The sequence below is a fragment of the Excalfactoria chinensis genome, chromosome 1, assembly GCF_039878825.1.
Source record: "Excalfactoria chinensis isolate bCotChi1 chromosome 1, bCotChi1.hap2, whole genome shotgun sequence".
NCBI classification, from domain to species: domain Eukaryota; kingdom Metazoa; phylum Chordata; class Aves; order Galliformes; family Phasianidae; genus Excalfactoria; species Excalfactoria chinensis.
The window spans coordinates 107,564,793-107,853,150 of NC_092825.1; the positions used below are offsets into that span (position 1 = coordinate 107,564,793).

At 35.9% G+C, this 288,358-nt stretch overlaps 1 protein-coding gene and 1 non-coding gene across 2 annotated transcripts; one reads left to right on the top strand and one right to left on the bottom strand.

Annotated features, from left to right (window-relative positions):
- Positions 1–8,446: 8,446 nt before the first annotated feature.
- TRNAK-CUU (transfer RNA lysine (anticodon CUU)) lies at positions 8,447–8,517 on the bottom strand. Its single transcript has one exon. It is a non-coding gene; the product is annotated as a tRNA-Lys (tRNA).
- An 8,145-nt stretch (positions 8,518–16,662) lies between these two features.
- Positions 16,663–238,130, top strand: CFAP47 (cilia and flagella associated protein 47). The gene is made up of 64 exons (XM_072339839.1): positions 16,663–16,860; positions 20,103–20,254; positions 23,484–23,599; positions 25,666–25,804; positions 26,972–27,200; positions 27,855–28,015; positions 29,460–29,587; positions 30,139–30,374; positions 31,213–31,405; positions 33,967–34,180; positions 34,553–34,705; positions 36,123–36,303; positions 36,410–36,506; positions 37,551–37,767; positions 38,391–38,635; positions 39,594–39,724; positions 40,851–40,973; positions 41,705–41,836; positions 42,344–42,421; positions 43,007–43,151; positions 44,134–44,228; positions 50,982–51,150; positions 54,213–54,313; positions 55,061–55,220; positions 57,183–57,375; positions 57,972–58,181; positions 61,530–61,637; positions 65,004–65,113; positions 66,182–66,404; positions 67,543–67,752; positions 72,321–72,414; positions 72,965–73,105; positions 78,405–78,600; positions 80,678–80,775; positions 81,055–81,171; positions 85,562–85,696; positions 86,210–86,322; positions 88,424–88,574; positions 89,430–89,518; positions 92,236–92,322; positions 97,899–97,975; positions 100,102–100,247; positions 103,344–103,452; positions 104,674–104,900; positions 107,482–107,662; positions 116,170–116,366; positions 118,080–118,223; positions 119,721–119,894; positions 129,484–129,595; positions 136,809–136,946; positions 155,003–155,100; positions 167,090–167,265; positions 170,022–170,129; positions 171,707–171,818; positions 175,595–175,699; positions 179,083–179,239; positions 184,368–184,463; positions 202,941–203,100; positions 203,696–203,790; positions 207,006–207,167; positions 217,037–217,208; positions 218,610–218,771; positions 226,424–226,592; positions 237,891–238,130. The coding sequence occupies exons 1-64, from the start codon at positions 16,690–16,692 to the stop codon at positions 238,098–238,100; spliced, it is 9,528 nt and encodes a 3,175-aa protein (XP_072195940.1). The 5' UTR covers positions 16,663–16,689; the 3' UTR covers positions 238,101–238,130.
- The last annotated feature ends 50,228 nt before the right edge of the window (positions 238,131–288,358 follow it).

Here is a 288,358-nt window from a genome sequence, read left to right on the forward strand (position 1 = left end):
CCGTTCACTTCACCTAAATTTCCTAACAAAGTACTTAAAATGCTACCTCTCCCTTCCACTTTCAAATATTTCTCAGTCCATTGCTTCAACAGGTTTTGCTCAGCATATATTCCAGTTGAATAATTAGGAAATTTAATGGAATTGCTACTTGAGTTAATTTGAAACATATGTAACTTTCCACTCCAAATTCGAACGACCTGACTTTCCACAATATTTTTGGAAAGCTGGGCTTCTGGGTTCGTAGACTCTCTTCTAAAACAAGAGTTGGTATTTTTCTAATAAAAGGAAGTAATATGAGCAGATGAAGATGGTCTGTGAGGATGAGCTCTGGTACACTTTGACTTGATCTTCACATGAATACGCCTATTCTCTAAATGTTAGATGGAGTTGTTATGGAGTGATGGTTGCTGAGGTAGAGAAATAGCTGCATAGCTGACTAGCATTAGCCATTGCAAATGCTCTAATAAATCCAAGACAAATACAGCTGTAGTGCAAGAGGGGTTTTTTGGGCCAAGGTACAGGCTGATTACACAGGACCCATCTGGATCACCACTTGGGGAAACTAGCACCATTTAATTATTTTTGACCCACTCACAAAGCGGATGGAAGCTGTCTCCATGAAAAGAGCCATCCCACAGCTAACTGCAATGCAATTCTATAATGTGGCCCCAAAGTTCTGAACAAATGGAATGTACCAACAGAACAACCAACAGAGCTCTCCGAAAATTAGTAAAAGAACTGGGATGGGAAGCTGCCTCCAATACTCATGGCCGTAAGAGCAACCACTGTGGTCCATTGGTGTATGTTTCTTGAGACTTTGACTTGAAGAGAACTGGAAAAACAAACAAACAAGAGAACAACACAACAAAGGCAGCTGTAAGCAGTTGACAGCTGAAGGCAACCGTGAGCTTTTAATTGATCACTGGTTAGAGACGTTGCAGAATAACTTTGCTGGAAGTGTAGGTAAACAGTTAGAGAGGGATTCTGAATGGATAAATAAGCAGATAACAGTCACAAAAAAGAATGGTAGTGGGAAATAGGAGATAGATAATGTTTCAGATGTTTATACAAGAAACCCATGGGGTTGTGTAAACTGGATGGACTTAGCATCATTGTTAGTAGAGCCAGCTGAGTAACATATATAACCAACACAAATGGGAGTAAATACTTGTTTATTATAGCTGAAATTCTGACAAATTTCAAACTCATTAACAAAATATAAGGTATTGTTTTAGGAGCACAAAGCACCTGTAGAAATGGTCTGAAGTGTTTAAAAGTGAAAATCATCTGGTCATCACCAGACTACTAAATTCAACTAAAGTATCATAAAATTTTAATTCAGTTTGGATGCAAAAGAAAAGACATACACAATTACTGCAACTTCACACAAGACTGAAGCCTCTTGTTCCTTTGCTATTGCTTTAAGCTGAGTGGCATCTAATTCCACTTCAACTGTGATTTGTGCCATATCTAGTTTTACTGATAGTTTATTTTTCAGTTGATTTTTTTTTTTAATGAAATCTTTATGATGTTTCCTTTCATTTTGTAGTGTAACCTGAACAACAGCCCATGCCTCACTTAATTTTTGGTTTAGCTCATTCCCTCTTTTCCATACTAGTGATCTTTTCCCAGAAATCTCATAACACAGCTGTTATCCATAACCCTTCCATGATTGCATCACATTCCCACAATTTATATCCTTCTGCTTCTTATTATAAATTTTGCAATTACTCATGGGCTTGGACTCTGTTTTCAGTTTGTCTCCCAAACACTCTAATGCCCAAACAGCTCATGCTTTTTTGATCCCCTTAACTTCATTCACCATGTCATGTCAATATCCATGCCTTCAAGAACATGTTCTGTATTTCTTAACTGGCCACAGAAGGTATCTCTGTCTGTAGATGAGAATATGATTGAATCACGATTCTAACTGGCAAGGAATTACTCCTTTCTTAGAGTTGGATAAACAATGATTATGATCCTTTTTAATTGTTTCTACTGCTCTCTTTCCAGTTCTGGACAGGTTATTGCCTCACTGCATTTTCAGTAATCTCTCACTGCATTCCTTTTTTGGATATTTGAACCTGTCCTGCAGTCAGTAGGTGACAAATTTCCCTCAGATTTTCAGGAAAAACATAACCGTCTATACTGCCCATATTTTCCACCACCTGCAGCATCTAATTGGACCTCAGGAAAGGAATCAGGTCTGATATGCACATGGTAATAAACAACACTTGCATTTGCAGTGCAGATCGCCACTGTGCTCAGTTCTGCATACTTAGTTTTGAAGCAGGTGATCACACACAGATAATGGTGTTTGCTGTACTTGCACATAGGCACAGTCTAAAGAAGGCTCCCACCATGAAGTCAGGAACAGCTTATATAATTCATGGAATCATTTGCATTGGAGGGGATCTGTAAGATCATCTAGTTCCAACTCCTCTGCCATAGGAGGGACACCTCTCTCTAGATCAGGTTGCTCAAAGATAAGCCAGGCATTGAATGCTTCCAGGGAAGGGGCATCCCCATTCCTTTCTGGGCAACCTGTTCCAGTGTCTCAACACCCCCACAGTAAAGAATTTCTTCTTAATATCTAGTCTAAATTTACCCTCACTCTTTTTAAAAACTTTTCCCCAGAGCCTTCTCCAGGCTGAAGAGTCCCAGCTCTGTCAGCCTGTCCTCACAGGGGAGGTGCTCCAGCTGTCTGATCATCTCCGTGGCCCTGCTCTGTACCTGCTCCAACAGCTCCATGTCCTCCTTCTTTTGGGGGCCTCAGAACTGGATGCAGTACTTCCAGTGGGGTCTCACAAGTGCAGAATTACCTCCCTTGACCTGTTGGTCATTCTCCTCTTGATGCAACACAGGATACAGCTGGCCTTCTAGGTTGTAAGATGTCTGTACATGTTTAATTCTGTATGTGTTGTAAGTTATGTGACCATTTGTCTAGCTCCCATGGAACACACCTGGTTTTCTTTAGCAGACATCAAGACAATAGTCCTTAAAAGCATAACTGGTCTTTATTTGGCCTCACGCTCATACTTGTTTTAGGGTTCCTGAAAATTCTCTTTACACAAAGTTTTATAAGGTATGAATCTATGTGATGTTTTTTTCACCTACTATTGTCAATATTTATATATTTAAAGAAATACGTTACAGATACATATTTAATTTTTTCTGATTCTCTTCAAGTTATATCAGGATAGATGGAATCAATTAGGTCTATGTAGGATCTTATCTTTCTTTCTCAATTGAGGGCATCTTAGGTAACTTAGACAACTAATTTTAGAAGAATTTAGGTGAGATGAATTGCACCATTAGTAGCTAATGTGGATTTTAAATGACATAATAGCTGGAGAAAATTTCCTGCTGACAAGCCCAGATAGCTCACACCCCAGAGTCCTAAAATCGGTGACTTTTAGGGTTGTCTCCTGCAAATGTCAGGTCTGAGTAACTCTTTGCATATGGATAATTCTGAAGATTAAAATCATACTGGTATTTGGTGAATATCCAAGAAGCCAAGAGGGATGAGCAGGTCAAAAGAAATGTGCTAGGTAACACCAGTTCATAGCAAAATGGTGGAGAAATTATAAAGATTCTGTTGATAAAATATAAAATGGAAGATTTATAATTAATACACAATATTAATATCATTTATAAATAAGCTTAGTAAAATTTTTATGAAAAATAGGCTTCTTTATTTATTACAGTTATTGTTGAAGGGAATACGTAGTGTATTTCTGCAAAGCATTTGATTCGCTATATGTTACACATTGGTAAAAGTATAAGGATATGCAGTATCAGTAAAGTACATCCTTAAATGGATTAAGAGCTGTCTCAGAGGTCTCAAAAGTACTTATCAGCACGGAGTTACTACTGATGATAGCATTTTTAGGAAAGGTCTCTAGAGAGTGGTCCTAGTTCTTAGTCAGCTGCATTTTCATCAGCCCTGTGTTCTTCATCAACACCATTAGGAGAAATAAATAACAATAAAATCAGTGGTGTTAACATTTGCAAATGGTCCGAAGAGGCAATGAATGCAAAAACCAATCGATCAAACAAGCAAACCCTAATCAACAAAGCAGAGTATTCTGGATAGCAAGGGAGAATGCTGAGCTCATCAAAACACAGAAACTGTCAGAAGGACAAAGATGAGGAATAAGATGGTAGACTTTAATTAACAGGACAGAATCTGGATCCTGGAAAACAATGGGAGGTTTTAATTTCCTTGTGTCATCTGCTATAACAAAATTTTCACAGTGTATAAAATCAAGAGCTATATATAGGGAATGTGAAGGCAATTTTACCTCTCTGCACAAAATTTCCGGTGTGTGCAGCTGTGGTTTCAACACTCTGTAAGACAATTTAAAGAAAAGAGGGGAGAAGAATCACAGAAATGACTTAAATGTTGAAGAAAATATTTCACTGTACCAGACATCGTTGCATCACTGAATCAATGGCCTTCAACACCACTTCCTCCATGGTATTATTCAGTCATTCAAACTGTTGGTGCCTCTGAACAATATATATACGTATATATATATTTATACACATATTTATGTAATCTCTCAAACAAGATTTTGTACTGGTGCCCTCAAGTTAGTTTTTTATGTTCACTTACTTACATTACTCACCTACATAGGATGAAAGTTGGAAATTTTCTTTTGGTCAGTTAGTCTCATGCTTCTCAGGAACATTCTAGCCACTGCTACATTTATGTTTGTGCCTGGATGCAAAAAGAAATTATAGCAACACAAAGAATGTGAAGTATACATATGTGAAGTATATATACGTAAGTCTTTATGTATGAAGCGACTGAGTGAATACATAGAATATTTGACAGTTTTGCAACGTGATGGTTAACGTGGGTAGAGCTAAGTTGGACACTGTTCATCAGAAATAACCCAGTACTAAAGTACATCCTGAGAGCTATGTTTAGCTTATCAAATAGATAGGCGTCCTTATAAGAATGTATAAGTATGTTCAAACGAAAGCAGTACTAAGCACTAAAGGCTTCCCAGTGGGAACAAGAAAAAACAACAAATTCTGCATGGCCAAAAATATTCAAAATAAAAATTGGGCACATTTCTGTTTTGCTGTTTTGTTAACAGCGAGTCAGCCAAACAACAAGAACAATTGTCAGAGGAGATGGAGGTTTTCATTGTTGATGTTATAAAATCAGTAGTAGATATCTCTTGGAAGATGATTCAGATTTCCTTTAGGAGTTACTGGCCTCCATAAAAGTATTTATGTAAAGTTTAATAGCCTGTGTTATAATGAAAGTCAGACTAGAAGATCTAATACCGTCTCCAAAGGAAATAATCTATGAATAAACTATAATAAAAGTATTAAATGAGAAATTGAATTGGAAAGCTCCATTCAATTGTCTAATAAATCAAACCAGTGTCTGCGATTCTTTCTTGAAATGCTGGGGCTGAATCTTCTTTTTAATTTTCTACTGAGGCTCAAACATTCAATTGTGAATTGACATGAAACATACATATCTCTCACATCTCTCTCTTATAGTGTCATATATCATGGTAATATGCAGAAAACTGAACTGAGTGGGAAGGTATGCTGTAAGATGTGATGCTAGAGCTGAAAGAAATCCTACTAAGATCAAAGAGGTCGACTAGAAGAGAGAAAGAGGACATCTATCATTTGCTAAACGATACTAGCAATACTGTAACTTTTTTGATAGCTGAGATTAAAGCAGCAGCATGCTCCATTCATATAGTAGTTACTCTTGCAATGCTGACATGCTGCTTTGAAATTAATCCACATTTCTGCAAGTTTCAAAGATGTTTACAAAGCTGAAAGTAAACATAATTGCTTTGCAAATTGTAATGACATTGACTTACTAATTAACTTAAAGAGGTGATTTCATGATCACTGGCTACCATTAAATTGGTTGTTGTTTATTTTTGCAGAATCATGCAATGTGTTTGTTTTAAACAGCTACATCAATTTCCCATATAATTGCAAGATCTAAGGGGAATAAAATTGAAACAAATAGCAGGAGACAAATGCAGGAGCTATATCTTACAGATATAAAAGACCAATTTGTTTTGTGGTTTCTAACTGTTGACAAGTCAGTGGAATGAAATGTGCTTTCAGAAGTTGTGTGGCTGACATCATCCTATTCAGCACAGAGCCATCTATGTGTATTCACTCCCTTTGAAAGTTCCAGTAGTTGACGCTGAATAAGCAAAAAATATCTTTGAATACAATAAAAAGCCAAACTATGGGAGACAGAAGCTGAGTCACGGAGAGGAAAGAGAAGGAAAGATTAAAAATAAATAGGAAATGAATTAATCAAAAAAGATGCTGCTCTGTGCAGTCAGGATATGAGAAAAACCACAGAATGAAAATGAAAACTGACAAAATAATGACAATGAGAAAGAATGAGAAAGGAAAACAGAAGGGTGAGTCAGTCAGACAGAAGATCTTACCACTAGGAAAAAAAAAAAAAAAAAAAGAAAAACGAAAGAAACAAGAAATAGAGTAACTCAGGCAGAAAGCAAATCAGCTTGAGAAAGGTAAACAGAAAAAAGTGATTCATAGATGACAGGTCTAAGAGATGCGAATTTGTCACAGATAGATAAGGCGGCCATAGGTAGCACTGAGGGTCATAGCTAACAGAAAATGTGTAAAGGATCATATAGAGGATGGAATAATTAGTTTTACTAGGCAACAGAGATAAAGAGCAAGCACAAGCAGAGGAAATAACTGCTTCACTGTGACTTTTCATACCCTGTTACAGCAAGCTCACTCCATGCTGCAGCTTCTGATTGCTGAATAGATAATGGAAGGATGGCCTGAAAAATTAAAGACAAACCTTTTATTTTCCTTAAGTCCATGCTGTTTGAAAATTGGCTTCTTTTCTCATTTGAAGATGAATCAATACAGGTATTTGATGGTCATCTCTTTGCCTTTTGTTTGCTACGCTCTCCTTCTAGGGAGTTACAAAGCAAATGCTGTCCCTTTTCATTTTTGATTCACTGAGAAACTTTAACTTGTGCTGAATTACAGCTTTGGGTTTGTTTAATCTGCTGATCTAAACAGGACACAGTTGGCATGAAAGAACTGCTGTCTTCAAAAGCTTATTTTTAACAATGCATATGATCTCTCCTCCTAAAAATGACTCACTGCGAGCAAAGCACAGCCTAGCTACAAAGAATTACCCTTTTTCACAGTGACTAAATGAATTACGTAACCCCTTGTGTTTGAATGCAGGCTGCCCAGTTGCGATAGAAAAAGGCTTTGTATCCTGTCCCTGCATATTAGTGACAGGATGGAAAACTGTAAAGGTAGAGTGTACTCCCCCAGACTCTTTCAGCTGAATATAATAGGTTATCCAGAGTTTCACCCCCTTTGCTGTTTACACAGCACTTGACTGAGTCAGGGCCCACAGGTGGCTGCAGCCAGGTAATAAATCACCTGTTCCTGGATCTCAGGCTTTTATGGATCCTTGAGAGGGTGCCACTATCATAGTACCTCACTTACTCTCTCTGGAACACCTTTAAAACATCTGGGCAAGGACTTCCTTCAAAATGCTTAAAACCCAATTTCCAGCACTGAAACCAAATCATTAACTTCAACAGCAGCAGCTTGGCCTTGTTGTTGAGCCACAGAGATGGGGAAGGGACTGGAACATCTCCCTTGTGAGGTATCATGGGTTAACTGAAAATATACCTGCGCCTGTGACAGGGGGGCAGCTGGTCTGCAGGGCCGCAGGCCCAAAAAGGGAAAAGGAAAAAGGGAAAAGGGAAAAGAAAACAGTGGCAATGATCTAAGGAGGCGCACTTATTTACTAAATACTATATCAAAATACAGGATAACACAATATAATACAATATAATTGGAATTAAGGCTAATGAATCAAGCAAAATAGGAGAGAGAGTGAGTCCCAAAACTGAGAGGTCTACTGTAGCTCTAGGCAAAATGGCTGGACTGCTCCCCTGCGCTCCGAGGAATCAAGAGAGCGAATCCAGCCCCGAAGTGAGATTATATAGTGTCCTGGTCCTGTGACTTATCCCTGACCGTGATGTTCTCTGGGATATGTAGTCTTCCTCTGTGAGCTGCACATTCGGTACAATTATCCGTGCTTTACATGATGTTATGATGTGGAATACTGATAGCAAAAATTACAAAACCATGACATTCCACCCCTTATTCTACATCATTACATTATGCTTAATACACACACACACATATATAGTGATGAGCAATCAGCGACCCTGTTTTCTTAACAATTTATATCTACTTCATGCAAATCCCTAAGCTGAGAACAAAACTAACTAACACACTATTATTTACCAACCTGAGAAATGGCAAAACTGCCAGAAAAAAAAAAAAAAAAAGAAAAAAGGAACATGACAGCGGCGGAGGGGAAAGGCAGCGCAGGCAGGGCGTCCCCCACATCAAAGTGCACTCATCCCTTCCTTGGTGCATTGGTCGGGAATCGAACCCCGGCCTCCCGCGTAAGAGGCGAGAATTCTACCACTGAACCACCAAAGCCATGTCATGTGATTTGTGGGAACTGCAGAATTTAATCTCTTTAGGATCCACAATCACAAGCCCAGCTTCCTGCACGACCAGTTGCGCTGGGGAATGGCAGGGAGACCCAGGCATCATTTACATTCCATGGTCTGTACCTGCTGTCTTGACCATGTTTTTTTTCCATCTCCTTTCATTTTCTATTTTACCTCCAGGTGAGCAGGAGCAGGCAGTGCCCTAGATCAATGATACTCCTCTACCTCCAGCTGTAACAACATTTGTGGTTAAGGGTTTGTTGTCAAACAGCTGTGAGTTGTCAGTGGTCAATAGCTTTTTGTTCCAGCTACACCACCATCTTCAACTTTATCCATCCTTGGAAAGCTATACATTCAAATCTAGGGAATTGGTGGCAACTGCATTGATAATAAAACTGCACTGTAATGTGCTCTTCAATCAAAAAAACCCCAACCTTTTAATAGTAAAGCTTTGTTTTATTATTTGCATTGACCTTAGTGAGCAATAAATATTAACATATTCTTATATCCTTTCATACATTGAATAAGGGACATCTTTCTCCAACTATTCAATGTACTCAATCTGCTATCTTTAGTTTATTAATCCTTCCACTTAATTTCAGATCGCGACTTCTCATCTACAGTTCTAGTTTCTCTCATTTCAATAACATTTTCACATGTAAGCCTTTTGTGATATTTTAATATTCTCATTAATTAGTTTGTTCTAGCAATGCATGAAAGGCTTTCTAAATGCTTCAAATATTTCACTTACTTTAGATACTTCAAAGACTTTGTGCCAAAACTTCTAGCATTCTACCTTCAAATCTCCCTAATATGTTTGTTTTAAGCCATGAGCTGTGCTTTTATTTTGAGTCTAGCAGTGTGAAAGAGAGAAATGTTATTTATAGAGGTACTTTTGTTTCTATTGCAAATGTTCACATTTATATTTTTCACCTATAGTATTTAAATGCTACAGAAAAAAAAAAGACTCATACTTTTTAGAGCTTAATGTCCTGCATTCTCAGAATAGATCTTTGTAATTTTAACTATGTTTTCATGCTAGTAGACTATTTTAATGCTTATTTGCCATTGGATTTTCTAGTTTTTAAGTGGAGACTGAATGTAACTATGATGAGGTGAACCAAAGATTTCTGGACAACCAGCCATGCATTTAAAGAGCCAAAACAATTGTCTACTGTCAATAAAACTTATCTTGGTGTTCTTGGTTGCCTCTCCACTAGCAAGAATACCTTTATTTACAAACACAAATCTTGCTTTTAGAGGCACAGTGACTTTGTCCATGGATGATGGACCTGAACTAGCATGGTGGAGTAAATGAGCCACAGTTCAAAGATAATCAGCAATTGCAGCTAACCAAAGAACATAAGTATGCTGGAACTGAACATCTTTCTACCAAGACTGGTTGTTCTCTAAAGGATAAGTTTTATTACAACACCAGCTACAGGAATTAAAAAAAGAAATTAGATGTTAGTAAAGTACATGGATTTTTTGTTGTTGAAAATATAATTAGATGACCACAGGATCTTTTTCATCATAAATGTTTCAAAATGTCCATGATGACTGTGCATGACCAACTTGGCTGATTACCAGGAAATGCTTCACAATCTGTGGTTAGATGTAACAAGTGGTGTGTTAAATATTGTATGTTGTAGAGCCCCTGAATCTAGTGCAGAATGACAGAGAAATGCTGGCATAGGGATTCTACCATAGAGAAATGCCTATCATGCTTCTAGCTCTGTGAGGAAACCTCACAGGGAAATGTTCCAGTGCTTGCTGAAAGCTTTTGAGTTAGATTATGCCACATTAGCAGCTAATTCAAATACAGCGAATTTAAAACAAATATTAAAATGCTGTTAAACTTTCTCAACAGAAAATGGATTTGGGCAGATGAAATCATTTTCAGAATGCAGACAAAAATATAAAAATATTTGAATAATAGAATGCAATAGTGTAAATTGCTATGCTACATATGACCTTGTCATGGTTTTTGACAACGGAGAAAAGAAGAGCACTGTCATAAGTATGGTGGCTTTCTTGATCTCTGCAGCTCAGTGCACAGCTGTTCTCAGTGATGGGAGGCTTGCAAGGAAAGACAAATGAGAAATAAGTCATGCATATGAATCCCTAATGCACTATCATTCTTGTGGCTGATAGCACCAGCTAAATGCCTCCTCCTCAGAGTGATGGAGAGTTATAATCTGCATACCATTGATTTGTGCAAAATAAAAGACTAATTCTTAAACATAGTCACTAACAGTTGACCATGGAGAAGAGTGTATGACAGTTTCCTCAAACAATCTGCTTATTTTGAATATTTGAGATGTTTATCAAGAAAACTCTGCATAAAGTGTATATATGTATCTCCAGCATTGGGGATAGTTCTTTGATGGTAACTGCACACAGTGTACATCACTGGGTGTGCAATCATCAACAATGCCTGTCCAGCAGGAACAGAGACCTTTGTGTTGCTTCTCTTCCTCCCTCTTCACTTCCTCTCCTACTCTCCCATAGAAGATCTACCCCTTGCAGCTGCCATCAAGCCTCCCCTCAGATCCTCTGCTCTGGGATAAGCACACCAAGGGGCCTCAGCTGCTCCTCATATGTCTTGTCCTCCAGACCTTTCACATCTTTGTAGCCCTCCTTTGGGTGCTCTCTCATAGTCTTGTATCTTTCTTACACTATGGTGCCCAAAACTCAAGGTGAAGCAGCACCAGTGCAGAATTCACTTCTTAGTTAACAGAATATAATGGATACCTAAGTAAGGAGATGAGGCTCTCAACACCCCCCCAAACTATGAGATCTGTATAGATATGCTTTAAGACTGGTAATATGGGTTATCCATTTTTCTACTGGATGATTGCTTTGATTATGCACTGCTTGCTTCTGTTGTTGCCTTACAGCACTGATGGATGGAAGTTTGTTATATACTATATAGGTGCTTAATGAAATTTCTGAAAGAAAGCTTACTGCTGAGCTAAAAGAATTGATTTCAACTCCTGAGTGTCTTAACTGCAAGCCCGACATTTTTCCCTGTTAAATGTTTTCACTAAGTCCAGGAAAAATTAGAAAATGCAAAATGTCCACTGTATGTAGACTAAAATAGAATTAATAAAATATGTTATATACATAGCTGATAAATTAGGACCCAGTATAGTAGGTGTAATGCAATGCAGATAAGATGAAAGAATTGCACGTTGAAAGGAGGAGCTGAAAATGTATGGAAATTCTCTTACAGCAAGAGAAATGGATGACAGTGAGAAGAAATCAATGTAATGCCTGTTCTTTGCAGAATATCAATACAGACAACATATTAAACTGTTTTTGAAAATAAAGTATCTATAGATAGATTTACAAGTAGAAAGCAACATTTAAAAATAGTGGGTGACTAGACAAGTGAAAACAAGCAGTATGGACAGATCCTCAACTGAAATAAAAGTATATAAACAGACACCTAGGCTGAGAAAGAATTATTAGAACAGAGATGCATAAAATAGTCAATAAAACAGTGAAGATCAGCTGAATGTCTGTGCTTCTCCTTTTTTTCCTGGTATGGGATGAAAAAATAAGAAGTTTAAAAAATGGTTACAAATTTCATAAAAGAAAGCATATGTTGACACAAGGCATCATTAACCTACTGAGTAGCATGAATTCCCCAGAGTATGTATCTTCTGTACTTTGCAAGATATGTCCTACCCTAATTCCCATGTAATACAATATGGAAGCTTTGTTATTGATCTTCAAAGCCATCATTGGATTAAGGACCCAACTAAACTGGGTAATATCCCTTCATCCGTAACTCATGAAGACAAATGAGTTCTCCTAGCATAATCCAACAATAAACAGTGATGACATTCATAAGGATTAAGGGTAGTTTTTTCAAGCAAAGTGGATTGATGTAAGGAGCAACCACAGAAGGTTACACTGAAACACAGTCTGACTGGTTTTAAAGTATAGAGACATTAACAGTTTGCTAATAATTTCCAACTATATGTGAAGCTAAGGAAATAAAATCATTAAGCATCTCAGAAAGGCAAGTACCTAAGGAGTTGTGAAATTAGGGAATGACCAACATCTAGACAGTCACAGCACAGATTTAATTTATCTTACTGAGCACTTGGATTTTAAGGGAATAAGTTGGATAAATTGCATAGAAGATGTAAAAGGTAGATGTATAATAAAGAAACGTGGAATTGTACCACAAAAGGGCTAGACATTAATTTTCAGCCTTCAGGCTAAATAAAATAAATTCACTAAGATCTGAACATGCTCTTCAATAGTTTTATCACTACTGCCTAAGAAAGATTATCAAAAGTGTTGAAGTAACTAGAGAGCAAGAGACCTGCATAAATCTATGTGATAGATGGAATTCTATTTTAAATACCTACGTAAGGGTGGTAGAAGTGGTCATGATCATCCTCTGAAGGTACTCATCTCTTTTTCCTAACCATAATGGAAGCTAAAAACAGACACCAAGTGTGGCAAGATGAATCCCACCATTAGTAAATTTGAAAAATCACACCCAAGTTGTGTGGAAATTTCACACTGATTCATTGATACCAGTAGCTTTTAACACCTTGATATCAGCCTGGAAAGTCTACTGGTCTGGTTCAACATGGTAAGTCTCACAGCTTTATGGCGGTCTTTAAAAGCCACAGATAACTGCTAAAGAACTCCTGATTTATATGAGATACTTTCAGAACTATCCTTTATACGAATTGTCCGATTACTCCATAATTTCCCCATTATCTCTGTTTGGATCAGAGATAACCTGCTCAGCTCAGAAACATACACTGTTTATCTGTTCTGTTCCAAGTTGGTTTTTTTTTCCTTACTAACAATTTTTATATTTGTCCAACACCATAAAATCTGTGAAAGGATATGAATGCTTTTAGAGTTACTAATTTTTTTATGAACAAGGTTGATTTCACACATTGTGACTGAAAAAGATACCAGATGAAGAAAACATTTCCTTTGGAGCAGACTGTAGGAAACAAAGTGCACATATATACTTCATCATAGAACACAGTGCTGAAATTTTTGAAAGAACTGCTGTTGTCTCATGAGATCAAAGAGTTCAGCTCAGCACTGCGTGCAGACACCAGTCTTGGTCCCCAAATCAGTATTATTGTGTTACAGTACTGCTATAGTTTCACTCTCATTAAAGCTATTTACCTGAAGTGAAGCATTACAATGATACATTCTGCTTCTACTGTATAAATGAGCTCATTGTACAACTCTCTGAGCTCAGAACATATTATCAAACAATGGAGACTACATATATTAATAATACAGATTTTTAATCTACCAATTTCTACAACCTCTCTCTTAAAAGAAAAAAAAAAGGGCAAGAAAGCAGGTGTTTGTATTACCTTGTCTAACTTACAGTCTCTGTTTCTCTCTTTTTCTCAGTGATTTTGCTTCTGCTCCTTTCAATCCAGTCTGAGAAAGGAGGTCTCAGAGAAGGGCATTTCTTGCACACGTTGTAAAGACTGATGGCTTCATTGAGCAGAAACACCCCATAAAATCTTCATTAGTTCTGCTTCTCAGAGAATGCTCTGTTTGGTGAAGAGACCTTTAGAGCCCAAATCTGTCATTTTCCACATACTCATTTTCCATTAAGCAGAACAATTTGCAAGATTAAATGCAAAGGAATATATCTTATTATTCATCATGATTTCGACTTCATCTGTTTCTGACTCTCATAAGCGGATATAAAATGAACTGACTTCATTTATTTTACCAGTAAGTGGCTCTATTTCATTCAGTATATTTTAAATACGTTTATTCTTCCTGAAGTAAAATAAAGAGGTCAGCATTCAGTTCAAATCCCAGTTCCTCTGGATTCAATTCCAGGAACAATGTGCAGTATGAATGACAGTTTGGTTAAGTCAGTTTAATTGTCTCAGGTATCACTATGATTTCTTGTTGCTGAATTACTGTCAAATAAACCATCCTTATAATCAGTTTAATTGCCTCTTTTTTTCTGACCTCTGCATGGAGCACTTTCTGAAAGGATTTGACTGTGCTTTTAGAGATGGTAAATAAATGAGATGTACTTCTGACCCAATAGGTGACTTGGTTGGTTCACAAGCATTTATGGCCTGCATTTAGAACATGGGTACGTATGGCCAGCATCTCAGTTTTAGCAATTTTCTAATACATACAGAAGGAAAGAATAACTTATGATGGCTTTCTGACTCTCCATCTGGTTTTACACTGACCATGGATGCAGGATATACCTGACAAAGCCTAAGGCTACTTCATTTTGCATAAATTATCTTTGTTTACTAACTGCAAAGAACTAATGATGTCATTCTGTTTAAGTTTTTAAACTTAAGATCTGGGAGAAAAGTCAGAAAGGAAAATAGTCAAATGAGATCTGCAAGGTCTTGATTACAAAAGTTGGAAATATCTCAGAAATTCAGATGTGGGGGATATTTATGTAAGATTATACACTTCATTCTGAAGACTATAACATAATTTTAATAATTTTGATGTGAAGCTTTATTATTTGTCATCTGATACTGCTAAGTTGAAAGCAGTGAGAACAGTGCAGGTTATTGTACTGTAAAACTGTGTAAATTTCCACAGAAGTAAACTCACTCTTAGTGTGGTCACTTGATTTAATGATTAAGAATCACAGAATGGTTTGATTTAGAAGGAACCTTTAAGATCATATAGTTCCAACCCGCTTGCTATAGGCAGGGACACCTCTCACAGACCAGGTTGCTCAGAGCCCCATCCAGCCTGCTGGATGCTTCCATGGAGGGGGCATTCACAGCCTCTCTATGCACCTGTTCCAGTGTCTCACCACCCTCACAGTAAAGAATTTCCTCCTAATATCTTGTCTAAACTGACCCTCTTCCAGTTTAAAATAATTTCCCTTTGCCCCGTCACCACACGTCCTTCATAGAAGTCCCTCCCCAGCTTTCCTGTAGGTCCCCTTTCAGGTACTGGAAGGCCTTCTTCTTCCCCTTCCCCTCCCTCCCTACAGGAATGAAGTTACCATAAAATAGACTCTGGTACTCATCCCAAAGAGCTCCTTTCAGATCCCTTGGTTTTACTTTCAGTGCTTGCAATGGCACGCTGCCACTAGTTCTAAAGTAATCTACAGATGGGTTGCTATCACTTGAATTTTTAAGAAAGAAAACCCTACCTGTTAGCAGCCTTCTCCATTATCAGAAACAAAGTCTCTCTCCTCTCCTTGTGCCCCCTCTAGGTTTCTTGACCCATTAAAAATAAGACTTGTGCCCTTTTTGTTCTTGGCAGCTCAACCAGCTGCCATCCATGTTTGCAGCTGCCCTCACGTTCGGCTTTTAAAACACATATTGCTTGAATCCACGAGCACTTTCAGGGGATGATGTAATCCAAGGCAAAACATTTTGGGTTGATAGAAACTGATGCTTGAGGATTTGTACATGCCGCTCCCCCTCTTCTCTTCTGCTACATGGTAGCAAAGAGCAAAATGGCCCATTATCTGCCTAAGTGCTGGATTCTTGTCAGCAGCATTTTACCGCTTAAATTACATCACATGAAGGCACAGAGATACAGAACTGGAACATGCCTTCCTCTGCTCAGTAAATGCATGCAATGAATTATTACTGCAGTCACTGCCCCAGCAGACACCTTGCTTTCCACCAACACACAGCCTGGTTAGCACCCTGTTTGGTCTATGCAGACCATGTCTATGAGTAACGTGCTTATACAGAAATCAGGCCACTTCTATTTTATATATTTATTTAGAATGCACCCTTGCTTTCAGTAACCTGGGACAGCATAAACATCCCTGCTTATATACACACGCTCCACAGCTGCTGTCAGAAAGAGGGCATATGCAGTGTAAGCCCTCTCCCCCACGCTGCCAGGAGACATCAGCTGAGATACCTCCCCATTGGTAAACACGGGCCATTTTGGTGTCCCCCCTAGCGAACAGAGGGCTTATATGAGAGCAGGGCACTTCCCGCAGCCCTGACATAGCGCCCACCAAATGGCGGCACCGCCGGGGTAGGAGGTGGGGGCAAGGACCCGCCCCTACACGGCACTTCCTCTTCTAATTGGTGGGCTCGGATGAGTCCCCTCTTTTGCTTCCAATCGGAGCTCAGCGTCCGTTGCTAAGCGACCGTTTCCAGGCAGCAGCTGCCACCGCTTTGGAGAGGCGATGGCTGCTATGTCGGGCGGGTGGCGGGACGTGGCCGGGGTGCGCATCACCCCGTCCGAGCTGCGCTTCACCGCCGCGGTGCCTGGACGCCGATATCGCGCCGCCCTCATCCTCCAGAACCTGCGGGCGCAGAGCTGTCGCCTCCGGCTGCTGCCGCCGCACCGGCCACAGGTGAGGGTCGGCCGGAAGGAGTGAGGCGTTGGGTGTCTGCCCCAGAGCTCCCGACCGGTCCAGCTTTGGCATGTGGCATAACGGCGGTGGCTTGGGGGTCTGACGGGCTGACTGAAGCTTGCTGGTGAAACGGAAGTTAGTTCAAGTAGTTGAGTAGCTGGAGAAACTGAGAAGAATAGGTGACAGTTCCCCAAGTTGTCTGCATTCTCTCATGTGACAGATCTGGGGGAGTGTCCTAGGTTACCTGCTACTCATCAGGAAGTTCAGGTGTGCTTTCTGAGATAACTGAAAATGTTTGCCCCTGGAGCATGTCCAGAGAAGGGTGATATTACAGTGAGGGGTCTGGAGCACGAGTCCTGTGGAGAGTGGCTGAGGAAACAGATTGTTCAGACTGAAGAAGAGACTCAGGGGAGACCTTATTGATCTCTGCAACCATCTGAAAGGAGGTTGTGGTGAGGTGGGGACTGGCCTCTTCTCCCAGGTAACAGCAATGAGATGAAAGGGAATGGCCTTAAGTTGTGCCAGGAGAGACTCGGATTGGATATTAGGGGTAATTCCTTCTCAGTAAGAGCAGTGCTGCAGTGGCACAGGCTGCCCAGGGAGGTGGTGCAGTCACTGTCCCTGGAGGTGTTCAAGAGCCGTGTGGATGTGGCACTGAGGGACGTGGGCAGTGGGCATGGTGGGATGGGCTGGTGGTTGGACTGAGTGATATTAGAGGTCTTTTCTAACTTTAATTATTAGATGAAAAATATTCTCATATTGAATTTCAAATGAGGCTGCTGAGCTGAAGCTTGTAAGTCTGAGTAAAATGACCTCTGGTTTCTTCAACTCGATATTTTCCTGAGGCGATCAATGTAAAAAGAGCTTCCTTGTTCTTTAAGTCTATTATTTTAATAGAATTTAGCTTTATCATATGTCATGTTACATCGAGAACTTTGTATGTAGCAAATCCTGCTTAGTTTTTCTCACTTTGTGCTTTTCAGGAATGTTATCCCTCAAGAAGCCTGTGATTTCCCTTTTATTTCAAGAAGAGCCATATAGAAGTAGGTCAGATTTGTGAAGTATTCCTGGGATTTCATAGCACAGATTGACAGCTCTGTCTCTGTTGTGCTCTCCTAAGTTTTCTGAGAGAAGGAGTCTATTTGTTGTGCTTGCTTGTGGAAGGCTTTCTCAGAAAAGAGTTCTTCTATCTTTTCTAAAGATGATCTGCATTAGTTTCCCATTCATTCATTAGGTTCTCATATTCATCTCATTACTTCTGGAAAAGTCATTGTATATCCAACCCTTAAAAATTCTTTCCAATTGCAACAAGTATAGCCTTTGACATAGAATCTGTATCACAGATATAAAGGTTGGTTGGACTAGATGATCTTAGTGCTCTTTTCCACCAAACCACCACCATGCCCACTAACTCACGTCCTTTAGTGATGTGGGCCCAGCAAGACCCAACTGTGGTTAGTAGTTTTGCATTTATTTTTTATCCAGCTAGTATTTAGCCTGTTAAATAATTCAAAATTAGGATCAAAATGTTGGACTGGTGCTTGGGGATGAAACAGAAGCTGATGTTGCCTCATGTTCATAGCAGTTTGAGCTCGATTTGGCAGGGCAGTGCTTACTGTGCTTCGTTAGTTTTCGCAAGCCTTATTCATCAGTTTTTCACGTTTAGAAATGGAAAGGCAGAATCAATTTTAGAAGAGAGAAAAAGGCTTAGTCAGTCATAATTTATGAATATAGTTACTGTTAATAAAAGAAAAAAACCTAACCAATGAAGCAAACAAAAAAATAGTCGATGCTTTAGGATGAATATTTTGATGCCATCATCTGTGAGATGCCCAGTATGAGAGTTAGGGTGAAGTGTGACTAGTCTGTAAATGTTCTGAAGTGTTATTTTCATAGAGTGCAAGAGCTGAAAATTAACCTTCCCTAAGCTGCCGGCAGCATGAGGCTGAAACGTGCATTTCAAAGAAGTTAGCTCACAAAGCAGCTTTCCATAGGTTTCATTTAAAATTTAGCATTCTAAAATATTCATTTTTCCCTTACACAGAATGAATATGCATGGATGTTTAATTCTTTGTAGAGAAGAGGTAAATTGTTTGCACTTTAAAATTGAAGCGTGACTATCTAAAAATCAACCCCATAATAACGTGATGCATTTTGAATGATAAATATCTTCTGGTTGAGTATTTATATTGTTAGGGAAATTTTAATGGAATAGGAGATGTTCTAACAATGTAATCAACAAATATGCTTATGTTCTTACAAATTCCAATTAAAGATTAGTACAGAATACACCAGGAATACTGGGATGACTCTTTAGACATAAATGATTAAAGTGGACGTGTACAGCAGAAGCCTGTTATGCACAGGGTGATGTGAATTGTACTGAAACATCAGAGAGTTTCTTGATCTGCTGATCAAGTTTTCTTGGAAACGTGGTGACTGTTGGATGCCTCCTACATTCTGGTAGATTGCTCATATGTTCTGTTTAAGGAAAGATGTGAAGGGGGTGTTGGATGTCAGTAGATACAAGAAGATACTTTGTGTCACCTGCTTCTGTGTTTTGTTTATTTTTTCTTGCTTTTTTGTTTGTTTTCCCTCTCACTTCTCCCTGAAGAAACTGTAAGTGCATGCATGCACCTTTCACACAGATTTTTATGTATAGGGGGTCATTCAGTTGAATTCAGTGGAATGTAGGTCATATGTACAGAAAATTCTTACACAGTCGCTTCAAAATGTTTATAACAACAGCAGCAAAACTAGAGCTTTCTTGGAAAGACTAGAAACAGTATTTTGTTAAATCAACACTTTCTGAACCCATCAAATTGTGTTATTCATTCAACCTTTCTTTTGCTGCTCAAGGGTGAATCAAAGAATGGTTTGGGTTGGAAGGGACCTCAAAGCCCACCCACGCTGCCCCCCACCAGCTCAGGCTGCCCAGGGTCCCATCCAACCTGGCTTTGAGTGCCTCCAGGGATGGGGCACCACTGCTTCTCTGGGCAGCTGTGCCAGTGCAAATAATATAAATAGATAAATAGGAAAAGGAACTTTACAAAATTCTGCATATTTTAAAACCAGTTGTGAATTTTAAATCAATCCATGTGTTATTCTGAAAATGAGCCATGTGTATAAGTTTTGTTTTTTTTTTAATCTAGAAATGAAAATAATCTTTTTTTTTTTTTTTTTTTTTTTTTTTTTTTTTTTTTTTTTTTTTTTTTTTTTTTTTTTTTTTTTTTATGCTGCAGTTTAAACTGATTGTGGAAAATACAGAAAACCTCATTGCACCTGGACTTCAAATCAAAGCTTTTGTAGAATATTATCCCGAGACTGAAGAAGATCTTCAAGATAGACTACCTCTTTTTATAGAAGAAGACAAAGTTGATATCCCTCTGGTTGGGTATGCCAGTTAAAAAACCTGATATTCTGCTGTTACTGTTTTCAGTTTAATCTTGTGGGGAGTTTATGGCTACTAATTGATTAATCAATTGCAATGAAAACAAAGAGAGAGTTTCTTTATAAGATTTTACCTTCTTCTTTATTTATTTATTTATTTTTCTCCTTCTTTTTCAGAACAGTAGGTGGGTAAGAAGTTAATTGGGTGGGTGGTTCCTTTAATGATCTTAGAGAGGTTCTGGATTTGTGTTTTTGCTTTACTATGTATTGGTTGTGATAATTGGTTGTGCTTTGTAATAAGGTCACACATTTGAGGACCATTTTCATCAGTCCATGTGAGAGATTTCTTTCTTTTTTTTTTTTTTTTTTTTTTTTTTTTTTTTTTTTTTTTTTTGAAAGACAGGAATGCTTTTATATGCTGTTCTTAGGGTTAGTTATCATAGAATCATGGAATTACAAGGTTGGAAAGGACCTACAGGATCATGTAGACCAACCATCCTCCCATTACTGTTGCTACCACAAGCCACTAAACCATCTCTTGTAGTTGCTCATCCAGACGCCTCTTGAACACTGTCAGGGACAGTGACTCCACCACCTCCCTGGGCAGCCATTCCAGTGCCTGACTGCTCTCTGAGAGAAAAAATTGTTCCTTATATCTAATCTAAATCTCTTCTAATACAACTTGCGGCCATCTTCTTGGGTCCTGTTTATTGCCTGGGAGAAGAGGCCAAACTCCTCCTCATCACAACACCCCTTCAGGAAGTTGTAGAGTGCAATGAGGTTTCCCCTGAGCCTCCTCTTCTCCAGTCTAAAGAATCCCAGCTCTCTCAGCTGCTCCTCATAAGACGTGTGCTCCAGACCCCTTGCCAGTTTCATTGCCCTTCTCTGGACACATTCCAGGCCCTGGATGTCTTTCTTGTAGTGAGAGACCCAAGACTGAACACAATACTCAAGGTGCGGCCTCACCAGTGCTGATACAGGGGGATGATTACCTCTCTGCTACTGCTGGCCACACTGTTTCTAATGCAGGCCAGGATGGCACTGGCCCTCTTGGCCACCTGGGCACACTGTCAGCTCATGTTCAGGTGAGCATCAGCCAGCACCCCAAGGTCCCTTTCCTCTTCACAGTCTTTCAGCCACTCACCCATAAGCCTACAGCGTTGCGTGGGGTCATTGTGGCTAAAGTGCAGGACCTGGCACTTGGCTTTGTTGAACCTCATCCTGTTCACCTCAGCCCAGTGATCCAGCTTATCTAGATCCCTCTGAAGGGCCCCCCTAGCCTTGGGCAGATTGACACCACCTCACAACATGGTGTCATCTGCAAACTTACTGAGGGTATGCTCAGTCCCCTCATCTAGGTCATCAATAAAGATATTAAACAAGATGGGCCCCAATACCAATCCCTGGAGGAAACCACTTTTAAAAAGTTACCAACTGGACTTAACTCCATTAACCACTACCTGCTGGGCACAGCCCTCTAGCCAGTTCCTTACCCAAAGGAGGGTATACATGTCCAGGCCAAGGGCAGCCAGTTTCCCCAGGAGAATACTGTGAGAGATCATGTCAAAGGCTTTGCTGAAGTTTAGGTAGACTACATCAACAGTCTTTCCCTCATTTACCAGTCTGATCACCCAGTTGTAGAAGAAGATGAGGTTCGTCAAGCATGACCTGCCTTTCAGGAACCCATGCTGGCTGGGCCTGATGCTCTGGATGCCATGCATGTGCTATGTGATCTCACCCAAGATGGTTTGCTCCACAACTTTCCCTGGTAATGAGGTCAGGATGACAGGTCTGTAGTTCCCTGGGTCCTCCTTCTTGCCCTTTTTGTAGATGGGAGTCACATCGGCAAGCCTCCAATCCTCTGGGACCTCTCCAGATAGCCAGGAAGGCTGGTAGATGGTGGCTCGGCAATCATGCCTGCCAGCACCCTCAGCACCCTAGGATGGAGCATAGGCATTTGTTTATTTCCAGTCTTCTGTGTTTCAAATGATACAGTTTTTAACCTTTCATCTCAGCTGTATATATGCTGTTGGGTCTTGTGCAGAAATATTTCATGTTTCTCATGAAACTTTTTGGAAGAATGTCTAAATTGCTGGTGCATGTTGGGAAGTCTTTATGATCTTTTCAAGTGCTCTCTAATCTTGTCTTGATAAGGTTGTTTTCCTTATTTTGTTCTTGCCCCTGCGTGATCATCCCTGTCAAGAATTCACTATTTTATTTTGAATTTCAGTAAATTCTTATTGAGAATTAAAACCAGTATAGTAATATGCCCAAGAGCAAGTTCTTTTTTTGCATTCCTAGTTCCCTGTTTTTTCCTTCCCTTCTTTTCTCCCACTGCCTTTCACTTGCTCGCTCCTGTCCCTCATGAAAAAGGTTTCATAGGTAGGGTTAACTTAGCTCTCCAAGGAAATCATTTTCTTTCTTCTCTTAAGTCTTTTGTACAGGAAGCAATGCAGATCATAAGATGCAGTTGTTGTATGTTCCTCTTGGTAGGTGAGAGGAGATAGACAGCTGTGCTCATACAAAATCCTAATTCATTTTGAATGCAATTTTACATGAGATCAGAAGTGTGCTTGTATTAGGAACTGGAGCTTTTACAAGTTTGCTTAAGGAAGCAGCATCTTTTCATTCTGGCAAAGCAGTTCCTACCTGTCCAATGAAATCAACATACGTTATTTACTCTTAAGTAAATAACAGAAATAATTTGTCATTACTCACTTCCTGTGCTGTAATATATTTTATAGAATCCACGTGAAATACCTATGAAACAAGAAGACCAAATTGAAACAGACATGCATGTATTTTCTCTGCTTTTAGTTCAGGCAGCTGATAATGAAATATGGTGAATGTCAACTTCTGTGCTGCAACTGACTCAATATATTGAAAGCTTTTCAAATTAATTAGAGTTCTTTGTACCACAATAATGTATTTGAAACTAAATAGAAATGTATTCATTCAGTTTTGCCTAAATGCCTGAGGATAATTTGTACTAAAGTTGCAGTCATTTAACAGCTTGATAGATGAGGTTTTCTATCTGTCCTCCATATATGCTACTGTGCTAGTGAGCTGTGTTAGTAGGCAGTAGGACTACTAGAAGAAAAGCAGAACTCTTTCCATTGTGGTACCTGATAAAATTTAAAATTCCTTAAAAATACAAATTTATTTTCAAGCTTTGGGAGAATATAACCATGACTTTCTTTTTTTTTTTTTTTTTTCCTTCTTTCTTTCTGCAGGTTAATTCCATCCTGTTATCTGGAAACCCAGACAGAGGTTGATTTTGGTACAGTGATTGCAAGCAGTAAAGTAATTAGTAAAGAGATTCGTATAGCTAACCATGGATCACTGTCAGGTAAATGTTTAGTATGCATTACATTGTGGAAGTACTTCTTTTTGGAAAATGTAATTTTATGCAAATTTTGAGTTACACATTTAATGAGTATTGTGGCTTCATGAGTTGGGTTTACATGGCAAGGTTTTCGTAGTGGGAAAAGCAGCTCTGGTGTCTGCTATGAGCAGATCCTAGCAATGCCCCATGTCAGAGCAGCGTGGCTTGGAGTGCTGCAGCCTGCAGGAAGCCTTTGTGGGGTAAGCATGGGAAGGACAGCATCCTGTGGGAGGGATGTGACATGGAGCAGAGAGTGACTGAGTAGGAATGGCAGAGATGAAGCCAACTGGACTGACTGCAGCTCCAACTCCCTGTTTTCCTGCCACTCAGGGGGAAGAGGCAGAAGAGGGAGGATGGAGGGAAGGTGATTTTGTTTTTACTGATTTAGTATGTTTTCAGTATGCTTAAGCTTTGCCTACGCTCCCTTTGCTCATGAAAGTAATTGTCCCTATCTGAACCTGTAGGCTTCCCTGCCCCCCCCCCCCCCCCCCCCAGTTTTGTTTTCTCCCTCTGCCTTAATGAGGTGGAGTGAGAGAGTAGTGTGGTAGCGCTGAGCTCCCTTTCTGAGTTAAATCACCACTGTTCTATTAGTGGTCCATTACTTCTGTAGGCAGTACAGAAGTACTGTTTGCTCAGGGGAAAAAACATGAGTTTAGCAAGTTGTGAAATTCTTTCAGATCTTTTCTCCTGAATCATGTCTGATAGATATTTTTATAAGTTTCTCATTGGCTCAGTATGCCCAGCATAAATAATAGTGAATCACCTCTGCTTTTGTTTTGTGTGTTGTCTTTGTGATCCTCTAACTAGATCCCACTAGCTGTCTGTTGAATACACAAACACAAGCTCCCTGTACATTCAAAATCCTCTGGAATGGGAATTGAACCATATATGTTATGAGAAGTTAATGAGAGGTCTTTCCTCTTCCTGCCATAGCATTTGAAATCATAATGCTTTCAAAACATTCAAATCCTTCAACTTCTGTGAGGGACAATTCTAAGAATTATAAGAAACATGAAGACTGGAGTGTAAGAAAATGCCCATGTGATCTACATAGTCTCTCTGACTGCCTTTTCTTCTGGAAAAAGCAGACGATACCTTTCCTTAGAAGTTAGGTGGGCCTCACCTGGAGTCTGCATCCAGATATGAATTTTCCTACAGGAGAGACATGGACTTGTACAATTAGAGCAGAATTTATTTGTATCAATCTAAACAAACAAAAGTGGATAGTTGTTGAGTATGTTTTAAACCTGCCAGGTTAAAGGTAATTAAAACAAACTCAGCGAAACCAAAACCTGTTTACCTGTGACAGTGTGGTTTGGATAGTGTCTGTGGTAAGACAAGTATATAGGCTTAGGCTGAAATGCTCATGTGAATATTTTTTAAAGTAACTTAGAAGAATCCAAGGTTTGTGCTTAAAGTAAAGGGTTTTTACAAGTGGATTCGACTATCAAGTCTTGCAGAGTACTCATGTTGTGAATTCATTTAACAGTAACGAGGTATGTGAAAATCTTGAGCTAGGGGTAACAAACAGTTTAAAAGAAGACAGTATGATTATTTGAATAATGTTAACATGACACAAAAGAGGAATTTGAGTGTTTCTACATTAACAAAGTTTCATGTCAGCATTTCAATTTATTCCATGTTACAGCTCTATAAGTTTTTCAAGGCTCTAGCGAGTTGGATTGCTAGGAAGTTAGGAGAAAACTAAATAATTTTATTCTGCTTATCCTATGACTGACTACAATTAGTGATGAAAACACTTTCTTCACTATTTTTTTTTTTTTTTAAATATACGTACTAACTTATTAGATTGAGGAATGATGATTAGATAAATAAGATTATATAACATATATTAGTTGCAGATGCATTCATAACTTATATAATGTGAAAATTTTCATTCGGCATAGAAACTATCCCTACTTATAAACACTGCTGCATGGTACATACAGAAGCCTGTCATTTATTATTCTAAATGTTTAATGGAGGCATATCTACAAATTTAATGTTGTTTAATGTATTGTTTCTTCTAGGTGCATTTAAAATATCATATAATGGGGACATTCTGCTTGACATAAAACCTACCAGTGGACTGGTAGAGCCCAAATCTTTCAAGGTGGTTAAAGTGCAAATCTGTACAGATGTACCAAGATTCATTAAAGAAATGATAAAGTGAGTGTATGACTGATATTACTGTAGTCTGTAAATCACACTTTTGTCTGTTATTAATTCTAAAAATTTTACAAATCTGTTTAACTAAAAAAAAAAAAAAAAGCTTGCAAGTTTCAATTCCCAATTTCAGTATTGATTTTAAATTATATTATTCAATTCTACAAAATTGCTGATTATTTCAGTGTTTTTAATAGTAATTGTAAAGTATATTGTAATAAATGAAATCAAGTGGCACTGTCAACACTTACACAAATACTGTATATAAATAAATGTTTAATTTATATAATAAACAAATAGGGTAGTATTGAAAGTCTTATAAGGAGTCAATGACAGGAATTTTACTTGGAGAAATGGTATAGATCTTAGTTATTTCCATTTACCTTTTCTAAGCATTTTTTAAAAAATCTCTGAGCACAAGCAATATTCTCAGAGGAATTCTTTTGTATTTTTGTAAAAATCATTTTCTGTTTTGGTGAATCCAGTAATTAGAAGCTGAAAGATGACGTTCAGAGAGGTTGAGATCCTCTTGAGCATACACTGTGGCATGATATATCTGACTATTTTCAAAACAAAGATTTTTCAGCTCTGAATCTATTGAAAAGAAGAGTTGGTTCTAAAGATTTATACAATATCTGCATGGTACTTTGATGTTTAGTGTTGTCATGAAGCTCAGGCATTCAGGAAGGAACAATACCAGCTCTATGCACTCTTCTTGGATGAACTTCTAGCTCCAGTTTTCTCAGAGACAATTACAGGTATACACCACCATGGATTTCCAGTTACACAAATTGACAGAGGGAAAGGAGAAGCTTATCATTTGTGGACACCTGATGCTTCTGAGATGCCATCTCTACTGTTTGAAACAACAGTGTGACAACACTATTGAGAAGAGAAGGGGGGATAAAGGAAAAAACTGGAAAAATTTCCCCAATCCTTATATTGCAATGTGTGATTTTATTTTTATTTATTTTTTATTTTATTTTTGTGATTGGTGATATATCTTCTAGGTATTGTACGTCAAGTATACTTTTATTGTTTTTATTATCTATGGGAAGATAATTTTAGTTTAAATGTTTTGATTTCAGTTTGGGTGGGTTCAAATGAAAAACAAAGAGATTATTTCTAACATTTCTCTACAATACTATAATTTGCTACTTTCCCTGACAGAGTGGAGATGGAAGGATGTACCTGCAAGGAAGTATGGATCAGAGCTATTGTTGTAGAACAAGTTCTTAAAGTTCTAGGACTGCCTTCTGGAAATGTATTGGAATGCGTTAATTTTGGATCAGTTTATTTTGGGTCTTCAAAGACTAAACAAATATATTTACACAATGATAGTCCAGAGGGGATTGACTGGGTAGCAGTACTGGAAGACAATGCTGTTGGAGGAGAGATGGTAAGAAAAAAAAAGTATATATATTTTTAGTTAAAAGCTTACTTCTGTTTTTGCATTTTTGTTTCTCCACATTCATCTTCTAACTGCAGTTATGATGTCATACTGTATCCTGATTAATAAACTTACTATCACTTCTCCCCAGTCTACAAAAGTTACTGTGTTTTTACTTCGGAGTTAAGTTTTTTCATGTATTTGTTTCACCATGTGACACTGTCATATTAAGAATGTTAAGTATGGTCCTTTCTTCCTCCTTACCTCCTTTTATTTATTTATTTATTTATTTATTTATTTATTGAGTAGTTTTGCTGAATGCATTTGTTGCGATTTAGAAGTCGTCAGAACATACTTTGGTATTGCAGAATGTTGAATGCTTACAGTTTCAATTGTTTTTTTTCTTTTCTGTGACAGTGAAGTACTCTGAGTAACCATCAACTTAAAACAACAACAACATTTATGTTAAATTAGTTAATTAGATGCATGATGTGGAAATATGTCTTACTGGTATTCCTTAGGTTGCATCTTTTTACTTGTGAAAGATGCAATTCTTCATGGGAAAAAAAAAAAAAAAACAACAAACAAAAACAGTTGAGAACATAAAACAGCAAGATGAGCTGTTGACATACCCATATTCCCATATTTTGATTTTTCTTTTAGGGAACAGATCTACAGAAGAGTGCAGATGCTGTTTTACAAGATTTAAGCTTCGTAAACAAAACAAGAGATTTAGATGTTTCTACCTTGATCTTGTGCATTCCTGATCAGGGAACCTTGCCACCTTACGGGAATTCCATGGTTACACTTTGCTTTTGTCCAAAGTGAGTGAGTGGTCCAAATTACAAATGTACTTTGGATGTTGCATCCTTGGGTGAATTTACAAACTGGACAAGGGGAGTCTGGATAACAGCCCTGCAGAAAGGGATCTGGGGTTCTGGTTGATGAGAAGTTGATTATGAGTCAGTAGTGTGCTGTGAAAGTAAAAAGGGCCAACTGTACTCTGGGGATATTTCAGGCCTCCTGTTAGCTGGGCAAGAGAAAGGATTGTCCCAGTCTGCTCTGTGCTGGTGAGCCCTCAGCATGTGTGCAATTTTGACTAGCACGGTATAAGAAGGGCATGAAACTATGAGATGTCATCAAAAGGGGGGCTTCAAAGGGATCTAGAGGGGAAGACAGATGAAGAGAAGCTGAGGTCCCTTGATGTGTTCAGCCCAAAGCGGAAGAACTGAGGGGAGGCCTGATGGAGGCTGCAGCTCCTCACAGGGAGGAGGGGGGCAGCACTGAGCTTGCTCTCTGTGAGGAGCTGCAGGGCCCAAAGGAACGACGTGGAGCTGTGTCAGGGGAGGATTAGATTGGGTGTTAGGAAATGGTTACTCAACATATGGTGGATGGATACTGGCACTAGCTGCTCAGGGCACTGGGCACGGCCCCAAGTGCTGCAGTTAAGGAGCATTTGTACAATGCTCCCACACAGCTTTTGAATTTTAGGTGGTCTTACATAGAGACAGAAGCTGGACTAATCCTTATGGGTATTTTAAAACTTGGATACTCTGATTGCATGGTTCTATAAAGTTAAGTCAGAAGTAGCTATTTTGGAGATGTTTTGTAATTTATAAGAGATGCCTTTGGACCAGGAATTGAGTAAGCTTCTTTTGAGATAAGAATAATATTAGTAGATATTGCAAAGGAAATGAATTACTTCTCCAATTAAATGCGTTAAATCTCTAAAGATTTAGAAAGTTCTGTAGTCAAATGCCTTTTTTCAGGACATTAGACTTATTTCATAAAGTTATCATATATGTGCAGCAGTATAAAAGAACAGATATTTCATTACCAAGAGATGAAAACATTTTGGGAGAATTTCTTTGTAATTAAAAAGTAGTAGGCATAATGGAACATTTCTCTTTCAAACAAAGAATAAAACAGGAATTGGAATGAACACTTTCTGTTACTGAAACTTTTTCTCTTACTGAAATATAAGTGGTTTATGTGCACATAATCCTTAGAAAGCTATTGTAAAAATATGTGAATGGTAAAGATATCTTATAACTAGCATCATAAGCATACGGATATTGCTCAGTTAATTATATTTCCATTTTTTACAGAAAGTATAAAAATGTTTTTTCAGCTCGTAATCAATAGCAAAGAAGCTGAAGTAGATGATAAAAACTAAGCTTTTTTTTTGTTTGTTTGTTTAGAATATTTTTTTTTTTTTTAAATAAAAATAAAAAAAGGTCTTGTAATTAGAGATCATGACTCTTACAGGAAATTTAAAGGAGCCTTTGTAGCAAATGATTCATCACCAAAACAAGATTATATATTGTTTCTGAGATTTGAGGCTGCTGGTAATAAAGATCTGCAGACCCCCAGTGATGGTTCCACACCAAGTACAAGTATGTTATGGAAGTGTATAGTCACTGCATATGGATGCTAAAATTGTATATCTTGATTGTTTTTAAATTTCTTCTTCTACCACTTAACAATGTTATAGGAAGCTTTTATGTCTTAGCACCAAAATCTGTTGTGAGTAGAAAGAGTTGAGTGTATTCATGCATGCCATGAATTTATCTGTTGGTAGTGAACAGCTAAAATGTAATATCTAAATTTGCAAGGGAGGAGACGAACACCAAAAGCCATCTGTAAGTCAATAGCACTTGGGTTACACAGTTTTTTTCATTTTGAGGATGAAAATACAGTCATTTGAATTTAATAAAAGAACAATTTATTATCTAGCAGCCATTATCAATAAGCATGTCTATGTTCAAATCTTACAGAAAACTGCTTCATAAATCATAGTGTCTAGCAGTATTATTTTGCTTTTACAACTGTTCAGTTACAGTGTGACATTTCTTGCTGGTATGGCAGTAGATTTCTGGGGTAATGTATGGGTGGTGGTTGTTGTTGTTTAATTACTATTTTTTGTTTGTGTGCATTTCTAACACAGAGAATCATCCTAATCGCACAGAATTGGCTGTGACAGGTTCTGCTATTCCTGTCATGCTGACTTTTAATCCAGGACCCGTAGTTAAATTTATGGACTGTTTCCTGGGTGAACAAACGCAAGTTTTGTGCACACTCAAAAATGAATCTGAGTCCCTTCCAGTGAAATTCAGTTTCCGCAAGACTGCTCACTTTCATATTTCTCCTGATAAAGGAAAAATAAAAAAAAGTTCTACTAAGGTAATTATATCTTTCTCATTTATCATATACATATGTAGATTATTTTACATGGATCAGTAGCGGAGTTTCTTTAAAGTAAAAGGGAATAATTTAATTTCAGCAGCTATGATATTTAATATCGGCTAAATGCATTTTTTTTTTTTTTCTCCTTATGTAATTTAATGATCTTTCCTTTATCCCAGGAAATAGCAAGTGATATTTTAAATTTGTAAAAGATAATTATAGTACTAAGAAAATTTTAATAAAGTCATAGAAGGGCTTAGGTTGGAAGGGACCTTAAAGATATTCTGGTTCCAACTCCCTTGCAATGGGCAGGGCTGCCACCCACCAGCTCAGGCTGGTGCATTGGTGTAGAGGCATTTCAGCTGGACTATAGGCCACATTACCTTTCTGAAGGAGCTACTCCAAAATCCTTTTACTTACATTTGCCTGGATTTAATTTTTTGGCATTTTACTGTCTTGAGAAGACTAAGCCCTTGCAGGATTATTTTCATTTCCTTTAGTTTATTGCAAGTACTTGAGTAACAGTATTTCTTTAATATAAGAAGCTATGCTAAATTTAATTTGAATATGGAAGCAATTTAGCAAACCTGTCATTTGGGAAATGAAAAAATATTTTATCTCAGAAATGAACTAGCAGGATTTTGCTGGTGTTCTATAGCGTTGCTGTATGTATGTGTGCATATGTGTTGTCACTGGCATACTTCAAAAGCACAGTGCTGAACACATCTTTAAAAACTAAACAGGAAGAATAGTGAATCCATTAAACAGAATTACATGTAGCTTCAGTATACTTTTTTCCTATGTAATGTCTCATTAACCACTTTTCTTCTTACAGGATTTGATATTTTCATTTTCTCCACATCAGATTGGAATATTTGAAGTGAAGCAGGTCATTGACATCATTGGTAGAGAACTAGACAAAAATGATTTACAACTTTCAAATCCAAAATCTATTCACCAAATATATTTGGACTTTATTGGTGTGTGCAAATCTAAACCAAAAACTGTTATATTCAGAATGAATCCTGGTAAGATTCTCAAGATTTTTTTAAAAATACTATTTTAAATTTGTTTTTAAAAAGTAATTTCTCTTTGGGATTTGAGAGAATGCTCAGCTGGACAGTGTATACCCAGAAGACTATAAATGAATGCAAGGAAAGTGGCTTGTATTTTAACCAAAGTGCAACTACTAAAGAATAACTTTTAATCATACGATTATTAAGTTTTATATATCAGTAAATGAAGTGTTCTGTTTTTGGCAGTGATGCTGTTACACAGTGCTAATGTGTTTTAGTTTTCAGCTGTGAGAGAGGACAAAGAGAGAGCACAGGACAAAGTCAGAAGGACAACAGGGTATTCCTTATTGTCTGTATGTTAATACTAGATGAATTTGACAGTTAATGGAGCCTGCCAGCTGTTCTACATCCTGTGATTCTTCCCAATCTGTAAAGGCTGTGATGGCATAAAAATCTTTCAGAATATGTCCAGTAATTAGTTTGTATGTGTATTATTCACATTTTGTGTGGTAGAGATTTCAGGTCCTTATTAAAAATGTGTTTATAATACCATATTTTTTAGTAGTTTTAGATTATCTATTTATATATAAGAATGGTTTGCATCGTAGAACAGTTTGAGCTGGGAGGGACTTTAATTACCATCTAGTTCCAGTTCCACTGCCAGGAGTTGTAATACCTTCCTCTAGATCAGGGTACTCGAAGCCCCAACTTTCCCTTGAATGTTTCCAGGCACACACAACTTGGGCAACTTTTTCTATTCCCTTTCCACCTTCAGTGTGAAGAATTTCCTCCTAATATCTAAGTCTCTCTCTCTTTTCACTTTTAGTATTTTCTAGTTCTAAAACTGCTTCAATTTTTTTCTATAATTATCTCCTTGTATAAGAAGTTTCTGTCTTTATTAAGTACTGCAATGACGTCCTCAGAGCCTTCTCTTCTCCAGAATGAACAGCCCCATCTATTAGCCTTTCTTCATAGGTTGCCTAGTGATGTGGTTGATGCCCTATTCCTGTTGACTTTCGAGGTGAGGCTGGATCAGTCCCTGGGCAACCTGATCTATCTGTGAATATCTCTGTTCATTAAGAGAAATTGGACTGGATGGCCTTTAGAAGTCCTTTCCAACTATAGTGATTCTATGATTCTGTAACTCCCCCTTGGGACTGCTCTCAATTCATTCTCTGGACAGCCTGTGTTTGTTTTTAGAATTACTCTGAACCGGGTGTGGGACCTTGCACTTGATCTTGTTGAACTTCACTTGGCTCACACAGGCTCAGCTATCAAGGTCCCTCCAGATGGGAGCTTTTCTCTTTTGTCAATTGTACTGCACAACTTGTTGTCATTAGTAAATTTGCTGAGGGTGCACTGGGTTCCACTGTTCATATCGCTAAAATGATGTTAAATAGTGAAGCCATGTTGGCTGTCACCTCTTATTTTCTATGTGTGTTAGTATAGTCTCCATGATCTTACTGGGCATAGATGTGAAACTGACTGAGTTCTCCAGGTCATGTTTCCTCTTTTCCAGAAGGCAGAGACTTCAGCAGACTGCTGCAACTTCTCAAGTATGATGATTAGTGTCTTAGCAACTTAGTCCAGTAGTTTCCTTAGGATACTTGGATGCATCTCATCAGGTCCCATGTATTTGTATACATTCAGGTTTCTTAGGTGGTCTTCTGCAGTTGATGATTCTTCATTCTTCCAGTCCCTGTCTTTGCCTTCTATTACTTGAGTGATGTGGCTAGAGCACTTGCCAATGAAGACTGAGGCAGAAAAAAGTTCAGTACCTCAGTCTTTTCCATGTCAGTTGTAGCCAGCAGTGTGTGTGTGTGTGTGTATATATATATATATAAGTATATATATATATACATATAAAACTTTTATATGCACATGGGGCATCCATCCATCCATATACATAAAATGTTTTTTTGAATAGTAATAATCATCAGAGTTTAAGTTCATTGATAATTCTTGATTACTTTCTCACATTTAAAGCCCTTGATAACTGTCAGTTTTTCTAACTGCTGTTTTCTTATATTAATTCATTCTATCAGTCCTATCTTTTTTTCTTCAACTTGAGGGCTTACAAAGTGGTTGTTTTTAAGCTTTCTTGAAATATGGGAGGTAACTGATGTTTCCCTGATCCTTGCGTAGAAGTGGGTAACATTTTCTTGTTCCCTTCTACCAGTCTGTGTGGATCAGTTTTTGTTTTTGTCTGTGTCTTTGGTGAAGTCAGGGAGGGTCTGAAATGAATCTTCTTGTAAGTTATCTGCCCATGCAGTGGAAGTGATTGTAATCAATCCTATAGTTTGGAGGATGGAAAACAGTGCCCTAGCTGGACACAGTACAAGTTGTTTGATTTGTAATATAAACATGTGTATATATATTTGACTATGGTGAAAGTAGTTGGCTCTTAGAATGGTCCTCTTATCCAAGGAAAGAGCAGTGGGATGGACAAATGCAATTGTTGGGCTGCTGAGAGGACTGTTATAAATTATGGAGTATTTTTCTTATGTAGTACTTTGAATTCTGATTCACAAGTACAAATATAAGTATTTAACATGTTTTATTTGAATTTTAAGGTATAACACCAATGATTACCAATGCAACTGGACAGTTTGTAGCAGATGACACGGGACAGTGCACTTGTACTGCACCTATGGCAATACTTAAATCAACCAAAACAGGAATTCATACTCATCAAATAAACAGGAATTTTAAGGGGGATGCACTTATAGCTTTTCCTAATGACCGCTCAACCAGCATTAGACCTAGTGAACGGAATAAAAAGTACAGGTAACAAATTAAGCAAAAGTAATATTTGAAAATAAACATTCATTTATACTCTTCATGGTAGATCAAGATTGGTTACTCATATGACTGTTATTTTTTCAAACTATGTTCTTTAAAATTCATTGCAGTTTAGCAGATCTTGATCATCTTGCACATGCATTTATTGCCTTGACTTTTTGTGTGTGAAACTCTAAATGTAGCTATTACAGTTTCAATTATTCATTTTGGTTGCCTGTATAAGGTTAAATATTAATAATCAGCTGTATGTTCGCAGTTAAATATATGTGTATAGCAAAATCAATGTGTTCTAGTTCTAACAAGACCCAGAATCATCTCATGCAAATAACAGAACTAAAATTCTCTCTAAACTTTTAGGACTATTTTTACAAAGACTGAGAGATATAATTATATAGATCCAGAGTTTTCTTATACTGACTCTGAACTACTGTCAAAGGAAGTACATAAGGAATACTATGCAGATTTCATTTCTAGTTTAAGGCAGCATCGCTTACAGAAAGATGTCACCAGGTAAGACTTTAAATAAAGGATAAATAAATATTTTGGGCTTATGCAGAATTCATTTAGCTGCACCAAAATTGTCACATCTAGAAATACTTATGGTCTTGATATTTTCATTTATGATGTATTCAGAAACAACATGCGTCAAATGATCATTTAGATACTCAGTGGGCACTTCCAGTGTAAAACTTATGTCCAGGGCTGTGCATCTGTAAGTAAAACTGAAAATGATCTCTAGGAAGAGTTGGTTATTTATCATTGCAAAAACATGTCATTGATTATATTGGTTTCTTTTTTTTATGTGTAAGAAATCATATGCAGTTTTAATCAGCATTCATGGCTCACCTGCACATAAACCTAATTTGTGTAATGTGGCGGATAAGATCAAAGGATCATGTTGGCGTCCTATTCTTAATTTATACAAATTTATAAAGTGAGAATATGTTATTTACTTGGTGTGCTGTGGAGTAAAATCTAGGAAAGCCAGACATGGCAGCACTGATGTTTTTAAGTATTGTTTAAGAAAAAAAATGAGGGGGAAGAAACAAAAGCTTATGAAGCCTCCCTCCCCAAAAGAAAAGGTGAAGTTCTACCTTAGACTGTTAATTCTGAAAAACCTGTTACTTAAAAATTAAGTGGTGGAAGGTTATTGTTGTATATGCACAGAACAGTGTAAATTGAGATTACATTATGATTCAGACAAGGCCTGCCAGAGGTGAATGCATCTTTATTTTTTTATGTGGACTGAGAGTATGTGAATTTCTTGAAAGGAATGGTTTTGTATAGTGTATATGCTGTTTATATGACTGTAGACTTTTGTGACCATGGAATATTTAAGGTATTTCTTGAGGAGCAAGAGTAGAAATAAATATTTAGGTTTTCAGATGAATTTCACAGTTGTTATTGAACTTAGTTGTAATTTTCTAAGTGCTTGATATGAAGCATTTGCCTAAGATCTCTGGAAGTTTAAAATCTGTTGGTTGCAGGTTAAATTGATTGAAGTTTAACTTTGAGCAATAAAAGTTAATTGCTTGGGGAACTAGTCTGTAAGTTCAGGCATACACAGTTAAAGGATCCTTTCTAATCTTGGCAGTGTTTGACTTTTCAGTGTTTGACTTGACAACTTCATTATTTTTTAAGGTTTACTTTTGGCATGATATTATATGTATGTTCTTGTAGCCATAGTGCTTGTAACCCATTTAGTGAGGCAATATCCACAACCATGCAACAGTCTAGTCCTTGTCTAAACAATATAATAAAAGACTATATCTGAGATTTATTTTATAGTGAAATATTCTTAGTGTTATTTGATATCTTAAAAAAATAAAAATAAAAACCCAAGGTACTTTAATAAGAATACTCAAATACTTTAAAGAGAATACTCAAAATTATAGATTTCCATACAATTTTCCCCCCTCCTTTCCAGGCAGTTTCATAGTTATAATAATTCTGTGAGCATAGATTTTGAACCAGCAGAAGAGATTATGTCACCAAAGATCTCAGTCACGGATTTTCCCAAGGAGAAGTTGCAGTTGAAAATGCTTTCTTCGAATGAGAATTGCCTATTAACTAGTCAAAAATTGGCAGAAAGTGCTTCAATCAAGGAAGTAAGTTGAGTGCTTGAGTAGTTACATAAGCATAATGTATTTACTCTATTAAAAAAGATAAAGAGTTTTTATCCTGTTCTGAGAAGATGTCTTGTGTTTATCCCAGATTTGGAGTGGGCTTAATTCTGTGCCATCTTCTATTCAAGAGAAGGATGATTGTAATCTAACTTTGACACCCAAACAGCTTCATCAAATACTAGTTGGTAAGATTTTTATCCTTGTCATTAAATGTATACCGTTGTTATAAAAATGCTAATTTGTAGTAATACAAAGTGCTTCCTCAGTTTTTCACCTTTAATAGCTTAGTTCAGTGGTAGTTTGATGTCTACGGTAGTGTTTAACAAAAGCTTTGTACTCATCAGACAATACAGAGCTAGAATTAGGCTTGGACATGTGAAAGGAGAGCCTCCTTGAAAGGCCAGTCCTGCTATGGCCCATTATGGACAAATGAATGCAGCGTAATATAAGGCCTGCTCATACTACTCATACTATTATGGCTAGTTAACGCATAGTATCTAGACTAGCAATAATATCAGCAAGACTCCTTGGAGTCCTCAGAATGTTTCTTAAAGATAACAGTGAACAGTAATACCTCAAAGTAAAACTTCTTCAAGATCTTCTTTCAAAATAATTCTAGTGGATTGCTCTGTGATGGGAAGAGTAACACCTTCTAAAGTCTATGAGGGTCTCATCTATTAACAGCACTTAATAGTATAAAAGGTCTCTTTTAAGGTCATAGGGGCAGATTATATTATTTAACTGCCAAGTGAAAAATGTCATTGCTTCCTGGGTTGTCTTTTGAATTTTCAATGAAGCCAGAACTTGAGTGTTGTATCTATATATACTGATATACCTGGGGAAAAGTAGAATAAATTAAATACATTAATATAGACAAATATTTAGGGTTTTGTAAAATATTTGATTCATGCAAAGGGCTTGAAGTCCACAGACCAGCATGATGCATGGTGATAGCAGTAAATACAGTAGAGACCATTTTATCACCACCAAATTACATGCTTCATAAAACCAAATTGTTACGTGTCAAAGAACAAATTGAAAAGTTTAGTTTTATTTGGAATTGTTGCTTCTCAAACTACTAAAGTATCTGATTGAGGAAAAATTATATTTCAACAAACATAATTTGTTCTGCTACTGACTAACTCTGTGATCTGGAAGACTAAATTGTTTTGATGAGAATATTTTAGTAGTAAATTAGTGTTGAAGATCTTCTTTCTAATATATTCCAGGTCCTTCTACTATGAACTTTGGTGATGTTTGTGTGTGCTCTACAACTGTCAGAAAACTGCATGTCATCAATAACTTGTTGGTTCATATATGGATACAACTTGAGATTGAAGCTCGTGAATTGGAGGTGACAGGTCCATTGTGTCAGGTGGTGCCTCCTCTTACAAAGACTTATTTTCCAGTAGAATTTGAGGCAAAAGACTGTGGAATATTTAAAAAGTAAGGCTTCTTATATTTGTCTTGATTTACATTTTGCGTTTGTATTAGTAGGAAAAAAAAAACAACCAGTGGCTAGTTTAAACTTGGTGTAATTATGATAAAATTATGAACATACACTTGTGATAATATCAATAACTGAGGCAGATTTATGTTGAGTAATTTTGCAAGCATGTATAGCCATAGTGCCACAGATGTATCAGGGAGAAAGAGTTTGGATTTTGCTATTTTAGTTCATTTCTTATGAGAACTGTGCTCCTTCTATTATATTCTTACCTCTTTGCATCTGTGCTCATATCATACACTTCTTCCTGGCTAAATATACAGACAAACCATTTAGTAGATTTTTAGCATCAAGATGAAACCCTCAGATTACTAGTGCTGTTGTGAAAGAGCAGTATGAAATTGGTAATTCTTTGGGATGATCTTCACCAATCAGATGGTTTAAGTTACATGCAAACCAATTACAGGTAACTTTTTCTTATCAGTTTTAACTGTGCTCATGCTCATTTGCTTCATAATTGTTTTCCTAATGATTACACTTCATATGAATTCTACTTTGACTACAACATAATAAATACAGAAAAGCTATTCAGAAATGTATATATATATATTTTATGCTACAGATCTTTCACTTACACAATAAACGACAAACATCCTGGGCATGTGCTGGTCATTGCAAACGTAGTGCCTGTTGAGCTTCATCTGTCTGCAAGAGAATTGATTTTAAATCCTATTCCTGGCTACCTGGCAGAGACAGAATTTAGAACAACGGTCAGAATATACAATCCAAGAAACTGTTCTGCTCAGTTTACTTGGATACCTTTAACCACACAAAAAGGAACTGCGTTTTCTATACAGCCAACCAAAGGTATGCTATACAATTATGATGTGTATTTTAAATGTCAGTAATCTTAATTAATACTAACATTCATCTGATACTATAAATTCTGTTTTTATATTTAACATCAATTTATTGCCAGGTAGTAACAGATTGTGGAGTGTTGATAACAGGGCAGCTTTCCCTATATAAGCCCTACCATTGCACCTTAAGTCCAGTTTGATGTTTCCATGTCCAGCAAACAGGTCTACTGTAACCATTTTTCTGAGCTCAATTTGCTGATATCTAACAAGTGATGCAGTGGCTAATGGCATCCCCCTGCTCATCAGAATATGAGACTTTCCAAAAGTGCTGTGTAAAAAAAGCTGCTAGAAGTTAACATGGATACTATGAGTGATATGAGTATAGTTCAGCCTAGGATTACTTACCACTTTCAGTGTAGATTGATGTGATACTTTTACTTTTTTTCCCTTTGTGAAGTATTGTTATGTAGAAATAGGTTGGAGCTTTGTTATTTAAAAAAAACAAACAAACGAAAAAAAAACAAACAAAGAAAACCAAAATGGTTTGGCATTATTCAGTTCAAAAAAGATGTGGCTGAACGAGGAGCTTGGTGTGCTCTGATTCTCGAGAGGTAATCTATTTTGAGTTCAGAGTCAACTGAAAGCAAGAAAAAGCATATGCTCCTTCTCAAAGGTGGTATTCTACAAGGATCATCCTTTTAGTTGAGTAATTTCTGGCCAAAAATATATCGATGAAATCTGAGTGTAATTTACTCTAAGGATTCTAATAAAATGAAACATTGCAGTTACCTTGGGAATTCAGAGGTTAATCTTATTTAATTCATTATACTGTTTGGCATCTTTGAAATGTTGGTTTTGTCTTCAGTAATTGATGGCTGTTAATGTGCTTGTGTTATTTATAATTGCATAATTTGATAATTGTAAATTTGTTTGATGTATTATGTAAATTCTTCACATTTATTTAGGCTTTGTGGATCCCTATAGTGACCTGGAGTGTGAAGTTGTTTGGCATCCAGGATTCAGCTCTGCAGAAGCAGGAGAATTCGATTTGTGTGTGCATAGAGGAAACACAATTAACTTGAAATGTTTTGCAAAGGTAACACTTCATACAGTGGGATTACAGAAGAAAATTTCTTTAATGAATAACTTCTTACATATAATTCCATGGCTGTATGTTCAATATTTTAGTTTCATGTAACTTTTATTTGACACATTTACAAAAAGAATATTGTTTTAAAGAATTGATGGCAAGACGAAGACGCTTCGTCTTTTTCTTATCTGTGATGGTATATCTCCTTTGGTATCCCGACTGAGTGGTCCCTGTCTTATGCTCTAATAGTTCTTGATTTACTTATATAAATAAACGAAGATTGAGAGGTGGTATAACAGTTCTTAATGTGTATGTTGTAGGGATTCAAATGAGGGAGAAAGATTTTTTTTTTTTTTTTTTTTTTTTAAATAATAATTCAGAGGAGGAATAGCTTCACTGATTGGCTGTTATGTAATTTTGTCAGTCTCAAACTATTTTAAGGTGGTGTTGAATAAATTTGTAGAAGGAATCATATAAGAAAATAACAGATGTTCTGGAAAAGAAATTCAGCCGAGTTGAATCATTTGATGTGTAATGTGACATGTGTCAGGAAGTATGAATGAGACTGATTTTATTTATTATAATTCTACTGATTGCTTGCTCTATAGTATTTCCATTTTGAGTGCCAAGGAAACTTTTCTTTTTGATACTTATGCTCCATTTATTTATTTATTTGTTTGTTTGTTTTCTGAGTAGCTTCATATGGCAAATTCCAAGGCTTCAGAAAAACGTCTAAAACATGGCTGTGTATAAGTTAGAATTTTCCTGGTTTTACTGCATTAAGATCTCTGAAGTATCTCTGCTCACACATTTAAGATTAAAAATATCAGGGAGTTTGTGGTTTTAAATTTAAGAAGAATATTTTTTATTTATCTTAGCTCAGAGATATATCAAGGTTTGTATCTGATCGCTTTGAATCTAGGTAGATTCAGTAGATTGTGTAAATCTCATCACATGCTTAACCTGTGCTTTTCTATTTAAGTAGTTACAATTTAAACATTTCCACAGATATGTCAGCTTACTAATTACTGAGAACAAAATTGGGCTGATTATTTATACTTTGCTATTTAGTTTGCTGCTTTTTTTTTTTTTTTTTTTTTTTTTTTTTTTTTTTTTTTTTTTTTTTTAATAGCTTGGTCCTACAAAGGTTCAGTTTATGGAACAAAGGGTACCCTTCAGTCACTGTCCATTGGCTTTACTTACCTGTAAGACTGCCATTCTTCAAAACAGAGGATACAATCATGCCTACTTCCAAGTAAGCAGAAAGTATTGTTGACACATTTAATGACTTGATCTGGGGAGGAGAAGGGAGTTCATTTTATCAGATTATGTTACAATTTTGCATTCTCAGTCATTGGATATGAAATTGCCTGTTTTCTGTCTAATTTTTTGAAGAAAAAAAAATCTCTATGAAGAATTCTGTCCCTCTGCTTGTCTATCTTTCTATCCGTTACACCAAATCTGACAAGGCATTAATGATCTAGGAGATTCTGAAAGCTTCATGAAAATCAGAAGTGAAGGAAGAATCCCATATTCATGCACCTAATGAGGAGGCATTTAGTATGTGAGAATGAATGAGTTGTGTATGTTTGTGTTGCCCCCAGCAGATGTGATTACTAGGCTAACAGCTGAGAGGAAGGCAGACTGGATTATGGTTTAGATAAGAGGTGAATGAAATGCTGGGGTAGGTAAAGATATAAAATGTTATTTAGTAGGAAACCTAACCACATCAGTCCTTCTGATCACAGAATAATTTGCTATACTTATATAGTGACTGATACAGTTTTTAGGAAAATCCTCAGAACTGTTGCTCATACTTTATTTTGGTACTATTTGATTAATTTATTTTGATTTGTGTCAATTGTTTGTTTATTGGCTGTTATTCTTACAAAGTGAATCTTCATTCAGGCTTCATAAAAGATATTGTTTTTAGCAGTGAATTTTTTTTGTTTCATTACTATTGCTATTTCATGTTTGTGTTTGAAGGTTCTTGATTCAAATCCACTGCCTGGGATGGTGATCACCCCTTCTGAAGGGGTGGTACCTGTGGGAGGCTGTGCTGATCTCAAAATCAGCTTCATTCCAGATGCAAAAATGAACTTTGATACAAGAGTAGAGGTATTCAAATCTATATGATTGTATGTTGAGATGCGCGTACATTCGAACACTGGAGTTTTCCTCCAGTGTTCTAATCAGTGTGTGAGGTGGAAAAGATTTTACTGTTGTGGTTGATCTTTGTTACCTTTTATTACCCTAATCCCAGATTCCTTTTTTTTTGTTTTGTTTTTTAATTCATTCCACTTCTAACAAACATTGCTGTAGACAACAACATCTGTTTTGCACCAGCAATTCCTTCAAGGATTCTATGATTTTGCCCACAAATGTGCGTGCTAGTACTCATGTTTTCTGAATAGAACTAATCCATCCACTCATCTTTAACCCATTAGAGGATACTGCTCATTCTAGTGAGCATTCTTCATTCTTCTTGGAACTTTATTGATGTCATTGGCTATCTAGATCTGTTTTTTTTGTCTGGTTTTACTTATTCATATAGTTGTGACTGATTTGATGAGACTTATGTTAAAATGACCTTGTCAACAATCACCCTGTTCTCTGTTAACTTAGGTAGCAATTCGAAACTCAGGAGTACTAACGCTTAGGATTAGTGGATTTGTAGATACCCCTGAAATAAACATTGATGTGGTAAGTATGAAGACATTCTAGCAGTTGGTAAAACTTGTAGTATTTTGCATTGCCTTGATGTCAAAGTGCTTCATTTCTACTTTATATTTTCTGTTTTATTTCCTATGTTAACTACCTGAGAAAATTATCAAATGAAGGAAGGTAACTTAGGAAGAGAAAAACTAAATGTACATGTAAAAGTTACACTAAGGGATACCTTTAAACTTTGAACTTGAACACTTGGGAAAAATAACTACATTAAAACAGAGAGGATTTCTTTAAGTTAGTTACAGAGAAAAATGTAGGACAGAGATAAGTGGATCCACTGATCTATTTATTGAAAGAAGAAAGCCCTCCTGATGGTGAAACTGGACTTCTATATTGAGTTCTTAACTGTTGTACTGTTGTGTTTGCTGTCTTGGAAAGAATTTCAAGATAAGGGTTAGGCAAGGCAGTTGATCAACTGAGATGCCTGCCTAATGGGGAATCTTTGAAAAATATAATTTTTCAAATTCTGTTCAACTACAGTCTTGACTTTACAACACTTTGACCTCTTTTATTTTCTCTCTCTTTTTTTTTTTTTTTTTTTTTTTTTTTTCCTTACAGGAACTGTTTAATTTTGGTGGTGTTTATGTTGGTTCTACAAAATCAATTCCATTTTTACTGCAGAACACAGGACAGGCATGTACCAAAGTGGTGTTTGATTTTTTGAACTGTCGGGATTTTAAACTGGATGTTAACAACCAGACAGGTATTGGCTTTTGCTGTATCACTTTTCACTGAATACAAAATGGAAGAATACTAAGAAAAAATTTTTGGTGTACAAATGTTTTAATTGCAGAATACCTAAGACAATCATTTTATATGAAACAGTTCTTTAATATAAAAAATTAAAAAATTTGGCTGCTATTCTTCATGTCTTGATATGACTACAGTTTTTTGTTCTTTATTTGTTGTTGCTCATCCCTTTTCTGATTCAGTCCTGGTACTGTTTGTGCTGTACTCAAAAATGAGAGATTTTTCAGCCATGTTCATTCAGCCTCTTATCCCTGCAAGCTCAGGAAATTGAAACATTTTCTTGTGCAAGCCACTATTTTAACTTCTATTTATATCCTCATGTAGAACTAAATTTGGATGATCACAAAAAATAATCTGATGAGAAAAAAGGTATCTCCTAGCCATGTAACAGATTTCAAATGGAAAGTGAAGGCCCTTAGTCAGTCATCTGAACTAAAGGTCTGTAAGACTGTCTATGACAGACAACTTGTCAGCCTGAGAATTGTTTCATCACACAATTTCTAGATCAGACTTTGTGCTTGAAATGAGTAATGTTACATCCACTGGGATCCCATATTGTTCAGATGGCTTTGTCACAGAGTGAATATTGACCTCAGAGGAGGTTTACCTCATGCTTCAGTCAGTGCTTTAAAATTGGACCCAAAAGCCTAAAGAATTAAGGAAGCCTTACTGGTAAAGGCCTAAAAGTCATTTAGGGGAAAAAATTTGAGTATTTTATGACTTTAATGAAAGTTACTGTTGATTATCACTTCTCAAAATTACCTCCAGAATGATTACAAAAATATTATGTTCATTCATATCTTGATGATAAATATTTGCTCTGTGTATATATATATATATCTGTGATGGATGTCACTTAGAATTATTGTGATTATTACAAGACTGATATTTAGTACGAAGACACCTGTAATGTGATTCTGACTTTTGTTTGACAGAGGTTTGCAGCTGTTCTTCAAAGCCTTATTTGCATTCAGTTACTTTACAGGGGAAGTCATCACTGCAGTGCTCACTGTCCTTCACACCAAAAGAGGTAGGCTTTGATATTATGAACCTCAGTGAATCTGTTGCATTAGTTGAATTTTCACCTTAAATGAATCTTAGAATCCTCTTGGAAGGGTCAACAATATTTCTTTCTCATCTGTGCCTACCTGCTCTCCCTCCTCTCAGCCAAGCATTTTATTTGTTGAATAAAAGTTAATTTCTGTGTCCAAATCATCATTCAAATAATACTTTCATATTACAGCCTGCCTCTGGTGACACTGTGGTTTTCCTTCTCTCTTACCATTGGCAGCTTAGTTTTCTTATGCACCAGAAAAGCATTATGAAATAACTAGTGGTGTAAGTTTATAGTGAATTTGCTTCTCTGAGCTGATTTCTCCTAACAGATTTTTCAAAAAAGAGCTATTTGAGACCAAATTAATTTCCTGCAATAGCATACCAAGCAAGACATGAGGTGAGGTGAGAAGCAATAGATGTCCTGTCTTTTAAGTATTTTGACACTGCTGCAGCATTCTCATAAGTGTACAGTGGATGCAGTGCTAGGGCAATTGTTTACAAAATTGTGCACAGAATAATCAGTAGTGACCTACTATCAAACAGAAGCTCAGTAATGAAAATGTTGACATTTTTATTTAGGTAAGAAGCATCAATAATAGAGAAGTAAGATGGCGGATAGATAGATATTGCCACTGGAGTAATATCTGTATGGTACTGCATAAACTGAACTGAGATTAAGAGTATATTTTGTATTATAAAAATCATAGAATGGCATGGGTTGGAAGGGACCTCAAAGATCAGACAGTTCCAACCCTACCCCCATAGGGTGGCCACCCACTAAAACAGGCACCAGATCATGTTGCCCAGGGTCCCATTCAAACTGACCTTGAAATTTGTAGTGTCATTGTGAGAGAGACGGACAAATAAATCAAAGAAAGTCATATAAATAGAAATAATGTAAGTAAAACAGGTAAGATAATTGTTCAGTGCCGACAGTACCTGGAACACTTTCTGTTTGGGTTGCTGTGCTTAGAGAAGGAAGTGGTAGTATCACTGTAGTAGGTAGGAATGAAAAATAAGTATAAATTATGACAGGTAGGTTAGATTTGAGATAAGAACTCTCTATATCAAAAGGGGTCAAATTTTGAGATAAATTATCTTGGAATATCTAGGAATTCTAGGCTCTTGTTTTTGGCCAGAGAATGGAATAAATTATCTCTGCGTTTAGTGCATACAATTTCAATTTGTCTTGTACTTTGTTTCCTAATAGTTGTTGGAGTGAGCTATCAAAGCTTAATAAATATTCGTTATGTGAAATTCAAAACAGTTGAAAAATAACTACACAGAAGTATAGATTTTTGCCATATCATCATGAAATTGGAAAATGGAAATGCTATCTGCCTATCTCCTTTATGGAGATGTTATTGCATTTTTGTTTCCATTTTCCTCTTCTATTCATTTTCCTAATTTTCCTCATCTGCTAATTTTGACGTATCTTTCCCACTGCTCTAAGAAGTGAGATAAAGTTGTTAGGTATAGGAGCTGCTCAGGCAAAGCAGGCTTCATTTTTGTTTCTCCAGCCTCAGAAAGTGCTAGAGGTGGCACCTCATTAGAGAGAGTTTAACCTTGGGATTCATGTTAGAGAGATATGTAAGTGAGAACAACATACAAAAATACAAATGGGTAAGCTGCAAACCCTTCTTAATTTCTTTTTCTTCTGTTTTGTTATACTTTTAATTCTCTCTCAAATCTGTCTGATTTATTATACAGGGTTTTCATTTCAGATGCTAAAATAAAAATTCATGCTGGTTTTAAGAATGGCAAGAAATAAATAGAAAATATGAACATCTGGCCAAATACTTGCTGGAGCTCCCCTGACCCTATCCAAGAAGCAAGGTTTTCTGACATTGACCTTACTCTGCAAGCTAGATTCTGCTACCTATCTGGGTAGCACTGAGAAGCCCTTTGTTTCTCTCTTTTGTACAAGAGAAGTAGGCAGCATGTGAGCCCAGTGAATATTTGCTCAGTGATGATTTTGGACCTTTGTTGTCACTGTGCTTTACGAGGCTGGATGATACACCTGCTGGCAGCAGTGTCATGCAAGTTCTAGTAAGGAAAAAAGGAAAAACAAGGTGCAGGAGAGTGCTTTAAAAAAAACAAACTAAAAAGTCTGCTGGAAAATAGCAAATTCCAGCATCTTGGAAAAAAGACAGATTACACAGCTGTGCAATAATGAGGCCCATGAGAGCTTTGATTGAGATAAATGGAGGAAGTCACACCTGTCAAAGCTCATTGCTTAGGCTTTATACAGGAAAGTGGCAGGTGGTGTTTTATTTATTTATTATTTGACTTTGATAATAATGGAATTGTTTATTTTTAGTGAACAGAATTCACAGATAAGAAATTAATTCTATGGAAAACTAGATGGGAAACTGCAAAATACTCAGAGAATTGTTGATGTATCATGTCTGTATGCTACTCTGTAGTTTAATTTTAAGGTTTTAAATAGTGGATTTGAACACTTGTTGCATTATTCATTATGCTGCTTATAAGTGATAGCCAGGAAGTTTAGATTAAAATTGCATTTTAAATTGCATTAAAATGTGTGTATATTTTAAGAAAATGCTTATGCAAAGTCTTAGAAGTTGAGCATGTTTATCTTGTATTCAGCTACAGTACATAAACACTTGGTTCTTCAGTACCATTTTATTGTATTGTTAGGTTTAAATTTTAATCAGAGTGATATTTATTTTTTTAATGTATGTTACAATTCTGGAATCATTGCTGAAGTCTATTGTGCTAGTGCTATGAATAAATTTTAAAGTGATTACTACACACACACAAAAATAATTGGTGATTTTGAACGCTTCAAGGTATTTGTACAGCATGCTAATTATGTGATAAATACAACAATATTTTCCTTTACAGATGTTTTAAGTTAATTTCAAGTCTTAGTTTATTGGTTGACTGTGTAAAATTGTACTGTAAGAGCAAGTCTTGTAATTTTAGGGAGATACAATGCATTCTTTGTGCTAAATAAAGTATTTCATTCCTGGATTTGACAGCAACATTTTTTGCTCAACCTTGTTCCCTCCTCAATCTGATAATTCTGCTTATTTTTATTTTTATTTTTTCTAATGCATTCATTTTAAGTGCCTTTGTATTTTCATGGGTTCTGGGGTAACACTTTCCCCTTTTGTTTATTTCAGTGTACTGAATACTTAGGCCTGAGGCCACAAGGCACTCAGCTATGTTTACTTTCCAGTGTTTGGCTTAGAGGTATCATCTACTTTGTGACCCAACTGTGGCAGTTTGAAGAACTGAAATGAATTTAAGTAGCAGAGCTTTCGTGATCAAAAAAGTTTTCTTAAAATTCTATGACATTTATTTAGCAATTTTTAAGAAAAAGATGTTTTTCTCTCTCTTGTAAATGACTACTAAATGAAAGATTGCAGAAGTATGTTTTATTTAAAGATTTGTTATCTTCTCATGGCTTCCTACACAAGCGTATCTCTTGGAGGTGAACACATAACAAAAGAGCGCTTTGTTGCACATGGCCATTCTTTTTAAAACTTCTTTTGAAGTATTTTAATTGCTAAGATTCCCACTTTGTAGATCTGGTCTCCTTTTCAATTAATGTGCATAATTAGATTAAATCAGGACAGGTAAAATATTTCGCATTATGTTAATAATCCTGAGTGTTTGTGAAACAACTCATTCTAGGCTGCTTGCTTCTCATCCTTTCCTCCTTGTATCCTTCTGGTTTATGAAGTTAAATATAGACTTAAGAAAAATATCTCAACAGATAAATAATCATGAAGTATTCATGGATTGTTTAAAATGTAACTGTAAGTCCAGTAATAATTTAAGAGTTTTTGTTTGATTTTTTTTTTAAATGTCATTATTTTTGTGCATTATTCAATATAATAGAGGATTTTCCATTTTTAAGTATTAGAGATCAAAAGGAAATTGTAAAATAAATCTGTTTTAAGCACATTTAAAAAGAAAAATAATGATTGTGATTGCAAAGTAAGTAGTAAGAAAAAAGAAATTAACTTTCAATTCTGTTTCAGTAATGCTTGTGCATATATGTGATTATAATACAGTTTCTATACATAAATATGTGAGTCATTTTGAGTGCATGTTGGTTAATGTGAGGTTAATGAATCAAAGGTACGTATGAATCAGATAGAAGAAATATGAGTTATTCAGTGTTATACAAATCCACTTCTGTGAGTAGTCTTGGCTCTGTCTTTACACTATTGTACTTCAGGGCAAATGTAGGTTTTCAGTGAACACGAAGATCTACATGTAGTGAATTGAACTGTTGCTTTTGTTTGCCAGAACAAAGCAAGTAAAACCCTTGCCTCACAATAGAAGGAAAACAGATTGGCCTGATACTGGGGATGAAGAACAAATTTTGAAAAGCTGCTTTGGAAGAAAGAAAAAGGGATTCAACCTCTTATTGGCCATCATAAATGCAAAAAACAGTAGTGCTATAGGCACTGTTCTTTTGCATAATCAATTAAGTCATAATATATTTTAAGCATTTTAATCTTGCCAAGCTTTCTAATGCTTAAAAAATTGTATCATTATATTTGTATGCCTGTCATACATGGTAAGAATGGAAAGGATTCCTGATCAATTGTTTATACTGCATTGCTTTGGCAGTAGTACTTTGAGGATTAGAATTGCCCACAGAGGATGTATGTGCTAGCTGTAACCTCTAAACCTGAGATGTGTGCTGAGATATGCAGTCATCTTTTTCTTTATGGTAAGCCATACTGCTACAGAGATATTGATACATGCAGCAGATTGCATTTTACACATTAGAAAATGTATGCTGGGTACCTGTGACCAGTATAGAAAAATTGTACAGCTTGAGGAGTGTGATAGAAGCTTCTGATGGGGTCTGGTCTGTAAATTTTAAACAAGATGGTTGACCTAGAGAGTCCTTGAAAATTTCCTTGTCTCTCATTGTCACCCTTTCAAGTTGTTTCTTAGATGTGCATTTTAACAGCTATGTTACTAAATAACCAGGTATTCAGTTTTAAATTATCAGAGTTCACATACGTTTTCAATTTAAATGATTTTTTTAATAGATTTCAAAGTCTTGACATGTAATACTCCTTAGTTTCATTTGTGAGTAAAGATGTTTGTCTAAAGCTGTAAGGAGCCACTGTTGTTAAGGACAACATATTTCAAGCATACTTTGAAGTGAACGGAGCTTCTACCTCCATGAGGAAAAAATAATTTTTAGGTTTTTTGTCTTCCATTATTTGCATATTACACTGAGGTAATGTGGAATATTTTATGTGGGTGGTTTTGTGTTATTAAATATAGAAGTGCATTTAAATCATATCAGGTGATTTCTTGCTCAGTCTTTGCTAATGATACAACTCAATATTAGTTACAAAAAATGTCATTTACCATTTTAATTTTGCAAAGTGCAATTCTGTGTTATAAAATCTAATCATAAAATCTTTCAGATCTGAACCATCAATGATAACATGAGAGCTGTAATCTTACTAGAAAAAATTTTCCCTCACTGTGTGTTGTCATCTTACTAAACACAAAATGTTCCATAATGTTCAGCACATCTTGCTCACCAGGAGCTTGTGTTTCTGTCTTACAAATGCTGCTGAAACTCCAAATGTTATAAATGCTGTGTTCTTGATTCTCATTATCTAAGTTGAATCTGTTGCAGATGAATATTTGCCTCATTTTCTGTAGTAGGACAATCTTCTTTCTTTCCTTACATTCATATATTTTGCTCACTACCATATATACAAAAGTAAAGCATTCCCTGTGGTATTTGGAAGCTTTTATATGATTTATATGATTTGTATCTCCTTTATATACCTGGCTTTGCTGCATATTTTAAGCAGCACACAGATTTTATAGGCCAGAATCCTTTTTGAAGATTGCAGTGTCCTTCAAGGTGAAAACAGATATAGAATTTGAAGTACCCCAACAGTGGCTTTATGGTAGAAGGTTGGGTTTTTCTTATGTCGCCTTTTTTATGGTTATCCGTTGTTTCTTTTTTTTTTTTTTTTTTATCTGGAGAGCATACTGTAAAGTTTGTCCTTGGAAAGACTTCATGAAAGGCAAGAAATACCTTCTTGAAAAGTTCACAGTGAAATAAATTAGGCTTCTCAAGTGCATAAGCTGTGTGGGGGTGAAGGGAGGAAGAAGGGAACTTTCAGTAAAATTAAGTACTCTCTACAAATTCTGTAAACCTCACTTATGTGGGGATGTTACTGCTGACATAGAACTGGGATCGAAACCAATATAATTTGGAATCTTCAAAGTCAGAGAGGGTCAGTGATGATGGTTTTAGCAATGTCTATTTTAACTCATGCTTCACTTGATGTCTGAGCCTATGTTGTTTATGCTGATTTTTTCTCTTCAACATTTTCAAATGACTTCCTTAATTTATGCTGCTTTGTTTCCCATCTCATTGCTCATGCTTATATCACAGTTCTAACCTTTATCTTTGCTCATATTGCAAAGGAGCACAGTGTGGTGACTTACCAGAAGACTTGTCTGTAGCTGTGCTGATAACCCTGATTCCTTTGAGCATACAGTTTTTTTTCCTTGGGGGGGTGAATACGGCTTTTCACTGTGTAGTTATGCAATTGATAATAAATAGTAATAAAAATCCTATTACCACGATCAGTTTCAATGTTAATTTTGGTAATTATGAAATAGTAATAAGAAACAAGGTGGTTCAAGAAATACCAGTGGCATTAGGAAAGTGACCACGATGTCACTTTATGTCCTTTAGGTGGCGGCATATGACTTCGTCCTTCCAGTTAACACTCGTTGGTATGACCTTCAACCGCAACAGCAAAGCTCTGAATCTGTGGCTTCGCTTGAATCTGTAAAGCATGTCATTGCTCCACAGCCACAGAGGGTGACTGTGGCTATTCCAATCTGTAGAGTTAAAGCAGTTGGTAGGTAAACTAGAAAACTAAAGAAAGTGATAATGCTTAGATTTGCGGTGATGTTTTTTGCTTGTGTTCTAATTACAGAGAATTACCATTTAACTGCACCCTTCTTCCCCTTAAAAAATAAAATAATAATATATATATATATATATATATATAACAGAAGGCTGGAAATTAAATTACTGTGTTTTTTGTAAGTTTCTTTGAATTGTGAAAATTTTTAAAATGTGAATTTGTGTTTTTAAATATATATAAATCTGTGCTTTCTGTAAATCCTACCACATATAGAATCATAGAATCATAGAATCATAGAATCACTCAGGTTGGAAAAGACCTTGAAGATCATCAAGTCCAACCGCAGCCTAACCAGTAGCCTATCTCTTAAAAAACAACCACAAAACAATACCACAACAACAAACCTCTGCTAAATCATATCCCTGAGTACCACATCCAAGCGGCTCTTAAACACATCCAGGGATGGCGATTCAACCACCTCCTTGGGGAGCCCATTCCAGTACCTAACCACCCTTTCTGTAAAGAAGTTCTTTCTAATATCCAACCTAAACTTGCCCTGGCGCAACTTGAGGCCATTTCCCCTCGTCCTGTCACAAGTCAGTAGTGAGAATAGACCTGCCCCACTCTCACTGTAAGAACCTTTCAGGTACTGGAAGACAGCAATAAGGTCTCCCCTCAGCCTCCTCTTCCTCAGACTAAACAGCCCCAGCTTCCTTAGTCTCTCCTCATAGGGCTGATTCTCCAAGCCCTTAACAAGCCTCGTTGCCCTTCTCTGGACCTGCTCCAGTACCTCCATGTCCTTCTTGTGCTGAGGTGCCCAAAACTGGACACAGTACTCGAGGTGAGGCCTCACCAATGCTGAGTACAGGGGCAGGATGACTTCCTTAGTCCTGCTCACCACACCATTCCTGATACAAGCCAGGATGCCATTGGCCTTCTTGGCCACCTGGGCACACTGCTGGCTCATATTCAGGAAATATACCAGGAAATATATATATATATATATATATATATATTTTTTTTTCTACAGCCATTTTCCTATATCAGTTTTTCAGTTCTTTGATTCAAATAAAAACAAACAAACAAACAAAAAAACCTAAAAGACATCAAAATTCAGTTTTGTTCCAACTCCATTTAGTATTTCTGGTCCTTAACATACAGATCTCAGCACTGACAGCAGTTCAGCTGTGTAGAGAGCTGGTATATCATTCATGATATAATCTAAAATGCCTCTCTCTGGCTCTGATCCCATCTAAGATAACAATTTAGTCTTTTTGCTTCTGTTTGCTTTTATGTGCAGAACTGCACTCTTCTGGCCCTTCCAAATTTGTTAATAGCCAAATTTACAGACACGTTGTCTGCAGTGAGATATTTATATCTTAAGCAATTATTTTCTGTTATTGTTAAAACAGTTTCTGTTTCTCTTTCATTTCCTTTCTGATTCAATCAAAAATATAAACCTCCATATGGTGATTGTTTGAATTCACCAGCTTTTCTCATCTCAATTTTTAATACGTATTTACTCTCTATTTGAGAATGAGACTTATGTGTTGAGTATTCTTTCTGGAATGTTGTTCACATAACGTTTACAAAATCTCAGGAGCACTGAAGAGTACCTGGTTGAAAGAATGCATAAAGTGGGCTATGAGTAGCTCCTATTTATTTTTGTCTTTAATTGAAGCTTGCAGAGGAAGTCATCCTTATGCAAAATTTAAGTCTTAAGGTGATCTCAAGAAGTTCTCTCAGATGTCTTTGGAATCATTTAAGATATGAGGGAGGTAAATTCATATTAAATATTTCCACATATATTAAGTTTAAGAACAAGCAAAATAAAGATTACTATGCATATTAGTATGAGGTTAGCACAAATTGTTCCTCTAAAAAATTATGAATCTGAATAACTACTAGTGTAGAAGTGTTTCATGAATTCAGAAAAAAATCCCTTTAATTTTCCATTTTTACAGAATTTATATGGGATGTTCTGGGGGACTGTGAGGAGATAGTCTAGATAAATAAGTTGGTTACTCATTATTTCATATAATTACACAGGCAACCAGTCAGATTTCTTATACTACTGAAAGGATGTTGATTATTACTACATTCTAAATATTTGAAATTTATCTGTTGATTCATCATTTCAGATTATCACTTTACAAATTACACGTGGGTAAGAATATGTTGCAAGTTCAAACTTTTCATTTGGCAACATACCTAATTCTCACTAATTTGTGTTATGGCACATTCATTTTCCTTTCCTATAATTTTTTAAATTAATTTTTATTGTTAAGAAAATGAATGAATTAATATAGCTGAAGTAAGTGCCTGAAGATATGGTAAGGTCTTCCTTTAATGGGCATTGCTTTTGATCTCAAGTATGCTTGTTGTAAAGGAAACTGTTTATCACAGCCTGAACCTCTGATTAACCATCTGAGGCAAGTGACGAGTCATCTGTGGGAGCACAGGTGAAGGTAATTAAGCTGTGTTCCCAGAAGGGGTGGAGCTTGGCTCCCATTTAAGGGCTGACCACCACTAAGGTAACATCTTTTTCTGGAGATTGCTCCTTTGTGGAGTTTTTGTGGTGAGTCTCAATGTTGATGAGCATCCATCTCAACTGAAAGCCTCAGCATTGGTGAATCTTTCCTTAGATACCCTCTGGCTACCTATTTACTCTATAATTGCAAATATACCTTTGTATTTTTCTGTCATGACATTTTCCAACTGTACACTTGTGAATATAGTTGGAATGTCCTTGAATTCATCTGCAACTGGAAAATCATGAGACTGTTCATAGCATCCTTACACAAAGGAGTGATGCTATACATGTGGTAGGTGTAAAATTATAATCATTTGAATGTGTGTGAAGGGTCATATTTAGTCAGAAACTTACCTCAGTGATTTTTTTATAATATGGGAACAATAAAATAAACCATAGCTCTACAAAAGGAGGAGAAGCAATTCTATTAAACATGTTTGGGAACAGTTATAAGGGCATTTTGGGGATCTATTTGTCAAAACAATACCCTATGAACATCTTTGTTTCATTTTTTCAACAGTACTTAAATCACCACTGGAGTTGTCTTCAACGGAGCTTAAATTTACACGACATTCAAGTAGTATGGGTTTGAATATTCCTGATGAAAGTTTGGATTCTCAGGTATGTAAACACAAGTATTATTGCCCGTGTCTTTTAATTACTTTAAAAATGAATTGAAAATAGTTGTATTTTGGATCCTAAAATTCGCTCATGGTCTAAATGTGTGCATTTGTATGCTTTAAATATTTTCTAGTTGTCATTGTGTTCAGGTTCTGAATTTGTTTTGTCTTTGATCACTCCAAAGCTTCTAGAACTCAGGGCTGGGCTCCTCCTGCCTTTCCTGATGTATGGGAAAGCATAGGCACCATGAGGGAGAGCAGCTCTGTGATAAAGGGATGGATTATTCCGTTGTTGTTCACACTGTTTTCTGACTGGGTGGGGAAAAAAATGGTTTTGGAAACCTATTTTGAACTTTTTGTAATTTAAATATTTAAAGACTTGTGAGTCTTTATGTTGTGAGTTATGTTTTTAGTTCTTACTGTTCTTCATTCGTATCAGCAGAAGCTGTTTGGCTAAGTAACCCGTGATGATCTGTTTATCTCACAACTTTTTTTTTTTTTTTTTTAATTTTTTTTTTTATTTTCCCAATTACTGAAGGCAGTGAATGTGGCGAACAACAGGAAATCATTTAGTCTGTACTGATGGGCATACTCATTTCCTTGCCTTACAGTAAACTGTGTTCTTAATTTCTTTCTAGTACTTTCTTGCTCTCAATGTGATCTGATTGTAAAAGAATGTGAGAAGTACTGTGGTGCTTGCTGCTTTTCCCTCTTTCATCATGCCCTCTTTTCTCTCAAATATTTGCAGAAGCTTGACTTGAAGAATATCTCAAGGCAGCAGTTGACATGGAAGTTGACTTGTGATGATGCAGGCAAAAAAATAAAACACAGTGTTTTTAAATTTAGTCAGCAGTCAGGATTTCTTGATCCAGGACAAAAAGTCAGTATTGCTGTGTCCTTCTGCTCTTGTAAGTAATCTTGTTAGTTCTTTTACAGATACTTTGATAAACTTTGTCATTTTAATACACTTCTTTAAATCACTTTTTGTCATGAATGATGACTAGCGCTTGCTTTCATGATCTTTGAGTTAATGTGAATAAAAGGCTTGTTGAAGGTCTGAGAAAATAAGACGCTGCAAACCTAACAAAAACATTGAGTCTGCTTTGCACGTAGGACACAGCAGAGGCTGGGATACCTGAATTGTTTGCATTTCTGTTAATGTACACTTGGGTAAACGGACTTTAAATGCTTAAGCTTTCCAAAAGCTTAGAATGTATGTGATTCCTTGATTTTTATATTTTGAATAGGCAGAACTTAGAAGAAATTTCTTTCCTCAAAAAGATGTAAAATCAGTTAGGTATTTTATTTTCTGACTAGTCTGCTTACCTGAGCAAACATCAAATTAAGCATAAGATACATTTCTGACAAAGCTTGGGAGCATTTAGAAAGGTGACAATCAGCAATGTACATCAAAAGAGAAATTGCAGAACATGAATATTAGAATTCCACATTATACACACCTGAGTGTTTTGCACAGAGTAATGTAATACTGTACTTGAACTGCTGAAGCCTCTTATGGAACAGAGTGGCCTACTGGTGGCCCCAGCATTGGTGAAAAGAAGGAAGCTTTTCTTTATTGGTTGAGTATGATATATTTAATGTTGATCTGTGTACATATTATAAATGTGCAAAAGCAGTATTTATTGCATACATTATTTGGAGTTGTTTGCTGTACTTCAGAAGGTTTTTCCGTTATGTTTTATCTTCTTGATAGCTTTTGTTTTCAGCCTATGGTTGGGCTGTGATTTTTGCCTCCTGAAATGGAGAAGTATATATATTACATATAATGATCTTTGCCCAGCTAACTGAAAGATGGTTTGCTTTAAAGGAGGAAACAATTATTTGTGAAATGGTTGTGCAAGTTACATGTTCATATTGTGAGAATGTATTAAGATTGAAGCGAAGAACAACATGCAAAAAAAAAAACAAACAATTGATTCAGTAATTTAAAATATTGTATATGTAAATGTGAACAAATATATAGAAGGAACACTACTAAGTAATTAACATTTGAAGTCCTTTGTGTTTTCACTGCTTTTCTGAATCTTTTATTTACAGAAAATTGTAAATAATTGTAAAAGTCAGTTGCTCTTAATTTGATGTTCAATGTTTTCCCATGATCTGTAGCCCTCTTGTAATACATCTTCATTGAAAATAATTACTCTTCTAATAGAAAATCAGGTAGAATAAAACCCATACGATAGACACAATTAATGAAGCATTTGTAATAATGAACTTCATAGGTATGCAGTGTTAAGTTTTACTATATGGGGAAGAACCTTGAGTATGCTTTGAAGTAATTTGATTAAATGTTCCACGATATTTAGATTAATAATTCATAATAGTATTTCCAAATGTGCCAGTAAATTAACATGAATTTGGTGCCTCTGGAAGGTGGGTTGATTGTGTAATAGTCAAAGTGAATGTTACAACCTCCATCTTCTAGAGTTTTTCCTACTGAAGTGAAAGGTTTTATGACTGACTTTTCAGTTCCTGCATTTTTTCCCCCTTTTTTCTTTTTTTAAGGGCTTATCTTCTAACTATGTCTAGCTTCTTTATATACAACTCTGTATAACAATGTACACAAATTCTTCACTGGCACCCATTTAGTTGGAAACAGGGAAAAAGTTTAATGAAGATAATTAACAATTTCAAAAATTTGTGATAAATTCTTGGATTTCTGGTTTTCTACAAACAGTTATTCTAAACTTTTTTTAATAAATAAATCTTCTGATATAACTCTTCTCTATGTTAAACTACATTTCAATTAAGAAACAGGACTCGTGGCAGTTCTTGAAAGTTCTTATTGTAACTCTTTTAGTTGTTGAATTTATAGTAAATATGTATATTTTTTAAAAACTTTTTAACAGTTCGTCCTGGGACATATGCATCTGAAACGTCACTGTGTGTAAATAATAATCCATCACGTTACAAAGTAACATTGTCTGGTACTGTCAAGTCTCCAAAAATATGTTTTGATCCTCCCTTTCTAATGCTGATGCCAGTTCCTCTGGATGTGAAAACTGAAATGGCCATCAAAATTATTCCACAAGATTACTTAAGGTAAAAATATAAAAATAAATTTATTACAAAAATTCAAGTCATTCTTGTTTTCTCTCCTGAAAAAGTGAATTCACTCTTCTTTGTGAAGCCAAGTGCAAGTTACTTAGAGGTTTGCATCTGAAAGGATTTAATATTGGCCTGGACTGATTTGCATTGTCATTTCAGAACTAGAACCTAAAATTACATAACTGGGGAAAGAAACTTTATATATCTTGACAAATTTCCACTTCATACTGCTGTTGTGTATTAATTTGTGATGATGCAATCTAATGTATATGAATGAAAGGCTTAGGACGCCTCTGAGAAAGCATCAGTAAGGACGTAACATTTAAGTCTTTTAGCACAGTGAGTAAAGATTTCTCTTCATCTGGATGTTGAGCTATTGTGGTTAATCCTAAAATGCTGAGATACATTTGTACAAAACAAATTTAAGGGAAGTCTTCAGTTAGATTCACTTGATATGTACATGCAGACTGAAGTTATTCTTTATTTAATTGTAAAAGACAGTTTCATAGATGTATGAATCTGTGAATCATATTCGTTACTCTCATCCTTTGTGCACAATCACCATTGCTATTTATTTATTTTTAATACAGCAATTCACGAATTCGGGTTGAACTTCCAGATCTTGAACTTGAAGATAGTGATGGGATTTCTCCTTTTTCTATACGGTTCCCAGACGGACAAAATATTCTTCTTTCATCCGATGGCACAAATATGGAGCTAATATGTCATATCAGCTTTGAATCATCTAGACCAGTGTCATTTTTAAGGAGCATATTCTTCATTGATAAAGATGAAAACAGGTAATATGTGCAATTCAAATTCACTTGGGGGTATGGTCCAAACTGCCAGAGGAGAATATAAAACTGAAATTATAATAAAAATTTGTTGGCTAAAGGCAAGCAAGAAAAATTCTGGAAAAAGAAAAAAAGAAATTTAAAAATGGATATATATATATATATATATGAAAATTTATGAAATTTAAATATTTAAAAAAATTATGAAATTTAAAAATGGATGTATATATATATATATGAAAAAAGAAATATATATATATATATATATATTTAACTGGTTTACAATTCCTAAACACAAAATTAAACTTGTCCCTAAGGTAATATTTATCAAATTACCATGTTAAGGTCTTGTTTTATTTATACCCTTACTGGTAATTCTTCTGTCTTCTGAGATTGCTTTGGAGGCACATGATCTTGATTCAACAAAACCCGATAATTCCTATTTTGAAGTAATCTACTTCTTGTAAAATGCCTTATTAAAATTTTGCAGTCCATTCTGTGCTGTGTGGTATATGATTTTGGTTTGAGTCAAACTCCAATGTCTAAAATTTATTATTATTATGAAATGTTTATGACAGTGTAGAGTATCTTTTCTGTTTTTATTCTGATGGTATCAGGAAAAGATGTTGACGTTTATCATATATTTGCAAATCTTTACATATTAGAATCACACAAATTTCAGTTCTATCAAAAGCTTCAGATATTCTCCTTGTACCCAAAAATTCAAGAAGATATGTCTGAATAACTTAGCAGGTCTATAGGGGATTTTAGTTATTTTAAAGACTAGTAGAGTAGAACTGTTTAGAGGTACTCACCAAGTAAAGATGGGGAGATTAGGGCAACTGCATTACAGATCAGAATTAAATTTTGCTAGAAAGTAACGTATGGTGAAAAACTGTCCAGAAGGTCTTCTCTTCTTCTGGTAAATGGAGATCAAATACAGTATTGCGTGTTCAGTATTTGTCTGTTCAGTTCATTGCTTTCCTTTGTGGGATGAGAAAGTGTATGCATATGGAGGAGAGTGTGACATCATTGTGATGAAAAGCTGTTCCTGCAGTTTATATTTTCAATAAATCTCACACTACAGCATAGAACTTTTTTTCTTTTTCTTTTTCTTTTTCTTTTTTTTTTTTTTTTTTTTTTTTTTTTTTTTAAAAGCATAATAACAAGTTTTATTTTGTTTTGAAGCAAGGGCTGTGCACACTTCAGTTGTAGCTGCTTGTATTGGAATATATTTTTCTTTGTACAGGTCATCAGTCAAGAAACACTTATTCATTTTATTTAGTTGTAAGATTTAATCATTGTGTAGGATGTTATTCATAAATGTGTGATAAAGCTTGAAGTAATTATGAGGAGAGGATAATCTGGGTATATGATGAGATCTGAAATACAGCTGCTGAGAAGATACAACATTTAATTAAAAATAACTTTTTATATTGTACACAAGCAGCTTCTTAAATCTTATTATAGACAAATAATCCTTTCTGCTCTCTCAGTGTAATAAGATCTTTTCCATATTTGTCATTAAAATGAAATAAAGGAAAATGAAATAGAATCATAGAATCATAGAATTACCCAGGTTGGAAAAGACCTTGAAGATCATCAAGTCCAACCGCAGCCTAACCAGTACCCCATCTCTTAAAAAACAAACAAACAAACAAACAAAACCCTCTGCTAAATCATATCCCTGAGTACCACATCCAAACGGCTCTTAAACACATCCAGGGATGGCGATTCAACCACCTCCCTGGGGAGCCTATTCCAGTACCTAACCACCACACTTATGCTTTACACTGTTTTGCTTTTCTAAATCCAGGCTTAAAATTTCAGTTGATTTGCATAGTTTATATAAAGTCCATATAAATAATAGCATTTTTTCTTGTAAATCAGAGTGGATACCATGTAAGGGATAGATACTGTTGAATTTGGCAACACCTTGACGTCATGTTTGCCTTTGACACGGCAAATAACTTTCTGTGCAGCTATAAGAGGAAGTAGATAAAAAATATATTTGTCCTCTAGGCAAGTAATTCACTGTGTGCATAGATTACATTAAATGGATCATAAGAAAATGCATTAATGTTTATTTAATGACTGCCTTACATGAGAACTCGTAGTTAATTTCAATTACAGCTTTTAATCTCTATTCCTCCTTTTGGCTCTAAAGCAGAGTAAATGACATTTCATTCACAGGGCTGATGTAACAAAATTCAAGAATGTTTTGACCAAGTATAAAAGAAATGGAAGAAATATTTAGCTATGACAATTATTTCCTTCAACTTGAAAAATCTAAATTAAAGAAAGCCTTTGAATGTGATTTAACATCAACACTCAAATACCATCATGCTGTGCTCTCATTCCCCTTCCTCAAAAGAACAAGGGGTAAAAATAGGGGGAAGGGGAGAGGGAGGAAAAAGCAGTAAGAAATAAAAGTGAAATAAAATCAAACTAAAAGTACCGTCCTCCCATTCACATTCTGCATTATCCACTTTGAGAGGCACAGTGGGATGGAGAATGGGACTGTGGTCGGTCCATAACTCTTTGCCTGTGCTGCTCCTCCTTGGTCACTCTATGTCCCTTCCCCATGTGAGTCCCTGCCACAATGCCATCCTTCCTGAACTGTTCCCACATGGGCTTCCTGGAGTCTGCAGCTGTCCCAGCAGTTCTGCAGGGGGACAGCCTGCTCTTCCATGGGCCTCTCCTGGATGCATGGGTCGCCCACCTTTGTAGTGGGCAGATGCATTGCTGTGATCATTGATGACACAAATATGCTGTAGTCTGTGTTTCCCATGTTCCACAGCTCTCTGTCACTGAGCAGCTGGGGAACCTTATGCTATTTCTGATTTTGTTCATGTTTGGAAGTTCAGGAAGACATAATGTGATTGACCTTAGCCTCTAACAAAATCGTAATAATCTGAGATAAGATCATTAAAAGGTAGTCAGTTAGTAATTCCTTCCAGTTCTTTTCTTGTCCCAGGTTTCAGTGTTTCATGAAAGGAAACACTGTCACCTTCTTTGGGAAATGTGCCTAGACTTCAGCTTGGCAATCTCTTTTTAGTAGGCTTACAGCTAGCAGCTGTATTTAACTGCTTTTCAAATATAGGGTTCATTTATTTTATAAATTCTTTTTTAACTCTTGGAGTTTGGGATTAGTGATATACTCGTGCTCCATAGTAAATAAATTCTGATGTGGAGGCATGCTACCCTTCCTGTTTCAGCAATCCTGGTTATCCTAAACCAGGATAAGGAAGAAAAGAAGTGGGTCTGAGTATTTTATTTCTGTCTTCTTGTATTGATGTAATTGTTTGACATGGCTAAATAGAAAACTGTTACCTTGTGTTTTGTTTTGATCAGGTTTTCACTTCAGGTTGCTGCAACGGCAGAGAATTGCCTTCTCACTATACACTCATATTTGGCTTTGCATCGCTCTGAACAACAGATTACTTTGGTTAGCAGTAAGTAGTCAGCATTCTGCCTCTTCACGTTATATAATGTCTGGAGCATCTCCATTATTGTTACCATTATAACAATAACAGGTATGCTATCCTTAGGATAGTATTTTGCTTCATTTATTACATAGGGATGCTGCAATTAAGTATTTAGAACAGATTAATAGCTTCTATTTTCTTGTTGAAATGAGATAAACCCATATAGATGATTAGATAATGTGTACTGAAAAATATTATACAATACAAAATCTTAAAGTATTATGAAGTTTTAAAAATATAAGTAAAGAGCCCAAAGAATAGACACCAAATTAGCATCATTTATATTATATTGATAGAATGTGGTTATAAGTTGTCTCTAGGCCAACAGCTAGATATTTTTTGAAGAAAGCAAAGAAGAAGAAAGCTACATGATGTTATGGTAAAATGCAGTTATTAATTGACTTTTGGGGGTGGTTTTCAGTATTTTTAATTACTGTTCTAGAAGGCTGGAGAGCGTAGCAGTATTTTAAAACCTATTAGAATCTATAATCGCAGACTAGAAATCTGTAATGTGTCTTTCTGGCTGCCTATGTCTCAGCCTGCCCCACCAACACTCTCTCCCCACCAGTCTCTTTCTTTCCTGTCCCAGTGTTCTTTACTTATGGGAAGAGATTAGGAACATGATTCAGATTAGAAGAGACCTTTGTCAGTCATCTAGTCCAACCTCCTGCTCAAGGGGGTTTAAGTCTGGGTTAAATTATATTTTCTGCAGTTGTTCATTTTGATGAAACTGAGAAGTTTTTTGGGTACGCAGATCATTCCTTAGAGTAGATTTCTCTTTGAAGACTGGTTTCTAAGATTGCTTTGACTTAAAATATGTGTTACTCAGATTATCTGAGAGGAAAGAGTTCATACCTGTGAAGCTAGAAAAGAGATTAGCAAGGAGATGTAATTTTTTTTTTTTTTTTTTTTTTTTTTTTTTTTCAGATACAGGTGATAGTTAATATATCATGCATGGATCATGTTACAAATTAATGAAGATGAAAAAGTGGAAAAGTATTGTCTATTATATTTAATTATTTATTTGGTTTTTGTGAATGACTGGTCATTTTTCCAGAGTTGCTTTTTGGGAAGGCTTTGTAGCTCTCCCTTTAGGGCAAAGCCAAAGAGTTTAGGCCATTATACTGAATACTTCTGTTCTTTATTGATTCCTTATTAGTTTGCTTACAATGTCATTTTATGTGGTCTTTGAAAAAAAAAATTGTGGCTAAGTTCCTTGAGTCCATCTTATGTCTTTGTACAGATTATTTTGGTGTGAAATGCTGTTTAATGTGACTGAACAATATCTACACAGCATAGTGCCTTTGAAACATATTCAGTAAGCCTTTACTTCCACATATCTAACCACATACTCTTTGTTTTTGTCCTGTGGACAACCATGCCAGCAATAAAAAAAATAAAAAAAAATAAAAATAGAAAAAAAAAATAGATACATGCAGAGTTTGTCCTTCTCTTTTGGGTGTGTGTATCTCATTAGAAATAACACTGGGTTACTCTTTTGTTTTGGAGTCTAATATCAGAAGTAGCTAGTAGAGATCCTTTTCATCCATGATAGGATGTTAGGTCAGACTGCAGTGTAACTTGTGTGGATCTAGCATTAATATTTGTAAATCATGGTGGAGTTTATGTATAGGAACATAAACTCTGATCCAGTAAAGCTTTTCTGCAAAGTGATGAATGCATGAATATAGAAATACAGTATTAAAGCATGAAACTTGTGCTGTATCAATGGCTATCTATTACTGTGTTTTCTCATTATAAGCCACTCTGAAGTGTAAAATGTTCTGCATTCATCTTTCTGGTAGATAAAGACAGACATTAATGCAGTTGCTCTAGCTTGTATACTGATGGTAAACCCCATCTTGAAACCTAGTTCTGTGTCCTGTTTTATGTTGTGTAGTTCTAAGATGTATTTTTTCAAGACTAGGCATGTGAGGTTTGTCTTTCATGTGCTTCTATTTATAAATCTTTTTATTTCTATGTTTAATCTCTGTAATGCAAAGGAAGAGTGTTATTGGTATTTGGGGGATTTATTTTTCTTGTAATTGAGCTGCCTTATGATCTCAGGATAAATTTTTTTCATGGATGCGTGGAAATTATTGATTAAGAAATGCAGTTCCTCATGCCTGTTCTTACACAAATGTACCCCTTTGAGATTTCTTTTCCTTTACTTGGTCATTTATTTATTTTTAAATGAAAAGCAGAATCTGCAAAATCTTGTCTTACATATGTTCATATTTATTCTAAAGGGAAAACCATTTGTTTTGAATATTTTGGATTTTTTAATTTGTATTTAAGACCAGAGAACTTGAAAAAAAACTCAGGTTTTTGGACGTGTGTTCAAAGATATATCATAAAGAATGTCTTATTTCAGGTCTGCTTTGAAAGTAATGCCTCATGTTATTATGCTGATCCATGACATTAGAAGCAGCTGTTGGTGGTGTGGCAGTGGGGGCTGAACCTTCCTGCCAACGTTCTGTTACACATTATTGCCATGTGATAGATGGCGGCAGAGGGGCAGTCTGACACAACGGTATCTGACATGGAAGTGCATATGAAACAAAGGTGTGTTGTTTAATATCTCCATGTAGAAAAAATGGCACCCACTGACATTCATCAACCCTTGCTGAATGCTTATGGAGAACAAACAGAGAATGTGAGCATGGAATTAAGTAAGAGGCATTACTTTTGGAGCAACCTACATAAAACAGTAAAGAAGAGTATTGTTTGTTGATGCTTAAAGAATTAAATTGCTACATCTTATACTTGCTAATAAGCCTGTATTTAAAACTTCCTGTACCTTTATGTATCAAAATTAGTTATTTGTATAATATCTGTATTATCTATAGTTGTCAGCACATGTTAAAGCTTTGCACTGCCCTATCCCCTCAGCCAGTAGTAGTTATGCTGGCATTTCAATTTTATAATCAGAGTCTAGATTAGTACAAAAAACAGCAGCAATCAAAACTGTCAAAAGATTTATTTGTGGTCAGACTTTAATTTCTCTACCTGCAGGTCTAAATCCCTTAAGAATATTTCGTTCATGATTCAGAATTCTCAAACTAGCACTGATCTGGTAGTTGTTTTATAATAAGTATGCAGACCCAGCTTGTATGTGATATGGTTAATGGAAAAAATATGTACATAGTGTTTTTTATTCCCAGTCTAATGACCAAAGTGAGTTTTTCATCATAAGTCAAATAACCTCTCATTTGACTAAACAAGAGCATAAAATAAGGAAAAGTACAAAAGCAGGTATCTATTCATAAACTGTTAAGAGTGCTGACAGTAGTGTTATACTCAACTACTGCTTCTAATCTTGTTTTATAGATAAAGACAGCAGTAGTGGAAAAGTTGTTCTGCATCCATTTTATTCTCCTCAATCACTTTCCTGCAGTAGTTCCTCAAGTTCCTTTGTTTCAACTTCTGTAATACATGATTCTTGGTCAGGTATGGTACAGCTGCTCACTTTAAGCTCTTTGACCTCTTGCAACTGCTTTTCACAGAATCACAGAATTATCAACGTTGGAAAAGACCTAAAAGATCATCCACTCCAACCATCACCAATACTTCCCAGCTAAATCATATCCCTCAACACAACACCCAAACGTTTCTTGAACACCCCCATGGTCGGTGGGTGACTCCACCACCTCCCTGGGGCAGTGCATTCCAGTGCCTGCCTACCCTTTCCGAGAAGTAATATTTCCTAAAGTCCAGCCTGAATCTCCCCTGGCGCAGCCTGAAACCATTTCCTCTAGTTCAATCACTGTCTACACGAGAGAAAAGGCCGACCCCTAGCTCACTACAACCTCCCTTCAGGAAGTTATAGAGAGCTATAAGGTCTCCCCTGAGCCTCCTCTTCTCCAGGCTGAACAACCCCAGCTCCCTCAGCCGCTCCTCATAAGGCCTGTACTCCAGACCCCTCACCAACTATTTCTGCTAGATTGTATTTTTCCCTTTTATGCAATAATATTGCTAGGTCTTTGTACAAAAATTGTATGCAATCTAAGCTTTAACCAGATCAAGGTGGAGGAGGTAGAAGACCTAGCAAGGGAGAAAAGTCTGAAGACATTACTGGTGAGGGAGTAAGCTTAATTGTACCTACAGAATGTCCAATAAACTGTTTGAACACAACTCAGTTCCTGATCCATGCACTGTGGTTGGGATGAGGAACTATCAGTGCCTAGTTGGTAAAGCAGTAGCTACTGGAACTGCATGTAAGATTCTTGTCATTTCTTACTATTGTTTTGAAAGCCTTGTCTGATTTTTTCTTTTTATCTGGTTTGATAATAACTTAAGTGAAATTAGGTTGCAAAAACATTTTTTTTCTATATCCAAGACATACACACATCACTTAACGTAGTTATTCTTGAAATAAATTGATCATTTGTCATTAATGGTTGTATGTCATTGGCACTTCTGCGTTTTAAAAAAAATTGCTATTTTTATATCAGACCAAGACAGGAAAATAAGGAATCTTTTTTTTGTTTCTTTTTTCCCTCATTTTCTATCATTCAGGTGCTCGTCTTGAAAGGTGTGAAAGTGTTGAGAAGATGATTGAAGGTAGTGAAGATGACAGTCAAAGTGATGGGAAAGAAAATGAATCTGACTTATTTTTTCCTAATGAGGACAAAGAAGAGATCATTTTTCAGAAAACTGTAACTGCTATTCAGAATTGGTTCACTCTCTTTGGCTGGTCTACAGGACCAAATCCTGTTTCAATACCACATTCATTAAGACGGTAATTCATATCTACATAGAGCTAACTTGTGTCTGCCTAATAATATAGAAATATACATTATACATTCCTCAGATTATATAAATACTGTCAAATGCACAGTCCTATATTAAGATTGTAGCATCTATACTACATATATTTTTATATATAAACATGTAATTTAGGTGTTATTTTTCCTTTTCAGAAATGTTTTTCTAAGTACAGTACTCTCATATCACAATGCAGTGTATGCTGAATATGCAGTTAAAACTAGATGTGGCCCTTTTATCTGAAATTTATTTTCCTCCCACAATGAACACAGTTGTTTCTTTGTTTGTACTTTGTTGACACATAAGTTTTCAGAAATGTTTTATATATATATATATATATATATATATATATTTCCCCACATAAGAAACAGATGGGGAAGCAAACTTTATAATTATCAACAGTTTCACAAACACTCTGGAAATGTATTGATCTCAGTGGCATCACTTAATTGACTCTGTTTTGGTACTCAGTACCATAGATGCCGTGCTACTGGGACACACGTAGGCATTTGTAAACATGATAGAAATCAGTTATGTTTGGCATAAAGCAGTGATAAACAGTCTTTTATGTATGAAACATTTCATATAAACTTATTAACTGTTCCACAAATTTCAAAACTCTTACATACTGTACAGTGATGTATAGCGACAATAATGCAAAGATAGTACAAGAGAGGTGGTGATAAGTATCTAATAGGTTATCTAAAGGAAAGACTCACCCAATAGAGACCTTCGGTCTGCTGGAAAACACTGAGGCAATCTCAAAGTGATGCTGCTTCAGTGGTGGTCAGCCCTTAAATGAGGTCTAGAGGAGGTGGAGTCAGCCTCCACCCCCTTCCGGGAGCACAGCTGAATTACCCTCACCTGTGCTCCCACAGCTGATCTGAAACTTGCCTCAGCTGATTAATCAGTGGTTCAGGCTGTGATTACCAATTTCCCATACACATACTTAAAAAAATTCTGTGGAAAGGAAAAAATTACAATACTTATTAGCCTTCTTGTAGCTATTTTTTGTATCATGGTTTATTAAATCTATCATTGTCAGTGATAAAATAATGTTAGATTGTTTTGCTTGTTTAAAAGAGTAATGTCAGAAACATTTTCTCTCTTAGTGGTGTCTGTAAAGTCCAAATGACTTCTTCCCAAGGGAAGGTTTTTAAACAAAATCTTGACAAAAATACTAAGACTATTTACGACATGTTATTCCACCTGAGTGGACAGTTGTTACCAGGCATTACATTGAACCAGTCATTGCCTCTTGATCCGGTTGAACGAGTGATACAGCTCTACTGGCAACATTCTACATTGCTTACTTTCCTTAAGTAAGTATGTGTGATAAAATTTCTATCATTTCCCACTTTTTATTAGCGTAGCTCCAACTAAACTGTAAGTTTAGGGACTCTTTTATGCCACATCTTTTGAGATATAAGACTTTTGCATTATAAATTTTAATTATTTTTTACTAAGGTAACCTCTGCAGGTACCACTGAGATTTCGTTTGGTAGTGTTACATTTCACACAGGGAATCCAGAGGAACTCCGCTCACAGTTTAGAAAGAATATGACTGTTAGCCTCATCTCTTAGACTGAGCAGATAGACCAAATAGATAATCAGATCAGATTTATTATGAATCGTTTTGTTATTCCACTGATGCAAGTTATTCTGTTATCACTGGCTTCAGTAATACTTCTTGTGAATCTTGTAATGTAGCTGTCTTTTGTATTAATAACACCAAGGAATGAGAACACTGCTCCTGCTGCTGAACAGACTTGGATACTATCAACCTTCATTGGCAGTCTTATTTTATCATGTAAAATGGGGCAGCTGTGAAAGATGGTGCAGATAAAAACTGACAAACACTTCTTCATCTTTCTTGTCCTTTGCTGTGAAATGGAAGATGATTATTTTCAGAGAAAGTGTAATGTCATGAAATCTGTAAAGATCAGCTGAAGCCCTCAAATCCCACATCTTTTTAGCACCCTCTGTAGTGTTCAAGGGGCTAACCTGCAATTTAAGATCTGTTTACTTTCTGTCTTTAATACATGCTTCTTTTAATGGGCAGTGATGTAGTTGTATATAAGCTTATAATATACACTGCTTTTCTTATAACAGAAGAGTCAGAAGCTGCAGCGATACTAGTGTCTGCTGATGTATGTTTCTCATACTTCAGGTCTAAAAACAGAATAGTAATGAATGTAGTGCCATCAGCAAGTATTTTTTCCAGGATACCTATCAACAGAACTACTCATAAGAGTGGTAAATTCCAACTTTTAAAAACTTCATGGATATGGGATACCAGGCTGTTTATCTACCATTATCTCAAACTATTTTTTTCTGTTCTGTTACAAAATTGTACTTTCAATAATTCCACCTTCCTGGGAATCCTGTCACCTTACTAGATCCCATAAGCTTACTCAGTTCAGTGAATCAAAAAGCCTGATGGAAGCCTGTAAAAAAGAAAATGCTGTCTGAATCTTCATTAATAGCAGTATTACTAATAATCATTTTAGTAGAGAACCAAGTCTACTGACGTTGTAAAAAACCCTGCCTTTTAGGATGCTTGTAACAGTAGCAGGGAAGGAAAAAGATTTCCTCTGTGTCCAATAACATTGGATTCTTATCTGCAACTTTTGAATAAGAGGCAGAACAACATTTTTATGTGCATTACTGATAACATAGTGGCAGATGATTCAGAAGAATCATGGTAGCAATGTCAGAATGGTATCTTTGACTTTCTTCAGTAATGAGAACAACTGCTTACATATTCCTGTTGTTTTCACCAGTTCAGTGTACATTCTGGTACTAAATAAAAGACTTGATGGATACAATCTCAATCTATTTTCTCATTGCATCTCAAAGGCTGGAATCATTAGGCAATGGTATGCTAAGAATGTTTTACCATCATATTATTAATGCTGCCCTGCTGATTATTCTTAAGAAGCATTACATCTTTCCAGACATCAAGGGATTGAGTTTGTGGAAATGCAATACCAAACAGTTCTCTAAGTGAATTAAAGAGGTTTTCTCATCTATTTGATTAGTATACTGTTGTTTTACTGAGTTCAAAGGGGCAAGAGACTTCTTTAATTCTGACCTAAGAAAAACCTTTTGTTTGCCACTGCCTTAGGTCTGGTGTCGCATTAATATTCCTAGGAAAATTGTCAAGAGTAGCTTCAAGATGTGCTTCCTCTGCTGAATCCTATTACCCTTATTAATGGTCCTAAATTTCACAAATCTCATTCTGTTCAGTTCCTGTCAGGAGGGCCTGTATTATGAGTTGGCAGCTGATGTCCCTTTCAGAGTCCGTCAGTCTTAACTTTGGGATTTTATAGGCTCTATCTCAAACTAACTTTTGTCTAACTTCAGATGTCATTGTACCTTGGATAAATAGAGAGATAGCGAGAATGTCTCTTTACCTGATTTATTAAAAAAATAAATAAATAAAAAAATTGAGGAATGCAAGTGTTTATTCATAACACTGAGAATGAGCAGCACAAGAGGAAATATTTTTCCAAGGAAGTCAACCAGGAAAGTCTTTTCAAGTACCTTGTTTATATTATAACAGCTTCAATGAAGCAATCAGTTGTTTTGCTTACCTTATGCTTCATGTTATCTCTAACAGAGAACACACAGAGAATAGAAACACAGTTTTCAGCTTTCTTTCACCAACTACTGTTTTCTGGTCAGCATGGTTCGAATTAAGTGTAATTCATCTTTCAAGTTTGTCAACTACTGAAGTAGGAGGATGCTTTCACTGTTTCAAATAATGTTCTAAGAATAAATTGTATTTTTCTTGATATGAAAAAGCTCATTTGGTATTTTATTGTGGCAATTAAGGAAAAAAAAGGGGCATTTTACAATATAAGTAAAATTAATTTGTGGCCCTTGTCTGGACCTGCTTGAATAGCTCCACAATTTTCTCGTAGTGGGGGCCCCAGACCTGGATGCAGTATGTCAGATGAGGCCTCAAGAATTCAGAGTAGAGGGAAACAACCACTTCCTTGTTCTGCTGGCCACTTCATTTATGATGCATCCTAGGATAAAGTTGGGTTTTCCAGGTTGCAGGCATATGCTGCTGGCTTATGTTGCTCATTCCTCCATGAGGACCCTCACGTCTTTCTGCACATGGATTGCTCACCATGAATTCTTCTAGTCTGTAATATTGTCTGGGATTTCCCTCACCAGGGTGCAATACTTGACCTTTTTGAACTTCATTTGCTTTATTTAGGCCCCACTTTTTGAGCCTGTCCAGGTCCTTCTTAATGGCATCCTTTCTTTCTGTCTTATCATCAGCATACCCCAGCTTGGTGTCAGCAGCAAACTCCCTGAGAGTGCACACAATCCCACTGTGTATGTACATGATAAAGATGTTGAAGAGCAATGAACTTAAGTCCTTAACTCCTGGCTCCACACGTGACCATCCAAAAATCAAACCCTGTGTTTCAGAGTGTTCAGATGCTTCTTGAACTCTGGCAGGCTTAGGGCCATGTTCCTGGCTACCCTCTCAGTGAGAACCTGCTTCTCATTGCCAATCTGACCCTCCCATGTTGCAGCTTCACACAGTGATGATATAGCAATGTTGATATGTAAGAAGCTTTTTTGAGGATGAAAATCATAGATTGCACTATTCCAATCTATCCACCAATTATAACCTTTGAAAGGAAGATAGACCATCTGAATAGATGGAAGTTGTGTAGCTTCCTCCTTTTAGTGTTTGGAAAGAACAGAAATTCTGAAAGGATTTCAGAGAACAGAGCTTGTGATTTAATTGAAAATGGGAATTTCAGACATTTTGAGCTTTAGAACCAGGCTACTAACTTGATGCTATCTTGGGTCCTTGGTTAAATATTTCTGTTTTAAGAAACATGCTGGATAATTTTATGAAATATGAAATTTCAATAATCTGGTAGTGTTGCTATATAAAATATGGGGTCAAAACCATGCTCTTACTGGCATTATATAATTAAGTGGGATGAAAATAAGCCATCATGCTTCTAATTTCGAACTATCTGTACTATATGATGTTGATGTAAAAAGGAAATTGATTTTTGGTCTGTATGGTACCAGAGAAGTATAATTACTTCATTTGTGTGAGGGACCAGTTATGTAACAAGAAAAGCTTATCCAATTATTTTCATATTGGCTGTTTTGAAAACACAAAAAGCAATGAAAATCTAGGTATGATAGAATTTTTCTGATTTGGAAATCAGGAAACTGTTGTGCTATCCTTATCCTGAGAAAAAATATTTTTCCCTCTTTCCATCAACATCCGAATTTATAAATATTATTTCTTCAACTGATTCTTTTAGTATTTGTGCTACTTATTGCAATTGCATTTTTTACTGCACTCATTTTAATTGCATTAGCACTCCCTTGAACATTTGACAGGTCAGTGTGACAACAGAGTTTTGAACTACCTGTTTTTTACACGTGTAAGACTTCTGATATCAGTTCTACAAGCAGATCATCAAGTTTTAATTCTACTAATGTTATGTAATAGTGATCCTTTGGCTTCAAGATGGAAATGTGTGTATAATGTGTGTATAATGTTTTGATACTTTGCACTGTAATTCTTTATGAAGGAGCATTTCTAGTAAGGATTCATAGAATCATCTAGTCCAACCCATCCCTACCTTGCTCACTATACACTGAAAGTGTCTTGCTTTTAGCATCAGGTATTTGTAGGCATTGGAAATGAACATAAATGTCACAAATAAGAGCTATCAAGTAATTACTAAAACTGGGTCATTCATCCCAAGTGTACTCAGATAGAGCAATTATACATAGATTAATAAGTTGAGAAACTTAACTATGCTTAGAAAATGTTATCCTGCCTACCTGTTAACTTTTCTTCTTTTTTTTTTTTTTTTTTTTTTCCTAATAATTTTAGAAGCCAAGGAGCGAGTCTTCCCCATGTTATGCCAGAATACCTGTTTGAACTTGAGGATTATAAGAGGTGGACTAAAACGCAAGCTTCGCTGCAGGTAGGTTTGTATTTTTTTGTTACTTTTTTTCTTTTTAAAAAAAAAAAGACCGAATGCAAGTATTAGTGTTTCAAAACAGAAATTCTGTGTGGGTCAATAGTAATTCTACTGCTCTGTCTATTCTGTATTACATAAACCTAAACGCATGCATAAGAGTGATCAGAACTTTAAGTTGATGCTGGTATTCATATCTTTCTCCTAGATATTTTTCTCCCATTCCTTCTAATACCTATTACTGGTTTCTAATTGTATTTTTTTTTTCCCAAAATGGAATTGATTTTACTGCGTTCTACCTTTTTTTCAATTTTATTAAAAATATCCATTGTGTTGATTATCTGTTCCGATTGCTGCCTTCGTCTCCTGTTGATTCTGTAATTACCTTATTCTTGATGTAGTGTTGAATTGGAAATGGTTCTAGTACTGATCACTATTGCATGATAGCGAGCATATCACTCATTTATATCATGAATTGATTATTGTTCTCTTGTGAATTTCCTATCCAAACTGTTGAAATTGGTATTGAAAATAATTATTTCTCCTTTATCTGAAGGCTCACACAGCTAACTTGATAAAAGGAGCTAAGAAAAAGTTAGTTATGTTTAGCAACAAACAACTGTTAATTCTGGAGGACAGTGCATTTGAGACAATCAGCAAACAAGTTTGGACAGACGTGCTGTTGCAGGTGTACAAGGTAAATTGTGGGTTCTTTTATTACTTAAATTCTGAAGACCTGATGGCAGAAACAACAACAAAAACAAACAAACGAACAGGTTTAAGAGAGATTTTTAGGATACTCAAGTCCTTTTTTTGTTTTGGTTTGGTTTCAAAGAAATTTTCAGTTACTTCTCCAGTATATTATTCTTCTGTAGAGACTATCTGAGACTATTTAAAATGAGAACACTTTCATTTTCCTGGTCCTGAAATTAGCAGTGTGATGATATGCTTTAATTAGGAAAGACTATGTTAGAATATTCTGTGTCATGTAGGATTAAACATTATACATATCTTTAATTACAAAAAAAGAAAACTGTGCCATGCTTTTGGTTACTTGGCTTAGAAACACTTTCCACTGGAAATACTTTGTTAGCTCGACATATTCATAACCATGACATTTATCTCCTTTTATTAGAATGTAATTTTTAAACAGATAAGCATTTTTGTAATAGTTATTCCTGCTAAGGAAGAAGATCAATACGGACCTCTACAACTGTAGTGAGGTTTTTGTTGTTGTTTTTGTTTCTTTTTGGTGATGATGGCAGATAAATGTTTTGGATGTTTGAGTCATATTTTCCAAAGTAAACCCAATGTACTCATAGATGATCAGTAATATTTGCATGCCTGAAAATATTTACTTACTTCTATTCAAAAGGATGGGAAATAAATTAAAAATATAACTATTATTTGGACTCTCCAGAATGAACTGGGAGTAATGGAGTGACTCTGTTGAAGGTTTCCAAAAGTGGTTAAGGGAATTGATTGATTCAGCTATTATTCAAAGAGAATTTGACTGAGCTGTGAGTGTTCAGATAGGAGAACTGAAGGTTCCAGGGGAATCTTATCAATGTGTGTAAATACCTAAAGATAAAGTGTGAAGAAAACAGATCCGTACTCTCCTCAGTGGTGAACAGTGGTGTGGCAAAAGGCAGTGGCACATACCAAAATACAAGAAATTTCATTTAAACATAATAAACTTTTTTTTTTTTTTTTTTTTTTTTAATTTGATGCTGGTTCTGCAGTGAAACAGATTGCCCGGAGGAATTGTGGAGTCTCCATACTTGGAGAAATCCTAAACCCAGCTGAAATTTTAGCAGCAAACCACCCTAGCTGATTCAGATCTAAGCAAGGAGTTTGGACTGGATCATGGGTGTCCAAACTTTTGTCTTGCCTGAGCCACTATGGAGAGAAGAGCCTTGGGCTGCATGGAAAATATAGCGTATAGTTAATGCATGTGTATATGGCAAAACCTCTTGCAAAAAGGGCAGTAAAAGCATGACATTTATGAGATACTTAAGCCAGTGTATCAAAATGCATTAAAGCATTTGCCCTAATTTGATTTGGTGCTGTACTGTCTTTCCCGTGTCCTGGTTTCAGCAGAGACATTGTTAGTAGCACCAGTAGGTTTGATTGCTGCTGAACAGCGGCTGCATGATGGGGCCAGGCTGGGCCACAAAATTACACATTTTGTAATCACACAAATTAGATCCAAGGGAATTTTGTTTAATCTTAAATATTATTTCTTTTTCTATTTTATTAATTAAATGCCACATTCAAGTAATTTGTGTTTTGTTTGTTTTTTTTTTAATGTCATGAAGATTGCAAAATATTTTCTCAACATTATCAAAGAATGGCTAGAAAACTAACAACTGCCAGAATCATTTATGGTTAATCTACTCTATCAAATCTAAAATTATAGGATATGAAATCAAGCATTTTATTTTATATATATTTTTTGTATATTTTTTATAGTTTGATTTTCCACCTGTTCTTTATAAAAGCCAACAGTCAGATTGCTGTTTTAGACAATGCGAATGTCTTTATTGAGTTTCTGGCTTAGGGGAAAAAGTGGATTTTAGGTTGGTTGATTTTGGTTTCAGTGTGTGTGGAAGTTCAGTTGCTTATTGTGGGATAGAATAGTGGTTTACCCAAGATATCTGGTTAGGGCAAAAAATTAAAGGGGTAAAGACTTTGGAGGAACTTCAGTGCTGAATATGGTTTGGGCTTTGTTATACATTTTTTTTTGATGGAAATCTTTTTGCATCAGAAGCCATAAAAAGTAAATTGAAATAGAAGATAGCACACTAAGAATGACATGTAGTTATGTAGAAGGTGCTTGGTTAAATCTGTGGACTCATTTAATCTTCTAAATGCTTTGATGTAATTAAATATTGGTATTCTGATGGCAGTAGTTCAGAGGCATGGACTTCTTTGCTGCTGCTTCAACTTTCCACTACAATTTTTTTTTTTTTTAATTTTTTTAATTATTTTCTTCCTTGTGTGCATATACATGAGTCAAGTACAGTCTGTTTTAATAAACTTTCTAGTCTTTTTAATAACTGAAAAGAAATCGTCACCATTGATTTACACCAATGTAGCTGTGAGTGAGTACTGACAGTGTGTGTCTTTCTTACTCTGATTTTCCCCACCACCTGTCCTGGCTATATTTTTCTGCCCCTTTCCTTATGTTAGAGCTGGTGCACTATGTGAAGTTGGCTGATGGAGTAGGGGGATTCCCAATAGGTCTTTAATCTCTGTGGGCATTGTTGTATGCAGAAGAATGGGACCAATACCCTGGTTGCCGGTGTTATGAAAGTGATTCAGGTTTGGATTGAGCCTTTTAAGCCTTTTGTAAAGGTGTGTTTATTGTCATTCCAGTTCCCTGTTTCATGGATGAGAAACAGCTTCAGTTTCTCATTCCTTGTTCCTTCATCTTTCTATCATGTAATAGTACATTTTTTTTGCAGCCTTATCACATTTCTCCTCTTTTTGCCTCCCCCCAGTGTATTAGGAATTATGCTTATCTGCTTTACTTGATTTGTTTTAGTCTTGTGCAGTTTGGCTAAGGTGGTATTCAATTCAACGTAATAAAGAGTAAACAGAACACTTAATATAACGCAACTTCACAGTGGGTCTAGTCACTTGGCATTCAGTGTCCTAATTTTTCTTTCATATCATCTTATTCAATCCCATTTTGTGACAAGGGTGGCCATGGCTGCTGCCAGACAGGACTTATTTATTTACTTACTTTGGAAATAAAGCACCAGAACAGTAAAGAAAAACAGGATATGAACTGTCAAGACAGCAAGATTATTTTATATTAAAAAAATTTATTGGGACTAGTTTTTAAATGCTCTGAATTTAAGGGAATGTTTCATGTCTTAAAAGGAGTTTCAGTAAAATGAAACTAGAGACAGGCATTTTTGTGATTGCTATCAAGTGAAATAAAATGAAACAGAATCCTCTCCTTCTGAAACAGCATGCTGCAATTTTAAGAAAATGTTGAAATAATTTATTTATTCATGAGAGATGTTCTGTTATCCAATTTGATGTTGGAAATAAGTATAGCATTCTTTATCAACAAGAACGTCATCTCATACTGCTTTCATGTCCGAGCCTAATGCACTATGGCCTACTTTCCTGTTATGAAACCTTCTAATGCTGCAGAATTTACAGAGGAATAAACATATACATAACTCCGGCTTGCAGAAATGCAAAATCAAGTTTATTCTGAGTTTGGGGGAAAAGTATAAGCTGTGCAGAACAAAGGGGGACTTCATAAATCATAAAGGTATACTTGTAGCTTTCTTTATGAGCATGGGCTGAGATGCTGCTAGAATTCTAACTGTTTGAAACATAATGGAAGGATAGGGACCAACAGTAGAAGCACTACTTTAACCTTGGTTCAAGTCAGTTTTTCAAGAAAGATAATCTGTCTTTAGATTTATTGAACATGTATTGATTATGATGCTTTTCATTGTTAAAAGTAGTAATATTTCCTAACCTTGTATCTGAAAATTTTTATATGGTGTACTATATACTAATGCTCTGGTCCTTCAACAGTATCTAAAAAGGAATGTAGACACTGGCATCTTGGGTTATGAATGATTTGAACTTTCTTGGTAAAAGAAAGTAAAACAATGTTATATGGATACGTTTTGTATTTTCTCTTAAATGCGGTTGCGATTATTCCTTCCTGTTTTAATTGTGTTGATAGAATGTCCATTTATGCTGATGGAGGAACATTGCAATAAATTAGCCTGAAAGGACACTGCAGTTTAGGAAAGGCAGAAAACAGTATTTATCTACTTTCTTTTATATTTTTGTTGTTGTTCAGCAAAATAAGCTGAAATTATGTTAGTTTAGATATGTTTGCGTGGTACTAGACTATGCTGAACTTAAAAGCTTCAAAAGTTACTCCATTTTCTTTTATTGCAATTAAGCAATGGTGGTTGATTTAGTTTGGTCTCATGTATGTTAACAGTCAACTGTTTTTTATACATCAGTTTGTCACAAAAGGTTTTCTTCACAAAAAGATGAAAGCAATGATGACAATCCTTCATGTCATCTGGAAAAGCTCAGGTATATGTATGGGGACTTCAAAGTTATGTGACTGTAGCTGTGCTATATTTAATGAGAGTTTCTCTCCATCTGCAGCAAATGGAGGGATTAAAAGGTTTTATCACCTTGCCTCCAGAAATGGATGCCTTTTTCTACCAGCTAATGGTGAAGAGAAACAGTTCTGAAAAGGGGTGCAAGCTGTTTCTGTTTTGATTTGGTAACAGGCTTCTCTTTATGGAATTAGTGTAGCTCCCATTTATGGCCATGCTCCTTGATGCTCTTAGTTACTGGATGTGATGGTCAGACATGTTATTCCGATTCAGATAAAAAATAAAATAAAAGTATGGTACAGAATGGCTAATTTTAACTTGTTTATTTTTATTGTATACCATATAATATGTACAGTATATATTATTTCATATATTTTTAATATGGCTTCATGCATGGCATAATCAGTGATCTCTGAGTTTAAGGAATTCTACTGTAGATGTAACAAATTTTTTTTCAGTAGAAACTGTCTGTATAACCTGGATCTAACGGATCCTCTGGTCCATGAACTGTATCATTTCAAGGCTTCTTAAAGATTGTATTGGAGATAAGTTTAGTAGCTCAGTAATTAATAGGTTTTTGTTTTTTTTTTTCTTTGACTGTAAACAGATATTCTTTGAATATAGCATGGTTCACTGACATCAGTGAACTTGTGAAAAGTTGGCAAGGAAGTATTTGAAAACTTCAATTTGCTTTTTGTTTAAGGAAGTAAAAGAATTCCATAAAACCTCAGCAAATCTGTTCTGTCATACATGTATGCTCATGTGCTATCTCTAAAATATTTACTGAACTAGTAAACTTCTTGAGTTTGAAATGCTACTTTTTAATCATTCAACTTGAAATTGTTCTTTGTACAGTTTGTGCTTAAAAAACTTTTCTAATTCCAGGTGTTTGTTCTACCATGTGTTTCTTCACGTAATACTGCTGATCTGACCAATTTGGAAAACATGCAGAATATGCCAAGAATAAACTCAGAGCTTTTATCCAGTAATATATATTCTCCATATGAACGAATCATCCTCACTTGGTTGAACAAAAATTATGAGAATAATCGAAAAACTGTGTGGAAAGATGCTCAAAAAGGTGATTTTTTTTTTTTCTTTCCCACTATTCTCTCACTTTTCATACTTGTTTGTTGACTTTAAAAATCATTATTAATGAAGGCATCATGATAACTCACCACAGAAATAATTTTTTGGGGAACAAATTAATGCCTATCCAAACATATTTGCACTTTTCATGTTTCTGTGTTACATGTTCAGTGACTGTCACTGTTCATGAAATATCTCCTCTTGTTCTGGTACAGTTTCTAATTAGGCATAAAGGGTGAAGCGTGGTCAGTCTTCCCAGTTTCTTCTTTCCATTATTGACCAGAAAAAGGAAATTCTTGCAATAATCACTTTCTCTTAGTTTTTCTGTTTATGGTCATATTCAGTTGTTTATATTTGTGCTTATATCGGTGTGTTTATGCATTAGTTTTGTCAGAATTTTTAGCGTAATTTTTTAGCAAAGGTTAGAGAGAAAAATCTTCTGGAATTCCATGTACAACTTTGTTCAGTTAAGATCACCCCAAAACAGTTATGAGTGTGTGGTTTTTTGTTTTGTTTTGTTTTGTTTTTGTTTTTTTCCAAAGAAATAGTCTTGCTTTTCAGAGACTTGATGAATTAACGAAGTGAACACAATTTAAAACAAACAAACAAACAAACTCACTTTATTCTCTGTGTTATATACATCATTTTAAATCTCTCCCTAGTTTCAAATTTCAGCACTTGGGGAAAAAGTTATAACTACATATTTCTTGGGTAAATGTTTATGTGTAGCAGATTGAGACAGGACAATAGGCATTATTATAGCTAGAGATTAGATCCACCTCCAGAGATTTGATATCACACTTTCCTCTTTTTTCCATAAATGGCAGTGTTACTTTATGAAGCCAGAGTCTCTGTGGGATCATTATGAGCCAGCACCCCCTATTGCAAAGCATATGGACATCAAAATTTTACTTCTGGATATTCTTGAACTCTGTATGAAAATTCTCTAAGACCTTCAGACTTTCATTACATAATAATATATAATATATATATATATATATATAATATTATATTATATATTATAATATATGCGTAATATATACAGCACCTGTAGAACAATTTTATAAACTTAGAACTAATCAATTTGGTATAAATGAAGAGTTTTATAGCCACTTATAGGTAACAATAGCTACTTAGTTGCAAATTTGATTTAACCGTACTACTTGGGATTAAATGTGACATATTGTGATCTGACATTAACAGCATCATCTCTAGCTGCTTCTTCCCTGCCACTAGAGGCAGTTTTGCATCTGCATGTGATAAGAAACAAAACTAGATAAAGGCAACACTTTTCAGAGATCATCTCAGGTTTCATTTTTTGAAGAGTTTTTTGAAATTGAGTTTTGAAAAGAGAATTTCAACTCATTATTCTTCCTATGTTTAGTTATTGTTAAACAAAAGTGCACTGTTTAAATGCTGTGATAAATGTAAGATATAGAATGCTTCAAATACAAATACTTATAAATAACTGTATTTATTTTCAGCAATTATATTTTAAACTAATACTTTAAAAATAATTTAAAAAAATTGTAACTTTGTGAAGCATAAGCCCTGAAAATCCAAACATAGAAGTACTGACCTATGCTGATGGTCAAGCTATCGGCTTTGATTGATGTTAAGTTCTTTAAATGACAAACTACTTAATATGACCTTGAAGAAAATTAATATTCTTTTCCTTCTTACTTCAATGCTGCAACTGAAAATGATTTCTGTAAAATTTGTTGGTATCAGCGTGTATGAACCTTATATCTTTAAAATCTATATATCTGTAAAAATAGAAATAATTTACATGCTTAGGTACCTACATTTACAGCTAAGTTAATATTATCTGCTTTCCCTCAAGTTGTGATGAATATTTTAAAATCAGTAGCAGAGTGTGTGAGCAATGTTTAATGGCTCTGGAGGAGATCTATGCCTCAAAACCTCTACATCTGAATGAGGCATGTTTCCTTTTTCTCTTATTTCCTCTATTCAGTTTTTTGAGAAAGACATCTTCCCAGAATAAAATTAGTCATCTCAGAAGAGAGATTAGAAGAGATCTAATTCAATCTGCTCTGTTTTTAAACTAGGTAAAGTACCGCTGATGAGATGGATAGTAAATTTTGACCAGGATCTTCAAGATGGTCTGGTATTGGCAGCACAGATTGCAGCTTACTGTCCATTCTTGGTAAGAACTCTTCCTAATATCATGCAAGTTTTATTGAGAGCCCAATATTAATGTAAGTTCCTTTGGAACTGTTGGCTTCTATGGTTTTTAAAGAAGAAAATACCATTTAGTGAGTATAGAGTCACTGTTTCAGTGTTTCTTTTTCTCTTCTCTAGGTATAATCTCCATTGATAATTTTAGTTTAAAATTTAGATCTTATGGATTTCTGAAAGACTGAAAATGCAAACATTGTGATTCTGCTCTGTAGAATATGAAAAGTTTGAATTCTGTCTTCCCTAGATTGCTTCTCACTTTGTAAGGATGTATACTTATCCAAGGACTCCTGCACAGTTTATGCACAACTGTTTGATACTTGTGAATGCTATGCATGTGCTCAGCCTTACTATAGACATAAAGGTAAATGTTTTTATATTATCAATACATATGTACTTTTAAATTATTTTTTACTTTTATGATAACAATGTATATCAGAATGAGATGAGATTTTACTGAATCAGTTTTATTTCATGTGCTATCGTATGATGGAAACCAAAATTTATCTTAATATAAATATATTTAATTACAAGTAATTTTCATAATTCCTTAATTTGTAAAACTGTATATATACATCTAGTGGGATAAAAAAGATTAAGTCAGTTTGAGTATTGTAAATCACAAAATGACAGAATGAGTAGAATTTATTGTTAACATTCTAAGGCAACATAGAAAATATATATCGAAGAACTAACATAATGCAGTTAAACATTAAAAAAGTGATAAATTCTATAAATGTTTGGTGGCTCTTAGGTCTCTCTAAGTCATAAATACTCATAAGGATTCTTCCACAGGTTTTATGCACAAGGCAGTCAGTAACTTTGGACTGCTGGCGTCAGTAGAACTAATCAGACTCTGGAGTCCTTTATTAGAGTCACTTTTTTATGTTTGGTAGCATACCACTCAAATCACTTTTCTCCCATTGGCCTACAGCCGATATTATGTATATGATGCCCTTTAGATATGTTAGCATTTTTTTGTGGTCCCTAAAACTAGTTTGGTCCAGCTCCAGATTTATATTTCTTTAAAAGTCTGACTGCAAGCACTTTATAGCTGTGTGTGCTGCCAGTATCATGCAAAAGTAAAAGTAAAACAAATTAGCCTGAGAGCTCTCATCTATTAAAGAAGTTGAGGTCAGAAATAAACCAACCTCTTGGTATCTAGGTCTACCTTCAGTTTATCTCCCAAGATTCTAAGAATTACTGTTTCACTGATCTTTCTAGATTTGTGTGCTCTTACTGAGATAGGGATTTTTACATTCAAGAGACTGATCATCTTGTTACGGAATGATATGTCATGATCTGGGGCAGAAAGAGGAAAAGCTGCTAAGTATGTTCATGTTAATTCCTTACTTTTATTTTAACTTCTGCAATAGATGAAGGGTAACATCTCACAAATTGGAAAAAAAAGAAAAAGAAAAAAACCAAGCTTTTCTTGCACTAGGAAAGCTGTGTGAGAAACGTGTTAGAAAGGCTCCTTACTTTTTTAAACTTAGAAACCAGTTTATTCTGAAATTTTCTGATTTGAAATTTGGGATAGTTTGCACTGATCTGTGACCATGAAAGAGCATCGTATTTTCCCACTTCTGTGTCAAGTGTAGATTCATTCTTGTCAGAGAAACTGTGATTGTGAATGCTGTTTTGATGACTTTATAGGAAATGAAGCAAAACTAGTGAGCTCTATTTATACTCCTTACTGTTCTCTAGGATCTTTGAAAAAACAAAGAATTGTTTGTTGCATAGGGCAAGAATGCAGTAGGCTGATGGATGTGAACATTATTTCAAACGCTTGGCATTACTGCACTTACTTGCAATGCATCCATTAAGAAAACGTAGCTTATATACTGTCTTCCTGCTTCTTTCTCAGGTATGCTGAACATAAGTAGGACAGTGTTCTCTTAAGCTGCCTTTATAGTTTTCACACAGATTCTAAGGGAGACTATATATGTGCTTGAAAGAGAAATCCATTGAGGATTTCTAGGTAAACAGAAGTCTTGTGTGGTTCAGCTAGTCTTGTACTCAGACTGGGAAAATACTGAAGTATAGGTGTACTTGCCTTCTAAGTGTCTGCATTTAAACATCAGCTTGTAGCCACCATTGGAAAGAATGATCTAAGCGGTACCTTTTTGGCCTATGTTACAAGTCACTAGGCTGCACTTAGCTTCTTACTTACTCATGTAAAACCTTTTCTTGTTTGCTTTAAGTTAATGAGTGTTTTTAATGTCATGTTGGAAGGTGTCTCCACTGGAGTTTCAAATTTTTGCCCTTTTTACCCTTTTTCCTCTTAGTATCAATATGTCATAAATGCAGCTTTTTGTAGCTAGCAATGCGTTGTCAGATGCCGGTTCATCAGTCACCAAGTAAAAGTTAGAAAGCAAAGCTATTTGTGCTTGTGCTTGGATTGTTGGATCCATTTGCCTTCTTAGAGCTTCTGTCTTAGAAATCGCATCTTGGTTGCTTTGGTATGGTCCTGTTTTTAGGCAATAAATGTCAGCTAATTTTACATTTCAATAATGTTAAAAGAGGAGGAAGAGTCAATAAGCAATTTCTAATTAAAAAGAGTTAATTAACTCTTGCTGAAAACTGATCTCATTTCTCTGCATAAAGAATGAAATAGAGAAGAATTTAGACCAGTGACTAAAAATAATCAATAAATCGTTAAACCACTAATTTCCAGCATCTGGGAAATTATGTCAATGGAAAGATCATGTTATATTTGCACAATTTCTTATACCTTTTACACCAACAATTGCTCTGTTGGCAGAGGCAGATTAGTGGGATGTTCCTAGGGGATCCATAAGTGTTCAGATTGTGTGAATTCTTCTTCAGTGTCATTACAGATGCTTTTGTGTTCTGACACTGAAGAATAAAGCTTATTTTTTGGCATACCTATGGGAGGAATTAACTAGAAGAACAAGAGCCTTTCTGCAGAACTTGAAGACAGACTCATTCTTGTTCTGTCCTGTGGAAGAGATATTTACTTCTTCACACACTCTTTTATTGCTTCTGGAGCTTTTAGTAATTAGAGAGTTGAGTTGTCTGGTTCTTAGAAGTGCTGGACTATAATATAAAACTTTCAACACCAAGGAGAAAATAAACCAACAAAAAACCAATGCCAATTCAGAGAGTTATGGTGATAGTGGGAATGTCTATATATCTTTCCTACTTTCTAAAAATAGTCCAGAACTGTCAAAAAAGTATTCTCCATTTTCCAGCCCGTGTGGCTAATAGTATTAATTTCTTTTTCTAAAGTCTCTCCCTGACTATTTGTGATGCAGAGTAGCAGTAGTTATCCAAAAATTTCTGAGAAAGAGAATGAAATATATTTAGTTTGATTTCAAGGTTTCTGTTGGGAATTCACATAGGTATGGTTCTTCGCATTGAGTTGCTTTATTGACTTGACTGTTTTAGTCTTATTATCTACCACTTCTCAGAACACCCTCATCATCTGTTTGATGTCTTGAGGGTAAGTTTCAGAAACTGCAAATAATATATATATTTTTTTAATTCTCGATTTGTTGTTAATCTTCTCCATACTACCACAGCTGCTCTCATCTGACATATTTCAGTTAGACTTGCCCCTATTCTAGTATGACTGCTTCATATTTATCTTCTTGCTGACTTTCAACCTATGTTACAAGCCTTCTTTATAAAACTCTGCTTGTGGGAATGCATAGAGCCTTTATGAAAGTATTACTTTATAAAATGAGCCTCAGTTATGTAAGGAATTCAAATAAAGTGTCTCAAGTGAAAAAGAGCACCTTTTAAAGGGTTTACATGCTAATGCAGTGGTTAGATGCTTAAATCTGTTCCCAAGTGTATGCATTTCCCTATGACATGATGTTTAATTTAGGAGAGAATTTAACCAGAATTGTAAAAGTTGATGGGCAACTTTATTATAACATTCTAATATTCTATTATGATCTCTAGAGGTCCCTTCCAACCCCTACAATTCTGTGATTCTGTGATTCAGTGAAATTTAAAAATAGTTAATTTAATTAGCTTGATTCAGGAATTTATTTGAATCAGTGGCTAGATAATTTCTGCCTGTGTTTTTTGTGGGAAGTCACTTCCATTTTTTTATTTGATCAGACTTAATGAAAAGTTCATGTGATAGTGGAAGAAGAGTTTCTGTTTCTCTTGACAGACAATAAAGACATTGAGGACTAAGGTTTTGACATGTTCTACAGTTGCCATTTAAGTTCATTTTTCTAAATCAAATATTTAAGATCCAGTAATCCTGTAAACAGCAATTTGGCATCTGCAGTAAAAATAACTGTATACTTGTGTTCCTTTGTTAGTTGGATTGTGTTCATATAGAGTTGCAAACTGAACTTAGCAGTAGTTGGGATGGCATTTTACATAGCAAACTGAAAGATTTAAAAATCTTTTTTTAAAGATAAAAATACATTTTTCAGTTAATGGGTTTTACTTGCTTTTTCTACTATTCTTCGCTTAATAATAAAATAAACAGGTTTTTGCTGAAGTGTGAGGAAAAAAGGTAGGTTTAATTCTTAGCATAGGTTTCTTACCAGTGCATGTCAGTGTCCTTCAAGAAATAGTACTTTTGTACACCAACAAGATTGTTACTCATCTCAGTTGTGAGCCTAAGTCTGTTACGCATAGGTTGCAAATATTTCTATGGTAAGAATTTATCTTAAACTTTTTATTCTGAATCTTTGTATCTCTATAAAATGTCAGGCAAATTTTAACTTAGTACGTGGTTGTTATTTCTTTCATGTTTTCAATATTAGGCCACTGATATTTGTGTTCCAAACCCAATCATGATGCTTATACTGTGTGTCTACCTATATGAAAACCTTCCTCACTTCTTACCTAAGAAGATTATAGAATTTACAGGTGCTCTCCATGCAACTGTTTTTAAACAGGTACTGATAACACTGCATTTAGATTTGTAGAAGCATCAAGTTATAACATGCTGTTTATTGTTATATGATGTGGATACTGCAACAAAGAAATGAGTTTCATGTCATCTTGCTACTAAATGTAGAAGAGGAAAGGATTGTTTTTTTTTTTTTTTCTCTTCAAGTTTGGGATCCTGACTTCTTGTTGCTGTTTTAACCCTGTGCTTATGAGCACAGAAAAAAATCAACAAAGTTAAGAATCTTTTCTGAGATAAAGATAGAAAAGAATCAGAGATTAACAGTTGGCATTGGCATGCAGCATACACTGCAAAAAGAGTACTCAGAAAAATCAGGGCTTAACAGTCTGTGGGATGTCTGCAGTCATTGGGGGGGAAAAGTGATCTGCCTAGTAGTTTGAAGTACTGTTCTACTTTGTGATATCCTTCATTCATATTTTGGAAGTTAGCTCCAGAATTGATTTTTATGTTTTAAAAATTGAATAAAAATATGATGAGTTTGTTGTTATTCTTGTGACAGGTTCGTTTGAAAAACCCGAGCATTAAAACTTTGGCATACAATGCTACTCTTGTAGGAAGAGATGCTGATGATTTCTCATTGCCTGAAGGAAACACTATAATCATTGCCCCTAAGTAAGTAATGAGTTTTCAGTGCTAGAAGAGCCAGGGGAATCACAAAATGGGATTTATAGGACCATAGAATCATGGGATTGCTCAGGTTGGAAAGACCCTAAATATCATCAAGTCCAACCACAGCCCACCCATATTACCCTAACAACCCTCTGCTAAATTGTGGCCCTGAGCACCACATCCAAACGGTTTTGTCCATCATCCAGGGATGGTGACTCAACCACCTCGCTGGGGAGCCAATTCCAGAGCTTAACCACCCTTTCTGTAAAGAAGTTTCTCCTAATATCGAACCTAAACTTACGCTGGTACAACTTGAGGCCATTTCCCCTCATCCTGTCACCTTGCATGTTGAAGGCTTAAACATCTGTGATTCTCCTGACATTCCTCAAAATATTTTTAAGATATTACTTTTGCATTCATCACCATCCAGTTCTCAGATCCCAAGACAGTTTTCAGTAAGAATTTTATTTTCTTCAGTGTTCATCATATGACAGAGTTAGAAGACCTCCTGGAAGGTTTCCTTGATAGCAATAGTATTCCAGGGACAAATTATGTCACCATTGCCATCAAATTATAGCACTTACGCCCTCACTGTAATTGTTCGACTTACTTGAGAGGATGTATGAATTGAGTTCACTTGAAAATGCAGCTGTTCTTACCACATCTGTGAAATAAATGTAAATTAACATGATGCCAATAAACACATCACATGCTGATCGCTGTTACAAGTCCTTTTCCTCACCCATTATCTGTGATTGTGTACTCACAGTACATAATAGGTGTATTTCACACACCAACAGTAGTTTGCATATGCTTTAGTATTTCCATTTGGCAGAAGATATATGGCGCAAACTTTTTCTACAATTCTGTATTTTAATTCTGTAATTTTTTTTTTTTTTCTTTTTTCCTTTTTTTCCCAGGCTACACATATGCTATTAATCATTTAATAGGGAAGGTTGATGTGGGGTGGGGAGAGGTTTTGTTTTGACAGAAGTATTTGCTATCTCTTCCAGAAAAACAACAAATAAGTCTGCACATTATAAATGCAAGTTTTTCCTATGTATATACATGTGTGTGTATATATAATTAGTTCCTCTGAAGAATTATTTGAATATTATCAGCTTGTATAGTTTACAAAATTGCAGGTTTTTTTTTTTTTTTTTTTTTTAGATTATTGACTTTCTATCATCTGTTTCATGTGGTTTATTATCTAAAATTTTTTGAACTATATAGAATAGTTTTGACACTACAATGAACGTTACACCAGTCAGGAGACATTTCACTATGTATTCTGTGGTTTTCTACTAGCAACTATAAAAGTTTGCCTGTTTTTCTGTTTGGAAGAAGCTCACTATGCTCTGATCATTTATGTAGAAAGGCAGAATACTTTTGTAACTCACTGTATTCTTGCTTTTAGAAATGCCATCTTAAAATGTTAGTCTTGGTACTACTGAGTGATTTTGAATGCTTCAAAGTGCGAGCTTCAGCTACTGAACTTTTGTTGTGGGCTTGCTTAATTGCAGGACAAATGCAAATCATGTTATTCTTACCTTTTTCTTATCAGAAACTTGATCTGTTGTTTACATGGGAGTACCTGTTTTTTTTTTTCCACCTCTTTGCTATTCAGCTTTACTAACTATTTTGAAGGTTCTTTTAATCAATTATTTCAGTCTTGGGGATTTTATTAAAAAGTTTAGATCTGCCTCACAATATACACAGCAGGATGTTTAGCTACTTAGCATATAAAATTATATTCAAAGAGGGGAGCATCAAGTAGATCAGTTTTAAGCTTCGGGCAATAATATGATATGAGAGAACTTTTTCCGATTGTGCGTGGGAAGAAAAATGAAGTTACATTCCGTAGATGTAAAAAGCAATATGGACTTATATTGTTCCTTTTTTATCTATGTAGTTCTTTTATTAGAATGCTTAAAGTGTTATTAGACAGGAGGTTGAACTACAGTGAAGTGTTTCTGAAGAAACAAGTGCCACCTTCCCTTTCAAAGACTAGAAACTATGCTCCTGAAATGATGTTTCACAGTAATTCTTGAGTTACAGTTTTATGCCTAATTATTCAAAGAATTATTTTTGTTATTTTGCCTAGGAAACAAACAACAATAAATGTGGTGTTCACTAGTCGTTTTCTGCACCCTGCTGAAGCTGTGTTGCTACTGATCTCAAAGAGAATGGGTAGAATACGTGGTGCCACACTTGCATTCTCCCTGAAATCTGAAGTCAAGCATATTGAACCTGTCGTAAGTCTATGTGCAAAATTTGTCACAAAAAATATTATTCAGATGTATGTTGTACCAGTCAAAAGTGATCTGAGGTAAGAATCAAAAGGTGATTAACCATCAGCATTAACCTTTGATCCGTTAATTCTCAACTTTCCAATTTTAGGTTACTTATATGCAGAGAAAGACCTAGAGGAATACTGGAGATATGTAAAGATGTAAATTTCACAGAGATCCTGAATAAATTAAAAATTTTTGCACAAATCACTGAAAATAAATCTGGATCTCCCTCAGCATGTGAATGTTTTTGGAAATGTTATTGCAAATGTGGTTAAATGCCTCTTAAGCCTAATGATTTCACTTGTCGGATGTAAATGGATAGCAAACTTGTGTTAGATATTGCCAAATTTATTTGAGCTTTTTGGTTTTGATAGTCTTTAAGATACATCCTAGAAATAGAGCAAGGATAGTCATAGTTTCCAGCATTTGTTATCAAACATTCTTTTAGCAGATCCAGATAAATCCTTCTCTGAAATAGATGGAGTTTATAAGAGTCTCCTTCCTTACATGACACTTTTTATATCATAGCAATAGACACTGATGGTAGAGACAATGGTTGGGGCAGGAATAAAGAAAGAGAACATGAAAAGCAGGTAGCTTGGTCTTGTTCCTGTGCTGTCATTTTGAAGACTATTTAATAGGTGAGGAAATATAACATGTTTAAAAAGAAATAAACTTTAACTTTACTGGTGACAAAGTGTTTAATTTGTGTCATCAGTGGTTAAATTCTTCTTCTTAATATTCTCCTGGTAGTATTTCCAATGGATGTCATTTTGCATTTTTTTCACGTTTATATAAAGTTTTATTCTCTTACAGGATACATTAAAATGCAAATCTCCATGTTATGAGTTGAAGAAAGTTGTCCTAAATGTTACTAATCCCTTCAGAGCTGATGGCATATTCAGGTAGACAGTGCTATAAAGACAAGTCTATAATGTTCATGCTGTTTTATCAACTCTGCCATATTTTTCATTTCTGTTTAAAAATGTAAAACCTTCAGGTTAAATTATAGGGATTTACATTACCAGAATTGTTACAAGCACCATGAAGTGGAAGCTATTGTGATGAATAAAGAAGATGAATAAGCCTTAATTGTAATCCATTTTAGTATAAGCAACAAAGTTAGAACTTTAATCAAATGGAGTTCATGAACTTTGCTTGTATTTTTGTGTTTGGCTGAGATCCAGCAGAATTCTATAGAGAAGCAAACCATGTTAATTAATAGTTGGTTGTTTTCCCCCAGTGTTCTTTATCCTGCTGTTTAAATTATTAAGCATGCAAAAGAAAGAACATACTTTTGCCTTGAGGCTTGCATCTCTATCAGTTAATCTAATTTTTCATTTGCATTCATCATAGATGTAACAACTACAGAATTAAGGTTTATTAATACAGAAGGAGTAGAATGCTGTGCCTCTTTAAAAATCTCAGTTTATGTGATCTGAATCCATATTTTGTCTTCAATCTTTAAACATCAGTTCTTATAATTCATTTATTTACAAGAACCAATTTCCCTAATTTTCACCTTATTTCAGTGATCTATCCAGCGTTCTCCATAGGCTGCAGATGAAATTTCTCTTCCATCCACAGTGCCATTATGGCATAGTCATCTATAAGAGGATTATTTTCACTGCTCCAGTGGCGCTCCAATACTCCAGTGTGGCATAAGTGTCCTATGTGTTAATCGTATAGAATCATCATGGTCAGAAAAGATCCCAGATCATCCAGTCCAACTGCTCACCTATCACCATTATTTCTCCACTAAACCACATCTCTTAGTACAACATTTGAATGTTTCTTGAACATTTCCAGGGACAATGATTCAACCACCTCCCAGGGCAGCCTACTCTAGCACTTGCCCACTCTTTCAAAGAAGAAAATTTTCCTAACATCTAACCTGAATCTCTCCTGGTGCAACTTGAGGCTATTCCCTCTCAACCTATTGCTAGTTATACAGAAGAAGAAGCTGATATCCACATTACCACAGCCTCCCTGCAGGTGACTGTAGAGAGAGATAAGGTCTCCTTCTTCTCCAGAGTGAACAATTCCAGTTCCCTCAGCTGCTCCTCATTGACCTGTGCTACAGACCCTTCTCTAGGACTGTTGCCCTTCTCTGGACGCACTCCTGGGCCTCAGTGTCTTTCTTGTAGTGAAGGACTCACTTTTACCCCAGTGTCAAAGTTGAGTTCAATCTGGGTTTTTACTTTTCTATTTTTCTCCTTGCATATCCTAACAGCTTCTTTGTACTCTCCCTAAGTTGCCCAACCCTTCTTCCACAGGAGGTAGATTCTCTTTTTCTCCTGAAGCCTCGGGAAAAATTCCCAGCTCATCCATGCTTGCCTTCTTCCCTGCTGGCTCATCTTTCTGTGCAGAATGTCTTTGTTTTGTTTGCCTTTTTTTCTCAGTCACAGTGAGACTGTTGTAATCTGTTCCATGATTTGGACAGCTCTCAGAATAAAGTGTTTAAGCAGTTTAATTTTATATGTATCATTCAACAATTACAGGACAACTGCTTGCAGTACTTACAGATTTGGGCCACAGTTTAACCAGTAATCTTCAATTAAATGTTTATTTGAATTATTTTTCCAGTATTTAGAGATAACTACTGTTCCATGACGAGTAGTATTGCTTATTTGCAAACAATGTTAGGATAATTGGCAAGTCTCTTCTCACTGGTGACAAGTGACAGGATAAGGGAAAATATCCTCAAGTTGCACCAGAGCAAGTTTAGGTTGCATATCAGGAAACACTTCTTTACACAATGGGTAGTTAAGTACTGGAATAGGCTCCCCAGGGAGGTGGTTGAGTCGCCATCCCTGGATGTGTTTAAGAGCTGTTTGGATGTGGTGCTCATGGATATGATTTAGCAGAGGGTTGTTAGAGTTAGGGTTCTATGGTTAGGCTGCGGTTGGACTTGATGATCTTCAAGGTCTTTTCCAACCTGGGTAATTCTATGATTCTATGATTCTATATATATGCACTTGTGATATCTAGGAAGCAGCTCTTCTACCAAAAAGAGGGCTAAAAAAAATCTCAAAACTATATGTATAATATAGTATTATCTAAGAAATGGGTAAATTAAAAGTTGAGCTTCTTTGATTTTGTGTCAAATGGTATGACAAATATCAGATATTTCCAAAAGCTGTGAATTATGTAGCATTAAACATATTTTAGAATAATATTTACAAATTAAAATATCATCGTTTGTTTTGAAATGCACATTATTTTTGCTTTTAATGTTTTTTTTTTAAACAGTTTTTTTGAAAGAATATTGTTCTCCTTGTCATAACATGACATGTCCTGCAGTGTTCCTGTGACAACAGATCAATCTGTTTGATTAAGTAGCAATTTAAAATAATTTTCAGTATTCTTAAATAAGTGCCTCAGGATTTCCGTAGTTACAAAACCTTTAAAATTTTCATTATTAAATTGTGCAAAATATTTTAAGTTATTAAATCAAGAAGAATTCTTCAAATTACTAAATATTTTGAATAGTTTTTTGAAAGTACCACAAATTGAAAACAGTAGGCTTCTTTACCAAGCATTTAAAAGGTAGAATAAACTAGATATTGTTCCTCATCCTGCTAGTAAATAGTGGTAGTTATGTGTATTTGTCATATTCCAGGGTCATTTTGCTGGAATCCACAAGTTACTTATGTCAGCCAGAACAAGTACATCAAGCCAGGCAATTAAAGGAAGAGCAAACGTTCAGGTAGGTTTTGAATGGCAATTGCTAATTATAATTGTCATGGAGTTACCTAGATCAATCTGTGTCTGTGACAGGGGGGCAGTAGGCCCATGGGCCCCCTGATCTCAAAAATGGGAAGGGAAAAAGGGAAAGGGGTAGGGAGGTGGGAGCTGGGCTCAAGGAAACAAACAGCAGCGGCAGTGATCTAAGGAGGAAAGCTTATTTTACTAACTATGATATCAGAATGCAAGATAACACAATATAATACAATCTAATTGAAACTAATTGAGGCTAATAAATCAGGTAAATCAGTAGTTTTCTGAAGACTGAGAAACCTACTTTGAAACTGAAGGCGCCATAACTTGGAAGCATACCCACACCTGCTGCAAGGCAGAGAGAGAGAGAGGGAGAGTCACTTCTGTGATGTATTCCCCTCTCTGTCTGCAAGGTCCTCTGAGACATGTGGTGGTTCTTCTCTGTGCTCCGCACGATGTTATGATGTGGAATACCAATAGCAAAAATTACAAAATCATGACACGGCAGGACAAAGAGTAATGGCCTAAAACTTGAACATAGGAAGTTCCATACTAACATGAAGAAGAACTTCTTTACGGTAGGAGTGATGGAGCACAGGAATGGGTTGCCCAGAGAGCTTGTGGAATCTCCTTCTATGAAGATATTCAAGACCACTCTGGATGCCTACCTGTGCGAACTACTGTAGGGTACCTGCTTTCCTCCAACCCCTGCAATGTGTTGCTGTGTAATTCTGTAATGTATGGAGTTGTACAGTTTTATTAGTATTACATATATGTGTATATTTGTGTACATACCAGTTGTAAAGAAATATAGGCTGTGACATGGAAACTGTAGCAGAAAGACATATTATGTTTAAAACAGTTTAGAGATAATTTACTGAAACAGCAGAGAAAGAAAAATATGATACAAAAGGTAAATATGAGCGTGATATGCTTTCTAGAAAAAGTGTCACATGAAGTAGAATTAAACTATTGATGCTGGGACGTGGACAGCCATGATGTCTTAGGTGGCTGAAGTACTGAAAAAAATGTCAGTAAGATTGACTAGCTCCAGATCACTAGAACCTTGGAAGAAGGAATTGTTCTGAATTCTGGAATTTAGTCTTGAAGGTACAACTGCCTATTACATATGGACAGTCTAGGGAATTTAGACTGTGCCAAAGTCTAAAATACTGCAGGTTCTGTAGGCCCCTGCAGCTGCAAATGAAAATGGGGGAATGTTAGTACAGAATTGTTGAAATAAAGTAATGTAATTTTCTAGACATTATTCCTTAAATAGGCCAGAAGCAGATTTGCTAGCTTAGGAAATCTGGAAGGTGAAGGAGAGTTCAAAGTAAGTATGATAAATGTAATCAAATCGCAAAAATCTGAAAAACAGAGAGTAACAGAGAGACAAGGGGATATATATCATAAAGACAGAACAATATTTAAATAGATTTATAGTCCAAAAGAACTTCTGTATTCACTATCTCTAGTTGTTAGACAGTGAGATAAGTATCAAGAAGTTCAGATGAACAGGCGGAAATCTTTAGGAGCATTGAAGAGGAGAGATGTAGATCAGAATCATTCATAGTCTAGGTAAAAAAAAGAAAGAGACAATCCAAAGCAGGTTTGTCACTCTTTTCATAACACTCTCTGGAAATGTCCCAGTGTAGATCACTAAAATCTAATAAAATTTTTGGAACCTGTCAGACATGACAAATTGCACTATTTTAATAATTGTCAGCTTAATAACTCTATTTTTCAGTCACAGACTGAAAGTTTTAATTCTAAGTTATTTAAAATAAAATCATAACCATAGCTTGTGTCTGAGCCAAGATGGAATTAGTGGTTGCAGTCCAAACCTCTTAGTCCACATGTAGCTGAATGATCTTTGTGAGAAGGGTGATGGTTTTTCTTTCATCCAATTGAGTTTGTTTTTCTTTTAAGTATGTTGTGATATATGCGACTGGACTGTGCTCAAGTTACACATTTTTCTGTGCTTTTTAAAGCCCTCAACACTTCAGTAGTTGTCTTTAGCCTACATCTTTGTCCCAGTATGTCCTGGCCCCCATGGGAGAGGAATCAGATGAAGAGATGCTTGCTACATGGCCCAGGAATTCAAATACAAAACTATGCATAATTACTTCTCAAGCACATTGATATTTTGACTGATGTACATTAAAAATAAATAAATAAATAAAAATGGAATGACATTAAGAGCTTGAAGTTACATTTATTAGCTGACTTTTCTGTCTTAGATTTTCTTCAGTAAAACTAGGAAGTGGTAAATGTAGACTAACGATTCATAAGAATGGCTCATGACTGCAGAAGCTGATTACAAAAGAAGCTATTAAAGTGGGTAAATATTGGTACATGAAGAAGAGATAAATTTTTGAAGAGAGGCAATTTTTGATTTTGGTTTTTGGTATGCATGCTAAAATGCAAGTACAGTCTCTTTGTGGCACTACATAGAAAGAGGTAGCTGGCAACTCAGAGGTGATAGCTACTAAACTGTTTCTTACTGGTGTCCACGTCTGTAAGTAATTTGTAGAACAAATTTGAGCAGGTTAGACTGAACATAGAAATATTCATAGCTGCCATTTTCTCTCTCTCAACTGGGTCTTATTACCAGGCAGTTGAAAGGCAGCCTCTTGCAACAATGCTCATTGGTGTAATTCTAACATTGTCTTGCAGAACCTTTAGTCCATTTAATGCACAATAAAGTAACTTTGCTTTTCTAGGGAGCAGTTGTGTTTGCGAAAGAATAACAAAAAAATTAGAGGCAGTTTATGAAGTTGCTTGGTCACCATTTCTCCCATTAAACTGAATCGCTTCTCATACCTGAATTTTCAGACTAAGAGACCTAAATTACATTGTGATGTAATGTGTTTAGTCCCACAGTTAGATAAAGGACCCTTTGCCATCATGTATAAGCAGTATATGCATGAACTTGATTTTGGAGCTCATCTTCATTGGTGACATTTTTCATACAGTAGAATTGAACGTTAACATGGAGTGAAATGATTGGTGTGTAAGGCCTGATAGGACATTACCGTGGGCTTTATACCATAGCAAAATGTCTGTGTAGACTAATTTTATGACAGCATTAAGCTGTTCTATCCTTATTTCTCAGTGTATTTAAAGAGAACATACAGAGTCAAACTGAGGATGTGCTTCTTAAAAAATTATATTGATTTTTATTATTGCAAGAGATGTTATTGATTTTATTTTAGAGGAATGAGACATAATGTATATCTGCCACAAAACAATTTTATTTCTATTCCGCTTTATTTATCTTCAAATACTTTGATTATTTTGGTGAGAATAAATGTACAAAGACAGACCTTCTAATCAGTGCAACAAGTCTGTCAGTCATTCATCTCCAAAAAGGGGATTTATGCAAACCCCTGTGAAGACTTGTTGTACTATGTATGGTCTTAAATGTATAAAGTCATCATTCCATTATTATATTTATTGTCTGTTTTCATATAGCTTTTAAACTTGTTCATTGTTTCTATAATGATTTTTTTGTTCTTGACTGTGTCTTTGCAATCACACCTGGGCATTCTGATTCAAAGATAAAGCATTGAAATACCTATTTTCTATGAAATATGTAATTTTGTAATTTTGTGTGAAAGGAGATAACTATTTGTTGGCTTAGAACGTTGAACCCACAGACTTCAGAGATCATTTTCCCTTCTGAAAAATGGCTTTTAAGAAGAGGTATTAAACTGAATCTCCAGAGTATCATATTTTGAAAATTTTAACAGTCCATTTATTGAAGGTTGTGATATTTTATTTTTATTTTTATTTTTTAGTGAGATTAACACTGTAAGAGAGATCAAGTGGCTAGCAAATGCTGTACATTAGAAATGTTTACTGTAAGCTGGTTCATCAAATTTTACTGCTAGAGGAGAATTACTTTTATGTGTGGATAATATTAAACCCAAGTCTAGAGCTGAAAAACCTACTTGCAGTTTCTTGTTTTTTTGTTTTTTTTTTTTTTTTTTAAGATACATTGCAGTATATTTTTTTCAGCATCTCTGGGCTCTTGCCTGTACTTACTTTAAATTAAACACAACTGTCCTTCTATAAATGTAACAGCAGAGTCTTCTGTCAACACTGGTATTTATTTTTTAAGAAGGACAGAAAGAATATGAAGTAATATCAAGAGAACAAGTTAGTAATATTATTAAAAAAGATGGTATGAAGCACAATTTGACTTGAAGGAATGGGAATAAGCAGTGACTTTGTTGTAAGATTATTTTTTTCAAACATATATGTTCTTTTCAGCTTCACTCAGAAAACAATAACACCATGAACAGAGTAGGGTGCTTAGGTTAAAATTTATCCTCTTCGTTCCTTTTTCTCCTTTTTCAGACAAAAATTTGATTATATTAGTTGCACATGAGTAATTAATTGCACTAGTACTGTATATAGACCATTTCTGTAGCCTTGGTGTAAAAGAGGTTGGGAGAAACAAGCCTACCTGTTTCCAGGCTTTCTCATTCCCCTTCTTCAGGGCCATAGCCTTGTGGAAAAGAACCTTGCAAGTGAACTAAATTAACTGAAGCAAGAAGATAATGATTTATATGTCCCTACTTTTTTTGCCAAGAAAAATGCAATTGTTCATCTGTCCATATTGCATTTTTTTCTTAAATAATTGTGCCCCATTTCCTTTTGGAGGAAATGGTAGCTTGTAAGTTTTAAATAGTTTGTGTGCTACTGATTCCCTCTGGGAACTACTGTGAGATCATTTAAGTATATTTGAGACTATACCAAAATGCATGTGTTTGAAACAGTATGGTGCATCGTGGAGAGGAGAGATATTTATTTAAAATATTTATTTTAGAAAATTGCATTTAATGATTAACTTTTCCAGTTTTTCCTGTTAAGTTATATTAGGATGAAACCATGCTGTTTTATGCTCTGAATAGAAATTGTTAGATATCTGGTATAGATAGCTGGTTATATAGTTAGATAGGTTAGATAGCTGGTATATAACATTAAATAAATAGGATTTTTTGATGTATTTCTAGAATAACCTTTTAGGGGAACATTGAAAAACTGATGTGAAATCAACTGAGTTGATCAGTGAAATGCAAGTCCTTGCTACCACAGGGTGTACCAGGGAATAATTATCTATTGTCATAGGATATTCAAATGATAAAGAGAAAAATTATGGTCAAATTCACTAGAAAGTATTATTGTCTCGGGAATGCTTTTGACTTATGTATATGTATATATATATATATACACGTATACATACATACATATATATATATATGTAAACAGAATTTGGTTTATATGAATACTGCAGAGATATCACACAAGTTAACTGAGGAATCCTGTTCTACTTTCATTGTAAATATTACTCCCAGTGTAAATCAAAGAAATCATATAACCATTACTGATAAATGACTGGTTCCAAAATGGTTGTTGTTGTTGTTGTTTGTTTGTTTGTTTTTTATTCAAAAAAATTGAGTTTCCAGTATTTATACCTATACAAAGGAAAGAAGCTGTCTATTAATAGAAATACTAATGTCTAGTTTTGGTCTATTGCTTTCCTTTGTTTCCTTCTAGTTCTGAAAATAATGTGTTAAACTGTAAAAAGAGGACACTGCCTGAAGAGCCAAATGAAGACAAAAACTTTAATTGCTGTAAGTATCTCTATACTACTATAACCCCTTACCTTACTGTAATAGCAATTAAAGCATCTGAGTAAGATTCTGAAATCTTAAAATACACTTGATAATTATTATTTTACTAGTATGTATTATTTGTTGAATTAACTGGATTTCTTTGTAAAGCTGCACTGTAGACCTAGTTACTTTAACCTAAATAAATTTAAAAGTGCATATTTCATTCTTTTAAGAGCTGCATGGGAGTTTACTGTAGAGCTTCTTCAACTTAATTGGTTTATCTTTGAAAATACTCATTGACAGTACATTACAAATCTTGCTTTTATTTTCTATGAAACAGAAAATGAAAAAATTCTGTAAAAACACAAGTTTTTTATTCTTACTTTTACTCTTGAGCAAAATTTGACCTTATAAAATGAATTTTGTCCTCTTGGAAAACACTGTTTTGTTTTTGTGAAGGTATATGGAGAACAGATAAGTAATTGAATTTGAATCATATACCCTTCCATTTATATTCATTTCTCATATTGTATTCTGAGATATGATTAACAGCTAACAAATGTAATATTCATAAAAATTCATGAAAATCTATTTACCTTAGCTAATGAAGTAGTTTACAACTATTGCAGGAATTTATGAACAGCTTTCAAAGCGAGCTTAGCTTCAGATTGAAGCTGCAGAGACATTTGTTATAGTGTTTTAGGTTCATAGGAGCCTAACTGTATGCTTTCATTTCTTGTAGATGCATAATTCTTTGAGAATAATTTTTTCATTCATCTCTGTAACATGGCAAACAAAACCTAAATAAGAGTCTTCTATGTGTCTTACATCCTGAACTGAGGAGATATTGCTGTTAAGGGGCAAGAGTAGTTGTAAGTGGAAAGCAGGCATCAGGAAATACATTTTTGCTTTTCATGGAGCAGCCACAATAATCGACTGCTTTTATTATAGCTGAATTATTTACTGAATGGCAACTCTTTAGTTTTTCACAATCCAGGGAGCTGGTAAGGAGGGAGGGCTCCCACAAGACTTACTGTTCCACAGTTTGTTTGAAATACTTTGGATGAGGAACACTTGAACAGGAGACAAATTTGGAAAGTATTGCCTTAAGTAGTAAAAAAAATAAAAAATCAATTACCCTGTTGGATGGAAGGGTAAAAATGGGCCTTTATGTTTGTTTATTTTTGTTGTTGTTTATGTAAGCTTTGGAAACAGCAGATTGATGTGCAGCTTAGCTGTTGGCTGAAATGTGAATGTTGGGAAATTCCTTTTCTTTGGAAACTGTTCATTCAGTTTGACCTATGGGGAGCTGAAATATTTGGGGGTGGGAGGTGGGGATAATTAGAGTTTTCTTAAATGAAGCTCTTGGTGTTTGGGAGGGAGGTGGTGAATCACATGTATTTAACTACCCAGAGCATGAAGTAAGTTTCTTATTCAGCCCTGCTTGAGCATGCTGGGTTGGACCAGGTAGATGCAGGGGACCCTTCCAGCCTCAACCATTCTATAGTTCTGTGATCTGTGTTCATTTCAGTTACCTGCACTTCTGCTTTTCAGTCTATTGACCTTTCTAGAGTGTTAGCCAGCCAAGGCTGAACAAAAATTCAAGTTTTAAAGTGTTCTACATTACCCAAACTTGGTTAGTAGGGGAAAAACACTCACTGAGAATGTTGTCTGAACCTGCCAGATTCACCTATAAGATTCTTAGTGTATTAGGAAGAATGTAATTTGTCAACACAATGTTTATTTGAAAGCAATACAAAAAAAGTAAGCTCGACAGAATTTAGTTATTAATAAGTCTGGAGAATTTCATATTGGAACAACATGCTGAAGGCAAGGGAATTCATTTAAATAGTATTAAGCTGGAGTGTTAAAGAGGAGTTATTTAGTTATAGGCTGCACATCTTTAAAGAGTTTTTACTGATATTGAGAACAGTCTGTTTACTCTGATTTTATTTCAGTACATGCAGTAAGAACAATGATAGCAAAATCTGTTGAAATAATACAGCATGCAATATTGAGTGTAATGTTGAAGTACCTTTAATACCAACTATTACAGCAGGCTGTATACAGTATCCTGGGCCGATGCAGTGTATTATGTCTCATTCTGTTCTATCTGAGCAACCATTAAAACTTTTTTTTAACAGCTGACCAGTCCAGCCCCCTGCCTGAGTTCTTCAGCCCCCTGGAAAAACTGTTCTTGGCAGGGAGAAGCTCTGCAGCCTTAGAGATTCACTTTCTTCCATTTAATCTGGAAAAACGTTACTGCACTGTCATTCTGGTTAATGAAATGGTAAGAATTGAAACTAAGTTCTTTAAGTGGTTTTCACATGATATCCTAGTCAATTAATATCATTTCTGTAAAGCTTTCAGATGTTTGAGGTGATGTGTGTGCAGACATGGAAATGAAAATATTTTAATTTTCTGTATTTTATTTATTTATTTTGGTTGAAGTACAATATTACTGTAATTCTTTCAGGCAGATGTTGCTTAAGAAGATCAGAAGATTGCATAAAGTTGCAAGTTTTAGCAAAGAAATGTAAACCAAAATTCACTGCCCTTTTATATCCACAATACAAACTAAATGCATTTGCCTGTTGTACATGTTGTACATGAATACTGACCCTTTACAGTTTTTCTTGATTCATTTAATCTGAAATTTCCTTTGTTTTTTAAGTGAAATTGATTTAATCAAATTACCAAGTCCTATTTTTGATCAACAACGATGTCTATGATGAAGATATTGAAGAGCACCAGTCCCAAGACAGACCTCTGGGGAACACCGCTTGCCACTGATGTCCACCTGGACACAGTGCTATTCACCACAACCCTCTGTCTATGGCCTTCCAACCAATTCCTTATCCACTGAATAGTCTACCCCTCAAATCTGTATTGCTCAAATTTAGAGATAAGGATACGGTGGATGACCATGTCAAGGCTTGAACAACTCCACAATGGAAGGCCACCAGACTGGTCAAGCACAACCTTGGTAAAGTCATGCTGGCTGTCTTAACATGTCTTGTAGGACTTCCACAATCGTCTCAGGCACTGAAGTGAGGCTCACTGGCTGGTAGTTCACCAGGTCCCCTTTTCTTCCTTTCTTGTAAATGGGAGTGACGTTTACTTTTTTTCTAGTCCCTAGAGACTTTGCACAACAACCACATCTTTTCAAATATGAGGGAGAGCAACCACATCAGCCAGCTCCTTTAGGACTGTGGGGTGCATGTCATCTGACCCCATGGACTTATATACATTATCTCATGAGGCAGTCTCTGACTTGCTCTACCTTAACAGCAGGGCAGGAGTTCTCCAGTTCCCACTTGGAGGCTCAGGAATGCAAGCTTCAGGGATGTGAGAAATATGAGAATCCTGGCTGCCAGTGAAGACTGAGGCAAAAAAACTTGTTTAGTACTTTAGCCTTCTCCATATCTGTTGTATCCAGTTCTCCTTTCTCATTTACCAAAGCAGGTACTCTTTCTTTGGCCTGACACTTCTGGCCAATATAACCATAAAATCCCTTCTTGTTGTTTGTAACACCCCTTGCCAAGTTCAATTCTGTCAGTGCCTTGGCTTTCCTAATCCCCTCTCTGCAAGTCTGGACAGCATCCCTATTCTCCCCAGGTGATACACCCTTGTTTCCACATTTGTTACAATCTCTTTTTTTTCCCTCAGTTTGACCAGCAGGTCCTTGTGAAGCCATGCTGGTTTACTGCCTCCCCTGCCTGTTTTCTTATTTTGAGAGCCAGAGAGCTCTTGTGCTCTCAGAAAGGCATCCTTAAAGAGTAGCCATCTTTCTTTCAATCCTTTGTCTCTAAGGACAGCTTCCCAAGAGATCTTGAACAAAAATTTTGTAAACAACCTAAGTTTACACTCCCAGAGTTCAGAGTCCCGACCCCACTTTTTCAGGCCCCCGTTCCTCAAGATCACAATCAGAAAACAGGATTTGCATATTATGGAGATAAAAAAGCAAAATATTTTCAAAGCAGGGAGGGAAATAGGGAATTTTGTTCATACGTATAAGCATGTTGATGTAAGCAATGGAAAGAAAAGTAATTGGTAGTAGAATGGCAACCTAGCAACCAGTACCTTCACAAAATTAGCTGTATGTGCTGTGAGTTTGTTAATAACCCTTATGGAGCCAGAATGCTCCATAATTTCTCTTGAAATTGGCTCCCAGGAGTGGCTATTATTTTATATGTGGGAAACCAATTTTGCTGCAGGATTCTTTAATTCCTCTCAAGGAAGATTTCTCTGAACTCTTGAACCAAAAAAGGAGAGAAAGTGCCATGAAAATTGAATAGGTTTCCTTCTGCTGGGTCAGAAACATAACTGCAATGTTGCCAGTGTAAGTTTTTGTTGAAGCCTGGAATAAAATAAATACCAAATTCATCTTCTGTTACTGACCAATATTAGAGAGAAAAAAATGCATAGTTTGGCAGATGAACTAAATGATATAAAGATTTTTTTCCCCTCGTATCTGGAATGAAGAATAAATGACAGATATGCATTTTTAAAGCAGGATTTTATGAACTGTTTTTTATGGGAAATATAAGAGATGACCTTCTATGGCAAGTTATATGTTTTGTTGCAGCACCATTTGATCCTCTACATTTCAGTCAAGTGATTTAAAAAAAACAACAACAAAAAAAGCAGTAATTAAAAGATGCAGAAATTAGTAAAGCAATAATATTATATGTACTAAATCTTCGCTAGGTATTTAAGGACCTAATTTAGGTTCTTTCTGTAACTTAGAGTACTCTATAGAATTTTCTTATTTTTTTAAATAATATCTTTTTTCTCTTTCAATTGGCCCCTTTATTTTTTATTATTTTTTTAATTTCTTCAATGACTGAAAGTGTTATTTCTCTGATCATTAATTTATACTTTCCTCTATGACAAATTACTGTCTTTTTCTAGTCTGTGTTCATGTTTGCTTTCAAGTTCCTACAAGGCTTTAATTATTTTTGATGAAATAAGTAAGATTTGTTAACCTATTTTCTTCTTAGAGGATATTTTGTAGCCGATGCTAGCCTGCTTTGAATTCCACTCCTGTTTGCTTTCTAGAAAAGTGTTACTGGCTCAAAATTACAGTTCTTATCAGTGAAAGGCAATCAAGGCAACTTGTATACATTTTTAAATATACATGGCTATAGCACATAATAAGAATTTACCAGTGTATATATGGTTCAAAGCATTCTCATGCAGTTAAAATATATGAGGACTCATCATGTTGATTTTATTTATTTATTTATTTTAATTTTCAGATACAGTAATTAAAGAAACATGATTTTCGTAATGGGGTTTGAAACAAAAATTTGCTTTTATTTGATCATAGTTCTAAAATGATGGTTCTGGAATTGCAAATTGATTATGTATTCCTGTATTTCAGATCGGAGAATTTGTGTATCTTGTGGAAGGAGCAGGTGACATACCTTTGCCTTCAGAACTGCTTCCAATGGATAGTCCAAATGTTTTGCATGTTAGCAGTACATTAGAAGGTAGGGTAAATGGTTGATGGGAGAGAAAAATAGTGCGAATCAATCTACTTCACACATATTCCTTAGTTCCCTGTCATTTTTGCTAAAATTTGTTAAATGTATCTGACATAAGCAGTTGTTTGTAGTACAGTGTAACTATGAGACATTATCTTAGTGTTGCCTGGTACATTCTCTAAACTTTACCTGGAACTTTCTAGTTACTACAGTCTCTTCCTTGCTTTTAACACTAGAATTAGTCCACTCAGGATCCTATTTGTGGCACTGTCTTATCTTGTGATCTTCATGTCTCAGCCATTTCATGCCACTTTGGGCTGAGATTCAAAGAAAATCACTGATGAGAATATTTGAATTTGTGGATCAGCTTGTTATTGTAACAGACATTCACTGAAAAAATAAAAAGTAAATACAGAGATGTAAGTCAGTTATAAAAACTTCTCTGCTATGAATCTAAAGCTAACCAGAACAGTGCAAGATGATTTCCATTTATAGCCTTTGCATGGAATAGCAGAAATCTATGTTGCTCCTAAATGTAACGTCTCCACTCATTTTCTGTAAAGTCTTGCCTAATAAGATAAAACATTCATTTTCTAAGTTCGATTGATATCATGGTGTGCACAAAGATTCTATCACACACTTCCTTTCAAGCTGGTTTCTTACCACTAATATTTTAATTTGGGAAAGTGAAAATGTTTTATTTAAGTGCACATACATGAGGGATGAGTAAATATTTGTTGCTATTTAGTTCAGAAAGGCTTGATGAAAAATGTGGATCTCAAAGCAATGTATTTGGAAAAAAACTGAATTTTACCATCTCTAATTAGAATTATATTGCTAGCGGTTCCTTTTTGTAGGGATGCAAAATATTCTAGAGGGATAAAAGGGTAGTTGTGTCTTACAGGTAGCAGAAAGACTTCTTAAAAAATGTTTTGCTTCTATTGTGAAAGTAGTAAGATGGAGTTGGATTTTTGAATTTTCCATTTGGATTTTAATTTATGTTAATTTATATTTCTCTAGTATAATAAGAAATAAATTATAAGGGAAGTAAATAGATAAATAGCGTATAAGTGAATATCAAAGGAATTTTGTGTTCAGGATTTTCTTTGCAGGTTAAGGATTTTAACTGCTCTAGTACAGTTACAATACCTGTTGTCTGTTTTTTTTTTTTTTTGTTTGATTGGTTTTTTTTTTCTTCTTTTTCCTCATGTGTTTTTATTTAAATAGGTTCAAGTGCAGCAGAGCCAGTTTTATATTTGAAATGTAGAATTGGACAGACTCTTGAAGAAAAACTCAGGATTCCGCTGATCAGTGAATCAAGAGAAAGGGCTCTGGCTATTGCTGCTCAACAGCAGATGTCAACTATTGAATATGAAAGAAGAAAGCTCACAGGAACTCTGGATAGCAGTAGTGTCCGAGCTGCAACTGCATTGCTAGGGCTGTCCAGAATAGAGGTGAGAAAAATCAGTAATCCAGTTCTGGAATTAATTAGCTGTTCTTGTTTGTAGGAATGAAATTTTAAAATGGATAAATTTAAAGTTTCGGGAAACGGTGTAATGGAGTTATTTTTTTTTTACACATTCAGTAGTCTGACAGTTACTGATCCTCATTGCCCTCAGACACTGCAGAATTTTCTATCTCATACTATTAAGAAGAGTTTCCTTTAAGAAATCTTTGCTGCAGTTAAACAGAACATTGATATTTTATTTCAGTTATATTCTGAAAAAAAATATTGATTAAAAAAAGATTTCACGTTCTATGTAATACATCGTAATTATCTATATTAGCCTTCTTTCTGACACTAATTTTCTTAAGAAATGAAAATACTCAAATGGAATTTTTGTGCTTATTTTTTATAAGAACAGACATGTCTATATGAAGAACAAATTGATGAACGGGAAATACTTTTTCTCTTTTTGCAATCAATACATAGTAGTTTTGGAAGGCTGCAAATCTTCCTTACACTATAGCTCCCTATCCCTGTATATTTCCTAGTTAGTGATACTTTGCCAAGAAATCAATATCTTGAAGCAAAAAAATTCTCCCGATAGTCCAGTAAGCATTCAATTACTATTTGTGAACAAATGTGTAATTGCGATAATGCTAAACCAATGTTTTCTCTTACACAGAATTAAAATATGAATTTCTATGCATTTTGACAAAGCTCTGGGTTTGATTATTGAATTTCCCACATGGCAGATTGCTGAGAAGCTGTATATTATTCCAGTTTTCTGGTTGGACATTTACTTAAATAGGGTTCCCAGTGCTACATGATTCTCAGTGCTATGGAAGAAAATTTTCCCTAGTGTCCTTGGTATTGCTAAATGTGTTTTGCTTACAGATAAATTTTAAAAGTAATAAGCAAATTAAATGAGGAAAACAAAAAGTAGGTTTAATATGTTATATGTTTGTAGTGGGATAAGGATTGTAACCATGTAATCTGGACTCAAATATTTTTCTTTTGGATTATGCCTGATATGCTGCTCAGAAACTTTTTAAAATTGAAGTCCTTTAATATCACAGTCACTCAACAGTATTTCAACTGCTGAGAAATAAGTGAATTTATTCAAGACAGAACATAAATGGAATTTTCTTTTTATCACTAAGTATGCTAAGATCTAATGTAAGCGCTAAAATTAATTAGATTGTAGAACAACGGAGGACTATAAGTTATGAAATGTGTAATGATGGATACTAACACTGAATAAATAATCACGTGAGGATTGAAAATAATGTGCAAAAATAAGTATGTTCTCCATGTACAGAAAGTACAGGGTCATGAGAAATTAAATGAAGTACTTCTGCCATACACTGCCATAGAAAAGACTTTATTCAAAATGATTTTTCAGTATAGAAATTCACTATGCAGATAAATTTCTGAAAAGTTGTTCCTATTTGGTTTTTGTTTTTGTTTTGTGATGAACTATTGCTTACTGTCTGTATAAGAGTGACAGTATAGAAGTTCTGGTGAAACTTTTTGTTTTTGAAGTGAACCTGTGTTCTGCTGCTTAATTTGGAGCTGAAGTATGCATCTATGTTTGTTGTCTAAATAGCCCCTCCTCAGTTCCTGACTGAAAAATACCCTCTCCAAAGCCCTCGTGGTTTAAAGAATTGTCTAGGCTCATTAAATCCTTTGGGAGATATGTGGTAGGCTAGAGAGAAATCTGGTACTGGATATCTAGTACTCTTTTTTTCATTCCCTTTAGACCTTTATAGTTACTTCCTAGAGGTATAACTTTTTTATGTAATAATGGAGAGAACAAAATTTGCTCTTACATTTCTGCTGATTGTTGGTCCACTTGTACCTGTAAAATTGCTGTAAATCATTGCATATTTTCCATTTTTATTAAACCTTAAATTTTACTCATGTTTACTTAAGTCACCTTCTTTTCCTGACTGGAAGAAAAAGAAATCTATTTTGTTTTTCTTTGATTAATATACTAGAGTTACTAGAATTGCTAACTTTGTTGAACTTACAATTAATCTTGATCATTGCAAATATACTGTGTTACCAGATCTGAAATTACAATAGTGAGTAAATTGTGTATTAAATCACAGTATTATTTCTGTAATGCTTTCTGTCAGGTGTCTAACTTAATTTCTGCTATGAGATTTAAATGCGTATTTGGAATTTCTTTTTTCTATTGTGCTAAATTTTAGTAATATGTCTCATGCTGTTGATTAGCAGTGTCAACAGGAGGAGATTATTTGTCCATAAAGTTAATTTTAAATGCTTTGATATTTTTTTTTCTTTTTGGTCTTCCTCAAAAAGCTTCCAAGGTTTCTCAGCAGGAGGTGGTTTAGCTGTAAATCCAAATGTGTATTAATTTTAAAATTTATGTTTCAGATATACAATGTCTAGAAAAAACATTCATAAAACAGTTTTTATTTAGAAGCAGCTCTCAACCATTTTTATGTAATGGGTCTAATTACCAATTCACTTACATAATTACACCTTTAAGCCTGTCCTATTACGCATTTCTTAACCTGAAATTATTATGATTTTCATATGTATATGTTATTATTTACTTACAGAGGTATGAACTCTTAAAACCACGTAAATTCCCTCCAGAGTTGAAGTACATGGATTACAGCGTACAAGTGAGCACACAGGAATTTTTTGTGGTTCCTGAGAAGCTCTCTATTCCTGTGTTGGCATCAAGCAGAGTTAATTTCACAGGTCCTTCAGAAAAAGTGGTTTCGCCTGAGAAAATAGGTAAGAATGTTCTTAAATAAGGATGGATTTGACTTATTCTCCCAGAAAATTTAGTTTGCTAAGATTTCCTTAACATATTCAGAAAATGGTCATTTTCTCCATTCTGCTACTGCTCAAGTTCTCAGTCTTGTCTTTTTCATCAGCATACAAGTTCTATCTTATTAGCTCAAAACAGTGATTTCCACATGCCATTGATTTTATCACAGACACACAATGACAGCAGGCTCATTCTGAAAGAGGAAATACTTTGGACCGTTTATCCGTCAGATTGTGAATTTGTGCTTATTTTTCTGTCTTCTGATGGAGGGCTGATCTGTGCTCAAATTTTACCAGTTTTACTGCGTGCTTTTTTTGCTATGTCTCTCCTCAGTTAGCCTGAGGAAAGTGTCATCTGTGGGGAAAGATGTAACTGTGAGCAAGTCACCAAAGAGCTTATCAGACTCTCTGGTAGACCTTATCACTGTGAAACCCTGGAATACTAGAGTGTGAGACAAGAGCAAGCAGTGTCTGCGTCTAAGGGTAGACAGGAGGTTCCATTGATATACATTGTTAATCCTGTTACTCTTAAGAAACCTTTCATCCTTTATCACTGTTGTTTGGGAGGAGCTGGGACCAATTAACTGATTAGAGGAACTGTTAGAGGAACAGGAATGTTTTGCTTGTACGTGAATAGTATATAAGATGTATGTTGAACACAACAAAGACACACTATTCTGATGCTACAAGAAAGTAAGAAAGCTCTGTAACTTGACTGAGCACCAACAGTCATCTAATTGTACGCTCTTTGCTCCTTGTTCTTCATTAATGAAAAGTTATGGGTCAGTCTTCACAGTGCTCTTGTCAGCTTTGGTTATTTTTCATAAACTTTTGACTATTCTTGTATTCTGTGTTTTACACTGAAATCTTAAACGTTTTTGCTTGGCTTCTGTTTATGTTTCTATATACCATGATCTATGCATCTATATCACAGTTAATGTGTTGTACCACAGCTATCTGATGACAGCACAGAAAAATAATAGACTGTCTTTACTGTATGTGGAAGGAGGTCATCTAGGGAAAATGACATTAGCACATCGCCTGAGGACACAGTCTAATGCTCAGCCCAGCTGCATTTCATACAGAGGTTGTTAGGAAGCCTTCGCTGTTGTTGAATTACAACTTGAGAACTCATCCTCCTAAAGGTCTTCTTCAAGATGCACAGAATGTAACTTAAAATTCTTTGCAAAGTAAAAATTTTGGTTTTTAAGACCATATGCCACAGTGATTATTCACCATTTCTTTGAATGCGATGCTAAAAGGCTTTAGTAACTTCAGTTCATAAGCAGTAGCCTAGGAAAGAATTTAGTCCTTAAATATAGCTCAGGTTAAAAGAAAATGACAGTAAAAAATTATGATGTTTATGCTTCACCAAACAATTTGCTATTTTTCTTGGATGCAGCATGTGCAGCAATGCTTTGTCTGTCTTTCCTCAAGAAACAAATGGCTCTATCCCTCTATTTTCCATTTTCCATCAGTTACCATAATCTCGTATTAATCAGGGAGTCATTCCCTTTGTGCTGGTGATAAAAGGAAGATGTGACCTTGAAGTTATGTGAGAAATATTGTGATGTCTGATGCTAAGAATGCAGAGATAGCAGTACAAAGCAGAAGGCCATAAGTCTTTCCAAAGTAGACTGTATAGTAAATGTTTCATTCATTAATGGGTAGCTATAATAATAGGATAACCAGCTGTTATATTCGGTTCTTATCACATGTGTCTTTTCTACTCTGTTTCCTTTTCTATCCCAAGAAAGCTTCAACTTTAATACAAATCAGAGAAGATTAAGAAAGAGTTGTGATAATTTTTTCAGCAGCATAATGAGCAGGTTTAATTAAGTTGCTGTCATACTGCACACAGTTGTTTTGTTATAGAACAGATTTTTAGGTAATCAAGTTGTTTAATTGACTCATTGCCTTTTTTTTTTTTTTTTTTTTTTTTTTTTGCCATAAAACCCTATTGTTGTCTATTCAAAAGAGAATGGACAAGATCTAAATGTGGAAATAGCAAGATGTAGTTGTGTTATGCGTAGATGTTTGCAGGTTTTGTATCTGACATTTATGTTGGAATTGGGAAGGTTTTTTTTTTTCATATGCTATCGTTTATGTAACTTCTAATGTAACAGGATGTAAATTCCATTTCTAACAGTACTTAGAAACAGTACAAAGAATGTGCAACATAAATACACTATTTTTTATCACTTCATTTTAAATAACCTAATTTTGTTACATCTTAGGGCCTTAAAGAGTGGTGGGAGGCAAATGGATGAGGCCAGTCTCTTCTCAGTGTTGTTTAGTGATAGGGCAAGGAGCAATGGCCTAAAACATGGTCATAGGAGGCTCTGTACTAACATGTGGAAGAACTTCATTATGGTAAGGATGATAAAGCACTGGAAAAGGTTGCCCAGAGAGGTTGTGGATTCTCATATGGAGATATTCAAGAGCAATCTGAATGTCTGCCAGCGTGACTTATTGTAGGAAACTTGCTTTAGGAGGGGGGTTGGACTTGATGATCTCTTGAGGTCCCTTCCTACCCCTGCTATTTTATGATCCTAATTAGAAATATTATATGCTCATTACCATACTCATCAGTAAATGCAGAATAACTAACAACTAAAAATTAAGTTTTAAAACATTATTTGACATACTTAATTCTGATTGTTTAATAGGAAATATATTTTTCAAGAATTTCCTTATTTTGTTGTTTTATGCAGTCATATCAAATAGCTAAGTAAAAAATACCTACACTGTATCATCTATAATATGGATTTTTTCATGTTAGTACTATTTCCTAGCCACTTTATATACTTGAGAAATATGTTATTTGAAAATTTGCACTAACACTTTTTCATGACTTGTGGTCAACTTTATCTCCTGCTTTGTATGACTTGACTTTTAAATGTCTTGTGTACTTTCTCAGCATTAGTTTTAATCAGAGTAAACTTATTTTTCTTTACCAAAAGCAATTTTCGGAAGCTTTAAATCTATTCTTCTATAAAGTGTTATCAGTAATTCTGTTCTCATCCTAGTGTTCTATGTTCCTCATGCTGTATAAATTTTCCAGTATCTTAGTGTTTTGTTTTTTTTTTTTTTAATGCATAAAGTCTTAATCTTTTTAAGCATAATTACTTAGTTAATGTCCAAAACATGGATTTTGTTATATCTTCATTATACTGTTTATATTCTGAGACTTCACTCTAACTCCCTAGCATGTTAAGACCTTCAGAGTTCAGTTCTATGATTTAACAGGCAGCACCATAATAAAAATTTAATTACATTTGGTGGTCTTAATCATCCAGGATAGTGAGCCACAAACGGGATTAAAAGTGTAAAGGGTAACATTTCTTTTGTACTCTTCTTCTATTCAAAGATTTAAAATATTTAAATATTAAACATTAAATATTGGTTCTGTTTCAAATTGTGGTTTTGAAAAATGGTGAAATAAGGACTTTATAATTTTCACAGGAGCTGTATAATTGAATATATATAAATAGTTTTAGAAAGTTGTTTTGGGCTTGCAGAAGAGAAAAGTATAAAATATTAAACTGGATGATTTTCTTTTTTGTTTCATACCTGCAGTAGTGAATTCAATGGAGAACAATCATATTTGTTAGTGTTTTAAATGTATTGTGAAACACATGGAAATCCTTTTTCTTATGCTGGTGTTTGAATAAGTTTACTGCTGCGGTGAAGAAAGTTATTAGTCCTCAGGAAATATAACAGAGTGTCCTTCACCTTGTTCAATGTTCAGAATTTAATACTGTCCTCCAAAAGATTCAGTGAAACCCAGAATCTGTCTAGGAAAAGAATTTGTGGATAGAAAGGGAAGTCTTCACTCTCACTTGACAAATGAATCCTTTAGGGCGGAGGATGCTGATATATGATTAAGGTTTTTACCACTGAGCTCTAACAAATTCTTACGTGATTGTCAGTGTCAGGGCTTATCTTTGTCTTTGCAGTCACCGTTACTTTTGTGAGACATAGAAGGTACTGCTTCTCTAAAGACAGTAATAAATCTCTTTGTTCTGTGTGCATTTCTCATCACCACTAGACCTTAGAGAAGACTATTAGATGATTTAAGAAAACACATTTGCTTTACTATATTTCTTAAGATATATGAAGGAAACTTTTTATTTGGATGGATTCCAGTTGCCCATTGACATAGTTCACTGTGAAGCCTGCTTTTTTCTATACTTTTCAGAAGTATTCTTCCAACATTCATTAAAAAACTAATGAGTAAACAAACACAAAACCAAGCACAAGAATCTTTGTTCTACCTCATTGTGGTGTCACTTGCCAATTCTGAATTTGATACATGAGCATGACTGCTGATTATTTGTGATAAGATTGAGCAAATGGCAGTGTTTTTCCAGCATTATCTTGATCTTCTGATTGACCCTTTCCCCCTCCCCCCCCGGCAAGAAAGACATTGAGGACCTGGAACATGTTCAGAGGAGGGCAACAAAGCTGATGAGGGGTCTGGAGCACAGGCCATATGAGGAGAGGCTGAAGGAGCTGGGAATGTTCAGCCTGGAGAAGAGGAGGCTCAGGGGAGACCTCATTGCCCTCTATAATGTCCTGAAGGGAGGATGTAGTGAGCTGGGTGTTGACCTCTTCTCTTGTGTCATTAGTGATAGGACCAGAGGGAATGGTTTCAAGCTACGGCAGGGGAGATTCAAGCTGGACATTAGGAAATATTACTTCTCAGAAAGGGTGGTCAGGCACTGGAATGGACTGCCCAGGGAGGTGGTGGAGTCACCGACCCTGAGGGTGTTCAAAGAAAGACTGGATGTTGTGTTGACGGACATGGTTTAGTGGGAACTATTGGTAATATGTGAACGGTTGGACTGGATGGTCTTTTAGGTCTTTTCCAACCTTGGTGATTCTATCTATGATCATATGTATTTAACTGTTCGATTACATCTGTAAGGATGTACTGCATTTATATGGGAAAAAGTGTCAATAGTGCACTTCTTAGATATTCTTCATCCCACATGTTTAGATAAATCTAAGAAAATAACAGCAAATGAGTATACACAATGATAGCAAAAATTTCAGAGCATGTAAGCATTCATTAAAATATATAGAAGAGTGATTGCTTTTTCAAGGCTACAAGGTAGACTAATGTTCTAAGTCTGATGACCTGATGCATAAGCAAAAGTCAAAAGAGTGTAGTCTCTTTAATATTATATATTGATTATTCAACCTTACAAGAGTCAATACTTGCAAATTCAGTCTTCAGGTAAATGTAGCCAATTCCTTGTGACATGCACAGTGTCAGAGGCTGAGTTAAGTTCATTGTAAAATAGAGCTTTTACTTTCAGAACAGATACTGCTCAATGAAAGCTAATAAATTGTACAGGTAGTTCTCTAACTGCTGAAAGCATGCAGTTTCCTACCTTCAGAAACTATTCCAACTGATGTGATATGAAAGAATAGTATTTCTCTTCTTTTTCTGTCCCTCCTCCCACAGTTTGTGATATGATTAAATAGGAATAAATCCACAGAACACTGTTATTACTAAACTGTAGCATATGTTTTTCCTCAGTGTCCACAAGAAGCATCATTATTTTTCTTTGAAAGGAACTGTTCTTTGGTTGACACAGAGGATTAACTTTGAGTTCAAGCCAGGCAGACATAAAATGAGCTATAACCTGAAGACATAGGTGTTACTGATTCCAGATGGTTACTAGATTGTCTTTTGTACCAAGTAAATGGCATAAGAAGCCAGGCAGTTGTCAGAGAACAAGAGCAACACCTATGTGCTGTAAATTAGTTTTTCTAGAACGCACGGTCATGTTACGTGCCAGAAGTTCTATTTTAGTAAGTGGCCCTGTTTTGACAGCTGTTTCACATCCAAATTCAAGTCCGATTCATAATCAAGTAAATGCTTCCCATAGGCATTTGTCTAGCACAAGTCTATAAAAATAAACTTCTCATGATCTGTTTTATTTTTTAAGAAGTTCATTGCATGTAGCTCAGTTGACCGTTATATGGATGGTGAATCTTCCCTGCCCTTCTCAGCACAAGAATGTTCAAGCTGTTGCTCCTTCTCAACATTTCCTCGTTGTCAGACAAAAGACAGCTATGGGAAGTGTGCTCTGCTTCACCAGCTGAACTAAGAGAACCTAAGATTGGAGCTCAGACTGAGAATAAAGGCATCATGACTGCAGCAAATTAAGTAGGACACTCAGAAGAGTAGGAGAGTCCAAAGCTCGTGGTTCAAGAGCTGTTTGGCTATTTCATGTGAAATCTGTCCCCATAAAATAATAAATATCTTCTTTTGGGAGGGAAAATGTACCAGTAACTTGTACTGTTGGCTTGATTTTTTCACTGTCTGAGAAATGCTTCCCTTTCATTGTCAGAGGAGTGACTGCTTCAATTCAATTCTATGAATACAGGCTCTGCTTCCTCTTACACTGAAATGAGGCAAGTGCTGCTGGCCTTTGCTTACTGTTTCTACTTTAGCCTTAGAATTTATTAGTCCAGTTGTGACCCTGTGGATTACTTTAATCTTTGAACTACATAGTTCCTAATTAATTTTAGCAGTGTATTTTACAGGACTGAGTAAGAGGAAAATGTGTTAAGATTTTTAAGACCAGTTTACCTGATGACATTTAAAATTTGTATGAATTTTTTTTTTCCCCCAGGAAAGAAAACACCTTCATTTATAAATCATAGACATGTGGTTTCTGCATCACTTTGTTGCAGTGACTGTCTCACTATGGAAACTATGTCTCATTGCACAAGATGCTTGCTTTGTTAAATAAACATGATAAAATGACTTTCTATTTCATTGATCATTTCAAGGAATCAAGTAACGTATTATTCAATGTTATTTTTTATGAACAAAAAACAAAAATTTTGATAAAAGTAGCAACAAATTAAATATTACAAATGTGGAACAGAATGATTGTTTTTTAATTTTTCTATAGGAGGCATTACTGATTGAAACTTCAATGAAAGACAAAGCTCAGTTCAGTAGAGTTAAGAAGACCCCCGGTAGTAATAAAAATTTCCATTTAGCGCACAGAGGAAGTAACAAAGAAGTATTTTGGAGCTTCCAATACACTGTGTTACCTTTCTTTAGATATGTTTCCATTCCATTTTATCTTGAAATGCCCATATTTTAAATGGGTGTTTGAAATTTGAAGTATGCATTTTGTTTCAATGTCCTAAAATAATTCTTGTAGAAGAAGAAAATTCTACATGAACTGAAGAATGGACACTTGTACCTTTTGCATAACTGGCAAACTCAGGTCAGCTTCACTGGAAGATAGCCAGTGGGGATAACAGTATGGTGACAAGATGGAATTAAGGGTAATAATTCAAAAATTACCAGGCCATTAATCTTGTCTTTAAAAGAGAACAAACTAATTTATTTCATAGAGGGTTAAACCTGTGGTGCAATTTATAATCTTTTTGATAGCCAAGTAATGTGAAAAGATTAATAACATCATTCAGTATGATTCGTCTCTTGAACTTCTGCTATTCTTGTGTAAAAAACTGAAGTACAGAAGACATGAGGCAAGTAGAAAGCTTCAGTTTGCTGTTCATTGCAGGGAGGGAGAACTGAACTTATGAGGAAAACTACTTCATGAAAGGGAATGAGCAGCACTGCAAATGAAGATGGATTGCATTTTCAAAATTCAGTGCTTGTCATTGAAAATCATGTACAGTTATCTTACATAACATCAGAAAATAAGCCATAACAAAGGACTAAAGGAAACCACAAGGATTTGTCAGGTGTTCTCCTGCAGGGAGAAATGAATTGTTTATAGAGTTTTATTTTGTGAGGTTCTGTTGAGTCATTACATTGTCTCAGACATCATCTTTTCCAACAGGGTCTTTTGGCATTAGTTTTTTTTTTATTTTTTTAATCTGGAAAATGCTGGAAATGAATGATCTTTGTTAAATATAAAACAGTGAAGTTGTTACTAACTAACTAACTTGAACACTTGTCAGTTTTTGGAATCCCAGACTTTCAATCCAAAATTGAGTGTAGAAATATCTAATAGGAAGCTCTCATAAGAACAACTAAACTTAGCAGGGTTCCCATTACTGTTGAGGCTACCAAATAAGGTCTGATCTCTCCTATATCTTTCTTGGGAATTGTTGACTCAAGTATTTAGTAGTATCTGATATACTTTCTTGATATCTACAAACGTTTTCATGCAATAAACTTTTTTACAAAATCCGTTAGCTTTAATAAATCTTTACAAAAGCCTTGTGGACAGCTAAAGAAAATAGAAAATGGTGTTTGAATGTTTAAGTATACCTTTATTTTAGGAAAATGCAAGTTCTGGATGTGCTTACATGACAATATTTATAAAATTCCATTGTTCATTTCAAATTATTGTATGTACTACTAGGGGAATCTTCTACCATTTGCTGGAACCCTTCCCAAATCCTGTGTGTAAAATACATGTTTTATAACATTACACTGTATTGTTTTGTTTGTTTGTTTTTAGGTAGAACTGATGCAGTTGAGCTTCCTATTAAATTCATTCCTCCGGGTGTTGGTTGCTACCACTGTCAGATTCTCCTGAAGTCCTCAGGGGATTTTCGTGTCTATGTGCTTAAATGTGTAGTGACTGCAGATGATGTGGAAGCAGAGATTGAATTTCTAACTCCTGCTTACCAGGAAGTGATTCAGAACATTCCAATAGTAAGTTCACTTTACTGCAACAAACTGAATTAAGATTCAGGAGTTTAAATAGTGAACTCTTGATCAATAGAGTTAAAACTCAATATTGCAAAATCCACAAAAGCATGTATATACTAACTTAGAGTATTATTAATTGAAGTCCATATTGGACATAATATAGAGCTTATTGTGAAAATCTGACAGTTTCTTAGGGCAAAGCTACCAAGGCAAACTTTGAAGATGCATTAAGGGAGGGTCAGGTTGGGTGTTAGGAAAATTTTCTTCGCCAGACAGTGGTCGGGCCCTGGAACAGACTCTCCAGGGCAATGGTCATGTCTCCAAACTGCCAGATTTCAAGGAGTGTTCAAAGGCTGATGACCTGCTAGTTTTAGAACTATTCAAGATTGTTTTCGAAAGGATAAAGTTGTTCCTGATGTGGGGGGAAAAAGCGCATGAGAAGAAAAATGTCTTCCTTTTCTCACATTTTACCTTCACCATGAGGATACTGATATAAATTACTTTCTTACTTTCATGCTTTTTACCACAGATATTGTAATTGTTATTATTACAGAACTGGAAATCACAGTAATAGAAGTAATTTGAAAAAACAAGGCACTGTATAAATCTCCAATTTCGAAACAGGCATTTGTGCTCAACTACTATGAAATCTACCTGCTAACAACTAAGTAACTATGGTCTTATATATTAATCCAAGCATAGATGTAGGGTGTTGCAGATCTCATGCCATGCTAGGAAGTTAGCTCTGATGACCATAGTTGATGGTATGTATTTATTTCTAAGGCTGAGATAGCTGAGTTTAAGAGACTTTCAAAGATGAAAGCCAGAATTGGAATGGGAATAGTCTCTATACTCCAAAATTCAAATCTACCTCTGGCATTTTTCTTCATTTTGTGTCAAAGGGTTATTTCCTTTTTTTGTAGAATAGACCAGTCTTCTGTGTTTTGTCAAGGATGACACTAGCTCTTGAGTTCAGTTTATTTTCTCCTTTTCATACATATATTTTTTTAATTTCTTTTTTTCAGATTGCATTCTTGGCTGTATGAATAGGATTATTTAAATTTAACTATTTTTACATAGTCCACAAACATATATTACACTTTATTATCTCACTTCCTGCCATAATTAAGCAGTCTTGTGATATGTCTATATGCAAGACAAAACGGGTTTCTTAAACATGGTTCCATACTACCTAGCATAACCATTCTTTAAAATAGATCAGTCTCTTGAAAGACCAGTTTCTTAAAACACAGGACTGTAAATACTCCTTTGGGAGACAGAATTAATTAGAAAGCGAGGCTAGTCCTGTAATACAGTAAGTGGCAAAATGAGGCAATATGTTCTAGTACTCCACATTAACACTTCTAAGAGATTTGCTAGCGTTTTCCACAGATGCAAGAGAAACAATTTTGGCAAGCATTAAGCAGGACCTTAAAGATAGAGGTAAATGTTTTTAATGTTACTTATAAATCCCATTCCATCTCATTGGCTATATCCTGAATTTTTATCTAATGAGTCTTGCTGACAGTATTGATATTGATAGTATTGCTACTAACTGTTTTCTTGGAATAAGGGATTTAAAAGGAGCTCTGTTCCAGTGGTTCAGGAAAGAAAGAGGACCATGTTCTGATTTGATTATAACTGAGAGTAAAGGCTGAAATGCATATTAAGAACTTTAAAAGCATAATCTAATTTATGTCTTTACTTTGATTTCAGAGAAACATGTCTAGCCAGGACTGGAAACTTGAAGCAGTTTTGGAAGGACCAGGCTTTTCTGGCCCTCCTTCAATAAATGTGGGTCTAGGTGAAATAGCTCTATATCCTCTCACGTTCAAGCCAATTGCTGAGTGCTTAACAATGGTAAGAAGGAAATGAGTTTAAAAACATTTAAAAAGAAAGCTTTTAAAATAAAATTTATGCCAGACTCCAACTTATGAAAGTGTTTAATCAACTGCTAGCATTAAACATCTGCTTAAGGGGTTTTGTGAATTAGTCAGAAATTAAAAGATTTGCTATTGGCTGAAGGAAAAAACCTGAAGGATCTAACTTTACCAAACTTAAGGTAGGTAGACATCCCCTTTGCCCCTTATTGTTTGTTCCTTTATTTACTCTGTTATCAAACTTTCAGTGAATTGACTAATTATCCCATAGAGATTTTGAGTTCTGACCATAAAAATGTACATTGTGTTAATCTGAACTTAAACACATATTTTTAAATTTTATTTCACCACCTACATATTGAACTAATAGTATTGAGCATTTTTTGTTACAGGTGAAGTTTGTTGACAGTACACCCTATTGTATCATAAAATGCTTTGTAATAAGTTAAGCTACTACTTAGAAGTAGCTTTTGCCATCGTAGTACTTACAATTCTGAATGCTAAAACTGAAGAGGGGAAGACTATGGTACTGTATAATCAATGAGTATACAGAGAAGTCAGGCTGGTCTTTGGAGAACATATAGCAGCTAGAATTATCACATTAGGAAAGGATAATGAAAAACAAATGGAAAATGCACATCAGTATTCTAAGCTCACAAGAAAACTCCAAGAGGAGTAAACTCTAGAAAGAGATCCTTCCCCTGAGGCAGTCAGCCCTTAAGTGGGGTCTAGGAGAGGTGCAGCCAGGTTCCATCCCGTCCAGTCATACAAGTGAATTGCCTTCACCTGTACTCCCACAGCTGACTCATTGCTCACCTCAGGTGGTAAATCAGAGGTTCAGGCCATGATTCAACAGTTCTCATACAGGTACCTTTAAAAAGAAGCCGAATACATACTTCTTTTTACCTATATGATAGCTGAAGGTTTGTCTGCAGGATGCAATTTAGATCTATGGATTGTCAGAGACAAAAGCAATTTTTTTCCATGAAAGATTAGTCAGCTATCTGCATGAATTACCTATGGAATGTAATGCATTTTGGAAATCCAATATCATGAAACTATTAAAAGCCAAAAGCCCTGAGTCCTTTGATGATCAATAATTGCAAAGGAAATTTTAGCTGAAGGGTAGAGTAGATGATTGAGAAAATTTATATTTCATGTGAGAAATGGGAATGGATGAGAACATATTTTCTTGGGTGTTACATTTATTTTCTAGGAAGAAGCCAAGAAGTCTAAAATCTAGAATTACAAAGGCTTTATTTTTTCAAAGTTAATAATTTAGAGAAATTAAAAAGATTTGTTTCTTCAATTTTCTGTTTAACATAATAATTTACATAAGAGGTAGGAAGCTCATTTGGAATCTTTTCTGTAAGTTTGCCTTGTTGCTTGGTTTTGATAATAATAGACTGAAGCAGTTCATTAGGCTGCCAAATTAGACTTCTACTGTGCTGAAACTTTTATTCTTTCTTCATCATAGGGAAGACTTATTCTTCAAAATACTACAGCTGGCATTGAAAGCATCTTTAACCTTAAGGGAATTGGGAAGAAACCTCTGGCACAGGATCATATTGTAATAGATTGCCAAGTGAGACAAGTTATTCAGCGACTATTGTGGGTGCCCAATTATACCAAGAACAGGTTAACATACAAGGTAAACCTTTGCAATAATGTGACAACTGTTTTTCTATCCATAGGCCTAAAGGTTATGTATTACAGTAGCCAATATTATTGCCATTGCTGGTATGCTATTAAATATTCATGTATCCATGTATGTATCCAAACATATCTGAAATAACACTGTTCATTAACTTGTCATTCTTCATCCACTAGTTTGAAACCGGTGGCCAATTTCATTAGTTTAGAAATCAGAGAATGGGTTTGAGAATACAGCATTCCTGATGTCTTTATGAAGCGTTGAAATCTTACAGGAATTCCCAAAATTATTATCCATCTATGGGAAAGTTTGGCAGTATGCACTCACTGTGTGTCTGTGTGTTCCTAATAAGTCTGCTGGCCTGACCAGTCAGTGGTTGCAGCTCCTGGAAACATTAGGGCAATTTGTGTCTTTTGCCAAATGTTGTTTCAGGGGTGCTGGAGGAAGCTGGGAATACTTTGTGCATTTTCTGATGGGAAAGGAAATTAGAAGGAAATAAATAACTGGAATTGCTGAAAGGTAGTGGATCATGGAGATGATGGAACAGGAGGTGCTTGCTGAGCTGTTTGTGATTTCAGAGGATGAACATAACATATAAATACATAGAAAATTCATTTTTTTTCTCTCTTTTTTTTTTTTCTTTTTTTTTTTTTTTTTTTTGTATATATTAAATATCCTTTTTATTTTCAACTGTTCTAGTTAAGCATATCTTATGATTGTAATTACACAAAAAATATTTTCTAGTTAAAAAACACTGTTATATTGCTGCAACTGAACAATTTCCCTACCTTTTCTCTTGTCAGTATGTTTAATCTGAAGTTCAGAAAAGTATATCAGTAGTTTTCTTTACCTTTCCCCTGTGTCTCTAGGACACCATGTCATATGTCAGCAGAGGCAGAGTGTACATAAGGTCAGTAGAAAAAAGATGGCTTCCACTTTACTTCTAAGCTGCAGAAAAAGTTCTCTAGCAGAGAAAATCTTGGATGTTAGTCAACAAAAACATGGGGAAATTTTGGGGACAGTTTGTATATCATTTAAATCTAGAGCGGGTATAATCTATATACTCTGTTTATGTATTATTTTCATATTTAAGCATATACTTTTGTAATTTTTTTTTATTATTATTATTTTTTTAAAGGTGGAGAGAAAGGGTAGAATGTAATCTCATAGATAAATTTGTCTAGTTAATTAATGTGGACTTATGAAATGAATGATCTTCTGTTCTCTGTCTTTTTGTCAGTATAAAAAACTACTGCTTTACTCCAAATTGCAGTTATCAGTAGAGTTCTTCACCTTATTCATGTATGTATCAGTGGCAGTGTTCTATTGATCTGATGCAAGTTCATCCTTCTTCTTCAAATCCTTCTTCAAACTTTCTGCTGTCTCCAATTTTGCACTATTAAAGGAGAAATTAAAATCACAGAGAGGCTTGATTTGGGAGGGACCTTAGAGGTCACCTACTTACTCTGAATCTTCAGATTATCTCAGTGTATGCTCTGTTAGATAATGGACTTTTGGGAGATAAAAAATTCATGCTTGAATGCATTAATGAGGGTGAATAATATATTCTCTGTATGTTACAGCTTTACTCAGAAATTGTTGCAAAACAGCTGTTGGAGGAAAGTAAGCTGGGGTATTTGGAAACAGCATTACAAAACAGGTGTTTGGAGTCTGTGTTCTCAACAAAGCAAACAATATTTACACTTCCAGGACTCACTAGCAATTGTCATGTAGCATCTTGTGCTAATGTATAGAGTGAAGATCATTTTCTCAATTTTAAATTCAAGAGTTATCTTTAAATTAGAATTTAATCAGTTATTCCAGAATGTAATCACCATTATCTATTTTTATTAGGAGAATGGGTAAAGCATCCTTTATAAGGCAATTGTGACCGACAAACTTTTTGAAAATGCACAATAAAGGATTATTTATTTATCTAGAAGCATATAACGCAATGGAAAAAAGAGGACTGAATGCATTAAACAGTTAACTTAATAGAAGCTCATTTTAGCACTATAATTTCATTATAATATTAATTACTCAGTATATATGCTGCCCTGTTTCGCAGTAATCATTATTTAATAACTTGAACATAAACAACAGTACCATTGCATAAGTGTTGAAAATGGAAGGTAAATTTAGGAGAAGGGAGAGGGAAAATATCATAGTATCGTGCGAGTTGGAAGGGACCTTAGAGATCATCGAGTCCAACTCCTGGGATTCGAGCCCTCTAGTGTAGCAGAGCAGCAGTTCTACCACTTGTGCCACAGGGGGGATTCAAACCCGGGCCTCCAGTGTTGCAAGCGGTGGTTCTAACATGTTCCTTTTACTCCATTAAGAAAGTCCTCTTCTCTCTGAATACTAGATGCCTTTACTGTATCTAACACATATACACTACTCATTTCTGGAGCAGCAGTAATATATGGGCTGTTTGTCTGTGCAATCACTGATATATATCAGAAGAGTTGTGGATGGAATAAGTGCCTTTGGAAAGTGCTAGTTTTGTGTCTCCATCACCTTCAAAATGCTATGCAAAATATTTTCAGTACCTGCCGTGTTTTCTGTCATTAAAAAGACAATTTCCATATACTCATAGAATTATTGAATGGTTTGAGTTGAAAGGGACCTTTAAGTATATCTAGTTCCAACCCCTCTGCTGTAGGCAGGAACACAACTCTCTAGAGCAGGTTACTCAAAGTCCCATCCAGCCTGGCCTTGAATGCCTCTAGGGTGGGGAAATCTGCAGTTTCTCTGGGCAAAATGTTCCAGTGTCTCTCACCACCTTCACAGTAATTAATTTCTTCCTAATATCTAGTCTATAACTGTCCTTTTCCAGATTAAAGCCATTTCTCCTTGTCCTGTCACTAAATCCTCTTTTAAAGAGTTCCTCCCCAGCTTTCTTGGGGCCGCCTTTCAGATATTGGGAGGCTGCTATAAGGTCTCCCAAAAGCCTTCTCTTCTTCAGGCTGAGAAGCCCCAGATCCCTTGGCCTGTCCTTATAGGGGAGGTGCTTCAGCCTGTTGATCATTGTTGTGGCTCTCGTCTGGATCTGCTCCAGCAACTCCCTGTCCTTCTTGTGTTGGGGACTCCCAAATTGGATGCAGTACACTAGGTGGGGTCTCATGAGATCAAAGTAGAGGGGCAGAATCACCTCCCTTAAAAACTATTGGTCGTGTTTCTCTTAAACCTGGGATATGATAGGCCTTCTGTTCAGCAAGTGCGTATTGTTGGCTCATGCTGTATCTTTCACCAATTGATACTTTCAAATCCTTCTCCTCAGGGCTTCTCTTGAGCCATTCTGTGTCTTATCTGCGCTTGAGATAGCCCCAACCCAGATACAGAACCTTGCACTTGGCCTTGTTGAACTTCACGAGGTTGGCATGAGCCCACCTCTCGAGCCTGTTCAAGTCTCTCTGGATAGCATCCTTTCTGTCTAGTATGTCAATTGCTCCAGTTTGGTGTCGTCTGCAATCTTGCTGATGGTGCATTCAATTTCACTGTCTATGCTACCTACAAAGATGTTAAATAACACCTGTCCTAACACTGATCCCTGAGGACTGTTGGTTGTCACCAGACCCTACTTGGGCACTTAGCCATTGACAACAACTCTCTTAGTACAACCCATCCAGTCAATTCCTTTTCCAGTGATATACTGGATACACTCCATCCATCAAATCATGCAGGACAGTGTCAAATGCTTTGCACAATTCCAGGTTGGTGGCGTCAGTTTCTTTTCTTTTATCCACTGGCAGTGTAACTCCATCATAAATGGCCACCAAGTTTGTCAGGCATGTCTTGCCCTTGGTGAAGCCATGTTGGTTACTGCCGTTCACCTCATCTTTATTTACCATGTGCTTTAGTGGGGCTTTCAGGAGCATCTGCTGCATGATCTTGTCAGGCATAGAGGTGAGACTGGCTGGCCTGTAGTTCCTTGGGTCTTTTTTTTTTTTTTTTTTTTTCTTTTTTTTTTCCCCCTTCTTGAAAATGGGGATTATATTTCCCTTTTTCCAATCAGTGCAAACTTCACCAGACTGCCATGACCTTTTAAATACGGTGGATAGCAGCTTGGCTGTTTCATCTGCAAGTTCCCTGGAACCTGTGGATGGATATTGTCAGGTCCCATGGTCTTGTGCACCTTCAGGTTTTTTAGATGGTCTTGAGCCTCATATTCTTTTACAGCAGACAGATGTACTTTCTCCAAGTTCTTACCATTTCTTTTTGCAACATGGGCAGTGTGGCTAGTGCCCTTGCTGATGAAGACTGAGGCAAAGAAGTCATCAAACACCTCAACCTTCTCTATATCCCTCATCACCAGGTGTCCAGTTTCCTTCTGGAGCGGGCCTTCATCCTTCCTCACCACAAATTTCCTTGAAAAAGTGTGAAAATTTTATGAACCATATTCTACTGATTGAAATACTGCCACTGAGCTCTTCATGGCCTGATGGACAGGCTATTACAGCAAATAGACTTCCTCATGATTAACTTGCCACTGTATCTGAAAAAACATAGCAAGAGCACTCAGAAAGAATTTTTGCACGTAGAGTTATACAGTTATCTGATGCTGAATTAATATGATTAGTGACTACATTGTAAGTGGACTTTAATGGCTGTAAAATTAGATTTAAGTCAACCTACAAGTGTAGGAAGCACAAAGTAGTTTTATAAAATCTAATCTGTCAGTCTCATGACAAAATTTTTTAAGCCACTTTCTTTTGATTTTTATGTAAACTGTCTACTCGAAATAAATAACAGAAGGGTGTGCTGATGTTGCTTTTAACAACACCTTTAACATTAACTTAAGTTATAAAGGTGCTTAATTCATTCAAGTCTTGGTCTTGTAGTAAAAAATAACATACAGTGTAACTGTTTTTTTCTTAGCACTGTCAAAGTAAACTCTCTAGAGGAATTAAAGACTCAATTAACTATTCTTTTGGGTAATAGCTTATACAAACCGTAAGTAATATAAAAAAGTATTGTAGAATAAAAATATAATCAAAAACTATAGAATCCCCTTTTCCTCAATGTCTTTTTTCCCTCTCACCTATATATCCATTTCAGATCATTCCAGTGTTAATGAAACAATGACATGAGCATTTGAATTATAACAGATCTCTTAATAAAATGAAATATTATACTGCTAAACCTTTGGGATTTGTTTTGTGTGGTGCTTTATGTGTGATTCCAAAAGAATACATTCCATGCAAGTCTTCATTCCTGAAAGTCCAGTATACTCATCAGATTTCTTTAAGTATGACGAGGAAATCTGGCTGTCTCATACCAATTCTGCTTTCATCTGTCCTAGTTTCAATCAGTTTGTTTTCCACAGTGCCTCTGTACAGCACTTCTGTAACAGACTTCACCTCAGACAAAGCATTCTTTGTAGCGGTGATGAACTTTACAAACAATTAATAGCTGTGGTTGCTGGCAGCATTTGTGTGTCTTCTAGTTACAAAATAATTTGATTAAATAAGGATGTGATAAAATCTTAGGTGTGGTATGTTTCTTTAGGTGGGATAGTGGTCTTGACAAGTTTGCCTGGCTTGATTGTGTCTTGACTATGTACCATTCTTGATAGCCTCAGGCTTCATCTGTACAGGCAAGAATTCTTTGAGGTGTATACTTAGTGAAACAGACTGTTTGTTTGTTTCAGTTTGTAGTGTGCTTGTGCAAAATAAAGTTATTGCGGGAACTAAATGAAATCCTAATAATTTAGGAATTTAGAAGATGTGGGCTAAAAAACAATGAGGGAAAGTAACGGGAGCATTTTTGGAAACATCTTTTATTCTTGAAACAGTATTGAAAAAAGTCTGTTTTTCAGATGAATCCATGTCTGTTACAGCCCCAGTTTTAGCCTAGTGCCAGAGAGCATTAACTTTTAGTATGTAAGCATTTTTAAAAGGGTCTTAGAAACAATTATTATAATGAAACTTGGAACGTATTGCTGTCTAGCACTATGCAGTGAGATAGTGAAATTTCAGTACATTTGGTTAAATTATGTTCATCTTTTCCCAACTTTGGCTTGAAATGTCTGCTGACATTTTAAAACTTGTTCATGTTTAATTGTTGTGTACTGGAAAAATATATCTTCACAGTAATTATGGAGAATGACTTTTTGCTCCTATTCATTTTGAATAACAATATTGCAGCTTGGAAAATAATATAAAAATCCATGATTGATAAATTAATTTTAGTATTTTTAATGCTAAAAATCTGCTCAATTTATGCTTTGTCTCTCTGTGCAAATAATGACTTGGCATGCAAGATGCTATTTATATATATATTCTATCCTTTGAAAATAGAATCCTTAGAGATGAGTTGATTTGAACAAACATTCTACAGTACCAAAAAAAACCTGCAGTAATAACTTAGATTTCAGTTTCATGGAGGGATTCTACAATTCTTATTTTCTGTAGTGGTGGTAAAAGAAAGGAACATATGTTGTGTGGATTTGAAGAAATTTGCAGTTACTGAAAGCTAGCAGTCCTTCACTGAAATAATTGTAGTGATTACATGATAAATATTAGGGCTGCTTGCACAGCTTCACTGTTTCTTAATTATGTGCATTATCTTTCCAACAAAACATATGCAAATAAAGCATCTCTCTCCCTCTTTTTTTTTTTTTTTTTTTTTTCTTTTTTTTTCTTTTCCTGAATGAAAGTTTTGTTCTGCCTCAGTAATTTCTGTTATTTCTTACTTTTTATTATTACTATTTTTTAAACTGGGTAGTGCTGAAGTACTTTGTCATCAACAATCTTATGTAGCTAAACAAGAGAATTAATTTATTTTCGTGTGGTTTAATTCATATCTTCTATACTGATGCTAAGAAGTGAAAAAAAAAAAATAAATTATAGCCTATTAGACTCCTTTTATACTTTGTTGTTTGAATTAAATTCCATGGTGTGATGGAGCTTGGGAATTATACATTTTTCTAAAGGGCTTAATAATAAATATTTTTAAAATTGTTATTTATGATTTGTTTCATTATTTCCTGATTTATGTTAAATACTTATTATTAAATATGATAATTATTGCAGAATATTGATATGTATTTGCAAAAGGGTTTTATTTATACATAAACTCTTGGAAGAAAAAGGGCATTATTTTTTTGAAGATAATAGATCTAAAAGAAAGTGGGGATAAACATCAAAGAGGAACTTTTTTTTTTCTGGTCTTTTCCCTTAGGTCACCTTATGTATTTTCCAATGGTTATGGCTAGGAATATTTGAAAGATTTACAAGATTAACACTAAATATTTAAAAGACAATGTTGCTAAGTTAGATTTTTGACAATAAAATGCTCATGAATCATTGATGAAAATCACTGATGTTATCTAGATTGCAGGCTCTTTAAATTAATGTACACTTCTTCCAATCTTCCTACTGTCTACAAGAACTAAGGAAGTCTGCTTGTGTCCCTTCAGCAGGGGATGGGGAGAAAATTGGCAGTGTTCAATATTATTTGCAGACCCTGTTCTCTTACAAAAATTTCATATGCATTAAAGTATACTTTCATATATGTAGGTTGCTCTGAATGTAATGCTTCCTATTTCTTTCTGTAGAAACTACAAAAGATACAAAGAGCACTATAAAAATATGTGATAAAGAAAATTCGCACATACAAGACTTGTTTTTTCAACATAGTCACCAACATTACCTATACATTTTCACCAGCAGTGAACAAGTGCCTGCATGCTGCACTGTCTTCCAGTCTTTATTTGCCTTTATTTCATCATAACTACCCATGTTCACAGTCTCTCCTGTTCTTCTCAGACTTCAGTCTGTGATGAATTATACTTCCACCGTTTCTCTTCCTGAACTGACTGCATGCCATTTCTTCATCTCCCACTACTTGCTGATTTATTCCATTTTCTAATGATGGAAATCATTTCACATTTGTGTTTTGCTTTGGCAAATTGATGTTTAATTTATAAGATGCAATTTCTGCAGCATATTGTCTAAAATAATTTGATTTTAAATATTTAGATAGAAATAATTTCCCTTCTGCTGATACAGAATGCTTGCAGAATTGCCACACTGAGCATTTTAAAATGCATTTTATTCACACTAGAATATTAATATTTTGTTTAAGTTCATTTGTCACGAGACTGAAGAATTATTTTAAAAAGAATATAGAATCATAGAATAAGGAAAAGTCCAAATAAAATATCATTCCATAGTTGGCAGTTTTTCCATGACTTTCAATAGTCTATTTTGAGAGCCTGCTAGATTTTCATTGATAATTGCTGCTTGAAAAATATAGCTTTATTTTCTGCCTGTCCTTGTTATGCCATACTTTTCTGAAAAATATTTTATTAATATAAATATCTCATAGAAGGAAAGCCCTTGAGAAGACAAGATAAACTTGGTAGTTTGTTCTTTTTTTTTTTTTTTTTCTTTTTTTTTTTTTTCTCCTACAGAAAATATGAACTAAACATTTTGACTAAAAAAAGAGAAAGGTAACTAAGGACTAAAAAAGAAGTTGTCCATGCTTTTAATACTTTTATTGTTATTCAGGTCTTCCAATTCAATACTTGACAATCTGGCTGTTAACATGAATGAAATATAATCTGGTTAAAAAAACCTCAAGTGTTTTTGACTTAAACTATGGTTTTGCTTAAAATTCACCTAAACAGCATGAAATAATGCTGTTGTTTAGTGTATTAGGAAACTATAGCATGCTACAGTACTGCTTCATATCCTCAAAATACTTTTTAAAGGACTCCATATCTGGAAAATCCTCACTTGTTGTCAGGTGTTCAGTGCAGGAAATAGCAGTATCAATTTAAAACATTGTCACCAAAACCAGATTGCTCCAGTGGAAAGAATAACAGAATAGGGGATTTAAGCAGAACCATTCATGCAGTCCATTTGCTGTCTTTCTGCACAAGTAAATAGGACAGATTATCATTAATTGTGCTTTGCTGTGTCTCATACTTAAATTTAAGATCAACAAGGAGCTGATCATGGAGTCTTTCTGTAGCAAAACTATAGGGGATAAAGAAATGAAATACAATTAAAAATACTTTCAGTCTACATTTCTATAATCACTGAAGTTTAAAAAAATCTAAAATTTAGTGTAAGAAAATTGCACCAGTAATTTAATTGTTCAAATTGTTGTTACAAATGACGTTGCATAAATGTCATTTATAAAATACAACGGCTAAAATTATGATTTAATATCACTTACGATGTAGCAGTTGGTGTTAAAACAACACTCAGATTTTGCTTTGCTCCAAAAATTTAAATCACAAGTGTTGAAGTTCACTGTTGCACTTCTAAAGAAAACATACATGAAATATTTATGTCAGTACTATTTAAATAATATTCAAGTACGTCTGTGGCCTGAAGTACTTTACTTGAATTTACTTGGCATGATCTGTATCTGATACATGATTATATGTATGATGCTGTCTCTTACTATAGGTGTTCATTTCATATGTATAAAGACATATGCTTTCCAATAGCAGATTTTATATCATATGCTACATTTCAAAGCAAGTAAAATGGATAGTTTTATCTATAGTGTTCATACCATAGTAACTTACTTTTGGTTGTTCATTTTTTTTTTTGTGTATTTTCTTTACCAGGTATCTTCAGATCTTTCAATGGTGGGTGGTGCACCAGTTCATACCGTGGATCCAGGTGACATAGTTCCGTACAGTTTGAGTGTATCTCCATGGAGACGAGGAGTCTTTCAAGGTAAAATGTAGAACTCCAATATACAAAATCCCTGTGAGTTAAAGACTAAGTCTGTTTACATTTAGTGTTTTCTGTTCAACTTGACCTTTTTTCCTGAAAGTAACAATATAATTACTGGTAATACTGATTTTTAATCTGGGTCATACTTTTAGTTGTGAAACTATTACTAATGAAAATGTGACTGACTACTTAAATAATGCTGACATATGTGAAACTTTATGTCCTCAATTGGTCCCATGGAAATTGTCACGATAGGAATTCATATGTTCGAATTACCAACAAGTGCTTTTTTCAGAAAATGATGAATAGCTGTAGTTCTCTAAGCACGACTAGAGCCAGTAATTTAAAGGCAGAGAAAAACTTTTTCTGTCAGCAAACAGTCAGGCACTCGAATGGCTGCCCAGGGAGGTGGTGGAGTCACTGTCCCCGGCAGTGTTCAGCAAGTGTCTGGATGAGGAGCTACGAGAGATGGTTTAGTGGTTTGTTGTAACTACGGTAATGGGAGGACGGCTGGACTAGAAGATCTTGTAGGTCCCTTCCAACCCTGTGATTCTATGATTCTATAGGAAATAGTGCTTTCAGAGATACCTATATGTTTTCACAAATCATCTGTGTATAGAGATGCTAGTATTACCTATGTTTTACATACCAGAAAATAAAACAGTCAAAATAATAAATTAGATGTGCATTCCTAAAGACAAGACAATTATCATTTGATGTTGAGAAAACAGCAATCATTAGTCTCAACTTTTCAAAAAGTTAGCAGAAAGAATTTGCAGTTAGCAAACCAAAATGTCAAGATTATACACTGATCAGTTTTGATTAAGATATTTGCCCAATACTTAGAATGCTTTTGGTTAAGAAGTAGACCAAATCTAGGTTTCCTGAGCACTGTTCTGTTATTTTAAGGAAAATATGATCTCCTCTGTTCCCATAATTTCTTTCCTCACAAATTATAAAACTAATTGCCACAATTCCTACTCTACAAGTATGATTGTACAGCCTCATTCTCATTATTTTGCTTCTTATATCATGATGTAAAGAATGAGAAAGTGGAATTGTAGAAATTAGTTATCATTTGAAAATGTTTAAATGATTAAGTCTGAATTATTAAAAGAAGTATCCATTTAAAAATATGTTAAAGACAAAATATTAAATAAGACTCACTGCCTCTCTGTGCTCACTCATGTCCATTATTTGGTCTCCATTAATGTTCAGCAGGTGCTACTGAATGTCAATGTGTGCCATTTTTTCTGAATTCAGTGACACACTGTTGCTTCATCCACACTTCCATGTCATGCTGCTGCTCTGCTACAACAAGTCACATGACAACAAAAATGTAATGGTATTGGTGTGAAGATTCAACCTCTATGGCCATACTACCAACTAGCCTCGAACATTTTTACCTAACATCATGAAACAGGAGGCATTACTTTCATGACAGTGCTTTTAAATACTTGCATCAAAGCTTGGTGTAGTGCCACAAGAAAGCTTCAGTAACTTCTTGCTTAGAATGTAGCCCTGAGTAAAAATTCATTTTCTCTGACTTGGAGTCAGCTTTCAGTTGAATTTTTGACCATCAGAACTATTCATGAGGAAATACTGAGTGTACACTTACACTGTACTTTAACATATGTCTTTTCCTTAGGGTTTAAAGATTTAGGATTATTCTTACTTATGGCTTAGCAAATCCACAATTCTTTTATAAGTCCTGAAAGCTTCAGTATAAGAGATTCCAAGCAAACTATCATACAATAGTTCAGTGGCAGCTGTTAAAAGCCATGCCTTCTAAGTGGAAAGAGATGGCATACTTGAACCGCTATCTCCTCTGTTCTGTCATACCTAACTTCTGCCACAATGGTTTCCATTATACTTGGAAGTATTACATGTTCAATGACAGAAAAAGAGAACAGTCGGTGTCTCTAACCTGATAGAAAAGCTAATAGCTCAAAAGCTGGGTAGTCACACATGCTCTTTTTTTTTTTCAGTGAACAGTTCATGTATTTTATGCTGTAAAATAACGATAGGAGGATGAAGTGAATTTATGAAAGACATAGAGCCCAGTTATCTGCCATTCAGCCCCTGGCTCAAAGGTTGCTTTAATCACTACCTGAAAAAAATCACATTCATTTTTCCCCTGGAGCAGAAGCAGTTTCAGTTACATCATAGAAATTTTTAAATGTGCTTAAATCATTCAGTTGCTGTATAGGGGTGGGGAAGAAAGGCCCCTGTTTGTAGATTTGAAAGGCGGAAGATGATTTTGATCTCCAGTGTTAGGTTTAATATAAACTGCCAAATGTTCCATATAAGGTAACACCATTTAGGAAGAGCTTACTAGTTTGGGGATTCAAGTGGAATGGAAGTCAATCTGTTTCAAACTGTGCAATTGCTAGAAGTCACATTTGTTCCCCAAAGCAGAATTTTTACATATGGAAATGTCTGAACTGTGAAAAATACAAATTTTTGGCTCTTGTAGGGATTTTCAGTTGCCTGTGTGAACTGTGATGGTCCCAGATTGGATGTGTTTCAATTGGTAATTAATTAGGATTCAGGAATCTTAGTAGCTCCTAGGTGCAAAATACTACAGGTAACACTAAGTAACCTAAAATGAAGGTACTCATTTTCAGTTTGATGAATTTGTTTGGAGGGAAGTATGTTGAATGTTGAGGATAAAAAGAAGGCTCAAAAGATACCTATAGAAAGAGTGAAATTTACCCTATAGGGAAAGAGAACAGCTAGTTGGATATTCAGTTGTAGACTTTGTCATAAAACTGTTGAGTGATTTCAAGTTTAGAACTCTCCAAAATGTACGTATAAAACTTTGTAACCTTGGTATTCTTTAATGATGTTTTTGTCATACTAAAATGAATTTTACGAAGGAGCTTTTGCCATAGAAATTGTTGTACTGAGAAAATATTTTTTTTTTTTTTCTCTTTCCTTTTTATTCAAAGTCTTTTTCATTACAAAATTATGTAGCAGCACAATTATACTTATTTTTCTTCCCTTTTTGCTCTCTTATGATTGCTAAGCGAAAAGTGGGCCTACTTCTTTTCAGAAGTCCATTTGAAGGATTTCAATAGAGAGCTAATATTTTGTGCTACAGCCAGTTTGTAACTATGTGACAGGTTTCTAGTGCAGAAATAATAACGAATAAACATCTCATGAAATGTTCTTGCATCAAATAAAATTGTTCACCAATCTGTTTCCTAGGTAGTAGAGCAATTTCTTTTAGGTCTGAAAAGAACCTTCTACATATTACTTTGTCTTTTAAATCTTTTTATTTCTTTCCACAGAATATCCAGAAGAGACCAAAGCTCATAGTACTTCATTATTTCTTTTGCAAAATACAACTCTTGTCTGTGCTCTTTTGTATGTAACAATTAACTAGCCTGTAGAAAGGAGCTTTCTGGTTTTATGAATCACTTTTCCCTTATTTTGCTGCTTAAAACAAATAATATTGTCAATTTCTTTCTATGGTATGGAATTCTCCATGTTGAGAATTGCGTTAAATACACTAAGTATTGTTTTCATAGTATGCTTTAAAAATTGTCAACTATGATATTTTGGCAAGTTTCCTTGTATTATAATACGTGTGACAGAGAGGTCAGAACTAGAAGAAAAAACACACTGATGTTTTGCCTTGCACCATCAGTGAGACATAAATATACAATATATTACCTTACTGAAGAAGTGTAAGCTACAGTAGGTTTTGTAGAATGACACTGTGGGCAAAGGCATAAACTGTCAAAAGACTAAAAATTCATGAATCAAAGCAAGAAGCTTACGTAATATATGAGCCAAGCTTATGCTGACTTATTGTTTTGAATCTATAATTTCTGTTGCAGTGTTTCTGCACCTTTCCAGTGTATTTCTAAGTGGTTGATAAGATTGCTAAGGATATTTTTTTGCATTGTATAAAGCACTTTTTCCCTAGCCTGCAAACTTCTTTTTTTTTTTTTTTTTTTTTTTTTTTTTTTGTTTAGAATTTTTGGCAGCTCCTGATTTGAGTAAACTCCTATGTTTATTTAGTATCAGCAATTTTAATCTCATGCATAATGGTGGTCACTGGATTGCACCACTTGTTTCTGAACAAGGAGAGCATTTTTCTTAGTACAACACTGTACATCTTTGGAAAACAATTGATCTTAACTGAGATTTAAGACTAAATTCATAAAGAGCATGTTATTGATTAGGATAGTACTTTCAATACATGATTTAATATTAATACACATTTTTTGTTATTTGCAGTTTTTATCAGCAGTTTTTTTTTTTTCTTCTCCCCAATAAAAAATTGAAATAGGTTTTAGCCACTTGATACTTTTGCACCCATGAAAGTGATGGACAATTTATGAATATTTTAAAGATAGCAGATAAATGCAGTTTGAGAATGCATGCCATCTACAGTGAATCTGCTTGCGCAGATATAATTGATAACCCTGCAGAAATCTGAATACTTCCCATCAATCCAGTTTACTGATCAAGACTTTATACTCAATTTTATTAATTATGTTTGTATGAGATCTGTTTTCTGCAAGGAAAGAAAACAGAATGTTGGCAATTACAGCACAATTCTTCACTGATTTTTCAATTATGCCATTGCTGGCTTATTTGCACAGTGGTTGACCAATTCAATGTTTGCAGTTACTATACTTCTTCTACCACTTCTTGGTGTGTTAGCAATTTACAGTTCTGGAATTTCTCAAACATTGCAAGATTTGCCACAGATATTCCGAATTCTTCAGTCAATGGCTTCAGTACTTCTGAGTTCGTGGTTAGTGCAGAGTTAAAACAGGTTTGTTTGTTTTTCTATACATCTAGTTACAGGTGAAATAAAAAATTCTAGCCCTGAGCACTTGTCCTGCTCTCTCAAGCACACATATACACTATATAATATTCTCAAATACTTGCTATTGGTGAAGAAAACACCCCTCTGTGAATGGAATAAAGGACTGTAAGAAATAAATTGATTATATTTTAAAATGAAGTGAAAAAAAGAATTCATTACTGTAAGGAGGTTTTAGGATGTATAAATTTAGTGTGTTTCAGAACATACTCAAATATTGTAATCAAGTTTAAAACTATAGCTTATCTTCTTTTTGCTCTTTTCTTTATAGTTATTGACATCTCAAGTGTATTAATCCTTAGGATCATAATGAACATTAATGATAAAAATAATCTTTTTGCTTGCTTTTTTTTCCTTTTGAATACTGTGCTGCATTAGACCACAGTTGTACTAGGTTTATTTATTAAGGTGTGAAGTAGATCAGCTTATCAGTGTTTTTCATAAGATCCATTAAACATATATATTTAGTATATATATTTCCCATTGGGATAACAGATTTTTATTAACAAAAGAATAAAATCTAGAAGCTTAATATATAATTTAAAATTACATTAGTTTTTTTTTTTTTTTTTTCTGGATTTAAGTGCACACTCTTTCTTCTCTTCCACTCCCCTCACCTCTCTCTTTTCCCTTGTTTCTGTCTTTCCTTTCTAACCTCTCTTCTTTCTTCTCCTTTCTCCTCCTCTCTGTTCCTCCTTCATCCTCACTACTTTTAAAAAGACTGTTAACTGAGGCTATTTTATAAAAAAATGATCTCCTTAAATTCAGTGATACATGGAAGGATTTTTATGAATGCGGCCCTCTGCAAAAATGTTTGAATAAGGTAAATGTCAAGGACTGTAAATAACCCTTAGATAAGCCAGTCTATGTACAGGAATATTGATCAGTTTCCAGTGGTATAGTCATAGTGTATTTCTAAGCCAGAAGCTGTAACCAGTGAGGTGCTGTCTCTGTTCCTAACTGCTATCCCCTTTCTCAGGCCCCATGTAAACCTTGCTTGACTTTGGGGCTTATCCTCTTCTTTTATATGTACCTGCAGGTAATGTAAACTCAGCTATTATTTCTGCTCCTCTAAGGTGCCAAATACCAAATAGTTTTGTAAACATAATCTGCAACTTCTCTGTGCTTAGATACTATAGTAAGGAGGAGCACATTATAGAAAATCAAGTCAGGAGCGTGAGAATGCAGCAGCTCCCTGATTAAACTTAATGTATTCCTTCCAGTTAAGTATTAAAATCAACTAGTGACAAAACCACAGATCATTCATTACCTCCCGTCTACCCTGCTCTAAGCTGAAAGTGGAAAAAAATACCATTAAATATAGGTATTCTTATTTATTTATTTATTTATTTTCTGAGACTCATGTAAAATTATATCAGTTCTCCTTTTCAAATTAATAGAGCTTTGCTATGAATAATTTTCCAAAACCTGTAAGAAGAAGTAGTTACATAAATTCGCTTTGAGAGACCCTTTTGCATAAATTCTAAGGATCACGAATGGGAAAATTTCTCACTTTATAATATCATAAAATAATCACCTCCTTGAGCCAGTTTTTCATCATACATATGAAGCAGGAATTAAACCTGTGAGACCTATTTACTTCAGTATTGAAACTCTGCAGATTGTACTCAAATTTTGGGTGACATTCATTTAGATAAGATAGCAATGATATGCAGCATTTCCAAACAGTGGTGAGGATTTTGTTATATGTCAGAAGCATACAATACAAAAAGCAAAACCTACTTATGTAAAGCTGGTATTTTAAACCTTCCCAAATGAGGTTAATATTGTTTAAAGGAATTGAGGAAATACTGGATTTTATATTATGTTTTATAGTATCAAATATTAATCTATACTTTTAACTGAAGAGGTATCTCATTGTGATTTAGAAATCTCGGCCTTACAATCTCTGATTATTTTTTCTTCCATGAATACTTGATTTTACCTTACAAATGGTACAGTAGGATATGATAGAAATATTTTACATTTATTATTTTACTGCAATAGAATGAGGCCTACTGTAATCTGAAAAGAACCTCCACCTCAGAAGTAAATTTCTATGCATAGAAATTTACACTGGAAATAAAGATATTAGTATTGTCTGCTATATTTGATCATCTTCGAAAAGCATGTTTGTAGTTTTTATTTCAGGTAAGTAGAAAAACCTTATGGGGAGAAAAATGGTTGATCTCCTTGGACTCACTCAAGCCGTGTTCTTTATTACCATAACTTATTATTGGATGGCTGACAGCTGGAGTTAGAAGTTCTACTTCATTTTATGTTAGAAAGAAATACTCAGAGGTGTCTGGCATTTTATTTTACAGAGCTAATGCCCCAGCTAATCTGACATCTGTTATCTATTTGTTTTAGGTGTAATTTCATTTGTTGCCGAAGATGAAGACCAACAGCAGTCACAACATAACAGCTCATTGGAAAGGACAGATGGTGAACTGGCATTTAAGAAATGGTCAATGAAGACATTACAAACTGTTGGTACAGAAAATGCAGGTATTATTTCTGTGGATGAGTTAATCCATTTGTGAGAACTTGCATCACTATTTATTTATTTATCTATCTATTTATTTGCTTATTTTACGCCAGGCCACATACCTATAAAGCTGTCAAATGCTTATTCTTAACAAGAATTCTCCTTTGTTGAATTTTTGACATATGTTGATGAAGTTTTAAGCTGATTTTTTTTTTTTTAAGGTGAAACCTTTGTTCAATAATTTCTTTTGAAAGTCTCCAATAATATTAATATTACTAATGTCAAAGCAAGCAATTGCTGAAATTCTCGCTGTTCCATTCCATTTGTGGAATAAGCTTTCTTTCAAGTTCTAGTTATAGGTGCTTGTTTGGTCATTTACAGTTAAGTCTGGAGGAGAATATTCTGAAATATCTGATTGCTTTCCAATTGTGATCTCAAAATTTATTATAAACAGTTTCTGGATTTCAGGTGTTCCAAAGGAATGTATAGTTGTGATTACAAGTATACACCGAATAGTGGTTTGTGTTTATTTTTAAGTAAATGTCTTGTTTTTCTTTTTTACATTTTTTTATGGAAGCATTACATACAGAACTAATTATTACATTACAAGAATGTATTGTCACAAGTGCAAGATACATGCCAATTATAGAATGAAAACCATTTGCGGGGATGTCTCGCATTTGACCAGAGGCATTTCACGCTGAGGGAGTGCAAGTGAAAGCTGAGAAACCCCTCACTGCTCTTATAGAAATACAGGATAATAGAAAATAGAAGACTTCCCATGTAGGGAAAAATAGCATCCAGACTGGAAACTGTAGAAGCCAAAACAAGTGTGAGGTTGTCTGTAGCTGAATAAAGTTATAAAACAACTGTAATAGTAGCACATGTAAACCAGAATTTTTTGTCTTGCTATCACTTGGTAAAAAGTATTCCTTTTAACATGCCAGCAATGAATGTTTCCTTGTCATGCACACCTAAGCATTAAATATCATCTTCAGGTACTCACACACATGCATCGTATAAATTAATATATATTTATTTTTCATTTTTTAAAAATTACATTTTACATATGACCATAGAAGAAGCAGATAATTTCTAGAATAGTTGGCATATAACTTTTCTATCATTCTTACCAACATTGCTCATTATGCTCTTCCAAAAAACTGATAGTGAATTTTTTCGTTGTATTTTTCTCCTTCAGGTGCAGTTAAAAAAAAAAAGAAAGAAAAAAGTGCATTTTGTGCTTGTATTGGAAACCACTGCTGCAAAAATCCGTTTTGTTGTTAAAGAACACCATCAGAATTTCTGTAGCACAAAGGTAGTGACAGGGGCTTGCCCCTTTGTTCACTGCTAGGTGTTCTCAGTTTTGTTCAAAGTGCATTTCTGTCTTTCAAGATAAGAGCTTCGATTTTTTTTTCTTTTCTCTTTTTTTTTCAATTCGTGGGATCCAAAACTAAACTGAGGCCAAATTGCTAAGCCTGAAAGAAGGATACAGCTTGTCTTTTGTGTAAGACATCTCTTTAGTTATTTCTGTGTAATAAAGTGATGAAATTATAAATAGATGCTGGTTATTCATCTGTTTCAGAGCCTGATCAAATGCTCTGACAACTCATTCACTTGTCAAAATTTCCTCTCAACGTAGAGGATTTCTTTCTGTTCTGGAACAGAGTCCATAAAAGCTTTTTAGAGACAACTACCCTCAGACAATTGCTCTCGTATTATGCTCTTTGCTGTGTTGCATGGGTGCAGCGGGGAGGGTGCTTGGCTGTTTTTGCTAGAGCCGCTGAGCCATCACTCACGTGTTTCATCCAGCAGCTCCCCTGAAGAAGTTGAGGGTCTTAAGTTACTGCAATAACAAAGATTACACTGAAGCTGCAAATCCTTCTTTACCTCCTCCAGAATCTCTCTCTCAGGCAGTGAGTCTTGTACCACAGACCTGGTACTTGAGCAACAGCTTTTATTGTTTCTGCCCTTGGTGATGTCTCTCAGAGCTGAGATCTAAAGATGCGGAATGCTTGTGCAACATGATAATTTTTATATGCTCTTGTCTTTTTTTCTGGCTGCTCTTAACTTTATCTTTATCAGGAGATTGTACTTCATATGACAGTCTACTTATGAAATGCGTTTACATGTTTGTACAATTCCAAGATTTTGAATTTCCTTTTAATTGAAGGATATACAATCAAAAACGTTTACCACTTGCAAATTTGACTGTGGTTTTTTTATTTATTTTTGTCATGGCTTAGTGGATGGGTCAGACACTAATTTTGGCAAAGCCTTTTTGCATTCTCTTTTTATAGCTAATTTATCTTTCAAACAAGTTTTAAATGACAGGCAACATTTTCTAGTCTAAGTCACTGTGTTTCCCATTGTCTTCAGAAACTACAGCTTCCAAGCTGGTTCATTGAGAAAACAGAACATTGGAAAAGTAGTGACATTTACATGTGTATTTCTTCCGGCCCTTCAGACTTGAAATGAGTCCCTGAGAAATGAACATCAGTGGCAGCACAGTGAGGGTATTCATGTAAGGAAGATAATGAGAAATATTCTTTGTTCTTCTAGACAGTGCTGTAGGTGATTAGGAGGAGAACTGTCAGTTTGGTGACAATTTAAAATAAGATTTTGTATTGCTTCATATGAAAATTTTAAAAAGATTGTAAGAACCAAGTGCAATGATAAAGGTTAGGAGTTTATATCCATTAATGGAGTAATGTGTTTAATATACATTTTTGGGTATAATTGCTATATCTTGGATGCATACATTCTCTGGTATTAATTCTGCTCCATCCGTAAAAAACAGAAATGCCTTTAAAATCATTGTGATCTACCTCCTTAATTTTGATTGTGTAAGTAAGCTATTTTCAGTCAAATCCGCATTCTTTAATTTTGAGAGCTGCTAAAAACTTAATTCCTCCTATTTTATTTTGTCAACCCATGAGATCAGAGATCAGTGTTGGTGGTATGACAGTAGAGGTTGAACCTTCCCACCAATATTCTGTTGCGTTTTGTTGTTGTGTGACAGAGGGCAGTAGAGGGGCAGCCTTACACAGTGGTGTCTGACATGGAAGTGCCTTTGAAACAAAGGTGTATCATTTAAGTTTCTCTATGTGGAAAAATAGCACCCGCTGACATTCATTAATACTTGCTGAATGTTTGTGGAGATAAACCAGTGGATGTGAGCACAGTGAGGCAATGGGTGCTGCATTTCAGCAATAATAGCATCATAGAAGCTGTGAAGCAGTGGGTCACCTCTGTTAATGCTGATTGTTATGAGCCCGGCATGCATGCTGTTGTTCATGGCTGCTGGAAATACATAGCTAAAAGTGGTGACTACATTGAAAAGTAGTATCTTGTAGTTGAAAATTTTTGTAATCAAATAGTGTTATTATGCTCTATGTACCTATTGTAGTTTTCAACTAGATAAATAGGAGATGTTACTTTTGGAGCGAATGATGCTACTTTTTCTTCACCTTCAGATTAGTTTCTCTTTCTTCAAGGAAAAAAAAAATATCAGGAGATATATTGAAGGAAAAAATCCCTGTGCAAACTGTATGCATATTTGAAAATGTGAACTACCAACCAGGGTGGCTTTTTAAAGTTTTTAAAGTTTTCTTTTTTTTTTTTTTTTTTTTTTTTGCTATTTTTCTAGCATTTGTATTTGCATTTATGCTGGTGCATATCAAATTTTGGAGATGGTTCTGTATATGAAAAACATTAAGGATTAATCTCTTTAGTCCTTTTTTCCTTTGTTAAAAAATAATGTTCAATTATTGTTAGCTTTCTCAGTAGGTGCTCTTTTGCAGTACTGCAGACTGTGAAGCGTTACGCATTTTTTCTGTGCCCTTTTGAAACTCAAAACAGCTTGATTCCACTAATAAACTAACATGTTGTTTTGAAGCAGTTCTGAAGTAGCATCGCTTCAAGGGCCTATGGCCCATGTGGACTTTTGTGGGGCATGGTATGCATGCAATTAAAAATCTGTGCAAAGCAAACATGATAGCCTATTGAAAATTACTAATCAAAGCAGTCTGTAGTTGCTCACAGTGCAAGGCTGCTTGTGAATTTTAGGTCGCATCATTCTTCACATAGTAGATGTTTTAATACTGCCATACTACCATAATCACATGTAAGTCGGTTCTTTTGTAAACGTGCACATATGTATATTTTTGGATATCATAGTATGGCACATGCATATAAACAGATCTTTTTTTTTTTTTTTTTTTTTTTTTTTTTTTTTTTTTTTTACCTTATTAAAAATAGTCTGAAATTGTAATAACAAATTAACCAGAAGGTATATTACTGAAACACACCGTTCGTCTGTCTGGCAGATATCATACGTATGTATAGAGAATTTTGTCTACTAGTAGCCAATTTAATATGAATATTCTGAAAAAAAACTAAAAAATATGAATATTCTGAAAAAACAACAACAATAAAAAAAAATCCTTTGCAAAAGCAATGGTTGTAGTTGTCATGGTTACCTGGTTAGATGTGCTCTGGACTTCTCAAGTTCACCTGTGATGTGACAGGCATGACTTACACCTTTCTGAACTGAAACAGCGCAGAGCATAACCACACTGGAATTTCTTCTTTTCATCCAGTCTTCAACAATAGGGCTAACACGATAGATCTAATTTTAAACCCTTTCCTTGATGTCTGTGACAGAACACACTGAGTGATATATAAAATAACTTTTTTTGAAACAAAAGAGTAAGTAAGCTAGCAACAGAGAATTAGTGTCTTTGCAACCAGTGCCCTTGCTACTAGGCTTGAGGTGCTTGAGATGCTTTTTATCTGCATCATCATTTTGACTTTCCTGCTTTGTCGTGCTTACAAACAATTCTAATTTTACCCCTTAGCAAGTAATGACTCATAAGTACACAGGCAGAACACAGTCATGAAACAGAGGCACAAGTGTGTGTGGGCAGAAAATAATGAGGTAAGGAGAGGATAAAGGGAAGGTCCTTACTAGTCTCCCCTATTCATGCTGTTTCAATTCTGGTGAGCTGTGAGCCCAAAAACAAGAAAAAGTCAAATATTACATCCTAATACTTGACTTATAAGTTCAGTTTCAAATATGGGATTTGTTAAAGTCTTCCACATTTTTTTCCCTGTCTGACTTAACTACTTGAAATATATTATATGAATCTAAACATTACAGATATATTGCAATTACAGTAACATCAACAGGATTGTCTAAAAGTAATTGCATAGCACAACCTATTGCTTAATGTTGAGAGCGTTTTCCTGTAAGGTGTATGTTCAGTCCCTCAGACAGACGAATAGATTCTTAGGACCTAAGAGGGCAATCCCTCTTAGACTACTCCATAAATAGATCCACGTGGTTTTATATACATTTATAGGTGCAGCTACATATATCTATTATTATACTTATATGCTATAATATATGATATAGTAACATTCCCTGTATTTATATTATTATAATATATACATGTATTATTATTATTGTCTGTTATGTTATATTATGTTGTGTTGTTGTTGCATGATGCTGAAAATGAAACAGTACAGAAATATTAATTAAAATAATAGATTGAGTTAAAAGTGGTGTTCTTAACATAACCGGCATTATATTAATTTCCAGCAAGGGGAAATAAACCATATTTCTCAGTCCAATTTAATTTAGTTTTTTCACTTCCTGATCAAACTCCTTCATATATTATTTTTATAATCCTATTACAAGTTGGACTATACTTTCATATGTAGACAATTTTGTACCTTATACTACTGCTACTGCCTGCCTTTGAAGCTGAAACCAAATAATTGCTAAGGAGTGTATTTGTGATAAGGTGTGGAAGTCATTTTGTACTAGTAAAAAAACTGTAGGTTCATCTCATTGTTTTTTCATAGATTAATTTCTATCATATCTCAGACCTTCTTATCCATTCCATAAACTATTCACAGAATTTGCTATGGACTTTTATTTCTATAGCAGCTGCAAAACAATGGTCCAAATAGAATTCTGTTTTTTAATTTATCCCAGGCACTGGATGTTCCTGTAGTCTCTTACATTCAATTATGAGATAGGTTTACCAAAGTAATCAGAAAATGACAATTTTCTGACATTTTTACTGAGTAGGCAGTAGATGTTTCTTGTCCACTCAGTGATTTGGTGTCTAGTGTCTCTCTTAAAATTTTTACCTTATTTCCTCTGTGACATAGCAGATCCATAATTCATCTTAAGATATTTAAGAAACTGTGAATATTAAAGAAGTATTTTTTTCCCACTGCAGCAAAAGACAGATGGTTTTTTATACATTGCCAACAATGAGTGAGGATATGTGTGCATATTTGGATGCACTTTCAAGGCATTATTTATTTCTGTTTATTACCATTGACACTGATTTTGAAATACAACTTTATTTATGAAGGATTTTTTTTTTTTTTCCATTAAAAATAATGGACCAAGCAACTGTTCTTTCTTTATGATTTTTCCCCATTTATCCTTCTGTAATATAGCTCGTGAGATGTTCATTTAGAAAATTTAGTTATTCAAAAGTCAATGTTGTCTTCACCATCAAATATATGTTTCAGAAATAACAAAAATGTTTCAGAATAAGTATATTACAGGTGTGTGTTGTGTACCACGGCACAGGGTATTACTGTCACTGATAACTAGAAGGATCAGAAAATGCATAACCATTAGAATCATAGGCTTAACCATGTTGAGTTGCTGAGTGAGGCCTTTAGCATCACTTGATTTCTATAAGGATTTATAATTTTTTCATTTGTAGTCCTTCACCTGTAGGTCCTTGCTGTTCACTGTAGGTAGATTCAGTCCTGCATTTTGGTCACAGCAACCCTACAGGCTTGGGGAGAAGTGGCTAGAAAGCTGCCTGATGGAAAGGGACCTTGGTGTGCTGATAGACAGTCGGCTGAATGTGAGCCAGCAGTGTGCCCAGGTGGCCAAGAAGGCCAATGGCATCCTGGCTTGTATCAGGAATGGTGGGGTGAGCAGAACTAGGTAACTCATCCTGTCCCTGTGCAAGACATGGAAAATCAGCCCTAGGAGGAGAGGCTGAGGGAACTAGGGCTGTTTAGTCTTGGGAAAAGGCGACTTGTTCCTCTATTCCACTATCTGAAAGGTGTTTACAGCAAGAATGGAGCTGGTCTCTTCTAACCAGTGACAGGTGATAGGACGAGGGGAAATGGCCTCAAGTTGCACCAGGGTAAGTTTAGGTTGGATATCAGGAAAAATTTCTTTACAGAAAGGGTAGTTAAAAACTGGAATAGGCTCATCATGGATGTGGTTGAATCACAATCCATGGATGTGTTTAAAAACTGTTTGGATGTGTTGCTCAGGAACATGATTTAATTGAGGGCTGTTAGAGTTAGGGTAGTATGGTTGGGTTGTGGTTGGACTTGATGATCTCTAAGGTCTTTTCCAACCTGAGCAATTCTATGATTCTGTGTTGTTTTGCCACTTAGAACATAGTACATCTCCCATAAAAGGCCTTTATATATTCTTCCTGGAGAACTTGTCTCTGAATGGCTCCTTCATTCTCTGATGCTCTTGGATTACATGGATACATTTCCATTATTTTCAGTCAAAATAATTGTGCAAGACTGCCAGGTTTTTTGCACTAAGGAAAACCTGCACATGCTATTTCTTATGGAGGAAAGCTGTAAAAAGCTTCTTAGCTGCACTGAAAATGAGAAATTTGTATTAATTTCCACTAAAATGTTATAAATATTTGTAAAAAGGCTTCTTAATGTGATCTAATAAGTGGGGAATATATTTTTCGTAGCAAATAGGAGTTTTTTTGTGTTCTTGTTATGTTATAGTTGTTCTTGAATATGCATTTTATTTCATTTGTGAAGTTGAAATTATTCCAGATCTTCAAATCTGCTGCGTGCATTACATCTGCTTGATATATGGGACTGATGAAGGGGCTACAATGTGTTAGGTACAAGTGGGCTTTGCGTACTGTTTAGACATAGTGTGTTAGGTACAAGTGGGCTTTGCATTCTGTTTAGACATTGGACATTGGTGTACAAATGCACAAATGAGTAAATTATTTTTGGAGGTAAACAACTTTGTAAAATGTTAGTGGATCTTCATAGAAACGGTAAAAGACACTTCTATAACTGAGGTGACTCTCTGAAAAAGTGTTGTATTACTGTAAAAAAAAAAAAAAAAAAAAAAAAAAAAGTGTATTTTCTCAGAGTAGTTGCTACCAAATTCTTTGGCCAGAAAATTCCAGGAAAAGCAGAACATCTGGTTCTGGCCATTTTGAGCTGTAAGGTTAATTTGGAAAAGATGTGAGCAAATAGGAACAATTAAGCTAAATTAATAAACTTAGACTTTCCCCTTTGCAAACTCTTCTAATAAATCTCATTTGTACTGCATAAACTCCAGGCACCATCTTTTTAATTTGTGAGTCTTGCCCTTTGTACATTAGAGGAGATGAAAATGCCAACAACATTGTGAAGTGTCAAATTGAATGAACAGCTTTGATTCTGGTAATTGTTCTTTTAATATGCCTTAATGAAATCCTGGAAACACAAACTTTCAAATATAATTTGAACACTGTTAGGGTGTTAGAAAAGGATTGCAGTAGGGCTATTTTTCCAGTTTCTACTTTCTTTCTGCTTAAAATAACTATTAAAATGTATTATTGTAGTGGTTATGTTTGCTAACATGATTCTGGTTAGGTGTTCATGCCATGCAAAATGATACGGTGCAAGTATCAAGAAATGTGTTAAATTCTATGTTTGTCATCTGTATATGTCTGCTAGACATTATGTAGTAATGATCTGGAAAAAGGTAAATGAACTGTGAGATTCTGAAATGTGTCCAGCTAGCAGTAGCTATGCTATTCTGTTAGCTGAGAAAATACTTCCTGGTGTCATTGCTTCTGTCTGTTAAATATCACATTTCAGCTCACATCAAAAATGTGAATCAATTTGCAATGAATATTTCTGTTTTCTTTACCTTGGAAGCATCTGCCAGACTTCACTTTAATGTTTAATGTATGCTGTTTGACAGTCTATAGCAACCTTACAGGACTCTAAGTATTATTTCACTTGACAAACATAGTTAACACTTTTCAGGCATGATTATTTTAGTTTGGTATTTTGAGACCTGAATGCATGCTTGTTTATCTGTATGGAATGGTACTTTTGTATTCCTCTTCTGTTCTACAATAAGCTATATTAATTTTCTTCCACTGAACTTTCTACCTATGTTTTTCCATGAATGCTACACACATCTGAGTCTCATACTTGTTTCAACTGATTTGCCTACTTCCTACCAATAAATTTATAGGGAGATCAACATTTTTTTCTTTATTACTCCATATAATGTCTTCTATGTTGTGTAGTTTACTAAAAGCTTGATTTGTAAGTAATAATTCATGAATTGTCTTTCATATGATCTTTGCTTTTCTGTATGCAGTTCAAGTATTAAAACAGGTAAAAATGTGAGCAGATTCTGTTCCTATTGCCTTTGTGTTTTGAATCTGTGTTTTAAATTAGATCATTCTGGTCTGATGGGAACAGTATTACCTCTCTCAGTCTATTTCTAAATAGTGATCAAAACAAAAATCAGAATTGTTTACAGCCATACTGGGTTGCAACGGTATGCTGAATACATACTAAGGTAGTCTAAAATAGAGGAATTACACATTTGAAAATTACAGTTATTCCAGGAAAAGCGAATATAGTCAGGTTGTACATCCTCAGATATTCATCATAGAGGCTACATTTAGAGGAAGTGTATTACTGAATACACTTCCTCTATAAATAAATATAAATAAATACACTTAGAGATCCAAAATGCATTTCTACACTCAGTTACAAAAATCACTTTTTTTTCTTTCTTTGTTTTTTTTTTTTTTTTTTTATAATTTTAAAACCCTTTTCAATTTCCTTTTCCCCCTGTTCTAACTACTTTAAAATCCCTGCTTTTGAGGGATTTACAACAGCTGTTATTGTTTGGTGCTTTGTTTGTTTGTCTTTGGCAAATTAAAGTGAATTACAAAATTATGATTGGAATTCCTGTTAATGTGTGTAGCTATTTCTATGTGATTTAGGAAGAGTGCTTCAGCTTTCATAGTGTTTATACTATTTATTGTTTAGTGCTAAAAATATTTATAGGATTGCTTTCACTGAACTCTCATTGTTTAACAGTTCCTTATTTATCTACCAATTTATTGAGAAATTAAGAGGAACAGCGTTTATCAGTGTTAAAATTTATGCTTCCCGCTGTAAAGAAGATAGGGAGATACATTTCTGTAATTATGGCAAGTAATATCCATTAAATTAATGGAGGATTGGTTTTATTTAGTGTGGAAGTGTGGAAACAAAATTATTTGATGCAAAGATTAATGGAATTTGACATTATTTCTTATTTTATTTTAAACATAAATTGCATGCAGAAATCTACACAGTTTTACTATAGCATAATGAAAAGATGCATACTTAACCATCAGGATTCATATGAATCACTTTTTTTTTTTTTTTTTTTTTGTATGGGCTTATAGAGAATTAAACTGTTTTTCTAAAATGGCTAAGGCTTCTTGATGCTCAAAGGAGACAGGCTGAAGAGGTCGTTTGAGTACAGAAAATTCTACTCAATAATATCTTTTTCAGAGAGCAGGCAGTTGTCATCATAGAGTAATCTTCATGTGTTTGTGTTTGCATTGCCTTTTCATTTTAACTTAGGAGGCCAAATAAAATGTCTAGTGTGTGGCAGAGCTTGTAAGGGAAAGTGACTCAAATCACAGTAAATGTGATTACAAGGTTCTTATCAAGATAAAAGGGTGACACTAACTAAGAAAATATATAGATACTTGTCATATCTAATCCCTTTGCATTTTCCTAGCTGTATCTGTAGGAAACATGGCAGTAATGCTATATCAGGATTGATAAAACACCGTTGGTTAATTTTGTACTTTTGCCATACACTTGTTTTATGGAAAAACATATTTTTATTGATATATACAGAAATAGTGTAATGAATGATGTTCAGAAATTCATTGGTAGAGCACAAGTGTAATTACTGTAGTCCCGGTTTATCATCACTTAAGGAAAAAAACATTGATCTGGATTTAGCATGGATTTTGAAGGAATCTACAAGTGAACCCTGTCAAGAAAGGAGGTCTTTTCTCATTCTAATCTCTTGTGGGTTTGTATAGTAAAATAAAAGTTAACTCACAGCTAGACGTTGAATTAGAAATTCATATATAGTCCAGGAAATACTGTTAACTTAGTTTCCCAGTTCGTACTCCTATCTATAAGGTCTGTATTCAAAATGAGGCTATGTGGTGTTCACCATTTTGGGGGGTTAAATATTTTGAAAACCTGTTGAGTTAAAAGGGAAATAATCTATTTTGCTCTTGAGCACTGCTGTTTGACCCTAGCTTAAGAAGTATATCTTTTAAATTGAGTAACCTTTAAAGCAAAAAGAGAAAACAAATAATATTTCTGTGATGAACAAGAGCCTGCCTGCCACACTCATTAAAGTCTGCATCAGTGGAGGTAGCCCACTGTTGCTGACACCAGTGCTGAAATGCACCACCCACTGCCTCTACTGCCATACTACTTACTGCCTCTGAAGTCATGGGCTCAGATAATAAAATAGAAGGCATTATTTTCATAGCAGCCCTCGTATTTGCTTTATTGATAAGTCTGAATGAGCTAGGCAATCTGTCCTAGATCTTTCCCTCCTTCAACACTGTAAGCTTTTCCTGGTGCTTTTAACGTGTCCTAATGCCCACCACTTGTTATCCTTTCCATTCGTAACATGCAGATTACTTTTAGATGCAATTTTTTGTGAATAAGAATATTATAATCCTTGTCTTTCCTTAGAAATCTTTCTGAAATATATATATATTTAGCAATACTTATTTTATGAATTTTAAAATCATACCGACTACTTTTGTGCTTTCATAGGTCTTTTCATAGGTGCACTGTAATTACCTGCTTTGTGGACACTTCTTTTTTTAAAAATTGTTTTTTTTTTCCTCTCAAATTGTTCTTTTCTCTCTCCTACTATGCAAATACTTTTCCCACTCTTAGACTAGATTATCCTGTCCTCTCTTTAGCCTCAGCTGCTTTCTTTGCCAAGTCTTTGAACTATGGTAATTATAATAATCAAATAACATTCTTAAACAAATATGATTTATCTTCGCATTAGAGATTAAACAGTGCTTTAAAAGCATCTTAGCATTCTAAGCAACCAAAACACTTCACCATATCATTCTTCAATTATATCAAATTTATTCTAATTAGTGAAAGGTTCCAGTTCATCTTGTTCAGTATTCAGACTGCTAAAGCCATCACATAGTAATCTTCCCATAAATTCCCCAAAAGTTTCTGTTCATGATGGTGGTCTAATTTTGAGTTTTGTCTAAGCAGTAGAAAATTTTAATCTTCTGGACTAAAAATAATAGATTCAGAGAGTAAATAATGAAAGGTTAATGCAAGTGTTTTGAGAAAGCCACAGGATATAGATGTCTGATCTGCAGGGTACTCCCAAACATACAGCCTCTTCTACTTGAAAACTACTTATGTTCCCAAAATCTGCTCAGTTTATTTTCAGTGGCTCATACATGATAGACTCCTTATGCAGTAGATTGCTTCATCCCCTAAGTGACCACATCATCCTTCTTCTTCAGTGAGTGTTCGGTGGTATGTAATGCAAGCCTGGGGCTCTTTTCAGTATATGGCCATAAGCTTCTAGTAAGGAGAGGGTCCAGGAGAGAGCCATAAAGATTATTAGAGGGCTGGAGCACCTCCACTATGAAGACAGGCTGAGGGAGTTGGGCTTGTTCAGCCTGGCGAAGAGAAAGCTGTGGGGTTACCTCATTGCAGCCTTCCAGTACCTAAAGGGAGCCTATAATCGGGAGGGAAGTCAACTCTTTGGAAGGCTAGATAATAGTAGTACAAGGGGGGTTTAAGTTGAAGAAGGGAATACTTGGGTTGGATGCCAGGGAGTAGTTCTTTTCTGTGAGAGTGGTGAAGTGCTGGAACAGGCTGCCCAGAGAAGTTGTGGATACCCTGTCCTTGGAGGTACTCAGGGCCAGGCTGGATGGGGCCCTGGGCTGCCTGGTTCCTTGCCTGTGGCAGGAGGGTTGGACCTTGATGATCCTTGTGGTCCCTTCCATCCGAAGCCATTCTATGTTTCTATGATTCTGTGAAAGCAGGTTCAGAAAAGGTTATTGACATTGTGGTCACAGTTTGTAAAGTTTATGATGGCACTTCAAATTTATTCTTCTAAGATACATCTCCCAACTAAATGACAACAGTGTATTTTTTATTGTTTCACTAAATCCAGTGTATTTTGTTACTCTTCAGTATTTAGAATTGTCTTAAACTTTGTGCACTTCCTGTTCACATATGTCATATTGCCGGCAAAGCATTAAAAATCCTGAGAGAATCTAATGCCAAATATATTACTTGCATTATAATCTATTTTTGAACTTTGGATAATATCTGTACTTGTATCACAAGTGGTTGGTATTTGGATGATGTACTAGCCATATTTATCGTAGAACCATAGAATATTGCAAGCTGGAAGGGACCTAAAAGACCACGGAGTCCAACTTCTGACTCCACACAGAACCACCCAAAATGCAGCCTGTACACCTGAGAGATTTGTCCAGAAGCTCCTTGAACTCTGACTGTGTGGAGCTGTGCCTACTGTCATGGGCAGCCTGTTCGATGCCCACAGCTCTCTGGTGAAGAACATTTGCTTATCACCCAGCTTGACCATCCCCTGACGCAGCTCCATGCTGTTCAGTATTCTCTGAGGTTACTCACCATGCCACAATTTTCTCAGGAAATGCTGTGTCATTTGTAGCTGACTAAATTTACGTAGATAGCTCTATGCAAATTACATATACAGTATTTTATATATACATATACTGAATCCTGTAAGAATGAAATTAATGTCTGAGGAATATTAAAATATACTTCAAGCAGTGTTACAAGGAATGAATTAAATGATCATTCATTGCTAAGGTTACTAAAATGTGTTTATTTGCATAAAATAACATTTTAGATCAAGTTTGTCTTGCCATGTAATGCAAAAGCATTTTTAAAAGCTATACAGATTGTTTACTTTTATTGAAAAAGTATAGCCTTCAGGTGAAAAAACGTAAGCTAAAGAATAAAAGTGTCAACTTTAAATTAATAACTGCCTTGCAAGGAGAAAATACAGACACGTTGCTTTTCCAAGGATGAGCTATTCCTCACATAGTTAAAATAGTTATTAGTATCTGCCTTTTTGCATCATTTTGAGGTTCTAGCATAAAAGAATTGCAACATTCTCATAATGTGTTAGTGTTGGCTTTCTCCATAAATTAAGTTCACAGTTTCTTCACATGGAAAACAAATCTGGGGAGAAATGTCTAGAGTCAGTTAAAATAACATTTAATTTATAGGTTGTTTTCAGCAGGGTGATGTGTTTACAGAAAAAGAAAGACTGCACTTCTCAGCTGGGGCAATCAGGTTTATCTAGGACACCATTAAAACAAACATGCAAAATGTTATTGTAAAACATATGGTTTTTTGTCTGTTTTGGACATATTTTAACTAGTTAGATGGCATAAATGTGAGCTTTTTAAAAAAAAATGGAAAAAACACAATAAATTTAAGTTCTAAGCATTAGCTATAAATATATAAAGGTAGAAAAACTTAAGTTGTCAGGAAAAGACTGCAGGAAAAATATTAGGTTCTTTTTGTGTACTTCTTAGAATGCTATGGCTAGTCAAATTTGAAAAACGAGCAACATAAATCGTCATCTCATCTGCTTGAAATAATTTATTTTTTAAAATCTTTATTTTTCATCTAATAAATCAAACTAAATAGACATGACCTGTATGTATAGCTGATCAGTTTTCATGAACAGCAGCTCTTGTCTGGATGACTCCGTGAGGCATTTGTGTGTGAGCAGAAAGTAGTCAGTGTTTTGATTTTTCCAATCCTAACAGTGAAGAGCTCTTTGTACGTTGAGAATGATCACACATTTACATATCATGGAGGTATAGGTAAAATGTATTTTAAATTTAAATTTCACGTTCTGTAAAGTACAGTAACCTATGATAAGAACAACATTAGGTTATCTACCTAAGGAGAATTTATATAACTAATAGCCTTAAAAACTTTTTATAAAATCAAGAAATCATCCTGTTTTATTCCCTTGCCTTTTACTGCTAAAAAACATATCCCAGAAGACACATTTAAGAGCAATCTTTAATGATATACCTAAAGCTAAACTTGAATTTATTTCTTTCATTGCTATAATAGCTCTGCAAATGTTAGGTAAAAATACTATGAAAGAAAAGATGTTTAAATTGAAAATATCACTTTAATTCATCTTTTGCTTAAATAATCATACTTATAATGTCAACCTGAGAAGTCTGAATTTTATTTATTCAGCAGTTCAATTTATCCTTCAAATCAATATCAACCCTTGCAAAACACCACCAAGGCCTAGAATTTTCAGGAGACCAAAGCAAATCTTCCTTTATCATCAGTGATATGCAATGCAGATGACTGATGGACAGCTGTATCCAAATCAGGAGAGAAGTATCTATCTTTTCTATTTTTAACCCAATATATAACTGCTGATGCTTGGCAGCAAATTTAATGGGTGACATAGCAGGTATAGGATGAAAGGTAATTTTAGGGAACAGATGAGGAAAGGGGAAAAAGAACAGAAATCTCAGTTTGTGGCTGACAAGACAGTAACATATTATAATCCAAGTGAGTAGAGGGAAGCATTTTGCCAGTAAAAGGAAGGGGATTTCACAACTAGTTTCTCTTCAGGAAATGATCCAAGGTATAAGATTAAAAGTATATAGCTTTAACAAACATGGGTTTCTTAAGCCAATTTTTTCTAACATCTTGAAAATTACACAAGCAAGTGAGGAAATCGAACAGAGGAGAAGCAATCTGTTTGCATTACTGAAAAGTAGGGCAAAGTTCTTAGCTGGCTAGATGTTCAACTGCGGAGGAAAAAACAATGATTTTGGCATGTCATGCAAATTAGAATGAGACTTGGGAGGCACCTGTGAAAATTTTAACCTGAAAAGTATACTGAAAGCTCAAATTTCATTTTCATGTAAATTACAATTTAATAGTTATCTTTTAAATAAATAATCTTCTATTCTCAGAAGTAATTACTGGAGATAAATACTAATCAAAGAAATTGCCTTGTTGCTATGAAAGAATAGATACAGGAATATGGATTTTTGTCTTCAAATTCTGGGCAACTACATGTAATAGAAATTATACAGCTTCCCAGGCTTCCAGTTCTTTCACATATGAAAAAATAAGGGTAAATTCTAAAACAAACACACACACACACACACACACACAAAGAGCTGTTTTATACTAATATAATTTGAATTTGCACTTTCTGACATGAAGGATCCTTCTTTGCCCTAACCATTAATGACAGATGCTAGACCATAACTAGCAATGGCGGAAGCTTTCTGACCAAGGGAGAGGCTGAGGGAGAAGAATTGTGGACTTTAAATTTTTGCATAAATGCATTTTTTTTTTTTTTTTATGTTCAAGTTTTTGCTCACTCCTTTTAATGCTGGTGATTTCTCTGTAAAGTACTCACCAAACTTTGTTTTGTTTCTTATAATGAGATCTGACAAGATCATGACCTGTTGCTTGCATGAAGCAGGCTAAGGATTTTTCTGTCATTGAAATCTGAGAGTGAGATGATAAATATGGTCCTGAAGTCAAGCCAGGTTTATCTCCTATCATGGACATGGATGAAGGCCACAGAGGTGATCAGAGGGCTGAAGCACCTCTCCTATGAAGGAAGACTGAGGCAGCTGGAGGCTGGAGTTGTTCAATGTGGAAAAAAGATGGTTCTGGGGAGACCTCATTGTGGCCTCATTGTAGATTGAAAGGAGAAGGCTTTGAAGTAAAAGATGGGAAATTTTAGCTAAATTTCACCACCAGAGGGTGGTGAGGTGCTAGCACAGCTGCCTAGAGAACCTGTGGTGCCCCATCCCTGGAGGCGCTCCAGGCCAGGAGTAAGGTAGATTATAATGTCTACATTATGATAATTCTGAAGTACAGAAAAATGATTTAGGAAAGTTAAGATTGCAAAGGAAAAGTGTTCTGTGGCTTCATAAATGATCTCCAGACTTCACAGAGGAGTGTTGCAAAAATCCAGGTGTGGAACAAAAGCTCAGAACTTGCTTGTCTGAGCTAATAGTCACTCAGTGTCATAAGGTTTGGTGCATTTCAGCTTTTGTATATATTGTGAGAATTTCCCACTGGTCCTTTTAGGACTAGCTAATACAAAGTACTGAAGGGAATCAAATCCTCTGGTTTTCTGAACAGTTTAACCTGTGACTAAATGTGGGATTATAGAGTTTATAGCATAGTGTTTGTTTGTTTGTTTGTTATAGGTTTTGTTTATTGACCACAGTCTTACAAGTCGTTATTAACAGAATTTAGAATAAGATATCTCATAAGATATTATTGATGCTCTATTGTTTTGATGAATATGCTCATCATCTTTTTGCTTTCTCAGTCTCTTGAACACAATCTTGGTTGTTATCAAAATATTTAGAGCACAGGACAAGCTGATAGGAAAATAAGTTACAGTATAAATCAATGTAGAAACATGTTTGAACATGTATATTAGGATGGATTCCGTGTAACTGAAAATTCTGATCTGTTTAACAAATGACAAGGTTTTTCAATCTATTGTGAATTACCTTTTACTTAATTAAATCAGTTAAATTTTTAAAATGTTTTCTTTTTTGAAAGAGAACAGTTGTGAATCAGTGATATTTAAAATTGTAAAACAACATGATATTCAAGTAAACTAATTTGCCAAAGTGCTATTTCCTTTCAATTTGTGTACATATTGATTTTGCTACTCTTTTGAACCCAGGCGAGACAGGATTAGATAGGGCAGTTGACTGACAGCAATTAAATCAATCTGTGATTTTCTTTGTCTCCAAATGAACAGTGACTGGCAGCTCTGAAAAAAAGCCAAAGTTTCTCATTGATTGGAATGCTGCTGGGACCGATCACCTTGTGAGATGATTTATGGAATGTTTTATTCTTTTGTACATAGGAGGAAGTTCTTCAAATTGCCAAGTGTGGTTTTCCTTAAATATTAACAGCATACCTGCAGCACCTGAAAGGAAGATAGATGTGAAATGCAGAGCTCTGGTAAGATTACTCTAAATGTTTAATTTTCTTTTCAATTGCATTAGGAGAAAACATAATTTTACTATTGTTCTTGCTGCTATCACAGAAGATTTATTGGTTTTATTAGGTGACCACCTGTTTTTTTGCATAATAAAGCTCAGTACTTTCTGTAAGACCTCACATAAACTCACTGATATGAACTCAAATGGATTCTTGAAAAAAAGTGTTTACCCCATTTAAATAATTGTATTCTTCTGCTGTAATCTGTATTTAGTTTTGGATAGTAGATGCATTTGAAATCCATAAATATTTCAAGCAGTTTACATATTAACCACAGTAGGATAAGTCTCTTGTGGTACCCTCCTTCCTTACACATGCAAAATTGCTTTTCATTAATTGTTGGAATGTACTTAATCATATCTTTATTATTAAACACATACCTTCACTCTCAATAAAGTAGTTAAATTTTATTAGGATTTTTAGGAAAATGACTGCATAATTTTAGAGAAATCATATGTTTTAAAGCACATAAGTGTGTGAAGATGAAATATTTCTTGATTTTCAGAGATGTTATTTTAATTATATTCCTTAATTGCTTGTTTACTTTATTACTTAGTAGCCCTGCATTCTGTATGAATTGTAGACAGAGAAGAAACACTGACTAGGAGTGATGCAAGTTCTAAGGGACTGCCTCTTCCAGTGATAGATGCTGTGGACGGAAATGAGTTTGCTCTGTTGATTTTTGTGTGGCAGGGTGGAGAAAACACACAAAAGAAAGTAAACACAAAAGCTAGAATGAAATAGTTTGCAATTTTTGACTTTGGAAAGAATAATGCAGATTTTTATCCTGCGGCACCATGCTTTGCCTTGTATCATTTGCTGTTCTGAATGTACTGTAAGAAAATAGTAAAAGGAAAAGCTTGATTCAAATTATATAATTTACTGTATTTTGTAATATCTTGTCCAGGGGCATTTTAACTATGCCTCATATTTTTGACTGTAATTCAGTATGAAAACCTGCAAAAGGCACTTATAGTAAATCCAACATATTTTAGAGTGTATGGGGTAATGAAGTTATTGACTTGAGTAAGAAGAATTCTTTCCTAGTGAAAGTAAAGTCAGTAGGGAAGATTTCTGTGGGAAATCTTGTGGGGAAAAAAAAATGAATAACACATTGATGAATTTTGAAAATGACAGAAAGGATCTGGATTCATAGTGCACTTGTTTACTGTTACAGAGTCGTCTGAATTGAGTAGTTGTATGCCAGGCAGTTTGTATTGGAATGGGAGTGCTTTCTGTCTTTAAGGAGCCTGGGATTATCTTAATTAATTAGTTAATGTAAAGAACTTATACAGTCTACGGCTACTAAAAAGTGGTCAAATACAAGCAGATAGCAAATAATGTTTGTGCTACTGTTACTGAACTATCATTTGACTGTCTGCTTCTCATGTGTTAAGAATTGTACTGAAGGAAATCAAAGGAAATGCATTAGAAGCATAGCAAACTAGCAGGGTATGTACATGTAGTGTTGTAGCTTTGTAACTGTTGAGTTTTCTGTTCAGTCTTTCCATTTCATTAGTAACATTTTTTTACCTTGACCACACTCTTCGTGCTACTTATGATTTTGTAGACTTCTGTAATATTCATTCTAACTTACCTCTCTTCCAAGATGAAGATTATGATAAGGTATTAATTTTTATTTATATTTTTCAGTTGAAACTTGTAGCATTTCTCCAAAAGTGCTAAAAAAATTAAACAGATAAAATCAGTAGAGAAAGATAGAAGGCCATTTGTATTTTAGCAGGTCCTCTATCTGCATTAGTCAAAGTGAAGATGAGATAATTAATTGGCATCTTAAGAAATGTAACTTCTTAAAAAAATTTGTATGCAACATAGAATGCCACAAAAATTTCCATGAATGAAATTTAAAAGATCAGATGAAAAGCAACAAGAGTTGTTAAATCCCATTAATCTTTTGAAATGATTCATAGAACAGCATCCTCTTGTATAAAAGTCAATCTATGACAAACTTGCTTGATGGCTATGCCTGGCCATACAAAACCAATGGCAAAACCACTGAAATGAACTCATAGAAATGCTGTTAGAAAGATCTCACTATTTATTTCAGGAGTCAAGTGAGCTGTCTTACTCATAACCTGCAATTGCTACTGGGAATTGTTACAGTAAATATGGAATTGCGATGTTGTGATTCTAAAGCACTTACATGAAATAAGTGATTTTGCTCTTCTTCTTTATCTATTAAAAGAAGTATATTTTGCCAAGTGGGAGAATAGCTTCTCGCCTGGAGAAAGCAGAATCCCACTGGAATTTGGTTCCAGTTCATCTTTTTCTGTTCAGTGTGTGCAAAGCAAACATCCATTAAGTTGGAACTAGTGCTGCTATGCACCCCTGTGAATGTAAGAATTATTGTAAATATTTTCCAGCATGAAAATGTGAATTCTGGCAACCAAGACCTACATGTGGCCTCTAGTGAAAGGGCTGGCAGAGTGAAGTAATCTGGTGTGAAAAGCCTTTAGTTTTCTTAGTTACAACCTGCTCCCATTCCTAACTTTATTACCACTGTTAAAGGTGTGCAGTGAGACTGAACAGTGAGTGGCATCCTGAACACATAGGAAGGTCTGGTTTTGCTAAGTTTCATTTTGTGAAAGATACTTTAATTTTCCTACGTGTAGTCTTTGTCTGTTTTGGGTTCAAATGACTTTGGCCGTGCATTCTAAATAATTAGGAATTCAGTTGTTTTTTTTTTGTTTTTTTTTTTGTTTTGTTTTGTTTTGTTTTTTGTTTGTTTTTTGTTTTTTAAGTATGTTGTATTCTTGTAAAAGTCTGCAGAAAACTCTAAAATACTGAGGAATGATACTAGTTCTCTAATCAAGGATGTAACTATTTTGTTACTCTCCGATTAAGAAGATGGTTTAATCGCTATTCCTGACTTCAGCCTCATATGCAGCTAAACACCACACAGCTTCTTGCTCGGTTCCTTGTTCTGGAAAGAGAGATGGGCAAAAGTTAGATAACTAGGGCATTTAAACTAGTCCACTTCTGGGGCCTGCTCTTCAAATTCTTCTCATGCAAGACCAGATTTGATTTTCCTTTCCAATGGATGTATATTTAGCACTTAGAGATAGCAGCCATAAACTTTTTTACAGAATTGCTGCAATAAGAGATTGTTCAAAAGATGGGTTCATTTTCTCAAGATCATACCTCTTTCCTAGCTCTTCTGTTTCTCTCACTCATCTCTCACTTGATGTGAAACTGCAAGACAGAAAGCATCTGTGTTATCCTCTAAGTCTGCAGCAATAGCATGCTATTTGAGTGTCTTTTGATTATTCCCACTTACTTTCACTTACATTACACGGCTATCCTGAAGTGAATGCACTGAATCTCCCCTGGGTGAAATTTAACTGGAAAATGAACGTGTCTAATGTTCTCCAACCACTAGTGGGCGCTCTGTTCATTGGAGTGAAATAGGATTACTTTCAAGTAAAACAATAATAGAACTACTTGTACTGGTCTACATGACTACTCTTTTCGTGCCTCACTGCCTGCTAAGATAGATAAATTTTTGCACCCAGTCTTTTGTAAATTTTCCAGCCAAAAGAGATGCCATCATGTTTTTTTTTTTTTTTTTTTTTATGGGTTTAAATATCCTGGGAACTGTATTATGTCAGTGGATAGTTATAATGTGGAGAGCGAGTTAAAATACAACCAGATATAAAGCAGATACGATGTAAAATTTAAATTACACTGCATTTTCATTTATTATTTTTCCATTTATTTAAAGTAAAAAGCACGAATTAAGAATGCATTTTGTAATTTTTGTGACTTCTCATACATTTTTAATTGACATTTTTCTTCAGATATTCACTTAAGACTAAAAGACTATAAATTTTGGATGATTTGACTTACTGAAAAAGAAAAAAAAAAAGTATTTTCCCCTCATTTCTGAATTGTGTAACATAAAGGGATTGACTGCATAACTGTGACAGGATGGACGTGTCCCTGGCATTTATGTAATCATCATCCTTACTAGAAAGGAGAGATCAATATCTGCTATTGCCTGAAGGCTGTTATTCAGTTATTATTATTATTTTTTTAATGGAAATGCTTTTTGATTTAAATTCCCATGAATGTATACAAAAGTCATTGCAACCAAAAAAGTAAAGGAGGAGCTGAAGTCATTATGAGCATTGAGGCTGTGTTAGTACAGTACTAGTTGCATAGAAGTAACTTATTAAACGTCATACTTTTGGTACCCTGTGAAAGTTACTTGTATTGAACAAATTCCAGCTAAAGTTATTTGTGAGAAAAGTGCAGTACAAATTAGCACTATGTATTTCTTGGAAAGCAGTAGTCGTGTACTTAGTAACAAGGTAAATAGAGTACAGCAAGAAGCTTTCAAATGACAAATTACCATTTATTCATTCATATTCCTTAGTCATAATTATTAATTAAGAAACACTTCCAGGTATTTTAAGTTGTTTGTACTCTTGCAGTTCCTTTATTCCTACATGTAGAGAAAAGAACCAAGTTCTAATAATTTTGCCAAATGGACATCTGGTATCTTCAGCTATTAACGGCATTGCAACAATTAAAAAAATCTTTTTTTGATTACTGAATTTTACATTTATGTTTACTATGGATTTCCTTATTGGCAATGGTAGTAAAGAGGTTGAATTTGTGTGATAAATTCAGATTCGTGGTCTCTTTGAAAAAAATTGAGTTGAAACTGAATGGTTCAACATTAACAGATTGCCTAGCAAATGGCACCTAATGGATTATTTCAGACTGTGTGTAGAGTTCAACAAGTTATCAGAAACTTAAGCTTTTATGTAAAATGCCTAAATGGCTCACACTTATTGCTTCAACCCCACATACTCTTGAGCAGCTCTCTGATTCATGTAGAAAAGTCTAAGTGAGTGTTGCTGAAGAATAGTATGGCTTTCTTGAAAGGAAGTATCTAATATATGAACTCCAAGTAGTATCTGAACAATAGAACAAAGCCTGAGGGGAAAGTCTGTTTTGAACATTGCCTTCTTAGTTTCTTCTTCAATAAAACCAAATGCCTGGAAAGGATTGATCTTGGTTTCTATGTAAGAGCCAATAGCTTGGTCTCTACACTGCCAAGTCCCAGAGTATAAGTACTTAGAAGTTGGCACTGTAACTCTGAAACACACACTACCCATCTCCTCTTCCACTAGTGTTCTTACTGAGTTAAAAATTGCCCCAGTGTTGGCAATTACAGTGGCTCCCAAATTTTTGCTACTACTCATACACTATTTTTGCTCTTTGCAGTAATAATTTTAAAAGATCTTGTCTTTAAAAGTTCTATTCTTCGATTTTAGCAAGATATTTACATGCAGGTATAAGAACAAGCTGCTTCTGTTACCAGTTTGTCATGGTTTCGTAATTTTTGCTATTGGTATTCCACATCATAACGTCATGTGGAGCACAGAGAAGAACCACACATCCCAGAGGACCTCATGATCAGGGAAGGAAATATGTCAAGGAAGTGATGCTTGCTCTCTCACTGTCTGGCAGCGGGTGTGGGTGTGCTTCCAAGCCGTGGTGCCTTCAATTCAATTTCAAAGTAGGTCTACGGATACCTCTCTCTCTCTAATTTTACTTGATTAGCCTCAGTTTCAATTAGGTTGTATTACAGTGTGTTATCTTGAATTCCAATATCATAGTGAAATAAGTTTTCCTCCTTAGATCATTGCTGCTGCTCTGTTTGTTTCCTTCAGCACAGCTCCCATTTCCCTACCCCTTTTCCCTTTTTTCCCTTCTCATTTTTTGGGGGCCGGGGGGTTCACAGGCCTACTGCTCCCCTGTCATGAACATAGATTGATCTAGATAACTCCAAGGCACAGTTCCAGCTTTTTCCATCTTTAAAGACTCCTCCTCATTTTTGACAGTCTCTAGAAAAGAAATTCAGTAGTCTGTTCTGTGTGATTCATACACAGTAGATGATGTCTGTATGATGTATATAAAAAAAAAAAAAAAAAAAAAAAAAAGTGAATTTGAATTTAACTGATATTTTCTTAAGTTTTAAAACTGAAATCTTGGGAAGATGCCTTTTGCTCAATAGAAAATGTATGATGAAATAACGGCTTATGTCCAGATACACAGGTAGGCTGAAAAACATATATATTGGGGGACTGTGATAGTAGTTCTTCCAAGGTCATCTGCTAGGTACTCGAAACTGAGTACACAGAAGTAGAGAGAGATCTTTATTTAAAGGGCTTTATATCTTTTCTTCTTCTAATTTTAGCTCTTTCAGAAGTTCTAGAAGCAGATATCAGTCATTGATATATATGTTGGTGTTAATATTAATTAATACGTATTCTGTGTGATATAGTAAACTTATTACTTTCTTAGAGAAATTATTCTGATAATATTAAAGAATGTGTATGGCGTATTACTAGACTAGTCTCTGAGAACCTTTAATATATCACATATGGAAGAAAAAATTAATAATGCAGCATTTCTTTTGTATGTGAGACTTTTATCTTTAAGGCTTTTCTGATCCTGTATTTCATAATAAAACATAGAACTGGATTGGTAATTCTTGCAGAGACTATTCCTTCTCATTTCTATTTATTTCTGCTTTCAGAAAAGCTATGAATATTTAAGAAATTCTGTTTGAATTGTAATATAGACACCTTCTGACTGCTGAGAGTGCTTATACATGTGAAAAATAGAAGTTACCCTCATAAAAAAGCTTCTGTGATATGGGAGAGATCTACTTTTACTTGCCTGCATGTGGAAAATACATGAGAATTGTTGTTTCTAGTGAAAACTGTGACAATTTCATTTTTGTTCTAGAATGTTCTCTATGTGTTTTATGCCAGCAATAATTATACTGTCAGTCTTTTAAATTGCAAAGAAACTTGTTTCCCTAATGATTATAAATTCTCTCTTTAGACCTATGTAATAAAAGTTACAGTAGACAAAAGATCTACGACATCTAAATTAATTATCATTTTACTGCTACTGAGCAACTTGGTGCTGATGCTGAAGTGGAGTTGTAAATTATCTCATTAGAACGATTATAAAAATTAAAGAAAATTAAGTACTATCAGAGTTGGTTGTTAGTTTTTTAAAAAAGTAAAGTACTATTTGTTAGCTTGTATTAGCGTGGGCACAGATTAGGAGCCGATAGAATATTTTCTTCCACACATGGAACTGTAGTCATTAGTGACAGAATATGCAATAATCAGTTATTACTGCTATTCTACTGTAGTTTCATTAGATTCTGGTAAGCAATTGTAAGTTTGTTTTTACTGATTACTTTTGAAAATCTCAGAAGCACAGTATTATGAGAAATACTGATCATTTCCTTTTCATGGTGAGCTCTGAGCTTGCTCATAGCTTAGCATTTCGCTGATGTAATCTTTGTCATGTTTGTAGCTTTGTGCCTGAGAGAGCTTCCTGACAGGGCATCTACCACCTCTCTGGGCTACTTGTTCCAGTGTCTCACCACCCTTATTGTAAAAAAACTTCTTCCTTATATCCAGTCTAAATCTCCCCTCCTTTAGTTTGAAACGACTTCCCCTTGTCCTATTACAACAGTCCCCTTCTTTCTTACAGCTCCCCTTTAGATACTGACAGGCCACTCTCAGGTCTCCCAGGAGCCTTCTCTTCTCTTGGCTGAACAACCCCAGCTCTCTCTCCTTGTAGCAGAGGAATTCCATCCCTTGGGTCATTTTTGCGGCCCTCCTTTGCATGCACTCCAACAGGTCCACGGCTTTCCTGTATTGAGGACTCACCAGTGCAGAGCAGAGGGGCAGGATAACCTTCCCTTTGACCTGCTGACCATGTGTGGTGTTTTTTGTCATTCAAAAATAATCCACTGCCTGAACTTTTTTTTTTTTTTTTTTTTTTTTTTTTTTTTTTAAATCTAAGTACAGTGCAGATACATACACAATCATGAATACATCTGTATACAACAGAACGATGCATGAAGAAAGAAAAATGCTAAATGCATTAAATGAATCACAGAGATTATCGATAAACCAAGCCATACATTTGGCAACTAAATTTTCATTCCAGTACTGTATACTCAAGGTAAAAATACAGGTTTCAACACCCAAAATGCTAAATGAATTAAAACTATTAGAATTATATCCTAGAAGAAATTCTGTTCTTTCAGCCACTGTTGTCATGTGCAGAAATCATCAGCAGTCACCAAGTCTTCCAAAGACTCTTGTAACCTATTGGAATTGTGAATTTACAGCACAGCTTATAGGATTTGAAAACCTAGCAGCGAGACCAGCAGAAAGTAACTGCAGCTAGCTTTTTGTTGAAGCACTGTATGGATGGATACAATTAGCTTGGGAACTCAAGTTTCTGTTTCTATATACATCCAAAATCCAGGGAAAATAGTAATTTAAAAAAATATATATTTTTTCTTTTCTAAATAATAGGCAAAGATTTGCTTAAATACTTACCAGTCGGACATTCATTAATATCTCAATAGGTAAGATTTAGTCTAGGCCTGTGAGAAATGAAGTTATTTGAAAACTGATATTATCCTAAAATTCTACATCTCCTGAACTTCTCTGGAAGTGTTAGTTACAAATGGTGTTCTACAGTTGATTTTGGGTCCAATATCTGTGTCATCAAACACGAGTGAGAATTGTGTATTACCTTTGCATCAGACTTAACAGATGCTCTAGAAATGCAGTAGTGAGTCATAGATGTCTTGATTTTATTATCTAAGAGCAGTATATTTCTAATTTAGAAATTTTGCTCTTTCTAGTGCTTTTATTGGGTGATACTGAATTTAAGTAAACTATAGAATGTGGAATTTTTGTCTGACAGTATGGATGTGACTTAGTCTGTGAAGTAGATCAGATTTGAAGAGAAATGCCTCATTTTTGAGAGATGAAGCCTGGATTTACTGAAGTGTCAGCCATCCAAAATAGTCCGTTTGTACAAGAACTATAAAAACATCTCTTGTTTTGACTCAAACTGTGCTTTCTGCTGTTGGCATTCTAACCTACATCTCATGTGTTATATGCATTTACACAGCATGGTTACCAATGAAAGTGATGAATAGTTTTCACAGAAAGCTGTCAGTTGCTGAGTCATAATTCCCCAAAATGGTATTGACAGAATAGATATAAATGGTTTTCCTTTAAAGTCCTCTGAAGATGAGTATGGTCCTTTACTATAGTAACACATTAGCGGATGTCTCCTTCCATATTGGCTGTACTAATGGGAAAGATTAACCTACTGTTATATGTTTTTGATATTTCTCTAATCTGCTTTGGCTGTGATAATTCACGTTACTTTATGCAGTGGCTAGGCCACCTAAACTGATCATGAAAAGTGCCAATCTTCAGTACAGAGGTTGGTGAAACGTAGCTGTAATTGATAGTTTTTTCATCTTGCACTGATGAATCTGAAAAAGAAATTTGCTTGTGCTCTCAGGAGGAGAGGTGGCCTTGGGTTTGTGGTGAAGACCATATTGTTAACGCAGTGATATTTTAGTTGTTACTGAACAGTGTTTATTCAAAGTTGAGGTCTTTTCTCAGACTACTTGCTGGTGAGTAGAATGGAATGCTTAAGAAGCTGTGAGCAGACACAACCAGGACAGCTGACCAAGGCTAACCAAAGGTATATTTCATACCATATGATGTCATACTCAACAGTAAAACCAAAGGAGTTGGCAAGGGGTTACTGCCATTGCTCAGGGACTCACTAGGCATCAGCTGGGTAATGGAGAGCAATTGTATTGTGCATCCCTTCTTTTATCTTTGGTTTTGGGTTGTTGTTTTTTTCCCCCCTCCATTTTCATTCCCTCTTCTGTCTTCCCCCTTTCCTGTTAATCTGTCTTTATCTCAGCCCACAAGTTTTGTAACTTCTGCCCTTCCAATTCTCTTCCACCTATCCAGCTTCAGGCAGGGCATGTAGACCACGTGGTACATAGATGCTTACCAGCGTTAAGCTCCACAAAGTTACAGGACATAACAATTTTTCAGTCTCCTCCTTTCATTCAATTTCAGACATTTTATCAGTTATCTATTACAATGCATATTTTTTTCCACTTTGTTTGCTTGCAACACTGTCTAGTCTCTATTGAGAGGGTAATGCTGTAGAATGCTGTAGTCAGTGAGGATTTGCTTACTGCAATAATTTATGAACCATAGTCTCTGTATTCTGTGTTAGGACATTGCTATTTAGACACTTAATACCAATTTCAGCAATCAGAAATTCAATTTAGTGTGACTTTAACATGTACATTTATATGCAAATTTGCACCTGGCACTCATTACAGAATCACAGAATCATAGAATTGTAGTGGCTGGAAGGGACCTCTGGAGGTCATCTATTCCAGCCAACAAAGCCAGCTCCATAGACGAGGCTGCACAGGTAGGTGTCCAGGCATGTCTTGAACATCTCTAGAGAAGGAGACTCCACAACCTCCCTGGGCAGCCTGTTCCAGTGCTCTGCCACCCTTACTGTGAGGAAGTTCTTAGGCACATTTGTGCAGAACATCCTATGCTTCAGTTTGTGGCCATTTCCCCTTAGTCCTATTGCTATGCACCACTGAAAAGAGCCTGGCCTTTCCGTTTGCCTCCTGCACTTTAGATATTTGTAGACATTGATCAGATCCCCTCTGAGCTGCCTTTTCTCAAGGCTGAACAGACCTAGATCACTCAGGAATCCCTTGTAAGAGTGGTGCTCCAGGCCCTTTATCATCTTTGTGGTCCTCTGCTGGACTCTTTCCAGGAGATCCCCATCTTTTTTGTACTGGGCAGCCCAGAACTGGACACAGTACTCCAGATGTGGTCTCACCAGGACAGAGTAGAGTGGCAGGATCATTTTCCTTGACTGGCTGGCCACTCTTTTTAATGCACCCCAAGATGCCATTGGCCTTCTTGGCCACCAGGGCACAATGCTGGCTCATGGCCAACCTGTAGTCTACCAGAATACCCAGGTCCCTCTCTGCAGAGCTTCTCTCCAGCAGGTCATCCCTCAACCTGAAGAGGGTTGTCTTGGCATCAGTTTACATCACAGACAGGGAAAAAAATTAAGGTAGGCATATGGCGAGTTAGGTGAGTTGCTTGATGAAGATCCATTCCATTAACCTTCAGGTCAGCAGGAAGCTGAAGGACTCAGCCCTTCCAGCATAGGAGGTTAAGGTCTTCCATTGGTCTGAATGAACAATGGGAGAAGTATCCAATAGCAAGTAGAAATTGATTAGAAGATTTTGTGGGGGGCATGAGCAGTGGTGAGGAGAGGTGTGCAGTCAAGGCATGTTGTACCAAGCAATTCAAAAGCCAGCTCTGATTTCTATAACTAATTAAAAAATTTGGGCTTAACTTTTTTCAGTACAGTTCTGAAAGTCTGACATTAATGGTGCTGAGACACCTTCTGAGCTTCCTTTGTTCCAAGAAAGGGAATCAAGTAATAATTGATTAGAACGAAGAAAATAGACCAAAGTAGGAATGGACATAGAGATACATAGAAGTATATGCATATATTTAGTTTGGGATTCCACATATTTTATACACATTAACACAAATAAATAAAACATGAATTTTAAGCATCAGGAATATATCCTGAATTGTGACAGTAAACTTCCTTCATTAATATATTCCTTCTTGCTTAAAGTGTTAAAGTATGTTGCTGTTTACATGCATAGGTTTCATAGGAGGATTTACACTGTTACCTTACATTGGAGAAGGGAAAGGAGAAGGGAATCACTGGAAACTATGGAAATGTAGCCACTACAAAAGCATCTTGTGGATGTGATGTGATGGCTGTGTGGTTTGAGCTGCTTCTGCCCAATTATTGTTCATCTTAAAGATACTCTAGTTTGTTTTTGCATAAGTGCAAATCATGTATAAGTATCTTGTTGAGAGACATCTTTGTATAATCGCTCATAATTCATTTTGTGTGGGTTTTTAAATTTATTTTTACTTTTTTAAATTTTTTATTATTTTTAAAAAATTATGTGCTTATTTTTATTTTTTCTTCCTAGGATACTGTTGGAATTCATATTCCTATCACTAATCCTACAGATGAAGTTCTTGAGCTGAATGTAGTGTTGGAGAGCCAGTCTTTTTCTGGACAAAAAACTTTCACTCTTTTGCCAAGGAAATTGGATTTTTATCAAGTGGAGTTTTCCCCAGCTGTTGTTGGCACTTCACATGAAAGGTAAGATATAGAGTTTTGAAACTTGTGGTAGTTGTTGGCTCTTGTACTAGTAAGTGAATTGATATAGATATCATTTGGATCCTTGGTGTAGATATCACCCTAAAAGAATATATAACAAATGAAATTAAAAATGTGTCTAGCTTTAAATATATTGTATACCAAACAGCAGCCTTTCCCTGGGAGGAAAATCTGAACTGACAGGCAGTAGAATAACTCATAGTTATTCTAGTTCAACAGTATACAGTGAACAATGACTTGGATGTATACTTAATATTAGAGTTCTCCTCTTAGATCTTTAGACAAGTTGTTGATTTTCTAATTTTATAAGCTCAATAAGGTGATGAACATGGTTTATTTTAATTATCAGGAGGAACTTAATTGTAACAACACAACTAAAACCAGGTTAAGAACTCTTTTAACAGTCTTTACATAAATCCATTTAGCTTCAGAATCTTTCATTAATTACACTGAGGTACTTAATGAATATGGAAAGGTTTTAAATTAAAACTGCTTAATTACACTGGAAATCTGGAAGAGGCTGGGTAGTGTTATAATTATGAATACAAAGACGGACGACCTCTTGGTTTTAGTTTCATCTGAACCGATTCAGCAAATAGCTGGAAGGCGCACGTTTTCCTATAATTTGCCTACTAAAACATTATCTATTTAAAAGGCTGGTAAAAATAGTTCCATACTTTCCAATTATATCAACCAATTGGCCGAAATGTAGGCATTCCTGGATGGGAGCAGTGAGCCTTTGCAGAGGGAGATGGATGGCTTCTGATTAGAGTCCTAATGGATTGAGAGCCACAATACATGTGTTTCAGAGTCTTTGTTCAGTTTGATTCTATTGATTTTTCCAAAGACCAGAATAATGGCAGATATCATTGCACAATACAGATTTCAAGCAATACCAATTTATAGAAATGACTACCGTTATCTCTCTCTCTCTATATATATATATTTTTCCATAGAATCATGGAATTACTCAGGTTGCAAAAGACCTCAAAGATCATCAAGTCCAACTGCAGCCTAACCATAGTACCCTAACAACACTCTGCTAAATCATATCTCTGAGCACCACATCCAAACGGCTCTTAAACACATCCAGGGATGGTGACTCAACCACCTCCCTGGGGAGCCTATTCCAGTGTTTAAAAATGCTTTCTGTAAAGAAGTGTTTCCTGATATCCAACCTAAACTTACCTTGGCACAACTTGTCCTGTCACTTGTCACCGGTGAGAAGAGACTTGCCCCACTCTCACTGTAAGCCCCTTTCAGGTACTGGAAGAGAGCAATAAGGTCTCCACTCAGCCTCCTTTTCCCCAGAAAAAATTTTTTGGGGGGAGTTGTAGAAATAGAACTCCCTTTTGGGGGAATTGTAGAAATAAAAGTATTATGAAGGTGCAAATTAGACTAGACACCAGTTTTTCATACCATGCCTAATTTCCAGTATTTTTCAAGATATGTATAGTATAATTTCCAAATAATATCCTAAAATGTATTTAAACTGATGAAAAGTAGGGATAGATATCCATTGATTGGTGGGTGGGACTAACGGAAATATGTGCAAAGATGACATAAATCACGCAGGTACAAATTCAATACAACTCTGCTGTTCTGTACTTGTAATGGCTCCCAAGGAGTATGATTACAGCTGGGAAGAGGTACTTCCACATACAGCTGTACTATGGTCTTTTTTTTCCATAAACGTGTTCTCTTTCCCTTGCTGTGGTAGCAGCTGGGAAAAGGAATTTTACAGAAGAATTTCTGTCAGCTCTACCTCTGTACAACTGGATAATACTTTTCTAATCTGGTTTATGCTCACTTTAAAGGCTCTACTGGTATGGAGGACAGTCTGGAAATTCACGGTTGTGAAATAGGCGCTGTTCTCTCTCATTTAGAACAAGTAAACTGGTCCTTATCATGTTGTGAATTTGCACATTGTATAGATTAATATGATTACATTGCTTTTGTTTAATTTTAATTTTATTATGTATCCTATTTAAAAACAAATCAAAACAAAAGGAAAAAAAAAAAAAAAAGTCCACCCCAATAAATAGAAAAAACAGTCTGTAGTAGATAAGGAGTGCATTAGAATTCCTGTAACAGAAACTTACTTCTATATATGTCTCACCTAGCGGTGAACAACTCTTAGTCATCACCACATGTGATTGTAAATAAAAACAATCTGTTGATTATTCCTTTGAAGCGCATCTCTTTTCTGTGTTCATATAAATGCATCTATATCTATTTCTCAGTTCTCATCACTAGATTTGAAAATGTTTTCCTCCTTAAAATGAATGAATACTATTCCTATTTCTTTCTTTCATTTTTTTTTCTTTTTCTTTTTCTTTTTTGAGTTCAAAATGGCAAAAAAAAAAAAAACAAACACCAAAAACAAACAACAAAAACCACACTCTAACATTAGGATGAAATCAAGATTGCTTTTGTAAGTTAGAAGTTCAAATGTTTTTGAGTTATACCTTAGCATATTTTTCCTTTTCATAAAGTTATGAAAGATGAAGAAAACTTTTTCTTGCATCAGAAATTGGGAGTATAATTGGTTATTGATAGATGAATTCCTATACTGATAAGTAGTATTAGGGGGAAACTGGTTGCTGATTAAAGAATTCACTCTGTTGAATTTGTTACTTTTCCTGTGTTTTTTGCCTCTGCATTTTTGTCTTTTTTTTATTATTATTTATTTTTATTTATTTATTTTTTTAATATCAAACTTATGTATCTATTTTTAGTGTCATATTCCAATCAGATGAGGTTGGAGAGTTTTGGTATGCATTGAGGTTGACTGTAGAGAACCCATTACCAACTGATCTACCCGAAATAGTATGTGATCTTGGAAAGTAAGTATCTAGGTCATTATGTTTAACCTGGTCACCTGTTTGAATAAGTCATGGAAGACGTGTGAATAGTATACATGAAAAGTTGTGCTGTGTATGTATCATAGTATTTTGCAGATAATTTTCATATATGGAATCAAAATTATCTTGGTTAGCTAAGACACTAAAGGTCATCAAGTCCAACCATGACGTAACACTACCAGCTCCACCACAAAGCCACACCCCTAAGTGCCATGTCTTACACAGCACTTAAATACCTCCATAGGTGGTGACACAGCCAGTTCTCTGGGTAGTCTGTTCCAATGTCTAACGAACCTCTCTGTGAAGAAATTCTTTCTGACACCTAATCTAAACCTCCTCTTACACAACTCGAGACTCTTTCCTCATGTCCTATCAATTATTGCTTGAGAAAAGAGACTGCCACCTGCCTTGCTAAAGCCTCATTTCAGGTAGTTGTAGAGAGCAATGATAAACATAGGTGAAATTTTTTTGGCAGAGCAATCAAAATGGAATATTAGCCTATATGTAGCCTTCACAAGAAGTATGTATGTAGAAATTTCTGCAGCACGTAATCATAAATATTTGTAATACAGAATCCTCTAGGCTTGTTTAAGTTCGTTTTATCCTTCTGACTAATATTCTCAACAGTCCTCTTTTACAAACACTCACAGTAAAGAATTTATTCCTAATATCTAGTCTATATCTACCCTCTTCCAGATTAAAGTCATTTCCCCTTGTCCTGTCACTAAATGCTCTTATAAAGAGTTCCTCCCCAGCTTCCCTGTAGGCCCCCTTTCAGATACTGGAAGGCCACTGTAAGGTCCCCACAAAGCCTTCTCTTCTCCAGGCTGAAGAACCCCAGCTCCCTCAGCCTGTCCTCATAGAGGAGGTGCTCCAGCCCTCCAGTAATCTTTGTGGCCCTCCGCTGAACCCATTCCAACAGGTTGATGTCCTTGTGCTGGGACCTCCCAAACTGGATATAGTACTCCAGGTGGGGTCTCATGAGATCAGAGTAGAGGGGCACGCTTATCTTGACACATCCCAGGTATGACTGGTCTTCTGGATTGCAAACCCGAAAGATTGGTTTGATTATTAATGGCAGCAATAACAGTAAAAGTACGCAAGCAGTAGTCTTTCAATGTGTTTTCATATGCATAATTTAAAACAGTAGAAGAAAATTGGCAAGCCTTCTTCTGTTCCATTCTCTGTCATATTCTTCATGTTTCAAGTTTTTTGTTAATTCCTTCTAATTCCTCCCCATTTCAGAAATTTGTTTTAAAAATATTGGCATATTTTTTGCCTTTTGAAGTGAAAAATAGTAAACGACATTTCATGATGGCAGTAATGTTATACTCAAATTACTGTGATTTCCTTTACCTGCTGAAAGGATAATGAAAAGTAAACTGAGTGCTGATAAGATTATCCAAGTAAATTGGCTGCAGAACACTGTTGCAATAAAAGATAATTCTTAGTTTTAAAGAAACTTATTTTCAAAAAATAAAATGACTACTTAATAATAGAATGAAGTGGAAGAAGGTTTGTAATTAGCAATGGCCACTGTATATGTGTATTTTTTCCAGGTGGGTTCAATTCTACATACCTCTCTTTAATCCTACACATGAAACTCTGAAACTAGAAATTGCCAACAGCAATCCTAGCAATTTTTCAATTGAGACTGATCCAAAGCATGAGGTAAGTAGGTTAAAATAAGAATAATAATAATAAGCAACTGAGAAGATTTTACAAAAGTAACTTAAGAAAGGTTTCTGGTAAAAAGGCATTGAATTGTTTAACATACTGTAGAAGGGATGCACAGGGCTAGAAATGTTACAGACATGTAGTAATGAATAAGCCAAAGGAAAGAAATAAGTCTTTCACAGAACTCTCTGAATATTAAATTTATATTCTTTGTTTGATGAGGAGATGAGAAAAGGAAAGACAGGTTTGGAAAATGTAGCAAGGGAATATGGGGAACTTCTTACTAGCATGTGAATATAGAGAATTTATTGAGAAAAAAAGAAACTGAAAGAACACTCTGTGGTAGGATAGAAATGGCAATTATTCCTGTTTTAGACATAAGTATTCTGTCTATAAAGAAGATGATACAGAGAATAAATACACCAGGTACTTTTGTGCAAACCTATATAAGGGTCACAGGAATCAGACATTAATGCCTAAAATAAAGCTGAGAAGGAAGCAAATTGATTTTTTTAGAAAAAGAAGAGTGATACATTAAAGCCATAATATGTACTTTTTGGTTTTTGGAAAATGATCAGCTTTTGGTGTCACATATAGTTGCCTTAACAACAACAGCTAAAGAGAATCATAATTATTGAATTGCATATGTTTTGCATACATAGTATGTGAAGTGCTTATTTTAGTCCATCTCTTATGTCATGGTTATTAACACATTTTCAAATATTATGTCAGTCTTGACATGTGGTATTAATAATCATTTCATCATTTGACATAGGAAGTAATGACTAAGAAGCATAATGGATGAAAACTCTATTAATCATCTAGGAGAATTATACATGTCATATTTAGGTCACTGGCCTAAGAAGTGGAGTAGATTTAATTATAGTGACTTTTTGTTCATGCAGATTGCATGTGACCTTGTCCAGGAAATTAAAAAGTAATAGATTCTCTATTCAGGTCTCCTAATTTATTACTAGAGATTTGCATATCACCAGTAACTGCACTGCATTGTTTAGGAAAAGAAATTCAACACTAACAGCAGCAGTTTATTTTATTTTATCTTTTTACTTTCTAATAGAATATTCAGTAATAAATAAATGGGAGCTGCTCTGAAAGAAATGCCTCTTATTTTATAATGTTGTCCCACTGCATCAAAGGCAAATGTTGGAGGTACAGCAGTAAGGGTTGAACATTCCCACTGGTATTCCATTTCATTTTGTTGTTGAATTAGAGGTGGCAGCAGACACAATGGTGTCTGACATAGAACTGCATGTGAAGCAACAGTGTGTCACTGAACTCCTCCACGTGGAAAAAAAGAATAAATAAAATACAATTTATTATTTAACTTTAATGTACTTTAATGTGTTTTTTGTTTTGTTTTGTTTTGTTTTCCTCTTTTCTTTTCAGCCTTATCCTGTACAGGTTAGCTTAATATCTTTATATGTACTTTATACATACTTTATACATACATATTCTCCAAATATTGGAACAGAAGTGAACTTCTATAAGTTTGCAGCAAAATCCCTAACTTGTTTTTTATTATTGGACATTATGAGTTTCTGGGGAAACTCTCACTGGGCTGCTGGTTTTTAGGTTTCTTTCCTACTGTCTGTCTTCTCTTTCTCTAGAGCACATGAATTCAATTCCAGCATCTAACATTTAATGCTTATTAAAAATGGGATTCCAATCTGTTTTCATGTGTGTGAGGGAGTTAATATTCCAAATAATATACATCTCCTAGCGAAATTACTGTTTAAAAATTACAGTTTAAATTTAATCATGTATTTAATCATGTATTTTCACACTGTAACAACCTGTTATTACTGTGCTTTTTCATTTCCTTCAGAAGTATCTTGGAGGAGGTACTCATCAATATTCTTTCTTCATTTGTAAGTTTGCATTTGATAAATAGGGCTGATTGGTTTAGACAGCATAGATAGGAGCTAACCTAGAAACAAAACAAAAAGTTTCATCTCAAGAAAATAATTCTGGGTACTGAATGTGCCCAGGAACTCATTGCAAAATGAGCTGTTCAGGCTCCTGTTAGATGATGAGCTTCTAAATGAACCCTGGACAGATACAGATGTGGATGATCTGTGTGAAGTGTCTTTCCTTGAGGCCTGTTGCTTCAAGTAACACAGAAGATTTGCAGAAGTGATAGTCATCGGTTGTTTGCTGATGACAAATGGGCTTTAAAGTTATCATCCACCTACTGGACATGTGAGGTTTTATAAGTTGTGGGCCATGCAGTAGCACTGATCTCCCCTCATGGGAAGTGCAGATGCTATGACAGTGGACTAGGTGTGGGCCTATGCAGTGAACATCATACTGCCTGTTGGATGCATGAGCTTATAGTTCCAGAAACCCTGGTTATCATGCAGTGGAAACTGTAAAATTAGAACTGCCCAAGTCTGTCTCTGAAGTGAGAGAGAGCTATAGGCAGTGAGGAAGAGCAGCAGAAACTTCATCAAGGGCTTCTGCCTCAGGCCAAGAGATCACACTTCTCCCTGCTCACTAAACCGTGTCCCTCAACATAGCGTCCAAATGTTCCTTGAACACCTCCAGGGTTGGTGACTCCTCCACCTCCCTGGGCAGCCCATTCCACTGCCCAACAACTCATTCAGAGAAGCAGTATTTCCTCATATCCAACCTTAACCTCCCCTGGTGCAGCATGAAGACATTCCTTCTAGTATTATCACCAGTTACATGAGAGAAGAGGTTGACGCCCACCTCACCCACCAGGGGCCCTGGCTTGGCCTGGGAGCTATGAAAGTGTCCAGGAACCCTGGGACCACAGGCAACCCCAAACTCTATCCCTATTATGGCTCTACTTACTGCTTGTAGGTGCAGTGGGTTGGGGCTGCTGGTGGAAGCCTTTGTTTTAGTAACCCGTGTTCAGTGCTGGTTGGTGGCCTATTCTTCCAGGCATGATATTTCCTTTATAAAAGGGCTTTTCGGCACTAGCCATTGTAAAGTGATGTTTTGACCTTTATTACTTGTAAACTATACTCATTTTATAACCATTCAAGTTGAATGTCTTTTATGTCTTTTTATTTACAGACATTTAAACATGTGTGATGTCAAAAAAAAAAACAAACCAACAGGACTTTTTTATTACAAAACATAGACACAGATGTTGTGAATTCATTGATTGTAACCAGTTGTTGTGTCAATGCATCAGCATTTTTATTATTCATGAGTCTATTCTTATACTTCTTATCTAGTTCATCAAAACATTTATGACCCCACTGTACTCAGCTACTTACCTTTTCCATATGCAACTGGGACTCAATTGGTGTACTTCAGAGGAAAACTAGAAACTTCATTTCCAATATTAGTTTAGATTAAGGCAAGAGGAAGAGAGGCAAAGCACTAGTTTATTGAAATCTGACATGTATTTGCCCTAAAAGGCAATTTGTTTTTGGAGGTCAATGAGATAACCTTTTAGCATCATCAGTATGCTCAGATACTGAAGCCATGTTCGACTGGTATTTGTGAGAGCCGCTATCCATGACCTTGGAGCAATCAGTAACACCAGCTCTGCAGTTTCTGGGAAATAAATGAACGTGCGGTGACTGCCACTAAGATTGTTTACTGCAGTACACATGCTACTTTAGTAGCCAGTGTATGCTGAAAGTAGAGAATGCATCTGGTAGAACACATTAATTACATAAACAACAACACTGTCAATACAAAGCACAAAACAGAAACGGACTCAAAATAATTTATTCTTTCCTCCTTTCATTTACTTCTTTCTCACATTTGTTCAGTTAATTGTCGCTCCTCATTCCACCACTGAAGTACCTGTGCAATTCTATCCATCTGCCCTAGGAAGAGGAAATCACAACGCATCAATAACCTTCAAATGTTCTCAGGTATGATACTATATTTGCTGCTCACAACACATGGAATTCAGAATAGATGATATTTTTAACAGGCATGTCAGTAAAGGTTTCAGTCTGAAGGTCAAGTTGAAATTTTATTGCTGGATGCATAATGAAAGAGCAAATGCAAAGATGTTCTGTTTACAGTTTTAGAATTTGAGTTAATGGACTAGGAGCTTGAATTTGTAATGAATACTATTACTAGCTTTCTTGGTAATTACATAGTTTGTCTGTATTTAGTGACATGACAGTGGCATTTCTTTGCATTATAGCCTCTGAAATTAAATTTCTTGATGTGTTTCCAAAACTTTGAATTGTTTCAGTCTGATGTGAACTTTTAAAGGTCACACACCTGACACTTCATCCTTTCAGGCTGGTTGAAAATATTTTTTATTTTGAGCATCTTAGGAGAGTTGGCATTTTTATTTATTTATTTTTTTTCTCCATGCATTTTCCTGATTGTTAATGAATAACTACTCAATTAAGAAACATGGATCATCAATGTGACCTATTAGGTGACTGAAAATTGCATCTGGTAACAAAAGTAAAAACTGATAACATGAGAGCTACATAAATATTTCCTCACGTGAGCTGAGTGAAGCATTTCCTGTGCACACCACTTCCTCTCTTTATTCTTTTTGGACCTTCAAATATCTTAATAGTGAACTGTGAATTATTCAATTTGAGTGCTACCAGAACTTTTCAGTAGTGTGTTAAGCAATACAGCAAATGCACATTTTTTATGTGAAGAAAATAAACAGTGAAGGAAATGATGTAGTAATTTCTTACCTGCTAAAGCATTTGTAAGAGAGATTATTATACATTGGTGCTGTTAGTACATTTATTTTCAGGACCTCTCCTCTTAAACACTTATTAAGGATAAAGGCAAAGAGCCAGTAGTCCTCTTGAGAACAGTGTATGTTAAAGACCTGTTCAAGAGCATGAAATGCTATTGTCTTGTCTCATTTGTAGTGGTACACAGAAGTGTTATCTCTATGTTAAAAAACATTCAAATAATTCATTTAAAACTTTCAGGAGCAAACTGACCCCTATCACTTGAATCTTGTCATTCTGTGCATCTCCTTTCACGTAATCACTAATCTCCAGGTATCTCAGTCCTTTTGTCTTGATCCCTTTAATGTTTTCAGTAATCTAAATTTTTGTGTTCTGTTTGTACCCGAGTCTTTTGAATTTTGTAAATTTCCATTCATTTTCACTGCTACAGTTCTTACTAAATTAGTTCTAGACTACTGTAGATTGCTAATTGTTATACTGATAACTGACAGTGAATATTTTCAGTTATAACAACCATTATCAATGAAGACTTGAAGAATGTTTCTTGTCAGTGGTTGATGCCTCAAACAACTTGTAATCTACATTGATTTCCCTCTTTTGACTTCTCTGATTAAATATATCTGAATGGATACTTAAGCCATCTGAAAGCTGAATAGCTGATTAATCTAAAATCAGTTAATGACAGTACTTTTAGGATAAGCCTTAACTGTTTCTGATTGTGCTTGTCTGGATTGAGAGAAACTGCTTTATGGTATCACCTGCTATCATTTGTTTCTAGTTTGAAATTGCACAAGGAGCTCTTCACAAAATGGATCTGAGTCTAACACTAATCACTGTGCTATATTTTGTGAAATCTGAACTTAACTTTACCAGGACAACAGAAATGTCAGCCTTAACATAACTCATGCCCAGAGATCTGATATATTTCTTTAATCCTCTTATCACATCACTAGAATTCAGGTGTAGTGTAAAGAATTTAATATTAGCAAGTAATGTTAGAGTGAAGATGAGGTTAGATCCTGTCTTGTTATTTGCTTAACTTTTTAGGTTGTTGGGTTTTTTTTTACAAACATACTTACTTTCCTCATGAGTTCTTGCACTGAGCATCCATGATCTTGAGCTCTGTTACACAGTGGGTGAGTGGAAACAGTAACTGCAGTTCAGACAAAACAGGCTTATCTTAAAATCTATTGAATTTCTTGTTATCTGCTTTTATTTTCCAAACTGACTTCTATTTTTTTTTTCTTTCCTCCTTCTATAAGCGCTCAGTTAGACAAAGCTCCAGAGTGTTGTTTGAAAGGGGCTCAGCACTTGAAACAATGGGGTTCAAAAAGCTTGTTAGTCATAAAGACCAATCGAAGTCGCAGCCTTTTTTATCTGTAGACCACGAGCCTGAGCCTTCAGCATCAAAGCTCAAATCTGATTTTTAAATCTCAGCTGCACAAAAGAGGAACATGTGCATCCTTGCACTGTTCCTCAGTGCAGAATTTCTTACTGTGAGCAAGACTTTTCACACAAATTTACAGTGGGCCTGGAAAATATTGTTGGATTAGTAGCTTTTCATAACTCTTGTAATAAGAATTTTGTAACAATGGTTATAAGTTATTTATTTATTCAATTGTGGTTGCTGTGACTGCTTTTTTTGTAAGATAGCAAAATGTATAAATTATAAGCCAGTGTATACTCATCAGTAGCTTGACAAATCCAGGCTTTCTTCTATTTTTCCTTACTTCTATTAAAATACCTCTGACATGGCTGACTTTTACTGATAAGTTTCTTTCCTTAAGGTTGAAACACCTTTTTCTTCTTATATCAAATGAATCTTTCTTAAGCAATAATATCATAGAGGGTACAAAGTTAAGCAGGACTTTCATTCTGCTTGAGAGCATGAAGGCTCTCAGTGAGCTAGATTTGCTCATTGATCACATGGCATTTAACAAGGCTAAATCCCTGGTGCTGTACTTGGGTCATAAAAACCCATGCTGTGGTATAGGCTTGGAGAAGGGTAACAGGAATGTTGCCTGAAATAAAAGGCCCTTGAGGTGCTGGCTAAACATGAGCCAGCAAAATGCCAAGGTGGCCAAGGAAGCCATCAGTTTATGTTTCTCTGTTATATAGTTGTTAATATTCTTTCTTATCATTCAAGTAAGATTATGTTGCTGCTCCATCAATGAATTGCTTCCCTTCATTCTGTGTCATCTCAAGAAAACTTCTCATTTAATGTCCTTTCAGTTTCTATTATACGTGCTTTGACTTGCCCTTTTGCAATCACTCCACCTTTCCATTCACTACAGTGGTAACCCTGACTAGCATGAAAGTTGAATACAAAAAGGAGGTATGAACATATCCCAAAGACCCATATAAAAAGTCTTCAGCAATACAGTTGATTACTAGATAGCAATACTTAGAGTATATTATAGTTTTAGGGAAGAAGAAAGAATCAAAGTGTTAAAAATCACTACATTCAAAACAGAAAAGAGACATAGAACACTAGAAGAAATAAGTAAGTAGTTTGCCTAAGTGTATAGTATAGTTTTGACTGGTCATCTAATAAATAATGACACAGTTTTCCTCCACAGATTGAAGAATGGATATTTTACCTTTCGGGGACTGGTCTTCCACCTCAGTTGATGGAACCAACTACCATGAGTGCATACATAGGCCAGGGTTCATCTGTCATCATAACTTTCAAAAATCCAACATCTGAAAATGTGTTGGTAGATGTCATGCTAACAGGTAAAGTATTGTTTTTTAGTTGGGAGAGGTAAGCTTCTTCATTAAAAGTACCTGTGAGACAGGATTACATTTATGTCATTTTATTTGTAGGCAACAAGTATATTGTATATCATTCACATGCACCCAGGAAAGCTCTGTAACCTATGTTGCTTAGGCTGAGAAATAACATAAACCTGTAACATCTTGTGTCCTGCACTCATGTATACATGTAGGTGGTTGTTTATTCTGAACTACACTTGTCGAATTTAGTCAATAGGAGACTCCAGAGGCATATTTGGCTCTATGTCTAAGCTAAATATTGAGTATCTTGATTTTGGTCGTTCCTCAGTTATTTTCTATAATATTTTATTGGATTATAGCTAGCTAAACAAGTTAATAAAAGCAAAATACTTCAGGTTATTTCTAATTGGCCTTTTGAACAAGTATGTCTAAGAACTAATTTTAAACATACTTTAAATTTAAATAAACTGTAAACATAAATAAACTTTAAGCATACTTTAAATTTAAATAAATACTTTAAATAAAAAACTTTTTAGTATAAAGTCCAGAAGTAACAAAGATAATGAAGTCATTGGCCATACTGACATGTCTCAAATGAAGTAGAAATTCTACATGATGTCTGAAATTTACACAATGAAGGACTAAAATTACCTTTTGATGAAGCAGAGAGCTTTAGAAGATTTTCTGAAACTCCACTTAGTCCAGTATAACAAGAAGCATCAGAAAACAGGTGCCAGAAATCAAAGATACTTCTTTCAGTGTCCACTGTTACAGATATTGTCAGATATCAAAGTTAAACCTGTGCAAAGGTAAATTTTAAGGAGGATTTTTAAAGTCATGCCCTGATTTGAAGACTGTAGTACATAGAATAAGCGAAGAAATGCAACTTAAAAAAAAAAAAAAGAAAGAAAAAAGAAGATTCATGTTTGTTTGTTGCAATGAATTCATGCTTTCAAATAAATTACAGCTTTTGAGATATGAATTAAAAATACAAAGTCTTGAGAAACTTGAACTACATCACAAATTCGAAAATTGAGAGCAATCCAGTCTGCTAGTGAAATAAACTCATAGAATCACCAGCATGTGAAGTCTCCTGGCAATAGCAATCATAAACATCTGATTGTCTCTTACAAGCCTGCCATGGTCACTGTATTTATTTGATCTTTGATTCTGAGAATAAAAAAGACTTCTCAGAGATCTCCTGAGAATTCAGCATAAGATTTTCTGAGCCATCATTTTGATTTCATGATATGTTTACAAAAAAGTCTTACTGTATTTGCATTCTTGTTGGTGCCCAGGCTTAGTTCTGCAATGTCTTAGTGTTATTAGATCTATATACTGTATACTGTAAAATTTCTTTAGAGTAATACAACTAAATGTCACTAAACTGAAGCTGAAAAACAAATAGCACTCAAAACCTGCTGCCAAATGCCAATTAGTACATGTACTAATGTGGTTTGAAATGTTGGTGAGCAGCTTATAGGGAAGCAACAGGCAATGGACTATCTAGAGCAGCTTTGTGCATTCAAATCCACAAGTCCAGATAAAATTCATAAAGTTATGAAAGAGTTGGACACTGTGATTGTGAGGGAGAATTCATGTTGATCAGGAGATGTCCCTAATAAATGGAAAAAGTTATAATATTCCTTTTTTTTGAAATGATAGGAGCAAGACTGGGAAAGTAGTAGGTTGATCATTCTCACTTCAGTCCCTGGTAGGGTCATTAGAATTAGACATATCCTCTTGTACTCTATGCAGCCCATTACAGTCCATTTCCAAGCACATGAAAGTCAGGAAGGTAATCAGGAATAGCCAAATGGATATGCTAACTGTAAATAATGTCTAACCTGATTGCTTTACTCATGGAAATGACTATGCAGGTGAAATGGAACAGTGTGTAAAATACTATGATTTAATAGGACTTTTGTCTCTGTTACTGTCATGGAGATGTCTCGATCAATCTATGTCTGTGACAGGGGGGCAGTAGGCCCAGGGGCTCCCCAGCCTCCAAAAATAGGAAAGGAAGACAGGGAAAAGGGGTAGGGAGATGGGAGCTGGGCTCAAGGAAACAAGCAGAGCAGTGGCAATGATCTAAGGAGGGAAAACTTATTTCACTATGATACTGAAATGCACTGTAATACAATCGTATTGAAATTGAGGCTAATAAATCAAGTAAAATAAGAGAGAGGTTTCCATAGATCAAGAAGCCAACTTTGAAATTGAAGGTGCGCTGCTTGGAAGCACACCCACACTTGCTGCCAGGCAGTGAGAGAGAGAGCAAGCATCACTTCCATGACGTATTTCCCTCTCTGACTGTGAGGTCCTCTGGAATGTGTGATTCTTCTTTGAGCTCCACATGATGTTACGATGTGGAATACCAATAGCAAAAATTACAAAACCATGACAGTTACTTATATCATTCTCATGTGGAAGCTGTTGAAGTCCAGACTTGATTATTAGGCTGCTGAGTAGGTTGAAAGCTTTGCTGAAATACTGAGCTCGAAGGATAATGGTCAGCAATTTGATTGTCCTCTGCTACATGAATATTGTACCTGAGGGACTGATAATGAGGCCTGTATTATTCAAGATCTTTATAAATTATATGGATGATGACACAGACTGTAACGTAAACTGGGTACAGTTTCTGACAATGAGTGGTAGACTTTCAGTCCAGAGGGGCCCTGGTTAGTTTTTTGAATATCTCTTTTTCTAATTGCTCTTGCTCATCAACTTATTGTCCTGGGAGCAGGTGAGAACATAATACACGTTTTGCATTATTACTAATGCAGTCTTCCTTCTAAAATGTTTAGCTTTTGTACTTCTCATTCCATCTCCCCTTTGTGCTTAGTATATATAGCTTAGATCAGACACTTAAGAACTTCTATGAATTTCTAGCTATGCAGCCCTCTCTATGTGATCTGATTAACTGATTATGTAGTTTCCTGAAGTACAGATGTGCATTTCATGTATGACATGAAGCTTCCCACTGCACATCATTGAGTGCATCGTGCTTTATTCTAGTGTGTAATGAATGGAAGCTGGTATTCTGATTCGTATGTCAAGAAGAAAGATTATGATAAACAGGCTGTGTGGCTTGAGTATAAACCTAGTGCCAAACAGCACAATTTACTACTTTATTCCTACTAAGTATTATTATTAAAAAAGCTAGTCTAATCTACTATTCACACAAGAACAGAAAAGAACAAACTTCCCATAATGGAATTTCTTCATAAATTTTTTTACAGAGCTTAAGCATTAGTATTGAAATCCACTGAACTGTGCTGTTCTAAGGGACGCCATTAGAACTTGCATTGTACAAAACTTTTAATGAAAATGTGGTCATCTTTCTAACTGGAACACCACCTTGTCACAGGGAGGTTTTCACTAATAGAGATGGTGTAGAAGCAACTGGCTTAGTGGAAGCCTAATGTTGGCTTTTATGCATCAGAAATTTCCAGTCTTCATTTTTCTTTACAAATCAGTACATATGATCTGTGGAGTTATTAAGAATTTTCTTTGAGAAAATCAGTTTATACTGTCATCTTTATGGGACTAAACCCATACTTGTCCTCTAAAAGCTGTCTTGAATTTGTTAATCAGGTTAATTTGTGATGTTAATGATATTAATTTTCTAATTCAGTTGCTGCTGGTGACCTGTAAATACTCTTTGCATGATTTTGATCATAGTAAGACAGCATTCATACTGTCTTTAGAAGAGTTTGTGCATTGTGTGGTTTGTTACTTGTATAAATATTTACCACAACACCAATTTTCTTCTTTTCAAACAAGGAGAAATCTGATCTCACAAATAATGTTTTGTTAAGTATTTCTGGTCTTTACATGATCTGGAAAATAATTTCTGTAACGACTTATACATTTAGTTGAATTTTGTGGTGTCAAGCTATAGTTTAATACACAAAGTCAGATATTGTAGATACCATAGCGATACAGATGTGCTAGCATAATTTGCAGGAATAGTTAATTCATTTGGTTGGCTTTTTTTTTTTTTTTTTTTTTCTCCTAGTGTTAAGAATGAATTTGCCACCCCAAAATGCTAATCAATGCGGTGAAAAAGTAATCCATTACTTTGAGGAAGTTTCAGACACTACCTATATCTTGATTTCAGTCTTTTTCCTAGACTGACGTGAAAACACAACCTCAGATTTCAAGTCTGTAGCAATTTTCCCTAATTACTAGTGGCTAGTTAATGTCTAGAACACTTTATTTCAGTTGATATGGATAATTCAATTTAATGTTTTTAATGGACTGAATATATTTCAAAGTTTCACAAAGAAAACTGCAACTGTTTTCTAGAGGACAGTCACTTCAGAGATGGAAGATCCATGATCAAGTAAAATATCAAAGTTACAACAATAGGACTAGACGGAATGGTTTCAATCTGTGGCAGGGGAAATTCAGGCTGGACATTAGGAAATATTACTTCTCAGGAAGGGTGGTCAGGCACTGGAATGGACTGCCCAGGGAGGTGGTGGAGTCACCGACCCTGGGTGTGTACAAGGAACGACTGGATATTGTGTTGAGGTACATGGTTTAGTGGGAGCTATTGCTAATAGGTGAACGGTTGGACTGGATGATCTTTTAGGTCTTTTCCAACCTTGGTGATTCTATGATTATTAGCAGTTGGGTATGTGAGGCAAATTTGTTCCTTTTTGGAATACAGTCTTATCTTATCTGTCTTATCAAAACCAATATCCATGGCAATATACAATATTGGTTTTGGTACAGGCATATGCACAGTAGTATTAAAATAGCTGTCACGTATTATTGATAGTATATAAAGAGTTACTTTATTTCCCAGAGAGGATTTCATGCACGATAGTTCATTAATCTCAATTCCACACACCAAAAAATTCCAAACTAGGATTGTGACTCATAAAATGTAAATTGTTTTTGGTGTCTAAAAAATAATTTCTTAACTAATTTAGATGTTTAACTGGAAATGATTTAATCTTTGGTTTTCTAGGTGAAGTTTTGAATTTCAATTATATTTAAGAAAAAAATCCATGTCATAGCTATACCCTCTCTTGTTAGGGAAATTGTTAAATCACTTTTAACTTCTAAATGAGTTTTCCTGAATGTGAATTGTTTTTGTTTTTCTTCTCTTTAGATCAGGAGCAATCCAGTTGTTATCTCAGTGCATCTGTTCTAAACAAGTCAACCAGTAGAGAATCTGCTTTCCACCTCTTTCTCAAAAATACACGAGGTATGTAGTTTATTGAATTATACTTGAAAATTTTTACAATGTATGATCTCTTATGGTCTGTCAAATCTAGAGTGTGGATAAAATTCAGTGTTTTGCTAAGTACAGCTCTTCCATTTGATGCACTGAATCTGACTTATGTGAAAATAAGAATTAGCCCAATGTAACTAAAGTTTTACTTAAAAAATTAAAATTAAATCAAAGATGCATCCAGTAAAGTTCTTATCATATTTGATTTGTTTATTTTTCAAGATAGCTTTACCTTTGCAGTGATTTGCTTAGACATTTGAAAATGAATTCTTTTATAAACAATGTCTTAACCGTCAAAGCACAAATGTTTGTAGGAACGATTATTGTGCATTAAAGATACAAGAGGGGGCTGTAGCTTCACCCCATAATATGTACTACATCTATGGTATACTAAAGTGAATGAGCCCATACAGTACTGCAGTCTTGATGCATTCCTAGAAAATGGTTTGAATTAAGACACTAAATTCAGATAAATAAAAGTTGTAAGTCCAACTACCAAGACAAACAACAGCATTATAAAAATATTTATGAACAATTATGTAGAAAAAAGTGATCATTAAAAATCTAATTCAGTTTGAAGTGAACAGCTTCTTTAAAGTTCTTTGTTAAGAAATCCTGCAGTAAGTTACTATTTCCTAAAACTTGAAGCATCAAAAGGAAAAAACATGTTATTACTAAGAAATTATTTTTAAAACAAAATGTTTGCTTGTTTGAAGAGTCAGGTAAGGGGAAAAGGAAGTAATAAATGTGTTAAGCATTTGATGACTACTTCTACATTTTACTGAACTTACAGAAAGCAAAATAAGATTTCACAGTTATTCAGATATGTTCATTTTCCTCTTCAGATTTGCCTGTCCTTTGAATTTTTTTTTTTTCTATGATATAGTTTTTATAGAAAATTACCATTTTCTTAGTTTTCCTGTGTTACTTGTAGTCAATTCAAATGTAACTATAAAATCTAGAAATCATTAACTTGAACTGTCTGGAATGAATTAAATTATTTGCACTGACCTTTTGAGTTAGATTTTATGAGATGTTTTCAATCACATTTGATCTGAGATAGAGCAATTAGTAGTTAATTGTACTTAGCATTGTAATCTTAACTAAATTCTACAGATTGTATATGATAGGATGTATATATGTATATCTCATACAATTGCATCTGTTGTATCCATTTCTTTCTGTTGTGGAACTGCGTGTTAATATAGATATCAGAACAGCCATATCCTTTTCCTTGAAGAAATGATATCTTACTCAAATTAAAGATGTGAGTCAGAAAAAAGAAAAAAAGATTACTTGTTTTCATTTTTGTTCAAAACTTAATCAAATAGTGTGGTTCATGAAGCTGTAGTTGACTACACCTTTCTGTTACAGGGAATGTTGCAAACCGTTTTTGTTTTTTCTCTTTGGAACTTGCTATGTCACTGCATTGTTTTTGAGGGATGTAGCAAGAAGGATTTAGAATAATAAGAAGTAAAAAATTTACATAAGCAGTAGATGAAGTGTGAATCAGGTACAGGTTTTAGAAAAACTGCTTTAGCACTGTTAGCTATAGTACTGAAAGAAATACAATGAACACACTTTGAAATCAAACATTTTTCTGACTAGATTTGCCAGAATATGATTACTGCATTCTTTTGTGTACTACTTGTGTACTTAACATATGCTTGTGGAAAAAAACTGTGCTTGCTGCTCACTAATTACTTGATCACTTGTTTTACTTCACTACTTATTTCTATTAATGCAATGACTGAGGGAAGAAATTCAGAAATAATGAAGTAGGCTTAAATTGATGCTTGCATAAATATGTGCCTAAAAATTTATATATACCCTTAAAAAAAAAACAAACAAAAAAAGCCAAATATACAAGTTGGTCTGGTTATGACTCTTCCCAGTAATGCAGACTGCTGTAGCTTACATAGTCCTGATACTGAAGTTATGATCCTGTTTTCCATTTGACTTTCATTCTTAGCAGATTATGGGTTAGCATCACTCAAAGGTGTTCCATGACATCAAAAAGTCTGACTATTGTGAATGACTTGTTAAAACATCAAACAAGAGCAGCAAAGGGGACAGTTATCAGAACCAAGTTCTTTAGATATCTCTCTTCGCATTTCATCATAATCATTGTAGCAAATACTTAGAAACTTCTACATTTTAATACTGTCTTTCCACTTGTTGAACGATCATATCTTTCACTCCCCTTTTTTATTGAGATTTCTGTGAGTAACTATTTCATTTTTGCCTTCTAACATCTCTGAAGTGTAAAATAAATTTATTTATTAACTTTGCCAAGCACTAAGGAAGGCAGACTAATATATATTTGATAAATGTAAGCTCTGTAAGGTCAACAAATAACTGCCTAGCAATTAAATTTGAGATACTAAAACTCTGTGTATGCACTTTAGAAGCTTACTACTATTACTGTATCATACTTTATTAGGCAATAATAGCATAGTGTACTTTTTATGATGTGAAGCCTGCTATGATTATGGATAATTTACCTTTTAAACTAATTCCACCTAAGAAAGGTAGTAAATTCTGTTCACATCTTCAGGCTGTTTTCCTGAAAGGTCAGTTTTCAAGACAGTCCTTTATTCCTGTTTTTATTTGCATCAATTTTTTTCCTTTAGTAATTCTTTATAAGTTTTTGTATTTTTTTTCCACTTGTGATTGCTTTCAAAGACTGAAAGAAAATGAAACTAACATACCTGGCTTTCCCAGTTTTATTAGTCTGTAGGTAGACTCCATCTCTTTTTCTTTTATAATGGCTTCATCATCTAAAAGTGACTGAAAGAGCTAGAAAATTGATCTGTGATAAATAGTTCTCCATTTTAGCAGAGTACTTTGAAATGAAGATGGAAAACATTGAGCTTTTGCTTTTCTTCAGTGTTTTATATAGACATGCTTTAGTTATTGTATGGGATATTGGTAATCACAGCCTGAACCTCTGATTAATCAGCTGAGGGAAGTATGGGGTCAGCTGTGGGAGCACAGGTGAGAGTGATGTAGCTGTGCTCCCGGAAGGGGTGGAGCTCGACTCCATCCCCTCTGAGACCTCATTTAAGGGCTGACTCCCACTGAGGCAGCATCTCTTGGAGATTGCTCACCAGTGAGGACTGCCCCAGCTTCTTCAGCCAAGGCACCACCACGAGTGAGTTTTCCTTTACTTATTCCTTCTGTACATTTGCTACCATCTGTATATTAACAACCAATGCAGTTATTTTTGACAAAATGAAATAATTTTATACCTTATATCTTATGTCTGAGATTGTGTCAGGAAGCAGTCAATATTCATGTAACATAACCGGTAGGAAAGCAATAAAAAGACTAAGCAAAAATGTGTCTTCACAATTGTACCCTATTTTTATCTTCAGAAACAGTTGTTAATGATGAAATTAACTGGAGAAAAAAGAAATATCTTTCTGAATTGCTGAAGTTATTCAGTTATAAGATACCCAGTTAAACTATGTTTACATTAACAGGTAATGCGAGACAATAGCAATGGATGTGTTGACCAAAATGGATGCTTATGACCTGACATCTAAAGTATATACATTATGGAAGTTTTCTATATGTACCATTTTGGCCTGTTCACATGCATTATGCAGTTCTAAGTAAATGAAGTTCATCTTTTGATCTACTTCCAAAAAGAATTCAGTTTACCTACAGATGGAGAGACATTGTTGCAAACCACAATAAAATAAAAGAGAACAGTTCAGAAATTCATTTCAAAAAACACTTCCCTTCTTTTGGAGGTTTTAGATTCAACATACTTTCATAGGAAAACTTAAGATTTCATAGGGAAACTGAAGGAATTTAAGTTCCTTTGATTTGCTAGAGGATTTGGTTGGCAGATTTCTTTTAATTTCCTTGGTCTAACTACTCTTCTCTTTCATGTATTCAAGACTTCTTATTTTCTGATGAGTATTTGCTACTTTTATTTATTTTCAATTTTCTTTTTCTGATCTTTATTCCCTTCCCTGAATTTTCATCTTTTGAAACAATCAAGCTTAACTTTCTGCAGTATAATTGTTCAATAGATATAAAACTCATGTGTGTAGGTCATAAGCTGGGATACATTAATTATTTGTAGTACACAAGATTCCTTCTGAAAATGTGCACAGCGTAGTTCTAGAACAAAAGCCTTCATTGTCAATGAGACTGACCTCTAGTGCCTTTGTTTCAGATGCTAGCTTGTGGTAAGACAAAACGTGGCAAATTCCTGGTGGCTGAACCACCCTGACTTACACTTTCCACCTAGGTGAAAACTGTGTAAGAGCAGTGATCTAATGTTATATCTGTTGGAGAAGCATACTTTGTTTACAAGAATAGCACTGCTAGAACATGAAGTGACAGCACCAGTGATACAGCATAAGCCGTATATTTTTCTCCAGAGGTATATGCTGCCAAAGTCAGTGCATTCAAGCCGGTGGCATTCCTGAGTGCAGATTGTCTCTACTGTCAGCATGAGAAACTCTAGAGCTCTCTCCAGAGCTCCCTAAAACCTCAATATACTCAAGGCTTTCCTCACCTGGAGAAAATTGATAATCAGGAGCAACATTTTTGTATCACATTTTAAAGCACTCCTGAAAGCTGACTATAAGAATAAATAGCTGAGAAATGTGCTCAGTAATATTCATATCAGGAAAAGCTAATCATAGGTGGTAGGATTTCTAGGGTTCATTATATATATATGTATATACTTTTCAGCATGAAAATATTTGCTTGATATATTGGTACAACAAAACAGGAAAGCATCCTGGTACAATGAGCCATAAATCTTGAAGTTTATTCCTTGTAGTCTTCTGGCATATATTGTATATACTTACATTCTGTTATGTGCATTATTTTTACCTCTCAGTTTTACTTTGTTTATATATTATACAGAGTGGGTGTATTTTTTTTTTTTTTTTTTTTTTTTTTTTTTCAAATCCAGGCAACTGTTTTAGTGAAATAATTTGAGATGAATTAAGTGAAATGCAGTACTATAAGCTCAGTAGAAAAAGTTGGTAGCTGGTGGTTGTTCATTTAAAAACATTCCCTTGAATTCAAAGAGTAGAACAGTACATTAACTTGGAAATGATTTATCTACTTCAGCATGCTTTCCTGATGTTGCAATAGGAGAGAGGGAGAACACTGATCTTCAGGAAAGATACAGAAATTTGTCTTTTGTACAGTCTCTTGCCAAATTCATGTAAGACTTCCCATGTGTATTTATGATGGAAAACAGATTTTAAATCTATAATTGCCTCATATATTTAATTCAGACCATGCAGTACATTTCATCAGAATATCATGGCTTGTTATTGAGCAACCAGAGTAGAGCACTTCAGAGCATTTAAACTATGTGAGTCGGCCTCCCAGTAGGCTGTTATTTAACTTCATCTTAGCCTATTTCTCTACTTAAAAATATCTACTGTATTTTAGAATCTGATAGGGAATTATCTCCCTCAATTTCAATAGAACTAGAAAATGAAAAGATGATTAATTCTACAGCATATTGCTGCTAATCTGTTTGATAACAGCTGTGAACAGACAAGATGGAGCCATGTGTCCTTCAGTAAGATAAAATTACTTATTTACTCTCCCACCCTTTTCTTGGTTCTTGCTTCTAATCTTGATCTGTTTAGTTGGTGAAAACTCCAGAGATGCTTTTATTTCAATCTGTAAATAGTCATTAAATCTATGTCTAACCCTAAATTAGCAGTTGAATTATCTGCACTGATCTTCTATTGCCAGCCACACATGTACAGTGTGACAATTACCAGCAATATCAAACAAGTTGTTACTCAAGAAGGCCTAAAGAAAGCTTGATTTTCTAGAGTTTGGTCTTACATCCATTATTCCTGTTCTCCATAACATGTCTCCATTTCCTTTGTATTCATCTGTGAAAGATTCTTCCACATCAATGCTTCATGCTGACTACAGTCTAACAATTGTTTCCAGCCATCTCTAAACTTGCCAGCTGCTTCCTGATAGAGAAGGATAATTTTTCCGTATTCTGTAGCTTTTGTTTCACTGCTGTGTCTAAGTTGGATGTCCTTATTTATCCACAATATATATCAAAATGCTCTGAAGGAGTGTTAGGTAGTTATGTCTAATTCTGCTGCAAGTGGACAGCAGACTAAACAAAAAGCAAGCAAGCCTTTTCTGATGCTGATATTAATTGCGAACTAGATAGAAGGACAGAAAAATTATGTAGATTTTCTTCTTAAAGAAGAGGCTGAAAACCATTATAAGGTTCTTGAAAACACCCCTCAAAGTAGTGTATATTTAAATGAGGACGTATATGTAGGAAAGAGGCTGAATCTTTTGCATAAGAGTTTTGAAAATTGAAGATTATGATAAAATTTGATATTTTTCACAAGATGGTTTTTGGGAATGAAAGGAGGAAGAACTTTTTTTTAAACTTTTAAGTCTTTTTGTTTGCTTGTTTTTTAATTGCTACATTTTGTCCTCAAGAAAAGAAACAATCTGCACATTTTTTAGATAACTATTCAAGGTATAAATGCTAGAAGGCAGTATTGAGACTGAACTTTCAACACAGAAGTTTTATGCCTTTAGAGCGCTTGATAGCTATGGTGTTGCATTGATGTTCACTTTTTGATTTTAGTTTGATCGTTTGTTTTATTAAAGAAGAAATGGCCTTTTAGCCTGAAATGAAGAATGGGTCTCAAGAATAAAAAAAAAGCTAAGTGAAAGTCAAATTCCATCTATACTATGTACTGAGTAACTAGATCACAATTTTTAGCCATAGTGGAAACACAGTTCTTCTCAATACAGTTTCTCAAGCTTCAAATTCAATGAAAAGTTAATCCTTCAGATTTCTTAATCAGAATTTAATTTAAATGCCCTGCAGGAGCATGTGAAAGCATTTCAGCTTCATTTTAAAAGCTTTATTTCACAGCTTTAGAGTTTTTTGTTTGTCTGTTTCAGTATGATATATTGATTCCTACTCTGACTCTTTTCCTTCTCATCCTAAATAGTATCCCTCATTTTCCATAGCCAGGCTTCAGTTGCAGTCTGAGGAGTCACTGTGTATATGTATTTAGAAGACAAGTGTTAGACTTTTTGACAAACTCTTGGTACTTTGTTGGAGCCATATACTGAGGAGACTGCAAATACCAGGCTATTCCTGGAGTCTCTTGGAATTTAGTACAATGTAGTACAGACAAAATTGTGTGTCTTTTTTTTTTTTAATTTTTCTTTCTTATTTGTGGAAAAAAATAATCCCACATGTAATTCCATAATTACCCTAACGAAACATAATTTTCATCTGTATATTTTCCAGAGCTCTATAAATTCTCTTCTGTTTACCTCCTTCACCTGTAATTCTATTTGACAACCCTTTGATATATATATATCATTGTTGCTTTCCGAAAATATTCTTATATTGCAACATCAGTTGCTGTTGCATGTAACCTCAATTTGAATTGCAGTCAACAAAAAATACAAAGGGAAAGTTGGTTTTGCTTTCTTTTCTTTTATTTAGTAGTCCTCAGGGTTACTTAGGAAAACGAAATGTGCTGGACATGCAGATGTTTATTTACTACTTCTTGGTGGAGTCAGCATTGCCTGAACTTTAGTTTAGCAATATATATTTTACTTAGATTCAAAGCTGTTACCATAGCAGAAAAAATCTTGCTGAATAAACTGTAAAAGTTAAGTGTCTATGATTTAGTGAAAGATTTGGGATGATTAATAAAAGAACAGTGTGAAAGTCTAACTGTTAGAGATTAGAATTCAGTGGACTTCAGGACCGTGAAGATTTAGTTCTCCTTTCTCATAGAGATGAATTTGAGTCAGAGTCTTCTGCTGCACAGCAGTCAGGCTGAGCAGCTATTCTCCCAGACAGACTGGCAGGCACAAACACACACAGTACAAACAACAAATCACAGAATTCAATGCAGAGAGCAGTGCCTTTACTGGCATTCCCGTAAAAACAGCTGGCACTCAGGTAAATATGAACAACATGGGCAGCCTTGTGCATTTTCTAGTATTTGACTGATTGGGATTGAGCTGTGCTGGTGGTACAGACATGTGTCCTCACTCTCTTGATGCATTAACATCACCTTCAGATATTTTGAATGTTAGCATGCAGCTTAAGTTTCTCCAGTACTCAGATTTGTGGCTCCTTATCTGGTCATCAGCACAGACCTTGGGTCTTTTTGGATCCTGGTCTGCTCCGACTCTACCCTGGCTAGTCTTTCTTGGTGTTCACCAGCAGAACGTATATGTATGTATTTGCTCACTCAGCTCATATGTCCATGTGTGACTGCAGGTCTCTTGAATACTAAACTAGCACAGATTTAAGTCTGAACTGTATGCAAAGTCAGTCTGTAGGCCCTTTATCCAGTCACTGATCCTTATGGCATTCCCAGACACTGATGTTCTTGCTGGCTAGTATGGATTGATATAAGGTAGCAGCCAACATCCCACCACCAACACAAAGCACTGCTTCCTCCAGTAACTGGTCTTAAACGTACTCTCTCCTGTAGCTGATGCTTAAGCCTCATCCTCCTTGCTGTCTAGTCCAGCTTGAACTTTGCTACTCATTGACACACAGAGACTCAGAATAGGGAGTGTATTTGCACAGAAGATAGTTAGAAATAGGATTTTAAAAGAGTAAAAGACAATGGTCAAGTGGAGGCTTAGGCAGACAGCACCTGCTTTTATCCTTTCACCTTTATCTTTCTATGCTTGTTGCTCCCTCATCCTATTTGGTCTTTGGTCCCCTATTTTCTATCCCACATTCACTCCTCTTAACTTCCTATCATAAGTTTTGTACTCTTGAAATCTTCTCTTTGCCCTTATTTCCCATCATAATTTCCGTACCCCCTTAGACAATAATCCCGTATAGTTTGCATAGCATGCCAGAGATTTCATTGCATTATCTTGTGGGTTTCCAATGAAGGATGATGGCCAGATCATAAGGGGGTGCTGTAACTTGCACTCTTCCTGGTTTTAGCATTGTAGCCACTGAACGTGTCAAAGGAAATAGGATATCTGCCCTTATTATTTGCTCCCTATTCAGTACCTGTCATTAACAACACTCATCAAGAATCTAGGTTGGCAAAATACCAAAGACAGAATTTTAAAGAGGAACAGATTATTTGTATATATGAAAGCCAATTTTGTCTCAAATGCATTCAAATAATATGTTTAGTTCTTAGGGTATATGATTAATTGGAAGAATGGCTGCTAGGAGTTGTGCTCATAATTCAGACAAGTTATTCATGCTGGGAAAGATGCATTTTGTTTGTGCTCTTCTGAGTGGTGGATATAGTTTCAGTTGCATGTTTTGGTATGTTTAATTCCGTATATCTGAGACAATCCCTAAATAAGAAAGAACTAAATTTAAACGTATACTTCAGTTGCAGAGAAATTACAGGAAACGTAAATGTATGTGCCAGGCATCTATTCTAATTGATATAATATGATTTGGTGTGATTTTTTTTTTTTTTGGTGTGTTTAACTATTTTGATAAGTACTTTACTTGTGACAATACTTACATGTTCATCTACAATTATGTATTTCTCCATGTCCACTATATATTATTGTGCCTACCTGAGTGAGTATTACTATAGCTCCCATTCTTGACAAATGGTGACTTTAAAATTGTTCACTGTAGGGGAGGAATAATTTAATTAAAATGAACACCATATCCTTACTACTCTGCTGCTTTAATTCTCTTCTCTAGATATTTTGTTGTACTATTGCTAAGATTAATAAAGTATTCAAAATACCTTTTTATAGGGGAAAAATAAATTATTCACATTCTCATTAAAGATTGATATTTTTCAGTTACATGAGGAAATTAGATTCCCTGATTTACTTTTTTGCCATAACGTCTGAATGATTAAGCAAGGTGTATTTTGGTTTGGTAAAGCCACTGGGATTGCGTCTGTCAGTGTATATTTGCAATGAGAATACTTTCCACTGCTACCTTCTTCCTCTCCATTTGAGTTTCTGAAAAACTTAATTTCTCTTTTACATCTTACAATGTATATAGGTCCTCGTTTTCAGCTTTTACAGAATTTATGCTGAAACCTTTCCTGTTTTACATGGAGATCAGATTAATACTATTATTCATAAATACCTGTAATGAATATCTTCAGTCTAATATGAATATTGAGGTTTAACGAATATAATTTCTTTGAAGAATTTCATCACTGCACAGGGAAAGGGGAGAAGAGAGGAAAAATTGTTTGCCATTTCTCAATTTAATTGTAACTCATCATTTGTCTGTTGTAATGTGATGCTTGTCCTGCTCATAAATCAGAGTACCTAAGCTTGCAGAGAGGATTGTGACATCAAGTGATCTGTGTTACAATTACATACAAAGTGTCTGAATCATAACCTTTACTATCACAAGGCATAATATCTCACAAACTTTGCAGCATGCAACAGAAAATTCTACATTTACTCGCTCTTCAAGTGCAAGATCACAAATTGTATTATAACAATCCTTTTTTTTTTTTTTTTTTTTTTACTCTGGATTAAGTGGAAATAGTTTTCTTTTTCTTTTTTTTTGCCACTTTTTACCAGTTACCAGTTAAAGAAATACAGTCTTTTCAAACTTCTTGGAATCTATTTACTTGTAAATAAAGTCCCTCTACTCGGTAATGTTAGCACATGTTGCCTTTTACACATCTCAAAACTGATGAGTCCTTACATGGTATAATGCCTGGCTCGCAGAAATACGAGTAAATCTCATGTAAGTCCACAAAGGCAATAAAAAATAATTTCATGTAGACAATGTAAATTACTTCAGAATCTAAGAAATAAATTATTTTGTAGTTTGAAATCTATCAACAATAGACAACTGAGTTCTGGCAGAAAGCATTACTTTTTAATAAAAGAAGAGAGAAAGTTGATACAAATTACTGCCATGAACATAAAAATCGAAAATGTCTCTGAATTAGAAAGGCAATTAACAGCTCAAAATAGTTTCTTATTAGATTATACTGCTGATATTTTGATATTTTTTCTCTAAGACAAATCACTACTCTGTGGTAATCTTGATAAACTCTGGAGCAGGTATTGCATGAAGTGATCAAAGCCAGAACATAAGATGTATTATTTAAATTGTCATCATAGATGTATGATTGCTTATCTCTATAAGAGACCACTACAGTTAAATCAGTGCTCACTTCTAGAATTATAATAAAATCATACAGCAATGATGTTTAGTCTTTACTTCATCTTTGCATAGGCTAAGGAAAAAATCAAAATTACTAATAAATGTATAAGAAATGAAGGTTGTTTGTCTTCTCTGATGAATTTTTGTTTCCTATAGAATTTTCTAAATTGAGTCCGGAAACCTGTTTCTCAGAGTGCATAATTCCCCCTCCTCTTGTATTATGCCACAAGAAACATCATGAACTCATAGATAACATTAAGAAGGAAAAAATGCTTTGCTTATGTACCAAGTTCTCCGTTGTTTTTGTTTCTGTAATGTGACAAACTGCTAAAAGAGTTATTGTTGGTCCATTTAAAATACCACTGCAATTTAGAATCCAAAATAATCATAGAATCATAGAATTACCCAGGTTGGAAAAGACCTTGAAGATCATCAAGTCCAACCGCAGCCTAACCAGTACCCCATCTCTAAAAAAAAACAAACAACTGTGTTTGCAGTCTTGTAAACCATTTTGTGTTCTGGACAGAATAAAAATAGATAGAATCATAGATAATTCAGTCAGCACAGATATTTACTTTTTATCTCTATGAACTCAAAGCATCCTAAAACAAACCTGACTGCTGTCCAGTTGCTGACTGCTGACCAATTGCTGACATAACAAGAAGACACTAAAATCAATTTATACCAAGACAAATCTCAATTAAATCCAGATACCCTTTCTTATAATATCACTAAAAAGCCTTGTAATATTAATGGCAAGGAATCATATTTGCTGGAAGACAGAAATGTTACCTCCGGAAACAAACTTGCTAATATGGGAGGTATTTTAGTTTAGAAATATGTTCTTCCTCCATGTGAATTATACATTATTCACTATGTCATGTCTTCTGTGATTCACAGAACTATTGTTTTGTGACTATTTCACATTAGTGGGCAGAAGCTGCTTTTCAAGAGGGATTCTTCTTACCAATTTTCATTATTTTCTTAAGTACTAGAAAACAACTGGAAAAAAAAAAAAAAAACAACTCTGCAAAAACCAGCACAGAAATCTATTCTGCCTTACTGCAAAAAGCTGTGAACCTTGAATGATGAATAGTATGAAAATTTACAACTTGGGAAATAGATACATGTATAACTCACAAAGGAGAGTAGTAACTAAACTGTCTTTTTCAAAGGGTGTAAAATATGTCAAGAAAACAACTTTGGAAAAAGCAGAAGTGCTGAGTAATCACTGTATCTCATTCAAGTACCAGAGTCAATTGGAAACTTGTATCTGTTTCCAGTTATATATGAATTGCAATGCATCTCCTGTAAACTTGTAAGAGGTAGTACAATGGTTTGTTGAATATAAAAAGTAGGATATAGGAGCACCGTTGTCACTACCAATTTCACAACACTTTCCAGATATTGATTAAAATCTGTTGTAGCTTCAGAACTTGAGTGTGCCTTCAGAGATAGGATTAACAGATATGTATATCCAGGAATAGTTTAAAATGAATGTGAAAATATATATGTCTAAAATTCAGTTATGCCTGAACTGGAACAATTACTGTTTTCTTTCAACCATGGGCCGAAGATGTTTTTATGTGGGTTTGGGTCTAGAAGATTAAGGACAGATGAACCTGGCATACTCTTAATTTACTTGTCTAATACTTTATCTTAGGTTAATGTGAATTTTCTGTGAGAGCAGAAGGATAAAACTTTGGATTCACTACAGCAGAGGAGGAAGGAGATGAAAGAGTGGGATATATTTTTCCCATTATTAGTGCAGAGCATGTAAGATTTTGTTTCCAAAATGAAAAAGCAGGACAAACTGTCAGTTCGCCATAAAGTATTGGAAAAATGTTAGACCATAGAATAATTAGAAAATTGTTACCACTCATTCCTGATTATTTTAGTCTTTTATCTATTTGGCATTCCCTATGCCAAGTGGCTTCTATATAATGTATTCTCCACTTCTGTTTGCAACCACAGAATAGTTTTGCAAGTCACCATGTCTGTCACCCTTCTTTTGGTCCCTAACATGATGGATTTTTGTTTTTTTTTCCCCCCAAGCTATATTACCAACTATTCTCCATCTTTACAATCATCTTCCTATTCTCACTTGCATCTTGCATACTGTTCTGTGCTGCTACTCAGTTTTGCTTTCTTGCTGTTCTTATCTCCTGCAGTTCACACACGTCTTTCCTAATGTGTTTGCTGACTGAATTTCACGAGGTCCTCTGTCAGAATGCCAGTGGTGGGAAATTGCAGAGATATCCTATGCTTCCAGTATGAATACAGAGCATATCAGCAGGCATGAAAAATATTTTTGAATGTGGCACAGACATGAGTGTCAAGTAGTTAACTTCTTCACACAGAATCACAGAATTGTAGGGGTTGGAAGGGACCTCTAGAGATCATCAAGTCCAACCCCCCTGCCAAAGCAGGCTCCCTACACCATGTCACACAGGTAGGCGTCCAGACGGGTCTTGAACATCTCCAGAGAAGGAGACTCCACCACCTCCCTGGGCAGCCTGTTCCAGTGTTCTTTGTTTTAAATATTTGGCAGCTCTGTAACACCTAACCAAAGGTTATAACTACCGGGGTTCAGGGGATCAGCAATATGTTCTAGGCTAAGCTAGGTTTTAAACTGTTGTGTAATTCATGTATTAAATAAGACACTTTCTTCCAGCAAAGCAAACTATCAGATGTGGTGTGGAAGTGATAGAGACTCTTTCGAAATACACTACAGAGTAATCTTATAGTAGGAATCTTAAAAAAAAAAAAAAAAAAAAAAGGTTGCCTGCTTATTGTCAGTAAAAGTGTGCGATCTTCACAGTCTTCACAATCTTTGTTACGTGTATTTTTCAAAAGTTCCCAAGTGTTAAAGACATTATCTGCATCTTTTCTTTCTTTGGTTATACTGAAGAAGTGAATTGCTGTGCTTGGAGCCTTTTTTTTTTTTTTTTTTTTTTTTTTCCCCCCCACTTGTTGTTCTTATTAAGATTAGATGCTACTGCGCATCTATGATAAATAAATATAGTAGGTATTTCTATCAAAATAATTGTTTTTATTTTGTCCACAAATGCATAATAGACTATTAGAAAATGATAATTTTGTAAATGAAAAAGGAAACTTTGTGCTAAGCCTTTTAGACAGGCTTTGTTTAAAAGCAGAATAAATTACATTAAATGAAACAACATATTTGATTACTGAGCCCTGTTCTCAATCAATTAATTTTAATCTAAATAGCAAATGTTTAACTTGTATCCATTATTTAGTACCAGAAGAAATCCTTCTAAATTAAATCTCTTAATAAAATAAGCCAGAAAGACTCTGCCAGAAGTGTACAAAATGGTATTAACACAAGATTCATAGAATCACAAACAAAGCTTATAAACGTGATGTATCTAATACATTTTATTGTGGGCTTATGACAGTGATGATGTGAAGACTTTCGGTTAAAGACTCAAACATCCATTCTTTCATTTGTGCCATTTATTTATCAAAGCGACTTTTCAAGTTTTAACCAGTCATTTGTGAAATTGCTTATTAGTGTCTGAGTTGCATATTCATGACTTAATGTTTTCAGAAAAGAAACTTGAGGGATGTTGTCAATAATAAAATACTTGAATGGAGGGTGCGAAGAAAATGGAGCCAGGCTCTCTTCAGGGGTGCCCAGTGCCAAGATAAGAGGCAACGCATACAGGACACATACTGGAACACAGGATGTTCCCTCTGAACATCAAGAAGCTGTTGATCCAGATCATTTTATTCCTCTTCTCATTGAAAATGACTAATTATAAAACTGATGTAGGTAAACTAACACAGAGTACTGTATTCTCACAGTTTGTTAATTATAACCTATGATGAAGGTCTGTGATAATGTTTTACCAAAAGTAAATCAAAACTTCAAGCATCTTTATAACAGGGGTTAGGAAGAAAGGAAAGAAAGGAAAGAAAGATGCAAAAATGAATCTGCCTTCCCACCCTTAGTAAGAGTTAAGGTAGAAGTGCCGTGTATTCTTTCTTCATCTCCAGGAATTTAGCACTGAACCACCTTCGCAAGAGCCACAATAGAAAACACCTTAGTCTTCATATAGGAGCCAAGCTTTTAACTCTCTACCAGAGAACATAAATGAAGAATACACAGGCCTGTGTTTTTGTTATGTACTTCAGATGCTTACTGGAGTGCTGGTGATCTCTCTTTCTACTGCCTGATATCAAATCTCCTTTTCTAGATGAGTTCCTAAAGAAATAAATAACAATCCTTCCCCAGCAGCATCTGTTTTCTGCAAGTATCCTGGAGGCTGCCTTTTCCAAATCCTGGGGTTGATGGTAGAAAAAAGCCCTGATTATACTGGATTAGCATCTGTGTCACTAGTGTTAATTTTTGCATGGCCAACTGTGGTTTTAGTTGGAATTATTCTATGTTGGTAATTCTCATGGAGAAACTGCTAAGACAGAAAAAAAAATGAATAAAAAAATAGACCACTGTTAAATGGTTCCACGTTGGACTCCAAGAAGACGCAGTAAGCTCTTCCTTATCTCTTTTTCAGTTTGAGGGAATTGAAGTGATTGTTGCTGTTTTGGGTATTGAAAATGGGAGTTACTCTGAGATCTTACAGACATCAATGCATCAAGGAGATATTCCTTCCAACAACTAAAAACTTTGTTATACAAGTACGTTACTGATATGAAAAATACATGACTTGAACTGGGGCAATGTTAAATGAGAGGGTGGTGAGTCTCTTCAAAGATACTGCAGGATGTTTTGCTTATCATAATCACTCTTTTATCAGTGTGGCACTATGCTGGATGCTTGCTCTTAAACATTTTCCTATGCTACTATAGAGACAAGTGCATTTTTACCCATCAGTAATCCTTGCAAAGAAAATCTCTACTATAGAGATCCACTGCTTCTTACTACACATTGCTGTGCTTTCTAGAACTGACACAAATATTACATAGAACTCAACCTGAGTGATGTGTTCCATAGAAGTGAAGCAGATAATTTAAACTGCACTTATTTTAAGTATCCAATTTAGAATTCTAGTCTTAAGCTTCAGAAGTCAGGTCCAAGGATTCTTTTACAAAGCCAGTGTTCTCCACTGTCCCTTCGGAGAGGTGAGATGCAAGGCTTAAAAAGCAGGCTAGTAAATGAAGAAATGTGGGAGGAGATGTGCTTTTCCATAGAGCATAGTTGACTCTAATTGTGGTACTTTGTTCAAATCAGGTGGCTTCAGTCTTGTAGAGGGTCAGCTGAGCTTATGCTGATAACTATGACAGTTTCCTAAGGGCCTGAAGGACAGTGAAATAGAACAAATATGTTATAAAAATCTGGCTCAAAGCTTTTTAAGAAATGTGTAGTGGCTTTATTCAGAAAAAGTGTCTTGCTGTGAATTTATTATGAAGAGTTTGTGGAGTGACCTAGTGATGCTGATCTGTACTAAAATTGCCCATAGCCAGCAGTTGCTCATCCATGTTTTCTAAATGGGTATAAGAAAAAGGAAGCATGAAGAAATACATAGCTCTTGCAGTTAGGCCTATTTCATTTATCTTATTAACTATGCAAAATCATAAGGAGATAAATCTTTACTAGCAGTTAATAATCAGTTGGTTATTTGACAGCTGCAGGCTGCAGGCAAGCCCAGTAATATAAAAATTACTGTCATTATGAACAGCTTCTAATAAGGAGAATGTTTATTAAAAATGCGAACACATTCCATTTCAACAGTTACATGAAAATTTGTCTTTTCATGATGTTTAATAACTAATTTTCTGCTAGAATGACCCAGAATGATACCATATGTGTTCTGTATTAAAATTTACTGTTAAAATATCACTGTGTCCTGTAGCAGGCGTAATTAAGCTGCTGTTCAGACAGTATACGCAATATATATGTAATGCAGCAAAATATCAGTTTACAGTCTGTTCTATTTGTTGGGTTAAAATAGTTGCAAATACTATTAGTAATACCCTGTTCTACTTTATACCCTCTGAAAGGCTTTTTATTGTTGTTAGTTGCAAACCATCCTGGCAAAACACTATAGAACAAAAAATTATCTTGAGCAGCTCCTCTTCGTATATTTTCTAATTACTGTGATGCTGATGCAACAGCAATGTTTTGTTTGCAATTCAAAGGCACCACAGTAGAGGGCATGGAGAGGGGATATTTTCTAGGTAATTCTAGTAGAATACAATATGTTCATAGACAAACAGGATCTACTTGGTTGGTCTTCCAGATTTCTGCTGAAATAGTGTATATATATATGTGTGTGTGTGTGTGTATGTATATATATATAAAATATAGTACATACTATATAGTATATATACATATGTATATACATATACATACACACACACACACACATGTATATAAATGTCAGTTCCATGAAATTTCAACAATTCTTTAACAGATTGATAATGAAAAGACTTTATGATATTCTTGTTCTAATTTATGGAGTTTATCTATAACTTTATTGCTGGAACATACCCTGAGTTTGATATTCTGACACTTGGAAGACCAGCAGGCAATTGAGAAATGTTTATTTTTGTTACAGAATGTGTCAGGTCACCTTTATAGATGGCATACATGTTTTTCTGATTGTTCATTTTTCATTTTAAGAAATGTCAATCAAATGAAAAATAGCACACAATATCTATGGCTTCTACAGCAGTAATATTAGCTCTTTCAAATATATTTTAATTATGTCCTAAAATTACTTTTGGATTCATCTTTCTTTAATACAGTGCTGTGCACCTGCATTGCAACCCACCAAGGTTCAAAATAACACGACTTAGACCCTAGAAAATCATGGGATTTACTTACATATTAAACATATAATCTCTGAATATTAAATGTGGGAAGTTCGCTTTATCCTGCTTGTTTTGTTTTGAGCCTTCAGAGTCTTCTTGGGTCTCTTTTCAAAGTTTTATAAGTAGAATTCAAAAGGTTTTTTGTTATTGTTGTTGTTGGGTTTTTTTTGTTTGTTTGTTTTGGTTTGGTTTTTTTTGTTTTTTCCTTTATTTCTTTTTTTAAAGCCATACTACAATTTATGTGAACTCTCCTCTTTAGGACATGGAATCAAAAAATAACTTCTTACATGAGGACAGACCACAAATGATACTTTAAGATGAGATTTTACTGTAGTGAGAGCAGTGTAAAATGCAATTTACTGTCGTGGGAAGAAGTATTTACTGTTACTCTGAAACATTATATATTGTAACTAAAAGAAAAAAATAAAGCAAATATGTGAATAAAGTTATTTAAATATTTTCAAAATTTCCAAAATTCCGTAACAATTTATTCTGTTCTACAGGAAACCGGTTAGCTCCAAAAGAAAAACTGGGCATCCCAGTGTTATTCATACCAGATACGATGAAAATGTATGAGGCTGTGATGGTAATTCATGTAATGAAGGAAAATGGTGAGAACTGGCCTTATGAGGATTCTGCTGAATTAAATAATGACTTAAAGAGGTAATTTATTCTAATAGGAAGCAAAAAAGTAGTTGAAGGTACTCAATCCTGTCATCATTTTCTCCTTTAGATATTTGTGTGTAACTCCCAAAGGGGAGTCAAGTGTCTGATTTTGAGGGCAGTAGGCATCCAACGTGAGCTTTTAATGTATCCTGTAAAGTGTGTACTTCACAAAACTCAAAGTACTAACTGTTGGTGTAGTTATGGATATTGAGCAAAGGAAAGCTCTTAGAGGCCTCTAATTTTTCACTAACAGTTGTTCTCCTGTGGACATTTTTATGTAATACATAAACTTTGCATCAGCATAGATATGGCATAAGAGATCATATTGTCAGGTACTAACATAACCAAAGACATGTGGATGTAAGTTATGACTTTTCTGAAATGGTTGGACCTTATTCCATATTTTTCTAAGATATGTTTAGCTTATTGCTTACACTGTACAATTAAAAAGAGTCTCACACATCCAGCATCTCTTAATTCTAGATTGCTTTGGAGAAAAAAAAATAAGTCAATAGTCAATTATGATGATAGTATTATGATGATAGTCTTCTGTATTTTCCATACTGATACTGTTCACTTGTTCTCCAAGTAGTGTTACTGTATCAGAGGATGGGGGTATTCGGGGAATACTCTGGACCTACCCAATTTGTGGAATACCTGAAGCACCTCATCAGAACTTAGTGCCAGGTAGGTAATTAATAAAAAACTTGAACAGTAAATGCAAGGAAATTAATTTCTGAAATCACACAAATTTGATTATGAGAATTTGTGGTAGTACTTTACCACATTCTTAAAAAAGATAAAAGCAAATTTGAAAAATGAAATCTCCTTTCCCAGCCTACAAAGTAAAAAAAGATTTATTTTGTTTTTATTGTGGCTAAAAGGAGCCAGGAGCAGATGGAATTCTTAAGGCTTCTGCCCTTTGGTATCCCAGTTAATGCTAAGTTAGAGAACTGTAAATCAAACAAGATATTGACACAAGGGTATGTTTCTACTTGTCTGCCCAAGATACCCCTCACGTGAGATTACAGGTTAGATGTCCACTGTTTTGCATATTACTCTTTAACAAAAACCACAATATAGGTTGGTGTAAATTAGGAGTAGGTTTTCCACTTGCTCTGTAGAACTAAACTTTGAATAAAAGATGACTGATGTACTCATAGGATATTTATTGTTGTTTACTCTGGGAATAATAAGTGTTTCTAGATTTGATGCACCAGTTTTTTAAAGGTATAACCCCAGAGTTGTGAAACATATAAATTGTGAAGCATTCAAATTGTAAATGGCCTTTGAAACCAAAAGCTTGAAACTTCATCTCAAGTTGTAGACAAGGGACAATTTTATACCAATTTATTATTGTCTTCTCGTTTACCAACTTTTCTTAAGAAAACTGGAAAAAATGCCTTTTTGCACTAGGAAGGTTAAAATACAGGGATGACTTACAGAAAACTACTACTTTTACTGTCAATTTAATTTGTTTAAGGACTTTTTACTTTCAGAGAAATACCAGTGATGTCATATTAATTAGAGCTTTCATCTCCCTAATTTCCACCTTAATACCTTAAGGAATGAAGCAGAATATTATCATGCAACATGCTACTGTTGCCTAAAATTATTGTTTTAGCAAGTCTCATTTGCAATAAAATGATTGATGTGAGTGCATGTTATCATGTTTAAAGCAGTTGCGTAATTCACTGGCAGACTTGGAGATAAATCTTTTGATCAGTCTTTCGGACTCATTAGGTATACTATTCATAACTTAAAATTGTTCGCATTCATGAATTGGTTCAGTGACATCACTCTTATGTATGGTCAGAAATTTAAATAATGTCACATCTTCAATAATTTTAAATTCCTAAAAGGAAATTGAAAGTATAAAATATTTGTAAATAGTTGTGTAGTTCGTGTTCAGTAAGTGTTTGTAATGCATATAGATAATATTGCAGTCATTTTAAATGTATATTTATTTATTGACTTCTTTTTTTCTTGAGGAAATACTAGAACTTGAATTGGAAAATAACCTAAAATATCTATTTGTGAATGAGAAACGTGTTCTATTCCTGACTTTATTCTGAATTCTTATGATTTCCAGCAATAACTTGATTTCTTAAAAAATCCTGCTGTAATGTTTGTAGTTTACAAGAAAGATGTTTTTCTTTTAAGGTACTGATTTTAATAATGATCACAATTATGTTCTCATCTCTTTTAATGAATATATTTATTGAAATTGCCTGCAGGCTACAAGCTGCTATGTCAGAAAACAAAGCTGTTTTGCTAGAACATCAGGCAGTACATCTTCTGTGTCTTTCTTATTTACATCTTTATAAACTTTGAGAAATCATTTGGCTTAGTATCTCATGAGATCAATTAAAACTATCAGTGGTCACAACCATGTAGTGCATGTTAAGTAGATCACACACTGGCTAGCTTAAATAATGGAAATTACAAATGGAAAAACAACTGCTTTTTTGCTTTTTCTTTATATATATTTATATATATTTCTATTTGTTGCAAAGTCAAAGTAGCATTGAATTATTTAGATTGGGAAGTGCCACCAGAGGTCATCTAATCCAACACTCTGCTCAAAGCAGGTATCATTAGATTTTGTTGCTCAGGTTCTTGTCATGACAGATTCCAAAGGGAGCTGATTTTTATCCATAAATATTACTTAGTTATGAAAAGGAAAGTATATATTCTTTTCTGGTAGTAAGATGAACCATGAAAGAGAGTCTGGTATAGACACAGTATTTAGTGATATATCAGGTAAACAGGAGTAATACAGACAGTGTGTATTGATAAATATTACACATCTCAGAATAAAAGGTACATTTTACATTCTTTCTCTAGCTTTCCACCATCGAACCATTTAGAAGAATTCTACAGATCTCACTTAAACCCTGTCAATCAGGAGAAGGCAAATAAAAAAGAAAAGTTTTGTTCTATTTTCTAAATGAATGAAATCACTTGAATAGAATATGCAGTAATTTATTTTCTAATTAGTGGTAGTGAAACAAACTCCATAACCACAGATTGAAGCCAAATAAACAGTGTCCTGGAGTAAGGGATTTGTTGCTCTTTTTTAAACAAAGGGACATTATAAGTTAACAAGAGTTCATTCTGAATTATTTATCATAAAATTGTGATATATCATAAAATTGTGTTCAGAGTTACTTTTTAAAGAATCACTGGACATAATTATGTTGGTTGTTTAGATAAATTACTAATTCTGAATTCTTCCTTACATAAAAATTAGGGACAATGAGTCATTGCATACTACCTTGTTGCCAGAAAAAAATCTAACTTTTTAATAATACATAATAATTGTACAGTTTTCCTAGCTATAACTCTGAAGAAAATAAAATGTAGACCTTGAAATGGAGAAGAAAATTTAGTATATAAGCTAAAACAGCTACTTCTAATGAAGAGAGACATATTATTGAATACTTAGTTTATAATCATTAACAGGATTGGAAAAAGGTCCATCATGCTTCAAAGAGAAACTCATGCCAAGATTCCGTCATGGCTCATTAAAAACTGAATTTTGAACACTGATGTTCTTAAATTAACTAAAGCAGGAAATAATATTGTTTCATTTAACTTTTAAATTCCTTCCTTATTTTCATTTTAGTCTTTCTTTCTCATTGGAATATATATCAAAATATATTGCAACTTCTATTTGCAAAGGAAGCACACAGAAGGTGTATTTCATGGATGGAAGAAAGAGCAAAATTAGCAATTGCTGTTCTGAACCAACTCTGAGAAGGGAAAAAGCTTTTACTTAGCCTGGCTTTTACTGGAATTCCGTCATTCTCCAACAACATTTCACTTCTGTGTTTAATTTTTTTTTTGTTTGAATCAAGTTGCTGATACTTCACAAATAACAGATTCTTGCTTTTCTGTAGCTGTGGTACGTTGTCAAGCCAGAGAGAGAGTAGAAAAAAAAGTGGAAGTGCTGCTAACTGGTGTAATTCTTGGTGCAAATTCCACATTTACCACAAGAAATTCTGAAAAGGTCATTGGAAATAAACCATCCAGCATCCAAGAAGTTGTTCAAGGCACTGATGGTAAGAATAAATAGCTTAGATATCATGTTATTTTAATAAAACTGAACATATGGTAAATATTTCAATTAATATAGAAATGCTATGACAAGAGTTGGGGATTAAAATTTTTTTCTCTCAGTCCATATTTCTACCATGTTGCAAATATAAGGCATTCATATTACAGTATGTAGATGTAGTTGGAGGCACATTTGATTTTTTTTTTTTATTATTTTTTTTTATTTATTTATTTTTGTATCTGTCTTGGATTGTAGGCTTGCACACATACCATCTCTTCTTTAAAAAGGAATAGCCTACACAATATCTAAAGCCAGCAAAAATACATCAGTGTAAGCACTGCAAGGCACTATATATCTGCAGGCTGTCCCTGTTTGTAAGATGCATTCCTAGCAGCAGGCCAATATCTGCAGCAAAATGAATTGAAGAAAGAGGTTCTGTTCGAAAGAAGCAATAAAGCTTTATAAAAAGATACCTTCCACTTACTGTTAATCAGCTGTGGACACAGTGAAAATCAATTTCTTCAGAGATATGCCAGCTTCTCATATCATACCTCGTTTTGAAAGAGGATGATATGTAGTATAAGTGTGCTACAAGGTAATAAGAGAAGAATACTAGTTACTGCTGCATGCCTGTTATTTCTGTTCATATGTCTGTGTACTGGCATTCATTGTTACAATGATAAGTTATGCATCATAATACAATGTTTTCCATAATTATTGCATCTTTCAGTCTTTATCTACATATGATTTTTAGATCAGAGCAATCTTGTTTATTTTAAGAAAAATGTTGTATCAGAATTATAGTGTGATATGAGACATTCTAAATAGAATTTAACATAGCTATAAATGAAGGAAAGAGAGTTCAACCCGTTCATTCCATCTTTCTCAAGAGAGAAAGGCGGTAAAATAGTACAGAAGTTGCGATGAGTGCAATGTTTTAGATGTTCAGTTTGAGACTTGTCTTTCGTGTATCATCTATACCATTTGAGTTATCTTTAGAATCTAGACCAATGGTTACTTTACAGGAATACCATGTTAGAGTAACTTCCCTGACAAAGAATTATGAAAAAGTGAAACTGTTAGTCTGTTGTCTAAGCAAAATTGTACCTTGCCATATTAAAAAGCACTAGTGATCAATCCAGTAAAATAAAAAGAAGCAAAGGTCACATTTTGCATAGTTGTAAATGTTATCAGTGTGCCATTATTTGACCTTGTGAGAACAGTGATGTATCCAAAATAGGTCTCACGCTGGTTCACTTGGAAGAATTTTCTCTTGAATATAGCTGCCCAGAGAAGCTGAGGTGCCCCATCCCTGGAGGTGCTCAAGGCCAGGCTGGATGGGGCTCTCGGCAGCCTGAGATGGTGGGGGGCAACCCTGCCCACAGCTTTCATGTCCCTTCCAACCCAGGCCAGTATGTGATTCTATAATTCTATTTTTTTTTTCCCCCCACAATAGAATAGCAGACAGTCTTAGCTCTTTATTAACTTGCAACATTTGAGCAGGCCATCTTAAGCATACCTCAGCTATTTCTTTCCAAACTAATGGCCTCTGAATTGACAAGAATAACATATATTCCAGAAGTTGAGACAACATTTTAAAAGACTTGCAGATTCATGATGTGTAGTGCTTGTTTTACTAATGGGGCCAATATTTCATGTTTATAACACTGGCTTCTGCATGTACTGCAAGACATTGATTTGGGACAGTACTGCATCTTTTTAAGCAAGTAGTCTGGTGATAAAATGCTTGAAAACATAGGTTGTAAGATCATTTGTAACTGGTGATTTTCATTGACCTGTTAACGTCATTACTGCTATATGAATTTAATGCCTATAAGGAGTTGGATTTAATGGTAGTATCTGAGTTTTCTGCAGTCTGCCAGTAGTAAGGTAAACAAAAGTGTAAATCCATAAGATAACAGGCTGGCAAGATATTTATCTTCTGTTTTGTTTTGTTTTTTCTTTTCTCTTTTCTGAAAGAGTGATTCATCAAGGTTTACATGTAATAAGCACTTCTTGTATCCAGATAATTCCTGGCAGATCAGATTTAAACAGCTACTGCTCTAGTTCAGTATTCAAATTGGACAGTTCTTCAGAAGTGAAAAATCTTCAAGTAGATACCTTATGTTAAAGGAATTAAATTTAACCCATTCCAGAAGATATCATTTGAAATAAATAGAAAATAATTTCTTCAGAAAGAATGGACAATCTAACCACTGTGAAGTTAAAATGACTTAATTTGTTGTTGGGAAGTCAGCAGTGTTCCAGAGATCAAGTAATATAAAGTTGATATTTTAGACATAGTAATGATGTTATACCCTTTTAAAAATAAGTTTCAATTGTATTAAATACATGTGTTTACTCCATATTATTTTAATTTTGTTTTTAGATACAGTTGTTATTATTTTCAGTAAGCCTTATTTAAGATGTAAGTTCATTCATACAAGTGTAGAAGTTCTTTTTTTACTCTAATAAAATAACATTTCTTGTGTACTCTAAACATTCAGTGGAAAATAGTGCTTCATTTTCCACAGCATTGTATAGAAGAAAAGCATCATTTACAAGCATGTAAAATAAAAAGGAAAAAAAAAAAAAAAAAAAAAAAAAAAAAAGAAGAAAGAAAGCATGTTTCTAAGCAACCAAACTTCGGTATGTTGAGAGCATATGGAGTATATACAATGACAATACCTGCTGAGGAATTACACCTACTTAAGTTTTCACATGAGCTGGGCAATTAGAGCTGAGTGTTTATAATTAACTTACCTGATCTTTATTAGTTCATAGTACTCATATCTTAAAGTTTACTCTTTGTTCCTGGGTTATTATTTCTGGGAAAGTTTCATGTGATTTAGTTTCTGGTGAACAGTACAGTCTATGCTCCAGATGTGAGTTTTTTTGTGTTATGTGCAAGTTTTGCAGCTATACTGACCTGTAATCAGATGAACAGCCTACTTGCACCTAGAGGTCAAATTAGATTTTCCAGATATACCAGTTCATAAAGTTCATTGGCATACATTTTATGGAGAGTGCTCTTTGTTTCACCATCTAAAAACAGAAATATACACATATATATATGTAGGTATTCTCTACAGCTTTATGACAATTACCTAGTATTCAAAACCTCCTGAAGTACTGAATCTCATTTAGGATTTACAGAAATCCTTTATTTTCTTCAATTTCACTAGACCAGCTCTTTGAGACAGAGGAAGAACACCTTCATGCATATTAAAAACTGTTCTCCATTGTAGCAAGATTTCATGTTGGCCAGTACGATGGATTCCAGTAAATGCCATTTTGACATGACAGGTCCAGATCAAGAAGCTCACTTGAAATCATTTCAACAAAATTTGCTATTATCAAATAAACTTATCATTGTATGATAGAAAAATACCAGTATAGGTGGAGAGAAAATATCCTCTTATCATCTAGATTGTTTTTAATATAATTGCTGATAACATGTGGGAAGTGAATTCGGAAAGCAATATGAAGAAGCTAATAATATTGTAAATGGTTTTATATATAACTTAAGCCATTGTGGAATTATTTTTGAAATAGCGTTAGGAGCTGAAGGAATTATATAAATGAGTTTTATGAATGAGATTGTATACTGATTTTTTTACTCTGTGAGAAGTATAGGAAAGAAAGACAAAATGATTGTTCTGGAGTAGTAGATTGGAGAAAGCTGTTAATAAAAGCAAAATGAAAATGTTGAGAAGGTGAACCACCACATGATAGGAAGACTTATGGATTACCTGGTTGCTAAGGATGACAACTCCCTCTGGAAAACAGGGAACTAGATTAAGTCAGAGAACAGAGGAGTGGAATAGAAATGGAAGTATATTTAGATTATTTTATGAGATACATAATTTTTGTTTACTTATGAGTGAAGCACAGACGAGACTCAATGCATTGTTTTGCTTTCTAAAATAAAAGTGTAGGGTCACTGCATGGGAACTGTTAGGTCACAGCCTGAACCAGTGATTGAGCACTTGGTGAAGGGTCACAGGCAGCCCTGGGAGCACAGGCACATGCAATTCACCTGTGTGACTGAAAGGTAGACCTTGGGTCTACCCCTCCCTAACTTCATGTAAGGGCTGGAAGCCAAAAACAGAAGCATCTCTTCTTGGTAACTGTCTGCTCTGGGAGTTTCTAGTGAATCCTGAACCTTTGAAAGGGTGAGATATTCGTTCTTTTTTTTTACTGGACTGTGACCAATACCTTTCTTGGGTGATCTGAAGCTGCTTAAGCTCTATTTACTGCCTCCTATCCTTACATACAACGACTTCAAAGGATTGGTGTGAGTTGTTAATATGCAGATTATAGTACTATATGAGATTTCTTGAGTGAAAATGTAATACCTGGAGAAAAGAACAGCTGTAGTGGATGCTTGTAAATTATCATTTGATTGTAAAGCAAGAAAATATAAATACATATTTGCATTTACAAACGTTAGATTTTCTAAATGTTTTTTGTACATCAGAATCAATAGAAAGTAACTAAAATAATACACAGATATTTTGATTAAGATCTGCAAATGGAATTGCATTTACGTGATTGTGATGTAACAGGTTACCTACTAAGTCCATTAAAAAAAAAAATAGCATGTTTTTTCTCACACAAGAAACAGTCCTCATTGTTTAGTATACCTAGAAAAAATAAAAATGCTGACTAAAAGAGAACCTGTAAACTATCATCAAGCAACTTCAAACTTTTAAAATGAAATGTTCAAATCTTTGAATCTTAAGAATGGGAAACATCATGCAACTTAGAATTACTTTCTAACACGAAGGTAAAATCACTCTCAGTTAAAATATTCAATGCTTGCAACAAACCAGGCCAACTGTAAAATATTCTGAAGATACTCATTCATCCTCACACAAATGCAAAAACAGTAACTCTAATATGAAATGAGAAACTATTCAATTCTTCCTGGTGTTACCTTTTTTTTTTTTTTTTTTTTTTTTCCCACTCATGATGTCCAGGAAAAAGGAGGGGGTGGGGGGTGGGGGTTAACAAACAGAAACTGATTGTCTAGTCTACCTTAACAAATCTCTGAAACAAAACTATGAGGGTAGTACTTCCTATATTATTACACTGGCCCATGATGTCAGAGGCAATCATATATTTTTTTTTCAGCCTGCACCTTTATCCCTCACCCTTTTAATTTCCTTCTGTCTTGTGGATGTTCCTTAGGATGCTCCTCTGCCTTGTCATTTTTTTTGACAAGTCTGCTGCAGGTTAAGCATTATTTGCTAAGGGCTCAGGCAGCAATATCTCCTTTAGATATCCACAAAAGACTGTAGCCTCATAGTACAGTGCCTTTATAGAATCAGAAACTACATTATTGAATGAACTATCTCCAGTGAGGTCAAACACTTACTCACTCTCTCAGGAATAAGAGGGAGGTATGAAAAGCTTCTGTATGGTGAAACTCTATTCCATGTCAGAAATATCCTGTGAGCTGTTCGTGGAATCTTATACAGATATTAGAACCATCAATGTCTTTGTAACTGGAACGTAATTTCAGTTACTAAGATTCTTAATATATGAGCATACCAGGCTTTTTATTTTTAGGTATGTGAAATATATCTACTAGTTCTACACTGAATCATTATAGTAGTGAGGATTCAGATTTCGGAAAGAATTCAGATTTTTCCAGATTATATGCTCAGAGTAAAATTCTGGTTTTTCACACTACCATTCGTAAGAGTCAGAAAATAAAAAAGAAGCAGTCTATTTCATGTCCTCTTCTTAGAGGCTAGTTTTAAAAATCCCCAACACTGACTCTTGCATGACTAACACTTATAAGTTACAGGCAAATCATGGAAATATATAATTCAAAAATCTACTGGTTTTCAAATAGATCTACTTCAGTAATTCTGATAGAGCTTCCAGTGTTGCCTAATGCATACTACCTTTTGGAAATCTTCATTTACTGAAAGCAAAACAGCTAAAAATTGAGATTAATTGCCTTTCAAGACAAAACATTTATAATACTTTAAGTAATTAATCTTAATAATTATTCAAATATTTTTACTCTTTTTATTTATTTATTTATTTATTTTACTGGGATGATATATAATATCCTTTGGGATATATGAGGATGTAATTTCCATAACCAGCCATATTTAAATAGCATGTTACATCTAGGTATTTGAATTGATGAGTATTTTGGTATTTAGTCAAATGTAGATAAAATTCTTCCTACAACTATTTTCAGTGCAGAGATGGACTTATTGGAATGTGCTCTGTATCTGCATATTTATTTTACAGTTTGAATTAGGTAAAAACAGTTAACTACACTAAAATGTTTTTTGAAAAATAACAGTTCTTTATGGAAAGCATGGTTCAGCACTGGAACAGGCTGCCCAGGGAAGTGGTAGATTTGCCATCCATGTAAGACAAGTGTGGATATGACACTGAGCTATATGGTTCAGTGATAGAGTTGGTGGTATTAAGTTGATTGTGGGTCTTGATGATCTTAAAGGCTTTTTCCAACCTAAATGAATTTGATTCTATGAATTCCTGGTATACAAAGTGCTGAGCTAATGTTTCAAGGAATATTGGAACAATGTATTTCTTTATATCAGCATTACTTTAAAAATTAGAGTTCTGCCTCCAGTATTTTACTTGTTTCACAATTTTAAATTAAATCTGGAAATTCTGAGAAGCAAGATAACTCAGAACATTTGAAAATTTGGACACATTTTTAGCCACAAGTCACCATTTTCTTATTTTATTTTTTTTTTACTCTAGTTACTGCATGTTGTGACAGGGAGGGATTTGGCCTATTCTCCCAGGTAACAAACAGGACCCAAGGAAATGGCCACAAGTTGTACCAGAAGTTTAAATTAGACATAAGAAAGAACTTTTTCTCTCAGAGAGCAGGCAGGCACTGGAATGGCTGCCCAGAGAGGTGGTGGAGTTGCCATCCCTGGCAGTGTTTAAGAGGTGTCTGGATGAAGAGCTACGAGGGATGGTTTAGTGGCTTGTGGTAGCAATGGTAATGGGAGAATGGTTGGACTGGGTGATCTTGCAGGTCCTTTCCAACCTTATGATTCTATGATTCTATGTTTAGGCAGCATGAGTATTATGGAATTCTCTAGAATGAAATGTAACTCATTCCCAGGGGCTTCTGAGAGTATGATAATATGGTAGCTTTCAGAGTTTGCAGCTGATGAAAGTCTAATTATGTTTTTTTCTGTTTTAAACTAGATCTGTGGTGTTTCAAAACTTTCAAATATTGAAACTATAAATTCGTATTTTTTCCTTAGGTGTTGTAAATATTAAAATACTTTAAATGCTTGACAAGGGCATATAACAGATTAGAAAATAAACTGGAGCAGAAAAAATAGAAATACTTAATTACACATGACTAAAAGGTGCCACGCATAAATAACTTTGAATGCTAAAACCACCATGCAGTTCATATTTTCTTCCTAGTACTTAAATTATAAAATATACTTTCTCCTGAGCTATGCTGTGTGATAAGTGCTGAAAGATTTATCTACAAAACAGCTATAATTTCCCATCTGTAGGTTGCTTCAAATTATGTCATCTTTTCTCTTCCATAAAAATTAATTTTTATGTCTAAATCTTTGCATTTTGACATTTGTCTAGCATGACTACTCTAAGCCTTGGGCTGTGCTGAAATTTGAATGCATGGTATAAACATATTTTTCAGAAAGATAAACAACAAATGGAACAATATAGGATGATCCCAGGAATGTTGTAAACTGTGAGAAAAACATTCATATTTATTCCCATAATAACCAGAACTTTTATTGCTATAAAATATTCTTGTAACAGATGGATTCATGCAGGGGATCCTGTATATTCAGTACTCAGTATGTATGTACTGTGACTGCTAATCCTTTGTGCTATTAGTAATTTGCTTACATCTGTGAAACTTTTAGATCAAGCGTAAATCTTAGAATCACAGTATGGTTTGTGATGGAAGGGACCTTAAAGATCATCTAGTTCCAACCCCTGCTGTGGGCAGGGCTGCCCCCCACCAGCTCAGGCTTCCCAGGGCCCCATCCAACCTAGCCTTGAGCGCCTCCAGGGATGGGGCACCACAGCTTCTATGGGCAGCTGTGCCAGGGCTTCACCACCTACTGAGCAAAAAATTCCTCCTAGCGTCTAGCTTAAATCTTCTCCCTTGTTTGTTTAAAGACTTTCCACCTTATCTTGTCACTATCTGCCTGTATAAAAGGTCAGACTCACTTTGTGTTTATAAGCTCCCCTCAAGTACTGGAAGGCTGCAGTGATGTTTTCCAGGAGCCTTCTCTTCTCCAAGCTGAATCTTATTTGGTTCATATGGCCCACTTTTCAAGCCTGCTTAAGTCCCTGTGGTTGATTTCTCTTTCTTCTGTGATAAGAACTGCCCCACTCAGCTTGGTGTTATCAGCAGACTTGCTGGGGATATACTCAGTACCTCTGTGTCACTGATAAAAATGTTGAAGAACACTAGCCCTGGGAAAGGCCCCTGTAGGATGCTACTTGTGACCACCCTCACCTGAATATAGAGTTACTGACCACAATCCTGTCTGTGTCCATACAACCACCTCTTTATCCACTAAATAGTTCACTGTTCAAATCCATCTCTCTCCAATTCAGAGACAAAAATGTGATGTATGACCATGTCAAAGGCCTTGCAAAAGTCCAGGTAGGTGAAATCCAATGTCTACCAATGCCATCTCTCCTTTGTAGACCACCAGATTTTTCAGGCACAGTCTGCCCTTGGTGAAGCTGCACTGGTTGTCTCATATCACCTCCTCATCTCACATGTATGCTAACATCTCCCAGAAGGATCTACCCCATGGTCTTTCCAGGCACGGTCATGAGACTCTCTGGCCTGTAGTTTCTTAAGTCTTCCTTTCCCTCTCTTGAAAATGGGAGTCATGTTTCCCTTTTTCCAGTCCCCGGAGACTTCTTCTTACTGCCATAACTTTTCAAATTTGATGTAGAGTGGGAACCACATCAGCCAGTTACTTTAGAAAACTGGGGGGCATGTTGTTGGAATTTTGGAATTCCAAATTGGAAGGCTGTGGGAATCAACTTTGGAGCTGACTGTAAGAAATGCTCTAAAGCAATCCGTAAGCAGGAATTTTGCTCAGCCTATTGTACTAAGCTGTGTACATTCAAAATAGGCCCTGAAATATGTAGTCAAAATTAGGTGAAATATTCTCTAAGATGCGATGATAATGTTGAAAGATTTTTATTCATAGAACATGTGCAACTTTTAAATAGATTAGAAATCTGAGATTCTTTTTTTCACAGTATTGTTTCCTTCTGTGCACAAATTAGTGTTCTATACTAAATACCAGTTTTCTTTATTGCATCAGAAAGAGGTGTTTTTTTCAAGAAGCTTAGTTGTTATTATGCATAACTACTTTTCATAGCTGGTACAGGGAATGACAGTAGAGGCTGATAGTGGCATCTTTTCTGTTTTTCTTTACCATATTTATCAGGTTGGCAGGCATCAGTGGCACAGATGTTCTTACTGAGAATTTATTTTTGAGATTATCTCAATGTCATTGCTTGAAAATGGTATCAAATTCTTGTGATTTATATCTGCCTGGTAAAATAGAAGTACCTCTCTGTAACACAGAAGTGGTAACCAGGATAGTGTTGCTTTCTTTGTTTACTTCTCTTTTCCAGCTTCTCTTTTTCCAGATCCTATATAGCTTGCTATATGACGTAGCAAAATTTTGTTATGCAGTCAGAAGTACATCTGTCAAGTTTTGAGTAATTACTAGTTTCACTTATTTGTCATTTTTAATAACAAAAGGCCAAGTTGTAACTACAATCAGTCCAACTGTGTGAAGTTTGAGTGCATGCAGATTGATCGTTTTCCCTTGTATCATTTAGGTTTCTCTGCAACAGTGGAATTTCAGTATGAATTACAGTATCAATCTAATGAAATTAAATCTCAGCTTGAACCTCTAGTTGGTATGCATCTGATTCAAAGAGAATGGGATACAGAATCTGGAATTATGACACTGATCTTTAATATAGTATTTGCACCTAACAAACCAATGAGGTAAGTCCCTGTTCCTTATTACTCATTGAACACTTAATAAAATCCTTATTAAGTTTTTACCTTCACAATCTGTTGTGTTAGATTTTCTCAGTTGCTGTTTCCGTTTATGTTGTCTTTGGAATTAAGACTGGCAGTATTTCTTTTCAGCATTTGCTAGATGGTTCTGTTGGGTTACTGCCTTAGTGTGTGTGCATCAATTTACTTCTAAGTATTAAGTATTGAAAGTTTTATGACTTCCAGTGAAAATGAGTTGCTCTCAAATTTGTGAAAAATCATACAAACAGAATGGATTGTCAGTTTTGAAAAAAGTTTCCTAGACAAGAATACATACAAATTCTTTGGTTGGACAGGATGACTGAATTTGAAAATGAGTTTGTATTGCCCTAGTAGCAATGGTATGCAGAAAAATATTGTCCTCTTCTAAAGTTGTGATAGACCTCTTTAAAAAAATGAACTGTGAGAGAGAAAACATTTTGAAGAGAAGGGGAAGTTGCAACTTCCTTTAAAAGCAGTCAGCAGGAGGAGGATGGAGAAATGCTTCACTACCATACAGAGGCACAAGGTAAATTTAGAGGCTCAGAAGTACCAGGAACTGTAGAGAGTAATTGCTGCCATACATCAAGGGCTGTGTACAGAGAAAGTATTTTTATGAGTCAGAAGGGAACTGCATTCACAGTAGCCCACAAAGTTATTAAAATAAACTAAGAGCAAACCTTTAAGGAAGGCTTTCCATCCACCTCACACAGCGTCTTGTGTCACAGAGAAGAAACCTTCTTGATTACTACCTTTTTTTTTTTTTTTTTTTTTTTTTTTTTTTTTTTTTTTGCTTTTGCTTCTTTGTCAGTTGTTGGTTTGTTTGTTTGTTTGTTTTGGTATTTTCATTTGGTTTGCATCTTTCTGTATTTGAGAACTATTGGGTTGTGTATAGAGGGCCAAAATACTGCAGTTAAATTACTTTTTTCTATTATCGTGATCTACAGAGTACATAGACATAAATTAGATCTATCTGATTTTAATATGAACTCCTAACAAACACATTCTGCTTCAAATCTCTCCTAACACTGCAGTAAGTAAAGAATAATAAGTAAAACAAATTGAGTTAAATTTATGTATCCAAAGAGAGTAAACAAATCTCTTGGCTATGCCCATTATTTTGTTTTCATATAATGTCTTTCCTTGTATTTTGCTGTAAATATCAAATGCTTCATATTTCCAGTATGAAGTGTGACAAAAACATAATATGCCATGTAAAATTAAGGACATATACCAATTCAAAGCCATCTGTATTTTCATTTTTCTGCAGTACAAATCTGCACACTTGAAGGTTATTTTGGACATAAATTTACTAAGTTTGTTTTATAATATTCTCAATTAATAAATATTCTTATCTGAAATTTTAAGGAATGAAGGAACTTTAGTAGTACACTGCACTACAGGAGGCATCTGGAAGTTTCCATTGCTGTTTATTGCTACAGAGCCAGAAGTGGATGATGTCATCAACATTGAAGCAATTGGCCTAAATAAGGAATCTGTTGTTGACTTTAAGCTTACAAGCCAAACAAGGTAAAAGTAGTTATGATTTAGTATTTATGCAGTTTTCCATAAATTAAACTCACATTCACAAACATTGGATAGAATAGACTGAGCAACAGAAATGTGACTGAAATGCAGTTATTTCAGAAATATGTTGTTACCTTCAAGTGCTCCATTGTATATCTAACAAACGGGATCTTGAAGCTATTCTGTAGGAAACAAAAACATTCTACATATTAGTTTACAACTCTGTTTTTCTTTTTTCTTTTATTTTAATGTACATCTAGAATGTGTACCAGATAGACTGCTTTCATTGCAGATACATGATTTTGAAGCATCCCCAGCAATGAGTGTCTTTGGTTCTAACTGACTTTTTAAAGAGCGTATTTCCAAACGCTGGGCATCTGGGATGGATGATTGTTCCAGCTTTTAGATGTCTGTCAGTTTTGATAATTGCTAAGGACTCTGAAAAATGCTGCTATCAGTGTTCAAGGTAACAGCTTAAACAGAATGGGCTGCTTCTGGAACAAAAATGAAGCAATTACTCTGGCAATACTGTAATCTCCTGGTAGGGGTTTGATAGTAGTGAAGAGACCTAATGTTCTCCAAAAAATCCTGAGTTGTTATAGTTATATAAAGAAGGAGCTATAATGCAACACAAAATCTTCCCTTAAACAAATTCTGATTTTATTGTACATGGCAAGTATTTCCCCAGTATAAAGCTTGCATGAAGTGAAAACGTTCCATGTTGTAAACAGTGCCAACAACTGCTATGTGAGATTTATACTCCTTTATCTTGAGTTGCTAATGATGTTTTGGTGGTGGAGGTTTTATAATAGAAATAGAACTGTAAGCCAGCAAAAATGTGGTGTACCAGATCTGCAGTTTAAAAGCAATTACACAAGAAACCTGTATGTTGAGGAGTAATTTGATGCTTGAATAACTCAGATGTCTCAGATTAATAATAAAATTTGTGAAAGTATAAAAATAAAGATTAAAAATAACAATAAAAAAATGATATATAGAGTGCCTTTCTTTAGACCTTCCACAGGGGAAAAAAAAAATAAAAAAATCATTCCTTCGCATAGTTTTCATAATGGAAGGGTAAGTAGCCCAGTTCCAAAAAGAAAAGCTTTGCCCCAAAACAATGTAAGTATGTTCTGTCTTCATTTCTTTCAGTAGATAGTGCCTTATAGCTTTTTTTTTTTTTTTTTTTTTTTTTTTTTTGAGTAAATTAGGAGAGTGAGGAATAGAGACAGATTTCTGAGTAACATCCTAGAAAGGGAATTTGCAATTGTGTTTTCTTCCCTCTTGCTACTTGCAGGACAGAGATGTTGTACTGAGAGAACTTGCTCATCTTTTTGGGCTGGCAGATTGTGTAGTGATGCAACAAAGAATATTTGAGAACCTCTGATGAAATAAAGTTTAATATCTGTAAAGATGGATTAATATCTTGTATATAACATGCTGACGGCTTCACTGAGCACCATTGGTGACTACTGCAGAACTACGTAGTCAACTTTTATTCTTCCGTACAGCTGCTGCAATTGAAATGCACATTTCTCCTTTTAATTTCACTCCTCCCCAGCAAAAGCTCTCAATCTGTGTGAAGTATTCCAGAGTAAATTAATTATTTTCCAGTTTACTTATAAGCACATTTGATGTAATTGCTTCAGGAATTATGACAGTTGCAAATGAGAGGTAATTTCTAGGCCGCTCATAACGAAGTACAGTGATGAATGCAGTGAGTCTGTGCAAATACATAATGCACTCTCTTTTCATAGAGGTAAAATAGTGCTTGCCTGCTTCCAGTGACCACAGTTCAGTATCAGCTTCAGGAAATAATGAAAGACAATGAGAATGCAGCCACACAGTTTTGTCGTATGAAAAGCCTTAAGAATATTTTTTAAATCTGTCTGCATATAGAACAGCTGTCATATATGAGTAGTCCAATACTTTCAGCTTTTTGAATTCAAAAGAGAAGTGTTGGATAGTTTCCTGTAATGGCATTGAGTAGTTCAACTCAAAAAGGCAGATTTCACGTCTTAAATAAGAAAACATTGTCCATTTTGTAACATTCATACATGACCATATTTTGGTATTTGTTATAAATGTAGGTTCTATTCATTACCAACTGAAAAAACATTGGCAACATTTCCACCAAAGTAATTGGCTTGGGCACAAAGCTCTGATTATTTTTAACATGAACATTTATTTTGGTAATGAATGTATTATTGAATGCCAGTATTTACAGAATAACAGTATAAATCAAATGGAATAGAATTCTTCTTGGATAGAAAGTTGTTTGATATCCCACTCAGATTATTGCCCCTTTATTTCTTTATAGAGATCAGTCTCTGTAATTGAAATGAATGATAAGAATTCTGTTACTGATGCTTTGCTTAAAAAAAAAGCAAACAACAAAAACTAGTTCTTTCTTTATTTGGTCTACTGAAAATAAATTGTTAATATATTTTAATGAATTGTGTGTTGGGATCAGAACTATTTTATTAATACAGAAGACTTTCTATGGAATATTTACTAGTATGTTTGCCAGTACAGAGGCATTTTGCTAGATCAGTGCATATGCACAATGCCTTCACTGGATTTAATTTTTTAAACAATTCTAGTTTTCCATGTTTTGTCAAGATACTTGATAATTCTCTCCTGTCCATCCTGTCTGCTTTATCCTCACACACCAAGCCTTCTTTCATCAATTTATTTAATTATGTTAGTTATGTTTCCCATAAAACAAATTTTACCTATCCATTGATCCCAAACTCTTTCCAATCCCGTGTTTATCACAAACAGTATACTTGTAACATTATGGGAAGTTTTCATATGGACTCAAACTATTGCTTCAGATAAACATTCTTAATCTTATTTGACAAAATATATATATATATATATATATATATATATAAAAGTGCGATATCACATTATGATCTCCACAGGCTGGTTATCTACAAAACTCAGTTTCCCAGGGTTATAGAACTAGAGCTCAACTAAAGACAGAAAAAAAAGCAGGTGGACCAGAGAGATGAGAAATGGAATTTAGGTTTTAAATTGACTACAGATGCAGGCATAGTTATCTTTAATTGTGTTTCACGTCTTGAACACCACTCTGGATATTTTCCTGATTTCATCTGTGCATGTTTCCTAGTGAACAGAATAATGTTCTGTGAAAATATTCCTTCATCACACAAACTTAATACTGATGGAAGAACAGTAAGCTACGCAATTTCCAGCATTTTCTAACTGTGAAGGAAAGCACAAAAATTTTCAGTTACAACTTTGAGAATTATCTTTTTTTATTGTAATCAGTGATTTATACCATTAGAATTTCCATGAGCCATAATTATGCATGCTGCAGAAATGTGCATTCATTACGTTTTCATCACACTCCCTTTCCCTCAGTATGTTGCTCTGCGTGTTACAGGCTTGGGCTACTGCAACAGACTCCTTGTTACGAGGTCTATAAAATTCTACCATTACTTTAAAGATCTTATTGGAATCTTTTATCATAATATTTCCCACGAAATGGCAGCTGCAAAATACAAATGTTGACTGAGCTCCATTTTGAAGTCACAGTGTAGCCTGGTGGAAAATATTAAAAATGGTACACATGCAGCAGAGTATTTTTAATATATAATACTAGTTTTTCTTAACAGTACAATATCTTTCTTCTAACACATTTAGCCAGGAGCCATATCTACCCATGTGGACTCTTCTAGCAGGAAAAGATAGTTCACCTATCTGCATACGTATTTCCCCTGGGTAGAACAGGAATGAGATGAAAATCTTAACATTCTGTGAAGATGAAGATCTGGGCTCCTGCTTTGATCTTACAACATGTGCACAGGAAAAATGATGTTATACTTGGTAAAACATTCCCTGATAGTTATTTGTCACGCACTATTTATTTAAATTTTTAAAGCCCTTTGATTCTGAAATCCTCTTTCCCAAGCTGTATAGAAATAATTGGAGTTAAACCTTTTCTGATGTGCAGAGGTCAGGACGTAGAGTGGTCAATTATAGCAGAGTTGTCATTGGTATCATAACCAATTTTGCCAACCTGAAGTAGTTGTTGGCAACCTTGCCCGTGGCTGGGGGTTGGAACTCGATGATCCCTCCAACCTGAGCCATTCTATGACAACCTCCTAACTTTTTTTGCACTGCTTTTTTTGTTTGTTTGTTTGCTTTTTGAATCATCTAAAGCATACTAGCTGTCAATAATAACTTCATAGAGTTTGATAACTGTGTATAGTGAATATTTTCCCTGTGAAATTCTTGTGACATCCAACATATGTTAAATGACTATAAGTTTATTTATGATTAAGGATTTTTAGTAGCTCATTACAACATTTTCAAACCGTAGCCTTCATTAAGAAGTTATGCACTGTTCAGATTAAGATGTTTTTGATTTTGTTTTTATTGGGAAAAAAAAAACCACAAAACTTTGATCAACTGTATAACGGGTTATTTTTAAGTGTAGTTTGCATTATGCAAACAATAAAATTTTCTGCAGGAATAATTTACTGCTTCTTTAGTTTCAGGAAGAGAGAAATTAATACTAAACTCAATTTGAGTCTTAATAAAAACCTTTATTTTCCATTTTGCTGTATCTGAGTATATTTTGCACATTTTAAAGTGAGATTTTTATGGATTTATAAACTTTGTGATTTTCTTTAATTGATGACTTAAGGTGCTGTCCTTTACTAGCTTGCAAGTTTATAAATGATCTAAATTGTGAACACTGAAGAGCATAAACTTCTTTTTAAGAAAAGTGTGAGGTAAAGATCAATGGAGTCATTAAAAACAGGTCTATTAAATACGAGTCCAATTTCCATGCTTCCTATTGCTATGATTTCATTGTCCCATTATTATTTGAATTTAAATAAAAAGTCACCCTTGTTCATTATTAGAATAAGGGCAGAGTTCATGTTGTCTGTTGGCAATATCAAGCTGCTAATGACAGTAGTTATAAAACACAAAGGTGGTAGGACACATTTGCTTTCTCTGGTTTATATGGCCTCTACCTCTGTATTTACTAATTCATTAGCACTTGATTTGTATGTTTTTTCAAAACTCTGCTCATTATTCAGCTTTATCAGATTCGTTAGTATCTCCCACCCATGAGATAAAGAAAAGCATACTTGAAAAAAATATAGAAAGCCACATCACTGTCCTTCATGACTGAGAAATGGTAGGCCAAACATTAACTCAAGAGCAGTTTTACCTGAAGCAATAACCAAAGAGAAAAGGAGAAATTAATTTTTAATCACTTTAAGGCACATAATTATTAATTTTTAATTATGCACTAAATATACTGACACTGGAAATAATAATGTCTGAAATTCAGGTGCCTTTCTAGTAATTTTATCTCCAGATTTCTCTGCACTGCAGAAAATGACAAACAACTGACTTATGCTAGCAAGCTTTCCAGGATGCAACATCATTGTCTAACTGATGTGAACATCAGTGAAAACACTTATTTTTTTTTTTTCTGAGAAGCCATTTATATATATATATATATATACACATGTCAGAATTTATGATTTATTAGAATTACAGGCACTGTGAAAGGTTCCTGTTTCTGACTGAGCACAGAGAAATTTTTCATTTTTAGTTCTTGAATAGTTAGTCATACCTTAACAGAGCTCTTTTTGGCCTGTTGTACTTTATCTATGTACTTGCTAGGTTTTCTGTTTTCCTTATTGGACATAGCTCCTGCTCTGAGAAACATTTTAGATCCAGTATGTGGTTTGACACTTATGTTTAAAACTGCTGCATTCTGGGGAGAGGAGGGAAAGGGAAGGAGGAGGTTTTACATGTGTATGTATGTATGTGTTCATGTCTGTATGTGTGTATACAGGTTTATAGTGCATTAATCACTGTGAAAAAAATACAACTGCAACTTTTATCTTCTGTCAATGCTGCGAAAAAACATACGGGTTTTTAAAGCTTTTTCTATTAGTTTTTTTCTCTATTTTTCTTGCTGAAAATTTAAATAACACAAATTTGTTACAGTAAGATTTTTCTTTGACAAAGGTCTTGCATTCAGTCACAGACCGGTTTTGTTACTGTTTCATATAAATGGTGCTTAGTGGGGGATATCATCTCTAACTATTTACCAGAAAACAGGTTAAACATTGGAGATAAAATACTGCCTTAAAATGTTCTTAAACCCAGACAACAGAGAAGTTTAGTTGGAAATGAAGGGCTGAGTTCAGGTTCCAGTTTCCATAGCCAGAGTTTGAATAGTCATCTCAGGCATGTTTAATGAGTTCTTTACACTGCTGCTCATTCTAATAGGCATCATTTGTGTATTCATAGAATCACAAGGTTGGAAAGGACCTGCAAGATCAACCAGTCCAACCATCCTTCCATTACCATTGCTACCACAAGCCACTAAACCATCCCTCGTAGCTCCTCATCCAGACGCCTCTTAAACACTGCCAGGGATGGCAACTCCACCACCTCCCTGGGCAGCCATTCCAGTGCCTGACCACTCTCTGAGAGAAAAAGTTCCTTCTTATGTCCAATCTAAATCTCTACTGATACAACTTGCAGCCATTTTAGGCATGCTCTAAACGTTTGCACCTGAATAGACCTTATGAGAAATACAGATGTGAAGACTCAAGGCTTAGATGGCATATAGACAGATGAAAACGTATTGCTCATAGCCTGATGCTATCAACTTAACTGCATGACTTCAGGTGCCACAAAAATAGATTGACAGCATATGCTTGACATCAGAAGACTTGTAATGTATTTTCAGAAATGCAATTGCTTTGACCAGCTTAACGTCACCAAAAAGGAAAGTCAGGCACTAACGCCCAGTAGCACTGTTATATGTCAGTCAGTGTTCTGAGGGGGCAGAAGCTTTATGGTTTCTATTCTCTGCAGAGGATGTTTGCTTCTACAAAAGTAGTGTGACCTTTTTTTTCATGAGAGCATTTTTGAATTTAAGAAAACCTTTCGTGAGAACACATGCAAGAGGAAAGCTATTTTTATACACCATGACCCAACGTGCCATGTAGTGAATACTGCTTGCCCTAGAAACGTGGGATAATTCAATAGAAATTTGAGTTGTCATAAAATATTAAATTTCACTTGGTTGTGAATGTTTAATTCGAAAAAGAGTGCTATTTCTGGTGCAACAATCCAGGAATAAACAGATTTGAACAGGTTTGGTTTTTTTTTTTGTTGTTTTTTTTTTTTGTTTTGTTTTGTTTTGTTTTGTTTTGTTTTGTTTTGTTGTTGTTTATTTTTTTTTTCGAGATGTTGTTAGAATCATGGTGCTTGCTCTGCTGCACTGTGGTAGGTTGTTGTGAATTATGTTTTGACCATGCCATTGTATTTCTAATTTCTTTTGTCCTCTTTCTGTCTTGAATAGAACTGCATTCAGCAGCACATGCAAGAACTAAAAGGAGAATATATTTTTTTCTTTATGAAAATGCCTGTGTTTCGAGGAACAGTAATAGGATTGACATTGGTGTTGGCCAAAGATTGTTTTACACTCTTCAACCACTGTCTTTATCAGGAATAAGGCATCTTCTTTTAGTGCAATGATACTGCCATGAAACTAGCAATTGGATGAAATCTGCAGTACTTCGATTGTAGACTAATTGTATTAAGATTCTGCAAAAGTCACAATGGCCTCCTGTGTTTTTCTGTAGGTACCCTGAACCATTCACAGCATACTTCCTGGCAGGCAGTGATCCTGACTTTGTTGTACTGCCACAAACTGGAGAACTTCTTCCAGTAGGAACTGTTGGAACTCACATAACAGTGGGATTCAAGCCAAGAATGTATGGCAAGAAGCATAAAGCAACACTTGTAATTCAGGTAAGTTTTCCTAAATACAGTACACAAATACACTGTCTGGAAAGACAGGAAAAAAATCCTATACCAAGAAGCAGTACTAATACACTTAAATGCACATTATGATTAGGATCATAGAATCATTAGAGTTTGAAGGAACCTCTAAAGGTCACTTAGTCCAGCTCCCCTGCAGTGAACAGGGATACATACAGCCACATCAGGTTGCTCAGAGCCTGATCCAGCCTCATCCTGAACGTTTCCAGAAATGGAGCATCCACTGCATATCTAGGCAACCTGTGCCAGTGTCTCACCACCCTCACTGAAAAAAGTTGATAAAGTTGATAGAAAGGTGCATGGCAAATGTCCACAGTGTTTTACATATCTGAGTGACAACTTGTAGAACAGGAATAAGAAATTCAAATACTAGGAAAACAAATCCCTCATACTTGTTTTCTTTTACCTGATAAGTCACTTGATAATTCATTCTTTCACCATAAAAAGCAGTGATATTTACCTCTCTTGTATTCATAACTGGAAAAAAAACACCAAATGCTGTGTTCTTTTTTACTTAAGTAATACTAAATGACACATCTGTAGAGCTTGGAAGTTTCTACTGTAGATATGGAATATAACACATTTAAATGTACTATCCCTGTTTGTCTTTGGCTTAGCTTCTGTCAGTAACAGAACTTAAACATGACAAATTTATCTGTAATGGGAAAAGCATCAAGGTCAAAGATTATTGTTAGCTTTGTAAGAACTCACTAACTTTCTTTTAGGAATTTATAAGTACACATGGGCTTAGAGTAATTGGATTTTTAGTCTATGTATGTCTGCTCACACCTCAGCTGTGATCTAGGCAGATGGCTCCTTATGTCTCCACCAGTGGAACAATGCATGGGTGTAGGAACTCACTTATGTATATTACTGCCATGGGTCACATCTTGTCCACTCTACTCTGGTATGTTCAAAAGTATATTAGTGATTCTTAATACCTGTAATAGCAAGTACTTTCAGTTTAGTGACACATATCACAGTATATCAGAATATTTCTAAAGGTTTTGCTCTAATTAAATGGTTTCATGATTTGACAAGGTTTAGATTCTCTTTGCTTGTTTTGATAATGCCTCTGTATACACTAAACTTCCCTCTTTCCTCTCCGCAAAACCTTTTGCTCATGTAGTTCTAACAAAAGCCGAAGCATCTGTGTTGGTCCGCTTCTAAAAAACATCTGCCTGAAAGACATTTTGATAACATGTTGAAAATACTAGATATTCATTTCCACATTTTCTGTTAGTTGAAATAATTTTCATTACTGACCCTGAGGGAAATAGATTTAGTGAGATGGCATAAAGATTACTAAACACTCTTATTTGGGGAATAATAATGAAGGTGGTGAACTGCAGTTATCGTCAGACCTAACGCTGAAGAGTTTCTCTTGCAGGTATTCTTTCCAGCCAGCCACTCTACTGGCTGAGGCTTTTTCAAAGCAGTGAAAAAGTTTATTTTCTTTTACAGTATTGCCTCTCTTCTGTCGCTGCTGTAGTAAAGGATTACAGCACTCTCTCTGTAAAATACCCCTTGGATTTCTGGGAATGAAGTCACAGTCCTAATACTAACATATTTTTTATTATTAAATTCTATGAATAGTGAGTAGCAGAACTGCTATTTTTGTGTGCTTCAATGAACAGTGATAATTAGACTGTAAAGTAGCACAGATGACAGTGCAAGTTCTTTATCTGTTTGTTTGTTTTTTTTTATCGGTCATTACAATTGTGTTGTAAAGAAAAACAGGAGGTTGGATTAATGGAGAAAGATCCCACAGTCATCTTTTCTTCATTTGCTGAAAACATTAAATCCAAACATTATGCATGCAAATGTTTTGTTTTAGTTGCCCTGCTGAGAACCCAGTCCTGAGGTAATGATTAACATTAAGCCATTACAATGTGTCTTTACCAGAATTCTGTGTGTACATTTTATTAACAGAATGTACATATATAACTGAAATAGTGTAGCCTCACTTTTCTATACACAGTTGAGGCACTTCATGTGGTATTTTGGGGACTCATTAAGACCTCAGTGTTTGTGAACACTTACAGTAGGTTTTATTAATGGCAGAAAACATTAATTACTTTGCTGAAGCAATTCAATGTTTTTTAACCATCATTAAATCTGAAATTCTTTGTCAACCACATATCAAAACAACTGAAGTTGACAGCTGTTTAGACAACTGGGGCGATTTAGTCTGGGGAAAAGGAGGCTGAGGGGAGACCTTACTGCTCTCTTCCAATGTCTGAAAGGTGCTCACAGCAAGAGTGGGGCTGGTTTCTTCTCACTGGTGACAGGTGACAGGATGAGGGGAAATGGCCTCAAGTTGTGCCAGGGCAAGTTTAGGTTGGATATCAGGAAAAACTTCTTTACAGAAAGGGTTGTTAGGCACTGGAATAGGCTCATCGTGGAGGTGGTTGAGTCACCATCCCTGGATGTGCTTAAAAACCATTTGAATGTGGTGCTCAGGGACATGATTTAGCTGAGGGCTGCTAGGGTAGTACTGTTAGGTTGTGGTTGGACTTGATTATCTTTAAGGTCTTTTCCAACCTGAGAAATTCTATGATTCTATGATTTGCATAGCTGTTAACAGTCTAAATTTTGTCAAAGTGCCCTGGAATATGATTTTCTAAATTTCCATTGATCAAATAATGAAATTAGAGAAATATAATGAAAAGACAATAAAGAAAATAATCATGTTTATTATGATAGCTGTGAAAGAGTATGTAATAATCTTGTTGGGATACATGCAAGGAACAGTGAAATAGTGCATTAAATGTATTATTCCATGATCAAACTTCAGCATTTATAAGAGCTTTCATAAACAATGCAGTTCTAATGGAAGAAAAATACATTTCCACTAATTAGAAATTAGTGAAAAGATAGGCTTCTTAGATGGGCTGTAAGTTGCTATGAAGAGAAGAACTTCCCCAGTCAGACTAAGGTCTCCAGGTGGGGTTCTGACATGCTGGCAAACGTGACACAAAAAGCAGCATGTCTAAGGGGCAGCGAGAAGCAGTGAGGGCAGGGAACACTGTACAAGCCTCCTGCAGCAGGAACCACTGCCAGCAGTCAGCAGAGAGGAGGCTGGCAAGTCTTTGGAAGAGGCTGTACTTGAGTTGGCTTACAGTTAATTTACTTGCAGTGTGCTGAATCCAGCTAGAGACCTGAGCAATTGCGTTGTAATTTATGAATGAGATTTCAGAGGTGTTCTAAAGCAGAAGGCAAACAAAATAAGTCTTAGAAGATAAAATAGATGTCAGAGTAAACCAGATTGTAGGTAACATTATCAAGCCCTCCAGAAGTCAGGCTTTTGCACCTTTATTACTGAATAATCACCGACTTAGCCTATCGAAGATAGCGTATCGAAACCATTTGTCATGCTGCTCTTGAAATAAATGATGCAGTGTTCAAGCTGCAGTTCTCATCTGTGGCTTCTCTAAGCTCAGGTATGCCAGCTTGCAAAGTGCAACAGAAAATGATACTGTTACATATGCAATAGCCTGGTGAAAATACAAGGTATGTTGTTAATCAACCTTTGTTGATTAACCCAGTTCCAGGTTATCTTGAATTGTATCTCTTAAACTGAGTGAGCAAGGAAAGAATGTAACAAAGTAACATAATTGAAGTAGTTTTGCCTTAAAAAGGCATCACCTGCATTCCCCAGTAGATACTGAACTCAGTGTTACAATTATAAACAGATATCCAGAAAGTTCATTACAGGCAGCGAGTGCAGAGCATCTCATCACTAGCGTCACTAGATTTTGAGTGCTGAAGTAATACACAAAAGCTTTGACTAACAAGCATGAAGAATGGTTACCTTGCTTATTGAGACTGTAATTATCATAATGCCAAAATGTGAGACCAGTGTAGAAGCCACTGATGTATGAGGGTGCTGAAAACAGAGCCAGTAACGAAGGAATATTTTGTATTGATTATATTGTATCTGAACAAAACTGTGAAACACATAATATTTGAACTGCAGGTGTTCATTAAGCCACCTTTAATTCTATCTGGAGATATATCTCTTTATTAAGAAAATTACCAGTGAGCTGTTAGAAATGTGAGACCAAGATTATTGATTAAGTATGGACTTCTATGTCTAGTATCTGTTAAAGGAGAACAAGTGTTCACAGGCATCCTGATCACTCTCTTTCTCTTTGATACCTTGAAATAAATTGTGGTGACCATTTCTCAGTATGGCTCAGTACTCCAGTTTTAATAGAGTGTGGGAGGAATGGCTCACAAAAAAATGTGAGTATATAAACTAAATGAGTATACAAGTAAATGTTTTATTTGTTTTGCAGTTAATTTTAACATCCAAAATTGTTAGGACAGTCATACAGTGACAAAAAAGAAATGAAAAGATGAGAGCAAATAAGACTTACTGTATTATAAACTGCAGTCACTGAATCGTGGAGTGGCTGAGGTTTGAATGGTCTTCTGGAAGGGTCTCGTCTAACCTAACCTGTGCTCAGGCACAATCTCTGTATTTGGCTGGTATGTAGTTAGCTTTGTTCATTGCAGCCTGTATGTTGCTGAATGTTGGATTTGTGACTGTAACAGTCTTGATAACGTAGGAGTGTTTGGACTGTTTCTGAACAGTACGTACTTCCTCCTCCCATTCAACATGTTCCTAGGAGTGAGTAGAAAACTGGTGATATAGCTGGAACACTGGGCCCAGGCTATACAACTCAGGCTATACAATGCCATGTTCAGCTTGCATTAGATGGAAAGTGCCTTTGCATTATCTGTGGTCTAGTGGTCTTTCTTTGTTTTTGTTTTGTTTGGTTTTGTTTGTTTCTTTTCCTTTCTCTTTCCTCCATGTCTTAAACTGTGAAAATATTTATGAACATTAATAAAAATGATAAACTGGACTCCTGGGTTATACTGCTAGTTACAGGCTTCCAACTTGAATTCATGCCATTGATCATTGTCCTTTGGGCCCAGCCAAGAATTCATTTTTAATCAATTGGGTTCTATGCTCCATACTTTATCAACTTATCTATGATGATCTTAAGGGAGACAGTGCTGAAATGTCTTCCACTTGCTGAATCCATGCTAACTGCTTCCCATCACTCTCTTGTCTTTCATATGACTGGAAATAGCTCCTGGGATTAGTTGTTCCATTACTTTCCCGGGGGTGTATATAGTTCTGTATTACCCCGGATCCTCCTTTTTGCCCTTTTTGAAGATATGACATTTGCTTTCCTCCAGCACCTCAAGGCTGGACCAATAGTGACATCAACCAGCTCCCTCAGCACCTATGGCTGCATTCCACCATGCTCAGTGAATTTATTCCTGTCCAATATTTTTAAATATTCCCTAATCAGATCTTATTCCACCAAGGATAAATCTTTGTTTATTCAGACATTCCCACTGATCTCAGGGACACTGTATTCCAGAAGTTTGTTCTTGCCAGCAAAGGTGCAGGTGAAGAAGGCGTTAAGTGCCTCAGCTTCTTCCATGTCCTGTTTCAGTAGGTCTGCTGCCACATTCAGCGGTGGGCACACACTTTCTTGGTACTCTGTTTGCTACTTAGTTACTTGCTTATGCCATGCTGTGTTGTCCCTCCAGCAGATATCAGGGTGGTTAAAGCTCTTTATATCTAAGTAAAACGAGAAAGATTTTTCTTAGTTCTCTTTAGATATTCTGATGTTTCTTTGTTTGCAGGAACCATGTCATGTACTATCATAGTACTACTAACTCTTTTGTTTCAGATGGAAGTTAATCCTCTCTCCTCTCACTTTTCAGTGTTGTTTTGCTATTTAAGTACCTGATCAAGTTGGACACATAAGAAGATACTTTAGCTTTTCAAGAGCAGGTGTAAGCTTTTTATTTCTATTGTCCTAGTCCTTCAAGTCAAGAGAAAGTTGTGTTCATGGCTAGTGGAGGGCCAGATACTATTTCTTTGAATTCTTCAGAATCATGATTTTATTTTTTTTAAGTTCTCTCCCCTTTCTAGTACTCAGAGCCTACAGTGCATCACGGACTTGAATGGTTCACACTATTTAATTGCGAATAGTGACTTACTGCAGATAGATTTCTCATACCTAACCAGGTGGACAGCATGGACCTAACAGGTGCAGCCTTGTATATGTAAAGAAGTCATAGCTGATCTCAACAAAGAGCTACAGATGTGGAAACACTACAACATTGTTGCCCCCCCAAAAAACATTTGCACCCTAAAATAGAAAAAAAAAAAAATTGAGAAAGATACCTTTCAGCAGTTCCCACAAAATTTTGATTTATTTAATTCTGTGTATATTGATTGTAATTGATCATTTTTTGCTTTCACCACTGTAATATAAATTAAGGTTCAGGTGAGCAGGATGCATAGTAGTGTGCCTTAGCTTAGTGGAGTTCTTGTAAATTTTGATTGGATTTTCCTGAACTAACACTGTTAACACTGAGTTTACACCATCCCAGGTAAATGAAATATATTCTACCTTAAAATTCCTGATACAACCAACATTTAACTCACTCCTGATATAGATTTATCTGGAAATTAATTTGTTTGTAACCAAGTATCACTATCAGCCTATGGTGAATACACGTGGTCTATGTTCTGCAACTTAATCATATGAATCATAAGCCAACTGTAAGAGTGGGCTGAATACCTCGAGTACAGTGTCCAATTTTGAGCCCCTCACTGCAAGAAAGACATTGAGGCCCTGGAACATGTTCAAAGAAGGGCAACAAAGCTGTTGAGAGGTCTGGAGCACAGGCATATGAGGAGAGGCTGAAGGAGCTGGGAATGTTCAGCCTGGAGAGGAGGAGGCTCAGGGGAGACCTTATTGCTCTCTATTACTTCCTGAAGGGAGGCTGTAGTGAACTGGAGGTTGGCCTCTTCTCTCACAGTATCGTGCGAGTTGGGAAGGGACCTTAGAGATCACTGAGTCCAACTCCCGGGTTTCGAGCCCTCTGTGTAGTGAAGCGGCACTTCTACCCCCTGCACCACAGGGGAGATTCGAACCCCGGGCTACCGGTGTTGCAAGCAGCAATTCTACCACTGCGCCACCGGGGCACACAATCTCCTAGAGTGATTGGACTAGAGGGAATGGACTAGAGGGAATGGTTTCAAGCTGCAGCAGGGGAGATTCAGGCTGGACATTAGGAAATATTACTTCTCAGAACGGGTGGTCAGGCACTGGAATGGACTGCCCAGGGAGGTGGTGGAGTCACTGACCCTGGGGGTGTTCAAGGAACACTTGGATGTTGTGTTGAGGGACATGGTTTAGTGGGAGCTGTTGGTAATAAGTGAATGGCTGGACTGGATGATCTTTTGGGTCTTTTCCAGCCTTGGTGATTCTATGATTCTATGATAATACCTAAAAAATACAGTTTTATATAAGTTGATTGATGGCTGCTAACAGTATGTATTTGCTGAATAAATTATATCATAGCATTATATATTAGTTTGGGCTGGAAGAGAACTCAAAACCCACCTAGCCCCAGCCCGTGCCATGGGCAGGGCTACCCACCACCAGCTCAGGCTGCCCAACACCCCATCCAACGTGGCCTCAAGGCTTGCTCCTGTTGCAGTTTTCATATTGGTTAGAATAGTCATTGTAGTTAAATTGTACAACCTTATCCTGAAAGAAAGTACCCATGATTTAAATATAATTTGAAAACCTACTATTTTGCTCTTGGAAATTAAGTATTCTAGTTAAACAGATATTTGCGGATATCTAGGATTTTCTGAAAATTTCTGAATTCTATGTGGTCTTGTAGCACTAATCTATGTTGGCAGTCACAGTAATGATTTTCCATTTGTTTCCCTGTTAGCAGAATAGATTAAACTACAAGAATAGGCTTTCATCTCAGTAAATTAGTATATAAATGCTTATCTTTTCCCACAAAGATTGTTTCTTACTGTCTTGATAGTAGCAAATAGATGAAATGCAATGTTACAGATGTTGTCTTTTTTTGTTCTGTTTTGGTTTTGCTTTTCTATCTTGATGGCTCCCATCTGAAAGGATTATGTGATAGTGCCCACAGTGTTTTCCCCATTGAGACCAATGAATTTCCATCTGGGAAGGTTCAGTCTCTTCTACCACAGAACCACATCCAACATGGACTACACAAAGCACTTGAATAATCAGCTTTTTGACAGAGTAAGGGTTTCCTAAATTACCAATGATAAATGAAGAGTGACATAGCCCACCACTTTCATTTAAATCCCACTTCAAACAATTAAAAACATTATAGAAAGTAAAGTTACAGTATGTGTGGACTACAAGTAAGTCCAAACTCGGTTTAACACACTGGCTGTAAAAACTGACCTTGAAGTGATCACCAAATCATGCACAATTCGGATATGACCCTGAGGTTAGTTTCTCTTTAAACTAAATTGTTAATTTGTCATACTAAGTAAGGATAAACCATTTCATCTTGTACTGGAGTAAGATAATTTGCTAACTCTGGAGAGACATTAACTTTTCTTAAATGGCAATATTACCTTTGGGCTGATGTTGGTCCATATCACAACTGCTTTTGCTGGCATTTATCTTTTAAGGCAATGGAGTTAGTTAGTAGATCATTGCACAGTATTAAATAAGGTTTAGAATAAAAATGAGCTAATGCGACTCTTTTCCACAGGAATGATATTCAGTTTAAATTAGATTTTTATTTCAGCAGAAAAGTAATGAAAATTTAAAAAATTATGCATGCATGGTGAAGTAACTATTAAGATATTACACTTACTAACCCGTAATAGAATGAGGTAATTCATTCAGGAGACACTATGTAAAGTACTACCAGTTTTAATAAAGAGGATTTTTTTTTTTTTTTAAGTTTCTTTTGAAGATAAACAGAAAAAAAAAAAAAAATCCTATTCTTTCAGGATGAGTACACAATAGTATATATTCCACTAACAAATTACTGGTTAAAACCAGCCCTCCAATAAAAGGCATCGGACCTGGAGATTCATACAGTGATGACATTAAAGAGCTGTGACTGAATGCAGCCTATGTGTGAAATACCGTTAATACTATGTAAGTGCATAGAAGAGAACAAAGCCTGGGTCAAGAGGTTTACTGCTTAATGACATGAAACTTCTTCCCATTGAAAATCTGCAATATGGGTACAAAACTGCTTGACCCAATATTCATTACACATACCTTAGTTATAAAAGGATAATCATAAGAACAGTAGTACAACTGTAGGAAAGCATCTGAAAGATAAAATGACAAAATCAAATGTTTTAGGTGGTGAATATGAAACAGATAGTTAACAACAACAACAAATCAGAGAGATGCTTTGACATCCTTCTAATTGTCTTTTACATATTATTATAAGTATGGAATGACTGTAAAGAAAGTTTGAGATGGAGAAAACTCACTACTCTTGCCTATAGCAAGAGTTTTTTTGTTTTTATTTATTTATTTATTTTTATTTATTTTACCTAGACCATAATTAATTGACAGAATACATAAGTAGCTAGACAAGTTAACAAGGTATACACTGGAGATGGTTGATGGCATTTATGCTAAATGAAATTCTTTTTTTGTGGAGTGACAAGTGGTTTGTATGGACACTGTTGCTGCTTGGAGGGAAGCAGAACTTTCACACTGGAAAGAGCAAACAGGCCACAAAGCCAGCTGTGTTAGAAGTGGAGCTGTTAGCCAAGCGCTTGAGGGGAAAACTCTTGAGCTTTCAGGTTGACTCTTGAATGAATTTGCAAATTGATTGAGGGCATACGTAGCCTCTCTGAATCTTTTTCCACTGGGTGAAAGCGTCACTGATCTTAGGTGTCATGGTTATAGCTACCGATGATTGTTCTAAGAACTGTTTAAGTGGGAGAAATATGTAAATTGCAATTGTTGTATTAAAACTTTGTGTCTAAGAGCAGGGGACAAAGGTGATCATACGAGCCATGACTGTAGTTCAATGCAGTGTGATGTAAAAGCATAGTACCAAAAAGCCTGCTCTAGAACAAAAAGCAGTATGGCTGCACAGTTCAGTGCTCTGCCACATATGGAAAGGCAATATTTTGAGTATTTGGAAATCTCACTTGTTTAATATGGCTCTGCTGCCTTGACGTTTCAAAGTCATGGAATCTGTTTGTTCTTTTGTACTGTGAACATATGGCATATGTACTATATACCTCACTTGGATAAATACATTTTAGTAGATCTGCATCATTCCATATTTTTCATTCAGGGTCCCCTCCAAATACTTAGAAGCAAAAATGGCCCAAACAGTATGCCTGGAATTGGAAGTTGCAAAGTGCAAACAGATAGCAATGCATGCCTTCGGTGGGCATGCAGCCTTTATGCAACTCTTTGCGTAGTACAAAGCTAAATATAATGACACATCATTTAAAATCTGTGGGATTTAGTGATCCATTTATTGTTGTTTTTTGTTTGTTTGTTTTTAAGAAAAAGGAGATTGGAAAACAGAAGATACACAAAAGAATATACCTTTTCCTAGATGTAATGACAGAAAGGGTAATGCTAGACTTGGAATAAAAATCTTCTAGAATGGATGTGATAGGTCTCGGAAGAAAAATGACTGAAACATCTGAAGTAGTAACATATCGCTTTTTAGCAAACAAAATTCTGCTTCAGAAAACAAATGAAATGTAGGAGATAGAGAGCAGTATAGAGTCCAGATGCACAAAGGTAGTACTCCTTAAGTACACATAGATGGGATGTGTATTAAGAATAAGAATCACATACTCAGTAGGAATCTAGTGCTCAAGCATTATGAGATATGACATAGAAACATATGCTTCATTTCCACAGACCAGTTCTAATCAGAAAGCAAACACAGAGTGTCATTTTCAATTCACATAAATATTCTTCCGAGCGGAGATTTAAACAAGAAACTGCAACTCTCTTGTGTGTACTTAAAGCCCTTTTCTCTCTCTTTCCCCCCCCATTATTTTAGTGCAGATTCCACTATTTGATAGTGCCATTATGACCAATACCAGAGCTGCAATTAAGTTGTACACTATAAACCTGAGGCATTTATATTATATGGTGGAATAATTACCTTTGAACAACATACAAAGCTATGGGGTTTACTATATAAGAAAGGATTTTATATCATCTAGGATAATAAATTATTTGTCTTGTTGTGCCTGGTTCTGCACTCTTAAGGTTAAATATGATTTTCAGGATGTCCAGGATAGCAGTTCTGTGTTATTTCAGTTCCTTACATGAAAGAGTGTAACTATCTTCGAAATCATTGTAGCATGGTAAATCATTGTCAAAGCATTTCAGAGTGTTTAATCACTGGGTTATATTTTGGCATATTCTCTATTTTCAGACACAGTCAATGCAGTGGACATATGAAATCAATGGGCTACTTCCACGGACCGTGCCACCTACAAGCCCAGCAAAAGTAGTTTCTACCAACAGTTACATACGATCAACCACAGTTCGACAGCGCAACTTTTTACATGAGAATCTGAAGCTTACAACCACAGGGGTATCCTCCCCTATCAAGGGGGCACCTCTAATCCTGAGAAGAAAATAGAGAAAGTTGAGCTGTGATTTTTCATTTGCTTCTTTGTTCACTTTGCAGGGTAGATGTCTTTGTCAAATAAACATCCACTGGTGACTTTATGTGGGAGTTCAGGCTTTCCTTGCTCTTAATGTACTGTTAGATCTATGCTGTTGTGCCTTATAAGATCACTGGATGGATAACTCCTACCTTCTTTTTTTCACTAGCATTGTTATTGCTGACTTCACTAACAAAATGTAAATTTTATTTGTGCCTTTATTTGATGGTGGAATGTATTTTAACAACAACAACAAAAAAAGACTTGGCACAGAGTAAGTGCTTTCTTGGCACAAGTACAGAATGAGCATCACTGCTCAGGAATGGGGAGCTTGAGAATAACCTACGTAGGTTGGTGTGAATGAGTACCAATAAAACCATTTTACCGCTGTGTGCTTGAGGATTTCGTTTTTGCCACACATTTTAGAGAAGCTATTTGAGAAAATGTAGGGAACATATAAAGCAGTGATGGCACTGTTTAATCTCCCATTTTAAATGCAGTGTGCCCTATTTTGATCAGAAACCAGGCAATCTCAACTAAGGATAAAATTTCCCTTTGAAAATACAGTACACAACAGAGGAAAGACACTGCCAATAATGATATCTGGTGTGTTTCTAAAAGATAATAAGAAAGTCTTATAAGATTTCTGTCATATGCTGTAGGGAACACAAATACAACTAGATTTCTTAGGAATGCTCTATCTGCATATGTAATTGAAGGAAGTGTTTCTATAACTGTAAGAAATCAGAATTTACAGTTTGGGAGTATGCAGTGGTTTCACAACTGATTATGGTACTCAGAAAGAATTTCAGTGACAATTTATCTTTGTCAAAGCTTTGTTTTCCTGGTTTTGCTTTCAAATGGTTTTTCTTTCCCATTTAAAATGACACCTGTTTGCAACACACTCAAATGAGATGGACTAGCAGGTGGCATATAACTCAATCACTCAACAATTAAGCGTTGCTCACTTCAGAAATTTTATTTTACAATTATCTTGCCCACATCTGCTATTGCATCGAATAGACTTTTAAATTTGGTCATACATCCCAATGTTAAAAAAATCCATAGATAAATGTTTATCTGATTACATCCGGAGTGCATTTTCAAAGGTGAAGTTTAATCATATTGTCTATCTCAAGAGGGAAACAACATCTGTTCCTTCTTAACCAGGTTACAGACTTTTCCAGTATATACAAGGCCACTCAGGATTTATGCAAGTTATGTCATCTGCATCTGTACCTTTTTTAAATAAATGAATTACATCTTCGTATTTTTCCAGAGATTGAACTGAAAATACTTTTTTCAGGTATTAAGAACATACTTGCAAAGGTGATTTGAATAGGGACCATCATATCCTTGTGCTTCTAACTTCCACAGTGTTTTACGTATTCTCCACATACTTTTATGGATTCCACTGACTATATACACTGTCTATTAAAAATAAATTCCTTTTTACTTTGTGACTTCATGCTTTGCACTTTTATCAGTGATATGATTGTATTCTTTATAGGGCAAAAGCAACTTGTAATTCTGCATATCGTTTAAAAAGTACTTTCTAAGCAGCGGCTCTGGAAGATTTCCAGAATGATAAGCTTTATTATGTTCTTGCTCTCTCTATTTTTTTTTTTTTAATAGAATTACTGAGTCATAATTGAAAATCACAGAGTTTCAGACTGCTGATATGAAGAATGAGTATGAGAAGTGGTTATAAAATGATGATTTTTATTCATAAAAACTTAAATCCAAAGCTTTTGGACTTCCCATTAAATAAAAATTTCAGGAACAAAAGGCAAGATGCTCACATTATCCCACATCTTAAAAAGGTAATCTATAAAAGAAAATAACTGCTGGAAATCAGTCTAGCCACAGTTGTTGCAGTTAGAGTACAGATGAAAAGGGAAGCAAAGGGAAGAAAAGTCCAAATGATTTCCTTAGCATCCCTTCTAAATTACCATTTATTATCATAAGCTTATTACAAGGAAATGGAAGAAAATGAACATAGACAAAGTGTTACTGCTCTTGTAGAAGCACTCATGATCACAGAATCACAGAATTGTAGGGGTATCACAGATACCCTCACTGTAAAGAAGTTCTTGTGCACATTCATGCAGAACTTCCTATGCTGAAGTTTCAGCCCATTGCCCCTAGTCCTGTCCCCACTCACTACTGAAAAGAGACCAGCCTCGCCACTATGGCTCCCACACTTCAGGTATTTATAAACCTGGATCAAGTCCCCTCTCAGCCTTCTTTTCTCAAGGCTAAACAGACCCAGTTCCCTAAGTCTCTCCTCATAGGGGAGATGCTCCAGGCCCTTCACCATCTTTGTGGCCCTCCGCAGGACTCTTTCCAAGAGATCCCTGTCTTTTTTGTACTGGGGAGCCCAGAACTGGACACAGTATTCCAGATGAGGCCTCACCAGGGCAGAGTAGAGGGGGGGATCACGTCCCTCAACCTGCTGGACACACTCTTTTTAATGCACCCCAGTATGCCATTGGCCTTTTTGGCTACAAGGGCACACTGCTGGCTCATGGCCAACCTGTCGTCCACCAGGATGCCCAGGTCCCTCTCAGCAGAGCTCCTCTCCAGCAGGTCTTCCCCCAGCCTGTACTGGTGTATGCAATTATTTCTTCCTAGGTGCAAGACTCTACACTTGCTTTTGTTAAATCTCATCCGGTTTCTTACTGCCCAGCTCTCCAGCCTGTCCAGGTCTCTCTGAATGGCAGCACAGCCTTCAGGTGTGTCAGCCAATCCTCCCAACTTAGTGTCATCAGCAAACTTGCTGAGGGTGGTCACTCTCCCTTCATTAAGGTTGTTGATGAAGATGTTGAACAAGACCAGACCCAGCACAGACCCCTGTGGGACACCACTAGTTACAGGCCTCCAGCCAGACACTGCACCGCCAACGACAACCCTCTGCACTCTGCCAGTCAGCCAATTCTTGACCCACTTCACTGTCCACTCATCTATCCCATACTTTCTCAGCTTTGTTATAAGGATGTCATGAGGGACAGTATCAAAAGCCTTACTGAAATCAAGGTAGACTACATCTACCACTCTCCCCCCATCCACCCAGCCAGTGACATCTTCATAAAAGGCTACCAGGTTGGTCGAGTATGACCTCCCCTTGGTGAACCCATGCTGAGTACTCCTGATAACCTCCTTTTCCCCCAGTTGTCTGGAGATGGCATCCAGCACAAGCTGTTCCATCACCTTCCCTGGGACAGAGGTGAGGCTGACTGGCCTATAATTACCTGGGTCTTCCTTCTTGCCCTCTTTGAAGACTGGAATGACATTGGCCATCCTCCAGTCTTCAGGAACCTCCCCAGTTCTCCAAGACCTCTGAAAGATTACAGAGAGTGGTGATGTTTTCTATGGACTCATGTTAGAGCAACTGCTAGCAGAAATTGGAAGAGGAATAATTTCCTTTGTTTGTCCACATTATAGCAGAAGGAATGAAAAAATAAGTACACTTCACTCTATTTGCAGGTACAGTAGAATCTCAGGTAAGTTGGGAATATGAATTGTCACTGTAAATAACAGTTGTTTCTAATAATTTTGATTAGAGATCAAAAAGTACTTTTACTGATCCTATTTATACATTTTAATATATTTTAATATCAGATTCACAAGATATTTTTTCACAGTCAGTATGACACTTAATGTTAACTTCCTAATCATAGTCTTACGTGACAAACATGAGTCAGCTCTCTGCTTGTTACTGGCTTGGAAGAGATGGTGGTTGGCTAACAAGTACAGCACCACCTGGTTCTTTTTACTTCATGTCTCTGTATGCCTGTCTATAATGATTCATCTTTCAGAATAATAAAAAAAAAAAGGATGAAAACCTTGTTAAGCAACATTACTGTGTAAAGCAGAACTTTGGGGTCTATGTTTAAATTTCCTACTAAGATATGGTACTGCATTTGACATTGCTCCCAGCTATTGAGCCTGTGGTATTCTGAGACACATCCAGCAGAGGGGACAGTCTGCCCTGATAGATTACAGACCAGCATTCAAGCTTCTAATTGATGACTGGCTGAGCTTTGTTTGGCAAAAGATTACACAAAAGGATGCCTGCCACTGGCAGCTGAGCTTGGCATGGTCTTAGCTTTTGCATAAGTGAGAAGATTTAAAGATTTATTGTTCTGCTCATGTCTGGCTAGATGTAGTATCACTGATACTCTAAGACTTTTTTACACCTGATCTCTCTAGTTATGAAAAGGTTTGAGAGTATTGAACTTTCCCCTCCAGAATAATAAGATTTGAATGGTATCACCTGTGTCCATGAAGATTTTGTCTGAGTCAGGAGAACTGAAAGATAAAGGCTGCTTTAAGCAAAGAAAGTAATAATCAGGTAAAGAGCCCACTGAGGCATGGGGCCATATACACTTCTACTGCTAGCTACAAGGAAAGATGTTATTTTAAGACAGCTCTTTGGGACCAAAGCCAGTCTAGCAGAGGAAAGAATGCTGAACCAACAGTATTCCTACTTGAACAAAATAACGTGGCAGCAGCCAAACCTGATTGTGCACTTTTTATCCTCTGATAACAAACCCAGACCATCTAAAGAAATGCAAACTTTTGATGCCCTCCACCCTGCATTCAGTTAACAACAAAAAAAATGAAAAACCTCTACATTAATAAATAGTACCTGGAGGAAGTCTTAATATCTGGAGTAAGAAAGAGAATCCCTGGCTTTCCATTGCTATGGGTTTAATAATTTTATATCTCCCTGCAGTGACTGCTCATTCTAAGATAAATGACTGAGCAGTGCCTTAGTGCTGACACAGATCACGGTTAGCCGCTAATGGAATGTTAACTACTTTTTAAGTAACTCTGAATAAACTTGCTGATCCAGAGAAGATTCATCTAAAAGGAAATCCAATTCATCTACTAGCTTTTCTGCTTCCACTGACATGAAACATACTCTTCCACAGTTTACTTTATTGCAGTTGTTGTGATGATGATTGTGTCGCATTTCCTATAGTGAGATACCTTATATTTTGAAACTGTGGCATGATGACAATGTGGTGACATGGATGACAATGTTACTGGATGGAAGTCTATCCAGTGAGCACTCAGTGGCTAGAAGATTAAAAGGAAAGACACACAGCATGAGGTATCTTTGATTATTATTTTTCACTTAGGCTAGGATTTAACCCATTTATTGCAAAGTATCCAGATTCTTGTGTTCAGAAGTGGTAATAAATTTATTATTATTATCACTAAGTCAGTGATAAGCCAAATATCCTGAACAGATAGATCTGATAACTCACTACTCATCACACTACATGGACACACAGCAAATGCTAACAAATCAGATTGGCACCAATCTGAGAGACAAGAAGAAATCACATGTATAGCAAAGGAAGAGGCAAAAAAAGTACAATCCTGTCACTTATTAAATGAAGCAGTGTTGGTACTGTACTTGTCATGTGGAATCCTGTCTACCAGTTTGTACAAAGAGTGGAGGCACTTTTTTCCCATTAACAATAACAGGTTTGCAAGGGTACTGCAGGCTGTCTACTATCAGCCTGATATCATAACTGCAAGGTGTAAAGGACAACAGCATCCTGGTCAGTCCTGATTACGTAGTGTTGAAGTGCAAAATGCACTTTGAAAATTAGTGAAAACCTGAAACTGTTGTTCTCAAAAGGAAAAATAAGATCCTATGTTTTCCACCTAAGATCGTTGCTTGCTAAAAGCAGAATCTCTGAAGTCATCTTCATTTTGAAAACAACTGCTCTGTGAAAATAAAAGTTTCCTGATGACTTGTTAGCAAACAGACTTCTAGGCAAGGTATGGAACATCCACAGCCTTTGTGTATGGGAGATTGGTAATCACAGCCTGAACCTCTGATTAATCAGCTGAGGCAAGTATGGGGTCAGCTGTGGGAGCACAGGTGAGTGTGATGTAGCTGTGCTCCCGGAAGGGGTGGAGCTCGACTCCATCCCCTCTGAGACCTCATTTAAGGGCTGACTCCCACTGAGGCAGCATCTCTTGGAGATTGCTCACCAGTGAGGACTGCCCCAGCTTCTTCAGCCAAGGCACCACCACTGGTGAGTTTTCCTTTACTTATTCCTTCTGTACATTTGCTACCATCTGTATATTAACAACCAATACACTTTGATAAATGTCTGGTATGTTTTTCTAGTACTCAGATTCAGGTATCACAAAAGATAATTAGGACCCAGTGTTTAACACAGTGGACAATTTTGACAGCAGTCTGGAGCACTTTTGACTGCCCAATATCAATGGAGGAAACAACCCTAAAGATAATGTGTATTGCCAGCATCTGAAGTCAGTGTATGAATAGTTCTTCTGCTTTATATACCATATACTTCTAATACAAAAACAGAATAATGTTCATTTTTATTTCTTGCAAAGTAAAATACATTCTTGCAAAACTATACTTGGAAAGTCAAGCAGAATGGTGATTTGGTCAAATGTGTGCCTCAAGACTGAGAGCATACATGTGTGCATTGCAAGGTAAGCACACTGCAAACACAGGGACAGCCCTGATTCCACAGACTTGCATTGTTTCTGTCAGAAAGTGTTGCAACATCAAACTTTTGATTTTGAAATACTCCCCTGAGCCATGCATCTACCTTGCTGGCATTAATTGGTACTTGCATTCCATTTATCATTACTTTATTTCTTGATGAATATTTGCTATCTTGGGGCACAGCCAACCCTAAACAACAAAAAAGAACTGCTATGTGCTATAGGTCTGAGTCTTACTGTGCTCAGCTACCAGCTGTTCATCAGTGTGATTTCTTAGTGAACCTGAATCTAAATCAAATAAAGAAACATTACAAAAGAGAGTCACAGAACTATAATGTTAAATGTTCATGGTAAAGAAATCAGACTGTATCAAAATTGTTTCTAATGAAAGTTCCTTTAGCATCTGAATGCAGTGACCATATCAGGGATTAATTGCTAGATGACAATCTGCTACGATACTGAAACACCAAGAGGCTGCAGTTGCATTAGATTATCTCATTAAAAATAGTACTAATTGGGGGTGTGACTTCTGCAAGAGCCCTTTGGTCACTTGGAGGTCACAGAATTCAGTTCCTCCAGTTTAGTGACAGCAGGCATTGGAGTTGGGACTCCTGTAGGTGCTCCTGCCTTGGGCAGCAGAGGAATGCAGGCTGAGATGAAGCTTCCAGATGGCTCCCTTCCCCCTGTACTGCAGTGCTACAGTGCTGCATCTGCCAGAATCCAGCAGCAGCATTTAAGCCAGGGCTGTGCTGCTGTAAATAAGAAGAAACAGCTGGGTGATAATGCCACTGGGGGTCCCACAGCTGTAAATATAATCATTGCATGGTCCTACATAATCCTTATCTTAACTTCCAGTGCATGCTACAAATTACCTCTGCACCCCTTCCCCAGGTTCATATTAACAAGAATGAATTACAAAGCATTTAGCTTACTGATGATAAGTGATAGTGAATTGTGCCATTGCTCTTGGGAGGAGACTTTATCTATTCAGTGCATCTGGAATTTATAGTTGGCTGCAGTTCCTGTAATTTCTTGAAATGTGAGAAGTAAATACAGTTGGCTATTAAAAGAGAGGATTAAGGACAGAATCAGCTAGACAGATTATCAATGTCTATACTAATAAATCAAAAGCAGCTTGAAGAGGGGAAATGTGAATATACAGTGCTCACAGCAATTATTTGGGGTGGGAAGAGATAGCCCTCTGTGATGGATAATTTTACCTTAAAGAAAGTAGGGCATGACAGCTGGCATAGAAAATTGACAGGGTTATGGAGGATAAATCAAACCAGAAACAGGAGGAAAAAAATCAGCAGGTGTTAAGGAACACTCAGGTCAGACACAAACGTCTTCCAGGACTGTCATTGTTATGGCAGTCTCTGTCCCAAAGTAAGAGTGCAAGTGGGAAGGAAGCAGTGCAGATCCCAGTGACACACTGAGGAAAATCAGTGAAAAGGGATTGCCTGACAATAAAAGTAAGAAATATCCAAATATCTTACAGAAAGAAATGCAATGAAACTCATAGTACTTAGTAATAGGAGCCTTAGTACTTAGATGGTACTTTGAGAGAGAGGACCATTGTCATTCTAGCTACAAAGTAAGTGGGAAAGAAAGACTAGCCCTTAAATGCAGTGCAATATCATGGTTCTGTAAAAACAGACTGAGAGATTTTGGAGCGGAGGGGGCCATGTAGGAAAGGATACAGGTACAAGAACAGATGGTACCCAAGACTGAGAGCACTTTGGTGGTGTAACACTACCAGCTACTGGCTCAAAAGAAACAACACCACATTCATAATCTGAAGATGGGTAATGGGAAAAAATACCACACACAAAAAGACAAGTGAACTCGAGCACCTAAAATCAAACAGATCTCTATCTAATAAGCTTGCATTTAGTTATACTGCTTGATGAAGAAAAGATAAATGGTTTAGAAGAATTCAGATCCCCAGTACAATTTCACCATGTTTGATTCTTTTCCAGAGAGTATAAAATGTACGTAAAGCCCATATCAACATGGATTTAGCAAGGCCATATTTTGACATACAGTAGAACCCCATCTAGGAAAAGCAGAGAGTATTATTTTTAACACAGTAACATAAAGAAACAGTAGGTGTTGGATTTGTGAGCAGATAATGGCCATCATTTAAGTAATTTAAAAAAGAGATGTTTCTATTCTGCAATATTCAATAAAACCTGAAGAAGCAGCAGAAGCAGCAGAGACTTCTCCTCAGGTGACAGTCACAGTTACTGACACAAATACCACATCCCATCCCTTGCTGTTCTCTTTTACATAAATATTACATGCTTCTAAACATCAGCATGTAAATACACAAACTGACATACCACTTTGCTTCTTCCCCTCAGGGAAAAGCATCTCTTTGAGGGAAGAGTGGGTGCACAGAAGGAAACGTTAACTGAGTTTTCAGTCTGTCTCCAGACTACAGAACAACAAACAAGAAGGGATGGAGTGGGTGGACACATCACAGCACCACAGCTCAGGGCTGGGAGAATGCAAGAAAGTGGTGGCAAACTGTCTGAGTGAAGAAGAGTTTGACCTTGTCTGAGTGAAACAGCTGGGTTTGGGAACCCAGCAGCAGTCACAGCTCAAAAAACCCAGCTCCCAACCTGCTTTCATTGATTATATACACTTCCTGTTAATAAATCAAGCAAGTAATTAAAGTGTCTAGTGGAGATGTGGATTCTGGAGGGGCCAGCATGCCTAGAGTCCTCTTCTGACACTTTCTGTTTGAGCGAGTGCTTGATATCACCATCACTTTAATTTCATAGAATCATAGAATGACCAAGGTTGGAGAAGACCTCCAAGATCATCCAGTCCAACTGTCCACTATTTCCCCAGTATTCCCCCACTAAGCTATGTCTCTTAGTACAACATCTAAGCATTTCTTAAATTTCATAATATTTAAACATATTTCTCAATTTTAAACATGAAAGTAAGTTTTTCAGGTGGTCTGTCTTGTTTTGAATACTGTATTTTTGACTTTTTTTGTTGTTGTTTTTTTGTTTTTTGTTTTTTGTTTTTTGTTTTTTGTTTTTTTTTTCTGATTTTCTGGATACTTTTAACTTTCCTGTCTAAACAGGCTTTTGAAATAGTTGGGACATGCACACTTGAACATATTTCTTTGCATTTATTCTAATTTATCTGAGAAAATCCTGAGCTGAAAGGGACCCATGCTGTTCATTGAGTCCAACCCGTGGCTCCACATAAAACCATCTAAAATTCAAACTATATTTCTTTTAATTTCATATTGAAATAAAACAAACACAACAACAACAAAAAGAAACAAAAAATACCCTTGACTTTAAAAATTTGGTACCCTGTATTTCTGTAGGATTTAATCAGTGATTCATTTCTCAGTGTCTCCACTGCCCTAAAATCATGCTGTAGGGGCAATCCCTGCAATCTTTCCATTTTCAAAGGACTACAATTTTAAAATAAGGAAAGAATGCAAAAGCAATCTAAATTTCTAAAGAGCCTGAGAAGCATGATGTGAACTAATGAAAACAGGGGGGCTGGATGAGGCTGTGCATATATAGTTCCCACATACAAAACTGCAGTGAGACAATAAAGCTACTAGCCAGTAATTTGAAAGGCGTGAAAGCTGTGCTGCAGCTGCTGAGCTCAAATTGCTGACAAATATTGGACTGAAAATGGGAAAATGAGTTCCTTCTGGACCTGTTAAAACTGGAGGTCAAAAGGAAAGAGAAAGGACCATTATCTGTCATTTTTGTAGGAACCACAAAAAGACATTAACTTGTTTTATGCAGTGTTCACATTACTCTGTGCAAAGGGCTGCTCACACTAAAGGCACGCTGGGTTGACAAAGAGCCTGTGTAAGGTACAGAGAAGCTTTATGAGCCAGCCTCAGTGGAAAGCAGTTCAAGGCCTTAGCAGGCACAAGGAGAATTTCCTTAGCAGAGCCACATAGGTTGTAGATGGGGGGCCCTGACTGAAACAGAACATAGTATTTTTGTCTCCTGTTGTCTTCAGAGAAATTGGACTGCATGTCAAAGATGCCACTCTTCACCATCAATTTCTCTTCCTACCAGTGAAAAAACAACTATGTGGAATTTGGTTACCTGCCTGGGTTTGAAAGAGATAAATGGACATAGAGCTGGAGGCTCTTCCACTTTAATCTCTGTTAAGTGGCAACTACAAGTGAAGTAGAGGAGGAACTGCTGTAAGGATCCCTTTGGGTGTTAAGACGTACTGGTAGAAAGTTGGTAAAAACAATATAGTTTCTGTGACTTGACAGCAAGTTTAACTTCAGACCCTGTACTTGTTTATCGTCTAAAGATTTAGAGAGTCCTAGGGAGCCTGAGCTTATTCTTGTTCTTTTCTCCAAGCTGTGGCATGACAGCATCAGGCTGGAATTAGGCTCTGGAGGATTCAAGGTGTTTGTAACCACTGGCCAAGAAGATTAACAGACAATGAGTTATAACCTCACAAACAGGAAAAATATATTTTGAGATTGAATTCCTGTGGACATTTGTGATAGGAAGTAGTCATAAAGTCCTTGTCATTGCCTTGGAAAGTGCAGCTATATTTCAGTGGCAGATGGGGCACCCCACACCAGCTGAAGCTTTGGTCTTTTTACCCTGTATTTGCTGGAATCCTTATACAGGTTTGGACAAGGATCATGGAGGCTGAGGTTTTCAAAGTCCTTATCTTGAGGAAAGAATCGCAAGCCAAAGTTCCTAGGCTTTGCCAGTTAAAGCCATGATGGCCTCCCATATTTTGGTAGCGAGTAGCCACCCCATTTGTGCCAGTAATGCAACAGACCTTGATGCAGTTAAGAGCTCATGGGGGCCACTGGTACTGCTGTGTTTTTAATGGGAGTTTTTGTATATGACTTTTGTACTACCCATGTAATTGGGTGTCTGGGACTATACCCTTTCCAGAGAAGCCACAGTAAGTCACCTCCAGACTCTGATTATGGCATCTTCCTTGGCACTTCTCACAGTTAAACAGAAATAGCTAAAAATTTCACCCTGTGGCTTAACAACAAATAAGATACGTGTATATTTTTAATTAATTTATTTATTTTTTTAATATTGTTTCAGCAATTGAGCGAATAAAATGGTGACTCATTTTTAATCACTGAAATGTTTAACAATTAAACCTCACTAGCTTATGTATACAGTCTTTGAAAAGAACAGAGGACACAGATGTAGAAAGCTTCCCTCTCTGTTTGTAGGTTGATATTTTTGGTCTACTTGGCCACTGATTACCACCTGGTGCAGGATGTTCATCTATCAAGTGTGGCAATCCAGGAAGATGACCATAAGGAATATCCACTAAGGAGATCAAGTGTTCCATGAAGGTGAGAGCTTGGTGCCTCACGCTGATAGCCTACCCAAGCAGTAACAGCAGACCCAACCAAACAGGTGGCCAGATGGCTCAGCACTTAAATAACCAGCTTTCCTGGAGCAGGATCTACATGGCCTTGCACCATTGCCTGATGTAGGTAAACCTTTTGACAGCTTTGGAGCAAGGGAGAGATATGAGGAGTGAGCTATAATGCACAGAAGACCTTAATGCTCTAGTGCTGCAGAAGATACTTCACTTGATTCACTTCATGAGTGAATGCTTTTTCTTGATTTTTACCCAAATAAGCATCTTTAGACTCACCCTTGCCTACAGGGAAGGCCAAGGACTCTTTTTCCAAGGGCTCTCTCCCTCCCCATGCAGACTGTGAGGGATTTCAATGCTCTGCTCCCATTTGTGGTTGTCTGAACAGGTACCCTTTTTCTCATGCAAGCCCAGCCCTTGGTGTAACCATAGTCACACTTTGCCCATATGGAAGTGGTTGAAAAGTTACATTTAACTGCTGGTGCTGGACTGGTACTGCAATGGGGAATCAGAGTGTGCTCGAGAGGCTCGAAAAGACCTCTAAGACCACCTAGCCCAACCACCAGCCCATCACACCATACCCAGTGCCCATGTCCCTGAGTGTCACAACTATATGGTTCTTGAATGCATTCAGGGGTGGTGACCCCACCCTTGGGCAGCCTGTGCCAGTGCATGATCAATTGTAGATTTTGTATAAAGGCATTTTTAAACAGAAAATTGTACAGCATAATATCTTCATAATGTCTTTGAGATGCTGGTGTGGAGCCATTGTGAGCTGAGTAACACATGACTCATTAGCGAGCTAACCCACTCCAACCTTGTATCCCTTCTCTTAAATAACTTTAGTTCAGCAACAACAGCATTTTACATTTTTCTCTCAGAGGAGTCATAGGCTGAGTTATTCACCACACAAGCTTCAGAAATAGAAGCTGAAAATGAGAAGATACAAATGAAATATCATCAAAACTATGGAATAGTTACTCCTGGTTCATAGCACTCTTTATCCAGGACTGAAAGTGGCACAGTTAAGAGCTCAGGTTTAAACACCTCGCTTTGTAGCAGCACAACAGTTGCTGATGATAGCCAGTCTGATGACAGCATGGTTTGTCTGCTGAGCCTAACTACTTCCTTTGCTGGTTTGAGCCACACTCCACAACATTTATGTTATTCTTACTGTGTAAAAATCAACTCTCACTGCAGTGCCTTTCACTAGCATTTGTGTTCATGAAAGAGTACAGAAAAAACAACCAGCCTCAGTCTCTGTCCCAGCAGACCAGGCTGCTAATTAAAGATGTCCATGCGGTGCAGTTATAACTGGATGAAGAACAGGATTTGTGACAAATCCATGACACTTAGCTCTCTGGAACAAACATTACTGAAGTAGGCCCTAGGGTTCAGCACCTGCCGTGTTGTAGGGATGCATTTTGGAAGTGAACTGTTTCAATTACTGTAGCAGTGATGAGCAATGTCACTCCTCAGGACAACATGCTACAGCAGAGGTCACTTCAGAGAACTTCTTTAGAGAACTCTAGAGAACATTAGAAGACCTCTAAAGTATCCTTTGCAAGGGTCCCTTTTACAAAAGTGCATAAAATAGCTCATTGATAAAAGGATCTTGTTCACATCAATGTTTGATTTCAACTTTTTATCTTTGGGAAGCCATCTGTTAAGAACTGTAGCTGTGTGTTGAAGCTCACTCCTCCTTTAAGGGCCATGTGACTCTTTGGCAGCCACCTCTCCTTCCTCGTGCAGCCTCCCTGGCTCAGCTCCTGCCACAGCCTGCTGCTGTTTTCTCACTCATGCTCAGCACCAACACATTATTTGACAGCCTGCTGCTATTTTTACCTTGTAGCTTCTTTGCTCAGCTGTCTCAGTCAGCTGCTGCTTTGTTTACCCTCTCCCCCTGCCTGCAAAATAGCAGGCTGGAAGCTCTTTCCCATTCCCATTATCCTGAAGGCTTCTCTTTCAGATTTCCATTAAAGTAAGCATCATCTTTCACCATTCCAAACCTTCCACAAGCATGGCATGACATAGTTGTGTTCTCGTATCTGTCTCTTCCATCCTGACAGTGATGGACAACATGCCAAGTGAAGACAGAGAAGCGAGCAAACCCTTGTTTCTCAAGACAGCAGCTAAGAACCTCAAATAAGCAAAAGGAAGAAAATGATTCAGCAGTAACAAGAGATCTTAGTAACAGATGGCAGAGTAGACAACTTGGCTTGCATTTGCTTGCACAGTGAGGTCTTTTGTGACAGTATTCTGGAGGGGGGGAGGGAGGCTGCTTCTTGTGAGCAGTAATTTCACTGCCTGGCAGGACAGCACTCCAACAGGAGCAGGTCCTTTGTGCAGAGATCTTTGCAGCACACACAGCTGCTTGCAAGTGATTTTTGCACTTTCAGCATGTATTTTGGGCTGAAAAACTTGTTTTTGTTGATTTTTTTGTTGTCGTGTGTGTTGGGAAAGACTAATGTAGTTGCTCCTGCAGTTGTGCTTCATGGTATTTAATTGCTAAAATGATTTTCTCAGAGCATACTGAAAATTAAGCTATCAAAACAGAATGCTTCTTATGCAATTACTTAATTTAAAGAATGGCTTCATATCCTTCATCAGACAAGCCATTTATAGTACTGTAGAAGCCAGTAACTTCTTTTGCTTCTATCTTATCTTGTATAGTTTAAAGAAACAAGAGCTTCCAGACCACAATTTTACACAGGCTCTAGGCAATGAAATAAGCTTTTGTGTGTTGAGCAGTAAGACACAAGTTGTGGGAGTAGGAGTAATGCATAAGTTTAGTGGCTTTCTTGTCAAGCTGTGGCTGCCAACTCACCTTATTTCACAATTACAAGATATGCCTAGATTTGTAGGCAGGAGTAGGGTACTTCTGTAGCTCCTAAACTCCTGTCTCTTCAGGTTAGCAGTCAGTGGTACCTCTGACTTCACTTCCATCCAAAGATCCCTGCTCTGAGATAGGTGAGGAACTGTCAGCCCTGCTGTCAGAGCACTGATGCCATCTCAATGCCCTTCCTCTCTGTGCAGACACAGAGGATGACCTTGGGGATGTAAAATTGGAAATCTCAGCCTCTACCAACTGGTTAAATTGAAAGATGATTTTACAAAAGTTATGCTATGCCAGACCTGGGGTAATAACCCTTCCATGTGCTCTTGCAAACAGACGTGCTGGAGCTGCACCCATAAGTTTAATAGTTCCAGCCTTTAACTAGGCATTCCTATTCTCTTCTAACCTGGGATGCTAAGGGTTGTTTCTGTCACTTTCTGGGTTATCCATCCTGTATTACAGCCTTATCAAATGGCCGAGAAGTAGTTCTCATGCCACACAGTCTGGCTAAGCTAGCTTCCTCTTGGCCCATGCTACTGGAAGGTGTCCATGTCAAATACACTGGTTTTGTTCTCTGTAGCTCCAAGTGGCAGAGGTCTCCTTTTCTTACCTTTTCCAATGATCGTTTTTGGCCATGTGGTCTGTGTTAGCAGGTTATTAAAAACAAGTATCAACATGTACATACAAATATATATGGTTTTCTTCAATACAAAATAACAGCAGGTTTTCTAACTTTCACCATTTTTCTACTTCACAAACATTGGGCGGCCCCATTCACCTCAAGTATTGTGTTCAGTTCTGGGCCCCTCACTACAAGAAAGACACTGAGGCCCTGGAACATGTCCAGAGAAGGGCAACAAAACTGTTAAGGTGTCTGGAGCACAAGTCTTATGAGGACGGGATCAGGGATCTGGGATTGTTTAGTCTGGAGAAGAGGAGGCTCAGGGGACATCTCATTGCACTCTACAGCTTCCTGAAGGAAGGCTGTGATGAGGAGGGGCTTGGCATCTTCTCCCAGGCAACAAACAGGATGTGAGGAACTGGCCACAAGCTGTATCAGAGGAGGTTTAGATTTGATGTAAGGAACAACTTTTTCTCTCAGAGAGGGGTCAAGCACTAGAATGGCTACCCAGGGAGATGGTGGAGTCGCCGTCCCTGGCAGTATGCAAGAGGCGTCTGGATGAAGAGCTACGAGAGATGATTAGTGGTTTGTGGTAGCAACAGTAATGGGAGGATGGTTGGACTACATGATCTTGTAGGCTTTTTCCAGCCTTGTGACTTTATGATTCTACGATCCTTCAGATTGTCTGAAGGCCTTACAGTTCAGTGATCTGTGTTTATAACGATTTGTAATGTTTGTCCCCTTTCAAAAGTACCATCTCCTTGAAGGCAAAGAAATAGAAAAAAGTAGATAATAATATGATATTGTGAAGATCTTAAAGTGTTCTTTTAGCAACCTCATGTACAGTTTTGGGAAGACTTGTTCTCTGAAATACCCTGATTATAAAATCCTAACATCAAGGCTAAGTTGAGTTAGTCAGCAAACCCCCAGACACTTTTGGTTTTTTTTGAGTAGAAGATGGAAGCAGAAGAAATTCACTGTGTGTGGAGGAAGGACAGATGCTTCTTTTAGAAGACAGGAAAATCAAACTGTGCATTAGGTTTAGACTTAAGGACTAAGATGGAATGTGTGCAACCCTCAACACACTCCAGCTTAATTACACAGCCCTGCATGTACCCCCAGAATGAGTGGGATTTTTATGACAATTCAGGCTACTGAAAGGTACAATAGTAGCAGTGAACAAATCTCCAGCTTTTTAACTTCCCCTGAAGTGAGCTGTACACTGGTGAGAGAGGATCATGGGGTGGTACGTAGGACTTGAAGGCTGAGTTTTGTACAAGCAATAATGTGTTTAAACACAAGAGTCAGTTTCCACATACAAAATTGTGTTATAACCTTCCTGCAAGTCTTTTCATAAGAGTGAAATAGTTTAATGGAGTGATGTTTGCTCTCACTCACTCATGTATGCAGACCAAATAGAATGTTTGACTACCAAAAGCAGACTGTGCTGGTAAATTATGAGTCTTTGAAAATAGGGAGCTTCAGTGCATGTTGATTTGCAGCCTTAACTACAGCAGTTGCAGTGGGTGATGACTGTAGTAATTAAAAAATACAACCCAACAAAAATTACTGCATTGCTGTGACATAGACATAAAGCTGATAAATAATCCTCTAGGAATCTACTGCCTGTCATGCTTTACTGCTATTATGAAAGAGTATTTATTCAATATAAGAAAAAGGCAGGGTTATTCATTTGCAAGGCAGTATATTGATATAGCTTGCAATGCTAAAAGTCAACTCAAAAATCCCTGTGTTCAAAACTATTTGAATTACAACAACATTTACCATGACTATCTCTGACCTAAACACTATTAGCACAGCTAATGTATTTAGGTGACTTCTTCTATCAAAAAGCTTTCAACAAATCAACAAAGACTTCCAGAAACAATCATCATCTTTATGCCAAGTAGAGACATTTTTTCCACAAGATACAAATCGTTAATTTTTAATGAATGAAACCAAAATTGCAAAACAAAATAATGTTCTAATAGGCATTAACTTTTTTAACAAAAATCTATATTTGAACAGCCACCAGAGGCTGCTAGAGACTGAACTTTGCACCCCTTGCCCTCTCCTCATTACACATTAGCTGGCCACCTTTGTAGTGCTACTTGTCTTCAAGAGCCAGGTCTGTGGTGCCTGTATTTCTCATGTGTCTACTAGGATCATAATTAATGGAACAGACTTTTCTGCAAAAACCCTTAAGCAGCCTTTCCTAGTATAAATATGAAATGTGGATTAAATTCTGCTTTGAACTGTGCTAGATAAAACTTAGCTATTCTGAACTAGTATAAGTGAAACAGCCTTGATATCCCTTATCATTTTTAAATCAAATGTAAAAACACATGGGATATTTTACTGAGGAGAAAACACTTCTACCCCAAAGACCTTGCAGTATCCAAAGGTTCAAAAAGACACAGGAATATTGACTACAGGCTAAAGGACTCATTTATTGGAAGTGCCAGAAAATCGTATTTCACATGTTATTAAACAATCTCCAGTCCTCTGCTGTAGCTCTGAAACCCTCTGACATTTGAGCCTTTAGAGCTGCTAATGCCTTTTGGACTTGGAGGAAGATCAAGGGCTGTGGCTATACCAAAATGGACTTATTTTCTTTCCCCTATCTGTAGTCCTCCACACTCCCTAAAGCCCATATCAAATGGATGGAACTCTTCTTTCAGGTTAAAGCTAAGTCACCCACACATCATTTAAGGGGGTCTGAGACCCGGGTCTGTACAGACAACAGGACTGCCAAGACTACCACAACCCCACTGAACTTCTCTTGGCTGGTGGAAAGAATTTGGTGAGGCATTAGGGCTATGAAAAAAACTCATTTGGGAAATGTCTGAAAAGAGTAGATGATCTCTGGCTTTTTTTTTTTTTTTTTTTTTTCAGGATGAGGAAAGGGCAAGGAAAGGAGTGCTCTGAGTCTAAGTCTGGGATTTTCATAACAGAAACGATATTTGTAGGTGTAGGTGTGTGTTCATGGTGTAGTAAGAGGGGAACTTCTGGCTTCTAAGAATGATTGCTCTAAGCTATATCCTATGGGCTTTTGAAAATGTGTTATATAGCTGCCAGATCTTAAGTTTCAGGCAGCTGTCTATATTTTGTCTTCCTTTAGATGCACATGGTTGTAAGTAATGACGATATATATGGCATTTTAGAGATTTCTTCTTCATAATACTAAAGAGTTTTCTTCTAAGCTCCAGAACAGTTTTTACATGCATATTACAATAAAATAATGTAACTAACAGTTATTGATTCATTTAAAGTGACATAGCCTGGGTTAAGATATTAGCATAGTCTTTAGTACTTTAATGCTGTTGCAAATGTTATTATTATTTTTTCCCAAACAGTTTATTTTCCAGATAATTGCAGAATTGCTTAATTTAATTTTAAACAAACAGTGGTAGAAATTCTTGTTAGCCTAGGCAATAAATGGCAAAAACAACAATAAAACATTGCCTGGCAGGATGGAACAGAGGTTATACCTCCGATGACTGTGCATCAGCATGAAACCTTCTGCTCTCCTGTTTCAGTTCATAAATGCTTAAAAAAGTCTAATCCAGTACCTTGGCTTCTGAAGTCAGAATGCAGTGTGTGCTGTCTTTTTGCAAAATCACAAAATCATAGGGGTTGGAAGAGACCTCCAGAGATATTAAATGTGTCCAACCTCCTGCTAAAGAAGGATGCTTACGGTAGGTCTCACAGGAAGGCATCCAGATGTGTCTTGAATATCCACAGGGAAGGAGACTCTACAACCCCCCTTGTCAGCCTGTTCCAGTGCTCACCCTTGCAATAAAGAAGTTCTTCTGCATTGTTAAATGGAATTTCCTGTGTTCCAGATTTTTGCTCATTGTCCCTTGTTCTGCTTCTGCATACCTTTGAAAAGACTCTGGCCCCATCTTCTTGACATTTTCCCTTAAAATATTTGCTTACATTAATAAGGTCCCCTCTCAACCTCCTCTTCTCCAGGCTCTCAGCCCCAGATCTCTCTGCTATTCCTTGTAAGATAAATGCTCCCAGCCATTAATCACCTTTGTGGCCCTCCACTGGATTCTCTCTTGAAGTTTCCTGTCTTTCTTGAACTGAGGAATCTCAAGCTGGTTACAGTGCTCCTGATGTGGTCTCATCAGGGCAGAGGAGCTCTCCCTCAACTTGCTGGCTATGTTCTTAATGCATTCCAGGATACCACCAGCTTTCTTGGTCCTTCTCTGGATTGCTCCTTTCCAGTAGATCAGCCCCTTACCTGTCCTCATGCATGCAGTTGTTCCTCCCCAGGTATAGAACCCTACACTTTTGCTTTCCTTAAGAATGGAAGGACCCCGAGAAATTTAATTTAATAAATTGAATAAATATGAGTAAGGAAAAAAAGAAGATGCATTGAAAGTACACACTAAGTCTTACTAGAAAAAACTTGTTAGAAGTGGAATGGTGCTGAATAACAGCAGTGCCCAAGCTGCAGTGCTGGTACCCCTGGCTGGCTTGCCATTCTGAGACCTGCAGCCTTGCACTTGGCTGTCCATCCCTGGGGAGAGCAGGACTCCTGTGAGGTAGGTGTATTTCCAAGACAGGCCTAATGTGCCTGTGTGAAGTTGTGGGGTTTATAATACATCCTCCTGCCCAAGCAGGATCAGCTGTGGACCTGTCACACCTGACAGAGGCATGTCCCAACTGCTCTTTGAAAGAGGTTTTCACAACTATTCCAGCAGCTGGATCTGACTTCTGCCCTTTGATATCTTCATTAACACTGCTCAAAAATATCCTCCCTTGTATAAACTCTCATTACTTCTCCTTTCCTCTCTGAACACAGAGAGGTAATTGTTACCTTCCCCCTAAAGCAGCCTTTTTTGTATTTAAAGACTTCTCTCCCTAATGGTGTTTTCCTCTTTAGGCTAAAAAGGCTTTCACTTCTTGTCAGATGCCCCCTTCCTCACAATTCTGGCTATTCTCTCTCCTAATCTTCTGACAGAAGGGCAAAGCTGAAAACCAGAGCTATGACCTTCTCGGCACAATATGCAGCAGAAGACTCATTTCACCTGGTGCACAAGCTCAGCTTTTGCCACCGAATCCCAGTCAGCTACTGTAGCAACCTGAGGTTGCAGATTAGACGGAACAGGAGTCAAAGATAACCAAATTATACTGTTTTGCAATTCTCCCATGCCTATTTATGTAGCTATTTTCTCCTAACACTGCGCCCTAAATTTGTCCCTGAATAGTAATTTTTCTTATAAAACTGTCAAGAACATTTTGAGTTCTAAATCTTGCATTCAGAATTGTGTCTGGTTCCCTTTTAGCCTCAGTAGTCCCTTTTGGTGTTGTCTGCAAATTTAATTTGAATACTCTGTCCAGTCATCTAGGACAGTAAAGGAAATATTAAATATTACCTGTCTCCTCAGAGACTGCTCAGGGTATCCTTTCATTTTGGCTGTGGCTCATGAATAACTGCTGTTTGATTACAGCTTTCCAGCTATCTTTGCTCTCACCCTCTTGTGGTTCCTCTCGTTTGATGATGTGCATGTCATTCAAAATGGCACTAGAGGCCAACATATGGCATCTTTTGCTTCTCTTCTGTCACAGTGTTTCCACATCACTTAAAGCAGTTGCTACGTTTGGCAAATGCAAGATTTGTCAGACTCTTCCTTCCTTCCTTTCCTTTTTTTTTTTTTTTTTTTTTTCCCCTTAGAAATGTAGGCACTGCATTTTCCTACTTTAAGTGCCTGGCATTAGCCCATCTTCTGCAAATTCAACAAGATAATTACTGATGACTTCTGAGATTCCCACCAGCCAGCACTGGAAGCAGACCAAAGATGAACACTAAACAGATATTAAAGACCTCTTTCATCTATAATCCATTTTTACCTGATTGAGGACTGAAGTCTTTACTCTTTTGTCCAGCTGTATCTAGTACTCATATCAGAGTCAGTTCAGGAATGAAAAGTGCTGCTGTTTTTTGTTGTTGTTGTTGTTGTTCTTGGCTTTTTTTTTTTTTTTTTTTTTTTTTTTTTAATTGATGAAAAACACACACACACACACACACACACAAAAGCCAACAACAAAACATGGTTGCTTCAATGCCACTTCAAGAGATAGAAAAAATACTTCATGGTAGACAGTCTTTTGTTTTGCTTTACGCATCCTTCTCAATAAACACAGATCAGACTTGTACCATTAAAAGAGAAAGGAAGCATCTCCCTGTTCTCTCAGCAAGACACACACTCTTACCATACTGTTAAGATGTTTTTTTGTCAGCCTTGGTAATGTTGCCTTTTTAATGAATATTGATAGAAAACTGACTGTCCCTTTTTATTGTTAATCATTCAAAATCTGATTTTAAACTTTCTCCCTGTTCCAGCTGTAGCTATTTTTCACTGTAAAGAGCAAATATATTTCTGCATGGGCTTTATGTCCCTGACAAATTTTTATTGCTAACTATAGCTACAGGAGAACTGCTGAGAAAAATAAATAAATAAATTAAAAAAAAATGGGTTTAGAGCATGAAAAGAGTAAAAAAAAAAGCAAGTTTACTGTAGAGAAAATACTAAGTCATGGCTTGAACCAGTGATGGATCACCTGGTGGGAAGGCAGGGTCAATCCATTGCATGTACCTGAGTGACAAGAAGGGGTGGAGCCAGGATCCGCCCCATCCCAGACCTCATTAAGGGTTGGCAGTGGAGACAAGGGGATCTTGCTGGAGATCCATGTGTTCCTGAGGCATTCTAAAGGTAACTAGTTTTTTTTTTTCCTCCCTTTGTTTCTGTTTTTCTGGTAGCTGTATTTGAGTGTGCCATTGCTTGCTGCAGCCTAGGGCCTTGCTACTCTGCTCTCATTGCTGTGTTTTCTGACATGTTATGGCATTATGGTTACTTCTGCTCAAAGAAAGCATATATTTAGATGAAGGCCTTACATAAGAAAATATCAGACTGAAAGGAATGCAGGACAGTTGTAGTGGGCAACTTTAGCTCTTGCAACAGCGTTTATTTAACTACAGCGTAATACTTAAAACTGCCTTGCAGTGCACTATGGCCCCAGCAAGCTAAGCACGTGTTTAATCAGTCTCTTTGTTCCAAAAAGCTTTCCTTAAGCTGTTGTTTAAAATATTCAGAGAAGAATGATAGAAGAATGCAATAAAGGAAAAGTGACCCTGACATTACACTGTTACTCTGCTGTTTGTTCCTCTTTCCATGCATGCCTCAGGGATAGCACAGGCCCAGATCACCACGAGTTCATAACCTTCTGAAAATCCTTTCAGAATATTGTTTTTCCTTCTGTGGATGGTGCTTATGGTAGCAGCAAGCCCAGGCACGCTGACAATCCCAGCAAGGTGTGGTGTCAGTGCAATAGCTCTCTGTGCCTGGGAAGGAGGCACTTCCCCTAGACGAAAAAGAATTAGAGCTGCCACTGACTATCCTTAAAAGCCTTTCTTAACAACAACATTTACAATCCCAACACCATCAGAAGTCTTTGCTCTGAAGTGGTAATTAGCAGTCTCCATCAGGTTAGTTCCCCTTATGTGAAATTCTGCATGTGTTCATAGAATCAAAGAATGGATTGGGTTGGAAGGGACCCAAGTGTCATCTAGTTCCAAACCGCCTACCCAGGCAGGGACATAAGCTTCCAGGTCTGGTACTATGTTACATACGGTATATATGGTACCTTAGTTTTCAAACTGAATGAATGAGATAGGTAAACTACAGAACAGTGCACACTGAGGTGAAATCACCTGCTTGAGAACACAAAGCAGGTGGATATCACAGCCAGAAACACATCTGTGTTTGTAGGTTACAGCTGAGTGCTGCAGACTTTACCAAGTCCCTTTCTTGTTACTTTTTTTTTTTTTTTGGCCCTTGGAATATGGCTGATGTTTGCCACATTTCTCTTCAAACCTAAGCTCCCACATTTTCATTTGATATAAAGAGTTTGTGTGTAAAAACTGGAATATTAGGAGGACTCTTGCAGACCTACCCCTTACCCACACTTCCTATCTGGATGTGATATGGATATATACAAACTGGGGGACTTGAATGCCCTCCTAGGTCTAGCAATTTCCTCTTTCTAATTTTTTCCTCTTCTTTACAAAGCTTGCCCCGCTTGGTATTGGAAGACCTCCTGATGGTTTTGCTGTAGTTCAGGTTGGCTCTCCTGGATATTTCTGGTGCAGAATGGAGGGAGTTTTCTTAGTTCTGATTTTGGTTTAAATACGTTCACAAATTCAGAGCTATTGAGGTGCTGCAGGAACCTGCCCGTTACCAACTCTACCATTCCCAGAATGGTATTCAAGCACAAATACATGAGCTGTGTGTTCCCAAAATCTTAACAGACAAAGAATGGTTTCATGCTGGGTTTGGCTAACTTTCTGTTCTTATTCTTCCTGCCACTGTAAATCATTTTTGTAGGCAAACATGAGAAATAAAGTATCTGCAGAGTTATTGCCAACAGAAAATATGGCCTAGGACTTTGTCAGCTGTCATAGTAATGACCCTGCTTTCTATGAAAACAAGCTTGTTACTGTCTGTTTGGTACAAGAGTAGTATGTGCGTTCAAGGGGGAAAAAAAAAACAACAAAGAAGAGAAGCTGAGAAAGTATACGGGCCCAGTGCTGAAGCCCATTTACACATAACACACTGGAGACATTCAAAAACAGTTCATTTTTATGTGGTGACAGGTCCTGCAATGTTGCTAAGGACAATGTAAGTTGTTGGTCTCCTAGGCTCCAGCTGACATAGAGCAGTATTTCTCATTAGTAAATAACTCCATTGTGCAGCATAGTAAAAACATCATAAAGCCATCAGTAAGCACAGGCTAGACTGTGGCATCTTATAAGTCTCCTAAGCAAGGTGAGAAGCTTAAAAATAGGCCTTCACTTTGCACCTACTCTACATTCACTCCCCTTCATCATGTGGTCATTGCCATCTGCTCAAAGCAGGCTTCAGAAAGTTCACAGCTGTTACCTTTTCTGGTCTCTGCAGAGAGCTAATAGATTATACTATAAAAAAAGAACTAAGACATCTCTGCTACTCTTACATTCAAGAACTGTAGTAAATATATGGCTGCAAAGGACTGGGGTGATAGCTCAGAATAAGGTATGTTCCAAACACTTAGATGCTTTTTGTGCAGCTTTATGTTCCATTGAAATCTCTGTTTACAGCTACATTTTAAAGTTACTTAAGCTATTTCAGAACCCTCTCTAGATTGATGAATCAGTGTAATAGCCACGGTGAATGAATTACTTTTTAAAAGCCACTTAAATTTAGTAAAATGGTCTTGTTAAATCTTGATCTTAAATAATCTACATCTATCTACCACTTTGATGTTTGAAATACATAATGAAGAAAATTATATTTGTTCTACTTAAGCATCACTGTACTTAAGCTCTCAATTGTGATATGAGCACCATAAAGAAAATCACATGCCTGAAAAGTGACCCTGGCCCATCACATGCATAGGTGCAGATCTGGGGCAGTATCTTTGAAATCAGAGCATGATACCAGTGAATATCACACTTGTTCTTTGCTGTTTGTTGGTAATGTTAAAATGAATGTTTTAATTTTCTACTGAATTTTGTTGCTGAATGATCTTGCCCTGTGTTGCCTCTAAATCATGTGAGAAAGAGGCAGCACAGCATTCTGCTCCTGAACAAAGCTAATGTGGCTACAGGCCTCCAGATTTTAAGAAACTATGAAACGATAGCATGTGCCTGCAATTGGCCTCTGTAGAACACTTCTGTAATAGGTACAGTTATTTACTGCTTGCTAAAGAATCAAGGGAGTAATAGTAGTAAAACTGCTGTGAAGCAATTTATTGATTGTTATGAAAATAACAGGTGGGGGGAGGAGTAGGAGATTGGAAATACTTTCAACTCGGCTGTGTGATATTTTCCAGTGCTATCTGGTGGGAGAGGGGACTGAGCTAATCTGATTCATATCTAATAGTCCTTTTTTCTTGTGCATGTTTTGGGCTTGGCTTAGGGCAGTGATTTGAACACCAAAAATATTACGGTAGCATTTGTCTTCTGAGAGTTTACAAGTTGTACATCTATGGCAAAATAAACGGTCTTCTCATGGTCCAAAATATTTAGAGATACATACTACTTTTACAGCTTAAAGCAATGATTTTGGAATTCTTATATTGCAGCATACTTGAGTTATTTTCCAGGCTCATTTGATTCAAATATATGAAGGTCGAACCCAGCTATTTAGCTTTGTGATAAATACAGAATTAATTTTCTAGATAAAAGTTGTTGGTGGGTGAATTGATTTGCACTGATCTTTGAAAATGAGTAAAACATTTATCCTCTTAAGAAAATCACTATGTGCTCTCAGTTATCTTGTCCATTTAATATTAACAATTAAAAAGAGATTACTATTCTTGTATTATTCTAACCATACATAACTATTCACACATTATTTCAACTGTGCATTTGACTGTACAATCTGTATGCCAATGGTATATACAAATAACCTATGTAGATCAGAATATATGGACACTTGAGGGAGTTGGGTACTTTTCACCAGGAGCAGAGCATTAACTTTTAGGGAAGACAAATGTTGTGCTGCTTTCCAGTTTGCTATGGTGTCTCTGTATAGCCTCTTGCCATAGGCTACTTTCCATGTCTTCATGCTGAACTGTTCTGTTTCAGAGCTACGATGGCAAAAATTAAAAATAAGCTGCTTCTTCCATTTGGATTATTTAAACAAGCAAAACAAAGAGCATTCTTTCTCTTTCTAACTTACAAGTACTTACAAGTTTGCTTTTTAACTGACCTCAATGAGACTTAAAAATTCTGAAGATTCTGAGCCTCTGCTTCTAATCCTGGTTGAATAAGAAATTCTCATTGACTAGAATGGAATAGGAGTAATCTCTTAATTGCTTAAGAAAATATTACAGAAATAGCTTGAAACACTGTATAAAGCAATTCTCTGCTTGTACAGCTATGTGGTCTGGGACCATTACTTTAAAATACAACAGTGTTTTGTTTTTATAGTGGAAGATACAGAAGCAGTTGTGTGTATTGCTCGTATAAATGGAGAATTGTTCTGAACTGTATTTGTCCTGCTGATTCTCTGGTTTAGTTACCTTTGCATTAAGGCTTGAAATCTTGAGAACTATTCAAAATTAGCATATGGTACTTTTTGTATTCTCCATTCTTTAACTGCAGATTTGATCTTTACATAAATACTTTCTTAATCCTGTTTTAGAATTGGTGTAGTACAACAAACCAAATTCTAATATTTCTAGATCAAAGATCCAGTGTTGTCAATGTAAAAATACTACGCTACACTGAATAAACCCCTTGTATGATCTTTTTAAATTTAGGAGTTTTACAGCATGATTGTTCAGGGTCTTGTGTATGCATTAATGTTATCACTGAATGTAGTACGTAACTGCAAATACTGTGAATTCTTAGTGACTAAGGCTAGTACATTTTCAAGTCCTTTTCATACTAGGAAGAAGAACAACTGATTGAATATGCATTTTTCTTTAAAGCGACAGAGCAATTTCAAAGGAAATTCCCTAGCTGCCCTTGCCTCCTGCAGGCTGTTTTGCTCTGCAGGGCTGTTTTGTGACTCTGAGCTAGAGTGTCTTCAGAGGAAATAGAATAAATCTTGCTCCAAATGCATATCCCCATGCACTTAACTCCTCTTGCACATGTAATAACTGGTGAGTGATACTTCAGATTTGTGTCGTGCATGCAGAGGTGATGATCAGACTAAATTTAAAGTATGTATAGTGAAGATGTAGGAACACAGAAGATGTAGTCTGCTACATAAAACATCCCAAATTCAATGGGACCCGCAAGAAGCACAGAGTGCATCTCCTGTCATTGCACAGAACAACCCAAAAATCAAACCATATTTCTGAGAGCATTGTTCAAATCCTTCTTGCAACCACCCATTCACAGAATCACAGAATCACAGAATTGTAGGGATTGGAAGGGACCTCTAGAGATCATCAAGTCCAACCTCCCTGCCAAAGCAGGCTCCCTACAACACGTTGCACAGGTTGGCGTCCAGGCGGGTCTTGAATATCTCCAGAGAAGGAGACTCCACCACCTCCCTGGGCAGCCTGTTCCAGTGCTCTGTCACCCTCACTGTAAAGAAGTTCTTGCGCACATTCGTGCGGAACTTCCTATGCTGAAGTTTCAGCCCATTGCCCCTCGTCCTGTCCCCACACTCAACTGAAAACAGACCAGCCTTGCCACTATGGCTCCCAAACTTCAGGTATTTATAAACCTGGATCAAGTCCCCTCTCAGCCTTCTTTTCTCAAGGCTAAACAGACCCAGTTCCCTAAGTCTCTCCTCATAGGGGAGATGCTCCAGGCCCTTCACCATCTTTGTGGCCCTCCGCTGGACTCTTTCCAAGAGATCCCTGTCATTCAGTTAGGAGCCTTTTGCTAATGTCCAGTTTTGTAATGCTGAAGGGAAACTGAAAGTTTTTGATATGTAACGCACTATGCTGCATCTGATATTTCCATATGTTCATTTTCCATTGAAATATAAGGTTAGAATAAGTGTCTGTGAAGTATTGTCTCAGCTTGAGTGAGATGTTGCAGGCTTTGTGCAAACCTTCTGACCAGCTTTGCATGCACTTGTCAGTTCATTTTGACCTCTCCCTGTAATGGATATAATTTGTTGAAATCCCAATCAAACAGGGTGTTAAGACTGTATTCTAAAATGCGTTCAGTGCTTCAATCAGTACTTCAAAGTCTGGACCACAGTGCCTGCAAATGCCTTAAGAGGGATTAAAATGAGTATCAATACTGAAGAAAGACAGAATTAAGAATTTTCTTCTAATATTTTATGGAAGTCCCTGGAAACAGTGGAATCAGTTAAAAATTTTGCCTCTCTATGGACCTTTTTAACTGAAGTTGAAACAGAAATAACTGCAGTGTATTGTGTTCTGACATTCCCTGGTCTATGCACCTGGTCACACTCAGTGCACGTAATTGAACAAATCTAAGGGGTATATGGTGTCAAAAGTCAGACAGGGAACCATAACCAGCATCCCTTGCTGTAATAGAGTAAAAAATCTGCTCACGGCAGTTTCATGTCTCCTACAAAAGGCTTGAAAGTGTGTAGGATAAATTCTTTGAGCATCACAGGGGGTTCATGCATCTTCTTGGTTTTCTTGCTATATTTCTTTTTTAGTACTGAGTCTCTCTTCCATTCTGAATCTCTACGGAACTTTATGACAAATAAGATATAACATATAGAGTTATTGGAAAAACTGTGCAGACAAGGTATATTCTTGATATGTTCTTCAACTGATTCCAGTCTCTCTATAATCTGCCAGATGCCACAGCTGTGCATACTTGTTCCTAACTGAGCACCTGACAGTACTAATGAGGTGTTTGGAAGAGAGGAGCTGCTTCACACCCTGTAGCCAAGACCTCAGCCAACTAACTGGGAGATGGAAAACTGCAAACTGAGAGCAAGCAGGAAGGGGCAAGGATGGAGATGTCAATAATCAAGGATAGTTTATGGTGGTAATATACGTATATATGTATAGTCATTTTTAGGCATGTGCAGAATCATGTGGAAAAGATGGTTAAAGTACTATTTCTGAGGATAGAAAGTCCTATGTTATATATATATTATTGATGGACAGTTGGCTGAATATGAGCCAGCATTGTGTGTAGGTTGCCAAGAAGGCCAATGGTATCCTGATTTGTATCATGAATGGTGTGGTGAGCAGGCCACCACAGGATGACTAGAGAAGTCATCCTGCCCTTGTACTCGGCATTGGTGAGGCCTCACCTTGAGTACTGTATTCAGTTTTGGGCACCTCAGTACAGAAAGGAAATATTTGAAAGGTGCTTATAGTGAGAGTGGGTCTGGTCTCTTCTTACTGGTGACAGGACAAGGGGAAATGGCTTCAAGTTGCACCAGGGTAAGTTTAGGTTGGATACCAGGGAAAAACTTCTTTACAGAAAGTGTTGTTAAGCACTGGAATAGGCTTATTGTGGAGGTGGTTGAGTCACTTCCCTGGATATGATTTTCATTTTATCAAATGTTTCCCTGACTGCATTCATTCTTGTCTTTATTCTGTATCCCTTTTGCTTTATAAGAAGTTTTTCAAAAGAAAAAATGGTTAATGTACAATGATAAAATGCTCCAGGACTGAGACAACCTTTTTTTCATTGTGGTATCTTCATACCTCAAATTCATGATCACTTTTATGTGCCTGTTTTACTACAATCTTGAGTAGTAATGGTCCAAACATAATCCTGAACAAGTATTTTCATCGATCTACCTGCTAATAAAGTCTGCAATTAGTGTATCTGTAAAATCAGTACCTGATATTATGAAATAATGCATTAAATGTGAAACAGCTCAAACTTAATAAATCTAAATACATATTAAATATAATGTTATTTGTATCTGGACTTGTTTTAATTTAGCAATCTCAGCTTGTGGTCATTAGGAACACCTTCAGTGTCATGCTTGCTATTTCCATTTACTGTTTCTCAAAAATATATTAAGAGTTGTGTAGGTATATGGAAAACATGTAACATCTTAAAAATCTAAAGGATGATGTCCTGTAATGTAATGGAACTCTATTAGTGAATCGATATGAGATAGGGATATAATTTAGCTGAGAAGTATTGGTGATGGTTGGACTGGTTGATCTTTTAGGTCTTTTCCAACCTTAATAATTCTGTGATTCTGTGATAGGTTGCTGCATGGATTTCCACTTCCAGTCTTTGGGTTAAAATCTTCCTGTGTTGATTGGATGGTGAGGTTCAGCTGGAGACCTTAGGCTTTATGAGAGTGTGAGTGTTATGAACATCTTCATGTGTATTTAACTATAAGGAAGAGAAGAATCTTTGAACACAAACAAGGAGCACATTAGATAACTCAGCCACGTTAGATAAATGAGTGGTACAGTCTTTGTGTATGTATTCTGTGCTGCTTTTCCACCTGGAAAATATTATAGTAGAATTGAAGCATATGTAAAATAAAAAACTCAGTGAAAACAGCCAGAGTTTAGGACTGACTACTTTTAAGAAGGGGGGGAAAATATAAATAATAAAATGACAAATGACATGATGAAAAAGTAGGAGCTTCATTTCTTCTGCTCTCATAATTTGCAAAATATTGAAAGTCTAGTAGATGAAAAGCAGGATATTCTAGCATGATGAAAGCACAGACATTTCCATACAGTGTGCAACTAGAGTGGAGAACCATTACCACAGGAAATTAAGGCCAAAGCCCCTGTTGAAGCAATCAGAACAGGTATGTAGCCATCAAGAGAATGATGATAACATTTTCGAAAAGGATATTAATCTTATTCTAGCAGAACACTATACATCAGTGGTATCTAATAAGATTTCCACACTATTCCAATTGCAAATTTATCATACTTGCTTACGCAGTCTGATCCCTCCAGAATCTGAAGTTCCATGTTGTGAAGTGTGACAGAAAGTATTCTGTAATAGGTTATTTGGGAATTACTGCTTATGTAAATGCCTCTCATTGTTGCTGATTTGTGGTACAACCAGTTACATTTCATGGAGTTTCTAATTCACTGGCTTTCTGAGAGTGTTCTGCTGCTCTTCAACCTGAATGTTGTGAAGATGAGGCTGTTCTGCAGTAGGGGGCCTCTTCTGTTCAGATTATAGATCAGCTGATGCTCTTTAAGTCTTACACTCAAGGCTGTATATAAATGAACTTGAGGGTTTTTCTGAATATACAAAGATATCTAATGTATTTCACTTGGTCTTTGTGTTTATAAACTTGTCAGAAGGATGATAGCCTGCTTTCTGTATACTTGGCACTGAAAATCATGAGGTAGAACATGCACAGGTATTGCTGTTGTTCTAGTTTCTAGAAGTTGTTGAAGCATTCACTGCTAAAGGGAAATAAATTCGGATGTGCCTCTTGCTATCTGAGTGCCACAGTCTTGACTGTGTCTGGGAAATTTTCATTTTTCTCCTAAGTAAAGATGAAGTAGTACATGAGGGACATGCGCAAATCACTTGCAGAGGAAAACCATAGTTTTAATCCCGCGTTTCATTCTGCTATTTGTGAGTTGCTTTACTGCTGTCAAATGCCTTTGTATGTAGTTGGAAGTTTTGCTAAACAGAGAAAGTTCCCACGCTTTTTAAATAAAATTTCTCTGGAGTACTAGATTTAGTAGAAATGAACAATTCAGGTTTGAATTTGTTGCATCCAAACAGTGTTTAAAAATACCACCACATTATATCCTTGGTGAGTAAGTGGACCTGCTAACGAAGAGTTGTTTCTAGCTAATAATGAAGGTTTCCTAGGATACCAAAGAAGTACAAACACTGTAATTAAAAATGATTATGCTAACATATATTTGTTTTCTGCAGTCTTCCTGTGAGCAATCTTGTGTTATCTTCCTCCCCCTCAAAGTATTTCTTTCTAATAGTGCAAAAACTGAAATGTTTGCTGCAAAAAAAGAAAAATAGAAAGCATAATTGCCAAGCTACACAGTTTATCAATGAGCAGAGCTGACATACTGTGTGGTGCTCTCACAGCTATTTGTTGTAGCTGGAAGTTTCCATAACTTCTACTGTAATAAAAACATCACAGTCTTTTCCTTCCTGAAGATGGATTGCCAAGAAAAATAATTCATAGCTGTATAATTTTCCATCCGTCAGTCAATTTTGATTTAAAAAAAAAAAAAAAAAAAAAAAGACAAAACCACACTCAGAATGGTATCAGATGTGTGGAGTGGTGGTCTATTAGCAATAACATGGTAATAACAACATATTATGCAAATTTTCATTTGCAAAACTCCTCTGCCTGTGCAAGGCGAGGGAAAACTACCTACCAGAAGCTTACAGTGTAGATAAACATGACTTAAAAATCTGATAGAGTGGAATTATAGATTAAACTTGATGCACAGTACCTACTGTTGTACAATCACTTGTTCACCAGTAAACTCTCTTGCTGTAAGTGGAGCGTAAAGCATTTGGTAGAATAAGGCCCAGAAGTCCTTAAACTATATTTACATAGTAACAAGTTAAGTTGGTGGATTGAAGTATATGCATTCCAGTATAAAAACTACCTACACAAACTGTGGAATGTTATACTGTAATGAAATTAAAGAGCAGAATTACCCGATATCTGCTTTGTTGTTGTGGTTTTTTGTTTGTTTGCTTTTTTTTTTTTTTTTTAGGCTGTGCTGATATATTATTTTTTTGAGATAGGAAACAAAACCTAACTGAAACCCAGAAAAAGGCGTAAAAAAAAAAATCCTTGGAAATAACTAAACCTATGTTGGAAAAAGCACAAATGTAAACCCTGTGTCTCAGTGTTGTCCAGACACTCCTTGAACTCTGGCACTGGGGGCCGTGCCCACTGCCCTGTGGTGCAGCCCCTTTCCCCGACCCCCAGCTGCCCCTCTCCTGGCACAGCTCCATGCTGTTCCCTCGGGCCCTGTTGCTGTCACACAGAGCAGAGCTCAGCGCTGCAGAACCCCTCAAGTGACTGGCTGCCATCGGATGTAACCTCACTTACTTTAGCCCTTTGAGCCTGACCTGTCAGCTGATTGTTCTCCTGTTGCATTATAGTTTCATCTAGCTAAGTGTGGGACGATTTGTCCTCAAGGATATGGTGAGAAATAGTTATACATGCTACCTTTTGAAGATGACTTTTTAAAAAGAGATCTATTGATGAAGAAGTTGGTTTTCAACCTTTGCTGACAATTAGAGAGCAGGTAAGTAAAGTTAAGCTCTTCTTTTGGGGAAAAATGGGAGTAATTTGTGCAATGATATTCTCTTACCAGCTGTGGGAAAAGGTTGGCTTCAGTGTTGCTTAAAAATTTACATCTAATTGAGGTCATACATAGCATCTCTGTTCCTGAAGTAAGGAGTCTATGGTGTGGAAAAATCTGGTGATCTCATCCTTCTAATAATAAACTTTAAATACTAAATTATGCATTATTTCCCTCTGATTGTGAATTTCAAAGGCTGTGCTTCTATGTTGTGTTTGTTATGTTACACTGCTTTCTCCTGAGTATTTTGCAAGTATACTATAAAGTCAACTATTATTATTATTGTGACTAGGTGATTACAATGAAGCTAAATATAATGAAGAATGTAATGAGTAGCAAAGAAGTCTGTATTGATGCAAGTTTCTATAGAGGTAGATCCCTGTGCTATATGAAAATCATTTCCTTCTGGTGGCTGGCTGTCACTTTCAACACATACTGCACATTAAGAAAGCATATGAATCAGGATGAGAATGATTAGGTTGTGATAACATAAGCTGAACACACTGTATTTGTTCTATACCAATGTTTTTCTGTTTCTGATTTCTCCATCTCCTATCTTATCTCATAAATGTACAAGTGATAATGTCTGAAATTTCTTCAGGATCAAAGGATTTGTGTTGTTCAATCCAATATTTATTACTATTATGTGTTATCTCAGTCTTATTTCCTATTCTGCTAAAATCAATTGTTCTTCTACATAGTGTAAGATGGGCAGTCTACAACTTAAAAAACACAAAACCAGAAAGTTACACTTCTGGAACTACACGAACTGTAGAACTTTAGTTACCTTAAATAGAGCTTATTTATTTCAGAGGTAAAATCATTACAAATCTCCTAAGGAGAGAAATATAGAAAAGTGAGAATGGAATGTAAGCTACTCTGCAAAGGCCTAAACTTACCCCACATTTCTGTAGGCAGCATATTACTTTGGACACGATAATCAAGTCCTCGTGTCTCCTTGGTATCTTGGCCATGCAGCTCTTCTCAGGATCTTTGTAGAATGATCTTGAATTCTGTTACAGGAGCAGAAGGGGTATGTGCCAGTAATGCTGCAGCTGTGCTTTTGTCTAAGGATATCATGGTGGAAACATACAGAATAAACAATATTTCTTCATAGAGAAAATTTTATGCTGAGAAATTCAATACCAGTTCTGTATAAGAGGACTACTGAAGAAAATGTGAAGAATATGCATTATTATGGAGTTCCTTAATTTGCTATTCATTTGTGACATTAGCTGCATAATTAACTTTTAATTTCAAGTTTAATTATTTGAAGATATGGCATAATTCAGAATTAAATAATTTCAGGAGGTAGACATAGTCTGTAAGTACTTTTCTACTTAGTAAAATGAGAATGGAAAAAAAAGACTTAACATTAAAATAATAATAATGCATTTGGTAGGTGTGTGCCTGCCTGCTGGAATTCTCAAAGCAGCCCCTTTCTTGCAATGCAGAACAAAATGTAAGCTTATCCCAGACAAGATTCTGTTGAACAGAGCTATCTTCTTCCCTGAGGTCATAGCTGCTAAACCAATCTGCAGAAAGCAAAGAGAAATGAAGTGGGAGGAGATAGGAGGGAAGAACTCCAGCTCTTTGTTTGTCTTAAGCAGTTTGCAGCAAAGTCATTTCTGCATTTTTATTCCTTTCTGAAACAGTTACAGTTTAGTAATTACACCTGTTCTCAGAAATGCTAGTGTGCATCATCTAATATGTGAAACATAAAGTGGATTCACTGCCATGTATGGATAGATCAGTATCTGACTAAAACCACCAGGTGCTGGCCCTACAGAAAAAGATGCACATGGTGTACATGGCTTTTTCTGCCACTGAAAAAAGACAGAAAGGAGTTGGTTGGAAGGAAAAGTTAGCTGCTTAGTTCATCCAATAGAAATAGTCACAAGACTATTTGATCTTATGATCAAATGATCTTGCCATCCTTCTTCCTGACACATCTCAGAGGAGCAGTTTCCAACCATTTTCATTACTTTCTCTTTTAACATCTTTTTCATCAGGGAGGTTGGAGGGTACCTAGACCTGCATCCTTGCAGCGAGCTGGAGTGCTCCAGGGAGAAGACAGACTAGGAGAGGCTGTGTTGCTGTTGGAGGAGGGGAAACAGAATTTAAAGCATCCTATTCCAAGGTCTCAAAGAGTTTGGAAACTAAGTTTGAAGTGGTGCCATGGTTTGGTATCACACTTTGCTTACTGAGAAAGGAAGGTTCAGTGTACCAAAAAGTAATGATTTCTGTGTTTGTGAGGGTAGTGATAAGCATGGTGATTGTGTTTAAATCTCACGTAGGTATTATTATTCATAATTATTATTGACAGGACGAGTAGCAACCATGGCAACCGAAGGCAGCTTATTGAAAGCTGTTTTTGCCTGTGTTCCTATTCTTCCTCCTTCTATTTTCTTTCTGAAAACATATATAACCTTTTCAGTGCAATTGATTCCTGTGGATCAATCTCTTCCACGCACCTAATAATGCCTTAGTAACCCTAATCAGCCAAGGAAAACTGGAAAACTGTTCCTGCATTTTCTGCATCATAATTTGTCTGTACTTCTGTATCGTCTTCTGGGGAAAAAAAAAGATATAGAGAGAAAATAAATCTAAAAGTATTTTTGCTTTGATGTGTAAAAGTATGAAAGTACTTTGACCTGAGAAATCTTCTAAGGAAGATGCAAGAGTGTGTTGGGAAGAGACATGAAAGTTTGCTTGAATCTGTGTAAGTGATGAGTGGAAATGTTTATCCTCTTAAGCCTGATAAAGAACTGGAGGGCTAAGTGCCAGCTGGACTCCTGGGTTGAGCAGAGAGGATGTTGGAGACGGGTCACAGGTTAGATGTCACTTGCTAGAACGGAGTCCATTAAGTCACACTGTGGAGAGCCTAGATGCTGAAGTGAATACTCCTCTGGCTTTTTCTCTGATTAAAATTTACCAGTGGAGTTTAAGGCTTAGTGAGAACTCTTCCTTTCTCTGTGGAGCTGCAGATGCTTCAGCTCTTTTTCTCTGCCAACCACATCCCTATAAAGGAGCATGGACTAACTGGGTATGCTTGCACTGCCCCTGCTTAAGCTGCATGTTGGTGCTTTTGCCATGTGCACTCCAGGTTTGCTTCCAAAGTGTTTCAGAACTGTTGTAGGTGATGAGTGGAAAATGATTTGTATTTCCTTTGATGGTTTTCCTCTAGCCAAGTTGTATTTAATAAATACGACAATACAGTCGTATTTAAGGTACTATCTAGGCTGGATATAAAAAGTTTGAATCTTTCATGTTATCAGTTGATAGACATACTCTTTGCTTTGTGAAAAAAAGGTGAATAGGGCTGAAATGTTATTTGAAGGTCAAGACAGCACAGTAAGCAGTTACCATCTTGTAAAACAGCTTAATTTTGGCTATTTACCCTCTCTGCTCTTGAAATGGGATATTTCTGTTATTGTTCACAGGTTTGAATGCATAAATATGGACTGATGATTGGGAAAGATAGCTTTTGGTAGAGCAAGGGAACAGGGAAGAAAAATAGACTACCCACTGGTATAATGGGAAGATGGTTTTGTTATGGGAACAGAGGAGGAAATACTTAGCAAAGGAAAGAACGGCTACAAAGATACCTGTGACACTAGAACTGGATGCAATGAAAAATGGTGCTGGGGGAACTGGATCTGAGCTTAGAAATAAAACTGTGTACAGATTGAAAATATTCAGCCTGGGTAAACAAGGTGATAAGGCCACTGACAGATGTGAAGAGTGAGGCGACATTGCAGGGTGGGGGGAGGTCATATTTGCTGCTGCATTTCATCACAATTGACAGAAGATATCAAGGGGTCAGGAGTCCATAGGGAAAGTTATATAGGCAAAGGACTGTGACATAGATTCAGCATAAATGTCAGATGAAAGGACAATTCTATGAAATGCTGCAAAATAAGAAATTTATAAGAGGTTGGAACTGGAAAGTTATGGAAAATAAGGAGCTGAAAAATAAAAGACTGTAAGATTAGATAAGACCTTTGTTATTATTAATGGAAGAGAATCATGGAGTCATAGCATTTCCTAAGTTGGAAGGGGCTCACAAAAATCACTGAGGCCAACTCCTGGCTCCAACAAAAGACCACTCAAAAGTCAAACTCTGTGTCTGAGAGCACTGTCCAAACACTTCTTGAATACCGACATCTTGGGGCCATTCCCATTGCTCCAGGCATCCTGTTCCTTGCCCACTGATGAGTGGTGAAGAACTTTTCCCTAACTCCCACCCTACCCTTCCCTGATGCAGCACCATGCTATTCAATTCGGTCCTAAGAAAAGAAGGAAGGAAAGATTACAAATTAAGATTAATATTTTGTGCATATGCACTAACATTATTTTATTCTGTGGTGTATTTACAGGCATAGAATGTGAACAAGTAGCTTTCTGTAATTAATAGAATAAACATTAAATAGAACATTCCAGCTGCTCATCCATTCTTCCTTCTCTATCTCATTCTAATATACATAGATTAGACAGTATTCTTGTAAATTAAGCTACAGGGCGAGGAAGATGACAACTTACGCTGTTCAGACATTACAGTGATTACCATGTATTTAGTTGACGGATACTGTTCTTTAGAAAGTGAATCTTCAGCACAGACAATACTATCTTACTTGGCCCCAGTGCCAGAAAATATAGTATATTCATGTAGGTGTAGCCAGATACCCATGGAACAGACAACTTAAAACATGGCAGAAAACATAGTAGGTTTTTATCTCTGATGTTCACTTCAGCTACTGTGTTATGCCAGTACATATATATTTTGTTGGGCATAAAACATAAATAAAATGTAAATACTAGGAAAGGTGGAAAAGTTTACTGCTGGGTTGATGATGGGAAGAGTAAGAAATAATAGTTTAAAGTAAAATAAATGCGAAAGGGTTAGGTTAAATATCAGGGGAAGATTTCTGAAGCTAGGCAGAGCAGCTAAATTGCACTAGAAAAAGTGACACAGAAAAGCTCCTCACTTTTTTTAGACTATGTTGAACAAGTATTTGGTCAAGGATAGCTAATCCTGTCTTCAAATAGAGACAGATGGCTTCCAGATACGTTTCACTCAGTGGACATCAAGTCTTTACATGAATACTAAACAGGAATATGCGTTCAAATATTCCTAAGGCCCCAGCAAACTGGAGATGGAAGGAAGGGAAGAGGATTGAAGGGTAACCAGGCTCATGTGTTTACCTTACACTTCTTTGTTTACTGTCACTGTAATTGCACAACATTGGGCGTGATGGACTGATTAGGTGACCCAGAAGAGCATTTTTAGTTTATATATTCTATTATTATGTTGTGGAACAAAACTCACACTTGGCTTCCAGTAGAGTGCACAAAGTAATTAGAATGCATCCCATGGATTCATCATCATTGCCATGGAGATGTACTCTTAGCCCATGGGCTTCATTCCTGCTTGGTGAACACAGGAACACAAAAGCTTGGAACTCACTTTACAGTTGCACGAAGTAAAGTTGTTTGGTGTTTACATGCTTCTGTGCTTCTTGTGGTGCCCGTTCTTCTGCCTGTTTGCAGCTTTTCATCTTGTTCACCTTCTTGTAACTTAATAATTGCTATCATATTTCATCTCTCTCTGGCTCATACTATCGTTATTGTCTCTTTCTAATTTTATCTTTGGTACTCTGTCATCTCAGTTCTCATTTCCACTATGGTTTTGCTATTATTTTTATTTATTTATTTTAAACATATGTGCTTATATTCTTGCATTACCACTTTATGTGGGGTGTATGTGCAAAGTATCCATTCCTCTTCTTTGCCCATGCATTACCAAAATGTGTTTTTATAGTCCCTGCTAGAGCTGCTTGTATGATTAGCCTGTACTTTAGCAGCAACTGTACAGGTGGCAGTTTGCAAGCAGCTGAAAACACTCTGTAATGGGACACTACATTGGCAGTTTTATCTATCAAAACACTTATCTAAGCTGTATTTTTGATTCAGTACTTGAGAAAGTACACTATCAGAAGTCCAGTATCTTCAAACTGATGCTCATCTGCAAAACAAACAAAGCTTTAATTAGTCAAATCCAGATACAGATTTACTGTGAGGAAATGGGGAGGACTGAAAGTGTGAAGACGCGTTGACAACAATTGCATAAGATTTACTTGTGTGTATGGGTTATAGCTGTGCCAGCCCTGCATTTTCTTCTGGGGAAACTTACAGTTTGTTGCTTTTATAGGGAAAACATGTCATCTGTCTCCACATCATAAATAAAGCTCTAGTCTAGAAAGGGGATGGAGGCAACCCTGAAAGGAGGCAATTGAGGAATGGAAGTTTGAGTCTGTTCCCAAAGATGCATTCAGAGCTCCTTTCTGGGCTGACCCAGCACTTCATTTCACAAGAGATAGGGAATGAGAATTAGTGTCTAGTAAGCCTAAAACACCAATCTTGTGAAGTGTTTCAAAAAGTGACTGAAAGGTGAATGCTTCACTATCTCACTAATCGTTTGATTCCAGGAAGAATCTGTTTTTTCTTCCGTCTTTTTGCAATCTGTCATAGCATAACAGAAACACTTGAAGGAAATCCTTAGGGAAAATGCAGTCTACTCTTATTTCTTAAAGGTCTGTACATTCAAACAGAAGCTGGAAAACAAGCACTAGTAATTTTAGGCTGTCTTTCTTGGTATGTCAAATGTTTGCTGTCAGATTTTTCACATCCTTTTATGTTGTAAGGAAATAAAGTTGAGCCAGCCAGCGAAGGGCAGATTAAGCTCACCTGATGACTGTCATCTGGCCTCCAACTTTGTCACTTGGTGTAAGAGTAAGCAGATGTATGCTGCAATTGTTAAAACAGCTTTCAGCAGGAGCAGAGCATGTGAAGACAATTTCTCCTTGCTATTTACAAATAAATGATATTTTCAAAATTTATTACTTTGTAATTTTCATCTCTTTGGCCTACTGTCCTGTGAATCTGTGTGCTACAAGGTTTGCTAAAATACCAGCTCTTGTTATTAAAAATCTAGACTGTGACTAAATAAATAAATAAATAAATCTTTCATCTCTTTTAAAATATTTAACAGAACTAAAAATAACGAGCTAGACTTCCACCTTCAAATGATCTTAACAGTTTCTTGGCAAAGCCAGAAACTTTCCAAAGTTACTCAAGGAAATGATGTTGAACGACTTCTTAGTTACGAAATGCTGCATTTTCTGGATTTCTTCCACGACTTCTTTGCAGACACAGAGTAATATTAACTGTAAGGAGAGTCCCTTTGGAAGTAACAACATAAAAATTGTGCTCTCTTATTCACGTGTGGTTTGTCCCTGATTGCAGTGACATAGACCAGCCTTTTCCATTGATTGTTTGTTTGACTCATTGGACTTGCTAAGCTAGTATTGATTAGAGAGACTGAACTCAATTTTTTCCTTATGTATCATTAGCAGTGTTATTTAAACATTTCAGGGAGCTCACTTAGACAAAACTGGAGAGATGCAACATTAGCATACTCCAGTAGCAAGAAAACTATTGGACAGTAGCAAGAAAAGTATTGGACAGCTATAGTTCACATATGAAAATGCTCTACTGATGGCTGGTGAAAGAAGGGGCACTAGTTGATGCTTGAATTTCAAACTTAGTTTCAAACTGGTTTATATTTCTCTCATCCTGTGGATATTGAAATCCTTCTAGCAGTAGGAGAATATATGAAAACTCAGAATCATGCTGAAACTGCAAAATGCTTCCATTGTGTGAAGGAAAGATATTGCCAGATGAATAATGACTCACAAACTGCAAGCAGTACAGAGAAACTTGAAATTTTATTTTCTAAGTATTTGCATATACGCATGTCTCACAAATCTATTCACCTGTTGAATAGTGAAAATAGAGCTTAAAAGGTATTTTCATGCAATTCATTTTCTAAGCACCCGGGCAGGGGAAACAGAGCAGATCTCTTAAACTCGAAACACCATCAGGTATCCTGTCCTATAAAGAAAATGATGTATTTAGATTGTGTTTTGTGTTTTTTTCCTACTGCCATACATCTGACTTGTTCAAAGTAATTTATGCTGTCTTGTAATTTATTACCAATCTCAGCAAGGAGTTCAAAGAGTTTGAATAATCCTATGGCATGAATCTGGAGAGCACTGTTGAGCAGTTCGCTCTCTGACTACATTTGAAATGCGCTACATGTTCAAATCTGAAAATCACATTTTGCTTTTATTTAAAATGTACAACATAAATTCAAATAGCACCATTAATTGCAAACAATTATGCTCATTAGTGAATTAATAATGAAATCAAGAATTCACTTTTTTTTTTTTTTTTTTTTTTTTTTAATTGAGGATAATCTTAGATGTTTCATTACTTCTTTCATTTTGTTTCACAATTACCAACTGTGTTTAAAATATCAGGCGCCTGACTAGACTGCCCCCTAACTTGAGCACAGACTTCAGGAATTAGACAAGATCTTAACCTAAAAAAACATCAGCTCTCCTTTTTAGCATATTTCACATGGCAAGACTCGCAAAAGATTTGTATTATACAGTTTAATGATATCTGGTGGGAATGCTTTACAATTGACAAGTTTTCCCTAAGGGATTTCATCTGTGTTTAGTCTATTTTTTTATTTTTTTTTTTCTGACACGTTGCTTGCTTCATTGCATGGATGCAGGATGTCAGTGTATTCTATCGGCAAAAAAGGACGAATCACCTGTGAGTCACATAATGAGTGGAGAAAATCTATTTATGCAACGATTTTTTAAAAGCAAAAATAATGTGAGAGAAATGAAACCTGAGAAGAAATACCCTCTGTTCCTATGTAGTTAATATCCAGCACTCACTAGTGGTGCAGGAATCTGCTGAAGTTGTCCTGCATTCCATCAACTTAGAATTCTTGTGATGTCTGAAAAAGCAAAGGAATCAACAGCTATTGAGTATACTAAAGACCTTCCCAGTTGTAGAAACAGATGTCTAATGTCTTGCTTCTGAAGTTTGAGCCTACTAAATCAGTTTTAGTTAAACCCCAAGGCTTAGGTTACCATAGCATTTGTAAACAGAAAAGACATGCAATTCTCGCCATCAGTAGAAAGCCTTACTTATAAATTATCAGGATGGACAGGTAATTCTGAAAATGGCTTCCATTTATGTGTGTTTAGATGGACTTCTATTTCAGACATGTCAACATGCTCACGGTGATCACATTGTTTAAGAATGTCAGTCCCATCCATTATACCCTTCACAGCAAGATGTCATGCTGTCAACATGCCATTTGCTTATGGGGCAAATTAAGTATTTTTACTTCCCTTAAAGACAAACAGAACCCTGAAATATGCAAAGTTTCTGAACTAAGTGATCATCCGAGACAGCTGCCTGAATGGTGAGAGTTAATAACCATGTTAAGCAACCTATCTGTCAGCTTGCGGAAAAGCAAATTAAAATAAAACAGACTTTAACAACAACTATAGCTTGTTTTTCCAGAGCTGTGGTACTCTAAAGTGATAGATATGTTACCTGCTTTTGTTCCTTTGTCAGCACTGCATGTCCTTCAGTATCTCAAACCCATGGCCCATGGACAGGATGTTCTGTTCGTTGTAGCAAATCGTCCTTGCATCTGAATGCAATTTCTATCCATCTCCCTTTTTTTGTTGTTTTTCTTTTCTTTTCTTTCTTTCTTTTTTTTTTTTTTTTTAATTTTTATTTTTATTTCTTCCCAATCCTCTCTAAGAAGCAAGAAAAGCAATCTACATTCCTTCTCTATTGCCATTGTCAGAGCAGCATCCCACTGAAAATATTTGACAAATTTTATCCATTGCAAGCAAACAGAAAATCTATTAAGAAAATTGTGTGAACCTGCAGGAAGCCTTAATAGCCTGTCCTTATAAAGTCATTTTTAAATGCTTTATCCTAGCTCCCATTTTCCTTTCATTTCTGATGTGCAAGATGAGAAATATTGGGCTGTAGGCCACAAGTTTTAGGGAAAACTACATTTTTTTTTAGCATGTAGTTTTGAGGAAAGAAAGAGACATTTTTTTATAAAAACATTGTTCTAATTCAGCCTGTTAGATGTTAAGTGAAAATCAGCAAGTTTTGACCTTCTCTTTAAGAAACTTTTTAGCTGGATCTTTGCAGTGTACTTCTTACTGTCTAAAAGCACTGGTCTTCATTGCCTCAGAGTTTTCTAAGGGAATGCTGCTACTGACATCTCATGTATTTGAAAAATATTTGGGATCCCCTGACCTTTGACATTCTTGCCACTGTTGTACTAGCAATGCAGCTGAGGTGAAAACCACTGGAAATCTATTTAATAATTGCCACATACTTTGATTCTTAAATTTCTTCTACACCACCACAGTAACTTTTTCCATTTTCCATACTATTCAGCAAGAGAGATGTAGAAAAGGTACCCTTCTTTCAGAACTGATGCAAGCACTAATGATGTTAACAATGGCACTTCACAGGATGGCTTTGAAGTGAAGGCTACCTTGTGTTCATGAGTTGCCAACATATCCCTTGAAGTAAAATTACTTATTCTGCAGGCAAGACAAAACACTGTGATTAAGATCTCTAGCTTAACAGAAGGCAATTCAGATCTGCAGATTTGCTCTAGGTATGTATGTATCCCTTCTCCTTTCAAAATGCAGCAGCAAAATAATAATAATTATATATATATATATATATATACTTAAAGTGGATCATCTATAAAGCTGATCTTGCACAGAATCAATTTCAGGAGCATAATTAAAAGATCCTTCACCTCCCAGTTGAACCAGATTTGGCATAACTGCTCTCATGTTTCCACTAGCTTCAGTCAATGCTCAGTCTCTCTCTGCATGCAGTATTTAGTCTTTCTTATTTTAATCATCTTTAGGGTGTACATTCTGTATGTGTGTTCCCGTGCTTTAGTTACAAGAGAACAGCTGAAATGAAAGAAGGTAAGAAATATCTCCTTAGGAAAGAAAATGACACAGTGATTTAGTCTAAGCTGTGTCCTTTGCCCAAGGAGCTTCTCATTATCTCTGTCTCTTTAGCTTTTAGTTTGAGACAGAGCACTATGTTTAATTATTTACTGGTTGATACAGTGGTGTTAAATGAACCTTTGAGACTATCACATGATGCCTAGAGCAGTCACCTCACAAATGCTAAAGTATGTCTGTAGCAGGTTAGATTTCCTGAAGAACAAAAAGGCCCATATTCCTATTTTCAGAAGGCAGACAAGAATCCAGGAACCTCACAGAAAGTGATGTCTTTCCCTTAAAACTGTCCCTAGTTTCTCTTTTCCTGCTTCCCACCACTCCACATTATTTCAGTCAACAAATATGGGTTTGCAGGCTTTCAGATGCTGTTGCTGTTAGTTTATCAGATCTCACTGTGCATAGACAGGTTCAATCTGTAAAGAAACAAAACAAAACAGAACAAAAACAAACCCACAACAATGCATAAAACAGTTACATTGCAATATGTAGCAATCTAATTTATTTCATGAAATATCTAGCAAATGGTCAAATGCATTTTGATGTTTTGATGCCATGGTTATGAATGTAGTAGGCTTGCAGTAATTCAGCATGACTAATGGAGCTGCAAACCATTATTTGAGAAGTGCAAGTTGATGGATACAAGTTAGTGAATCCTAATGTAAGATGTTTTAGGTGTCCAGATGGGAATTTTGTGAAATGATAGAAAGGTTGTTGAAGAGAGAAAGAGAAGAAACCCACACACAGAGGCACAAGAAAAAATAAATGAGAAAAAATGTATTTAAACTGAAACAATGTGTGGCCAATACATTACAAGCCAAGACAAAGTTTTCACCAAAGAAGCTTGTGGTATCTACTAAGGAGAAACAAGTGGAATATAGGATTGTCATCCTCCTTCAAAAAATATCAACCATTTTGTCTTTTCCTCATTTATTCAGAAGTATGTTAGTAAAACCCCTACTTAGACCTCTCTGTTTTAGAAATAACTTTTGTGTTAGGAACTTGTCTGTGAAAAAAAGAGTCCAAAATCTAGACTTGCTTTACATCTGTTCCAGCAAACGATGATTTCATTGGAAATAGGGATGAAGAGAGAAGGAAAAAGGAGAGACAATAGATCTATACAGGTGAGACTACAGGTGAAACTACTTATTCATAGATAGAGTGTGGCAGTCAGTCATTGAGTCAACAAGGATAGGTACTGCTTTACTGAATGCAGTGAAGCCTTTTTACAGAGTTATAATTTTAATATTGAATCCTGGGTGCTTTAAGTTCCAGTGATGTCTCTGGAAGATTTGAAAAACAAAATACAAGCTTTGTGATTGAAGATGATTGTAGAATAACCTGGAGAGGAGGTAATTGGCATCAAGGATGACAGGGTGATGAGCACAATTCAGAGGAAAATGTTCAGAGAAGCAGCTGAGGCAGTTCCACGTCAGGATACAACATTTGTGCACTGGGGACCTGTCCCAGATCCACTGAAGCTATTAATGCAAAGCTGAAAAGATGGGGGTAGGGCAACCTTGTTCTTCTGCCCTCAGAAAAATGAATGCGTGTCCTGAAAGATTTTCACTTGATAAAAATTTTCCTGAACACTGTGAAAAAGAACTTATCTGTAAATTTGCCAGAACCTTGTCCAGACACTACAGTTCTGATTTTATTTATGACTACCTTAATAGGTCTTATTCCCTTCTGTTTCAGAAGATGAAACTCTGTAGGAGTGCAGGCAAAAGGAAGAGAAACACTGTCTAGGTACAGTGTAATAGTAGTGAGGCAGTACTTGTACATTTCCTACCTTCTGTTTGTATAAACTTCTTATGAAAAACAGATCATGTTGCTAGCTTGAGCACTCAGACAGAAATCTAAATTAAAATCTATGTTGAGTGGATGCCTAACTAAAGCAGAGAATTCTGGAATAAAAATATCCTTAACTCTGGTGAGATGTAGCTAGATAGAGCTGCTAGAGCATGGGTCAAAACCTGCATTCCTGCAGCATCCACAGACCTTACTTCTTGCAGTAACTTGCACAGCGCAGGATGAATCAATCCTTAGTGCAATCATATAGATCTACAAATAAGTAAATGGGCAGCTTCCTAGAATGGATGTGACACCTTCTGAGATTTTTTTTTAGTCAGGTTTCCAAAGCAAAACCTTTTTAAAGGCATTAATAAAAGTGAGCTCAGGCAAGTCTCAAAATTTCTTGGGAGTGTAATGTCATTAATGATTCCTGCTTTAGGAAAGAACTAAATCCATGCTACCTGATTACAAAAGCAACTATTACTTTTTCCTCATAAATACTAATTTTTTCCTTGTTATATGAATAGAGATTTGTTATCAAATGGACCTCCAAATAAAACAAGCATCCATTTTTCAGTGTTTCTACATTGTATCCTTTACATACGGCCATTGGAAAAGAAGTGGATCAATTCCACATTCCTAGAATATAAATTCCTTGTATATTCATAGATTTTAAATCCTTTGGGAACTATTTTATTATCTAACTCTAATAGATCACATTTGTGGTCATGCCTCAGAATCAAATAAATTATCTGACCATTATTCCTTTGCCCACAAGATGACATTTATTTCTAAAGTTTAGAATATGCTGAATAACCCAGCTAAGTGATCTGTAGGTGTGAAGGACTGTATCTGCTGAAATCTTTGCAGTGTATTCTGGTTCATTAAAGACATTCTAGAAACTACAGTTAATATTAAAATATTATGTATCTTATTTCAGCCTGCAGTGTCAGTGGCACAGTTCTAAGATGGAATCAGTAAGCCACCAAGAGCACAAAATAATTTGGAAGAAAATTTTTTTGATCAAAAATCTCAGGTTGATACTGAGATGATAGGTTGATACTCCACATGAAGTTCAGTAAATTTTACTGAAAAAGTCTATTATTGAATTATGTAACTTGCCATTAAATTATTTTGAATTTTATTACAATCTTGCATTTAATAGATTTCATCTAGATTGGCATGTTGGTTTTCTGAAAGAGGGCTCAAACGGAATCATTTGCAGCATTAGTAGAGTAACTCTAACAGATAGAGAACAAATCTGTAGGCACTCTAATCTTTATTATCAGCTACGAGGTAGCACTGCATTGGCCGGTATTTTTGTGATACAGGTGAGTAGAAGGAAGGATTAAACTTTGAATAGCATAGTTTGAAAATCAATTTTTTCAGCATTAAGAAACCCACAAATGCAGCTATTCTCAGTGGTGTATTTACACGGACATATTCTTCAGTCTCCTGTACATTCATTTTCCCCAGGCAAAATGAGGTGAAAAAACACTACTGCTCTTATTTGCACGCTGCTTCAGCAGTGCAAGTACTTTAGTGTCAGACTCTCTGGGCTCTTGAATGCTGCAGTGGAGACAACATGTTCATGTGTTGTTAGTGGCAGTGTTTTCATACTACAAATGCCAAGGTGAAGTTGTTAGTGCTGTCATATACAGCTAATGCATCCATATACTCCAGCAGAGTAGAGAGGTGGCCCCAAGGCAACTTTGGTCCACCAGGATGTAGAGGCTCTTCATCTTAAACACTGTTGTGTTAGGGTAGAAAGAAAAGGTAAAAAAGCTTATAAAAGAGGACAGAGAAATGCAGCCTCCTTCTCTTCCATTTAGTATTCACCACAGTTGCCTAGTGGTCACTTTTCAGGCTTTCAGGCATGTGTCTGTGCTGCTCAGACTGCATTTTATCTAAACCAGAGCAAGGTGAATGGGAGCCCACACATGCAGAAATCAGGTCTTAAGTTCTCTTTGTGTGTTGACCTGTATTAGGTACACACATACTTCACAGCATCCCAAGGACTTTCAGTGTTTCACTGAGCAGAAAACTACCTGAGCCAGGGTCCAGGCTACCAGGAGAACAGGAGAGCTGAATTTTCCTTGTATCTTCCATGGACATGGTCATGGCAGTGTACCTGAGTGAGTGGAAGGGGTGCAGCCAGAATCCACCCCTTCCCAGACCTCATTTAAGGGTTGGAAGTGTAGGCAAGGGTGTCTCGCTGGAGATATCTCTGTACCTGAGGCCTTCTGAAGGCTGTTACATTTGAGCAGATTCTCACTTGCTGCAGCCTGGGACTTTGCTGCTCTGTTGTCATTGCCATGCTTTCTGTCATGTTACAGTGCTACTGGGGTAAAGGAAGGTTTTCTGCTTATTTGGAAGGCTTTCAAGAAGATGGATAAGTTAAGGGAGCAATTTCAAAGTCTATCTTAAATAATTTAAATTATGAATTATCTTCCAGTATAAGTATCTGCTACTGGTTCCTTTATTTTTGTCATTATTTTTCTAGCTGTTACAAATCTGAATTTATAAGTATCTGTGGTCTATAGAGCTAGGTATTGTTCCACATGAATATATGAAAGACAACAAATGCTACAAGAATCTATTACTTTTGTGATATATAGCAAAAAACTATAAATGATGAGTCTCCCTTCCTAAATTGAGAGAGGGTTCTTTTTTTGTTTGTTTGTTTGTTTGTTTGTTTGTTTGTTTACTTTTAACAGTATTGGAATTTTCAAGGTCATGAAATTAATAAACCATATTTCTCTTACAATAGCCAGAAGTTCTAACAGTGTAATATCCTGGAAACATCCATTGCTAAAGCCTAAGAACTGTGATAGACTGCTTACGCTACTCTGTGCGGGATCTTAAATAGGTTATACCAAAGCTATGCTTCCTTCTGTCATGGTGTGCAGTGAGGCAGGGCAGATGTATTGGTGTGCAAGTTCTGCCACAGGTGAGAACAGCAGCTTATCAAGGGGATTGAGAAGAGTAAAGCTACAGCTTCATGCTTTCTGTTCAACAGCAGAGCTCAGTGGAGCTACAAGGAGTTATAAATGTATGGTTTCAAGGCTGCTGGGTAGAATTTCTCATCACTCCTTTATTAGAGTTTTGGGGAGGCAGTCTCCTGTTTTTCCTAGCTGTGTTGTTTCTTTAAATTATGCTCTGTGTGGAAACAGTAGCTACTTTTTACTATTTGAGAGTATGTTATGAAAGCATCTGTCTTCAGACATCTATTGACTTTAGAGTATCGTATCTAATGGAGAATTCCCAAATGTAAGCTGCTAGAGAGACAACAATCAGACCAAACAATTTCTTGCACTTCAGCTTTCACGAAAACAACCATTTCTTCGGGTTTTTTGTTTTTTTGGCTTTATAATATTTTTTAAAATTATTTATTTATTTATTCATTTATTTTTACAATACAGCAAAAGAATTTCAATAATTTCACTTGAAATGATTTTTCCAGGACTAAAGGAAACTGTTCATGCGTAGTCTGTGGTGTAAGATGAAGGTATTTTTCTGAAGTGGAAAAAATAAGTCTTCATAGCTTTTGGAAGAAGTTGACAATTTAGATTCATCTATTTCCTTTTTCCTATACTTGTATTAGTACTGTGGGATCAAGAGATTTCTAGAAGTAGTCTCTTTTGAAAATGGTCATAACAGAAACAGGTTCTAACCACAAATATTGTGGAAAAAGAACATAAGATCTAACCATTAACAACTGCTGTTTCATCTGGAAGTTCCTTCTGCAGGCTGTGGCTGCATTCTCTTCTGTGTGCTGGATACAGTAGAGTTTTCAGCTAGGGCACTGGACTATGAGACTGTAAATCTAAGGTCTGTTCCCAGCTCTGTCTCAGAGCCTGGCTTTGCTACCTAAGGCAAGTCATAGCCTCTCTGTATCCCAACACTAAACTGAAAAATGGCAGTGATAACTTCTGTAATTTTCTGCAATAGTGTTGAGATTAAATTATTTGAGAATGTATGGTACGTTTCAGATTCTTGCAAAGATGTTTGGGTGAAGGGAGTACTGGAGTGGACAGTATTTTTCATAAGTACGAATGTAATGGAGAAGAGCAATTTGTCTCCAGTGAGTGAAGTTGTTGCATTCTCTGAGGATAAATGTGCACACATTTGATATCAGTGGGCCCATTTTAACTGCTTCTGACTTAAAAACAGTAGAATTATGTAGATATTTGTGAATACAGGACTGGGGAGTAAGATGTTGCACTGATTCTGTTAGAAAAGCTAATAAAAAATTCATGTGGAAAATCCATGTGAAAAAAGTTGCAAAGTAAATAATTCATATGTAAAAGCTGGAAAGATGATAATAAGGGAAAATGGGAGCAGGATAAAACTTATCATAGAACTGCTTAGGTGGGAGGGGTCCTTAAGGATCATCTTGTTCCAACCTTTCTGCCATATATC

What these genes read in the sequence shown, in the direction of transcription:
- CFAP47 (XM_072339839.1), top strand. Translation starts at nt 16,690, where the DNA reads ATGGCTGCTATGTCGGGCGGGTGGCGGGACGTGGCCGGGGTGCGCATC. An exon ending in AAACGCAAGCTTCGCTGCAG is followed by an intron (nt 72,415 to 72,964) that starts GTAGGTTTGTAT and finishes CTTTATCTGAAG; the next exon opens with GCTCACACAGCTAACTTGAT. An exon ending in AGTTGTTCAAGGCACTGATG is followed by an intron (nt 207,168 to 217,036) that starts GTAAGAATAAAT and finishes TGTATCATTTAG; the next exon opens with GTTTCTCTGCAACAGTGGAA.